Genomic DNA, 288358 nt, shown 5'->3' with positions numbered 1-288358 from the left:
GTATTAACCCCTAATCTGCCCTCCCTAACATCGCCGACACCTAACTTCAATTGTTAACCCCTAATCTGCCGACCGGACCTCACCGCTACTCTATTAAATTTATTAACCCCTAAAGCTAATTCTAACCCTAACCCTAACACCCCCCTAAGTTAAATATAATTTTATTCTAACGAAATAAATTAACTCTTATTAAATAACTTATTCCTATTTAAAGCTAAATACTTACCTGTAAAATAAATCCTAATATAGCTACAATATAAATTATAATTACATTGTAGCTATTTTAGGATTAATATTTATTTTACAGGTAACTTTGTATTTATTTTAGCTAGTTACTATTTTAACTACCTAGCTAAAAGAAATACAAAATTACCTGTAAAATAAATCCTAACCTAAGTTACAATTAAACCTAACACTACACTATCAATAAATTAATTAAATACAATTCCTACAAATAACTACAATTAAATAAACTAACTAAAGTACAAAAAATAAAAAAGAACTAAGTTACAAAAAATAAAAAAAATATTTACAAACATTAGAAAAAATAACAACAATTTTAAGCTAATTACACCTACTCTAAGCCCCCTAATAAAATAACAAAGACCCCCAAAATAAAAAAAATGCCCTACCCTATTCTAAATTACTAAAGTTCAAAGCTCTTTTACCTTACCAGCCCTGAACAGGGCCCATTGCGGGGCATGCCCCAAGAAATTCAGCTCTTTTGCCTGTAAAAAAACACATACAATACCCCCCCCCAACATTACAACCCACCACCCACATACCCCTAATCTAACCCAAACCCCCCTTAAATAAACCTAACACTAAGCCCCTGAAGATCTTCCTACCTTATCTTCACCTCACCGGGTATCACCGATCGGTCCTGGCTCCAAAATCTTCATCCAACCCAAGCGGGGGGCTAGACATCCATCATCCGGCGGCTGAAAAAGGTCCAGAAGAGGCTCCAAAGTCTTCATCCTATCCGGGAAGAAGAGGCGATCCGGACCGGCAACCATCTTGATCCAAGCGGCATCTTCTATCTTCATCCGATGACGACCGGCTCCATCTTGAAGACCTCCAGCGAGGATCCGTCCTCTTCTTCCGACGACTTCCCGACGAATGACGGTTCCTTTAAGGGACGTCATCCAAGATGGCGTCCCTCGAATTCCGATTGGCTGATAGGATCCTATCAGCCAATCGGAATTCGAGGGACGCCATCTTGGATGACGTCATTTAAAGGAACCGTCATTCGGCGAGTAGGCGTCGGGAGAAGAGGATGTTCCGCGTCGGCTGGAAGATGATGGCTCCGGAAGAAAGAAGATTGAAGATGCCGTTGATAGAAGACTTCAGCCGGATCATGGACCTCTTCAGCTCCCGCTTGGATGATGACTTCAGCCGGATCATGGACCTCTTCAGCTCCCGCTTGGATGATGACTTCAGCCGGATCATGGACCTCTTCAGCCCCCTGCTTGGGCTTGGATCAGGACATCGGAGGAGCTCTTCTGGATCGATCGGTGAACCTGGTATGGTGAAGACAAGGTAGGAAGATCTTCAGGGGCTTAGTGTTAGGTTTATTTAAGGGGGGTTTGGGTTAGATTAGGGGTATGTGGGTGGTGGGTTGTAATGTTGGGGGGGGTATTGTATGTTTTTTTTTACAGGCAAAAGAGCTGAATTTCTTGGGGCATGCCCCGCAAAGGGCCCTGTTCAGGGCTGGTAAGGTAAAAGAGCTTTGAACTTTTGTAATTTAGAATAGGGTAAGGCATTTTTTTATTTTGGGGGGCTTTGTTATTTTATTAGGGGGCTTAGAGTAGGTGTAATTAGTTTAAAATTGTTGTAATATTTTTCTGATGTTTGTAAATATTTTTTTATTTTTTGTAACTTAGTTCTTTTTTATTTTTTGTACTTTAGTTAGTTTATTTCATTGTATTTATTTGTAGATATTGTATTTAATTAATGTATTGATAGTGTAGTGTTAGGTTTAATTGTAGGTAATTGTAGGTATTTTATTTAATTAATTTATTGATAGTGTAGTGTTAGGTTTAATTGTAACTTAGGTTAGGATTTATTTTACAGGTAATTTGTAATTATTTTAACTAGGTAACTATTAAATAGTTCTTAACTATTTAATAGCTATTGTACCTGGTTAAAATGAATACAAAGTTACCTGTAAAATAAATATAAATCCTAAAATAGCTATAATATAATTATAATTTATATTGTAGCTATATTAGGATTTATTTTACAGGTAAGTATTTAGCTTTAAATAGGAATAATTTATTTAATAAGAGTTAATTTATTTCGTTAGATTTAAATTATATTTAACTTAGGGGGGTGTTAGTGTTAGGGTTAGACTTAGCTTTAGGGGTTAATACATTTATTAGAATAGCGGTGAGCTCCAGTCGGCAGATTAGGGGTTAATGTTTGAAGTTAGGTGTCGGCGATGTTAGGGAGGGCAGATTAGGGATTAATACTATTTATTATAGGGTTAGTGAGGCAGATTAGGGGTTAATAACTTTATTATAATAGCGGTGCGGTCCGCTCGGAAGATTAGAAACATAGAAACATAGATATTGACGGCAGATAAGAGCCATAGGCCCAGCAAGTCTGCCCGACCTTACCTAACAGTATAAACTTATCTAGTTCGTAGGATAGCCCTATGCTTGTCCCATGCATTTTTAAAGTCCCCCACAGTGTTTGTTGCTACTACCTCTTGAGGAAGTTTATTCCATAAATCAATCACTCTTTCTGTAAAGAAGTGCTTCCTCAAATTACTCCTGAATCTACTACCCTTTAGTTTGAGCTCATGACCCCTTGTTCTTGAATTTTCCATTTTATGTAAAATACCCACAGCCTCAGTTTTACTAAACCCTTTAATGTACTTGAAAGTTGCTATCATATCACCTCTTTCCCTTCTCTCCTCTAAGCTATACATATTTAGGTCATTGAGCCTATCCTGGTAAGTTTTATTTTTTAGACCATGTACCATTTTGGTAGCCCTCCTTTGCACAGATTCAAGTTTGTTAATATCCTTCTGAAGATATGGTCTCCAGAACTGCACACAATACTCAAGATGAGGCCTAACTAATAATCTATAAAGTGGCATAAGAACCTTACTATTTCTGCTGCAAATACCTCTACCAATACATCCAAGCATTCTGCTAGCCTTACTCGCTGCATTACTACATTGTTTACTAAGTTTTAAATCATCTGAAATAATAATTCCCAAGTCCTGTTCCTCGTCTGTAACAGTCAGTAAAGTGTCATTGAGTCTGTAATTAACATTTGGATTTTTCTTCCCTAAATGCATTATTTTACACTTTGCTGTGTTAAACTTTAGATCCCAGTCGTTTGTCCAATCCTCCAATTTTTGTATATCACTTCTCATTTTGTCTACCCCCCCTGGAACATCCACTCTGTTGCAAATTTTTGTATCATCTGCAAAGAGACATACTTTCCCCTGTAGCCCTTTGCTGATATCGCAGATAAATATGTTAAACAAAACAGGCCCCAGAACTGACCCCTGAGGAACACCACTAGTAACAGCCCCCTCTGCTGAATGAACTCCATTTACTAAGACACTTTGTTTTCTGTCCATAAGCCAGCATTCCACCCAGTTCACAATTTTTGAATCTAGACCAAGGAGATATAGTTTGTGAATAAGTTTATTGTGTGGGACGGTGTCAAATGCTTTGCTGAAATCTAGATATGCTACATCAACTGCTCCTCCCTTGTCTAATACTTTTGTTACATAATCAAAGAAGTCAATTAGATTAGTCTGACATGATCTCCCTGAAGTAAAACCATGCTGATTTTGGTCCTCTAAATTGTTTGTCTTTATGTAAGTCATCATTCTTTCTTTTAAGAGGCTTTCCATTAATTTGGCCTGTAGTTGCCAGATTCTTCTCTACTGCCCTTTTTATGAAGGGGTATTACATTTGCTATTCTCCAATCATCTGGGACAGCTCCTGTTAATAGTGACTGATTAAACAGATCAGTTAATGGGACAGTTAGCACTGATCGAAGTTCTTTTAAAACCCTTGGATGAATATTATCAGGACCCACTGCCTTTGTAACATTTATTTTTGATAATGCTAACAAAACCTCATCCTCTGTAAAAAGATTACTGTTAAGCTTGTTTCTATTTTGCGTAGCATCCCTTAATGTAGACATTGTATCTTCACAATCTTTAGTGAAAACAGAACAGAAGTAATCATTGAGACAGTCTGCAATCTGCTTATCTCCTTCTATTATTCTACCATCAACTGATTTCAATTTTACTATTCCTACCTTATTTTTTCTTCTTTCACTGATATATCTAAAGAATGTTTTGTCCCCATGTTTTACTGACTGTGCTATCTTCTCTTCTGCATGAGCTTTAACATTCCTAATTAACTGCTTAGTCTTTTTTTGTTGGAGTCTCCATATTTTCATATCATCATCTGCTTGTGTGTGTCTGTAATTTTTATAAGCTATCTTTTTTGTCTTTACAGCATGTGCTACTTCTTTGGAAAACCAAATTGGTTTCTGCTTTCTTTTACTTTTACAGACATGTCTAATACAGTGTGCGGTTGCATCTAAAATGGCACCTTTCACAAATTCCCACTGTTCTTGAACCCCTGTAATAAGAGTTTTCCCCTTTAAATAGTTTTTTAGGTATTCTCCCATTAATGAAAAATCTGCCGTCCTAAAGTCTAAAACTTTTGTTTTAGTCTGGGTGGACAGTTCCTGAACATGAATACTAAACCAAACAGATTGATGATCACTGGATCCTAAGTTCTCACCTACAGACACATCTGAAACTGTATCACTGTTTGTAAGTATTAGATCTAATATAGCTTCCTTACGAGTTGGTTCCTTGACTAATTGTTCAAGTGATTCCCCTAGCAGAGATTCAAGAATATACCTGCTTCTAGCCGATCTAGCAGAAGGAATCTTCCAGTCTATATCTGGCAAATTAAAGTCCCCCAGTACTATAACCTTACCCTTCATGGTCATTTTGGTTATTTCATCTAATAACAGATTGTCCAGTTTTTCATCCTGCAATGGAGGCCTATATACAACCCCTATTCTAAAAACATTTTTATCTCCAATTTCCAAAGTCACCCAAATACTTTCCACCTCATCATTTGTTCCTACAATTTCAGTAACCTTTATATTTTCATTTACATACAAAGCAACTCCTCCACCTTTCTTTCCTACTCTGTTCTTTTTAAATAACCTGTATCCAGGTATGACTATGTCCCAGTCATGCAAATCATTGTACCATGTTTCTGTTATAGCTACTAAATCCAAGTTGTCCCTAGTCATTATTGAAATGAGTTCAGGTAATTTATTTCCTAAGCTGCGAGCATTTGTGCTCATGGCACGAAGAATTTTTCTACTAGAATTTCTAGAATTGTTACTTGGACTAACAGTTTTGGCATGCTGTGGGGGGCAGGTGGATATATTAATGCTACCCCCCTTTATTAGTTTAAATGATTTCTAATAAAGTATTTGAACTCCTCTCCCAGATACTCTGTTCCTTTAGCATCCAAATGCAAGCCATCTCTCCTAAATAACCTAGTATCTTTCCAAACAGAGCTATAATGGCCAATAAAACCAAATCCTCATTCCCTGCACCACTTATCTAACCAAGAATTAAATGTTGTTATCCGCTCCATCTTTCCTGCTTCCTGGTCGTACACAGGTAAAATAGCAGAAAATGATAGAGTTGATGCCACAGTCTCTAAATGATTACCTAGGTCACAAAACTCTTTCTGAACAGCAGCAACATGATTACTAGCCAGATCATTTGTTCCTAAATGTACAATCACATCTAACTCACTTCCCTTTCCTGCTGCCTTAACAATTCTCAAAATACGATTCTTATCCCTGTGAGCAGTAGCTCCTGGAAGACATCTAACCTCCCTTGTTTCTCCTTTACTTACACCTAAATACACATTCCTCAAAATAGAGTCACCCACTAACAGTCTTTTTCTCAAAAACACATCTGCAGTTCTTTCCTGTGTTATGTTACCTGGAGAATCAGGTGCCAATAGATTTAAATTACCTGTTACAGCTTCAGAGGGCTCAGAAACAGCAATCTTCTCATCACAAGTGTATTCGGCAAGAGCAGCATAGGAGTTTTGCAATGGCAGAGGTTGTGGGCAATGCTTCTGGTCTACTGTTCTAATTCTTCCAGAGCCTACAGTGATCCATCTGCCTCTCCTTGCTGATCTCTGGGGTAGAGGGGCTTCTTTCTGAGGCAGCTTTGTAGAGGTAACAGGTATGTTACTTACCTTAGCTTGAAGTTTAGCTATTTCCTCCCTTAACAGGGAAAACTGCTTACAAACAGGACAGCCCCTAAATCTCCAAAAAGTAGAACGATTAAAAAGTGCAAAACACCCATTGCACTGTATCTGAGACATTTTAAACTATGCAACACTTTAACAATAAGAAAAATATAAGTATTATTTACTACTGAATAAGCCTGAATAACCCTGAATAACTCCTGAAATAACTCAAATATCCTTATGTATTTGATCCTTTTGTAGTTTGATCCCTTTGCTAAGAAGCAGAGCTTTATAATAGTAGCGGTGCGGTCCGCTCGGCAGATTAGGGGTTAATAAGTGAAGGCAGGTGGAGGCGACGTTGTGGGGGGCAGATTAGGGGTTAATAAATATAAAATAGGGGTCGGCGGTGTTAGGGACAGCAGATTAGGGGTACATATCGATAATGTAAGTAGCGGCGGTTTACGGAGCGGCAGATTAGGGGTTAATAATAATATGCAGGGGTCAGCGATAGCGGGGGCGGCAGATTAGGGGTTAATAAGTGTAAGGTTAGGGGTGTTTAGACTCGGGGTACATGTTAGAGTGTTAGGTGCAGACGTAGGAAGTGTTTCCCCATAGCAAACAATGGGGCTGCGTTAGGACCTGAACGCGGCTTTTTTGCAGGCGTTAGGTTTTTTTTCAGCTCAAACAGCCCCATTGTTTCCTATGGGGGAATCGTGCACGAGCACGTTTTTGAGGCTGGCCGCGTCCGTAAGCAACTCTGGTATCGAGAGTTGAAGTTGCGTTAAATATGCTCTACGCTCCTTTTTTGGAGCCTAACGCAGCCATTCTGAATCTGTGGACTCTCAATACCAGAGTTATTTTAAAGGTGCGGCCAGAAAAAAGCCAGCGTTAGCTACGCGGGTCGTTACCGACAAAACTCTAAATCTAGCCGTTAGTTTGTTGTATCTTTTTTGCACTCCCTATATCAGCCCTCACCAAAAGATCTCTTAAATTCTTATTTTTCTTATAAGCTGTCATTGGGATGTTTTTAAATTCTTCCACCCAAGGGTTACAATCTTTCAATATATGCCAGTATTTATTTATAATGCCTGAAATTTTGGGACCTAAGGTGTTGTATTGGGTGACAAATATCATCATATTTTCCTTCTTACTGCTATTCTTTCTAGCATCTTGATCATTAGTTTTGACAAGTTCCAATTGTTCTTTAATCAATTTATCAGGGTAACCCCTCTTTTTAAATTTGTCTGCCATTTCGTTTAATCTTATGTTACACTTATCTTCATCTGACACAATTCTTTTAACTCTCAAAAATTGGCTTCTAGGTATGGCTCTCAATGTATTATCTGGATGATAACTGTCAAATTGTAATATTTTGTTTTTGTCAGTAGGCTTGGTATATAGATCTGTTTTTAAAAAACCTTTTTCAACATAGACAAAAGTATCCAGAAATTCAACATCTCTTTCACTCATTTTAAGAGTAAATTTTAGTCCTGTAACAGACGAATTAAGATGTTCTACAAATGTCAATAGGCTTCCAACGTCGCCCAACCATATGCCAAATACATAATCTATAAATCTCCACCAGGCGGCGCCATGCTGTATAAATAATATATGTGGATATACAAATCTTTCCTCTATATGAGACATATATATATTGGCATAGGTTGGGGCGATGTTGGAGCCCATTGCAGTACCCTGTTTTTGCAAAAATAACGTCTTGGAAAAGGAAATAGTTTTGATATAGAATAAGTGATAGTAAATCTATCAGAAATTGGATCTCTCCATTGTTATATTTCTTGTCCATCTCTAATGTGTTCCTCACTGCCGAAATTCCACTAGTGTGTTTGATAGAAGTGTAGAGATTAGTAACGTCTAATGTGTATAGAATACACTTGTCTCCAATAGGTCCTATGTCCCTTAATTTATTCAAAAAATCATTAGTGTCTTTTATATATGAAGATGTGTTAGGCAAGTATGGTTGGAGTATTTTGTCTAAAAATATGGATATCTTGGAAAACACAGAATTAACACCTGCCACTATGGGGCGGCCTGGTGGGTGGTATTCATCTTTATGTATTTTGGGTGTTATGTATAACACTGGTCTTGCTGGGTGGTCTTCAATTAAAGATTCCTTAAATTTGGCTGTAATAATTCCCATTTTAACTGCTTGACCTGTTAGATGTTCAATCTCTTTGCTTATTTGAATAGTAGGATCTCCCACTAAAGATTTATACACTTGTACATCATCTAATTGTCTCTCTATCTCTCTGACATAATCAGATTTATTAAGCAATACTACAGCCCCACCCTTGTCCGCCTCCTTTATTATGATCTATTTGTTGTTCTTAATTTTAGTAATTATATCCTGTTCATTTTTATTAGCCTGTACCAATTTTCTCTTTCTATTTCTTCTTCATAGATTGTCTACTTCTTTATTGACCAATTTTGCAAAAGTTGCAACACTATGTTGTGCAGGTGGTGTAAATTTGCTTTTAACTTTTATACCATATTTCTTTGGATCATTAAATTTAATTTTGCTATTGATGTCATCTGTATTTGTCATGTTAATTGATGTTGCCATATTGGTTAATGTGGAAAAGTGAACTTTCAGTTTTAATTTTCTAAAAAATCTCTCTAAATCCTGTTGTATGATAAAATCATCATGTGCATTTTTTAAACAAAAAGATAATCCCTTATTTAAAATTGTATATTCAGTGTCTGACAAAACATAATCTGAAATATTGAGTACCAAATTACTATCAGTGCTTTTACAATTAGTGCTGTTGTAATTCAAATGCAATTCAGTGCCATTAATACAGTGCAAATTATTTATTTCATTTAAAGTGCCCGTGCTTATTACATTCTCTCCTTCTATGTAAGGTTTTACAGTGCTTTTAGTGCAAGTATTTATCTCTACATTATGAGATTTATTATCACTAATTACCACATTTGAAAAATTCTCAATATCATTCACCATATTTTTGGTTACCATATGTCCATCTTTGTTGTCTTTTATATTAACATGCGTGTCCATACACAATATATTTACTTTACTTTACCATTGTCCGCGTCTATCATGTGTCTTGTTGGTTCAATTTCTATTACACCGGGTGTTCGGTTACCTTCACTGAATCGGTCATTTAACCTGTTATGTGTTGCAACATTCTCATCAAACTTCATTTTTTCAGATGGATCTTCTCCGGTGTCTTTCAGTACCGGTAATATCCCCACTGGTATCCTCGCGTCCGACGGGCTCTCTGTCGCTCCGGTTGTGACGTAGTGTACTGTGCGCCTCTTCCTATGCTTCTGCCCAGCACGGTGTGGTCTACGTCTGAATCTTCCGTTAAAAAACTGGCAGACGATTCTGAACCGCTACCGCTGATGTCATCCTGGGCTGGGCACTTTCTGGCTCCTCTTCTTCGATCTCTGTCTTCAATTTTGGAGGGTCCTTGGCTGCTATTTCCCTGTCGCCATCTGTACACATTGCCTGTTGAATAATCCTGTTCATCCCGTATGAACTTGGATCTTTTGCCGCTTTCCAGCAGTTTGCGGTAATCTTGTACTGATTAACCACATGAGGCATACTGATCTGTAGTGTCACGGGAAGACCCTTGCTTTCCTCAGTGAACTCCAGCCTAGGAACCCACAATGTTGACAGTGTCTGTGCCTATTGTAGGGTCTATGCTCGCTGCCATAATATCCATTGAAGAGATTTCCTCTATAGGCTCTGCTCTGCAGGCAAGCATTAGGCCATCAAAGCTACTGTCAGGGTGCCAGGAATCAGACAGAGACGAGAAGTGCAAAAATAATCACACCTTTATTAATAACAAAAAATAATAAAAAGTCCACAAAATAAATAATAAGCCAGGAATCAAAACCAGAGCTGGAAGTCAGACGAGCCGAGTCAGGAGCCAAAGTGAATAGTCAGACGAGCCGAGTCAGGAGCCAAAGCGAGTAGTCAGACGGTCCGGAATCAGGAACAAGGAGAACAGCAGAGTCAGGAACAAGCCAGGGATCAGGAATTAGGAGGGACGTCAGACAGCCAGGTAATAAACAGGAGCTCTCACAAACCAGGTCTGAGACAATGCAAGGGCAAAGCATAATGAACAGAGGCCCTTGAAATAATAAGTGATGACATCACAATTCTGAGACTGCATCCTGTCTCACACTGATGATGAACACCAGTCTGGCCATAAAATGAAGTGCAGGAAATGAGCAGCATCACACAGAATGCACCAAGTCAGCAAGAGAGGTGAGTAAAATGGCTGCCGGCAGCACATGGCAAACAAAAGAGGGGAAAAACCCTGACAGCTACGTTGCATCTTTTCTCCAAAATTATTAAGTAGCGCCTGTACCTGGAAATAAAGGTCCTCCATGCTTGGTGGGGTGGTAACAGGATCTACTTATAGCAGGCTGCTTCTATAAGGCCAACAGTCACTACCTCCAAGTGGGTGTTACAGCCTGCTTAGTTCCAGATAAGTGCCGATATAGATATTTTAAAGTCTCATTAGAATGCTCTTAACGATAGTTGATTTACTTATATGTAGATATGGATCAGAAGTTTTGCATAATTTTTGCATTTATTCCCCCAAAACAATTAGTCTTTCAGGAGCACAGGGACTGTGCGTCTTGTCTGTTCGGTAGCTGGCTCAGCCCCCCTGGGGTGGGACAACAACAGGAAGGAGAAACAAAGATGGCGGCCGCAATAGTCTACGCAATAGAAACGGAGACAGGAGAGGTAAGGAAATAAAAAGGCACACTGGATAAACACTTGTAAAGAAAACCGGACAAGTAGGTACTAAAATATTAAACCAACGAAATAAATAGAAGCCAAAAATGGAAAGAAAAAAAAACGGATAGGAAAAAATGCCAAATAAAATCAAAATAAAGTTAAAATAAAACCAGAAAACAAATAAAAAACAAAATAAATCTATATAAACAAACAGAAGGGATAAAGACAAATAAATAATATAAAAGAATAAAGAAAACACAAAGTAAAATAATATTATAATAAGACAATTTAAAATAATAAAATAAAATATAAAATAAGATAAAATAAGATAAATAAAAGACAATAATAAAATAACAATAACAAAACTTTGTAATATTATTATTATTATTATTATTATATAGAAATTATTGAGCACTGAATATTTAAATTATCTCTCTGAGCAGCAAAGAGAAAAGAGGAAGATTGGTATATCAGACTGTTTATGGTCATTTGGACTGTTCTGATTGGTCTTTTCTTTAACTGACCATTCATACTGTGTTCTCATTGGTTTTATGCTTTCATTATAAGAGGGGTAGTTATCAAGCCGTCAACTTTACCTGCCTTCGCCGGTTCAATACGCCTGCCTAAGCTCGCCTACCATCGCCACCGCGGACCTGCAAAATTTTGCCTAAGTTATCAAAAAAGCTGTCAAAAAGCTGCGCACCAAGTACGGGGCGATGAACAGCGGACTGTGATAGTTATCACTCATCCGATCTCGCTGCTCTTCGGCTTTTTTACAGCTTTATTGCCTGCCTGTTACTAAGCACCCACACTAACTATACTGTTCTACCCCCTATACCGGCGCCCCCGGAGCCCCCCACAAATCAATAAAGTTATTAACCCCTAAACCGACGCTCCTAGACCCCGCCGAAACTCTTATAAATGTATTAACCCCTAAACCGCCACTCCCGGACCCCGCTGCCACCTACATTATACCTAGTAACCCCTATCCTGCCTCCCCTATACCGCCGCCCTCTATAATAAAGTTATTAACCCCAATCCTGCTGATCCCGGACCTAGCCGCAACTAAATAAATAGTTTAACCCCTAAACCGCCGCTCCCGGACCCCGCCGCAACCTATATTAAACTTATTAACCCCTAATCTGCCCCCCCTACACAGTCGCCACCTATAATAAATTTATTAACCCCTATCCTGCCCCCACTACACCGCCGCCACTGTAATAAAATTATTAACCCCTAAACCTAAGTCTAACACTAACCCTAACACCCCCTAACTTAAATATTAATTAAATAAATCTAAATAATATTTATCTTATTAACTAAGTTAATCCTATTTAAAACTAAATACTTACCTTTAAAATAAACCCGAATATAGCTACAATATAAATAATAATTATATTGTAGCTATCTTAGGATTTATGTTTATTTTACAGGTAACTTTCAATTTATTTTAACTAGGTACAATAGCTATTAAATAGTTATTAACTATTTAATAGCTACCTAGTAAAATAAAGAGAAATTAACCTGTAAAATAAAAACTAACCTAAGTTACAATTACACCTAACACTACACTATCATTAAATAAGTTATTCCTATTTAAAACTAAATACTTACCTGTAAAATAAACCCTAAGATAGCTACAATATAATTAATAATTACATTGTAGCTATTTTAGGATTTATATTTATTTTACAGGTAACTTTGTATTTATTTTAGCTAGTTACTATTTTAACTACCTAGCTAAAAGAAATACAAAATTACCTGTAAAATAAATCCTAACCTAAGTTACAATTAAACCTAACACTACACTATCATTAAATTAATTAAATAAATTAGCTACAAATAACTACAATTAAATACAATTAAATAAACTAATTAAAGTACAAAAAATAAAAAAAGCTAAGTTATAAAAAAATAAGTTACAAACATTTAAAAAATATTACAACAATTTTAAGCTACTTACACCTAATCTAAGCCCCCTAATAAAATAACAAACCCCCCCAAAATAAAAAATTCCCTACCCTATTCTAAATTAAAAAGTTCAAAGCTCTTTTACCTTACCAGCCCTTAAAAGGGCCTTTTGCGGGGCATGCCCCAAAGAATTCAGCTCTTTTGCCTGTAAAAGAAAAATACAACCCCCCCCAACATTAAAACCCACCACCCACATACCCCTACTCTAACCCAAACCCCCCTTAAAAAAAACTAACACTACCCCCCTGAAGATCATCCTACCTTGAGTCGTCTTCAGCCAGCCGACCATCGATGGAACCGAAGAGGAGATCCGGAGCGGCAGAAGTCATCATCCAAGGGGCGCTGAAGAAATCTTCCATCCGATGAAGTCATCATCCAGGCGGCGCTGAAGAAGTCTTCCATCCGGGCGATGTCATCTTCCAAGCGGCGTCTTCAATCTTCATCCATCCGGAGCGGAGCCATCTTCAGACGAGCCGTCGCGGAGCCATCCTCTTCTTCCCGACGACTACCGATGAATGGATATTCCTTTAAGGGACATCATCCAAGATGGCGTCCCTTCAATTCCGATTGGCTGATAGGATTCTATCAGCCAATCCGAATTAAGGTAGTAAAAATCTGATTGGCTGATTGAATCAGCCAATCAGATTGAAGTTCAATCCGATTGGCTGATCCAATCAGCCAATCAGATTGAGCTTGCATTCTATTGGCTGTTCCGATCAGCCAATAGAATGCGAGTTCAATCTGATTGGCTGATTGAATCAGCCAATCAGATTGAAGTTCAATCCAATTGGCTGATCCAATCAGCCAATCAGATTGAGCTTGCATTCTATTGGCTGTTCCGATCAGCCAATAGAATGCGAGCTCAATCTGATTGGCTGATTGGATCAGCCAATCGGATTGAACTTCAATCTGATTGGCTGATTCAATCAGCCAATCAGATTTTTCCTACCTTAATTCCGATTGGCTGATAGAATCCTATCAGCCAATCGGAATTGAAGGGACGCCATCTTGGATGACGTCCCTTAAAGGAATATCCATTCGTCGGTAGTCGTCGGGAAGAAGAGGATGGCTCCGCGTCGGCTCGTTTGAAGATGGCTCCGCTCCGCTCCGGATGGATGAAGATTGAAGACGCCGCTTGGAAGATGACATCGCCCGGATGGAAGACTTCTTCAGTGCCGCCTGGATGATGACTTCATCGGATGGAAGATTTCTTCAGCGCCCCTTGGATGATGACTTCTGCCGCTCCGGATCTCCTCTTCGGTTCCATCGATGGTCGGCTGGCTGAAGACGACTCAAGGTAGGATGATCTTCAGGGGGGTAGTGTTAGGTTTTTTTAAGGGGTTTTGGGTTAGATTAGGGGTATGTGGGTGGTGGGTTTTAATGTTGGGGGGGGTTGTATTTTTCTTTTACAGGCAAAAGAGCTGAATTTTTTGGGGCATGCCCCGCAAAAGGCCCTTTTAAGGGCTGGTAAGGTAAAAAAGCTTTGAACTTTTTAATTTAGAATAGGGTAGGGAATTTTTTTATTTTGGGGGGGTTTGTTATTTTATTAGGGGGCTTAGATTAGGTGTAAGTAGCTTAAAATTGTTGTAATATTTTTTAAATGTTTATAACTTATTTTTTTTATTTTTTGTAACTTAGCTTTTTTTATTTTTTGTACTTTAGTTAGTTTATTTAATTGTATTTAATTGTAGTTATTTGTAGGTAATTTATTTAATTAATTTAATGATAGTGTAGTGTTAGGTTTAATTGTAACTTAGGTTAGGATTTATTTTACAGGTAATTTTGTATTTCTTTTAGCTAGGTAGTTATTAAATAGTTAATAACTATTTAATAACTATTCTAACTAGCTAAAATAAATACAAAGTTACCTGTAAAATAAATATAAATCCTAAAATAGCTACAATGTAATTATTAATTATATTGTAGCTATCTTAGGGTTTATTTTACAGGTAAGTATTTAGTTTTAAATAGAAATAATTTATTAAAGTATAGTGTAGTGTTAGGTGTAATTGTAACTTAGGTTAGTTTTTATTTTACAGGTAAATTTCTCTTTATTTTAGCTAGGTAGCTATTAAATAGTTAATAACTATTTAATAGCTATTGTACCTAGTTAAAATAAATTGAATTACCTGTAAAATAAATATAAATCCTAAAATAGCTACAATATAATTATTATTTATATTGTAGCTATATTAGGGTTTATTTTAAAGGTAAGTATTTAGTTTTAAATAGGATTAATTTATTTAATAAGAGAAATATTATTTAGATTTATTTAATTAATATTTAAGTTAGGGGGGTGTTAGGGTTAGACTTAGGTTTAAGTTAATAATTTTATTACAGTGGCGGCGGTGTAGGGGGGGCAGGATAGGGGTTAATAAATGTATTATAGGTGGCGACGGTGTAGGGGGGGCAGATTAGGGGTTAATAAGTTTAATATAGGTTGCAGCGGGGTCCGGGAGCGGCGGTGTAGGGGGTAATAACTTTATTTAGTTGCGGCGGTGTAGGGGGGGCAGATTAGGGGTGTTTAGACTCGGGGTACATGTTAGGGTGTTAGGTGTAGACAGCTCCCATAGGAATCAATGGGATGTCTGGCAGCAGCGAACATGAACTTTCGCTATGGTCAGACTCCCATTGATTCCTATTGGATCCGCCGCCTCCAGGGCGGCGGTTTGAAAACCAGGTACGCTGGGCCGGAAAAGTGCCGAGCGTACCTGCTAGTTTTTTGATAACTAGCAAAAGTAGTCAGATTGTGCCGCACTTGTGTGCGGAACATCTGGAGTGACGTAAGAATCGATCTGTGTCGGACTGAGTCCGGCGGATCAAAGCTTACGTCACAAAATTCTACTTTTGCCGGTATCTAGGGCTTGATAACTAAGGCGAATCAGCCTCGCCACAAATACGCTGTGGAATTCCAGCGTATTTGAGGTTGACGGCTTGATAACTACCCCCCTAAATCTGTATTGTTTTTTCCTGTACATTATATGTATTCTTAAAGTGCTGTATGAGCAGTAAAGGAAAAGTTACAGCAAAATAGGAGTCTCTGTCCTTGTAATAAAATCCCACTAAAAGGTGACCCATTTAATACTTGCAATCATATCCATGAATTTTGTTTCTAGACAGAAATGTATCCAAACTATTTTTAAATATATCTAGGGTATTGGCATTCACTACCTCCTTTGTAATGAGTTCCACAAATGTTATTGCTCTTACAGTGAAATAATGTTTCAGTTGAAGGAGATTAAATCTCCTTTCCTCCAACCTTAAATTGTGACAATTTTCTTGGAATAAACAGAGCTTCTGTCATCTCTGCATATGGGCCTTGAATTTATTTATATAAAGTAATCATGTCACCTCTCAAGTTCCTTTTTTTCTAAAGAAAACAGACCCAGTTTGGCTTATTAGCTTTGTGGCCCTTAACTGAACTTTTTCTATTTCTGCAATATCTTTTTTGGGATTGGTCCCCAGAACTGCACTCCATACTCAAAGTGAGGTTTTACCAGAGATTTATATAGTAACAGAATTATGCTTTCCTCCCTTGAATCAATGCCTCTTTTAATACATGCTAGTATCTTATTAGCCTTTGTAGGCACTGCCCTGCACTGTGCACCCATCTTTAGCTTGTTATCTATTACTACTCCCAAATCCCTTTCCTCCTCTCTTTGGCTAAGTCTTGTCCCATTTAAATAATACGTTGCCTGCTTATTTTTACTTCCAAAATGTAGAACTTTGCATTCTCCTGTATTAAATTACATTTTCCATTTACCTGCCCATACTTCTAATTTTTGCAGATCCCTTTGTAATGAAAGTTTATCCTGCTCTGACCTAATGACCTTACTTAACTTAGTATCATCTGCAAAAATAGAGGTGTTGCTATTTAAGCCTTGCTCCAAGTCATTTATAAAAATATTAAAAAGAACACGGCTCAGTACTGATCCCTGGGGGACTCCACTTACTACCTTTGTCCAATCTGCGTATGATCCATTCACTATTACTCGTTGCTCCCTATCTTTTATCCAGTTATGTATCCATGAGCTAGCATTTTTAGATATTCCCAGTCCCTTAATTGTGTGCATTAATCTCTCATGTGGCACTGTATCAAATGCCTTTGCAAAATCTAAGTATATCACATCACCTGATTCCCCTTTTATCTATATTTTACTTACTTCCTCATAGAATCTAATTAGATTAGTTTGCATGATCTATTTTTTTATAAAACCATGCTGATTTGAACTCATAGGGGCATATCTATCAAGCTGCGTATGGAGCTTGAAGCCCCGTGTTTCTGGCGAGCCTTCAGGCTCGCCAGAAACAACAGTTATGAAGCAGCGGTCTAAAGACCGCTGCTCCATAACCTGTCCGCCTGCTCTGAGCAGGCGGACAGAGATCGCCACAATTCAACTCGATCGAGTATGATTGGGTTGATTGACACCCCCTGCTGGCAGCCGATTGGCCACGAATCTGCAGGGGGCGGCATTGCACCAGCAGCTCATAAGAACTGCTGGTGCAGTGCCGAATACGGAGAGCGTATTGCTCTCCACATTCAGCGAGGTCTGTCGGACCTGATCCGCACTGTCCGATCAGGTCCGACCGACCTTTGTTAAATAGGCCTCATAATCTTGTTAACACGAATGTGCTCATCAATATAATCCCTTCAAATATCTTCCCCACTATTGATGTCAGACTAACTGGTCTATAGCTTCCTGGATCATCCCTGCTTCACCAAAACAATAACTATTCTGACTGCTCTTCCATCATCACTTTTTTCGCTCGTAACATATAGATACATTATTTTAGCATGGCAAAAATTTTGCGTGCTGGCAGGGTGCTCGCCCCATGTCTCCAAATACTTACCTATCACAGGGAATCCTAATTTTGCGCCGGGATTGTCAGACGAAGTTTTTAGAGTATGGTCCTCTAAAGGGATGGTATTTGTTACTCAAATGCTAAACTCAGATCTTGTACCGTTAACCTTCGCCGAATTAACTCAACAATTTAGGTTCGCGAATAAAGACTTTTATGCGTATTTGCAGTTAAGGCATTTCATACTTGAGCTAAAGCAAAGGTATGGAATAGAGTGGGCTCTTTTGGAGCTTCAAGCTAAAATTAATCATTTTCAAGGTGGCCTATATTCTATAGCTCCTTTTTATAGCCTTTTAAGTCAGGGGCCGTCTGCTGAACAAAAAGAGTATATAGCCGCAAAATGGATCAAGTTTTTTCCTGAGATAAATAGTGAAGTTATAGCGAACACCTTTAAAATAATTGAAAAATGTTGGGTTCTGACTACTTGGAGAGAGTCACAGATTAAGATATCTTTTATGACTTATTTGACCCCGGCTAGATTGTCTAGTTGGTATAAGGCAAAGATTGTATGCCCCAAATGTTCCTCCTCCAAGGCAGATCTTCTGCATTGTTTCTGGGCCTGCCCAAAGATTGGTCAATTCTGGCTTAAGGTAGTACATTGGATGCAGACAACTCTTAAAATAGATTATCATATACAGCCGATGGAAATATTTTTTTTAGTGAAACCACAGACAACCCAGCGAAACCTTAAACTAATCAATGTGATCATATTTCTCGGCCGCAATATATTATTGAGAGCTTGGAAAGCGAAAACAGCGCCTAACTTGAAAGAGCTTAAAAATGCCCTGACTGCGTGCTCAATTCACACATGAACAATGGAATCTGCAAGATTCTACAGATGTAAAGTTAGCATTGTTTTTTAATCAATGGAAAATATTTATTTTGTCATTTCCAGTGGAGACTCAAATTATGTTGGTCAAACCTTTCAGGGATACTGCGTATGTTCAATTACAAGTATTGGCCGGTCATTTACCCAGTACATGCTGTAATAGTGGAGAGTTGGGAGGGGAATAGAGCATGGATAGGACATGGTCGAGGGGGAGTGCTGGGTGGCGGGGATTTTTGTTTTGCCCCTTTTTTTGTTTTTGTTGTTTCCTTCTGAGATATTATGTTAGGAAACTGCCCTGATTTTGAGTCCTATCAATATAGTGTTAGGCTAGACCAAGTAGGAAGCTAGACACATTGGTAAAGAACGTTTGCTATAGTTTAGCAAACAAAGAGGCATAGTAAATAAAAGAAAAAATAAAGAAGTAGAATTTTTTTTTTATATTTGTGGTAACTGAACAATAATAGGAGTGAGTGCAGACTTTTTGATTAATTTACAATAGATTTTTCTTGGTATAAGACTAAAAGAGGATTGAGGAAGTTGATTTAAAAATGTATACTATTTATTTTGTCGCAGAGTTTTATGCTGATATAGGAAATAATTGTATTTTAATTATCTTTTTCTATTGTGTTTTTCCTTGTCTCCTCTGTTATTGGCAGAATGTATATATACTCATGATGTTGAATAATAAAAATCCTATTTAAAAAAACAAAAAACAAACAATAACTATTCTGACTCATCCACGGGCAGAAATAGATTTCAATCGGGACCCAGACATAGTGGAAGAAATAGATCTAATTCTGGAAATTACCAGCAAAGGGCCCCCAATAAAGAAGATGATAAATATCAAAACAGATATACATATCAGGAACCCCAACATTCGAATTGATCTGTCTATAGTAGACAAACACATCAAAAACCACACAATGTTAACACCTATTAATCTAATAGAAATGATTCTAAATTTGATAAACCGCCAGTCAAAAATTATAATCACAAACATAGTCATGATAGTAATCATGATAGACGAAACCAAGAAAACAAAACAGAACATTTTTCATTAGATTACTCTATATCATCTAGAAGGCAACAACATCCTTTTCACAAGGATACCAACAGGGAACGACCAAAATCAGACACATACATAACCAAATTGGATACATCCAATAGATACTCTCCGCTAGTAGAGACCCGAAGCCAGAGAAAAAGAGAAAGAACCCCATACACTTCGGGGGGGGGGGGGGGGAGAGAACAGACAAAGAAGGAGGAGACAAAGGGAGTAGGGATTTATAATATATCTTCTAAAGTGATCACCGACAAAGAAAAATCAATATTGTCTAAAGCAGGGGTGGGCAAGAGGTAGATTGCGGTCTACCACTGGATCGCAAGTGAATTTTGAGGTGACCGCCTGGAAGATTTCAAAAGTCTGTATAATAAGAAACATTTCTCACGTATCTAGATTCTGAGTGAAGAGCCTCGCCACCGTAGATGTATGAGAAATGTTTCTCTTATGTAGACTTTTGAAATTGGCTATGAGTCTATGACGGCAGTATGTGTACTTCAGCATGCGCAACGTGGCTGTAGCTGAACTCACTGCCCCAGCTTTGGTTACTGCCTGTCCCAAACTCTCCTACTTTTTGTCTCAAGTGCGGTCAGTCCATAGTACAGACTCTTCATGCGCCAGGCTGAGATGCTGCTTGGTATCCATGGGTTTGGCAGTTCCACGTCCTGCTCTGTCTGATATTCTGCTGCTACTTTCTAGCTCTGTCCTCCATTAATTGTCACCAGGCTCTGCTGATTGATAGGTCTGGTGTTGTTTTTTATTTACCAGGGCCCGTTACTCCCCCTCAGGTTCTATTACTTACTCTGTACCAGGCTTTGATGCTGCTCTCTGATACTTTCTCTGACACACTAATATTAGCTATACTTTGTGCTAGTTTCTGCAGCTTTCTGTCCCTAGAATTTGTTGTCACCATATTGTGCAGGTCAGTGCTGTTGCTGCTATACCAGTCTCTGGTTGCTATGTAAAGAGGTACAGAGCCTGCTGGTCCTGCCGCTGTCACTGTCCCAACTATTTTCAGTAGTCTTTAGCTAGTAGCGGATGGATGGAGAGCAGCCAACAGGACCTGCCCCTAATCAACCTGACATGGCATCCAGACAATAAAATGACTTTGTAGAATGAGTCTGTCCATGATTGACTGAGAATAGTTCATTGTCATCTTTGTACCTGAGTTGTGGGTTTCCCATGTGTTCCAGGCTTGACTACTCCGCTAGCCCTAGACTTAAGCCGTCTTGATTGTGAGACTACTTATTCATACGCAGGCGCGGTACACAGATAAGGTTGCTTAATGGTCCCAGCATGACGTAAAGAGAGAGCTCTCGCAGTAAGTAAAGAGAGCGGCTGTATTTATTATTAAAGAGCTCGGCTGATTTTTAAAGCTGTATTATTTGTGGCAAAAACAACATTTTCAGCCAGCAGGTCCTATTTGAGGCAAAAATAAAATTTTCAGTCAGCAGGTCCTATTTGTGGCAAAAATAAAAATTTTAGTCAGCAGGTCCTCTTTGTAGCAAAAATAAAAATTTTCAACCAGTGACTGGTGTTTTTCTTTTTAGTTAGGTGACCACGTCACTTAGAATAACATTAGAGGTAGCCCTTGCCTTACAAAAGTCTCTCCACCCGTGGTCTAAAGGTCTAAAATTTATGGGAGAAAAGATGAGAAACAACGATGGAACTACATATGTTGTTGCCTAAACTAATATGTATCAAAGTCCAATATTAATAATTATTGTAATGGGACTATAGCAATATGTAGGGGAAGGTGGGTGCTGTACACAGGGAGAAACTGTTTACACAAGAAACACACTGGTTTCTTGTGTAAACAGGTCTAAAATTAATTCCAACTCAGGGAGTTAATACGTTTCAGCTTTTTATTGATGCACAGAAATGCAGTGGCGTCACTAGGGGGGTGCGGGCCGCACCTGTGTGACACCCTCCAGGGGGTGACACCAAAAAAAAAAAATTTTTTTTTTTTTTATTGAAATTCAAAGAATATAATGTTGAGATGCATAGATTATTTTATTAGAGGCTGGCATTTGTGAACATTAGTGGGACTGGGGAAGTTGTAGACACACAATTTTTTTTGCCCCTTGAGCCAGTGCTGCAATTTCAACAAATAGTTTTCCCGGCTGCTTTTGCTTGTTTGTACTTTGCTCCTCCCCTGCCCAATTTCACTATGAATGTTGTGGGTGTGCCGTGGGGCTTGCAAAGTTGCGCTGCTAGCCTAAACCTGCCTGCCTATCTGTGCTCACTGCTCAGTGACATGCGGCCCAGGGCTGTGCACTGACAGACTTGGAACAGAGTCAGAGAGCAGAATTTTCATAGTTTGCGCGCCTAAACCTTTTCTTCAGTGATTTATTTTAGAGTGCTCTGTTTATCTTTCATTTGCTGTTCTGCTGAGCCAGGGAGCAGCTCTAGGCATGAGCTTCATAATTAATGCAGTTCAGTTTACATATTTTGTATGTGTGTGTCTGAGTTTTTGTGTGTCTCAGTGTTTTTGTGTGTGTGTTTTTGTGTGTGTGTCTGAGTGTGTTTCCGAGTGTTTGTGTGTGCATCTGAGTATGTTTTTAAGTGTGTCTGAGTGTTTGTATGTGTGTTTGCCTGTGTTTTTGTGTGTGTCTGCTTTCTGGGGGGGGTGACACCATGACTTACCGCACCGGGTGACACCAACCCTAGTGACGCCACTGCAGAAATGTATTAGAAATCTCACCATTAAATGTTTTTTTTTTTTGCCAAAAAGGATACTATATATTTCAAACAAGCTAATTCTGAAACTCACAGAAAGGATAATCCAAGATTGAAGTTTAAGAACAATTCTAACTTCTTCCCTAGTCATTGTAAAGGCTCAAATATAGAGGTTTTGGGAAAATTGATATTGAAAGATATAGAGAACTATAGAACGAAAACCCAAAAAATACAATTTGAATAAACAGGAATTTGAGATTTATAAAGCACTTAACAAGAGGGAGGATATTATCATCAAAGAAGCAGACAATGGTGGGGGCATTGTTGTCATGGATCGAGAATACTATATGGAAGGGGCAAATAGGGTAATATCAGATGGTAAAACATATAGGATACTTAAAGGGAACCGTAAAATACCTTTTATAAAATAACTTAATGAAGTATAGTTAAAAGTTTAAGATAGAAATACTATAACAGAGGATGAATATAATTTTCTTTACAAAATAGATTTAAAAACTCCCATATTTTATTTTTTGCCAAAAGTACACAAGAGTTCAGAAAGACCACCAGGGAGACCCATCATAAGCGGCATAGACTCACTGACATCTAAATTTATCGGCATTCATTGATTTTTTCCTTCAACCCTATGCTCAAACATCTAGATCATATCTTAAAGACACAAAACACGTACATCATGAAAAATATAGAGTGGCAAGATGATTTTTGTTGGGCTAGTATGGATGTAACATCTCTTTATTCAATTATAGACCATCAGAAAGGTATTGAGGCGGTTAAATGGAAATTGGACAGGACTCCAAATTGGCCGTCCCACTTTTAGAATTAGTTGAAGCTATTGAATATATTTTTACCCATAACTTCTTTTGGTTTAATGATGTACAGTATCTTCAGACATGTGGTACCGCCATGGGCAACATGTTCCCACCCAGTTATGCTAACATCTATATGGACTATTTTGAACACACCTATGTGTAGGATCATGGTCAGCTGGGGGCAAGCCTAGTGACATAGCAGAGGTACATGGATGATATGCTGTGCATTCGGAGGGGGGAGGAACAACATCTACTTGATTTCATTTTTCACTTAAACTCCAATGATATTGTTCTAAAGCCAGAAATTAACAAGACAGAGATAACATTTCCAGATCTCTCCATTTTTGTAATAAATAAATAAAAATATTCATACTAAAACCTTTTTAAAAAAATGTGATATGAATACTTACATTAGACATGACAGTAACAATCACCCCTCTTGGCTAAGAGCTATACCCAAGGGAAAATTCTCTAGTATAAGGAGAAATTGCGATATATTGGAAGATTTTGAGGATCAATAAGATATTTTGAAAAACAGGTTCCAACAAAAAGGGTATGAGGAATGTATTCTAGAAAAAGAGAGAATGGAAGTCAAACATAAAAACAGAGATTCTCTTTTAAGAGACAAGGAAAAGAAAGATGAATTTAGAGCCCCTTTTCCTATGTTTGTGACCACCTTCAATAGTGGATATAAGGATATCAGAAAGATAATTCATAAGCACTCGCACATTTTAAAAGAGGATGAACTCTTGAACAGCATTATCCCAATAAAGCCATAAATAGTTTTCCGTAAAGATATAAACATTAAACAAAAATTGGCGCCCTCGCTTATCAAGGGCATGAAGCCTAAGAAACCTATACAGATATCTAACTTAAATGGTTTTTACACTTGTTGGAGATGTAGAGGGTGTAACTACACCAAAAGAGTACACAAAACTTTCACATCTGCTGTAACTAATAAATCATCAGTTGCAAGACCAAAAATGTAATATATTTATTACAATGTAACGGTCAAATTCAATTCTTAGGACAAACCTCTCGTTTTTTAAAGACCAGACTTCTAGAACATCTAAACAAGATTGAAAAGAAAGAGGATGATCATGGGGTACCTCTACATTGCAATAATTGCCACATGAATGATGGTAACAATATAATATGGATAGGAATAGAAAAGGTGACCTTGCATTGGAGAGGTGGCCAAATAGATAAAGAACTAAATAAGAGAGAATTATGGCGGATCCATACGCTGAGGACGTATGGCCATTGGGGTCTGAATAAAGACATTAGGGTCGCAGCCTATATGTAATTGCACAAATAACACTAGCAAGCACTTTTTGCACAATGTTAATTAAATGTATTTAAGGAAATAAGGTTTATGATATTTCTATCGCACACTAATGCACTACAAATGAACTGCATCTGTTCTTTTTGAATACTGTGTATTGAGTACTGTATGAACACATACCACATCCTACTAAATCTCATGGGACATTAATTATATAATGAAATAGAATGAGACTAGTTTACCACTTTCTTATGAAAATATAATTGCACTTTTTATTATGATTATTTTTTATATTTTAGTCTAAAATATTTTGTCTGCTTTGATGTCAACTGGCTAGATTAATTATAAAAAGTTTAGACTCAAGATTATTGCTATACATCTTCAGTATTAATTTTTTGTATATAGAGAACTTTAATATATAGAACTCTATAAAAATAACACATCATAAATGTTTCACCAAATTTATTTTGCTGTTTATCTGTTCACTAATATTGCGGTACATTTCTATTATTCTTGTTTTTCAAATGTTTCATCAAACTTATTTTGCTGTTTATCCATTCGCTAATATTGTTGTACATTTCTAGTAATCCTGTATTTAGAAAGTGATCTAAATGAGATGAATTTGCAATGCGTTTTTTTCGGAAATGCTATTGGATGTCCTATACCATGTGATCGAACTTGAAAATTAAACATTGGATTCAACAAGCTATGACACGATTGTTTGCACGGACAACATGTAACCGCAACGATGATGGTCCACACCTGATTGAGGACTTTATACCAAAGGACTACTTGAATGGGAACTGCCTTTTTTATTTTTTGGGGGGTTTTGTGATAGGCTAATGAGTTTCATTTTCACCCAATGAGAATGCTGTAATATCAGAAAATACAGTTTCTTTCCTAAGATATGGTGAGTCCACAACGTCATCATTTACTGTTGGAAATACCACTTCTGGCCAGCAGGAGGAGGCAAAGAGCACCACAGCCAAACTGTCAAGTATCACTTCCCTTCCCACACACCCCAGTCATTCTCTTTGCCTTTGGTGCATGGAGGAGGTGAAGTTTTGGTGTCTGAAGTGAATGGAATTTCTTTTGCTACAAGCAAGATTTTAACTAGTATGAAAGCCAGAGTAGGTTTACTCTGTTCTTTCCCTGTTTTTAAGGATTGGGTCTAGCGGTAGTCCACATTAATCTCTTCAGTAGGGTAGTGATGGCTTTAAAGCAGTTTGGAACTTGTGTGGTGGGCCTTGCTGCGTTTTCCTAACATTTTGCTGCCCTAGTATAGAAAGCCAGAGTAGGTTTACTCTGTTCGTTCTTTTTTCCACAGGTCTCTGTAAGGAGTGGCTTCCTTTCATACCATGTGAGCTGTCCTCCTGCCGGACAGCTAGATGTACAGGTAAGTTCCTTTTGTCTTCTGGGGCTAGAAGGCTGGCACTGAAAGGGTTAAAAGCTCTATGCACTTAATGTGGGACACAAAGGGTGTGGGTAAAAGCCGGATCCTACCGGATCCATGCCTAACTTAGAAAAATACACACAAATTTAAGTGTTTTCCACACAAACACATCCAGACACTTCTGAATCCATCAATATTTTACGCAAAAACGTTTGGGTCCTTTCAGAACCAACACTTTTTTACAGAAAAACAGCCGGATCCTACCGGATCCATGCCAAATTTAGACAGAAACACACAAATTTAAGTGTTTTCCACACAAACACATCCAGATACTTCGAAATCCAATAACATTTTACTGTAAAACATTTGGGTCCTTTCAGAACCAACACTTTTTTACAGAAAAACAGCCGGATCCTAACGGATCCATACCTTATTTCGACAGATACACACATTTAAGTGTTTTCCACACAAACACATCCAGATACTTCTGGATCTATCAATATTTTACACAAAAACATTTGGGTCCTTTCAGAACCAACACTTTTTTACAGAAAAAAAGCTGGATCCATGCCTAATTTAGACAGAAACACACAAATTTAAGTGTTTTCCACACAAACACATCCAGACACTTCTGTATCCAATAACATTTGGGTCCTTTCAGAACCAACACCTTTTTTTTTTTTTACAGAAAAACTGCCGGATCCTGCCAGATCCATACCTAATTTCAATAGATACACACACATGTAAGTGTTTTCCACACAAACACATCCAGACAGTTCTGGATCCAACAACATTTTACTTAAAAACATCTGGGTCCTTTCAGAACCAACACTTTTTTACAGAAAAACAGCCGTATCCTGCTAGATCCTGCCTAATTTAAACAGATACACCCAGATACACACAAACACATCTAGACACTTCTGTATCCAACAACATTTTACTTAAAAACCTTTGGGTCCTTTCAGAACCAACACTTCTTTTCAGAAAAACAGACACATCCTGCTGGATCCATGTCTAATTTAGACAGATATACAACAATGTAAGTGTTTTCCACACAAACACATACAGACACTTCTGTATCCTTCAATATTTTACACTAAAACATCTGTGTCCTTTCAGAACCAACACTTTTTTTTGCTTCAAAACAGCAGGATCCTGCTAGATTCATGTCTAATTTAGAAATATATCCTCAAATTTAAATATTTTCTATACAAACACATCCAGACACTTACATTTGTGTGTATCTATCTAAATTAGGCATGGATCCGTCAGGATCCGGCTGTTTTTCTGTAAAAAAAAATAGGTCGCAAGACTGACTACTCCTTCAAATCTTAATACTAATCCACACACAATCCTCTCTCCAACCACCTATCAAATAGTAATTTTCACATATTATTCTACAGAAGAGAAGGCTTTGGTGAATGATACCAGAATTCTTGGATTTGACGCTGGATTCAGCCTACCGGAGAACTTTTAAGGGTGCAGCCTGTTACTCAACCCCCCGGCAGGGCACTTGCCTCTGTCATTATAGTGCAGTGAAAACCCCGCAAGACACTGCAGGACCTTTCTTAGCACTGATCTCTCAGGGCTAAATGTCTGCTAAAATGGAGAAAACAGTGGAGGAGACACTATTAAATCTACTAGAAGAGCATTTCCAAAAACTACATAAGCTATGCGAAAACTGCTTCGATGGGATCTACCAAAAACGTGAGCGACACAGGGAGAGCTACAGTGACCTGGGAGAATCTCCTACATCTCCCACTGAACCTACTATGATTCCTAATGAAGTTGAGCGCTGCGAAGGGGCACATCCACCGACCAACATGAGTCCTCACACAGTTGTGGTTCATGCAGTGCCAGAGATGTCGACTACTTGTGGTGTGGAGAGCGAGAGACATTTGGTGGTGTTGGCAATGGTGGAGACCGGACATTTGGTTGATGTTGAGAGCCTAGGTGGACAGCGGCTGAAGTGGAGGAGAGAGCTGTTGCAGGCGCAGGCAGATCCCTGAGGCTCCCTTTCCCGACAGCGTGTGATGCTGTGGCTGCAGGGTGAGAGTGCCTTTACAGTCATGATGCAGCCTAAACCTATGGAGTCCCCCAGCCTGCTATGCCTGTCACCAAACTTCAAATATCCACTGGCTAGTGGAACGATTATTAGCACAGCTAACGTTGGGATTACGAAACTCCACTCTCACCCCTTCAGGCCAAAAGTTCTAGCATGGAGAGGTGGACTTTCAAAGGGTTTCACCTTCTGGGTCTGCTCAAAAAGACGAGTTGGCATAGGTTAGACGCTTTGAGAAAGGAAATTGCCACCTTGCTATTTTAGTTGTGAGTAGTATCCTGTGCAGGGACCTCTGCCGACGAACACTTCTCTAAATAAACTTTGTGGTGTATGGTTTATACTTTATCTAATTTACCTACTGTGTAACCTACATGCCGCTATGTGAATGGTAACTAGATAAAGAACCTGGGTGCACAGGCACATTTAACTTTAGATAGGGAGAGCGGGTTGCTTTCAAGCATATCCTTGTGACACCAGATGGCTGATGATACCTGTTTAGGTTTTATGCTTGCTTGTGCCCAGAACCTAGATATTTATGGTGGCTACTTGAAACGTATAGGAAACATGCATTGTCTTACTCTTATAATTGTAATGCTTAAGCTAGCAAATTGTTTTTTGCTATATTTAGTCTTGATAGCGATGTCACCACACCCAATATCGTGAGCCCCCTTAGTAGCTTCAACTGACTGTTATTGACAGCTCTGACATCGGAATGTTATTGACAGCTCTGACATCGGAATGTTATTGACAGCTCTGACTTCATTGAGATATATTGTTTGCAGTTGAATGGCTATGACTATGCAAGTCCTTTTTGCTACTATGGGAATTCTTCTTCGCCTTATTCTTTCTCAGATGTTCCCACTATGTTTCCCTACTTAGCATTGAGCCTCAGATTATCTATTATCTTTTTACAGATAATACAATATTTTAGCTAGAAAAAAAAAAAAAAATTACATTGGGATAATGTAAAGAGAGATGTAATCAAAGATATATATGTATATATTGCATATATGTGTGTCTGTATGTGTGTGTGTGTGTGTGTGTGTGTATGTATATGTTTTTTTTTCCTAGTATATTACAAACTGAGCAGAGGTTTAACTTATACGTTACTCAAGTTGCTCCCTGTTCAGCAATATAGTAATACAGCTTTTGCACATTTAGATTTGATCCATGTAAAATGTTGGAACACCCCTGAGTTATAGTTAATGAGAGAGAACAAATATGGTTTGATATGCTGGTAATTTAAAGTTATAGATATATAAATGGAAAAAAAGAGGTTCTTTCTTGAAACTCAAGAGTAGTCTCACAGTGATCATAATAGCTCTCTGTAGCTTCATTTCTTGATAGTGATGAGAGGTCCAAAAGTGACCTCATGGGCCAAATATAGGGTTTAATGCTCCAAAGGCTAATTGTGTGTTTTCGTATAATCCTTAAAACTGTCAGTTGACCGTGTTTGTATATGCTGTACAATGTCTCTTATTTTTATATCTGGAAAGAATTTCAATGTATAGATCTTACTGACTTGTTTGGTTTGTAAGCCTTTTACTGAACCTCAATTAAAAAAAAAATATAAAAAAAAAAAAAAGTGTTGGTTCTGAAAGGACCCAAATGTTTTTGAGTAAAATGTTGTTGGATACAGAAGTGTATGGATGTGTTTGTGTAGAAAAAATACATTTGTGTGTATCTGTCTAAATTAGGCATGGATCCGGCAGGATCCGGCTGTTTTTCTAAAAAAAAAAATGTTGGTTTTGAAAGGACCCAAATGTTTTTGAGTAAAATATTGCCTGATACAGAAGTGTCTGGATGTGTTTCTATGGAAAACATTTCAATTTGTGTATATTTGTCTAAATTAGACATGGATCCGGCTGTTTTTCTGAAAAAAAGTGTTGGTTCTGAAAGGACCCAAACATTTTTGCATCAAATATTGATGGATCCAGAAGTGTCTGGATGTGATTGTGTGGAAAACAATTAAATTTGTGTGTATTTGTCTAAATTAGGCATGGATCCGGTAGGATCGGCTGTTTTTCTGTAAAAAAAGTGCTGGTTCTGAAAGGACCCAAATGTTTTTGTGTAAAATATTGAAAGATCCAGAAGTTTCTGGATGTGTTTGTGTGGAAAACACTTAAATTTGTGTGTATTTGTCTAAATTAGGAATGGATCGGGCAGGATCCGGCTGTTTTTCCTGTAAAAAAAGTGTTGGTTCTGAAAGGACCCAAATGTTTTTCAGTAAAATGTTGTTGGATACAGAAATGTCTGGATGTGTTTGTGTGGAAAACACTTAAATCTGTGTGTAGATATTGAAATTAGGCATGGATCCGATAGGATCCAGCTGTTTTTCTGTAAAAAGTGCTGTTTCTGAAAGGACCCAAACGTTTTTTCATAAAATATTGATGGATCCAGAAGTGTCTGGATGTGATTGTGTGAAAAACAATTAAATTTGTGTGTATTTGTCTAAATTAGGCATGGATCCGGCAAGATCAGGCTTTTACCCACACCCAGACACAAATCCTTTATGAAGAATATATAATGGCAGGGAGCAGGCACTGATCTTGTGATTTAAAAGAGACAGGGATTATTACTTTTTTATGGAAATTTAAAAGTATTTCCCTGTCATGAGATGCAGGACACAGCAAAGAGTAGAGCATGGAAATGTACATCTTGTACCATAGATCTCACTTAGTAACTGCGACAGACAATAACTGACCTAAACCACGCCCCTATCCGGTGACATCACTTCCCACTCTCATCACATCTTCCCCCTTTTCAAAGGATACATTTTTTTTTCATTTGAATACAACAGTTTTGTAAAGTATATAACAAATAACAGGTTAAAGAGAATACATGTATAAACAACATGAATTACATCCTGACTTGAACATTGGGGTAGACTACCCTAGTCCACAGTGACCATGGGATTATTCTGCCCATACTTCTGGTCACTGTTCTAACTAGTGCTAATCCCGATATCAGGCTGGAAGTTTCACCACTCTTCCACTTGATGTAACTCTACATGAACTGTCCTCTGATACAGAAGAAGGTGATTGAGAGTCTGCTGGAGGCAATGACATATCCCCGCTGTGATCTTGCTGAGGGAAGACACTCCTCTTAAAACAGGGGATCCTACCGGCGGTGGTACTAAGGCATCCAGTTCCAAACTCTCAGGTACAGGCTGAAGATGTTTTCGATTTTGACGTGTGACTGTCCCTCCATCAGTAAGGACTACATAAGACCTTGGTTCTGGAGAGCATCCAATTACTGTAGCAGGCGTCTTCCATTTATTCTCATCATCCAGTTTAATTCTTACACTTTGCCCTGCATTTAGCTCCTGCAAGGGCCTCACAGAGTGTCTCCTGTCGTAGAAGAATCGATTGCCCCTTTTTGCCTCTTTATCCCTCCTAAGGGCCTCGTCCCGTGGAATCGAGCTAGTTGGCTGGAAGACACCCACAGAGGGTAAGGTGGTGTGAATCTGGCGTCGTAGCATCAGCTGAGCCGGGCTAAACCCCGTGGCTTGAATGGGAGTCACCCTATAGGACAAGAGGGCCAGGTATGGCTCAGATTGCTTCAAAATTAACTTTGTTGTTTGAACTGCCCTTTCAGTCATTCCATTGGCCTGCGGGTAATGTGGACTTGACGTGGAATGTACAAAATCATATTCTCTGCTGAAAGAACTGAACTCTGTGGAAGCAAACTGCATTCCGTTATCACTCACCAACTCCATTGGTATGCCCCACCGGGCGAACAAGCTCTTGAGACGAGTGATAACTGCTTGACTTGTGATTTCATTCATGGGTGCAATCTCCAAATACCTGGAATAGTAGTCAATCACGACTAGGTACTTTTTCTCGTGCAGTTCGCACAAATCAGCAGCTATTTTCTGCCACGGGCCTGCAGGCAGCGGAGTAGAAATCAAGGGCTCCCTTCTCTAAAGGCCGGCGTTTCGGGCAAAAGGCACATTTTGACACATGGCTTGCAATGTCAGAACTGATCCCAGGCCACCATACTGCCGTAGCTGCCCTTTATCTGCACTTTGTAATGCCTAAGTCGCCATTAGATATGTGCGTTTCGTTTTGTTCCGAATTTAAATTCGGACGAATTTGTCAAATTCAGAGATTCGGATCGATTTGAATTTCCGAATTACCGTAGCACCGAATCTAACGAATAAATCCGAATTAGTTTGGATTTATTCGTAACATTCGGATGGCATGAACTAATAACAATTACACTAGTATTGTACTGTATATTAGGTTATATCACTCTGCTATGGGCTACACCTAATATTACAGTACATAATACTAGTCTACACAGCACATCCCACCTTACATAAACTGAATTTACGAATCGAATCCGAACTGAATACATCCGAATTTATTCAAATCCGAACGAATCTGAAACGAATGCATTCGAATTCGAATCGATCCAAAAATGAAATTCGAAAACATCTGAATCGATCCGAAACAAAAATTTTTGCCGCGCACAAGTCTAGTGGCCATCGTGAATCCTGTTTAACATCTCCTGCCACATGCTAACAGAAATAACAATGCGGTCCTGGAACAGCACCAACCCATCCAGCTCCGTGAGCTGCGACCTTTCTGACTGGTAAGAACTTAAAGACATCCAGGCTGCCCGACTCTCGGGTCAACCTTCTTTTATGTACTTTATAACTTCTTGAAGGTCTGTATCTAAATATGTCTCTTTTCTTATTTGTTCTAGCTTCCCTGAAGAAATGGATTTGGAGGCCAGAACTGAATCTACATACACCTTCACACCTGATTCCGTTGAAGATTCTTCAGCAGCAGCCAGCGGGAGCCTGGAAAGTGTATCTGCTACAACCAGTTGTTTCCCCGGCACATGCACTGCCTGGATGTTGAACATGAGCAGCCTCATTAGAAGTCTCTGGCATCTTAGGGGTGTTTTATCAATATCATAGGAGTTGATTAGAGGAACTAGCGGTTTATGGTCAGTCTCCAGACCAAATTTCTCTAAACCCACTAGGTAACGCTGAAAGTGCTCACAGGCCCAAACTGCAGCCAGATACTCTCTCAATTTGGGCGTATTTTGACTCAGCAGCCGTCAGTGTACGGGAACAGTAGGCGATGGGCTGTAGTTCGTTCTCATTCAACTGCAGGAGGGCGGCCCCTAACCCATAACTGCTCGCATCAGCACTAACCACAGTCTTTTTGGAAGGGTCGTAGAACCCCAACACTGGGGCAGACCCCAGCAGGGACTTGACCTGCATAAAAGATTCTTCCTGTGAAGGTCCCCAGACCCAGGCAACATCTTTCTTTAGCAACTCTGTGATAGGGTGTAGTATTGTGGATAAATCTGGAAGGAACCTGCCCACATAATTTACAAGGCCCAATATTTGTCTCAGCTCATGTACATCAGAAGGACTTTTCATCTGTTCAATAGCACAAATTTTCTCTGGGTCTGACTTGATGCCATCCCCATTGATGATATGCCCAAAGTAACATAACTCAGCTTTCCTAAAATGGCATTTCTCTTTATTTAACTTCAGCCCAGACTCTAATAGTCTGCAGCACACAGCTCAATCGCTGATCATGTTCCTCCAATGTAGACACATACACTAAGATGTCGTCCATGACGACTGCAGTGCCCACGTGGTCTCTTAGGAGAGAACTCATTTCTCTTTGAAAGATTTCAGGAGCACCTACCGGTGTGATGAAGGTAGTCAGTTTGAGGCACTTTGGATCTAGAGGTATCTGCCAGAAGACGCTAGAAGCATCCAATGTAGAGAAGAACTTTGCCACAGCCAATTTCGGAGCTATGTCTTCAAGTGTCAGCAGCACATATCTCTCTCTCTTCACCGCCTCATTCAGCCTTTTCAAGTCTACGCAGATGCATACTTTCCCCTTTTTCTTCGCAACAGGCAGAATGGGTGCACACCAGTCAGTTGCTTCAACAACCTCTTCAATAACTGCCATATTCTTCATACGCAGAAGCTCCTTCCTTCTCTACTTGAGGCATGAGCGGGAACGGAATTCTACAGGGAGTGGTAATGCTGTATGGGACTGCGTCACCTTTAAGTGATATACGGACTGGGTTGCAATTCAGTAGCCCCAATTCACCAAACATATCTTCTGAGATCTCATTCACTCTGGCTACAAGGCCCAAACCACAGGCTGCTTTTCTGCTCAATAAGTTGTTAAAGGGACACTCAGGTTAAATTAAATTTTCATGATTCAGATACAGTATGTAATTTTAAACAACTTTCCAATTTACTTCCATTAAAAAAAATGTGCACATTCTTTTATATTTACACTTTTTGAGTCACCAGATCCTACTGAGCATGTGTAAGAATTCACAGACTATACGTATATGCATTTGTGATTGGCTGATTGCTATCACATGGTACAAGGGGAGTGGAAATATACATAACTTTAAAATTTGTTATAAAAAAAACTACTAGTCATTTGAAGTTCAGACTAAGTGCTATTGCATTGTCTTGTTATCTTGCATTTGTTGATTATGCAAATCTAATGTGTTGACTAGTCCTTTAACAAACTGACCTCTAATCACATGCACCCACATGGTGAATTTCCTTTGCTTGTACTCGCAGCTGGCAAGAAATTTTCCCGCTCAATCAATGCGACCACCAGGACTATGGACTTTTGTTGTAACTTTTGCCAGCTGAGGCTGTCGAGGCAGTTTTATGAATGCTGCAAAGGAAATTACAGTGATGTCTGCTCCTGTGTAAATCTTAAAGGCAACTTTGGCTCCCATTACAGTAAGAGTAACCCTCCAATCTTATTCTGAACCAGGCCGTTCAATAACAGACCCTACAAAGGACACTCTTGACCCTCCTGGTCGCTATCCACCTGCATCTCCTTAATATATTCAGTTTTACACACCACTTCAAAATGGCCCATTCTGTTGCATTTTCTACATCTTTTGTCTTTAGCAGGGCATATGACACTCTGATCATGGGCGCGATTGCATTGTGTGCAGCGAGCATGCTGCGCCCATCCGCTTCTGGGCCTATCTGTTGCCCTTGGTCTACCGTTCACACTGTGCCTTTCACTAGCAGCCCTCCTGAACTGCTGCACTTCATCCACAATACTCTCAGACCTCAGATCAGCACTTTGCTTTTTCACCAGTTCACTCATGCGGGACATCCTAATGTTAAATCAGCCTCCAACTGTAGCTTCAGTGAGACTTCAGCATTTGCAATTCCTATGACTATTCTGTCTCTGATTTGCTCCTCTTTTAGCAACACCAAACTCACAAAATTCAGCTAGTTCATACAGGCTGCGCACAAATGACTCCACAGATTCTCCCACATGCTGGGCATGTTTGTGAAAACAAGCCCTCTCATGAATCACATTTCTTTTGGGCACAAAGTGGGCACTGAGTTTGTTCATAACTATGTCAAAGTCAAATTCTTCCCCTTCTTGGAAAGTAAAGGCATTGAACACTGGCTCCACATTTTTCCCCATAGAGTATAAAAGAGAATTAACTTGGACTTCACCATTCTCCTTGTCCAGCTTGGAAGCAATCCTGAAGCACTGAAACTGCTGGCGCCATGTGGGCCAAGCTGCAGGCTGAGAAAAATCAAAAGGCTCAGGTGGGGTAAACTTCGACATCGTCATCAATCAGGAAACGGAAGCGCAGGCAAGAACTTCTGACACCATGTCATGAGATGCAGGACACAGCAAAGAGGGTACAACACTATTTTATTGCAGAGCATGGAAATATACATCTGGTACCATAGATCTCACTTACTAACTGCGACATAGACAATAACGGACCTAAACCACGCCCCCATCTGGTGACGTCACTTCCCACACTCATCACATTCCCCTTTTTTGTTTTAATGATATTATGGGCTGTATGTTTAGCTAAGCGTGCTTTTTTAATGTGGGACTCTTGAGACGTTGTAGCTCTGTTGAGATCCTGACAGTGGGCTAGTCACTCTCTGTGTTCAGTTAAGAGCGGTTTACTCCATTATGCATAACTGTGTCAGTGTCCAAAAGTGTTTAAAACTGGCTTAGGATGTTTTTAAACGCTTCAAGGGCTTTACAATCTGGTGACTTTATTAAATACATGCATTAATATGAGACATATGTTTTAAAGGGACACTGAACCCAAATGTTTTCTTTCGTGATTCAGATTGAGCATGACATTTTAAGCAACTTTCTAATTTACTCCTATTATCAATTTTTCTTTATTCTCTTGGTATCTTTATTTGAAATGCAAGAATGTAAGTTTAGATGCCGGCCAATTTTTTGGTGAACAAACTAGGTTGTCCTTGCTGATTGGTGGATAAATTAATCCACCAATCAAAAACTGCTGTCCAGAGTCCCGAACCCAGAAAAAAGCTTAGATGTCTTCTTTTTTAAATAAAGATAGCAAGAGAACGAAGAAACATTGATAATAGGAGTAAATTAGAAAGTTGCTTAAAATTGCATGCTCTATCTGAATCACGAAAGAAAAAATTTGGGTTCAGTGTCCCTTTAAGCAATTGCGCTTTTCTCTAGTGTTGCCCTGTGAATTACGCCATTACAGTTTCATGGCGGGGCAGTTTTTCTGGGCTCTGTTGTTTCTGATTGGCAGGTCACATGACCACTTCTCCGCTTTCATTCTTTAGCGGAGCGGCTCTCTATTGAATTTATTTAATGCTGTTGTGTGTTGGATATTTCGGCAGGGAAGTTCTGCCGTTTTTTTTTTCTCAGCTCTTATTTAGTTAAAGCAGTATTGTTCCTATGAATAAAGACAGGCATTTCTAATTAACACTATGTAAATTGTTACAGGAGTACTGTTCTTAAAGGGAAAGTACATGGTATTTTTTTTTTTTTATGAATTTTTTTCATAATAAAGACTTTTATTTTCTATTATGGAACCAGTGTCCTCTGTAGTACAGTGAATGAGTGTCTCTTGTCACCGGTTTAACACATTTGTTATGTATTGAGGCAACAAATGTTTGTTTTCAATTATGTGCTGCATGCTTAGCTTGTTTCCAAGTTTGTAGAGATCTCTGAGCCCTATGTCTCTAAGGATAAAGCTGTTCTGGTAATGCCACAGCTTTTTCCTTCACTGTCCCAAGCCTTAATGGCGTCACATGCAGTGCCCTGCAGTTCCTCTTAATCTCCTGGAGGAGTTTATTTGGCTGCAGAATTTGCTACCCAGGTATCTTCTGCGGTATCTGTGGCTTTTTCTGTTTTTCCTATACCAAAAGGGAAATCGCAAGAGGAAATTAGAGATTCAAATTGTAAGGTTTCTGTTCCTCCTTCTGCTACACAGGTTGCTTGTCCTAATAGGTCTGATGAGGAGGATACGTCGGTAGCTTCTGAAGATGAAATCTCAGATTTGGACAGTATAATTCCTTCATCTTAAACTGAAGTAGTATCTTTCAGATTTAAGCTTGAACACCTCTGTGTAATGCTAAGGGAGGTTTTGGCTACTGGACGACTCCAATAACGCCTGTCGTTGTCAACCCTAAGAAAAATGTTTTGGCATTTGCTTTTTTGCATATTCATATAGATTTATTTCTGTATGTCCTGATTCACTTTGTATAATAATAATAATTTTTCTCCAATTTCTTATTGCAAACATATCACTGGGCATTTTCTAATTGTCTATCATCAGTATTATGTGATTGAAATGTAAATATCATGTATAGTATGTATATGTTAATTAGAGTAAGTTTCTAAAGGGTTAAGTGTTGGCATTTGTTTTTATCCAATCAAATCATTGTGTGTTTAGCATAAAAGGGAGCACCTCCTTACAGGTGCTATTCTATGATTACGGTCAATATGACCGAAACCGGTCAGAATATACCATGCTAACTACCTAACCACATGGTTTTGTATTATCCCCTACTTTTTAATGGAATAAAGTGAACTATATTTTATTATTACCATCCGGCTTCGTTGGACTTTTCTTTCTATTTATTACATTTTTACAGTGGACTTTGGGGTATCCACTCCTTTACTGCGAAGCTGCTGATTAGCCTGTGTATTGGGCTTCTCATATATATCCTTAAGTTACATTACTGCCATTTCTACTCACAGTGAGTCTACTTCGAGGACCTGCATTCCATCCCATCGGGGATCTCTGGAGGATTCCTGTTTTTTCCTCTGCTGGGGGAGCTGCGGCTGTTGATCCGGCGGCACCTGGTTGCCTTCCTTGCCGAATGCGGGGACCATACAACGGATGCTACAGCCCTGCAGTGTAAGCCGATACAGGATCCCCACGGATAGGTCGGTACACCGTCACGTGGTTTGCCGCATCACAGTGCAGAGGAGAAACGAGATCTCATCAGTGATTGACTGTTTGGAGATCACGTGATACGGATCTACGGAGCCACAATACAGCCGAAGAGGAAGAGGAAGCTCCATGCTGACAAGGAGCTGAGACATTACCGAGCATAAAGTGAGTTCAATACTCCGGCCATATTTAGATAAGTGCCTCAAACTGTACTTATTCTTTGTTTGCTCTACACTACAAGGCTTTTTGATTCTCAGCGCTTATGACTATCACGGCCCTTTAAGCACTTTAAGCACATCAAGCACTTTTTCTCACTCATACTGTACGGATATTAACCATTGAGGATACCACCGAGAAATGCAATTTCCTTTTTCTTGCCACTGTGACACCTAGGTAATTTGTTATTTATTGAATTTTGGGCTTCAGAGACCTCCTGCTTATGGTATTCATCCTATACCTATGGACTACCATTCAGTGTCTATATCAAGGACTGGTCTTCATACACACTATTTTTTCTGACAGCCTGCTTTATTTGAACACATCTTAAACAGGCTCAGAGAGACTTTTTACGTCCAGTGTGTTTCTTGCCCACATACCTTAATTAACTTACCTGGGACTACTAAGAACATTAATTTTGTTGATTGGCTTTTCACACTACTAATTTATCTCTCTTTTTTTACCCACTTTTCCCCACTTAGTAGTGTGTATATTTAACTAACTAATGAATTGTCTATTTATTGGATTATATGTTGAATATTTATATGCCCATTAATTGCATGCTTACTACGTTGTTACCTAGGTAGCTTTTTAGTATTATTTTTGTACTATTTATTATTGCTACCTAGATTCCATTAAGTATGGAGGATCTAGCTAACCATGATAGCACTTACTCATTTAAAGACATAGATGAAGACAATCTAGACAGCCTTGATTTGGAGGATGTATTTAATTATGATGCACCTAATGTTAAGCTTGGAGATTTATATCAGGATTATGAATACTTAAAACAGAAAGAACAAAGATTAAAATGGGAAAAATGGATATTGACTAAGTATTTAGCTTTAAAGATGATCCCTAGGGGATTGAGACTTAATAAATTTCCCACCTATGATATTAAAGATCAAACATTTATTGACAGGTGGAACCAAGCCCTGACTGATTGCTCACTAAAGCTTATTGCACTTCTTATCGAATACAAAGAAACTTTACTGTGTGAGGTTAAACAAAAGATTGTAAATATTGAAGCAGAAATGTCTAAGTTTAGCAGTTGTGAAATTTATGCAAAGTTTGAACAGATTTTTAAACAAACCATGGAGGAATCCAAGAAACTGGTGATACAAACAAAACACACCAAGTTTCTAAGAGATCAAAAGGATTACTCACTGGATATTGTTTATGTCTGGAGACGCAAACAACGCAGTAAGGCTTGGTATAACCAAGACGATAGTGAGCAATTACAGTATAGCAATAAGCCTAATAAAAGTAACAAAAATAAGAACAAAAGGAGGTACCATAGACGTAGACAACAGTCAAACCAAGATGCGGGTCTAGACTCAGCTAGTAATCTAAAAAGGGTCACTTTTTCAGATTCTGATAATGATATGACCGATGAGGATAGATTCGCATCTAGCTTTGAAGGTACCTCAGGGGGAGATGATTCTAACTCTGAAACAGATACAAATGTTACTATACCTAAACAAACAGGGAGTACCAATACACAAAAGGGCATCCTCAAGGGACACACCAGTCAGGGAGCCAGACCTAAAACCAATGGTCCTGCAGTAATTAATTTACCATCAGTTAAGGCTAATACTAATACACAGGTTTTTCAGGAGGTCCCAAAACAATTTCAGGGGGGAGGAGGACTTACGGAGGAGACAAACATACAGACAAATACACAGCAGATGAGGTATACCCTGAGGGGGAAAAGAACCAAACCAAGGAAATATCAGTAAACATGGTAATTAATATCTCCTCGCATAATCTAACTGAAGAAGAAACTAGTTTACTTAATATGGGTTTGGGTTTTGTACCCTCTAGGAAGTTTAACTTGTTTCAAACTATCCTAGATCTTAACAAGATTATTAGAAATCTAACGCTTAGAAAGTTTTTTCAAAATTCTGATCAATCAACAACTGAAGATAGAGATAATCCAGCTCTGGTCTCCAGTGTTGCTAAAAATGTTTCATTTGTTGACTCATGTGCTATAGTCACACTTGAAGACCTAGATAGTGAGAACTTGGATACTGAACAATCCCAGATCTCAAGAATTAAATCTAAGCTAAAAGATAAGTCACAATTTTATCCGACACAAGCCAGGGGCAAAATACTTGAATTATTTCATGAAAGAGTTGTTGAAGATCTTACTGATCTTTCAAATTCACTGGACTCTTGTCCATCAAATCTCTCGTTTAAACAGAGAGAAGCCCTTCTAAATCTACAAAAGAATGATAAAATAGTGATCAGACAGTCGGATAAAGGAGGGAGTGTTGTGGTCATGGACACAGTGGACTATAATCAAGAAGCCTTAAGACAACTAGGTGATGTAAATACCTACTCAGTCCTTTCCTCTAATCCGACTGCAGCATTTGCACGTGAATTGTCTTACCTTTTGGATGAGGTGGTGGAGGAGGGTCTCATGGATCAGGATACTGCTAGGCTTTGCTTAGTTTCAGATCCAGTGACACCCATCTTCCACCACCTCCCAAAGGTACACAAAAGCCTCATTAACATTAAGGGAAGACCTATAGTGGCTGGTATAGGTTCCTTATTGGAGCCTTTATCTAAGTGGGTTGATGATTACCTACAGCCACTAGTTCATCTACTACACAGCTATGTTAGAGACACCTCACATGTTCTACAGATCATGGAGCCTTTGACATGGAGGGAGGAGTACAGTTGGCTCACCATTGACGTGGTGTCCCTGTACTCCTCGATTCCACATGTCCATGGCCTGCATGCAATTGAATTTTTTCTTGACCTTTTTACTGATTTGTCATCTGTGTCCAAGAAATTGATTGTGAGAATTGTCCAATTTCTATTGGAACATAATTTCTTTATGTTCCAGGGCCGCTACTACCTCCAGAGATGTGGCACAGCTATGGGGGCAAAGTTTGCCCCCTCTTACGCCAACCTTTTCATGGGTTGGTGGGAGAGGTGCCACATCTATGGAGGTAGTGGTGCCCCCTCTGAACATATTGTTCAATATGTCAGATTTATAGATGACTTACTGTTAGTTTGGTCATCTGATATTCAGAAAGCCGATGATTTTGTTACTATTTTAAACACTAATGATGTGGGATTGCAATTCACGTATGAATGGCATAAAACCGAGATTAACTTTTTGGATGTCACCCTCTCAGGTGATGCCAAACATAGCAAAGTGAACTCTGCTCTTTACCGCAAACCCATTTCTGGCAATAGCCTTTTACATGCACGCAGCTGCCACCCACAGCATGTGTTCAAAGGCATTGCAAAAGGCCAATTTTTACGAGTTAAACAAAACTGTTCTCAGCAAAATACTTTTCAGTCTGAAAGCAGAGATCTGAGAACACGTATGTTTAAGAGAGGCTATCCAAAAAGTACCATCAATAAAGCCTATTTTTCTAGTAAAGCTACTGATAGATCGCAACTGCTCAATAGCAGGGGCAGACCCGAGGAAAATAGATCCAATCAAAATTTGTCTAAACCAAAATTTATCACATCATATTCGAATCAATATGATGATGTATGCAAAATAGTAAAGAAAAATCTTCCCATTCTGATGGGAGATAAAGGCCTTAAACAGATTATTGAACAAGGCTGTATGTTCGTTCCAAAAAGGAATGTTACCTTGGGCAACATTCTTGCACCTAGTATGTTAAGAACTGACTCGACCTCTGGGTCATCCTGGATGAGACACAATGGCACCTACAAATGTGGTAGAAAAACCTGTACATCATGTGATCATTTGAGTATCTCAAATACATTTAGATCACATGTTACAGGTGAACAGTATGACACTAAGGGATGCATTAATTGCAAGAGCACCTTTGTCATTTACATCATTGAGTGCACCCAATGCAGAAAACAATATACAGGACGAACTACTAGAGAAGTAGGCAAAAGAATCAGAGAACATCTGTCTTACATTTCAAATAAACGCAGATGTTCAGCACTCTCCTCTCATTTTATAGACTGCCACCAACAAGATGTGACTCATTTTAAATGGCAGGCTATTGAACAAATAAAAATACCGCCTAGGGGTGGAGATAAGCTGTCTATACTCTGTAAACAAGAAATATACTGGATTTTCAAAACCAGATGTCTAGTACCATTGGGTTTTAACTCAGAGAATGACATTATTAACTTCTGGCAGAAGTGATTAATTTCATCTAAATCTCACTTTAATTAAATTATTAAAACTATCATAATATTTGTGGTAATTAATATAAATATTATTTTAAATGACTCCTCAAACTTGATATTTTTCTTATAAGTGAGACATCTTAGTTAACACATTACACATTAGGACTACTATATACACCAGTCATTTTAAGTATATTATTCAGATTTTCTATATAGGCTTCCTTAACACTTTTATCTTAATGTACGTTTCGATGGTGTTTTAAAAGTAGACTCAGCTAACTAGACTCTTGCCTATTTATAGATAAATATTAGATATACTTTTTCCATGTGTAATGATCATTATTATTCTTTCCAGGATGCTTAATCTGTTAGGATGTTCTTTCTACACATAAAATTGGTACCTAAAAATCTATGCTTGTTGCACCACTTTTTAGTGACATCCATAAACACATATATATGTTCTCTTCTGAAAACATCTTTTGCATATTTGCATTTGCCAGCACATATATATAGATGTATATTCTTATCTGTATATGGGAATGTTATTTTTTGGCATTTGCTTTTTTGCATATTCATATAGATTTATTTCTGTATGTCCTGATTCACTTTGTATAATAATAATAATTTTTCTCCAATTTCTTATTGCAAACATATCACTGGGCATTTTCTAATTGTCTATCATCAGTATTATGTGATTGAAATGTAAATATCATGTATAGTATGTATATGTTAATTAGAGTAAGTTTCTAAAGGGTTAAGTGTTGGCATTTGTTTTTATCCAATCAAATCATTGTGTGTTTAGCATAAAAGGGAGCACCTCCTTACAGGTGCTATTCTATGATTACGGTCAATATGACCGAAACCGGTCAGAATATACCATGCTAACTACCTAACCACATGGTTTTGTATTATCCCCTACTTTTTAATGGAATAAAGTGAACTATATTTTATTATTACCATCCGGCTTCGTTGGACTTTTCTTTCCATTTATTACATTTTTACAGTGGACTTTGGGGTATCCACTCCTTTACTGCGAAGCTGCTGATTAGCCTGTGTATTGGGCTTCTCATATATATCCTTAAGTTACATTACTGCCATTTCTACTCACAGTGAGTCTACTTCGAGGACCTGCATTCCATCCCATCGGGGATCTCTGGAGGATTCCTGTTTTTTCCTCTGCTGGGGGAGCTGCGGCTGTTGATCCGGCGGCACCTGGTTGCCTTCCTTGCCGAATGCGGGGACCATACAACGGATGCTACAGCCCTGCAGTGTAAGCCGATACAGGATCCCCACGGATAGGTCGGTACACCGTCACGTGGTTTGCCGCATCACAGTGCAGAGGAGAAACGAGATCTCATCAGTGATTGACTGTTTGGAGATCACGTGATACGGATCTACGGAGCCACAATACAGCCGAAGAGGAAGAGGAAGCTCCATGCTGACAAGGAGCTGAGACATTACCGAGCATAAAGTGAGTTCAATACTCCGGCCATATTTAGATAAGTGCCTCAAACTGTACTTATTCTTTGTTTGCTCTACACTACAAGGCTTTTTGATTCTCAGCGCTTATGACTATCACGGCCCTTTAAGCACATCAAGCACTTTTTCTCACTCATACTGTACGGATATTAACCATTGAGGATACCACCGAGAAATGCAATTTCCTTTTTCTTGCCACTGTGACACCTAGGTAATTTATTATTTATTGAATTTTGGGCTTCAGAGACCTCCTGCTTATGGTATTCATCCTATACCTATGGACTACCATTCAGTGTCTATATCAAGGACTGGTCTTCATACACACTATTTTTTCTGACAGCCTGCTTTATTTGAACACATCTTAAACAGGCTCAGAGAGACTTTTTACGTCCAGTGTGTTTCTTGCCCACATACCTTAATTAACTTACCTGGGACTACTAAGAACATTAATTTTGTTGATTGGCTTTTCACACTACTAATTTATCTCTCTTTTTTTACCTAAGAAATCTAGTAAACTTTATAGTAACTACGATGTTCCTTCCTCTGTGGAAGCGCTTCCTGTTCCAGACTGTGCAACGGAGGTTATTTCGCAGGAATTGGAGAAGCCAGGGATAGCTTTTCCCCGTCTCTTTTCTCTAAGAAGACGTTTCCTGTTGCTGACTCCATTAAAGGTTCATGGTGCAAGGTGCCTACAGTAGAAGGGGCTATTTCTACTTTGGTTAAGAGAACTACAATCCCTCTAGAGGATAGTTGCTCTTTTAAGGATCAATGGACTAAGCTGGAGGCTTATTTGAATTGTGTCAAATGCGATGCCTTGTCTGGTTAATTTGGTAAAGATTCCTTTGGTAGATCCAGGTCACAATTGAGGCTCTCACACTAGTTAATTCTTTTATTTCTGATGCTACCATACAAGTTATTTAGCTGGGAGCTAAAATATCTGGTTTCGCTGTGCTAGCCACAGGGTATTGTGGCTAAATTCTTGCTGGATTTTTCTTATAAGTCCAAGTTCCTGGAGATCCCTTACAAGGGTAGGACCTTGTTTGGTCCTGGTCTGGCAGAAATATTTCTGAACCTAAAAGACATCAGAGTAGAAAACCGCAGTCTAACTCTGCATGATGGGTTTGCCCTTGATCCGGGATCGGACCAAGTGGGGGGGCTGAATTTGTCTGTTTTCTTCAGGAAAGATACGAGATGTCCCAGATAGGCTGTGGACATAGTATCTCAGAGTTTCTAAATAGAATTCAAAACTTTTCCTCTCAGAGGCAGGTTTTACCTTTCAAGTTTATCTGCAGACCAGATAAACAAGAGGCATTTTTGAATTGCGTTTGGGACCTTCTTCCTTGGGAGTGATAGTTCCAGTTCCTGTAAACGAACAGGGTCTAGGATTTTAATTAGACCTGTTGAGATTCCCAAAAAGAGGGAACTTTTCATCTTATACTAGACCTAAGCGTCTCAACAGTTTTTCTCAGGGTACCGTCCTTCAAGATGGAAGCTATTCGTTCCATTCTTCCTTTGGTCCAAGAGGATCAGTTTGTGACTACCATAGACCTGAAGGGCGTGTATCTTCAAGTTCCTGAGATTTGCCCTTATGGACAAGCACTTTCGGTTTGTGGCTCTGTCCTTGGCCTTGCCACGGCTCCCAGAATTTTCTCAAAGGTTCTGGAGACTCTTTTGGCAGTACTTAGGTTTTGGATGCCTTTCTGGACGACATATTGGTTCAGGCGCCATCCTTTCAACAAACAAATTCTCACCTGAGATCTTGTTGTCTTGTCTGCTTTTCTTGGCTGAATCTGGAAAAGAGTTCCCTTGTTCCAGCTACAGGGGTAGTGGAAAGGGGATCATGTGGATCTGTCTCAGGAAATAGATCTAGTCTGTTGACATGGCGAGTAGTCTGGGATTTGTTAAAGGCGCAAGGACTATGGACTCCATAGGAGTCTAATCTCCACTTAAACATCTTGGAGTTGAGAGCGAGTTACAATGCTCTAATGGCTTGGCCTCTATTGTCCTTTGCCCGATTTATCAGGTTCCAGTTGGACAATATCCCCTCAGTGGCTTACATCAACCACTTGGGAGGAACTCAGAGTTTCTTAGCCATGTAGGAGGTGGCTCGGTTTGTTCAGTGGGCGGCAGCTCACAATTGCTGTCTTTCTGCAATCCACATTCCAGGAGTGGACAACATGAAAGCGGACTTCCTGAGCAGACAGACATTTCATACCCGGAGTTGGCTCTCCATCCGGAAGTGTTCTCCAGGTTAACCCTCAAATGGGGATGCCAGAGTTGGATCCCTCCCCCATGTGGCTTCAAATATGGCACTGCCCAGTGCATCATGGGGCTTCTGGGGGTGTTCCTAACCATCATAGGGCAGGCTAGGATTATCCTATCTGAGCTTGCTCCTATAATTAAAGGGATACTAAACCCACATTGTATCTTTCATGATTTGGATAGAGCTTGCAATTTTAAGCAGCTTTCTAATTTACTACTATTATCAACTTTTTTCGTTCTCTTGCTATCTTTATTGGAAAAAAAGCAGGAATAAAAGCTTTGGACCCGGCCAATTTTAGGTTGAGAACCTGGGTTGCGCTTGCTGATTGGATGGCTAAATGCAGGCACCAATCAGCAAGCCCTATCCAGGGTACTGAACAAAAAATAGGCCAGCTCCAAAGGTTTCATTCCTGCCTTTTCAAATAAAGATAGCAAGAGAACGAAGAAAATTTGCTAATAGGAGTACAATAGAAAGTTGCTTAAAATTGCATGCTCTATCTGAATCACAAAATAAAATATTTGGGTTTACTATCCCTTTAAATTTATAATAATAAAAAGTCCAATTTGTCTGATCATGTAAATACTGAAAAGAAAGAAAGAAAGAAAGAAAGAAAGAAAGAAAGAAAGAAAGAGATTTAGCTATTAGAATATTTGTAAAAAAATTGAGAGACCCAAAGGTGCTTTTCAGAGCCATTAACCCCTAGCTTTGCAATGATCACTATAAATCACTGGCTCTAGCACAGCAGCACTTTTTTGCTCTATGTGCATTTTTTTAGGGGTTAATTTTTTTTAAGTAATTTTTTTTGAGAGACCCAAAGACTCTTTTCAGAACCATTTAGCTAGTTTTAGTTAATTTAAATTTAAATTGTGTGTTAATTTCTTTTAGTAATTTATTTTTTGTGACATGTCAGAGAACATATAGTGCTTAGCAGGCGTATGCCATCCTTGCGTCAGTCTGACTCACACCATAATAGTGACCCTGCCAGGTGCTCAGATACATCACTAGATACAGTGTCAACTAATAGTGATGTATCTGTGGCTGCTAGCCCCCCTGCCAGAAGGAGACATGTTGCTCTAGCTGGCATTGCAGCTGAGGAGTGGGTAGCCCCTCATCACCAGAGGCCAGATATTCCACCCTTCACTGCAAATCCTGGCATCAATGTGGATGTCGCAGAATTTAGCCCCCAACAATTTATGAAGGTGTTTCTGGGCAATGATGTATTGGGGAACATTGTCGCCCAAACTAATTTATATGCCCATCAGTTCCGTGCTGCAAAGCCTGACTCTTTTTTGGCAAAGCATCAATGGGCCCCCATCGATGTATCAGAATTCCCAATTTGACAGGCTGTATAAAACTTGCCCCCTGATTACCCACTTTGCTGCCAGGTTTGCAGAGGCTTATACACCTGGAAGAAATATATGCGTGGATGAATCCCTGATGAAGTATAAGGGAAGGCTGGGATTCAAGAAGTATATTCCTTCTAAGGGCTCCAGGTATGGAGTAAAGTTGTATAAGTTCTGTGAAAGCGAGACTGGGTATACTCAGGCCTTCCGGGTGTACAAGGGAAAGGATATCCACCTTGACCCTCCAGGTTGCCCAGAACATATGGGAACCACTGGCAAGATTGTCTAAGACCTGATTTTACCCCTGATGAACAAAGGGTACCACTTGTATCTAGACAATTTCTATACAAGTGTCCTTTTTGTTCAAGCTATTGTATTGTTTTGATACAGTAAATTGCAGTACAATTAGAAAGACCCGTGCAGTTTCCCAGGACAACTTGCATGCACCCGGCTACGAAGGCAGGGAGACCTCAGCTCTGTGCCAAGAGGAGCTGTTGGCACTTAAGTACAGAGACAAGAAGGATGTGTACCTTCTTACCTTCATCAACAAAGAGAGGACTGTGGAGGTCTCTCTACGTGGCAGAGCTGAGAGCAAAAGGAAGCCAGTGTGCATCAAGGCTTAAAACCGGCATATTTGTGGGGTTGATCTGGCAGATCAGCTGCTGCAGCCCTACCTAATTATGCGGAAGACAAGGTCCTGGTATAAAAAGGTTGCAATTTACTTAATGCAGATTGCAACCTGCAACGCTTTTTTGTTGTTCAAAAAAGCAAACCCTGGAATGAAACTGACTTTTTTTTTACAGTTTCAGCTCCAGATAATTTCGGGGATTTTGTACCAAGATGCCACCTGCTCCCCGGGCGGTGATGGGAGAGAGCAGAGTTGGGGATCTGCCGTAAAGCAGAATCCTCAAAAAAAATGCAGAATCTGTACCAAGAGGGGGCAGAGCAAGGACACCACCTTTTACTGTCCTGATTGCCCTGGACAGCCTGGACTCTGCATTGGGGACTGCTTCAAGCGGTATCACACACTGGTCCAATTTAAAAGAAAAAAAATAGATTTGCCGTTGTGTTTTTTTTTTTTCTTGGTTACTTTTACTGTTACTGAGTTTGTTTTTTGTTTTTTATACTTTTACCATGCCAGATTTTTACATTTTACTGTTCTATTTTTTATAAGTTCTAAAATTGGTGCTGTATTTTACCAAAACCCCTGTCAAACCTATGGATGGGGATGGGGGGCATGGGTATACTCAGAGGGTCTTGCAAAAAACAACCTGGGGTGTTTTCTTGCAATAACTTACAACAGGCTCTCCTAAATCATAGTCTAAAAGCAATGTCTGTGAAAAATGAAAATTGAAAAATTACCACCATACATTTTCTCCAATTTTTTTGGCTAAAACGGTTGCATCAAAGGCATCAAAGCCCTCCATATACAATACCTTGGGGTGTCAATGTTTCAAATATATACACTTTCAAGGCAATAAATAATGTGGGGTATGTTATAGGCCCCAAATTAAAGATAGGCCTATTAGAAGAAATACTTTCACTTTCAAATCAAATTACAAGTCATACAATTGTAACTGAACCTTCCCAAAATCCTGGCAAACCTATGCATGGGGGTATGGGTGTACTCAGGAGGTCTTGCAGAAAACAACCTGGAGTGTTTTCTTGCAATAACTTACAACAGTCTCTCCTAAATCATAGTAAAAAAAAGCAATGTGTGTGTAAAAATGAAAATTAACAAATTACCACCATACACTTTCTCCAATTTTTTGGGCTAAAACGGTTGCATCAAAGCCCTCTATGTTTAATACCTTGGAGTGTCAACATTTCAAATATATACCCTTTCATAGCAATAAATAAAACTGGGGTATGCAATAGGCCCCAAACTAAAGATAGGCCTATCAGAAGAAATACTCTCGCTTTCAACTCAAATTACTCAAAATCCTGGCAAACCTATGCATGGGTGTACTCAGGAGGTTTTGCAGAAAACAACCTGGAGTGTTTTCTTGCAATAACTTACAACAGGCTCTCCTAAATCACAGTCAAAAATCAATTTGTATGTAAAAATAAAAAATTACCAGCAAATGTTTTCTCCAGTTTTGTTTGGCTAAAACAGTTGCATCAAAGGCATAAAAACACTCAATATACAATACATTGGTGTGTCAACTTTTCAAATATATGCACGTTCATGGCAAGCAAAAACATTGGTGTATGTAAAAAGGCCCCCAAAAAGAAGATAGGCAAAGAAGATATTTGATATTTTGAATGTGAAAAAAAAATCACAAACATGTCAGAAGTTTGGAATTGCACCCGAAACCTATTCCTAGGTGGTATCACTGTACTCAAGTGTGTTCTTTGGCAGTAACACATAACAGGAACTAATTGATGTCTAAAGTACAATGTGTGTGAAAAAATAACACAAAGAAATGACTACCAAAAAGATTGACAAAGACTGGTGGTTGAATTAGTGCATGAAAAGTGTTAAAATACCAGCATTTCAAATACCCTAGGGTGTCTACTTTTCAAAAATATATGGTTTGATGGGGGTAAATTACATTGTCCGGCTTCAAAAATTTCCCAAATAGGACATGGTTGCATTATGACCTGATGTAAAATTTCCAAGTTGGAAAACTGGAATGCACCCCCTAAAAATAAGGCATTTTAGCCCCCAGAGAACCCAACACACCTATGCATGGTTGGCATCACTGTATTTAGGAGATGTTTCTGAAAACATATTGGGGTGTTCTTTGGCAGTAACACATAACAGGAACTGATAATCCATACCTAAAGTACAATGTGTGTAAAAAAATAACACAAAAAAATGACTACCCAAAGGCTTGACAAAAACGGGTGGTTGAATTAGTGCATGGAAAGTGTTAAAATACCAGCATTTTAAATACCCTAAGGTGTCTACTTTTCAAATATATATATATAGTTTGATGGGGGTAAATTACATTGGCTGGCTTTAAAAATGTCCCAAATAGGACATGGGTGCATGATGACCTGATGTGAAAATTCCAAGTTGGAAAACTGGAATGCACCCCATAAAAATAAGGCGTTTTAGCCTCCAGAGAACCCGACACACCTATACATAGGTGGTATCACTGTACTCATGTTGCTGAACACATATTGGGGCGTTCTTTGGCAGTAACCCTTAAAGTTCTCAGAACATGTACTGTGTCAAAAAAAATCACCACTTATGTTCCCCAAACTTTGACATAGATTGGTGGTAAAATGGTTGCATGAAAAGAGTCAAAATACACCAAGTTTCATACCTTAGGTTGTCTTCTTTTAAAAAAAATATATACATGTGAAGGGTTATTCAGGGATTCCTGACAAAATGGTTTGGAAATAGCAAAATGCTACTTGTACTTATTGCCCAATAACTTGCAAAAAAAGCAAAGAATATGTAAACATTGGGTATTTCTAAACTCAGGACAACATTTAGAAACTATTTAGCATGGGTGCTTTTGATAGTTGTAGACGTGTAACAGATTTTGGGGGTCAAATTTAGAAAAAGTGTTTTTTTCCATTTTTTCATCATATTTTATAATTATTTTTTTTTAGTAAATTATATGATATGATGAAAATAATGGTATCTTTAGAAAGTCCATTTATTTGCGAGAAAAACTGTATATAATATGTGTGGGTACAGTAAATGAGTAAGAGGAAAATTACAGCTAAAAACAAACACTGCAGAAATGTAAAAATAGCCCTGGTCCCTAACGGTAAGAAAATTGAAAAATGGTCTGGTCATTAAGGGGTTAATTTCACTTCAAACTTCTCCTTCCCACAGTTTTTTTAGGGGGGTTCTGTATTTTTGTGGAGGACACCTGGCAACCCTGAGTGTTACTAGCAGCCAAATAGGTAAAATTATTGATTTGTATGTTACTGGCTGCCAAGGGGTCAAATGACTGTTTAGTTGTGATACATTTACATTGTGGGATCGTGGGATCAATTATTTATTAAACGAACATGAAACCAATTTTTTTACTTTCGTGATTCAGACAGAGAATACAGCTATTAAAAAGTTTCCAATCTGCTTTTATTATTACATGTTTTTTGTTTTCATGGTATTCTTTGTTGAAGAGATACCTAGGTAGTTATTGTGCACGCCTGGAGCACTACATGGCAGGAAGAAGTGCTGCCATATAGTGTTCTAGCAAACATTCTTGCAAAATTGTTGCCACACAGTATGGTGCTGCAGACGTGCATGCTTCTGAGCTTACTGATCTGCTTTTCAACAAAGGATACCAAAAGAACAAAGACAATTTAATAACAGAAGTAAATTGGAAACCTGTTTAAAATGGCATGCGCTGTCTGAATCATGAATGAAAAATTGTGGGTTTCAAGCCTTGTAAGGCTAAAAATTGTGGATAAAAGCAAATTATTTTCTGACCTGATTTCTAGGTGTCATAATGCAGCCTTTCACTGATTTTTTTTTTTTTTTTTTTATTACAACGTAAAGGGACATTCAATATATATTCAAAACATATATTAGCTGAGAATAATAGGTAGATGTATTTCTTCTCACCTAGGGCCAGTTAGGATTTAGAAATCATAATAAAAGAACACATTCAGAGGGTTAACAGATTTATAAAGCTCCCTGTAGCAGCACAACAATTTGTAAGCCATTGTAGATTCGGTAATGTCACTTTAAGAAATGTATTCAGAGGTCATGGACAAGTAGTAATTTAAAGTTTACAGCAGTGAAACTCCCTTCTACCTTATTTTGCATTTGACTCCTCCTCCAGCACTACGAGGTGTTTCTAAGGTGCAGTAAACAGTACAGTTTTACAACATGCAGGGCGAGGCAGTTACCATACCAGAGAGCTTTACAGATACTGACTGACATCACCCATATAATCAATGCTCGCGGTAGGAGCAGCAGGGGATACTGCCCGTCACTCACGCTCAGACGAGGAATCACTGGAGCTTACTCAAGCCACAATATCCTCCAGAAAGATGTGACTGGTTAGCTGCCGGGATCCAATGTGTAGTAGCAGCAACTGCTGGGCTGCTCATGCAGCGAAGATACTATTCATTTGGTTCCTGCTACAACAAGCCCATTCAGGTAAATCAGATGGTTTGTACAACCTGTGTTAAAGAATGCAGTATGATGTGGCACTGATTACAGCTACTACTAGAGCCGCCTGTTAATTTCATGTGGATTCATATGCTCAGCCGCTACTTATTTATCACTATTGTAGCACACAAAAATTATTGGCTAGCTGCTAGAACCACATTAGTTGCGACTTTAATATTTACACAGTTTAATGTTTTTCATTTTATTCGTTTTCTAATCATTAATATTGGTGTAATTTATGTAAAATCGCCCTATATATATATAGAAGTGGTACTAGTCTTGTAGTTAAACATCAACATAACAAGGGTACTTCAGGTATGTGCATATAAAATTAATTAAATTGGTAAGTTGTTTTTATTTTTTTTAATTGCATGCGCTATCTGAATCATGAAAGCTTAAAGGGACATAAAACCCTTTTTTTTTCTTTCATGATTCAGAAAGAGCAATTTTAAAGAATTTTCCAATTTACTTCTATAATTTAATTTGCTTCCTTCTCTTGTTATCCTTTGCTGAAAGGTTTATCTAGGTATGCTCAGGAGCAGCAAAGAACCTAGGTTCTAGCTGCTGATTGGTGGCTGCATATATACACCAATTGTGATTGGCTCACCCATGTTTTCAGTTAGAAACCAGTAGTGCATTGCTGCTCCTTCAACAAATGATACCAAGAGAATGAAGCAAATTTGATAATAGAAGTAAACTGGAAAGGGTATGTTTTTTTTTTAGGGGTTTCATGTTGGCTTTAGTGTCCCTTTTAGAAAAGGAGATAAACCTGGAAGGGTATGCGAGCTGTGAGCTGTGGTGTTTACCCTTGTAGAAACTAACTCTATAGAGTAAGCACAATGATCTTCCCACAGATCTACATTGAGTGTAAGGATCACTTTTAGTTTGATTTGACACTGATGCTGACTCTTATTTTATGTGTAAGTTAGACACGTTTAGTTAAAAATTTAAAAGTACATAGATGAATTACGTCTTTGCATAGAAACACATTTCCAATATACAAGTATTGGCAAAAATGCCTCTAGCAAAAGTTATCACTGTTAGCATTTTTCTCTGCATGCGCATGTGAAGCATAGCTAGATATTGTCAGTGCACCAGCTACTCAGTACTGCAGCTGCTCAGAGCACCAGTGGGGCTTGTGCTATGTCAGCAATTAACAAACTTGAAAAGTTCCATTTATCAAATTCGCTGTAGCGAATCATGTCCGCCTATCAGCCCATAAACTCCGCCTATCAATGACATCAACAATACCTCACTTCAAGCCACTTCCCTGAGTGTTCCATGATATCGCAAATAAACCACCAGCGTTCCTGTCATTTAGCACTTGTGCATTCTGTCGATCGTGATGTCATCACATAGTGCAATCCGGAACATTAATACTGAACACTAGTATGGGAGAAATGGTGCAATCCTTAAAGCGCTCCCCAGCTCTTCTGGTAGTCGAACGTTCATTGCTCATACACAGTAGGTGGAGGCACAACGCGGAGACATCACACATATTTGCGGGCACTAAATAAAAAAAAACATTTTACTTCTGGGAATAAAGAAGACGGCGGTAGGCGGAGTTTAGGGCCCATTTTACTTGATTGAACAGCGTGAATCTCTAGGAAATAACGATTAAACCGTTGTTTGCAGTATGCTGACACAAGTCTACATTCATAATAAATTTAAATATTTAGAATCGTTGCCCTATATTAACTTAAATTTATTATAAATGTAGACTGTCCCTTTAAACACACTTTTAAAACGCCTATAGCTTTTATTAGAAGCATTTTAACTCCTAGTTTCTCAGCCTGTGGTACGTGTACCCCTGGGGGTACTTGGGGCATTGGCAAAGGGTACTCCAGGGCTTGGCCTTCCTTATTTGTTTTCCTGATGTAGCTATTGTAAACATGACATATCAAAGTACGCTGTGTTTCTCATTTCTACCCTCAAGGACTCCTAACAGGGCAGAGTGTGAGTATTTTCCTGCCTAGGTTGGACCACTGCTCAATCACTGATTCACCTCAAATCATTATAATCTTAGATTCTGGCTTGTTAGTGACATATGAGGGCTGCAGTTGAGCTCACTGATATGATCAGAGAAAGTGTATTACTGTGACCAAGTGTCACAGAAACAACTGCCACTGTGAAAAAAGGTAAAGTGCATCATACTGACGTGTACCAAAATGAGACAGATAAACTGTGTATGAAATGGTTATTAAAAATAGAAAGATATTACCATAAATAATAATTTCCTCATCATGCTGAAAAGTGTTTATTTCCTTCTTTTTTAATTTAAAGGAGCAGATTTATTGCATATAATTATTAATATCAATGGACTAAATATCTGTGTTTTATGTGCTAATTATTCTCTGTTTTAATATTGCCAAATATTAACTTCTCGCCGTTAGGATGTTCCATGCCGTCCATACGCTGGGCTTTAACACCATTAGAATGGTATGAAACATCCTACCTTTAAATGATTTTCTTGCAGCATCACCCTTTGACAAAGTCCAGAATCAGTCTGGGCGTGTGCCTAGCAATGTCCCCCATAGTCCAATCCTGGCCTTGAAATCATGTGATTGCATTGATGATCTCGTTATTTCATTTTTACTAATAGCATTTACATTGGAATTTCTTCCAATGTTAACACTATTGTTCTGACACAAAGGGGTTACGTTTCTGAAAACACAAAACGTGTGATACACATGATTTCCATTTTTGATTTTGTAAAAGATCAATAATATTTGTGCTACAGTTGCTGTACATATAAATGTATACCTACAGGGTATTTGCTACAAAAAGGTTGAAAACACTGTTTTAGCTAATACAAAAATTATATTCAAAACTGAAATGAATCCATGTGGATTGCAATTTTGGTTGGAATGTCCCTTTAAGGAAGGATAGCAATTATATATATATATAAATACACAGATTTATTGGAAGTGACTTAAAGGGACACTGAACCCAAATTTTTTCTTTCATGATTCAGATAGAGCATGCAATTTTAAGAAACTTTCTAATTTACTCCTATTATCAAATGTTCTTCAATGTATTGCACTTGCGCAACATAATAGAATTTTTCCAAATTGGCTTGGAGTACTGTCGAAAAGTCCAGTTTTGCACCCTTTGTGTGTTGATTTCAATCTGTCCATTTTGTTTTTCAAAATAAAATGCAAAGCCTGTGGTCGGGAGAATGTAATTGCCAAAGCCATTGCTGTCCATGCATTGTATGAGTGGTGTTCCTGCTACCTGCTTAGATCTGATCTCAACAATAGGACAATTGCTTAGAGGGGGGATTAGGTCTAAGAATGGTTGATTATTGTTTAGCGCAGGGATGGGGAACCTTGGCACTCCTGATGTTTCAGAACTACATTACCCATGATGCTTAGGCACAATGAAGTCCAGTTGCGCATCATAAGAAATGTAGTTCTGAAACATCTGGAGGGCTAAGGTTCCCCATCCCTGGTTTAGAGACTAGTTATTAGTATTAAGAGGAGGCTGGATGTCAGGGATAGTAATACTCTGGTCTTGATAAAGGATATGCTTGAATTGTGGTAGGGGAAGGTCACACATAGAGTAAATTGTAGTTGTCATTAATGAGAACTTAAAGGGACACTGAACCCAATTTTATTTATTTTGTGATTCAGATAGAGCGTGCAATTTTAAGCAGCTTTCTAATTTACTAATATTAACACATTTTCTTCATTCTCTTGGTATCTTTATTTGAAATGCAAGAATGTAAGTTTAGATGCCGGCCCATTTTTGGTGAACAACCTGGGTTGTTCTTGCTGATTGGTGGATAAATTCACCCACCAATAAACAAGTGCTGTCCATGGTCTGAACTAAAAAAATATCTTAGATGCCTTCCTTTTCAAATAAAGATAGCAAGAGAACAAAGAAAAATTGATAATAGGAGTACATTAGAAAGTTGCTTGAAATTGCATGCTGTATCTGAATCACGAAAGAAAAATTTTGGCTTCACTGTCCCTTTAAGAATGTTCATTTACAAGACATAAATAAGCATTGTGGTTTTTTTTCCCCCTCAACATAGTACATTTTTCAACTTAGCCTGTAGTGGGCACGTTAAATAGCCGGCCATTACAAGTGGCTGGTTAATGCGACCGCAAGCTCGCGTTTTCACTTTGCACTAAGCGCAGTTAACCAGAGGACAAACCTCTGGTTAAACATAAAAAATTGCCCCCAAAATAGAGAGGACAGTCCAGTAAAATAACATAAATCTATGAGCATGTTAACTTTAAAAAAAAAATAACTGCACAAAGCAGTTATAAGGGCTTAAAGGGACAGTATACACTCATTTTCATATAACTGCATGTAATAGACACTACTATAAAGAATAAGATGCACAGATACCGATATAAAAATCCAGTATAAAACTGTTTAAAAACTTACTTAGAAGCTTTCAGTTTAGCTTTGTTGAAAAGGTAGCTGGAAAGCCCACTGCAAGTGGGAAATAAGACACTTTTCCCCCCTCCCCCTTCTTTTGCATATGAAAAGGCCCTTTACACAAACAGGAGCAAGCTGGAGAAGGTATACATCAGTACTCACATAAAACTTTGGGGCTTGGTTAGGAGTCTGAAAATCTGAGCAATGTTATTTAAAAATAAGCAAAACTAAACATGTTTTTTTTTAAAAAAACTTCATGGGCTATATAAATAGATCATCTACAAAACATTTATGCAAAGAAAAAATGAGTGTATAATGTCCCTTTAAAGTGAGGGGATGTGTGGGGTGTTAAAAAAAATAATAATAAAGTGCCTTAACATAGGAGTTAATGGGGGACTGTGTTTTATCCATAAATATATACTGTATGTCAAGGCTCAAAAATTCCACTCGCCATCTCGCAATTGGCAAGTGAAATTTATGCAGTGGCGAGTAAGTTTTTGCTGCAGATCTGGCTCACTATTTAATTGTTCCCCAGGCAGTAGCGTCTCTGAAGCAACCGCCTAATTGGCATAATTAGAAAGCCGCCACTGAGTCTGATAGTCTCTTCAGATCGTCTCCTACCCCCTGCCATCCTCACATACCCGCCATGCTAGCCTTGTTGATTCAGGGTTGGGGGCGGGCTGGGTCATGCCCACTTCAGTGTAAGATCAGGTCGAAAGGATTGAGCGCGCTCAGTTCAAATTGGGACTTTGTCAGCTGAGCATAGCTAGCTAGCGAGTGGAGTCTGGACCGGACCGGTGAGTGTGACGAGGAGAGGAGTGCCGCATCCAGGAGACTCAGTATCAGGTTCCTGGCACCGGGCAGGTAGATAGCACTTTGTGAGACTTTAAGCCCTGCTGCGGGCTAGCAGTGCACAGGACTTAGAGAGCTTGTGTGTGGAGACCGGTAAACTATGATGACATGCTCGTTACCATTCCGGAATGAAGAAGTCCGGTCACCCTAGCCTACAGAGTTAACAAGGTATTGGAACATATGTGTCTTGGGCTGCAGTCTCATTTTATTATTACTGAGTGTAATAATAAAATGAGACTGCAGCCCAAGACACATATGTTCCAATACCTTGTTAATTCTGTAGGCTAGGGTGACCGGACTTCTTCATTCCAGAATGGTAACGAGCATGTCATCATAGTTTACCGGTCTCCTCCCACAAGCTGCAGGGTTATGAGTGACGCGTAAGCAGCACAGGCACAGCCTCCACCTTCACCATTTCTACTCTTACACAATTTCGTAGGTGGGTGCCTGAAATTTTGATTTAATTTAAATATCATGGTTGTATCAGCTCTCTGTCTCTTACGATCAAACACATAAGTAAAACAAGTGGCATACTTGGTAAGCTCTGTACACAGGCTGGCATTCTGCTTTGGGCATATAATAACTATCCTGTTAACCTCATGTGCCGTCACAACCAATCAACAAACATGTCACCAGGCCTACTGCAGTATGCTGATTTCCATTCCTCAACATGCAAGGACCCAATGTCAAAACTACAGGTTTTATTTTGCTAAAATGATACAAGCTATGGTGTGTTTAGACGTGCAGATTGATGATTACATATTTTTATTTATTTTTGGGAAGCTTTATCTGAAATATTACATTACTGCACACTACCTGGGCACCTTTCCAAATGACATAGTTTCTCAATGGTACACTTTATATGTCTGTCATCTGTCATATCCCAAACGTTAATGCCTTAATGGTTTTGTATTTATTTATTTAAGAAAAGAGCAAGCCCCCCAATACCACTTTCATATTATTATTAATATTATTATTATGACTACTACTATGACAATATTTATGTATTTGGAAAGTGACGACAGAAAACAGGGAATGCAGTCTTGGGTATAAGGATTATATTCCCTAGAGAGTTTCCTGTATTGACCATAGGTGTACAAACAACTGGTGAGCTAGGAAGGAATGTAAAAAAAAAAAAACTTCTGCTGTCAGAGTGCTGCACACATGTCTGTAAAACTCAGTGTTAGGGTAAAGACAGCCATAAGAAATATATACAAGGGTTTAACTGCGCAGAGAAAAGCCACTTGTCACAAAAAAACAAAAATGGTCTTAGCTTTTCTGTTGATTCTTTACTAAGTTTAATGGCTGCTGAGACATAAAGTGTTACTAACGGCACCAGAAGCGCACACAACAGCACAGTATACATGAGTGTATATCGCCATAAAATGTATGAGACAAGTGGATTTTCTCTGTGCAGTTTAACCCTTGCATATATTTCTTGTGGCTGCACTGGCTAAACATATGAAAAGAAGGGTTAAAGTAGTGGGCGTGACGTGGGCGGGTCAGTGGGCGTGGTGTGGGTATGCAGTGGGCGGGTGATGGGTGGGATCAGAAGTGGCGAGTAACATTTTTGGCCTGGCTAGTAGCTTAGGACCTGAAATTTTGAGCCCTGCTGTATGTACAGTATATGCTTATATACATATATTTTTATGTGTTTATATGTGAACGCTTGGCTTTCAAGCAGTGTGGACGCCAGATCACGCACATTTACGTGTTCTGGTATTGCCAAGTTAAGCGCATATATCTCGCTTGTGTAAGCGCAAATTTGCGTATAACTTGTAATCTAGCCCAGTGTGTTCTAAAGATTATTTTTCTTCAAATTGTGAGATGTATTTTCTTCTTTCAAGTTGAAAACATATGGTTAGTTTTTAGGGCCATTGTTCACGTTTCTTTTGTGTTTTCTCAAAATGTATTGTGGTTCTTAGAGAAAAGCGTCAACTTTCATTTTTACGAATCAAATTTATATATAATCAGCATCCATGCCTCCTAGCAACCAGGAAAAGAAAAAATGTGGTGTTGTTTTAAGTGGAGGGTCCTCAAAACTAACATTAGGGACAACCAAGTATTTTATAAATTATGTATAAGAAATTACTGCATTGCATAAGATCTGCAAAATGCATGTTTTAAATGAGCATTATAGTAAAAAAATAATGAATTAGAGCACATAGTTTTGTCTTTAGCAACCCTGCAACTCTCTGTTCAACTTCTGCAGTTGTATAGCTGGGTTGTGCTACTACTATTACTGAATAGGTCAGCAGCAGTTCTCTGCGGCCCTAAGCAGTACTTTAACTATGAATTAGAGAATGTCATTTTTTTCATTATAATAGCCCTTAAAAGCATCTAAAATGATCTCTTGCATATATCAAGCAATAAAGGTGAAGCATAAGGATGTTCTGTATGTAGTTGCAGCGCTGGCCCCTTAACTGGAGTAGTTTAAATCCTCTTTTTTAATTTCAGGATCACAGGTACTGTTTTTCTTTACGTTGTTTTAAATGCCCTCTGAGGAAGGCGGTTGTCTGAAGAAATGCATTGGTCTTTTAGAAAACTTTAAGCTGTTTGTTTTTAAACTTTATTAAAATTTTATCAAAGCTAAGTTGATGTATGTGGATATTCACTTTTGAATGAAAACATCAAATTATACATTCCCATAGTGAGTACACAGCGTTGTTTTTATTGTGCTTCACTATTGTGATACTCCATTTTCAAGGAAAACAGTACCTGTGATCCTAAAAGAAAACGAGAATTGAAACTACTCCAGTTAAGGGGCCAGGGCCGCTACTACATACACAGGGCTCGATTTATCAAGCGTTGGTGGACAGGGGTGTATATATGCGACCCTGTCTGCTGCAGCTCACCTCTGGCGGGCAGAATTCCGTTAGCGGAATTCAGCATTGCGCACAAGCACTATTTTGCGCTCCTGTGCAACGCCGCCCCCCTGCTTACACACAGCCAATATCGAGCAGGCATGAGCTGTCGATCTCCCTGGTCAGACCAGACCAGGGAGATTCAAATTCTCCATCTAAGACGTGGAGAAGAGGTTAGGGAAGCAGGGGTCTGATGACCGCTGCTTGATAAATACTCACTGCAGGTTCTCTTGTGTGTCATACCTCCCAACATCTGCCATATGATTTCCAGGATGTGGGTGGTTAAGAGCTATGTGGGCAATGGCTATGATTCATGGGCGTGTCTGGGTATATTGTGGGCAGGACATGGTTGTGTTTAGGTGGAGCGTGACTCAAAAGATTGGGTGGTATGTATTGTGGTGCATGGAGTAATTACAGGGGCATTTAACAATAGGACACTTGTTTAGAGGGGGGGGGGGTAGGTTTAAGAATGGTTGATTAATGTTTAGAGAGTAGTAATTGGTTTTAAGAGGGGGCTGTTGCTATTAGGCAGGATGAGAGTTAGGGATAGTAATACTTCAGTCTTGGATAGGCTTAAATTGTGGTAGGAAAAGGTCACATATAGAGTGCTAGCACTGGCACCAATTAACATGAGTACTTATGTTACAAGGGACAGTCTAGTCAAAATTAAACTTTAGTGATTCAGATAGGGCAGGTCATTTTAAACAACTTTCCAATTTGCTTTTATCATCAAATTTGCTTTGTTCTTTTGGTATTTTTTTTGTTGAAAGCTAAACCTAGATAGGCTCAAATGCTACTTTCTAAGCCCTTGAAGGCTGCCATTTATCTGAATTCATTTGACAGTTTTACACATGTGAGTCATATAGATAACATTGTGCTCATGCCCGTGGAGTTACTTATGAGAGGGCACTGATCAGCTAAAATGCAAGTCTGCCAAAATAACTGAAATAAGGGGGCAGTCTGCAGAGGCGTAATCACAGAGGTAACAAGTATATTACTATGTATAACCGTGTGGTTTATGCAAAACTGAATTATCTATCTTTTTAAACAATAAAAATTCTGGAGTAGACTGTCCCTTTTAAAGCAGATGGGATCAAAAGTTCCTTGGATATTATTGGCCCATAGAGACCGCCCATAAGGAGCCAGTCTTATTTAGTGGCCTGCGTAGATCACACTAACATTAATAGTTAATTGTGTTTGATAAGGTTGCTAAACAGGAGGCATGCACATGGTCTTGCCCTAAATCTTTTACTTAGTTCTTTTTAGGTGAAAACTATTTAGAAACTATTGCTATTAAAGGGAAATTTCAGCCACAATTGGAATCCACATAGATGCATTTCAGTTTTTAATAGAAGCCTTTTTGTAATATACATGTATTAGCAAAAATGCTTCTAATAAAAGCTATAGCTGTTTTAAAGGTGTATTTAAGTATATTCTGTGCACCAGCATTTTAAACTTAGCACTTGCTCAGAGATCCTACGGTGCTTGTATCAACTGGTAATGACTCAATTTGTTAATTTCTGACATGATACAAGCCCCACTGGCACCCTGAGCAGCTGCAGTATTTAAAATGCTGGTGCACTGAGAATATCTAGCTATGCTTCACATGCACGTGCAGAAAAAAATGGTAACAATAAAACAGTGAAAACTTTTACTAGAAGCATTTTAGCCAATACGTGTGTATTTGGAAAAATGTTTCTATTCAAAGAAGTAATTTATTTAAGTGCATTAACATGTTGGCTGGAATGTCCCTTTTAATACCACTTTATAGAACGCAGACCTCCCAAATGTCCCTATTTGAGAGGGACCGTATTCTGAGTTCTATCCTGCTGTCTAACACAGCCACATGTCCCTATTTGCAGAATTTCTTAGCCCCACCTACAGAACACCCAGACACACCCACTCACTGCCCAGGCGCACACACACTGATCACCCAGACACACCCACAATCCCACCCACTATCCCACCTCCTCCCCACAAAATGATGATTGGCCCTCATCAACCTTCTGAGTCCCTGATACCCAGCCAGGCACAAAGTCTGGGATGTATGAACAAGCCATCATTTTAAGTATGAATGCATTTATTTGCTGCCTTTTTTTTCAGCTTCTTTTTTAATCTTTTTTTTTTTTTTTTTTTTTTTTTTTTTTTCTGCTACTAAAGTACAATTGTGTACAGTCTACTTGTGTATTTATTTTATTATCTTAAATGTGTACCTTTGCACTTCCCCATCATGAAAAATATTATTCTTAGTTCTGCATTTTTATGTTTTTGATATCACTACTCGTTTTATACATTAAAGGTATAGGAAAGTCAAAATGAAAGGTACAGTAAAGTCCATATTAAACTTTAATGATTCAGATAGGGCATGACATTTTTAAACAACTTTCCAATTTACTTTTATCATCAAATTTGCTTTGTTCTTTTGATATTCTTAGTTGAAAGGTAAACCTAGGTAGACTCATAAGCTAATTTCTAAGCTCTTGAAGGCCACCTCTTATCTGAATGCATTTGACAGTTTTCACAGCTAGATGGTGATTGTTCATGTGTGCCATATAAATAACATTGTGCTCATGCCAGTGGAGTTATTTAAGAGTCAGCACTAATTGCCTGACATGCGAGTCTGTCAAAAGATCTGAGATAAGGGGGCAGTCTGCAGAAGCTTAGATAAAACTGGGGAATGGTAAATAAAGGGATTATCTATATTTTTAAATAATACCATTTTTGGTGTTTACTGTCCCTTTTAACTTGTATGATTCAGATATAGCATGCAGTTTTAAGACAACTTTAATTTCACTTCTATATTCAAATTTACTTTGTTCTCTTTGTATCACACTATTTGGAGCTTGTTGGTGATTGGTGGCTAAACGCATTTGTTTCTTGTCATTGGCTCACTAGATGTGCCCGGCTAGCTTCATTGTGGCTGTGGAGCTGACTTTACCTATGATATTGATTCCAATCTTTTCAGGGTTTTTTTTGACGTTGGAAAAATGGGAACAGAGATATATTGGATGAAAGGGTTAACATGCACGTGCAGAGAAAAAATATTAACACTAAAACAGTAATGACTTTTGCTAGAAGCATTTTTGCTAATATATGTATATTGCAAATATGTTTCTATTCAAAGATTTAATTCATCTGTGTGCATTTACATTTTGGCCGGAATATCCTTTGTCTCCTGATCATGAATACACACGGTTGTTGAGAGAAACCCTGTTCCTAAACACAAGAATATTGTACTTTTCAATCCTGAAAATGTGAATATTGAAAAACATAAGATATTAATAGTGCGAATTGCTAAACAACAGCTCTTAATGTTGCATTCATGATTTCCATATTCTCTCTTTTCCTGCAGATCTCATTAGCTATATTAGATATTTCGTATGTGTCTATTAATGGAATATGAAACCCAAATTTTCTTTCATGACAGAGCATGCAATTTTAAGCTACTTTCTAATTTACTCCTATTATCATTTTTCTTTGTTCTCTTGGTATCTTTATTTGAAAAGCAGGAATGTAAGCTAAGGAGCTGGCCCATTTTTGGTTCAACACCTGGGTAGAGCTTGCTGGTTGGTGGCTACCCAGGATGTATACATATGTGCCTGTCCTGCCCACTACTGAAGGACTATACAATAGTGCTGGAAATAGGTTTAATAAATCTAGACCATATAATAATATATACTTTAAAAATGGTGTATGTGACTATTTCAGAATGTATTGCACTTGCATAACATAATAGAATTTTTCCAAATTGGCTTGGAGTACTGTCGAAAAGTCCAGTTTTGCACCCTTTGTGTGTTGATTTCAATGTGTCCATTTTGTTTTTCAAAATAAAATGCAAAGCCTGTGGTTGGGAGAATGTAATTGCCAAAGCAATTGCTGTCCATGCATTGTATGACTGGTGTTCCTGCTACCTGCTTAGATCTGATCTCAACAATGGGACAATTGTTTAGAGGGGGGATTAGGTCTAAGAATGGTTGATTATTGTTTAGCGCAGGGATGGGGAACCTTGGCACTCCTGATGTTTCAGAACTACATTACCCATGATGCTTAGACACAATGAAGTCCAGTTGCGCATCATAAGAAATGTACCTTCCCTGGTTTAGAGACTAGTTATTAGTATTAAGAGGAGGCTGGATGACAGGGATAGTAATACTCTGGTCTTGATAATGGATATGCTTGAATTGTGGTAGGGGAAGGTCACACACAGAGTAAATTGTAGTTGTCATTAATGAGAACTTAAAGGGACACTGAACCCAATTTTATTTATTTTGTGATTCAGATAGAGCATGCAATTTTAAGCAGCTTTCTAATTTACTAATATTAACACAATTTCTTAATTCTCTTGGTATCTTTATTTGAAAAGCAAGAATGTAAGTTTAGATGCCGGCCCATTTTTGGCAAACAACCTGGGTTGTTCTTGCTGATTGGTGGATAAATTCACCCACCAATAAACAAGTTCTGTCCAGAGGTCTGAAACAAAAATTATCTGGCTCCTTAGCTTAGATGCTTTCCTTTTTAAAAAAAATATAGCAAGAGAACGAAGAAAAATTAATAATAGGAGTAAATTAGAAAGTTGCTTAAAATTACATGTTCTATCTGAATAGCAAAAGAAAAATTTTTGGTTTCAGTGTCCCTTTAATGTCGAAATGTTGTTAACACTTGGATTGTGATCAGTCAGAACTTGAATAAGCAGAAATTAATGCAGATACATGGGAAAGGAATGTTTGGAATTGACCCCTAAGTGTTTCATTTATTTTCATATTAGAGCTTTTTTTTTTTTTTTTTTTGCACTTTTATATACCTTTAAGACATGTTATCTCTATCAGCAAAATAAGACGTACCACCAATTTAAAGCCTGCTAGAAATAATATTGACAAATTAAAGGGATGCTGTACTCAACAAATTTAGTATTTTAAAGGGATAGGAAAGTCAGAATTAAACTTGCATGATTCAAATAGAACATGTAATTTTAAGACACTTTTACATTCACATTTTCAAATAAGCTTTGTTCTCTTGGTATCCCTTGTTGAAAAAGAATACACACATATCCTACACTAGTGGTAGCTAGCTGCTGATTGGAGCCTGCACACATTTGTCTCTTGTGATTGGCTAACTAGATGTGTTCAGCTAGATATCCGCAGTATAATACTGTTCCTACAGCAATTGGATAACAAGAGAATGAAGCAAATTTGATGATAGAAGTAAAAAAGAAAGTTGTTTGAAATTGTATGTTTTATCCGAAACCCAAAAAGAAAATTTTGTGGTTTCCTGTCCCTTTAAATATAATTATGATTGGTGTGCTGAATACACTAGCTTATTCTGAGGCATCCAATGAGCAGACATCCCAACTCTCCCTGAAGTTCAGGGAGTCTCCCTGATTGTAATAGCGCCTCCCTGATGCCAGCAAATGAAATGCAACCTCCCTGAAACTCCAAGTACAGGCAATCCCCAGGTTACGAACAAGGGGGTCGATCCGATATAAAGCGTCGCCCGCAAAAGCCGGCGACGCCAATAATTGCGCGGATTTGGTATCCTATATACGGCGTAAGCTAGAAGTTACGCCCGTATATTTCTGCCGTCGCCCGCAGTTTTTTGGGCCATAGGCAGGTATACCAAACCCGCGCAGTTTGGTATCCAATATGCAGCGTAAGGACTTACGTGACGAGAATGGAGAAAACTTACTCCATTTTCACCTCGCCACAAAAAGCAGCCGTAAGAAGCCTTACGCTGACTATTGGAGCCCCGTAACTCCCTAAACTAGCTGCTAAAATAAACCTAACACCTAACGCATGCGCAATGTCTATCTCCCTGTCAACCGCGATCTTCTAAAATAAACCTAACACCTAACGCATGCGCAATGTCTATCTCCCTGTCAACCGCGATCCCCCCCCGAAATCCCTAATAAAGTTATTACCCCCTAAAACGCCGCTCCCCGACCCCGCCGCCATCTACATAAACTAACCCCCTACTGTGAGCCCCTAAAACCGCCGCCATCTACCTTATCTATCCCGTAATCTGACCCCTTACACCGCCGCCACCTATATAAAAATTATTAACCCCTAATTTAATCTACCTACCCCGCCGCCAGCTATGTTATCTATATTAACCCTAAGTATATTATAGTTAATATAGTTATTACATTATATATATTAACTATATTAACCCTAATTATATTAGGGTTAATATAGTTAATATAGTTACTATAGTATTTATATTAACTATATTAACTCTATCTAACCCTAACACCCCTAACTAAATTTATATTAAATTAATCTAATTCATTTATAAACTAAAATATTCCTATTTAAATCTAAATACTTACCTATAAAATAAACCCTAAGATAGCTACAATATAATTAATAATTACATTGTAGCTATGTTAGGGTTAATATTTATTTTACAGGTAAATAGTTAATTATTTTAACTAGGTATAATAGCTATTAAATAGTTATTAACTATTTAATATCTACCTAGTTAAAATAATTACCCAATTACCTGTAAAATAAATACACCTACACTATCAATAAATGTAATAAACTACAAACATCTATCTAAAAATACAATTAAATTAACTAAACTAAATTACAAAAAAAAACAAACACTAAATTACAAAAAATAAAAAAAAGATTAAAAGATTTTTAAGCTAATTACACCTATTCTAAGCCCCCTAATAAAATAATAAACCCCCAAAATAACAAAACTTCCCTGCCCTATTCTAAATTAAACAAATTTCAAAGCTCTTTACCTTACCAGCCCTTAAAAGGGCCTTTTGTGGGGCATGCCCCAAAGAATTCAGCTCTTTTGCATTCAATAAATACAATCCCCCCCCCCCCATTACAACCCACCACCCACATACCCCTATTCTAAACCCACCCAAACCCCCCTTAAAAAATCCTAACACTACCCCCCTGAAGATCTCCCTACCTTGTCTTCACCACACCGGGCCGAACTCCTGATCCGATCCGGGCGATGTCGTCCTCCAAGCGGCAAAGAAGAAATCTTCCTCCGGCGATGTCATCCTCCAAGCGGCAAAGAAGAATTCTTCCTCCGGCGACGTCTTCCTCCAAGCGGCAGCAAAGTCTTCATTTTTCCGGCGGCATCTTCAATCTTCTTTCTTCGCTCCGCCGCCGCGGAGCATCCATCCCGGCCGATTGCTAAACTTGGAATGAGGTACCTTTAAATGACGTCATCCAAGATGGCGTCCGCCGAATTCCGATTGGCTGATAGGATTCTATCAGCCAATCGGAATTAAGTTAAAAAAATCTGATTGGCTGATTGAATCAGCCAATCAGATTCAAGTTCAATCCGATTGGCTGATCCAATCAGCCAATCAGATTGAGCTCGCATTCTATTGGCTGTTCCGATCAGCCAATAGAATGCGAGCTCAATCTGATTGGCTGATTGGATCAGCCAATCGGATTGAACTTGAATCTGATTGGCTGATTCAATCAGCCAATCAGATTTTTTTAACTTAATTCCGATTGGCTGATAGAATCCTATCAGCCAATCGGAATTCGGCGGACGCCATCTTGGATGACGTCATTTAAAGGTACCTCATTCCAAGTTTAGCAATCGGCCGGGATGGATGCTCCGCGGCGGCGGAGCGAAGAAAGAAGATTGAAGATGCCGCCGGAAGAATGAAGACTTTGCTGCCGCTTGGAGGAAGACGTCGCCGGAGGAAGAATTCTTCTTTGCCGCTTGGAGGATGACATCGCCGGAGGAAGATTTCTTCTTTGCCGCTTGGAGGACGACATCGCCCGGATCGGATCAGGAGTTCGGCCCGGTGTGGTGAAGACAAGGTAGGGAGATCTTCAGGGGGGTAGTGTTAGGATTTTTTAAGGGGGGTTTGGGTGGGTTTAGAATAGGGGTATGTGGGTGGTGGGTTGTAATGGGGGGGGGGGATTGTATTTATTGAATGCAAAAGAGCTGAATTCTTTGGGGCATGCCCCACAAAAGGCCCTTTTAAGGGCTGGTAAGGTAAAGAGCTTTGAAATTTGTTTAATTTAGAATAGGGCAGGGAAGTTTTGTTATTTTGGGGGTTTATTATTTTATTAGGGGGCTTAGAATAGGTGTAATTAGCTTAAAAATCTTTTAATCTTTTTTTTATTTTTTGTAATTTAGTGTTTGTTTTTTTTTGTAATTTAGTTTAGTTAATTTAATTGTATTTTTAGATAGATGTTTGTAGTTTATTACATTTATTGATAGTGTAGGTGTATTTATTTTACAGGTAATTGGGTAATTATTTTAACTAGGTAGATATTAAATAGTTAATAACTATTTAATAGCTATTATACCTAGTTAAAATAATTAACTATTTACCTGTAAAATAAATATTAACCCTAACATAGCTACAATGTAATTATTAATTATATTGTAGCTATCTTAGGGTTTATTTTATAGGTAAGTATTTAGATTTAAATAGGAATATTTTAGTTTATAAATGAATTAGATTAATTTAATATAAATTTAGTTAGGGGTGTTAGGGTTAGATAGAGTTAATATAGTTAATATAAATACTATAGTAACTATATTAACTATATTAACCCTAATATAATTAGGGTTAATATAGTTAATATATATAATGTAATAACTATATTAACTATAATATACTTAGGGTTAATATAGATAACATAGCTGGCGGCGGGGTAGGTAGATTAAATTAGGGGTTAATCATTTTAATAGAGATGGCGGCGGTGTAAGGGGCTTACATTAGGGGTTAATAATTTTAATATAGATGGCGGCGGTGTTAGGGGCTCACTTTAGGGGGTTATAGATATAATATAGCTGGCGGCGGGGTACGGGAGCGGCGGTTTAGGGGTTAATAACTTTATTAGGTTGCGGCGGGGTAAAGGAGCGGCGGTTTAGGGGTTAATAGCTTTTTTATTGTTAGGCTAGTGAGGGGGGATAGCGGATAGAGGGTTAGACAGTGCGGGCTATGTTAGGGAGGCGTGTTAGACAGTGCGGGCTATGTTAGGGAGGCGTGTTAGACAGTGCGGGTGTTTTAGACTTTAGTCAGGTTTTATAGGCGCCGGCAGATTCTAACGTGCCGCAAGTCACTGGCGACGCCAGAAATTTGTACTTACGCAGATTTCTGGACATCGCTGGTTTGTGAGACTTACGGCACGTTAGCATCTGACGGCGACTTATATGGGATGGCTCGAGTTGCGAGCTGAAACTGCGGGCGACGCCGGTCTCCTCGCTTGCGCCGCAAACTGCGATCTATATCGGATCGCGCCCAAGATAGGTTCTGTAGGTTTGTTCTTATGTTGAATTTGTATGTAAGTTGGAACAGGCACTTTTTTAGGTGAAACTCTAGCCAAACAGTTTTTTAGCTTTGGATAGCATAGGGAAAAGTTTGTTTTGCTATCTGTGCCCCTGTTCAGAAAATTTCACATCACTTTCTGTCCTTGTGACAATTGGATTTTGAGTATTTTGGGTTATCCTGGAAAGAAGGATTGGCGATAAAGCTCTATTTTCTCCGTTTGTAAGTACGAGTTGTACTTAAGTCGAATGTCTGTAACCTGGGGACTGCCTGTACCATGATCCAATGTGTTTCTTTAAGGATGCCTTTAGTTGCTGGGACGTTATAGAACCCTCAAAGCATGCATCAGTAACCAAAAAGTCCCCACTGATTTTAATAAAATAAAACACAAATACTACCTTATTTACTGCACGTAATTAAACTTTGTATTCTAAAATATTTAAGCATTCAACAAGCGTACGATCACTGGAAAATAGGTTTGTTGTATGTGGTTGTGCAAAAAGCTACTTTTTTTTTAATGTGACTTTAGTGGGAAGCTACTTTAATGATAAGTCTCTATCTTATTTAGGGTTTCAAGGTTTCCAATATATATCTGGGGGGTGGGTGGGGCGGGTGGCGGCGCAGTAGCGGGGGAAGCCACCTCCCTGAAATGAGTTTTTGCAGGTTGGGATGTCTGAATGAGCAATATAAATCTAGATATTAGTTTTACACAAGTACTCACTTCCTGTCAGTTTCACTTTAAACTTTAAAGTGACAGTCAACACTAAAATTGTTATTGTTTAACCCCTTAACGACCAACGACGTATGGGGTACGTCCTGCAAAAAAATGCAGTTAATGACCAAGGACGTACCCGTACGTCGTTGGTCTTTGAAAGCGATCCTGATCGCTTCCAGCCACTTTCATGTTATTGCAGTGATGCCTCGATATTGAGGCATCCTGCAATAACTGTTTTTAGCCATCCGATGCAGAGAGAGCCACTCTGTGGCCCTCTCTGCATCGGCTATCCATGGCCGTTATCGTTGGTGGGTGGGAGCTCATCCAGGGAGGTGAGTAGGCAGTCATTGGTGGAGGAGGGGGGAGGGATCTTGTGCGGGTACGGGCGCGTGCACGGGGCACACATGCGCGTGCACGTGAGATCTGTGCAAACAGCAAAAATATGCTGTAGATCTGAGGGTTTGAGAGTGGACTGGGGAGGGTGGTATTTTAAAATTAAGTGATCTGGGAGAGGGTGGGGGGTTGGATGTTGAGGGGGGGTAGCTACACTACAGAAATAAAGAAAAATATTTAATAAAATAATAAAAATTAAAAAAAAAATACATTGTTATTGCAAACTGGGTACTGCCAGTACCCAATATGGCGCACAATAAGGCAGGGGGGGGGTTAAAGAGCTGTTTGGGGGGGATCAGGGAGGTTGGGGGCTAAGGGGGGGTCCTACACAGCAGAAGAATTTTTTTTTTTTTTTTAAAAAAACCTAACCCCCCAAAAACTTTTATTTTAGTATTGGCAGACTTTATGCCAGTACTTAAGATGGCGGGGACAATTGTGGGGTGGGAGAGGGAAGGGAGCTGTTTGGGAGGGATCAGGGGGTGGGATGTGTCAGGTGGGAGGCTGATCTCTACACTAAAGCTAAAATTAACCCTGCAAGCTCCCTACAAGCTACCTAGTTAACCCCTTCACTGCTAGACATAATATACGTGTGATGCGCAGAGGCATTTAGCAACCTTCTAACTACCAAAAAGCAATGCCAAAGCCATATATGTCTGCTATTTCTGAACAAAGGGGATCCCAGAGAAGCATTTACAACAATTTGTGCCATAATTGCACCAGCTGTTTGTAAATAATTTCAGTGAGAAAACTAAAATTGTGAAAAATTACAAGTTTTTTTTTTTAAAATTTGATCGCATTTGGCGGTGAAATGGTGGCATGAAATATACCAGCATGGGCCTAGATCAATACTTGGGGTTGTCTGCTACACTACACTAAAGCTAAAATTAACCCACAACCTCCCTACATGCTCCCTAATTAACCCCTTCACTGCTGCGCATAATAAACATGTGATGTGCAGTGGCATTTAGCGGCCTTCTAATTACCAAAAAGCAACGCCAAAGCCATATATGTCTGCTATTTCTGAACAAAGGGGATCCCAGAGAAGCATTTACAACCATTTGTGCCATAATTGCACAAGCTGTTTGTAAATAATTTCAGTGAGAAACCTAAAATTGTGAATAATTAAGTTTTTTTTTTTTTTTTTTAATTTGATCGCATTTGGCGGTGAAATGGTGGCATGAAATATACCAAAATGGGCCTAGATCAATTCTTGGGGTTGTCTACTACACTAAACTAAAGCTAAAATTAACTCTATAAGCTCCCTACATGCTCCCTAATTAACCCCTTCACTGCTGGGCATAATACATGTGTGGTTCAGTGGCATTTAGCGGCCTTCTAATTACCAAAAAGCAACGTCAAAGCCATATATGTCTGCTATTTCTGAACAAAGGGGATCCCAGAGAAGCATTTAAAACCATTTGTCCCATAATTGCACAAGCTCTTTGTATATAATTTCAGTGAAAAACCTAAAGTTTTTGAAAAAATTTGTTTTTATTTGATTTGATTTTCATTTGACGGTGAAATGGTGGCATGAAATATACCAAAATGGGCCTAGATCAATACTTTGGGATGTCTTCTAAAAAAAAATCTATACATGCCAAAGGATATTCAGGGATTCCTGACAGATATCAGTGTCCCAATGTAACTAGCGCTAATTTTTAAAAAAAGTGGTTTGGAAATAGCACAGTGCTACCTGTATTTATTGCCCTATAACTTGCAAAAAAAGCAAAGAACATGTAAACATTGGGTATTTCTAAACTCAGGACAAAATGTAGAAACTATTTAGCATGGGTGTTTTTTGGTGGTTATAGATGTGCAACAGATTTTGGGGGTCAAAGTTTGAAAAAAATATTTTTTTTTCCATTTTTTCCTCATATTTTATAAACAAAATATATAGTAAATTATAAGATATGATGAAAATAATGGTATCTTTAGAAAGTCCATTTAATTGCGAGAAAAACTGTATACAATATATGTGGGTACAGTAAATGAGTAAGAGGAAAATTACAGCTAAACACAAACACCACAGAAATGTAAAAATAGCCTTGGTCCCAAACGGTCAACAAATGGAAAAGTGCTCTGGTCACTAAGGGGTTAAAAAGATAAATAACGATTTACTACCCATTCCCCAGCTTTGCACAACAAACATTGTTATATTAATATACTTTATAACATTTAAACCTCTAAATTTCTGCCTGTTTCTAAGCCACTATAGACAGCCTCTTATCACATGCTTTTATTAGCTTTTCACAACAGGAGACTGCTAGTTTATGTGGACCCTATAGATAACATTGTGTTCACGCCTGTGTTATTTAAGAGTTAGCACTCATTGGCTAAAATACAAGTCAATAGATAAGTCAGTCATATGATCAGGGGGCTGTCAGAAGAAGCTTAGATACAAGGTAATCACAGAGGTAAAAAGTATATTAATAGAACTGTGTTGGTTGTGTAAAACTGGGGAATGGGCAATAAAGGGATGATCTATATTTTCAAACAATAAAAATTATATTGTAGACTGTCCCTTTAAACATTTATTTAACATTTTTCATGCAAAAATATTTTAACATGCATTTTAACTGCTGTTCTTTTATTTTTGTTTCAAATTTTTATATTTTAAGAATTGCAGATGAGCTGTGTAAATTATTCCTTCCAGCCAATAAAAAATAAATACTGCAGCCTTCTACTAGTACAATTTTACCCTTTTTCATGCAATTTAAAAATAAATAAATGTTTTTTTAAAACCCAAGAGTAGCCAAACTTGTATAAAAACAGACAATGCTTACTTTGTAGATGCTTGCATTAAGTTAAAGGGATAGTAAAATCAAAATTAAACTTTAATGATTCAGACAGAGCATGTAATTTTAAACAACTTTCCAATATACTTTCTTTGTTCACATGGGATCCTTTGTTGAAAAGCGCACTACTGGGAGCTAGCTGTTGGTTAGTGGTTGCACATATATGCCTCTTGTCATTGGTTTACCAAATGTGTTCAGCTGTTTTCCAGTAGAGCATTGCTGCTCCCTCCACAAAGACAAAGACAATAAAGCTAAATTGATCATAGAAGTCAATTGTAAACTTGCTTAAAGGGACATTATACACTCATTTTTTCTTTGCATAAATGTTTTGTAGATGATCTATTTATATAGCCCATAAAGTTTTTTTAAAAAATAAGTGTATAGTTTTGCTTATTTTTAAATAACATTGCTCTGATTTTCAGACTCCTAACCAAGCCCCAAAGTTTTATGTGAATACTGTCAGCTACCTTCTCCAGCTTGCTCCTGTTTGTGTAAAGGGTCTTTTCATATGCAAAAGATGGGGGAGGGGGGAGTGTCTTATTTCCCACTTGCAGTGGGCTTTCTAGCTACCTTTTCAACAGAGCCAAACTGACAGCTTCTAAGTAAGTTTTTAAACAGTTTTATACTGGATTTTTATATAAGTATCTGTGCATCTTATTCTTTATAGTAGTGTCTATTACATGCAGTTATATGAAAATGAGTGTATACTGTCCCTTTAAAGGGCCACTAAGTGCAGCAGAATTACATAATTAAAGTACCAGTCAACACAGTAGATTTGCATAATCAACAAATGCATGATAACAAGACAATGCAATAGCACTTAGTCTGAACTTCAAATGAGTAGTAGATATTTTTTTTTAATTGCAAAGTTATGTCTTTTTCCACTCCCCCTGTATCATGTGACAGCCATCAGCCAATCACAAATGCATATATGTATATGATGTGAGCTCTTGCACATGCTCAGTAGGAGCTGGTGACACAAAAGTGTAAATATAAAAAGACTGTGCACATTTTGTTAATGGAAGTAAATTGGAAAGTTGTTTAAAATTGTCTGCTGTATCTGAGTCATGAAAGTTAAATTTTGACTTGAGTGTCCCTTTTAACAAGCACATAATAAAATGACAAATAACACCTACTCTGAACTTCAAATAAGCAGTAGATTCTTTTCTGTCAAATGTATTTTTTCTCCCATTTTCTGGCCCCCTGTATCATGTGACAGACATCAGCCTATCACAGACTAGTATACGTATACCCTGTGAGCTTGTACACATGCTCAGTAGGATCTTGTTCCCCAGAAAGTGTGAATATAAAAGGTTTGATAATAGAAGTAAATTGGAAAGTGTCTTAAAACTGCATGCTCTTTCTGAATCATAAACGTTTATTTTGACTTGTATCCGTTTAAAATGGAATGCTCTGTCTGAATCATGAAAGAAAATATTTGGGTTTCATGTACTTTAAAAATGAACTCAAAAGATCGAATGATTAGGCACAACGTGACTCATCACACTTGGAGTATTATGTTACTGTTTATTTTTTGCATTCAATGGTTATTGAGAATGCCAGAGAGAGCATTTTCTTTTTTGTATTTTTAATAGTGAAAATAGTATTATTTCTGTGCATCTCTCAAGTTTTTTCCTTTTTTGGGGGGGGTGTGGGGATATTGATTATTGCGTACTAAACTTAATTGTTGTTGTTTTTTAAGATATTGTAGAAAGGCAGAGATCTTGCAAATACACCGGGAATTTTAATCTAGACTTTGTTTTATTTGGCATCTCCTTGGTATTGTCCTTTTCTTTCTCCATCAGACACCTGGCACATGTTGACGTTCTCCTGGTTTTATGGCTTTGTTTTATTTCATCAGGCATTATAGGAGAAGACTCAGAGCTGTTATCTCTGACTAAAAGGGTGCCAATAATTGTGCCGCACATATATTTAACACTTTTTTTTTTTTTTTTTTTAATAAACCTGTGTTGTGTGTTTGCAATTGCTTGATAACCATGAGAGGAGAGTATTTTGTGTTAAGATCAAATGGTTAAACAATAAAGACAATTTTTAACAGCGTTCTTTGTTCATATTTACCAAGGGTGCCAATATTAGTGGAGGGCACAGTACTTGATTGCAAGCAATCTGCTAGTTTATTTTATTTAGTTATGCTCATATACAGTAAGTTTTACTAATGCCCCGTTTCCGTGTGTCGCTCCTCGCCATTCTTTTTCTGTAGTGTAGTGACGTATAGAGTAGTGTCAATATGACAAATGACAATATAAGTAAACAGCGAATTGGAACTCTTGTTTTGCTGTCAGGTAATGAGGACAAATGGCGCATGTGAAGGGCATTTCTAATAGAACCACGAACCACAGTGAAGTGAAGCATGAAGCCCCCACATAGAAAACAGTGAGCTGTATGGCTAAGCTGTTGATTGGGTTGAGGCATCGTGCAATACCCTTTTTTAGGCAACCGATGCAGAGGGGGCCACTCTGTGGCCCTCTCTGCATCGGCCAGCGATAGTGCCGATCGTTGGTGGCGTGGGAGGGATACGAGGGAGGCAGGTGGGCAGCCCATCGCTGCAGAGAAGTTTGGGAACCGGGAGTGCCGGCAGAGGGAGCGCACGCATGCACTCAGGGGCCTCAGGGAGAGTGAGGGAGTGGGGAAATAAGTGTTGGGGAAATGGATCCGGGAGGGGGGGGTGGGGAGTGTATTGAGGGGGGCAGCTACACTACAGAAAAATGTTGGTGTTTAATTAAAAAAAAAAAAAAAAGAACATTTTGTAGCAGACTGGAGACAAATAGCGGGTTAGAGAGCTGTTTTGGGGGGATCAGGGAGGTTGAAAGGCTTAGGGCGGGGGATCCTACACTGCAGAATTTATCTGAAAAAAAAAAGCCTTTTATTTTAGTACTGGCAGACTTTCTGCCAGTACTTAAGATGGCAATAACAATTGTGGGGGAAGGAAAGGGAGCTGTTTGAGAGAGGTCAGGAGAAGATCAGTGAGTGGGATAACATAAGTGTGGTGCGCAGCGGCATTTAGCGGCCTTCTGAATACCAAAAAGCAATGCCAAAGCCAATTATGTCTGCTATTTCTGAGCAAAGAGGATGCCAGAGAAGCATTTGCAACCATTTTCACCATGATTGCACTAACTGTTTGTTTGTAAATAATTTCAGTGAGAAACCTAAAATTGTGAAAAAGTTGATGTGTTTTTTTTAATTTCATCGCGTTTGGCGGTGAAATGGTGGCATGAAATATACCAAAATGGGCCTAGGTCAATACTTTAGGTTGTCTACTATACTGCACTAAAGCTAAAATTAACCCTACAAGCTACCTAATTAACCCCTTCACTGCTGGGTATAATACAAGTGTGCTGCGCAGCGACCTTCTAATTACCAAAAAGCAATGCCAAAACCATATATGTCTGCTATTTCTGAACAAAGGGGATCCCAGAGAAGCATTTACAACCATTTGTGCCATGATTGCACAAGCTGTTTGTAAATAATTTCAGTGACAAACCTAATGTTTGTGAAAAAGTTAACTATTTTTTTTATTTGATCGAATTTTGCGGTGAAATGGTGGGATGAAATATACCAAAATGGGTCTAAATCAATACTTTTGGTTGTCTACTAATATATATATGTTATACATGTGAAGGATTATTCAGGGATTCCTGACAGATATCAGTGTTACAATGTAACTCGCTAATTTTGAAAGGAAATGGTTTGGAAATAGCAAATAGCAAAGTGCTACTTGCACCTATAACTTGCAAAAAACATATAAACTTTGGGTATTTCTAAACTCAGGACAAAATTTAGAAACTGCAGTATTTAGCATGTGTGTTTTTTGGTGGTCAACGTTAGAAAAAGTGTTTTTTTTTTTTTTTTTAATATAATTTAGTTTTATAGTAAATTATAAGATATGATGAAAAATAATGGTATGTTTAGAAAGTCCATTTAATGCGAGAAAATTTATATATATGTGTGTACAGTAAATGAGTAAGAGGAAAATTACATCTAAACACAAACACAGCAGAAATGTAAAAATAGCCCTAGTCCCAAACGGTAAGAAAATTTAAAAAGTGCTGTGCTCACTAAGGGGTTAAACATGTTTTAAGCTATTTTGTTTCAGCAAACACATATGAAGGAGTAAGTGAATAGAGCCAGTATTTTTTTTTCTCATTCGCAAGAATAGGTTAAAATATTTTTTTAATGTCTAACATTTCAAACACCTATTTATTATTGCTATATTTTATTTAATGGCACAATAAACATCTTCAAATTACAATATTTTTGCAATAACCTAGCAGACTGGTTGAGGTTGAAAAGATTTGGATTATATTAACACCTTTTTTGCTGATACTGTTTTTCATTTGCCAAATTTCACTCACCACTTGCTATATTTTTGAGGAGCCAATCTTGATTTGTTACTGGAGGATACAAGGCAAGTCACTATCATTATGTTAGTAAATGATCCAGTGTTTAATAGTTCTTATCTTATAATCTCTGCTGAAGCCAATTAAGGTCAGATACGGTGCAGTGTTAGGCTTGTGGTGTCTGCCATGTACACTGTCAGTACTTTGAATTGGAAATTAAATTACACATAATTAAACATGTTACATTACAATCTCAGAATGGTTTTTGTCACATTAGTTTCATCTGTATATTGAAAGCATCATTTTTTTTAATTTGCACATCCTAATGTTTTAATTGCATTGGTAATAAAGGGAATGGAAATACAATGTCCCTAGGAAGAAAATTACATAGTGGGCTCGATTTATCAAGCGAGGGCAAACAGGGGTGTACCTATTCGCCCCTCTCTGCCCCAGCTCCCCTTTTTTGGAATTTACCATTGCACAAGAGCACTATTTTGCGCTGTAGTGCAATTCCGCCCCCTGCCCGTGCACAGCCACTCATACGCAGACAGGAGCTGTCAATCTCCCCGGTTGGACGAGACTGGGTAGATTGAAATTCTCCACCTAAGAGGTGGAGAATAGGGTAGGGCGGCAGCAGTCTGATGACCACTGCTTGATAAATACTGACTGCAGGTTCTCTTGTGAGATCCTACAGTTGTAGGGGAGAAGAAGGCTTGATAAATCGAGCCCTGTGAGTAAAATCAGGAGGAGAATATTAAAGAAATTTAGAGATACAAGAAAAGGGAGGAACACAACAATAATAAAGACACCAATATTGCACACTGGAGAACGAGGAATATAGGTAAGAAAAAATAATAATATTAAAGGACATAAATGCAAAAATAAATGCCGTAATGTGTTATATGCAAGCAATAGTACAATAATAAAATGCTCTAACTATGGCCTTGGTCACAGTCTATTGGAACAGTGTTTTCGGGCTGTTTCTCAGGGTGAAAAGGCTTCTTTTCTATTTGGCATGATCACAATAGCACGGTTTCGGCTAATTTTTACTGATCCTCAAAATAGGATACCATATGGAGCTAAAAACTTGGTGAACACAATACATTTTCAAGTCACTTTTCAACTACCTTTCAAGCCCAGTTTTAGCTCCTTGAATTTAACACCTCTATGCACTTGATAAATCCTTGAAAGGGCATTTTTCACATCTTTAACAAAATTTCATGGCTATTTCCAAACGGTTTCTTTGCTTCCACATATGTGAAGCCTGATGAAACAGCCTTGAGCTGAGAAACGCGTTGCTTTGATTTTTACTATTTTAATAAACCATTTTATATATATTTGGACACTTGCTATCACCTTTTTGTTTGCCTCTTACCCTAATGTGAGAGGGGTCTGGTTTGGGCCCATTTCTGAATACTGGTGGTTCCTGGATTTCCTTTGTATCCAGTAGGCCTGTGCTTAAGTGTGGTGGGTGACTATATTGATTCCACTCTGCCTCTATAGCATCAAGGGAGATGCTACACCAAATGTGAGTACCTTTCTATCTACATTTTGACTCACCACAGTTAAAACAATACTAGGCCATATAGGGACCTGTGTTTTTTTATATCTTCAATCCAGACACTATACCTACACCAAGAGAGTGGTCCCCTGGGTGACTTTAAGAAATCCCAGACTGCTACTATAGCACTAATTGAGGTGCTTCCACAAATGTGAGTTTACTCTGTGCATTTACATCTACCTGTTTTCTGAACCAGACAATATTGGGCCATGTGGCGCTTCTGTTTCCTCTTGTTTTTAAAATAGTGTTGTTACAGGAGATTGCTTAATCTCTACTTTATTAGTTAACTATTGCAATAAGTTTCCACCTGCACTACTGCTAACCCATCTGAATGCACCTTTTAAGTTGTCAGGATAGGTAGACTGTTCACTGTGTGTTTTTTTTTATCACTACTGTATATGGTAATTTTACAACTTTCACATGGATTCTTCTTAACTATATTAATTTCTTTTGTTTGTCAAAGGCCAGTTTCCATTTTGTCATGAACTGTATACAAGATGGTGGATTAGAGTTTCTATTCAAAACACTTATAACATCTTATAGTCACGAACGCTTGTTCCAGTTTACAAGTTCAACAATATATGGACTTTCGTGAATGAGTTTGGACTTAGCTAGGGTTGCTAGCTGCCCTCCACAAAAACACTGGCTAATCTATCAGTGACTGGGCACGATGGTAGGTGGGTTCACACAATGGCCCCCAAATGCACTACTTAATGCCCTACTCTTGACCCCACCATGTGTATTTTTTACAACTCAGTAGTCATTTTACTCTTTGGCTGTCCGTAACATACAAATAAATAATTTTACCTCCTTGACTGACATTAACACGTAATTAGTAGTGATTTGACCCCCTTGACTGCCTCCCAATTCTTTCTACTTAATATTTGTAGTGCGTTAAAGCATATGACACCTTTTACATTAAGCCAATACTCAAGAACATAAAAAAGAACATTTGACATGTAAGTGTCCAGTATTTTTGTGAAATTTATTCTGGACAGCCTGCTAAAATACTGGACTGTCCAGTTGATTATTGGACACCTGGAAACCCTAGACTTATCGTTCATGGAGGCGCGTCCCCTATAAAAAAAATCTATTCACAAAGGCGCAATCTTGTTTAAAGGTCTTTTAGCAAGATTCAAAGTATCAAGGCAGCAGGGACACAATTTACTGTTTTTAAGGAAGTTAAAAGTCTCTATTAAAAATATATTATGTCTTTTGAATATAAACTTGTATCTGCCATCTTGTTTACAGTTAACAACAAAATGGGTCTGGGCCTTTAAAGGGATATGAAACCCAAATTTTTTTCTTTCACAATTCAGATAGCTACAATTTTTAACAACTTTCTAATTTACTTCTGTTATCAATTTTTCTTAGTTCTCTTGGCATCTTGTGTTGAAAAGCAGGAACGTAAGCTAAGGAGCCGAACCATTTTTGGAGCAGTCTTGCAAGAATGTTATACATTTGCAAGAGCACTAGATGGCAGCACTATTTCCTGACATGTAGTGCTCCATACAACAACCTGGTATCTCTTCAACACAGAATATCATGGGAACGAAGCAAATTTGATAATAGAAGAAAATTGGACACTTTTTTTTTTAAAATTGTATGCTCTATTGAATCACAGAAATAGATTTTTGCCTTTCATATCCCTTTAACAAACAAGAGCAATATAGTTTTAAAAAAATGTTGATTTATTGTGGTCGACCCATATTTGTTTAAACCCTTGCAAAAGGATTAAATACACATAGTTAAAGTGTTTAAGTAAGCTCCAGAGCAGCAATGCACTACAGGGAACTAACTGGTCTGGTGAACCAATGCCAAAAGACGTATATAGCCACCTATCAAAGCTAGCTACTGTAGTGTTTTGCTGGAGCCTACTGTTTTTAACCCCCTTGCAACCACTTGTGCAATAATAAAATGCTATAACACCTGAGCATTTTCATTTTGCAAGTATATGCCCTTTAAAATGTTTAAGATGTGAACCAACATGATGATATATATTTGAAAGTAAAAATAATGTATTTGTGCAAATTTATGAGGCTGCATTTGAAGCTTTTGAGGCTATTCAGAGCAGGTTTGCATGAGCAAATCTGCAGCCACATATTTAAAAAGCAGAAACTGCTTCTTTTACCTCTCTGCCACCTCAGAGGTGGCGACCTCTATCACCCTGACACTTACTATTTTGGGGTGATTGACATGCCCTGCTGCTGCACAGTTGGTTTCACAGGAGCAAAAGAAACCTCTTGTGCAATGTTAAATTTTGCATTGTAAATGTGGCGATTGCAGGCGGACATGTTCACTACTTAAAAACCTGTCTGCCTGCAATGATGATACATTTTGCCCAGTGTATAGGGTACCACAGCCTTATCATTAAAGAAGTATGAAACCTCAGGTCTTTTAAATACTTTGTTTATTATTATTATTATTATTCTTCTTTATTTATAAAGCGTCAACAGATTCCGCAGTGCTGCCCATAGGTACAAGGATAACAGTACAATGGAGAAACAATATGATAAAAGACAAAGTTTTACAGACAAATACAGGGGGCATTGAGGGCCCTATTCCTGTGGGAACTTATCTCTTTGATATCTTGCTGTTTATTACAGTCACCATTATTTAGGGTATAATGTAGAGAAAAAGTAAGAGTATACGATGCTGAAAAAATTGTGCAAATAACTTGTAGAATTAAAGCTGTGATTACACATGAGCTCAGATTGGGATTTCCCCATAATCTCATGAATAAACTGGTAGAGGATGAAATAGGGTGTCAGAACAGGTGTGATACTTGAAATCTTGTTTTGTATTTATGTATACATATTCATTAATATAAATTGTAAATTGACTTCAGTTTATTAAGACGTCAGTTTATAACAACATAAAAATAGATCATATTCCAGATCACGATTCTACTCTTCTTCACAAATTCCTGTAGACTACAATGGGTGGAGTTATGAAGAAATTTTTTTTTACAGTTCGGTATCTGTGCCGATATTATAGTGGATCAATGAAAAACACAAAGTGACAGTTTTATTACAGGGGAATGCTTATTCAGTTGTAAACAATAGCCATACATAAAGCATGTTCCTATGTGAACAAATGAGAAACATTAAAGGGACAGTACACTGTAAAATTATTTTTCCATTAATGTATGTTCAATGACTTGTTATACCAGCTGCAGAGTATAAAATATTTGAGGAATTGCATTTTCAGGTTTATTTGTGCATATGAAGTAGCTGGTTTTGTGCTTTGAAACCACAGCCTATTACAATGGGTTGAACGTAAAGGTAATATCAGATCTCATTATGTTATCACTTTGTGTACACACACTTGCTTCCTTATCTTTTATTTGTCTGGAACACCAAAGCTCAATACATAGAGAGAACAATGGAAAATTATCATTTTATTACTTAACTATCATGCCCCCCACTGGCAGTGTAACTTCTCCTGCTGGCTTTGTTTACATAAGCTTGTCAATAGCATATACTCCAGTATCAAAACTTTCAGTATAGGTGGGGATACCACAGGCTAAATCAGCTGTTTCAAATGCTGAAATAGGAGTAAAGGAGCTACTTGTAAACAATTTAATACACTCTAGCAGGTAAAATGGATCATTGGGAATAATTTAATTTAATAATTTTGGGGTGAACTGTCCCTTTAAAGGGACAGTCAAGTAAAATAAAAAAGTTTGATTTAAATAGGGAATGTAATTTTAAACAACTTTTCCAATTTACTTTTAGCACCAATTTTGCTTTGTTGTCTTGGTATTCTTAGTTGAAAACTAAACCTAGGAGGTTCATATGTTAATTTCTTAGAGCTTGAAGACTGCCTCTAATCTGAATACATTTTGACCACTAGAGGGCATTAGTTCATGTGTTTCATATATATATATATATATATATATATAACATTGAGCTCATGCACGTGACGTTACCTTGGAGTGAGCACTGATTGGCTAAATGCAAGTCTTCCAAAAGAACTGAAATAAGGGGGCAGTTTGCAGAGACATATATACAAGGTAATCACAGAGGTAAAAAGTGTATTTCTATAACAGTGTTGGTTATGCAAAACTGGGGAATGGGTAATAAAGGGATTATCTTTCTTTTTAAACGATAACAATTCTGGTGTTGACTGTCCCTTTAAAGTAAATTCTACTTCTTTAAAGAGACATTTATACACTAGATTTTTATTTGCATAAATGTTTTGTAGATGATCCATTTATATAGCCCATACAGTTGTGTGTTTTTTTTTTTTAAAATGTATAGTTTTGTTTATTTTTAAATAACATTGCGCTGATTTTCAGACAACTAACCAAGCCCCAAAGTTTTAGGAGAATACTGATGTATACCTACTCCAGCTTGCTCCTGTTTGTGTAAAGGGTCTTTTCATATGCAAAGGAAGGGGGAGGGTTGTGTCTGCTATTTCCCACTTGCAGCGGGTGTTCCAGCTATCTTTTTAACAGAGCTAAACTGGGAGCTTCTAAGTAAGTTTTTAAACTGTTTTACACTGGATTTTTATATCAGTATCTGTGCATATTATTCTTTTATAGTAGTTTCTATTACATGCAGTTAAATGAAAATTGGTGTATACTGTCCCTTTAAGGGACAGTTTACTCAAATATTTTCTCCCCTTTAAGTTGTTCCCAATGATCCACATTACCTGCTGAAGTATATTCAATTGCTTACAAGTATTTTCTTTACCCTTATATTGGCATTTTAAATAGTTTATTTAGCCTGTGGTATCCTGACCTATTCTGAAAGTTTCTGGCCTTAGGTCCAAGCTATAGATATTTAAGCTATGTAAACACAGCCAGCTGACGAAATTTACACTCCCAGTGGGGTATGGAAAAGATAAGGTAATAACATTTTAATTTTCCATTGTTCTCTCCAAGTTTATGTGATTTAGTAATGATATCTGATTATACTTACAAGCTCAACCCATTTTATTAGGTTATAGCTTCAAAACACAAAATCAGCTTTTTTTTTATGTATAGAAATATACCTTTAAAAAGCAAATTTTAATACATTTTATACTCTGCAGTTGGTAAAAAAGTACACACAGTAACACTCAGGCTTTTATTGTTAACCTGATGAAATGGCAATGCTGTAAACGAACTGTGAAACATTGTGAATCAGCATTTTGAAGGGTCATGAAACTCAATTTTTTTTCTTTTCAGATAGAATTTTTTTCTATTCAGATAGAGCACTGGTTTTCAAACCTCCCTAACAGGCCAGGTTTTGAGGATATCTGAACTGGAGCACAGGTGAAATAATTGGCTATTTAGTAAACATGGTTATTTTACCTGCTCTTACCCAAGGTAATCCTGAAAATCTAGCCTGTTGGAAAGGTTTAAGGACAGGTTTGAAAACCAGTAAAATAGAGCATACATTTTTAAACAACTTTCCAATTTACTTCTATTTTCATTTTTGCTTCATTCTTTTGGAATCCTTTAAAGGAGCAGCAATGCACTACTAAGAGCTAGCTAAACACATTGGTAAACCAATTAATTGAGGCATATATGTGCAGCCACCTATCAACAGCTAACTCCTAGCCCCATAGACTACCTATGTATAATTTTCAACAACGGATATGAATAGAAATAAGTAAATTAGATAAAAGAAGTAAATTGGAAAATTGTATAAAATTGTATGCTTTATCTAAATCATGAAATACAATTTTGGATTTCATGTCTCTTTAAAGGGACAGTCCACACCAGAATTTTTATTGTTTAAAAAGATAGATAACCCCTTTATTACCCATTCCCCAGTTTTGCATAACCAACACTGTTATAGAATTATACTTTTTACCTCTGTGATTACCTTGTATCTAAGCCTCTGCAGACTGCCCTCTTATCTCAGTGCTTTGACTGACATGCAGTTTAGCCAATTAGTGCAGACTCCTAAATTACTCCACGGAGTAAGCACAATGTTATCTATATGACACACATGAACTAATACTGTCTAACTGTGAAAAACTTTCAAAATGCTCTGAGCGGTTTTCAACGATTTAGAAATCAGTTTGAGCCTACCTAGATTTAGCTTTTCAAAAATACCACCAAGGGAACAAAGCAAATTTAATAATAAAAGTCCATTGGAAAGTTGTTTAAAGTTGCATGCGCTATCTGAATCATGAAAGTTCAGTTTTGACTAGACTGTCCCTTTAAGATTATCTTTGTTTTCATTTTCACAAGTGGAATGAGCAGTCCCTTTTTATTAATAGTATGTATTTGATTCTGTTTTTCTTGCACTGGGTTGGTTGGAAGCTTTCCTGCTTCCTTGTGAGCCTGTGAATGAATCATCTGGGAGGCTTGTGAGAAATTCGTAGCACACAATATTTAGCATCTTCCAATCAGGTGCTTTATTCTTGTGAGTGTATTTTATCTATTTCTACTTAATACTGGAATCGGTTTTGGAATAATTGCACAATTATCCGCCCTTCTGTTTGCTTTATTTCATCTGTAGATTTATCATATTCATTGCCACTGTGATTGTAATTGTTTTCCTGTTTAAGAATATTAAAGAGACATTAAATCCCAAAAATATATTTTGTGGATTAGATAGAGTATCCAATTTTAAACAAATTTTGAAATTTACTTCTGTTATCTAATTTGCTTAATTTTCTTGGTATTCTTTGTTGAAAAACATACCTAGGTAGGTTCAGTAGTAATAATGCACTACTAGCTGCTTATTGGTGCCTGCATATATATGCTTCTTCTCATTGCCTTACTGATGTGTTCGGCTAGATCCAGGTAGTGCATTGCTGCTCCTTCAAGAAAGGATACCAAGAGAATGAAGCAAATTTGACAATAGAAGTAAATTGGAAAGTTGTTTAAAATTATATGCTCTATCTGAATCACATCCCTTTAAGTAGCAGCATTGACACAACATTTAGTGCTGCTATTATTGCAATGTTTTGTGTTTGGGTAAATGTAAAAATAAAATTCTCCTTGTCCCTTTAGGCTTCTTTCAATTTTATTAAAGGGACAGTCTACTCCAAAATTTGTATTGTTTAAAAAGATAGATAATCCCTTCATTACCCTTTCCCCAGTTTTGCACAGCGAACATGGTTATATTAATATGCACTTTTTTTTTTTTTTAATTTATTGAGATTTTTATCATAAACAAGATATAACATACAGGAGAAACTCGAAAAATTTGAATATTGTGCAAAAGTTCATTTATTTCACTAATGCCACTTAAAAGGTTAAACTAGTACATGAGATAGACTCATACCATGCAAAGCAAGATAGTTCAAGCTGTGATTTGTCATAATTGTGATGATTATGGCTTACAGCTCATGAAAACCCCAAATCCACAATCTCAGAAAATTAGAATATTACATGAAATCAATAAAACAAGAATTGTACATACCTGTAGAACCATATCGGACCTCTAAAAAGTATAAGCATGCATACTGTATGTACTCAGTACTTGGTTTGAGCCCCTTTTGCAGAAATTACTGTCTCAATGCGGCGTAGCATGGAAGCTATCAGCCTGTGGCACTTCTGAGGTGTTATGGAAGACCCAGGATGCTTTAATAGCGGCCTTCAGTTCTTCTGCATTGTTCGGTCTCATGTCTCTATGGGTTTCAGGTCAGGCGAGCTTGCTGGCCAATCAAGCACAGTAATCCAACGGTCATTGAACCAGGTTTTGGTGCTTTTGGCAGTGTGGGCAGGTGCCAAGTCCTGCTGGAAAATGAAGTCAGCATCCCCTTAGAACTCGTCTGTAGAAGGAAGCATGAAGTGCTCCAAAATCTCCTGGTAGATGGCTGCGTTGACCCTGGACTTAATGAAGCACAGTGGACCAACACCAGCAGATGACATGGCTCCCTAAATCAACACAGACTGTGGAAACGTTTCACTGGACTTCAAGCATCTTGCAGTGTGTGCCTCTCCATTCTTCCTCCATACTCTGGGTCCTTGGTTTCCAAATGAGATGCAAAATTTGCTCTCATCAGAAAAGAGGACTTTGGACCACTGAGCAACAGACCAGGTCTGTTTTTCTTTAGCTCAGGTAAGACGCTTCTGACGTTGTTTGTTGTTCAGGAGTGGCTTGACAAGGGGAATACGACATTTGAAGCCCATGTCCAAGATCCGTCTGTGTGTGTGGTGGTTCTTGTGAAAGTCCCCAACACTTTTGAATGGCCTTTTCCTGACAATCCTCTCCAGGCTGCGGTCATCCCTGCTGCTTGTGCACCTTTTTCTTCCACATGTTTCCCTTCCACATAACTTTCTATTAATGTGCTTTGATACAGCACTTTGGGAACATCCAACTTCTTTTGCAATTACTTTTCAAGGCTTTCCCTTCTTATGGAGGGTGTCAATGAGTGTTTTCTGCACAACTGTCAGGTCAGCAGTCTTTCCCATGATTGTGATTCCTACTGAACCAGACTGAGAGACCATTTAAAGGCTCAGGAACCCTTTACAAGTGTTATGGCTTAATTAGCTGATTAGAGTGGGACACTTTGAGCCTAGAATATTGCACCTTTTCACAATATTCTAATTTTCTGAGATTGTGGATTTGGGGTTTTCATGAGCTGTAAGCCATAATCATTACAATTATGACAAATCACGGCTTGAACTATCTTGCTTTGCAAGTAATGAGTCTATCTCATATATTAGTTTCACCTTTTAAGTTGCATTAGTGAAATAAATGAACTTTTGCACAATATTCTAATTTTTCGAGTTTCACCTGTATGTCCATTAACAGCAATGATAAAATAGTACAGTGCAAGCAGTCTGATGAATACAAGTTAAGGCATTGTTACCAACCGTCGTATAGTCAACAGGTAGAGTAATGTGTACAAATATTTGCTGTAGGCAGATACAGTACATCAAGAATGAACAGAGGTGGCTCTTGGGGTGTCAACCCAATTTACATTATCATAATAGTAATTATATATATATATATATATATATATATATATATATATATATATATATATATATATATATATATATATATATATATGGGTTTTCTAAGAACACACCTAGGAAACATTTACCAGGCAAGAGTGTCAAACTACTTTGCCAATGAGCATATTGCAATGAAATCTCGATTTTTAAATGGAATAAGTATACCTCCCAAAGTATAAAGGGACACTCTTGGACCATGATTAGGACATATAGCACAGGGGAGGGACTTTAAAGATATATATGGTCAAACTTGGACCTCTGATAAAAAAACATAAGTCGGTTCATATTAGAGACTCTGAAACAGTATAGAATAATAGTTTAATAGGCTATTTGTATGATGACATAGCATAAGATGGCTGAACTCCCATATATAAGGACTTAAGGTCTAATATAAAAAAGTGTCTTTCAAACCCTCTTAGAGAAGATGAGAGTCTCTATTCAGTCATGGTACAGGGGAGAGTATATGATGTGTGGCTGCATCATTGTTTTATATAGTAACTCTAGAGAACAAGTTAACAAGTATAATGCTGAATAAGGAGAGAGTGAAGGATCACAACGTAAAGCCCGCATGTGCACATCACTTATCTAAGAGGAGGAATAAATGTAGGATATAGATGTGGGAACACATAATAACAACAAAAAGACAATAATCACTACCAACTATGATGAGAATGGGCAGCCTATAACAACAATATTTAACAGCGCTACAACATTTCTGTAAAACTAGAGGCTGAGAACAGTAAATAATTCTTATAGCATTAGCACTTATGGACCTACACAGTGAAAAAATAGTACAGGATAAAATACATTCCAAAACCTGGTGATAATCTCCTGTATAGGAGGAGAAAAGAAAAGATAATCTGGCTTATCATGCTAACATAAGACATTAAAGGGCCAGTAAACCTAGAAAATGCTGTCAGACAGAGCAGGAGCGAGCTGCACTGAGTGTAATGGCACGATTGGGCCGGGCTGTGACTAAACAGCTGGCCAGATGCGCTCAGTGAAAAAAACAGACCCGCTCAGTAGAGCACAGAGAGCGGGTCTGGAAAACACTCTTTTTTTAATAAAAGTTCACTGGCAATATTAGGTTCTATAAAGCTAGCACTAATATAATGTTATATAGTTCTGCACTATGTGCAGAATTATATAACATTATTTTCTATGTTTACTGGCCCTTTAAGGGAACAATAGCACTGTAGGTATCTAGATGGAAAAACAGTTCAATATAGAGAGAAGTTCTCCCATGCCTATTCAAAAGGCAGACCGTTTTACTACCCTAGGCCACAAGTCGGGAACGTTGAGAAAGGTTCAGCTACTGTGACCCATATGGCCCCTTCTGTGGAGATCTGAGATTTCAGGGAGCAATAGCCAGTTACCAAGGCAGGGTGTAAAAAGTGACCGAGTGATACATTGCTGACCCATCCACTAATACAGGACTGATAATTCCTGTGTAGTTGCTGTTAGCCTGTATTTCCGAGGAAGAATCGGAGATAGTGTAGGGCTTAACAAGCTGTGTGTCATCTAGCAGCTTCAACTTGCGTTCTGACCGAGATCCCCTAGCGACCGGCCATATCGCCAGGGGGTCAGGGATCCATGCTTCAGTTTTAGGCAGGCATTTGGGGAAAGCTCCTAGGATCAGCATGTTGTCTGATGATATCACCCATTGTGAGTACATGATATCACCCATTGTGAGTACATTCCGGGATCATGGTGCTGCAGATCTAACATGGCAGACTTACCTGGATGAGCAATAGGACCTTCTGTGTCATTTAGGCTGTTAAGAGAAGGAGCCGACTTGCAAGGTATTTCTTCTACAGGCACCATTCTTCTTTTCAGCATTCAAAAGTCTTACAAGGGAATTAGAGTGTTTATGCATCTTTTTTGCTACTATTTGTAGTAAAGCAGTGGCAGCAGTCTCCATTATTGGGTATTTTTGAGCTCTCTAAAGACTCCGCAGATTTTCACTCCACTCTCTTGCAATTTTCCGGAGTTCAGCCTATATAATGTAGTAAATTGGTTGCATCAAAGTAAAACTGCTTTACTCGGTTATCCAAATGCAGCAGTAGGAAGAGCAATGAATCAACAGATCACAAGCCACTAAACCACCACCTTGATTCACGCAGGGCTAGATCCGGTCCCAGGTATTTTGATTAGATAATCTTGGTACCATTTGAAGCAGGATAAACTTAAGTAGTTAGATCTTGTGATTATAAGGTGGGATCCTGTGATTCATCTGAAATAATCGGCGGATTATTAGTGGTGAACTGGGATCTTCATATTTTACGAGCGATCATGGCCGCTTCCTAGCCGCTTACCCCATATTAATATACTTTTTACCTTGTATCTAAGTCTCTTCTGACAGCCCCCTTATCACATGGCTATTTATTTATTATCTATTGACTTTCTTTTTAGCCAATTAGTACTGTCTCTTGCACAACTCCATGGGAGAGAGCACAATGTTATCTATATGACCTACATGAATTAGCAGTCTCTTGTTGTGAAAAGCTAATAAAAAAGCATGTGATAAGAGGCTGTCTGTAGTGGCTTAGAAACAGGCAGAAATTTAGAGGTTTAAATGTTATAAAGTATATTAATATAACAATGTTGGTTGTGCAAAGCTGGGGAATGGGTAGTCAAGGCGTTATCTATCTTTTTAAACAATAACAATTTTGGAGTAGAGTAGACTTTATCTTTAAGTCTCAAGCAATAACGTAATTTACCTACCTTACTGTTAAAAGCCCTCAGGAGCTAGTTAAAGGGACAGTCAAGTCCAAAAAAACCTTTCATGATTCAAATACGGCATGTCATTTTAAACAACTTTCCAATTTACTTTTATCACCAATTTTGCTTTGTTCTCTTGGTATTCTTAGTTGAAAGCTAAACCTAGGAGGTTCATATGCTAATTTCTGAGACCTTGAAGGCTGCCTCTAATCTAAATGCATTTTGACAGTTTTTCACCACTAAAGGGCATTAGTTAATTTGTTTCATATAGATAACATTGAACTCATGCACGTGAATTTACCGAGGAGTGAGCACTGATTGGCTAAAATGCAAGTCTGTCAAAAGAACTGAAATAAGGGGGCAGTCTGCAGAGGCTTAGATACAAGGTAATTACAGAGGTAAAACGTGCACTATTATTACTGTGTTGATTATGCAAAACTGTGGAATGGCTAATTAAGGGATTATCTATCTTTTAAAACAACAAAAATTCTGATGTTGACTGTCCCTTTAAGCACCTACACTTTAAAGCATTTGATGACATCAGAACAGAATACGTCAGTTATTTTAATAGATAGTTATTGTGCTGCCTTGAGAATCGGAAACCTGCTACCCCAAACTGCAGCTCTAACGCCCAAAAAGTTTAGCTCATATTTGCCTTCTGTATTTCCTAAAACTAGAGGCCAGTGAATTATGGGTTGGTCTAGATCAGAGGGCAGCTGTCTCATTAATGCTATAATAATAGTATCTGTCTCCTAGTGAGCATATTCATATGTGTGAAAAACATTAGCAGATGTGTACTACATGTTTAGAAGCTGTAGAATAGTAACCCAGATTGTGAGTTAAAAGAAACATTAGACTCAAAACGTAATATCTATTAATGAATGAAAATGAAAGTGTAATATACCATTTTTTTTTTATTTATTTTTTGTAACCTAAGTAAGTTGCAAATTGCCTGACTTGGTAACATAATACACTGTGATTGCTTAGAGCAGTGGTCATTCTCATTTATTGTTAATACTTTCCCACAATTCAGGGAAATAAGGTAAATATGTTTAAAGGGATACTAAACCCAATTTTTTTCTTTCATGATTCAGATAGAGCATGATATTTTAAGCAACTTTCTAATTTACTCCTATCATCAATTTTTCTTTGTTCTCATGCTATCTTGATTTGAAACAGCAGTACTGTAAGCTTTAGAGCCAGCCCATTCTTTGTTCAGCACCTGGGTAGCACTTGCTGATTTGTGGCTAAATGTAGCAAACCAATTAGCAAGCTCTACCCAGGTGCTGAACTAAAAATGGACCGGCTCCTAACCTTTGATTACTGCTTTTTCCAATCAAGATAACGTGAGAACAAAGAAAAATTGATAATATGAGTAAATTAGAAAGTTGCTTAAAATTGCATGCTCTATCTGAATCATGAAAGAAAAAAATTGGGGTTAGTGTCCCTTTAAGAAAGCTTTCAAATGGTTTATTCAGCATTACATTTCGAGAGATTAAAGTTCAATATTGTTGTAGTAAAATATAGGATACAGGGATTTAGCAGTTTACAGCTTTGTGGTTATCTGGAAACATTTATTGTATTTAATTATTCCCTAGAAAAAATTAAATGAAATTAGTTTGAAAGCAAACAAGTGATTCATCTAGCTTTAGTGTCTATTTTATTTGCTTTCAGAGAAAAGCTGTGTAGGTAGGGTTACCAGCCAAGCAATATTTTCCTGAACACTAATGAGTTACACATGCTGCAGGAAGGAATATGTATTGTGTTTCTGGACAGCACTATTCGCATTTCTCCGTGCACATCCTGCAGCATGTATAACTCATAAGTGTCCAGGAAAACATGGTTGTGGTGGCAGCCCTATGTGTAGGTATGAGGTCACAGTACACATTTAAAGGAGAGATTATATAGAATGTTATTTATTTTATTTGCTGTTAAATAGTTACAATTTAAATCAACACAGGGTCTGTAGAGTATGAAGAAGTGAATAGTTTGGAAAGCCTGGAGAGGGTTGTTAATGAACCTACCCCTCTGACATATTTGCTACCAAATTGTAATTATTTTGCTGCTAGGATTTTGCAACTAATTTTAGGTTAGTCTATACAAGATAAATCATGACTTTCATGTAAATTCTACCCCAAAAAAATCATTCTAGTATTTTTAGAAATGAATTATGACATAACTTTTAAAGTGAATGTAAAGTTGAATGAATAAGTGCCCCGTTTTTAAAAATACTGTTAAAAGCAGGGTAACTTTCATTCATTAAACTTTACATTGCAGCATTTTTATTAAATACTTGCTTTTTTCTTTAGGAAACACAGCCGGCGATCCTGCCTCCGCAGCTCCTCTGTACTTAGCACAGCAATAGCAAAACCGGCTTCCTCCAATCATGGCATGCACCCCAAGGCATCCAGCTCATGAGGCCACGCAACGATTAGAGTAAGCCGGTTTTCTCATCGATATGCTAAGTACAGTATGAGAAGCAGGCGAAGGATCATCAGTCTGGGTTTCCTGAAGAAAAAGGTAAGTATTTAATAAAAACGCTGCAATGTAAAGTTTAATGAATGAAAGTGCCCCTGTTTTTTAATAGTATTTTTAAAAACCAGTCACTCATTTGTTAAACTTTACATTCACTTTAAGGTTGATAAAAATATGGTCAATACTCTCATAAAAAGGTGAAGACAAAAAGAAAGCGCCTCATAGTGTAGATAACTCAAACCATATGTAGAGCAGAGTGTTTAAAACAGGTGAATAGGTACTCACAAGGATAGTGGCACTCTTAGTATAAGAAGTGCAAACGAGCAGGCTGACGTTTCACAGCAGTCAGTACGCTGAAAAAATGTATAGTCTTGTTGGCAACAGGACCGGCTGCTGGCTCTCCGCAACAGGAGAAGAAACTCCTTCTATCTGTGTGTAGCTGTCGGAACAGTTCTGGCAGAGGGCCGGAAACCTGATTGCGCCGTGAGCGCTGCAGCCGATTTAAAACCAATGCTGGGAGTGTGATACCAACGATGGAAATGTGATTAACTCTTCTAAGCAAAAGTAATACTTAGACATCGGAGTATGATAAGAACATGAATTTATTTGAGCTAAAACAACGCGTTTCTCGGCCGTAAGCTCTAGGCCGAGAAATGATCTTGACAGGTTGGGCACCTGTAGAGGGTTTAATATCTGTAACACTAATCACTATTCCCCACTAACTTTTGAAATCTAGAATATTCTGGAAGGAAGGGGGCTTTTTAACAAATATATTTTGTACACACTTGATACTGCTGTACTATTGCTAACTGTCATATCAGAACAACTACAAATCTGTTGGTGATTAGGGTAAAGCTTTCACAAACTTAGGAATATTTAGGGGTAGATTTATCAAATGTCGGACGGACATGATCCGCTGTAGCAGATCATGTCCGCCCGACATCGATAAATGCTGCCAGCCTTTATCATTACACAAGCATTCTTGGTGAAATTGTTGTGCAATGCCGCCCCCTGCACATTCGCAGCCAATCGGCCACTGATCGGAATGATTGCAGTCCACCTAAAAGGAGACCGACAAGTTAAGGAGCAGTGTTTTTTTATATTATCCCTAGTTAAACTTTTAGAAGCAGTATGTCTTTCATTTTGAAAGAATCAATGTGGTATTCCTGTGCCTGTAAATTCTGTCCAATCACAATAAAAACTGGCTTGTTGTAGCAAGTTGATTGCTGGCTAATACCCCATGTTGGCCATGGCATATATTGCTTCTCCAGTATCACATGGTAGAGACCCTCCCAAACCTCACCCATCCGTGTTTACAGTAATCCCAGATCCCACTTTAGGATCCCTGGTGGACTGCCCTGACTTCTGCTGAGTCCATGGCTATTAATTCTAAATAGGGAAAATACTTGAAAATTTTTATTGTTTAAATAAATAGATAATCCCTTTTATTACCCATTTCTCAGTTTTGCATAACCAGCTCTGTTATATTAATATTATATCTTTTTACCTCTGTGATTACTTTGTATCTAAGCCTCTACAGACTGCCCTCTCAGCACTGATTGGCTAAAATGCAAGTCTGTCAAAAAACCCCACTCATAAATAAATCCACTGGAGTGAGCATAATATCATCTATATTGCACACATCAACTGGCTGTGTCTAACTGAAAAAACTGTCAAAATGCAGTGAGGTAAGAGGTGGCCTTCATCAGTTTGAGGCTTCTTAGGTTTAGCTTTCAACAAAGAATACCAAGAGAACATAGCAAATTTGATGATAAATGTAAATTCGAACGTTTTTTTAAAATTGCATGCCTTATTTGATTCATGAAAGTTTAATTTTTTCTAGACTGTCCCTTTAAGGGGGACTATGATTAAACAGAGTACCTTCATTCACTTGCATATAATCTTAGGTTTCTGCCATTAACGATTAACATTAAACCTGTTCATCTTTTTAGATTTGCCCATTTCTACTTTATTTACTCTATTATAAAAAATGACTAGGCATTAATAATTTTTTTTTAAAAAATTGTATTGATTTATAAATACCCATGTTCTGGTCTATTTGTGCTTTAGAGTTCTCCACAGACTATTGGAGATGAGTGTATATCTTAATTCCTATCAAGTTCAAGATAGTAAAAAGGGACATAAAGGAGCAATAATAAAATGTTTGTATGTGTTATAACATTTTATTATTGCACTTTTTTGCTTTCATATAAATATGTGTTTAACTCCCACAAAAGTTTTGAATCCATAGTTAAAGTGGGCTCTAGACCAGCAATGCACTGCTTATCCTATGACCAAGATTTATCAATTTGCGAGCGAACAGGATTCACATGTTTTGAACCTGTCTGCGTCTTATCGCAAATTGTGGGCCAAATATGTTCCCAATATTTATCATTGCAAACCCTCGTGCAATATTGCCCCCTACCCTCACGCAACCAATTGCGTTAGAGAAAGGCTTGTCAATCATGAAATGATTCTAAGGTGATTTTCATCTGCCAACTCCAGTTTGGGGAGAAGGTTTATAAAGGAGTGGTTTAAACCGCTGCTTCATAAATATCAGTTGCAGGCTCAAATGAGTGAGCCTGTAACCGATCAGGTCATTGGCCTCGTAATAAATCTAGCTCTATGGATCACTATAAAGAAAATATTCACACTATAAAATATAAAATCACATTTAGCAAATTTTGTCCCATGTGATTAATAACCCAGGCCTAGAAAGGTAAAACTTAACAGGTTGTTAGCTCGCAAGATCTATATTTTTCACCACACCTACATTTGCATATGGATGGGATGGCAAGCAGTGGACCTAAGTGTAATTTTTTTGATTGTTGATAGAGACAGTTTAAACCAGTTGTTCAACCTAATGCTCTGAGACCACAGTGCACCCTCCACTGTTTGTTTGTGTTTTAAATGCCAGTATTTCTCACCTACCCTAACAGACCAGATTTTCATGATATCTGAAGTAGAGCACAGGGGAAATCATTTCGATTATCCTAAATCTGTTATGGAATAATCTAGATTTTATTAAAGAGACAGAGACAAGTGTTTTGCTATAATCTTTTCCTTTACTGCCTAGACAGCATTTTAACGCAAAGTATAAATTACAGAAAAAATAAAGAAAGCAATGAGGATAACATAGAAACCAATAAGAAAAAAGTTTGAGAGGTTAGAAAAAGAAAGGACCAATCAGAGAAGTCCAAATATCCATAAAGTGACCAGTAAACAACTCAAAAACATGAATGTAAGCATTTAGTGGAGGGAAAATACTAGTCTCTGTCTCTTTAATTAAATCTAGAATACTTTGTCACAGAGTTAGGATAATCTGAATTTTGTTGCAAGGACAGAGACTCTTATTTTGCTAGTTCAAAGTAAAATAAAATAGAATGTATCAGTTTGAAATAGACTTTATTTAAAGACCAATCAGCAGCATTCAGAAAATCTTAAAGAGAAGCAGGTTTAGAAAAAGCTTTACAATCGGAAGCTCCCCTAATAGAATGGGAAGAGAAAATATTATCTATACCAGCTTGAACCATAACCCATTTAACCCATCTACTGATGGTAGAAGAGAAAACCGGTAAATGAGGTAAAGAATAAGAGATAAGAAGCTGGTCATATTCCTTAAGACAAAGGACTACACAAAGTTTAGGATGTTCAGAAAAATAAGGATAGAAAATAGAAGAAGATAGGGTCAAAGTTCTTTGAGTAATAGCAAAAATGACCCCTTGAGGAGAAAAAGGTTTAGAATTATAATCAATAGCTTTGACATCCGAGACACATTTACAAGATAAAAGGCACAATAATGTACTTTTTTAACAGTAAGTTGTTTAAAAGAAAGATGTTCATTATCAGGCCAAGAGTTAAAAAGAGAAATTACTAAATCTACGTTCCAAAATAGATTTCAGAAGTCTGCAAATAGTAGTATTTTGACCAATAGGAACATTATGAAGTAATTCATGTCCATCAGAAATTGATGATCTAGCAGCATTAAAGGGACAGTCTACACCAGAATTGTTATTGTTTAAAAAGATAGATAATCCCTTTATTACCCATTCCCTAGTTTTGCATAACCAACACAGTTATATAAATACACTTTTTACCTCTGTGATTACCTTGTATCTAAACCTCTGCAGACTGCCCCCTTATTTCAGTTCTTTTGACAGACGTCCATTTTAGCCAATCAGAACTGGCTCACTAGAACTCCACGTGCGTGAGCACAGTGTTATCTATATGAGACACATGAACTAACACCCTCTAGTGGTGAAAAACTGTCAAAATGCCCTGAGAGAAGAGGCGGCCTTAAAGGGCTTAGAAATTAGCATATGATCCTCCTAGGTTTAGCTTTCAACTAAGAATACCAAGAGAACAAAGCAAAATTGGTGATAAAAGTAAATTGGAAAATTGTTTAAAACTACATTCTCTATATGAATCATGAAAGTTTATTTTGGACTAGACTGTCCCTTTAATGGACCTGTATTCCAATCCAGCTTGTAAAAGTGTAGACAAAAAATGTATAACTTCACTTAAATGTGCTGTAATGGGATCCAGGGGCCTAATATTGCACCAGCTAGATCATTTAAGCCTAGCTTCCTCCAATAATCCTTCACCAGAGCAGGAACCCCTGAAACCATCCATGCTATAAGCTGTAATTTGTCTTGAATAACGGAGTGGAATTGACCTGATGGATCTGTGAGGAAGTTTGAGTATTCTTAGTCTTTTTAGAAAAGGACCACCGGATATAAAAATCCAAAAAATTCAAATCTCCTTTAAGTGGACCTAGGGTGCTGTAATTTATTAGGGTCAGTATAAGATTGCCCTAAATTATCAATAAATTTAGGTTGTTTGGGCTTAGCTAGTTTACAAGATTTCTTAGGTTTGGGAGAGTCTTCAGACGAAGAAGAAATTACTTTATTAAAAGAATCATAAGTATACCAAGAATCTCTAGACTTCATCTGAATCAAACTGATATTTTTGGATTTGCATATTAGATGGATCTAAATCATCAGAGGAGTCTGGATGAAGAATACATTTCCATTTCCTGGAAAGTCTCTTCTTAAAAACAAAATTAGATTCACTGTCTGAGTCAGAGTAAATATAATTACTGCGTTTAAAAGCAGATTTTGAAATATCAGAATGGAGCTGACGTGACTTAATTCTCTTAATGTTTTCGTAAGAATTAGATTTTGCAATAGGTTTAGACAAATGTTTTATTTTACAAGTAGTTTTTTTAACAGCATTAATTACAGATTGTAAATGCATATGTAATATTTGCTGCTTAAAAGGCTCTAATGAGCTATTGATCATCTCTCTGACAGATTTCTCTGAATATTGGGATTTGTTGTCATCGGACATTATAAGAGTAATAATATATACTTATGATAGTAATCGTAAACTTAACTAAAAATAATGAAATACTTCTATTATAATACATATTGATAAACTATTAATAAAAATTAATAAAATTATTAAAATGTAATGTAAAGAAAAATTGATACCAGACCCAACAAAGGGAAAAAGATTAACAATTAGTTTTGAAAACAAGATACAAAAGTTATAACTTTGTATATAAATGTATATATAACTTGCTCAAACTATGTATCGAACTGTGCCGATCGCTGCCTGAGGTAAAAAGCAGACAGCGGTAAACACATAGGGGGATATTTTAAGTTCTTTGATTGGACTTTTCTTTTGATGACCTCTCAAGCTTTTTTCTCATTGGTTTCTATGTTATACACATTGTTTTCTTTATTGTTTCTGTAATTTATGCTTTTCATTCATTAAAATGCTGTCTGGGCAGTAAAGGAAAAGATTATAGCAAAATAGTAGTCTCTGTCATTGCAATAAAATCCGCTGATTGGTGTGAGAGGTTAGTAACCATGGTTACTGATCAGCTGTTTATTTCACCTTTGCTCTAGTTAAGATATCATGCAAATCTGGCCTGTTAGGGGTCCCAAGGACTGGAGTTGTGAAACACAGAGCAACACAAACACACTTAGCCAGCCCACACTGCAGCCTGTTACCAACACACACATGAATTCTGCATGTGGAGCCAATAAATGTATTTCTGACTCTGCTAGTTTACCACATGTGATTAAAAATAACTTTAGATAATTTTTTAAGGAAAAACAAATACAGGAGGCCAGTGTGATTTTTTTTTTTTTTGTGTATTCATTTTATTTACATAATTTAATCTGCATTATTATTAAAGTAACTTAAAGGGACACTCAAGTCAAATTTAAGATTTCATGATTCAGATAAAGCATGCAATTTTTAAAAAAATCTAATTTACTTCAATTAACAAAATGTGCACAATCCTTTTTGTATTTATACTTTTTGAGTCACCAGCTCCTACTGAGCATGTGCAATAATTCACAGAATATACGTATATGCATTTGTGATTGGTTGATGACTGTCACATGATACAGGGGGAGTGGAAATAGACATAACTTTGAAATTTGTCAGGGACAAAATATACTACCCATTTAAGAATCAAACTAAGTGCTATTACATTGTCTTTTTATCTATCATTTGTTAATTATGTAAATCTACTGTATTTAATGGTCCTTTAAAGGAACATCACATTTAATTTTAAAATGCACAGAAGTGCATTTTAAATTTTATTTCAAGCATTTTTTAAATGTATTTATATTTGTACAAACATGCTTCTGCAAAAGTTATCATTGCATAAATAGGTGCATGCAGCCATGCAACCCCTTTTTTCTTTCTTTCAGACAGAGTGTACAATTTTAAACAGCTTTCAAATGTATTCCTTTTATATAATTTGCTTCCTTCTTTTGGTATCCTTTGTTGAAAAGCATACATAAGAAGGTTCAGAAGCAGAGCAATGCACTATTGGGAGCTAGCTACTAACTAGTGGCTGCACATATTTGCCTCTTGTCATTGGCTCACCATATGTGGTCAGCTAGCTCCCAGTAGTACATTACTGCTCCTTCAACAAAGGATACAAAGAGAATGAAGCAAATCTGGAAAGTTGTATAGTGTACATTCATAGTACACATACAATTACAAAGTGTCAAGAATGATGTATAATGCATTACTGCTAATCAGATTGGCAATAGTGATGCATATTACATTAGACAGCTGTGTTAGGTTTTAGTAAAAGGATCATTTTTACTTTTTATCCGTTTGTTTGTTTTCTGCAATAGAAGTATATTGCAAAAATGCTGTAACTGCATTTGAACTATCCCTTTAAGGTTGTATATATTATTTTAACATTACCACATTTTTATATTTGGTCTTTTTCTCCTTGCAGTATGTGAGAGATTACAGCTGTTCTGTTCTGATCTTTTGTGGTTTATTTGTTTAACAGTAGTGAAATTAAAGGTGGGTAAATGTAACACCGCAAACTAGAGGGAAGTAGATACAATATATATCTAACAATTACCACAGGTGCTTTATGAAAGTGCTGCTTTACCTCTCCCCTAAACATCCTGTTTCAGTGGGTTTTGTAGGTAGTACAGAAAAACATTTGTTAAAAGGTAAAAATATTGGCTGTTGTTTTCATGTAACCTTTGAGAAGCACATACTGATATGTCATGTGAGGTTCTACCCACAAACAAACCACTTCAAACCTATATCTACTGTGTGTTATTGCCAAGTTTCTTCAGTTTGTTTTATCAGTACCAAATTATAGTGCAAGTATAATGTGTAATCTAGCCTATGGTCAGTTAAAAGTGACAGTCTACACAAAAATCATTATTGTTTAAAAAGATAGATAATGCCTTTACTACCCATTCCCCAGCTTTGCACAACCAACATTATTAGATTAATATACTTTATAACATTTAAACCTCAAAATGTCTGCCTGTTTCAAAGGCTCTATTGACAGCCTCTTAATCACATGCTTTTGTATTTGCTTTTCACAACAGGGTACTGCTAATTCATGTGGGCCATATAGATAACAATGTGTTCACGCCCGGGAAGTTATTTAAGAGTAAGCACAGCACAATACTAAATGTAAGTCAATAGATTTTAAATAGTCAGTCATGTGATTAGTAGGGGGCTGTCAGAAGAGGCCTAGATACAAGGTAATCACAGAGGTAAAAAGTATATTAATATAACTGTGTTGGTTTATGCAAAACTGGGGAATGGGTAATAAGGTACTATCTATCTTTTAAAACAATACAAATTCTATTGTAGACTGTCCCTTTAACCATAATATAAGATATCTGGCATACAAAAATTAAATTGGTTACAAATGTCTAAAATGTATTGCTTTAATTGCATTTGAGAGGATATATTTGGGAAATTCAAATGTAGCTGGGAAAAGTATCGCTTTGCAACTTTGTGGGAATTTATATATATATTTTTTTCAAGCTAATGTCAGTGGATAGTAGAGTCCTTTCCAAACCAAGGTCCCTTTCCAATCCATGTGGCTAGAAAGGACCCAACAGCACCTAAAATTTAACTCAATGCGACTGGGTCCTTTCTAGGTCACACGGCTGGGATCTACAAGCCTCGCTGCAACGGTGTGCAGCCCCTGTTGGCTAACAGTTGCCTATTCCTGTGATGAGGAAGATCTGCAAGGGGTGTTAGCTGGATAGTGTGAGTGCATGTTTGAATAGGAGATATACACTTATAAGAAACTGGTATAGTATAGGGCACATTAGAAGACATAGCAGCGCAATTCCTATCGCCTGAAGGCCAGGACATGTAGTTCCGTGCGCCAGGCATGTTGTGTTTTTTTTTTTTTTTTTTTTTGACATTTAGTCCTGCTGGGGGCAAGCAGACTGCAGCAAGGCTAAAGCTGTTTTCTTTCATGTAATTAGCAAGAGTCCATGAGCTAGTGACGTATGGGATATACATTCCTACCAGGAGGGGCAAAGTTTCCCAAACCTCAAAATGCCTATAAATACACCCCTCACCACACCCACAATTCAGTTTTACAAACTTTGCCTCCGATGGAGGTGGTGAAGTAAGTTTGTGCTAGATTCTACGTTGATATGCGCTCCGCAGCAAGTTGGAGCCCGGTTTTCCTCTCAGCGTGCAGTGAATGTCAGAGGGATGTGAGGAGAGTATTGCCTATTTGAATGCAGTGATCTCCTTCTACGGGGTCTATTTCATAGGTTCTCTGTTATCGGTCGTAGAGATTAATCTCTTACCTCCCTTTTCAGATCGACGATATACTCTTATATATACCATTACCTCTGCTGATTCTCGTTTCAGTACTGGTTTGGCTTTCTACAAACATGTAGATGAGTGTCCTGGGGTAAGTAAATCTTATTTTCTGTGACACTCTAAGCTATGGTTGGGCACTTTGTTTATAAAGTTCTAAATATATGTATTCAAACATTTATTTGCCTTGACTCAGAATGTTCAACTTTCCTTATTTTTCAGACAGTCAGTTTCATATTTGGGATAATGCATTTGATTTAATCATTTTTCTTACCTTCAAAAATTTGACTCTTTTTTCCCTGTCGGCTGTTAGGCTCGCGGGGGCTGAAAATGCTTCATTTTATTGCGTCATTCTTGGGGCGGACTTTTTTGGCGCAAAAATTCTTTTCCGTTTCCGGCGTCATACGTGTTGCCGGAAGTTGCGTCATTTTTTGACGTTATTTTGCGCCAAAAATGTCGGCGTTCCGGATGTGGCGTCATTTTTGGCGCCAAAAGCATTTAGGCGCCAAATAATGTGGGCGTCTGATTTGGCGCTAAAAAATATGGGCGTCGCTTTTGTCTCCACATTATTTTAGTCTCATTTTTCATTGCTTCTGGTTGCTAGAAGCTTGTTCTTTGGCATTTTTTCCCATTCCTGAAACTGTCATTTAAGGAATTTGATCAATTTTGCTTTATATGTTGTTTTTTCTATTACATATTGCAAGATGTCTCACGTTGCATCTGAGTCAGAAGATACTACAGGAAAATCGCTGTCTAGTGCTGGATCTACCAAAGCTAAGTGTATCTGCTGTAAACTTTTGGTAGCTATTCCTCCGGCTGTTGTTTGTATTAATTGTCATGACAAACTTGTTAATGCAGATAATATTTCCTTTAGTAAAGTACCATTGTCTGTTGCAGTTCCTTCAACATCTAAGGTGCAGAATGTTCCTGATAACATAAGAGATTTTGTTTCTGAATCCATAAAGAAGGCTATGTCTGTTATTTCTCCTTCTAGTAAACGTAAAAAATCTTTTAAAACTTCTCTCCCTACAGATGAATTTTTAAATGAACATCATCATTCTGATTCTGATGACTCTTCTGGTTCAGAGGATTCTGTCTCAGAGATTGATGCTGATAAATCTTCATATTTATTTAAAATGGAATTTATTCGTTCTTTACTTAAAGAAGTACTAATTGCTTTAGAAATAGAGGATTCTGGTCCTCTTGATACTAATTCTAAACGTTTAGATAAGGTATTTAAATCTCCTGTGGTTATTCCAGAAGTTTTTCCTGTTCCTAATGCTATTTCTGCAGTAATTTCCAAAGAATGGGATAAATTGGGTAATTCATTTACTCCTTCTAAACGTTTTAAGCAATTATATCCTGTACCGTTTGACAGGTTAGAATTTTGGGACAAAATCCCTAAAGTTGATGGGGCTATTTCTACCCTTGCTAAACGTACTACTATTCCTACGTCAGATGGTACTTCGTTTAAAGATCCTTTAGATAGGAAAATTGAATCCTTTCTAAGAAAAGCTTATCTGTGTTCAGGTAATCTTCTTAGACCTGCTATTTCATTGGCTGATGTTGCTGCAGCTTCAACTTTTTGGTTGGAAACTTTAGCGCAACAAGTAACAAATCATGATTCTCATGATATTATTATTCTTCTTCAGCATGCTAATAATTTTATTTGTGATGCCATTTTTGATATTATCAGAGTTGATGTCAGGTTTATGTCTCTAGCTATTTTAGCTAGAAGAGCTTTATGGCTTAAGACTTGGAATGCTGATATGGCTTCTAAATCAACTCTACTTTCCATTTCTTTCCAGGGTAACAAATTATTTGGTTCTCAGTTGGATTCTATTATCTCAACTGTTACTGGTGGGAAAGGAACTTTTTTACCACAGGATAAAAAATCTAAAGGTAAAAACAGGGCTAATAATCGTTTTCGTTCCTTTCGTTTCAACAAAGAACAAAAGCCTGATCCTTCATCCTCAGGAGCAGTTTCAGTTTGGAAACCATCTCCAGTCTGGAATAAATCCAAGCCTGCTCGAAAGGCAAAGCCTGCTTCTAAGTCCACATGAAGGTGCGGCCCTCATTCCAGCTCAGCTGGTAGGGGGCAGGTTACGTTTTTTCAAAGAAATTTGGATCAATTCTGTTCACAATCTTTGGATTCAGAACATTGTTTCAGAAGGGTACAGAATTGGTTTCAAGATGAGACCTCCTGCAAAGAGATTTTTTCTTTCCCGTGTCCCAGTAAATCCAGTGAAAGCTCAAGCATTTCTGAATTGTGTTTCAGATCTAGAGTTGGCTGGAGTAATTATGCCAGTTCCAGTTCCGGAACAGGGGATGGGGTTTTATTCAAATCTCTTCATTGTACCAAAGAAGGAGAATTCCTTCAGACCAGTTCTGGATCTAAAAATATTGAATCGTTATGTAAGGATACCAACGTTCAAGATGGTAACTGTAAGGACTATCTTGCCTTTTGTTCAGCAAGGGAATTATATGTCCACAATAGATTTACAGGATGCATATCTGCATATTCCGATTCATCCAGATCATTATCAGTTTCTGAGATTCTCTTTTCTGGACAAGCATTACCAGTTTGTGGCTCTGCCGTTTGGCCTAGCTACAGCTCCAAGAATTTTTACAAAGGTTCTCTGTGCCCTTCTGTCTGTAATCAGAGAACAGGGTATTGTGGTATTTCCTTATTTGGACGATATCTTGGTACTTGCTCAGTCTTTACATTTAGCAGAATCTCATACGAATCGACTTGTGTTGTTTCTTCAAGATCATGGTTGGAGGATCAATTTACCAAAAAGTTCTTTGATTCCTCAGACAAGGGTAACCTTTCTGGGTTTCCAGATAGATTCAGTGTCCATGACTCTGTCTTTAACAGACAAGAGACGTCTAAAATTGATTGCAGCTTGTCGAAACCTTCAGTCGCAATCATTCCCTTCGGTAGCCTTATGCATGGAAATTCTAGGTCTTATGACTGCTGCATCGGACGCGATCCCCTTTGCTCATTTTCACATGCGACCTCTTCAGCTCTGTATGCTGAATCAATGGTGCAAGGATTACACAAAGATATCTCAATTAATATCTTTAAAACCGATTGTTCGACACTCTCTAACGTGGTGGACAGATCACCATCGTTTAATTCAGGGGGCTTCTTTTGTGCTTCCGACCTGGACTGTAATTTCAACAGATGCAAGTCTCTCGGGTTGGGGAGCTGTGTGGGGATCTCTGACGGCACAAGGAGTTTGGGAATCTCAGGAGGTGAGATTACCGATCAATATTTTGGAACGTCCAATTTTCAGAGCTCTTCAGTTTTGGCCTCTTCTGAAGAGAGAATCGTTCATTTGTTTTCAGACAGACAATGTCACAACTGTGGCATACATCAATCATCAAGGAGGGACTCACAGTCCTCTGGCTATGAAAGAAGTATCTCGAATTTTGGTTTGGGCGGAATCCAGCTCCTGTCTAATCTCTGCGGTTCATATCCCAGGTATAGACAATTGGGAAGCGGATTATCTCAGTTGCCAAACGTTGCATCCGGGCGAATGGTCTCTTCACCCAGAGGTATTTCTTCAGATTGTTCAAATGTGGGAACTTCCAGAAATAGATCTGATGGCGTCTCATCTAAACAAGAAACTTCCCAGGTATCTGTCCAGATCCCGGGATCCTCAGGCGGAGGCAGTGGATGCATTATCACTTCCTTGGAAGTATCATCCTACCTATATCTTTCCGCCTCTAGTTCTTCTTCCAAGAGTAATCTCCAAGATTCTGAAGGAATGCTCGTTTGTTCTGCTGGTAGCTCCGGCATGGCCTCACAGGTTTTGGTATGCGGATCTTGTCCGGATGGCCTCTTGCCAACCGTGGACTCTTCGTTAAGACCAGACCTTCTGTCTCAAGGTCCTTTTTTCCATCAGGATCTGAAATCCTTAAATTTAAAGGTATGGAGATTGAACGCTTGATTCTTCGTCAAAGAGGTTTCTCTGACTCTGTGATTAATACTATGTTACAGGCTCGTAAATCTGTATCTAGAGAGATATATTATAGAGTCTGGAAGACTTATATTTCTTGGTGTCTTTCTCATCATTTTTCTTGGCATTCTTTTAGAATACCGAGAATTTTACAGTTTCTTCAGGATGGTTTAGATAAGGGTTTGTCCGCAAGTTCCTTGAAAGGACAAATCTCTGCTCTTTCTGTTCTTTTTCACAGGAAGATTGCTATTCTTCCTGATATTCATTGTTTTGTACAAGCTTTGGTTCGTATAAAACCTGTCGTTAAGTCAATTTCTCCTCCTTGGAGTTTGAATTTGGTTCTGGGGGCTCTTCAAGCTCCTCCGTTTGAACCTATGCATTCATTGGACATTAAATTACTTTCTTGGAAAGTTTTGTTCCTTTTGGCCATCTCTTCTGCCAGAAGAGTTTCTGAATTATCTGCTCTTTCTTGTGAGTCTCCTTTTCTGATTTTTCATCAGGATAAGGCGGTGTTGCGAACTTCTTTTGAATTTTTACCTAAGGTTGTGAATTCCAACAACATTAGTAGAGAAATTGTGGTTCCTTCATTATGTCCTAATCCTAAGAATTCTAAGGAGAAATCGTTGCATTCTTTGGATGTTGTTAGAGCTTTGAAATATTATGTTGAAGCTACTAAATCTTTCCGTAAGACTTCTAGTCTATTTGTTATCTTTTCCGGTTCTAGAAAAGGCCAGAAAGCTTCTGCCATTTCTTTGGCATCTTGGTTGAAATCTTTAATTCATCTTGCCTATGTTGAGTCGGGTAAAACTCCGCCTCAGAGGATTACAGCTCATTCTACTAGGTCAGTTTCTACTTCCTGGGCGTTTAGGAATGAAGCTTCGGTTGATCAGATTTGCAAAGCAGCGACTTGGTCCTCTTTGCATACTTTTACTAAATTCTACCATTTTGATGTATTTTCTTCTTCTGAAGCAGTTTTTGGTAGAAAAGTACTTCAGGCAGCGGTTTCAGTTTGAATCTTCTGCTTATGTTTTTCAATAAACTTTATTTTGGGTGTGGATTATTTTCAGCAGGAATTGGCTGTCTTTATTTTATCCCTCCCTCTCTAGTGACTCTTCTGTGGAAAGATCCACATCTTGGGTAATCATTATCCCATACGTCACTAGCTCATGGACTCTTGCTAATTACATGAAAGAAAACATAATTTATGTAAGAATTTACCTGATAAATTCATTTCTTTCATATTAGCAAGAGTCCATGAGGCCCGCCCTTTTTTTGTGGTGGTTATGATTTTGTATAAAGCACAATTATTCCAATTCCTTATTTTCTATGCTTTCGCACTTTTTTATCACCCCACTTCTTGGCTATTCATTAAACTGAATTGTGGGTGTGGTGAGGGGTGTATTTATAGGCATTTTGAGGTTTGGGAAACTTTGCCCCTCCTGGTAGGAATGTATATCCCATACGTCACTAGCTCATGGACTCTTGCTAATATGAAAGAAATGAATTTATCAGGTAAGTTCTTACATAAATTATGTTTTTTGTTTGTTTTTTAATAGCGGCCAGCGGGGGTGTGGCGGTAGTGTGAGAATTTGAGGGCAGTGAGCAGGAATAGAAGACCACACACAGCAAATGCTCACAGCTTGCGTGCAGGCTTCTGTCGAGAGGGGTGGGCAAATCTGAGCGGAGTATGTCTTATGCTGAGGATGTGTAATGCTTTGCGCTGTCCACTACATAGTGCAGAATTTTTTTGAAAGCATCATTTGCGTTGTTTATTCCCCTTACATACACGTAGATCTCCCTTCTAATCCACCATGGACATGAAGAACAGACTCACCCTTGAACTGAGAAACAGGAAATTCTCAGATGTAAGTACTTAACCCTCCCATCTTTGTAAGCTATTTTCTTGTGTAGTACTTGTGTTTTACTGGAGTTTTTATTTTATATAGGGTTACTTTGTTGGGTATTTAATTTTGGTATTCTGCTATCACACGAGTGACATCCCACAAGCATAAATGCCCATGATATCCTATGGGCTTTGCAGGGAAGGTGTGTGGAGCTATTACAGCTCCCAAAACACGTGGCTGCCCGCAACGCTCAAAGCAAAAAGAAATCACTTTGTAAAAGCGAACATTTCTCATCTGAATGAGCATATGTGCCGCGTCATACATTCCTGCCCACACGCGTCAGGGCTCTTCAGTGTCAAATTCCTGGGCTGTGTTTAACATGTATGTGCACGATTTTTAAAGATTGTTGTACCGCACCCCTCTACACCTTGGGAATCAACTTATTATTTTTTTCTGATTGGGATGTGAAGGGTGGACCTCTGGGCTTAGTGAAAAGTTGCGGGATTCCCAAGTGCCCCGGTATAGCGGGGTAGAGTATAGAAATCTTTAAAAATTGCGCGCATGCGTGTTAAACATTGTCCACAAATTTGACACTGAAGCTCTGACGCGTGTGGGCATGAATGTATGCACATTTAGATGAGAAATGTTCAAACAGCTGATGCCATGTCTCAAGAAGTGACGCGTTTTGCTGTTTTGTTGGGTTTGCTTTTTTAACCGAACACCGGAACTTCCCCCCCAAGGTATTATAACCTGCTTAAATATTAGCGCTGTGGAATCTGTTGGCGCTCTACAAATAACCAATAATAATAATAATAAAACACCCCCATTATGCAATAAACAGTCGTGTTGTTTATCCTGAGTACATAATCCCCAAGATATATATATATATATATATATATATATATATATACAGGGCTCAGATTTCCACTAGCCATTGGTGAGTAGAAATTGGATTGTGGTGAGTAGTGAAAAATAGGTAGTCAATCTCAAATTAACATTCACTCACTATCGAAGGCTGGGCTTGTAGATGCTGCAGTGAAATGCTGCTGTAAAGATGAAGTATCAGCTTTAAGGTGGAGCGTAGTTGCAACATAGAGAGGCATCGTTAACAGGATGTTATGGATTTATTATCCAAATACTGTGACTCTTTGTTTATGGTAATATTGCATTGCCTTATACTTCCTGTTTCCTGCTCCTACCTCTGACTTGGATGCAGTTCTGTAGTTCAACATGATTCCTCACACTCAGCTTGTAGTGTCTTCATTTCTATACATGAAACATAGGAGTGCGGTTTATGTGAGAAAAGTAGGCCCCTGATTTGGCTTATTTGAGCTCTGGGCAAATAGAAAATAGGAGATCATGTGTAAATATTGAAGGCTGATTGGCTGTTACTACTAATTAAGTAGCATATTTGAATTTAGGTGGGAGAGTTTTAAAGTTGTATACATAAAAACTTGAGCAACAAAGGTAACTTAAGAGATGTTGAGGGCTTTACAGAGATTTTTGCTTTCAGACATGCTAGTCAGGTTGCAAAGTAGGGGAATGTGCTTAAAACATTCATTTAAAGGGACACTCAAATGAAAATAAAGTTTAATGATTTAGAAAGATTATGCAGTTTTAAGACACTTTCCAATTTACTTCCATTATCAAATTGTGACCAGTAGTTTTATATTCACACTTTCTGAGGCACCAGTTACTACTGAGCATGTGCACAAGCTCACAGGGTATATGTATAGTAGTCTGTGATTGGCTGATATCTGTCACATGATACAGGGGGATGGAAAATTGTATAAAAAAATTAATTGCAAGAAATAAAATCTACTAATTATTTGAAATTCAAATGAGGTGTTATTGCATTGTCTTTTTATGATGCACTTATTAATTATGCAATTCTACTGTATTTAGTAGTTCTTTAAAAATATATGGTGGGGAAATAAGAAATGTTCTGTACCCATAGAACAGTTATTTCTTAGCAGATAATGTACTCAGGTAAACAGCTACATTTTTGTATTCAATGTAACTTCAGGGACTATTTTTCTTCTGCTCCCATTGCCACTATATCTTGATTACATAGCTTTTCTTTTGCAAATACTGCAGTAATGATACGATCAGTATAGGTGGCAGTTTCTGCAGGCGGGAGGCGGGAGAGGCAGGAGCGGGTGGGACCGCTGCTTTGCAGGAAAAAAAATGCTAAGTGTGGCAGGGAGGGGGAAGGAGGGATGGTGATGAGGGAGAGGGGGGATCCTAGAGTGAATGGGGGGATCATAGGGTAGGTAAAGGATCTTGGAGGGTGAGGTGGGTAAATGATGGAGGAGGGAGGGAGTTGGGCAGCTACATTACAGAATAAAATGTTTTTAGATTATTTAAAAAAAATTAAAAAACACACAAAATTATAGAAAACTGGGAACTAGCAGACAGCTGCCAGGACCTAAGATGGAGGGAATTAGTTAGAAGGGGGAGGGTTAGAGAGCTTTTTGGGAGGGATCAGGGAGGTGTGAAGGTAAGGGGGTAATCCTACACTAAGGAAAATAATAACAATAAAAAGAAACAAACAAGCTGCTGTGAAATACAATGCCTGTGTTTCTGAAGCTAAATACTGATAATGGGGGGTGGGTCAGACTTCTCCAGACAGCATAGCTATGTAACAAATTTTGCTTATTAAAAAAAAATATTTTTAAAATACTTGCCAGCAATTTTTGTAAAAAAAATTTTTATGCAAACTATTTTAGTTAATTAGCCCTTTTAGGATATGCACAGATCTCAGCCTGTTTTATGGCACTTTTAAGAGTTTGATTCACAGGGCTTACTTGGAGGTGGGCCAGTCGACCCCTTTACATATTAAAGCATATTCAACTTGTTCTGCATCTACTTCTTGTAGGGGTGGAACTTAGTCATCTTCTCATACATTTACAAAATGTTTGCATTTTGATGTTTGTCTCCACAGAGGCGGCTTTTGGAAGGAATTTTCTTCAGGCCGTGATTTCTGGTAAATAGGTGCCTGCCTTTCCTTTTTCATTTTTGTCCAACCCATTTTTTTCGTGGACTACAGTAAGGAATTGTGGACTCTCACCACATTAAAAAAAGAAAACATATTTTATTGTTAACTTGAAAAATTCCTTCCTTTCCTGGTGGTGACAGTCCACGAAAATTTCCTAGTTGATGGAAGTTCTAGTTTGCGCCTCTTTACCCTACTATCTTTTTTTTTACTTCTTTTGCCCTATTCTTGGCTATACAATAGACTGGGAGGTTCAGGGAAGTAATAGAGATATTAAAGCTGTAGGTTGTCTTTGCTTCCTCCTGGTGGCCAGTTGATGAGTTCCCAACAGCAAGGAATTGTGGACTCTCACCACCAATAATTTATGAGCTAAGAATAAATGATGTTTTTTGCATATGTTAGAGAGAACTATTTTATAGTTTTTTTTTTTTTCTTCATTTATTAATTCTGTGCATTTAATAAAACTGTGAAAACCAGCCTTATAATGTAACATATGTAAGCAATGGTTACACTACTATTTAGAGGGACCTGAAAGCCCAGATTTTAATTTCATGATTCCGATAGATAATGGCATTTTAAACACTTTTCTATTACTTCTATTATAACATTAGCTTCATTATCTTGATTTCCTTTCGTTAAGGAACAGCAGTGGGAACTATTTGAAAGCATAGGAGGAATATATATGCAGCCACAAATCACCAGCTAGCTCCCAGTAGTGCATTGCTGCTCCTGAGCCTACCTAGGCATGCTTTTTAACAAAGGATACCAAGAGAATGAAGCTAACTAGATTATAGAAATAGGCAAGAAAGTTGTTTAAAATTGACTTCTCTATCGGAACCATGAAAGTTTAATTTTGACTTTACTGTCCCTTTTAATTTTCATATTTTTTAGTTTTTACTCAAATTAGAATATGATCGGAAGAGTGAATGAGAGAGAGATCTCCTTTTGAGCTCTGTTTCAGTGCTGATAAAGTCATAGGTTGGTATTCCAAAGTACAAGCTGAACCCTATTCCTGATGAATCAGACAATCGGCAATATCAGCCAGTGCAAAAATTACTGCATCTTTTTGATGACTTTGGACTATGGAATACACCTACACAGATTTATCTTTTGTTTAAATCATTGTTCATTCATGTGCACAAGCTCAGCTAGAAACAAATATTCTTACAGTTTGCACGTGCACAAAGGTTTTTCTGTTCTTGAATGCAAAAATCTTTATATCAATATAAATTATTCATAGGTTATTCCTTTTAACATGTAGGTTTAAAGATCAGACACTGTAGTGCGCTTGTAATTTGCTATAATACGCGTTCATACAGGGCAAGCTATACAGTTGTTTGTTCAAAAAGAAATGCAACAAATCAGCATGACCTATGAGGACACATTACAAGATACTCCAGTAGGACCTTTGGCGCTCACATTCCTAGTCACGGTGGGGAAAGTCCTCCAGTTCCAGGTCTGTGGTTCCTGACTTCATTCTGCATCAGTCTGGTGACTATGCAGCCTCAGTGGATACCTTGCATGCACAACTCTGTTAAGATTCCTAGGCTTTTTAATTATGAATTGGACCATTTATATTGTACTAAAAACAAATAACAATAATTGTAGTGGGAAATGCCATAAGTATCAGGATTTCAACATTTTACACTTTAAAGGGATAATAAACCAAAAAAATATCTTATGATTCAGATAAAGCAGGCAATTTTAAGCAAATTTCTAATTTACTCCTATTATCAAGACACTTGCCAAAATTAGATATTCTTCTGAAACATCTGTATTTACTGAGGACACACTCCTGCTGTTGACTGTATTTCATTCATATTTGGCCACTCACCTTTTATGGAATAGTGCTGTGATTCTTATAGTGATGTGGGATAGAAAACATTTTAGAAGATTTAAGAATTTAGTATGATTGGGGATTGATCATCTGATTTAAAAGATCAAATTGAATTTATTCATAGAAACCAGAGAGGTACATAATAAGGCAGCCAACCACTGGCACTGCAAAGTTAAAATTAATTTAGTTTATTTATATGACCTTTAAAAAATGTAAACTGATGAGGGCAATACTAATCATTTCCTTATATCACTGATAAAATACATTTGATGAAGTTTAATGAATAAAAAAAAATCACCAGTGAAGAGTATTGTATGTAGAGCTTGTTTGTGATCATATCTCACCTGAGATAAAAAATAAAAATAAAAAATGAGTCAACTATGTCAACTGAAAAATAAATAATATTTAACAGGAAACTAAACACCTTTTAAAGGGACACTGAACCCAAATTGTTTCTTTAAAGAGTCAGAGCATGCAATTTTAAGCAACTTTCTAATTACTCCTATTATAAATGTTTCTTCGTTCTCATGGTATCTTTATTTAAAAAGCAGGAATGTAAAGAGACACCCATTTTTGGTTCAGAACTTGGGTTATGCTTGCTTATTGGTTTGTTAAATGTAGCTACCAATAAGAAAGCGCTATCCAGGGTGCTGAACCTAAAATGATCTAGCTCCTAAGCTTTAAATTAAATTAAAAAGTAAATTAAAAGATTGCTTAAAATTGCTTGCTTGCCGGAAAAAGGAGTCTTAAGACCGCTGCTCCTTAACTCGTCCACCACTTCTGAGGTGGGCGGACTGCAATCATCCCGATCAGATACGATCGTGATGATTGACACCACCTGCTAGCGGCCAATTGGTTGTGAATGTGCAGGGGGTGGCATTGCACAAGCATTTCACCAGAAATGCTTGATGATAAATGCAGACAGGGTATGCTGTCGGCGTTTAGCGACGTCGGGCCGATATGTTTCACTACAGCGAATCAGGTCCGCCCGACATTTGATAAATCGGCCCCTAAGTGCTATTACATTAAATTTTTATCATGCATTTGTTGTTTATGCAAATTTACTGTATTTACTGGTCCTTTAAACATTCTATACAAGGCCGGATTGGCCTACCAGGAGATTTCTCAGTGGGCTGTAGCAGCTGGGGCTGAAAAGCTGCAATTTAAAGAGGTGACTAATGGTTACAACTGGGTTGCAGGGTGCCTATAGAACTACAATCTGGCACTTTTTTTAATATATACTAATATATAATTCTGATATAAAATATTGGGGGAAGGAGTATCCCAGTAATCCCATTTGAGAAAAATGGGTTGTGTGCATTATACTGAGTCAATGAAAAATATGACTGGTCTCCAAATTTTTCTGGACTGCTTTTTATTTCCAATCCGGCCCTGATTCTATATTACAATTTCAAGGTGTTTACTATCCCTTTATGTTGCTCAGTGGTTAAAATACAATGAACCTTTGATTTTTCGTATTAGCAGCCCACGTTCCTCACAGGAATCCTAAGGGGTAGATTTATCAAGCAGCGAATGCTACAATCTACCCCGTAGTTTCAGGTTCCCCTGAAACATAAGTTAAGAAGCAGCAGTCGTAAGACCGCTGCTCATTAACTCGTCTGACACCCCTGAGGTGTCGGACAGCAATCATCCCGATCGGATATGATTGGGATGATTGACACCCCCTGCTAGCGGCCACGAATGTGCATTTCACACAAAATGCTTGTGCAATGATAAATGCTGACAGCGTATGCTGTCGGCATTTATCGATGTCGTGCAGCAACATTTTGCTAAATTATTTGTAGCTTTGTTATACAATGTTGCAAAACACTGCTGCCATAGAGTACCAAAGACACGTGCACACTCCTGAGCTCTTATGAGACTACCTAGTTTTACTTTTCAATAAAAGATACCAAGAGAATGAAGGAAATTTGATAAGAGGTAAATTGGAAAGTTGTTTCAAATTACATGTTCTTTCTGAATCATGAAAGTTTGTTTGACTTTACTGTCCCTTTAAAGGGACAGGAAACCTAACATTTTTCTTTCATGATTTATATTGATCATGTTATTTTAAACAACTTTCTAATTTACTTCAGTTATTTAATTTGATATGTTCTATTTGTATCCTTTGTTAAAAAGTGCACCTAGGTAGCATTTGAAACAGCAAAGCCATACTAGGAGCAAGGTGCTGATTGACCAGATGTGTTAGGCTAGCTCCCTGTACTGTATTGCTACTCCGTCAAAAAAGGATACCAGGAGATTGTCCCACTGGTTCTTTATGGGTGGCCATGCATCAGAGGGGGTAGATATGCAGGTTTACAGTTGGTCTGTGGGCATGTCTGGGTGGGTTGTGAGCAGTGCTGAGATGTTTGGGTGAACGTAAACTTTAAGGAGAAAGTGCCCGTTTTTTTAAAAATTACTCTTAAAAACAGGGGCACTTTAATTAATTAAACGTTACAGTTAAGCGTTTTTAAAAAAAACCTTTTTCCTTATGACAGTGGACCGGCGATCTTCCTTCCGCAGCTCCTGCTGTACTTAGCACAGCAATGACGAATCCAGCTTCCTCAAATCATTGGGTGAACCCCAAGGTGTCCAGCTCGTGAGGCCACGCAGCAATTGGAGGAAGCCGGATTCATCATCGATATGCTAAGTACAACAGGAGCTGCGGGCGGAGGGTCGCCAGTCTGCTGTAATAAGGAAAAAGGTAAAGGTAAGTATTAAAAATAAAAAACACTTTAAGGGAAACTGAACTCGATTTTTTTCTTTTGTGATTCAGATAGAGCATGACATTTTAAGCAACTTTCTAATTTACTCCTATTATCAAATTTTCTTAATTCTCTTGGCATCTATATTTGAAATGCAAGAATGTAAGTTTAGATGCCGGCCCATTTTTGGTGAAAAAACCTGGGTTGTCCTTGCTGATTGGTGGATAAATTCATCCACCAATAAAAAAGTGCTGTCCAGAGTACTGAACCCAAAAAAATAGCTCAGATGACTTATTTTTCAAATAAAGATAGCAAGAGAACGAAGAAAAAATGATAATAGGAGTAAATTAGAAAGTTGCTTAAAATTGCATGCTCTATCTGAATCGCGAAAGAAAAAAATTTGGGTTCAGTGTCCCTTTAACCCCTTAGTGACCAGAGCACTTTTCCATTTGTTGACCGTTTGGGACCAAGGCTATTTTTACATTTCTGCAGTGTTTGTGTTTAGCTGTAATTTTCCTCTTACTCATTTACTGTACCCACACATATTATATACCGTTTTTCTCGCCATTAAATGGACTTTCTAAAGATACCATTATTTTCATCATATCTTATAATTTACTATTAAAAAAATTATAAAATATGAGGAAAAAATGGAAAAAATATTTTTTTTTAAACTTTGACCCCCAAAATCTGTTGCACATCTACAACCACCTAAAAACACTCATGCTAAATAGTTTCTAAATTTTGTCCTGAGTTTAGAAATACCCAATGTTTACATGTTCCTTGCTTTTTTTGCAAGTTATAGGGCACTAAATAAAAGTAGCACTTTGCTATTTCCAAACCACTTTTTTTCAAAATTAGCGCTAGTTACATTGGGACACTGATATCTGTCAGGAATCCCTGAATATCCTTTAACGTATATATATATATTTAGAAGACATCCCAAAGTATTGATCTAGGCCCATTTTGGTATATTTCATGCCACCATTTCACTGCCAAATGCGATCAAATAAAAAAAAATGTTCACTTTTTCACAAATGTTTTCACAAACTTTAGGTTTCTCACTGAAATTATTTACAAACAGCTTGTGCAATTATTGCACAAATGGTTTTAAATGCTTCTCTGGGATCCCCTTTGTTCAGAAATAGCAGACATATATGGCTTCTACGTTGCTTTTTGGTAATTAGAAGGCCGCTAAATGCCACTGCGCACCACACGTGTATTATGCGCAGCAGTGAAGGGGTTAATTAGGGAGCATGTAGGGAGCTTGTAGGGTTAATTTTAGCTTTAGTGTAGTAAACAACCCCAAGTATTGATCTAGGCCCATTTTGGTATATTTCATGCCACCATTTCACCGCCAAATGCGATCAAATTAAAAAAAACTTTAAATATTTCACAATTTTAGGTTTCTCACTGAAATTATTTACAAACAGCTTGTGCAATTATAGCACAAATTGTTGTAAATGCTTCTCTGGGATCCCCTTTGTTCAGAAATAGCAGACATATATGGCTTTGGCGTTGCTTTTCGGTAGTTAGAAGGTCGCTAAATGCCGCTGCGCATCACACGTATATTATGTCTAGCAGTGAAGGAGTTAATTAGGTAGCTTGTAGGGAGCTTGCAGGGTTAATTTTAGCTTTAGTGTAGAGATCAGCCTCCCACCTGACACATCAGACCCCCTGATCCCTCCCAAACAGCTCCCTTCCCTCCCCCACCCCACAAATGTCCCCGCCATCTTAAGTACTGGCAGAAAGTCTGCCAGTACTAAAATAAAAGTTTTTTGGGGGGTTTTAGTTTTTTTTAAAAAAAATAAAAAATTCTTCTGCTGTGTAGGACCCCCCTTAGCCCCCAACCTCCCTGATCCCCCCCCCCCCAAACAGCTCTTTGACCCCCCCCCCCCCTCTGCCTTTATTGTGCACCATATTGGGTACTGGCAGCTGTCTGCCAGTACCCAGTTTGAAAAATAATAATGTATTTAAATTTTTTTATTTTATTAAATATTTTTGTAGTCTAGCTGCCCCCCCCTCAACATCCAACCCCCCACCCTCTCCCAGATGCCTTGATTTGAAAATCCCACCCTCCCCAGTCCTCTCTCCCACCCTCCAGATCTACAGCATATTGATGCTGTTTGCATTGATCTCACGTGCACGCGCGTGCACGGCTCTCGTGCACGTGCCCGTGCGCGCACCCGCACAAGATCCCTCCCCCCTCCTCCACCAATAACTGCCCACCCGCCTCCCTGGATGAGCTCCCACCCACCAACGGTAATGGCTATCGATAGCCGATGCAGAGAGGGCCACAGAGTGGCTCTCTCTGCATCGGATGGCTAAAAACAGTTATTGCAGGATGCCTCAATATTGAGGCATCACTGCAATAACATGAAAGCAGCTGGAAGCTATCAGGATCGCTTCCACTGCTTTCAAAGACCAACGACGTATGGGGTACGTCCTTGGTCATTAACTGCATTTTTTTGCAGGACGTACCCCATACGTCGTTGGTCATTAAGGGGTTAAATGTAAAGTTTAATGAATGAAAGTGTCCCTGTTTTTATGAGTATTTTTAAAAACCGGGCACTTTAAACTTTACATTCACTTTAAAACCGTGACACCAAGGTGCTGTGGAGGTGTAATAATACAAATTTTGCAATTTTTCTGCAACTTCTAGCAATTTTATATGTATATATCTATGCACGAGGCTTAATTTATTTCCTTTTCATGTTTGAAAAATAAATGTAATTGGTATTATATGACAAAACAATTATGTTTTCCAGTACGAAATTGCAAAGAAAGCAACGTGCTAGTATAACAGTGTTGTTCTTATGCACTAATTCTATATATTTTTGTCTTTTAGATCAAGATGGCTGTAATTTACCTAAGCCCAAGTTCTCGTCTGTAAACATGCACACTGTTTTAACATGGTCACCAGTAAATATTTCAAGTGGAGTGCTCTATGATGTTAAATACAAAATGTGAGTTACATATACATTTTTACTTTAATAAATACAAATGTCATTGTAATTTAGTTTTTTATTTTAGTCTCTTGCTAACAATGGCCACTTTTACACAGTTGCCTATAATAATCACTTGTAAAATGTTCAAAATATTGTTTCACAAATTTCCACATTAGGCTTTACTCACAGTTTATAACAAATAATGAACAGTGCGCCAAAACATATATAGATATATATAAAATATATAAAATAAATTAATGATTACAGGACCTATCAATGAAAATTCCAGTGAAAATCACAGTGAATGATAAAGTGAATAGAAATTCCAAAACCAACTAATAATATCCAGAAGGATTCAGTAACTTAGCTGATAGTGGAATATGGATGTTCTCCAATGATATCAATGGTATTACAGTTCGATATATTCTCGATAACCGTAAAAAGGGTGGCTTCTAATAAAAATCTGGCCATTAGGCAAGCCGACAAAGGGGGAGGAATAGTCCTGCAAAATATGGTTGATTATATAAAAGAAGCGGATAGGTTACTTCTTGACACTGATTATTATAAAATACTCACATTTAATCCCACAAAAAAATATCTTGCTAACCTAATAAAATTAGTTGATTCAGGTTGGTTGGAAGGGATTCTTATGAAAAAAGAAAGAGATTATTTGATTCCATATACACCCAATTTAGCTTATTACTATCATCTCCCCAAGATCCACAAGAATTTAGTGGATCCACCTGAGAGACCGATTATTTCAAGCATTGGCAACCTGACATGCAACTTGTCTGAATATGTAGATCAATTTCTGAAAAAATCAGTACTTATGTTGCCCTCTTATCTTAAAGATACTCCAGATCTTATACACAAAATTTTGAATATTCGTAAAGCTGAGAGAGATCTGCTATGGCTCACGTGCGACGTCTCAGCCTTATATTCTAATATAGCGCACCATTTAGGAGTTAAGGCTAGTGAGCATTATCTCAAGAAAGATATCTATCTACCAGAGAGACAGAGAGAATTTCTGTTAAAATGTATCAATTTTGTTCTTAAGAACAATTATTTTGTATACCAAGAAAGGTTTTTTTTTTTGTTTTTTTTTTGCAAACCAAATGAACGGCCATGGGGACCAGATTCGCCCCGAGTTTTGCAAATTTATTCATGGGGATGTTCGAAGAACAGTATATATACTCATCTCAATTTGGGGCGAATCTGGTCTTCTATGGTCGTTTTATAGACGACTTGCTGTTCATCTGGGAGGGCACAAAATCAGAGGCCCAATGTTTTGTAAATAGTCTCAACGATAATGATATGGGTATCAGTTTTACAGCTAAGATGGATACTGAGAATATAGAATTTCTAGATCTAGTATTAGAATGGCATAAAGAGGGAAAAGTAACAACTAAAACCTTTTTCAAGTCAGTCGACGCTAATAGCTACCTTAATTATAGGAGCAACCATCATACACCCTGGAAGAATAATATTCATTATAATCAATTCTGCAGGATACGCAGAAACTGTACCAGTTTAGACATATTTGATAGTCAAGCATTAATACTTAAAAATAGATTTTTGGAGAAAAAGTACCCCAACACTTTGGTAGAAGAAAGCTATTTAAAAGCTAGACAGAAATGTAGGGAAGATTTATTTGTTAACTATACAAATAAAGAATTAGAAGCAGGAACTAAATCAATGAAGGACAATAAGGGACCATCTAAAGAAGTGCGTTTTATTACTCAATATAATAAGCACCAGAAAATTAGAAACATTTTGAGTAAATATTGGCACATTTTAACAGGTGATCCTTTGTTGAAAGACAATTTAGGTTCCTTTCCAAATTGTACGTTTAGAAGAGCACCAACCCTGAAAAGTAAATTGGCACCCAGTAAAATCGTAATGAAAAAACATTACACAAGTACTAATACTAAAAAAGACCCTGCAAACAGTACAACTACTAAAAAGATTTTAGGGAAACCAGGTTTCTTCAAATGTAATCGCTTCAATTGTGGACTCTGTGCATTTACAAATGATAAGAAAACAGAATTCACATCTTTTGTTAGTAAAGAAAAGTTCCAGATCACTACACATTTCACTTGCGACTCCCCTTTTGTGGTTTATCTGCTTGAGTGTATTTGTGGGATACAGTATGTGGGAAGGACCTCCAGACCCCTCAAAAAAAGATGGGGGGAACATAAGAGAAATATAGTCAAGAATATAAAAAACCACAGTATCCCGAGACATGCGGCTGAGTGTCACCCAGGTGACACAGATACCTTTAGTATTTCCCCCCTAGAGTTCATTGTACCCAAATGGGGTAGGAATAGGTTTTTGCATTTGAGACAAAGGGAGACATTCTGGATATGGAAACTCAAAACTTTGTCTCCCAATGGCTTAAATGCAAATATCCATATGGCTGCATTCAACTAAATCTGATTATATTATACAAATATTTTGTAAATTGTAAATTCTGTTAATTGTATATTTGTTAGTATAACATCCCCATTTTTTAGACCCCGAGATCATTAATACATGCCATAATATTGTTTTAATAGATCATTTTTGCACATTTATAAGTTAATACAATCAACTGTTAATAACAGCAGTTATGAAAATTCCCATGTACATGTTGTACAGATTTTTTAACAAGATTATATACAACACTGGGATAATCAACTACATTACATTAGGGGGGTCTTTGCCTAAGGGTTGTCTACTGCCAGTATTATCTGAACTTCACAATCCCTTTAACATTCCTTCAATAGCTATACAACTATGTAGTATGAAAAAGAGAGTATCCTATATATTAACTTCGATTATTAATAGCAGCAAGAACATTCATTTGACAGGATATGTTACATTATATTTTAACATCCCAGCCCCCCACCAATCTTTTTGGATTATATTTATAGGTTCATGTTAGATAGGGTTTTTGCGTCGCCCGCAAATCAACCAATTTTATGGTTTGCTGTTAACCAAAATAGATTGTTTCATATGTGCAAAATAGGTTAATTATTATTTCCCCCTATTTGTTTCATATGTGCAAAATAGGTTAATCATTATTTAATCATATAATCCTAAGAACACAAGTGATTAAATATAGCAACAGCTATGACATATTTGGCCAGCAGGTTTGTCGACTAGTATTGTTGCCCCAAGATGTGATTCCTATTGGATAGCAAGGAATTGTTTATTGTAACTATTAACGTGTTACATTTCTTATAGTACCCTATATGTACACTTTGTTGCCAGTTATATCACAACTTAGTTGCAAGTGAGAATCAGCAGTTGGCAGCATACACTTTAATTCGTATCCATTGCTATCGTCGTTATGAGAGAATTTCTCTTCTAGTTTGACTGTATATACGGCAAATTGACAGCTTGTTTCAGGGTCATCGAGCGTTACGGCAATGAAATTTATTTTAAATCATTCAACCCTGGATGTTCATATCATATTATATGATCTATATGTATATTTTTGCTTCTAGTATATTTTTGTGTCTTTTATTGTTATTAATTTAATTATATTATCTTTTTATATGTATTTTATTATGGCCGCCAATGGCATTATTGGTCTGTTGTTTTTTAATAGTTAACATACTGTATGCCCATACGCCGAGATTGTACCTAGATTTATATGTTATCATGTATATGCATATAGTATCATAGCGTGGACTTGAATCCGGTTACTGAGCCATCATTAAATTACTCATGGGTTATATAACATCAAATGACTGCATGTAAGTTATACGGGACCACACAGCATCTAACAGCTGTAGGCGCGGTATCAACCGCTATCATAATGATACACACAAAGCCCCCAACACACCCCCTCGTGATTGGCCAATGGGCGACACAGTTCTCGGACACACCTCCATGCATGCGCAATGGGCAATAGTAGACCCCGAAAACGGCGATAAAAGTTTGTGGTTTTACTATGTCATTATACACATGATAAAACGGTCACTTAAGACCGAGAAACGTTGTGTTGTAAAATAAAGAATTTTTTATTTTTACTAAGACTTTGTTCACACGAACTTGCTTTTAAACAGTTTTTAATCTAACAGTTTTTAATCCACTTTGAAGTTCTTATACAAAGTGTGTGATTTACACCTGCACCACTGTGCTAATTTGCCTACTGGGTTAGGCCACCTTTATCACAGTTCTAAGCCTGCTAAAGCCAAGACCACATCTACGTTCTGTTAGCCTGTGGAGAGAGCAATACATTCGGTATTTATCCGTATGCCCCCAAGAGTGGATCATTAACTGCGAGAGTGGGAGTCAGCTGGACGACTCTTAAGGTTCCAGAAGGCGTTTGTGACACTTCTCAAGTGTCTGGGAGCTTGTAAGTACCAGCTATACTTGCGCATTTGAAGTTTGTTTATACCATTGATCTTGCACTATGGTGGCGCCTTCTTTCTTATTTCAAATTTTTACATACAGTTTACATACTTTTGCATTCCATTTAACCAGCTTGTGAAAAACTTGGCAGGTAGAAACCGTTAAAACTGGCCTTTGTAACATATTTGTAAGTTCCTAAGACTTTTTGGAATAATTTGTTTATGTTGTGCTTTTGCAATACAACTATGGTTATCCACAAGCTGTTACTTGTGGGATACACATTTCTAGCAGGAGGAGGCAAAATTTACCAAACCCCACAGGCCTATAACCCCACCCCCACCTCACACATACCTCAGTTTTAAAGAAGCTTTAAAAAAACATTACACAAGTTTGTTGAAGCATAATGATGTGCTTGGTTCCTTCAGTGAGAGGCGCTTCAGAGCATATTAAAGCCTGGTTCCCCTCAGACTACAGTGCTTGTGAGAGGGATGTGAAGGGAGTACTACCTCATGTCATCATGTTTTCGCCTCACGGGAAATCTTTTCATGACTTCTCTGTAAATTCAGTTGCAGGGATTCATCTTCTGCCTCCCTTTACAGATCAATGTTATACTCCTATTCCGTTACCTCTGCTGATATGTTTCAGTACTGGTTTGGCTGTCTGCTATTTAATGGATGAGTGTCTATAGGTAAGTATATTTTGTATTTTTTATATATAGACACTCACAGCTATGGGTTGGTCACTTTTTACTATGTTTAACAGTTTAACTATGTATCTGTGTATGTATGGCCCAGGGACAGATTCTTACTATTCCCCTTGCTTGTTATTTGTTTGCGTCCACAAATTTCTCATGCACACGCACGTTTTTCCCCACATGTGTGTGTAGTTATGTGCCGGGTTCACGCGTCATTGTTTTTGCACCCCTCTTTTTCATGCCTTTCAGTACGCATCATAAATATTTGATTTTTGCGCCATAATAAACGTTTTTGGTATCATGCGTCACTATTGGCGCATCAGTATTGCGGGTGTCATGACGCATCATTTTAGAGCTCCCCTTTTTTCTCTATAATTTTGCGTAACTGCTTTCCTAGGCTTCATTTCGTAGCGCTTTAACGTCCTTGCAACGCTATATAAAGGGGGCATATTTTTTCCCAAGGATTGGAGAAAGGATTGTCAGCTAGTTCCTTAAAGGGACAAATATCTGCTCTGTTTATCCTTTTACGCAAGCGTCTGGCAGAGGTACCAGACGTTCAAGCGTTTGCTCAGGCTTTAGTCAGAATCAAGCCTGTCTATAAACCTGTGGCTCCGCCATGGAGTCTAAATCTAGTTCTTTCAGTTCTTCAAGGGGTTCCGTTTGAACCTTTACATTCCATAGATATTAAGTTATTATCTTGGAAAGTTTTGTTTTTGGTAGCTATATCTTCTGCTCGAAGAGTTTCAGAATTATCTGCCTTACAGTGTGATTCACCTTACCTGGTGTTCCACGCAGATAAGGTAGTTTTGTGTACCAAACCTGGTTTTCTTCCTAAAGTTGTTTCTAACAAGAATATTAACCAGGAAATAGTTGTTCCTTCTGTGTCCTAATCCTTCTTTGAAGAAGGAACGTCTGTTACACAATCTTGATGTAGCTCGTGCTTTAAAGTTCTATTTACAAGCAACTAAGGATTTCAGACAAACAGCCTCCTTGTTTGTTATCTATTCTGGTAAGAGGAGAGGTCAGAAAGCGACTGCTACCTCTCTTTCCTTTTGGCTGAAAAGCATCATCCGTTTGGCCTATGAGACTGCTGGCCAGCAGCCTCCTGATACAATTACTGCTCATTCTACTAGAGCAGTGGCTTCCACATGGGCTTTTAAAAACGAGGCTTCTGTTGAACAGATTTGTAAGGCAGCGACTTGGTCTTCACTGCATACTTTTTCCAAATTTTCCAAATTCGATACTTTTGCTTCTTTGGAGGCTATTTTTGGGGGAGAGGTTTTACAAGCAGTGGTGCCTTCCGTTTAAGGTACCTGTCTTGTTCCCTCCCTTCATCCGTGTCCTAAAGCTTTGGTATTGGTATCCCACAAGTAAAGGATGAATCCATGGACTGGATACACCTTGCAAGAGAAAACAGAATTTATGCTTACCTGATAAATTACTTTCTCTTGCGGTGTATCCAGTCCACGGCCCGCCCTGACATTTAAGTCAGGTAAAAATGTTTTGTTTAAACTACAGTCACCACTGCAACCTATGGTTTCTCCTTTTTCTTCCTAACCTTTGGTCGAATGACTGGGGGGTGGAGCTAGAGGGGGAGCTATATGGACAGCTCTGCTGTGTGCTCTCTTTGCCACTTCCTGTAGGGAAGGAGAATATCCCACAAGAAAAGGATGAATCCGGGGACTGGATACACCGCAAGAGAAAGTAATTTATCAGGTAAGCATAAATTCTGTTTTTATTTTTATTTCACAGGTTTTAAGTTTATATTTCTTTTTAAATAGGTAGTTAGTTAATAATTGTAACTTTTTAATTTAGGTCTATTTTAATTATGTTAAAGTTAGGGGGTGTTGGGTTAAGGGGTTAATATAGTTTAATTTAGATTGTTGTAATGTGGGGGGTTTAGTTAGTGTTGGCGATGTGGGGGCGGCGGTTTAGAGGTTAATAGGTTTATTTAGTGTTTTAGTTAGTGTTGGCGATGTGGGTGTACGGCGGTTTAGGGGTTAATAGGTTTAGTTAGTGTTGGTGATGTCGGGGAACTGCAGTTTATGGGGTTAATAGGTTTAGTTAGTGTTGGGGAACTGTAGTTTAGGGGTTAATAGGTTTAGCTAGTGTTGGCGATGTTTGGGAACGGCGGTATAGGGTTTTTTTCTTCTTAAACGGGAAGAGTCCACAGCTGCATTCATTACTTTTGGGAATTCAGAACTTGGCCACCAGGAGGAGGCAAAGACACCCCAGCCAAAGGCTTAAATACCTCACCCACTTCCCTCATCCCCCAGTCATTCTTTGCCTTTTGCCACAGGAGGTTGGCAGAGAAGTGTCGTAAGATTTTTATATAGTCTCTTATGGAGGGTAGTACTCTTCGAAATTGGACTGGAGTTTTAAGTAATCATGTCAGCCTCTCAGTGAGAGCATGGATGAATGTTAGTCCGGAGATGCAGGGAGAGTTCTTTCTGCAAAACCATCCCGACTCATATTAACAGCTCCTTAGCAATCAGAGTTGACGAGTTTCACTGCCTGCTTTCCTCTCTCAAGTCCATGTCAGAAGCGAGGCTACTATCTGTCACACTTGAAGGGCCATGTTCCTGTTCCATGGTGTTCATTCCGGTAAGATCGTTTCATTTTATTTCGATGATGTGAATAAAGTAATGTAAACGAAGAAGTCAGGGTCTCAGTGGGACTCCTTTATCTTTATAAGGAATCAAGGGTTAATATCTCCTGAGGGGGGTTATTGAACAGGGGGGACTTTAATCATGTTTGTTATGTAATTCTGTCTGCTGATGAGTAGTGTTACTTGGGCTTGTGGCTAGATCGGAACATAACGGCCTTTCTTGTCAGGCTGCGCAGCCCTTGTAGTCCTTGGCGTGCTTTTCTATGGCCTGCATAGTGCACCTTGTGACGAGGCGTAGTCACGCTTCTGTGCTCCATTTCCATATTCCTGTCCGTGGAGTGAGTCTGTTTCGCTAGCTGTCTGGGTCTCAGGAGGTGGTGAGTGCCCCAGCCATTGGGGTTGTAAGGTGCCATTTTTCTCTTGTTAAGTGTGTTCAGTCCACGGGTCATCCATTACTTATGGGATATATTCTCCTTCCCAACAGGAAGTTGCAAGAGGATCACCCAAGCAGAGCTGCTATATAGCTCCTCCCCTCACATGTCATATCTAGTCATTCTCTTGCAACCCTCAACAAAGGAGGAGGTCGCGAGAGGAGTTGGAGTTTTTACTTAATTATTCTTCAATCAAAAGTTTGTTATTTTAAATGGCACCGGAGTGTGCTGTTTTTCTATCTCAGGCAGTATTTGGAAGAAGAATCTGCCTGCGTTTTCTATGATCTTAGCAGGCGTAACTAAGATCCACTGGCTGTTCTCGACATTCTGAGGAGTGGGGTAACTTCAGAAAATGGGAATAGTATGCGGGGTCCCCCGCAAATGAGGTATGTGCAGTACAATATTTTCTGGGAATGGAATTGACTAAGAAAACACTGCTGTTACCCATATGATGTAAGTACAGCCTTAAATGCAGTAGTAGCGACTGGTATCAGGCTGATAAATGTATGCGCAGTCGAGTTATTTTCTAGGGACTAGAATTTGACTGAGAAAATACTGTTAATACTGAAATAATGCTTAAGCCTTATCTGCAGTGGAAGCGACTGGTAGCAGGCTTAGTGATAACTTTGCATGACATTGAAAAAGTTTGTTTTTAAAACGTCTACTGGCATGTTATTCGTTTTGTGAGGTACTTTGGTGATAAATCCTTTTGGGCATGATTTTTTTCCACATGGCTAACGTATTTTTCTGCATAGAAACCGTTATACAGGTCTCCCACTGTTGTAATATGAGTGGGAGGGGCCTTTTTTAGCGCCTTGTTGCGCAGTTAAAATTCTAGCACAGTCTTCCTGCTTCTTCCTCCTTGATCCAGGACGTCTCTAGAGAGCTCAGGGGTCTTCAAAATTCGTTTTTGAGGGAGGTAATCCGTCACAGCAGACCTGTGACAGTGTGTTTGACTGTGATAAAAGCGTTAAATCTTAATTTGATATCCGTTTTTGGGTATTGAGGGGTTAATCATCCTTTTGCTAATGGGTGCAATCCTCTGCTAATTAATACATTTACCGTTAAGAATTGTTGACTATAACTGAATTAGTTCTTTGTTATTCAACTGTGTTTTTAAAAGCGCTGCAGCGTTTTTTATATCGCTTGTAAACTTATTGAAAGTAATTTCCAAGCTTGCTAGCTTCATTGCTAGTCTGTTGAAACATGTCTGATACAGAGGAATCTGCTTGTTCATTATGTTCAAAAGCCGATGTGGAGCCCAATAGAAATATGTGTACCAATTGTATTGATATTACTTTGAATAAAAGTCAATCTGTACCGATAAAGAAATTATCACCAGACAACGAGGGGGAAGTTATTCCGTCTAACTCTCCTCACGTGTCAGTACCTTCGTCTCCCGCTCGGGAGGTGCGTGAGATTGAGGCGCCAAGTACATCAAGGCACTTACAAATCACTTTACATGATATGGCTAATGTTATGAAAGAAGTATTATACAATATGCCCGAGTTAAGAGGCAAGCGCGATAGCTCTGGGTTAAGGACAGAGCGCGCCGATGACACGAGAGCCATGTCTGATACTGCGTCACAATTTGCAGAACATGAGGGCGGAGAGCTTCATTCTGTGGGTGACGGTTCTCATTCGGGGAGACCGGATTCAGAAATTTCAAATTTTAAATTTAAGCTTGAGAACCTCCGCGTGTTGCTAGGGGAGGTGTTAGCGGCTCTGAATGACACTGTGGCAATCCCAGAGAAATTATGTAGGCTGGATAAATACTATGCGGTACCGGTGTGTACTGACGTTTTTCCTATACCAAAAAGGCTTACAGAAATTATTAGCAAGGAGTGGGATAGACCTGGTGTGCCCTTTTCCCCTCCTCCGATATTTAGAAAAATGTTCCCTATAAACGCCGCCACACGAGACTTATGGTGGAGGGAGCAGTTTCTACTTTAGCCAAGCGTACCACTATCCCGGTGGAGGATAGTTGTGCTTTCTCAGATCCAATGGATAAAAAATGAGAGGGTTACCTTAAGAAAATGTTTGTTCAACAAGGTTTTATATTACAGCCTCTTGCATGCATTGCACCTGTCACTGCGGCAGCGGCATTCTGGTTTGAGTCCCTGGAAGAGGCGATTCGCACAGCACCATTGGATGAGACTTTGAGCAAGCTTAGAACGCTTAAGCTAGCTAATGCGTTTGTTTCGGATGCAGTAGTACATTTAACCAAACGTACGGCTAAGAATTCCGGATTCGCCATACAGGCGCGCAGAGCGCTATGGCTTAAATCCTGGTCAGCAGATGTAACTTCTAAATCTAAACTACTGAATATTCCTTTCAAAGGGCAGACCTTATTCGGGCCCGGCTTGAAGGAAATTATTGCTGACATTACTGGAGGTAAGGGCCACACCCTTCCTCAGGACAGGGCCAAATCAAAGGCCAAACAGTCTAATTTTCATGCCTTTCGTAATTTCAAGGCAGGAGCAGCATCAACTTCCTCCGCTCCAAAACAGGAAGGAACTACTGCTCGTTACAGACATGGTTGGAAAGGCAACCAGTCATGGAACAAGGGCAAGCAGGCCAGAAAGCCTACTTCCGCCCCTAAGACAGCATGAAGACAGGGCCCCCTTTCCGGAGACGGATCTAGTGGGGGGCAGACTTTCTCTCTTCGCCCAGGCCTGGGCAAGAGATGTACAGGATCCCTGGACGTTGGAGATTATATTTCAGGTATACCTTCTGGATTTCAAAACTTCTCCTCCACAAGGGAGGTTTCATCTGTCAAGGTTATCAACAAACCTAGTAAAGAAAGAGGCATTTCTACAATGTGTACAAGACCTCTTAGTGATGGGAGTGATCCACCCAGTTCCACGAACGGAACAAGGGCAAGGGTTTTACTCAAATCTGTTTGTGGTTCCCAAAAAAGAGGGAACCTTCAGACCAATCTTAGACTTAAAAATCTTAAACAAATTCCTAAGGGTTCCATCGTTCAAGATGGAAACCATTCGGACCATCCTACCCATGATCACAGTGGACCTAAAGGATGCCTACCTTCTCATACCGATTCACAAGGATCATTATCGGTACCTAAGGTTTGCCTTTCTAGACAGGCATTACCAGTTTGTAGCTCTTCCCTTCGGGTTAGCTACGGCTCCGAGAATTTTTACAAAGATTCTGGGTTCGCTTCTGGCGGTACTAAGACCGCGAGGCATAGCGGTGGCTCCGTACCTAGACGACATTCTGATACAAGCGTCAAGTTTTCAAAATGCAAAATCTCATACAGAGATAGTTCTAGCATTTCTGAGGTCGCATGGGTGGAAAGTGAACATGGAAAAGAGTTCTCTGTTTCCACTCACAAGGGTCCCTTTCCTAGGGACTCTTATAGATTCGGTAGAGATGAAGATTTACCTGACGGAGTCCAGGTTATCAAAACTTCTAAATGCTTGCCGTGTCCTTCATTCCATTCCAAGCCCATCAGTAGCTCAGTGCATGGAAGTAATCGGCTTAATGGTCGCGGCAATGGACATAGTGCCATTTGCGCGCCTGCATCTCAGACCGCTGCAATTATGCATGCTAAGTCAGTGGAATAGGGATTACTCAGATCTGTCCCCTTTACTGTATCTGGACCAGGAGACCAGGGATTCTCTTCTCTGGTGGTTGTCTCGGGTTCATCTGTCCAAAGGAATGACCTTTCGCAGACCAGATTGGACGATTGTAACAACAGATGCCAGCCTACTAGGCTGGGGCGCAGTCTGGAACTCCCTAAAGGCTCAGGGATCGTGGACTCAGGAGGAGAAACTCCTTCCAATAAACATTCTGGAATTAAGAGCAATATTCAATGCTCTCCTAGCTTGGCCTCAGTTAGCAACACTGAGGTTCATCAGGTTTCAGTCGGACAACATCACGACTGTAGCTTACATCAATCATCAAGGAGGAACCAGGAGTTCCCTAACGATGTTAGAAGTCTCAAAGATAATTCGCTGGGCAGAGTCTCACTCTTGCCACCTGTCAGCGATCTACATCCCAGGCGTGGAGAACTGGGAGGCGGACTTTCTAAGTCGCCAGACTTTTCATCCGGGGGAGTGGGAACTTCATCCGGAGATATTTGCTCAACTGATTCTTCGTTGGGGCAAACCGGAACTGGATCTCATGGCATCTCGCCAGAACGCCAAGCTTCCGTGCTACGGATCCAGGTCCAGGGACCCGGGAGCGGTGCTGATAGATGCACTAACAGCCCCTTGGGTTTTCAACATGGCTTATGTGTTTCCACCTTTTCCGCTACTGCCTCGACTGATTGCCAAGATCAAACAGGAGAGAGCATCGGTGATTCTGATAGCGCCTGCGTGGCCACGCAGGACCTGGTATGCAGACCTAGTGGACATGTCGTCCTGTCCACCTTGGTCTCTACCTCTGAGGCAGGACCTTCTAATTCAGGGTCCTTTCAACCATCCAAACCTAATTTCTCTGTGGCTGACTGCATGGAGATTGAACGCTTGATTCTATCGAAGCGTGGTTTCTCGGAGTCGGTTATTGATACATTAATACAGGCTCGGAAACCTTTGACCAGAAAAATTTACCATAAGATATGGCGTAAATATTTATATTGGTGTGAATCCAAGAGTTACTCATGGAGTAAGGTTAGGATTCCTAGGATATTGGCTTTTCTACAAGAGGGTTTAGAAAAGGGTTTATCCGCTAGTTCGCTAAAGGGACAGATTTCTGCTCTGTCTATTCTTTTACACAAACGTCTGGCAGAGAATCCAGACGTCCAGGCTTTTTGTCAGGCTTTGGCTAGGATTAAGCCTGTGTTTAAAGCTGTTGCTCCTCCGTGGAGCTTAAACTTGGTTCTTAAAGTTCTTCAGGGTGTTCCATTTGAACCCCTTCATTCCATTGATATTAAGCTTTTATCTTGGAAAGTTCTGTTTTTGATGGCCATTTCCTCGGCTCGAAGAGTCTCTGAGTTATCTGCCTTACATTGTGATTCTCCTTATCTGATCTTTCATTCAGACAAGGTAGTCCTGTGTACTAAACCTGGGTTTTTACCTAAGGTTGTTTCTAACAGGAATATCAATCAATAGATTGTTGTTCCATCATTATGTCCTAATCCTTCTTCAAAGAAGGAACGTCTTTTGCATAATCTAGACGTGGTCCGTGCCCTGAAGTTCTACTTACAGGCAACTAAAGATTTTCGGCAAACTTCTTCTCTGTTTGTCGTTTACTCGGGACAGAGGAGAGGTCAAAAGGCTTCGGCTACCTCTCTCTCTTTTTGGCTTCGTAGCATAATACGTTTAGCCTATGAGACTGCTGGACAGCAGCCTCCTGAAAGAATTACAGCTCATTCCACTAGAGCTGTGGCTTCCACCTGGGCCTTTAAGAATGAGGCCTCTGTTGAACAGATTTGCAAGGCTGCAACTTGGTCTTCATTTCATACATTTTCCAAATTTTACAAATTTGACACTTTTGCTTCTTCGGAGGCTGTTTTTGGGAGAAAGGTTCTACAGGCAGTGGTTCCTTCTGTTTAATGTTCCTGCCTTGTCCCTCCCATCATCCGTGTACTTTAGCTTTGGTATTGGTATCCCATAAGTAATGGATGACCCGTGGACTGAACACACTTAACAAGAGAAAACATAATTTATGCTTACCTGATAAATTTATTTCTCTTGTAGTGTGTTCAGTCCACGGCCCGCCCTGTCTTTTTGAGGCAGGTTCTGAATTTTAAATTATAACTCCAGTCACCACTGCACCCTATAGTTTCTCCTTTCTCGTCTTGTTTCGGTCGAATGACTGGATATGACATGTGAGGGGAGGAGCTATATAGCAGCTCTGCTTGGGTGATCCTCTTGCAACTTCCTGTTGGGAAGGAGAATATATCCCATAAGTAATGGATGACCCGTGGACTGAACACACTACAAGAGAAATAAATTTATCAGGTAAGCATAAATTATGTTTTTATTTTTTCTGTCCATAAATTCTATATACAAAGTTATGGAGGATTCTGACATTTTGGAGACAGATGTCTCTGATTCAGATTCTACTTCTTGTGAAGAGTATGAAATGGCCCGGGTAATCCATGCCCATCAGTTATGTTCCGAATGCCGCTCTAGAGTGCTCTCTTCTCCCGATACAGGGAACTTGGAGTCCACCGAGCCTTCTGCCCCTGGGGATTCAGTATCTCGTGCTGTGCGTCCCCTAGAACCTTCTTTGGCTATGCAAGTAGGTGTCCCTAATGCCATTTCCCCTTCTCCAGAAGGTGGCTTGTTTCCTCCAGAGGGGAAGCGGGTTCCTCTGAAGTTTCAGGGGCCCAACCCTCAGGGTCGTCAGTTTCCCACGGCAGAGGTAAGTCTTGCTTTTCGATATAGACTGGCGTGCTTTCATGTCCTACTACGGCATGTTTTAGCGGTGCTGGAAGATTCCAGTACTAATAGGTTAAGGGATCCTCGGTTTTCTGTTCCAGAAGGCAAGCTGGGTTAGACGTGTTGGGATGAAGATAATCTCCTGGTCGTCTTCAATTCTCCTTTCTTTTTGGGGTATCTTATTCCAGTTCTGAGCTTTGGAAGAATGGGGTCTCTGATTGGCTGGTTCCGTTTGTGTACCCATTCTTCTTGGGCGTTCACCTGTGGGTGTTGCCCTTCTTTTATTGATCCGGTTAAGATGTCTTTTTTTTATTTTTTAAGAAGCTCATGTCTGTTATGATTTCTCCGTTGGGAAATATTTCTTCTCTGGAATTTGATACTAGCGTTTTGTGGTCGCTTGGGCATTTCCGTGGAAGTCGCATGTTAAGGTGTAGTACATTGTTATGTCTTTAGATCCTTTTATTGAGTCCACATGGGGTCTCAAATTTTCTGTGGCCTGGTCCAGTTTGGAGTGCCCTATGTAGCAGGCTGGTCCTGATAGGGCGCTATTTCTGTTCCTTACGGCCTATATCATCCACGTGGTGCCGGTGTAACTGGCTGACCTGGCTGGGTGGTTGCTCACTTGGTTAAGGAGTTATTACTCTTGGTGTCTCTTCAGATTGAATAATGCCTTGCTTTTGCTAGGAGTTTACATGAAGTGAACACTCCATGAGTCTCCATTAGTTTTTTTGTTTTGAGGCTATACCCGTGCAGGGCTACAACATGGTAGAGGAAGCCTTCTTTCCCAAACGTCAGGCTGGTTCTCATTCTGCCTTTGGGTGGGGCAGCAGGGGATTTTACTCAGTCCTCACTGTCCTGTTCCTCATGGGTTGGGATCCAGAGCCGATCCTATTAGGGATCGACCTGGATGATTTTCCTCGTCTCTTTTTTTTTTTTTGGAGGTTCTCCTCTTGGAATCTGTTGTCCTTGATGATGGTATCTCTTCCCTCGGTTGAGGTTGATGGGCCTTTTTGTCCCCTTCCTTGGGGTTTGCTTTGGGTAATCTGTTTCTGGAAGTTAAAGCCTTTTGGGTATTCTACTTCCGGTATCTAGTCTGCTCTCATATTTTCGGGAGCTTCACAGATTAGGTTGTCTCCCCTTTTTCCTGTGTCACCCCTGCCTAGGCGTTCATGGTTTTTCTCCCGCCAGGGGTTAGGATACATGTTCCTTCTCAATCCTCAAGCTGTAGGGGTGTCAAGGAAATGGATCTTGGAGACTTTTGTTAGCCTTTCTAGTCCGTTTCTAAGGTAGAGGTGACATAGTGGTTAGCTCCACCACACCTGAAGCAGGAGGTTGTGGGTTTGTTCCCAGGTAGAGCTCCTGTTTTCATATCCGTCTTGTGATTCTGGTGACAGCTAGCATTCCTAAGCAGAGATTTCTGTTTCTCGTATGTTACTTAGTCTATGGACTTAGTGAAAGTTGCCCCTAGAGCCTTATGGCCTTCCAGAGTGGCTGTGAGGCTCTCCCATTGCCTATCAACCTTAGGGTGGGAGTTGTATCCCACTGTGAGTGTCCTACGTTCTCTGTGTATGGTACATTTCGTGAAGTTCATTGTCCAGGGTGTCTTGGATATGACTGTGGTTGCATCACCTGTGGTGCAAAGTCTACTCCGGATGGGGTAACCTAGTGGTTCCTCAGAGGTTAATTCATTTTCAGCTGGCTCAGAGTTTTCGGTGCCGGGTTCGTTTGTCCTGTCTTTGACTGGAATTTTGGGGGTCTGTATCCAGATTCCTTAGGACTGGTTCGGGATGGCCCAGTTTCCCGGTTCCGGAAAGTCTTCTGTTCCTACGGACGTATTTTTTCTCTCTTGCAGAGAGATTTAGTCTTCTTACTGGGCCGGTCTTAGTGGCCGTATGATTTTCCTTCGGTAGTTGACCTTTTGAGCTTGTCTCCAGCCCTTCTGTAGGAGCCTGATGATTAGCCTAGCTGTTTAGCGAGCGGCAGGTTTGCAGTTTGAAGCCAACTGCAGCTATTTGCACCTTGATTGCATTCTAGCAAGCTGTTAAGTTCTGGCTTCACTTTCCCTCCCTTTGGGGGTGAATTTGACATTCCATAGTATCGGCCTGGGCTTGGAGGTATTTTTTATTACTCTGATTAGTGGGGATGTCAATATGATGGGATGGATTTCTGTGCCATACCTTACTGTAGTTCCAGTAGAGGGTCTGCTTTTAGGAGTACCTTTCGTCTTCATGAAGGGAGCTGTGTCTGGGTTATGGAACCCAAACTCTTTGGGGGGGGCTGGTTCCCTCCTTTTTGCCTTCCTGCAGTTCCTGCTGATTAGGGGTAATTTTAATCCCCTAAATATTTCGGACATTATCAGTCACTTTGGTGCTGGGTCCGATGCCGGAGCGAGAGTTAGGGATCTGTCTGATCTGTTGATCTTAGCCGCGTATCATCATTATATTGAGCCTTCTGTAAGTGAGAGGCTTTCGGGGGATCCCTCCTCGGCAGGTAGTTTTCTCTACCAGTGTCTGGGTTCTGTTCTTCCTGCCCTTTTTCAGAAAGGTGCTGTCCTGTACTTTCGGAGTTCTTCTGAAGAAGAAGGTCCTGTGTGGTAGAGTGGCGACCTGTGGTCGCTAAGTCCTTCTTTGTAGCAGGACGCCTATGGCTTGGAGGAGCATATTCAGATATCTGATGCTGTTTTATCAGCAGCTCCCGGGGCAGTTTGTCTTCGGTTGCTCTATTCTGGGTGCGAGTGAGCTCTCTGCGTAGGGAATGGATTCTTCCTCCCCCCCTTTTTAAGTTCTCAGGACATTACTTGGTCCTTTGTTTTTTGTAGATGGGGATTCACAAGTCCTCTCTTTGCTTGCTGGGTCATCAGGGTCCTTTTATAGGTGCCCTGTTCATCATGGTTCACTCTCTTGGAGTTACATTTTCTTTGGTCCTAGTCCCTTTGGGTTCTGAGGGTCATTTTGGACCCATTTATCTTAGTCTCTTTTCTTCCCCTCTGGGCGCAATGTGGATGTTTCCCCTTTCTTCTGATCGGGGGTGTGTTTAATTTTGCAGGCTGCGTGCCTGCGGGACTTCGTCTCCTCAGAGGCTTTTGGCTCGGTCGAGTCTAATAACCTGAATGGTTCGAAACAAGGGCCTTGCTGGTTTTAACTGTTGGGCAGTTATCTCTGCCTTTTTCTTTTTTTGCCCTTTGGCTTCTAGTGAAGCAGTTTTTTCTGTCGGGAGTTTTTGGGTGTTTTAGGCTGTGGTGCCCTCAGAAGGGGACGCCTTTCGTACCCGCCCATTTTGCATTCAGTGTCCTCTATAGCTTGGGTATTGTTTTCCCAAAAGTAATGAATGCAGCTGTGGACTCTTAAGAAGAAAACTTAAATTATGCTTACCTGATAATTTTCTTTTCTTCTGACGGGAAGAGTCCACAGCTTCCCACCCATTTTTTATCATATGGGGCGGCCGTATTTTGTTGTTTCTTCTGGCACCTTTTTCACCCTGATATTTCTCCTACTGTTCCTTGTTCCCTTGGCAGAATGACTGGGGGATGAGGGTGGTGGAGGTATTTAAGCCTTTGGCTGGGGTGTCTTTGCCTCCTCCTAGTGGCCAGGTTCTGAATTCCCAAAAGTAATGAATGCAGCTGTGGACTCTTCCCATCAGAAGAAAAGAAAATTATCAGGTAAGCATAATTTAAGTTATTTAGTGTTTTAGTTAGTGTCGGCGATGTAGGGGAACTGCGGTTTAGGGGTTAAAAGGTTTAGTTAATGTCAGCAATGCCGGGAAACGGCGGTTTAGGGGTTTATAGGTTTAGTTAGTGTCGGTTATGTGGAAGCGGCGGCAGTTTAGGGGTTAATAGTTTTAGTTAGTATTGGCAATGTGGGGAGGGGCACGGTTTAGGGGTTAATAGCTTTATTTAGTGTCAGCAATGTGGGTTGCTGCAGTTGTTAATAATTTTGTTTCGGCAATCGGCGGCATATTAGTTATATTTAGTTCAATCGTTTTTTCTTATCCTTTCATTTTTTATGTTCCATTCTTTATTTATATGCATTATTCTATTCTAAACTTTAGAATAGAATAATGAATATGAATAAAGAATGGATCCGAAAAAAATATTTAACTTAACATAACTAATTTGCCGAAACAATTTTTCTTTTTTAAACTTAAACTAATTTGCCGAAACAAAGTTATTTATTTAACTAATGGAAACTAAACAAAATTTTTATCGTTGCACATGTCATTATCTTGTAATATCGCTCACAATACAATAAAAAAAAAGTGTTGTTTTCTCAAGTTATTGGAATGGGCACTAAAGTATTTTTGCTGCATATAATAAACAGCATTATAAAATATACGATTTGTTGTTTTTGGACAATGAATGCTCATTTACTGACGAAAAAATTGTTATGCTTGTGAGGTAGTTTACTGTCCACCAATACTGCTGTGAGAGTACCTGACAGTGAGCAATCGGTTCATAAGGTCCCTTTAAATGCACTCCCTGTCCAAAAACAAAATAAACAACTTTAACTTAAAGGGACATAAAACAAGTTGGGATAGAGACCAAATATAATGTACTTTAATTACTTTACCTGCAAATTTATACTGCAGTGTCTCACTACTAATACTTTCTTTTTAGTTTCTGAATTGTAAAACTCTAACTCCCCCCACACAATTCCTTTATGGATGTATCTATGTTTATTGTTCTTTTGGTAGAATGCAATAGTGAACAGGGAGCATGCTTAGAAGCTGTGACCTCAGTTGAAATACAATGCCTGTGTCTAAACACTGATAAGAGGGGTGGAGTTAGCTGCTCCAGGCAGCTTAGCTATGTAATTAATTTTGCTTATTTTTGAAAATTATTTTAAAATACTTGCCAGCAATTTAAACATTTTTTTAATGCAAACTATTTAAAATGAATTAGCCCTTTTAGGATATGCACAGATCTCAACCTGTTTTATGACCCTTTAACATTTTTGAATGCAAAATAAAATATTTTTGACATATTAAGATACACTATATGACCAAAAGTATATGAACACCTGACTATCACACCTAAATGAGCTTCTTGGACAACCTATTACAAAACCATGGGCATCAATATAGAGTTATCTATCCCCATCTTTGCAGCTACAACAGATGCAACTCTTCTGGAACTCTTCAAGATTTTGAATGTGTCTCTGAGGAATTCTTGCCCATTCAGGCAAAAGAGCATTTTTGAGGTCAGGTACTGATTTTGAACAGGAAGGTCTGGCTCACAGTCATGTTCCAGTTACCAAAGGTGTTGAATGGGATGAGGTCAGGGCTCTGTGCAGGCCACCCGAGTTCCTCCACAACAAACTTGTCAAACCATTTCTTCATTGACCTAGCTTTGTGCACAGTGGCACAGTCATGCTAGAACAGGAAAGTGCCTTCACCAAACTGCCACAGAGTTTCAAGCACCCAATTGTCTAAAATATCTTTGTACCCTGTAGTATTAAGATGAGCCTGAACTAGGATTTAGTGGCCTAGTCTAAACCCTAAAAAACAGCACCAGACCATTATCCCTCCTCCACCAATTTTTACAGTAGGCAATATAGGTAGCGTTCTCCTAGCATCTGCCACACCTGGATTCTTTCATCAAACTGCCAGTGTGATTCAGTACTCCAGAGAACATGTTTCCACTGTTCCAGAGTCCAGTGGTGGCATTTGGCATTGCATTTGTTAATCTGAGGAATGTGTACAGCTGCTATATAGCCATATTCTTTGATTATTCTAAAGCTGTTTAGCTTTTAGTATTATCCAGTTGGTGGTATGTTCTGTTTTTTTTGTTGTTTTTTTACTTCATATGCTTTTGGACCTTTTTCTGTATTCTGATTTTTCTTATCTTCTTTTTCATATAACTGAGTAGGGCAAGGACTGCTGGGATATGGGTTGGAGCAAAGTTCTGGAATATAGGGATGTCTTGCCAGTTTGTGAGGAAATATACGTCCAACCTTGGATGATTAGTTGGCTCTCACCATCATTAAAGAAATAAATCCCTAAATTATGTCATTTGTAAACTGTATTTAAATAAATACAATAAATAACATTAACGTGTAATGTATAAACATTTCATATTTTATTTATATTCACTAATATATTTCTTCCATCAAATTTGTATTGGAAACATTAGTTTAAATTGCATTTACATCCATATAAAATGTTTACGTATGTACCTTGACATATTGTTGTTGTTTTTTCTTCACATGTAGGTATGGTTCTTATGAATGGCAAAACAAAGTAGAATGCACACAGATCAATAAAACTTGGTGTGATTTATCAAATGAAACATATGATTTTTCACAGAAATACTTTGGCATGGTTACAGCAACTTATAAAGGCAAAAACTGCTCAAATGAAAGCCAGAAATTTTATCCCTTCCTGGACAGTAAGTATGAAGAGTGTTGTTCATACATGGTTGGAGTACATTCTTATGGGGATGGCAGGGTGTTCTATGTAAGGCAGGTGATTAACAACACACATACAGCATGACTTAATAAACTTGTTAGATACTTTGGAGCCACACTGAATATTTTACATTTCTCTAAATTATTATGGCATCACTTTCTGTAAATTTCTACAGCTGGCAAATAACATCTTTCTTTATGAGATCCATTGTTAATTTTCACCAGAGTGACACTATCTTTAGGTACGGAAGCTCTGAAATGATACCATTATGACTTTCCATCCTGACTCTTGATGTCTTGAACCTTAGATATAAACTACTTTGAGGTGTTTTTTTTTTCATCTACCTTAAAAGTTTGGAAGCTTTCTAAAGCAACTGTAAACTTGTTGTCCCTCCCTCTTTTTGGTATAAGACATTGTTCATATTTGTCCAAGATTCCCCAGAATTAGTATTTGAAGTTGTAATTTATGGATCCTTTATGTGTACAAAACTAACTTGTGCTTTAACTGGGTGTCCTTTATATCAGTGTATGCATAAATCAAATGTATGATATACACTACTTACTCAGAGGCAAAATACACCCCAAAATACCAGAGCTTTAACCTTTTGAGTGCTAACGACGGCATGAATCCTTACCTAAGTTTCACCCTCAGGTGCTAATGACGGCTCCATGCCGTCGATAGGACTCACTAACCTTGGGGGGGCCTGAGGGCCCCTAGCTCCCTCCACCGGTCCGATCTTGTCTTCATATTGAAGAGCAGGCTTGGGGCTTCACACAGAGCGTGATGACATCATTACGCATTAACACAATGACGTCATCACGCATTGACGCGATGGTGTCATCACACAACTTTATATACAACTGTCAATTGACAGTTATGGAGAGATGGGGGCATGCTGTTTAGATGCCCGTATCTTGGGCATCTAAGCAGCTACAGACCCCCAAGACCCACCATTGGAAAGGTAATCGCCTTTTCAATGGTGTAAGTTTAAAGTGTAGTAAACAAAATTAAAAAATTAAAAATAAATACATTTAAAAAATAAGGGGGGTCTCTAAAGGCACATAAATAAAGATCAAAATTACCTAGAGACCCCCAAAATAGATTTCCCTAAAATAAATAATTTTTATTATCAATTTAAGTATATTAGCTAAATGATCACCGTGGTTAACCAGCGTTACCAGAGTGATCACCTAGCTAGGTAAAATGACATTCCTTTACTATACGGATACCGATAATATATTTGTAATCATATGAACACCTGGATCATGTGATAACAAATTAATTAATGTTAGAGAGATGCTTTTATTACACAAATATATATATATTTGTAATCAGTCTTTTAGAGCCCTTGGAAGGTGCTCAAAACACCCTCTTTCCACAGCTCTCACTGTCTTTCAAAACCCCTGTATTTTTACTGCATAATTTCTTTCAAAATATTTATTCACTTTGTAAAAAGAATTATGGCTGAGCGTCTGATGAGTGACGAGGAAGCAGCTGAGTTCCTTATGAACTCTGACTTTCTTTCCTTCTCGGATGACGCTAGATCTGCTAGAGAAGATTCTGACAGCGGCTTTGTCCCTGGTGCACATTTTTGGAAAGTACACCCCTTGGCGCATCAAATAAGGGACTACATGTATATCTAGCGCAAAATTTTAGTGCGTAAGAAAAGAAAACTTATGCTTACCTGATACATTTATTTCTTTTTTGACACGATGAGTCCACGGATCATCTTAATTACTAATGGGATATTCACCTCCTGGTCAGCAGGAGGCGGCAAGGAGCATCACAGCAAAGCTGTTAAATAGCTCCTCCCTTCCACTCCAGTCATTCGACCGAAGTTAAGGTGAGAAAGAAAGAAACAAGGTGCAGAGGTGTCTGAATTTTATAACATACAAATAATATGTCTAAATAACAGGGGGGGAGAGAGAGAGAGAGAGATCTTTACGTTACAGAATATGTTCTATTTATTTATACCTATATTTATAAATAAATATTCCTATATATCTGTATATCTCTATACCTATATATTATCATATATAAATACTTAGAATATATAATGCTATGTGGGGATCATAGGAATGTATAGCATTTACAGTAAATACATAGTTAAAACCCTTATTAAATATGAATATTGCATACATATGTTTTTTCATGTTTTCATCTACTTAATGGCAAAGGGCTCCAATGCACTTATATATATGTCTTTATATGTGTACATATGTATATACTGTATGTCTGTAAATACATATAAATACATATATATATATATATTTGTTTTGTGCAACTTTTATGTTTCACGAAACAGTTAACCAGAGCTCTGAAGCTGCAGTAATTATTCTAGCGTAACTCGTGATTGCGTTTACTTTCAACTCATAATACGAGCCAAAAGCCTGATGTACGCAAACCCTTGCAATATACAGGCAATCCCCGGGTTACAGACATCCGACTTAAGTACAACTCGTACTTACAAACGGAGAAAATAGAGCTTTATCGGCAATCATTCTTTCCAGGATAACCCAAAATACTCAAAATCCAATTGTTAGACAAAAAGTGACAGGAGCACAGATACCATAACAAACTTTTCCCTATGCTATCCAAAATTAAAAAAAATTTGGCTACAATTTCACCTAAAACAAGTGCCTGTTCCAACTTACGTACAAATTCAAGTTAATAACAAACCTACAGAACCTATTTTGTTTGTAACCTGGGGACTGCCTGTGTACCCTTTATCGCTTGTAATCTAGGCCTCTGTGGTTTGATCTCCCCTTTAAAGCTTTCATTTCTCAAGGCTTATTTTGTTGTGGGGTAAACTTTCCATGAGCGCATTACTGCTCACTCCACCAGAGCAGTTGCTACTTCTTTGGGCTATTGTAATGAGGCTTTTATTGATTAGATTTGTAAGGCAACTTCTTGGTCTTCTTTACACATTTTTTCGAGGTTTTATCACTTTGATCTGTAAGCTTCTTCTGTCAGGAAAGTTTTGCAGGCCGTAGTACCTGATTACTAACCTCCTGCCTTCACTGTTTGTCCTCTGAACTGATTAGTCCATTAAATGAATAATTTATATATGAAATGTCAGAATTTCTTATTGAAAACATACCTACTAATCAGCTAGATTACGAGTTGAGCGTTATGAGTCAAATAGCAGCGTTGTGACCCATAACACATAATTTTCTTTAATGCAGCCATTACAAGTCTTGTCGGTATAGCTGTACAGCAAGCCTTTTAGCCTGTAACGCAACGTCAGTACCACACTCATAAAATGACGTTTTTTTTAATGGGATTCCTATAGCGCTGGTATTATGAGTTTTGCGTTCTGGCTAAAAAACCTGCGTTTGCAGCCTAAAATGTCAAGATCCGTAACGCCATCTAAAGTCAGTAGTTATGAGTTTTACGCTACAAATCTGTAACATAAAACTCATAACTAAACTGCTAAAAAATACACTAACAACCATAAACTACCTATTAAACACTAAACCAAGGCCATCCCGCATCGCAAACACTATAATAAATTTATTAACCCCTAATTTGCCGCTCCCGACATCACCGCCACTAATAAAATGTATTAACCCCTATTCCGCCGCTCCCCAACATCGTCACCACTATGCTAAAGTTATTAACCCCTAACCCGCTGCCCTCCCGCAACAAAAACACTGTTTAAATATTATTATCCCCTAATTGGCCGTCCGCCCACATCGCCACCTCTATACTACAGTTATTAAGCCCTTTCAGCTCTTTTACCTGTAAAAAAAAACACAAAGACCCCCAACAGTAAAACCCACCACCCAAAATAAAAAACCTAATTCTAAAAAAACCTAAGCTACCCATTGCCCTGAAAAGGGCATTTGTATGGGTATTAATTTGAATTAGCCAATAGAATGAGAGCTGCTTAAATTTTAGTAGCCTTAATTCCTATTGGCTGATTCAAATTTTTCAGCCAATAGGATTGTAAGGGGCGCCATCTTCAATCGCGTCCCTTGCATTGAAAATTCAGTGTACGGCAACGACCGTATGAAGAAGGTGCTCCGCGCCAGATGTCTTCAGGATGGACCCGCTCTGCGCCGCCGGGATCAAGATACAAGATGCCGCCTGGATGAAGACTGAAGTGGCCGCCTGGATAAAGACTTCTCGTTGCTTGGATAAGGACTTCAATGTCGGTATGAAGATTGAAGAGGTCGCCTGGATGAAGACTTCTTGCCGTCTGGATGAGGACTTCAACTCCGGGATGAAGATCAATCAAGCGAGACTTCAAAAACTTAAAAAAATGTAATCTTCATTCATTTCTAAATGACATCAAGAACCTACCTTGGCACAGATTAAACCTAATTCCAGATTTAGACTATGCAGTTAAATTCTTTCAGTCCGAACTCCTACAAGTTTGGAATTTGCATGCCCCTCTGCGTAAGGTGGAGCCGGCTCCTATGCATCACATTCCTGCTTTTTAAATAAAGATAGCAAGAGAATGATGAAAAATTGATAATAGGAGTAAATTAGAAAGTTGCTTTGTTATATTGTTTTATTGTAGCTAGCTTAGGTTTTAATTCACAGGTAAGTATTTAGTTTTAAATAGGAATTATTTAGTTAATAATTGTAACTTTAGTTTAGCTCTAGTTTAATTATGTTAAAGTTAGGGGGGGTTAGGGGTGTTAGGGTTAGGGGTTAATATAGTTTAATTTCAATTTTTGCGATGTGGGGTTAATAACTTTAATATAGTGGCGGCGATGTTGGGGTGCGGCAGAATAGGGGTTAATAACTTTTGTATAGTGGCGGCGATATCGGGAATGGCAGATTAGGGGTTAATAGATTTATTTAGGTGGCGGCAATATCAGGAGCAACACATTAGCTGTTAATAACATTATGTAGGTCGCCGCGATGTCGGTGGGCAGCAGATTAGGGGTGTTTAGACGTGAGGTTTATGTTAGGGTGTTAGGTTTACACGTTAGTTTCCTTTCCCTAAAGGCTTCAATGGGGCTGCGTTTACGGAGCTTTTCATTCCGCGATCGCAGGTGTTAGGTTTTTTTCTGACACCTTCTCCCTATTGATGTCTATGGGGAAAGCGTGCACGAGCACATCAAGGGTTTCTTTTTGTTAGTGTTGTTTTGTCTCTATTGTACACAGAAATGAATTTGATAACTTCTCCTAAAAACAGGTGTTGACACATTTTCAGTAGCCACAGAGGGGTTTTTGTATATAGAAATATATAGAATAAAGTAAATAGAGTAAAATACTAGAAACTATGGCTCCCTGGCTGCCCTATTATGTAATCATGGGACAATTTTATCAAAGCAAGAAGTAACAACCATCATAATGTTTTGAATAGGCAAATGCATTCTTGTGAGTTTTATTTGCGAAATAAGAAGCCTCATAAATTAGAAGCAATTTAACAAATCTTTTTTTTTTTTTTTTAATTTTTTTTTTAGTAACACAAAATATTGGTAATAGCTTCATACAATGTTGTTTTTGTTTAGCTACAATTGGACCACCTGCAGTTGAAGTAGAACGTGGAGATCGATCTATATTAATACACTGGTCATATCCGAAAATTTGGAAAAGAAGCCCTACAGACAGATCTTTGGAAAATGTTTACAAGCTTGATGCAAAGATTGTCATCAGTAACAACAAAAATAAGGAAGAGGTAAATAAAATAGGTAGATAATTAGTATTTAGACTGAACGTGACGATAGATTGATATGACTTGAAACTAAACAAGATACAACAAAAAAAATCTAGGAACCAGACTTTTTAAAAGAATATAACTATATATTTGAATGATAAATTAATTCAATCGAACATGAGATGTCATCCATGTGTTGAAAGAGGATGGTCCCTTGTTTCAACAGAGGGGTTAAAACCCACAAGCTGCATTTACATAGTTGCCCAAAATGAATTATCAGCAGTCGTTTAGCGTTCATTTTTCCTTTTGGGTTAGATTACAAGTGGAGCACTAAATGTTTGTGCGCCTGCAAATAGGCAAATTTACCAGTTTGCGGGCGTGCAATAATTAATTAGCCATTACAAATTTAGCTTTTTTTTAATAAAAACAACTGAACTAGGCAGTTTTGTGACTTTAAAGTTGGCTTTAAAGTGCCTTTGCATTGCGGTCTAAGGGAACTGTGTGTTCCCAGTAAATATATATGTATATGTTTATATATATATATATATATATATATATATATACACACACACACAGGGCTCAACATTTCAAGCCCTAAGCGACTAGCTAGCCCAAAATGTTACTCACCACTGTTGATCCCACCCATACAACACCCACTAACCCAACCCCTCTTTGCATATGTTTAGCAGATGTGAAACGCCTTATTGTGAAGTAATTTTTTAATATTGTTTGATTTATACCATAACTTAATTTATTGCTATATGTATCATTATTTAACAAAAATAAGTGCATAGCAGTTAGCAACATCAACTAGGGTTCTGGGCAAGACAACAGCTGGACAGAAAAAGGAAGTTGTTGAACTAAGAGAATGCAGAGTGTTGACATTAATGTAAGGTCATAGCAGACCTGGAAAATTGTTTTATAACTATAATCTCTCATCTATCTTTCTCCACTTCCTCCTCTCTTCAATCTCTCTTTTTACCCCTCACTTCTCTCTCAGGCCATACCTTCTCTTTATACTCTTTCTTCTCTCTCAAATCTCTTCACTCTTTTTTTTCTCTCCATTCTTTCTTAACGCTATCTTTTTCTCCACTCTCACTTTTCTTCTCCACTCTCTTTGTGCCCCTGTTCACCTTCTCAGAAGTACCAGTCTAAGCACTAATAGGGTCACAATAGCCATAGAGAAATTTCATATCCTTGCCCTTTCATGGATATATAATATCCATTTAGATAATATATATATATATATATATATATATATATATATATATATATATATATATATATATATATGCGTTCATATTATCTAAATGGATATTATATATCCATGAAAGGGCAAGGATATGAAATTTCTCTATGGCTATTGTGACCCTATTAGTGCTTAGACTGGTACTTCTGAGAAGGTGAACAGGGGCACAAAGAGAGTGGAGAAGAAAAGTGAGAGTGGAGAAAAAGATAGCGTTAAGAAAGAATGGAGAGAAAAAAAAGAGTGAAGAGATTTGAGAGAGAAGAAAGAGTATAAAGAGAAGGTATGGCCTGAGAGAGAAGTGAGGGGTAAAAAGAGAGATTGAAGAGAGGAGGAAGTGGAGAAAGATAGATGAGAGATTATAGTTATAAAACAATTTTCCAGGTCTGCTATGACCTTACATTAATGTCAACACTCTCTGCATTCTCTTAGTTCAACAACTTCCTTTTTCTGTCCAGCTGTTGTCTTGCCCAGAACCCTAGTTGATGTTGCTAACTGCTATGCACTTATTTTTGTTAATTTATTGCTATATGTATCATTATTTAAGTTATGGTATAAATCAAACAATATTAAAAAATTACTTCACAATAAGGCGTTTCACATCTGCTAAACATATGCAAAGAGGGGTTGGGTTAGTGGGTGTTGTATGGGTGGGATCAACAGTGGTGAGTAACATTTTGGGCTAGCTAGTCGCTTAGGGCTTGAAATGTTGAGCCCTGTGTGTGTGTGTGTGTGTGTGTGTATATATATATATATATATATATATATATATATATATATATATATATATATATACACATATTAAAACATAAATATATATGTATATAATCATATACATGTATATTTGTAATTGCTGCCCATCACTGCACAACTTACCCCTTTGCTGCACTTACGTTCTGTGCCGTTTCTGATGGCATCAGAACAAAGAAGTGCACTCTCAAAAGCGCAATGCTTCTGTGCAATGAGAATGTGAGTTTGCATTCACATTGCACCTCACTTGTAATACCAGCACACATTAGAATGCTCTGGTATTTCAAAGTGGAGCACAAATATTGCTTCAGCGAAAGCAACATAATGTGCTCCACTTATAATCTGGCCCTTAATATTTCTCGGCAGTTTACTCAATACTTTTCATTACCACTTAGCACTTCCTAAATATTGGCCGCACTTTACTTTTATTGGTTCACAATGAAATAAAAGGGAACAGCTACATCAGTTTTTGCACAAAGTACACACTTCACAAATTATCATTTTACCACCGTTGAACTTTGCCCAAAACTTACATCTCACAACAGGATATGGTAAGGGTCAAGAAGGAACAAAATGGTTGTTTGGAATTATCCCTTTTTTATATTGTGAACGGAAAATAATAATTTCTCTTGTTAAGTGTATCCAGTCCACGGATCATCCATTACTTGTGGGATATTCTCCTTCCCAACAGGAAGTTGCAAGAGGATCACCCACAGCAGAGCTGCTATATAGCTCCTCCCCTCACTGCCATATCCAGTCATTCTCTTGCAACTCTCAACTAAGATGGAGGTCGTAAGAGGACTGTGGTGTTTTATACTTAGTTTATTTCTTCAATCAAAAGTTTGTTATTTTTAAATGTTACCGGAGTGTACTGTTTATCTCAGGCAGTATTTAGAAGAAGAATCTGCCTGCGTTTTCTATGATCTTAGCAGAAGTAACTAAGATCCTTTGCTGTTCTCACATATTCTGAGGAGTGAGGTAACTTCAGAGGGGGAATAGCGTGCAGGTTTTCCTGCAATAAGGTATGTGCAGTTAAAATATTTTTCTAGGGATGGAATTTGCTAGAAAATGCTGCTGATACCGAAGTAATGTAAGTAAAGCCTTAAATGCAGTGATAGCGACTGGTATCAGGCTTATTAATAGAGATACATACTCTTATAAAAGTGTATTTTAAAACGTTTGCTGGCATGTTTAATCGTTTTTTACATATGTTTGGTGATAAAACTTATTGGGGCCTAGCTTTTTCCACATGGCTGGCTTGAATTTTGCCTAGAAACAGTTCCCTGAGGCTTCCCACTGTTGTAATATGAGTGGGAGGGGCCTATTTTGGCATTTTTTTTGCACAGCAAAAATTACAGACACAGACATCCAGCTTCTTCCTGCATGATCCAGGACTTCTCTGAAGGGCTCAAAAGGCTTCAAAAGTCGTATTGAGGGAGGTAAAAAGCCACAGTAGAGCTGCGGCAGCTGTTGTGACTGTTTAAAAACGTTTTTGTCATTTGTTATTCCGTTTTTGGTATTAAGGGGTTAATCATCCATTTGCAAGTGGGTGCAATGCTCTGCTAACTTATTACATACACTGTAAAAATTTCGTTAGTGTAACTGCATTTTTTCACTGTTATTTCAAAATTTGGGAAAATTTGTGTTTCTTAAAGGCGCAGTAACGTTTTTTTATATTGCTTGTAAACTTGTTTTAAAGTGTTTTCCAAGCTTGCTAGTCTCATTGCTAGTCTGTTTAAACATGTCTGACACAGAAGAACCTACTTGTTCATTATGTTTGAAAGCCATGGTGGAGCCCCATAGGAGAATGTGTACTAAATGTATTGATTTCACCTTAAACAGTAAAGATCAGTCTTTATCTATAAAATAATTATCACCAGAGGGTTCTGTTGAGGGGAAAGTTATGACGACTAACTCTCCCCACGTGTCAGACCCTTCGCCTCCCGCTCAGGGGACGCACGCTAATATGGTGCCAATTACATCAGGGACGACCATAGCGATTACCTTGCAGGGCATGGCTGCAATCATGAATAATACCCTGTCAGAGGTATTATCTAGATTGCCTGAATTAAGAGGCAAGCGCGATAGCTCTGGGGTTAGGAGAGATACAGAGCGCGCAAATGCTGTTAGAGCCATGTCTGATACTGCGTCACAGTATGCAGAACATTAGGAGAGATACAGAGCGCGCAAATGCTGTTAGAGCCATGTCTGATACTGCGTCACAGTATGCAGAACATGAGGACGGAGACCTTCAGTCTGTGGGTGACATCTCTGACTCGGGGAAACCTGATTCAGAGATTTCTAATTTTAAATTTAAGCTTGAGAACCTCCGTGTATTGCTTGGGGAGGTATTAGCTGCTCTGAATGACTGTAACACAGTTGCAATTCCAGAGAAATTGTGTAGGCTGGATAGATACTATGCGGTGCCGGTGTGTACTGACGTTTTTCCTATACCTAAAAGACTTACAGAAATTATTAGCAAGGAGTGGGATAGACCCGGTGTGCCCTTTTCCCCACCTCCTATATTTAGAAAAATGTTTCCAATAGACGCCACTACACGGGACTTATGGCAGACGGTCCCTAAGGTGGAGGGAGCAGTTTCTACTTTAGCAAAGCGTACCACTATCCCGGTTGAGGACAGTTGTGCTTTTTCAGATCCAATGGATAAAAAATTGGAGGGTTACCTTAAGAAAATGTTTATTCAACAAAGTTTTTATTTTACAGCCCCTTGCATGCATTGCGCCTGTCACTGCTGCGGCGGCATTCTGGTTTGAGGCCCTGGAAGAGGCCATCCAGACAGCTCCATTGAATGAAATTATTGACAAGCTTAGAACGCTTAAGCTAGCTAACTCATTTGTTTCTGATGCCATTGTTCATTTGACTAAACTAACGGCTAAGAATTCTGGATTCGCCATCCAGGCGCGTAGGGCACTATGGCTTAAATCCTGGTCAGCTGACGTGACTTCAAAGTCTAAATTACTCAACATTCCTTTCAAGGGGCAGACCTTATTTGGGCCTGGCTTGAAGGAAATTATTGCTGACATTACTGGAGCCAAGGGTCATACCCTTCCTCAGGACAGGGCCAAATCAAAGGCCAAACAGTCTAATTTTCGTGCCTTTCGAAATTTCAAGGCAGGAGCAGCATCAACTTCCTCCGCTTCAAAACAAGAGGGAACTGTTGCTCATTCCAGACAGGCCTGGAAACCTAACCAGTCCTGGAACAAGGGCAAGCAGGCCAGGAAGCCTGCTGCTGCCCCCAAGACAGCATGAAGGAACGGCCCCCTATCCGGAAACGGATCTAGTGGGGGACAGACTTTTTCTCTTCGCCCAGGCGTGGGCAAGAGATGTTCAGGATCCCTGGGCGTTGGAGATCATATGTCAGGGATATCTTCTGGACTTCAAAGCTTCTCCTCCACAAGGGAGATTTCATCTTTCAAGGTTATCATCAAACCAGATAAAGAAAGAGGCATTCCTAAGCTGTGTGCAAGACCTCCTAGTAATGGGAGTGATCCATCCAGTTCCGCGGACGGAACAAGGACAGGGATTTTATTCAAATCTGTTTGTGGTTCCCAAGAAAGAGGGAACCTTCAGACCAATCTTGGATCTAAAGATCTTAAACAAATTCCTCAGAGTTCCATCATTCAAAATGGAAACTATTCGGACCATCCTACCCATGATCCAAGAGGGTCAGTACATGACCACAGTGGACTTAAAGGATGCCTACCTTCACATACCGATTCACAAAGATCATCATCGGTTCCTAAGGTTTGCCTTTCTAGACAGGCATTACCAATTTGTAGCTCTTCCCTTCGGGTTGGCCACTGCCCCGAGAATTTTTACAAAGGTTCTGGGCTCACTTCTGGCGGTTCTAAGACCGCGAGGCATAGCGGTGGCTCCGTATCTAGACGACATCTTGATACAGGCGTCAAGCTTTCAAATTGCCAAGTCTCATACAGAGACAGTTCTGGCATTTCTGAGGTCGCATGGGTGGAAAGTGAACGTGGAAAAGAGTTCTCTATCACCACTCGCAAGAGTCTCTTTCCTAGGGACTCTTATAGATTCTGTAGAGATGAAAATTTACCTGATGGAGTCCAGGTTATCAAAACTTATAAATGCTTGCCGTGTCCTTCATTCCATTCCACGCCCGTCAGTGGCTCAGTGCATGGAAGTAATCGGCTTAATGGTAGCGGCAATGGACATAGTGCCATTTGCGCGCCTGCATCTCAGACCGCTGCAATTATGCATGCTAAGTCAGTGGAATGGGGATTACTCAGATTTGTCCCCTCTACTAAATCTGGATCAAGAGACCAGAGATTCTCTTCTCTGGTGGCTTTCTCAGGTCCATCTGTCCAAGGGTATGACCTTTTGCAGGCCAGATTGGACGATTGTAACAACAGATGCCAGCCTTCTAGGTTGGGGCGCAGTCTGGAACTCCCTGAAGGCTCAGGGATCGTGGACTCAGGAGGAGAAACTCCTCCCAATAAATATTCTGGAGTTAAGAGCAATATTCAATGCTCTTCTAGCTTGGCCTCAGTTAGCAACACTGAGGTTCATCAGATTTCAATCGGACAACATCACGACTGTGGCTTACATCAACCATCAAGGGGGAACCAGGAGTTCCCTAGCGATGTTAGAAGTCTCAAAGATAATTCGCTGGGCAGAGTCTCACTCTTGCCACCTGTCAGCGATCCACATCCCAGGCGTAGAGAACTGGGAGGCGGATTTTCTAAGTCGTCAGACTTTTCATCCGGGGGAGTGGGAACTCTATCCAGAGGTGTTTGCTCAACTGGTCCATCGTTGGGGCAAACCAGAACTGGATCTCATGGCGTCTCGCCAGAACGCCAAGCTTCCTTGTTACGGATCCAGGTCCAGGGACCCGGGAGCAACGCTGATAGATGCTCTAGCAGCTCCTTGGTTCTTCAACCTGGCCTATGTGTTTCCACCGTTTCCTCTGCTTCCTCGACTGATTGCCAAAATCAAACAGGAGAGAGCATCAGTGATTCTGATAGCGCCTGCGTGGCCACGCAGGACCTGGTATGCAGACCTAGTGGACATGTCATCTCTTCCACCATGGACTCTGCCTCTGAGGCAGGACCTTCTAATACAAGGTCCTTTCAATCATCCAAATCTAATTTCTCTGAGACTGACTGCATGGAGATTGAACGCTTGATTCTATCAAGGCGTGGCTTCTCCGAGTCAGTCATTGATACTTTAATACAGGCTCGGAAGCCTGTCACCAGGAAAATCTACCATAAGATATGGCGTAAATATCTTTATTGGTGTGAATCCAAGAGTTACTCATGGAGTAAGGTTAGGATTCCTAGGATATTGTCCTTTCTCCAAGAGGGTTTGAACAAAGGCTTATCAGCTAGTTCTTTAAAAGGACAGATCTCTGCTCTGTCTATTCTTTTGCACAAGCGTCTGGCAGAAGTTCCAGACGTCAAGGCATTTTGTCAGGCTTCGGTTAGGATTAAGCCTGTGTTTAAAACTGTTGCTCCCCCATGGAGCTTAAACTTGGTTCTTAAAGTTCTGTTTTTGATGGCTATTTCCTCGGCTCGAAGAGTCTCTGAGTTATCTGCCTTACATTGTGATTCTCCTTATCTGATTTTTCATTCAGACAAGGTAGTTCTGTGTACCAAACCTGGGTTTTTACCTAAGGTGGTTTCTAACAGGAATATCAATCAAGAGATTGTTGTTCCATCATTGTGTCCTAATCCTTCTTCAAAGAAGGAACGTCTTTTGCATAATCTGGACGTAGTCCGTGCCTTGAAGTTTTACTTACAGGCTACTAAAGATTTTCGTCAAACATCTGCCCTGTTTGTCGTTTACTCTGGACAGAGGAGAGGTCAAAAAGCTTCGGCAACCTCTCTCTCCTTTTGGCTTCGGAGCATAATACGCTTAGCCTATGAGACTGCTGGACAGCAGCCCCCTGAAAGGATTACAGCTCATTCTACTAGAGCTGTGGCTTCCACCTGGGCCTTTAAAAATGAGGCCTCTGTTGAACAGATTTGCAAGGCTGCAACTTGGTCTTCGCTTCACACCTTTTCAAAATTTTACAAATTTGACACTTTTACTTCTTCGGAGGCTGTTTTTGGTAGAAAGGTTCTACAGGCAGTGGTTCCTTCCGTTTAAGTTCCTGCCTTGTCCCTCCCATCATCCGTGTACTTTAGCTTTGGTATTGGTATCCCACAAGTAATGGATGATCCGTGGACTGGATACACTTAACAAGAGAAAACATAATTTATGCTTACCTGATAAATTTATTTCTCTTGTAGTGTATTCAGTCCACGGCCCGCCCTGTCCTTTTAAGACAGGTCTAAATTTTAATTAAACTACAGTCACCACTGCACCCTATGGTTTCTCCTTTCTAGTCTTGTTTCGGTCGAATGACTGGATATTGCAGCGAGGGGAGGAGCTATATAGCAGCTCTGCTGTGGGTGATCCTCTTGCAACTTCCTGTTGGGAAGGAGAATATCCCACAAGTAATGGATGATCCGTGGACTGGATACACTACAAGAGAAATAAATTTATCAGGTAAGCATAAATTATGTTTTTTCATGCAATGTTCATATTTAATAAAGTGTTTGTGTTTATACTGTAAATATTTCACATCCCAATGTTCTTGACATAAAGGAATATGTTCTAAATATTTTTAAATTGATATTCATATATTTATCTGTATATATATATATATATATATATATATATATATATATATATGTATGTATATGTATGCATATATATATATATGTATATATATATATATGTATATATATGTATGTGTATGTATATATATATATATGTATATATGTAAATATATGTATGTGTATATATATATGACAGAGAGAGAGTTAGCACGGATTAACACTTGTATGAAAACTTTTTACATTCAACTTGTAATAAACGCACTACCCGATGTGCGTACAAAGCGTACTTTAGCGCTCCACTCGTAATCTAGCCCCATATTCAGTATGTCTGCAAACTGAAGGTATTTTCAGAAAGGGCTTAATCTGCTAAAAAAGTATTATTTGTGTGGATACCTAACAGAAAAAATACTGAAAGTTATGGGTAAATCCAACGAGTGTAAAGTACCAAAAACAGCTTCAGAACGTGAATATATAATGACTTAGCAGCAAAGGAATTGAACACAGAAAGTTTTTAATTACAAAATTTGGAGAAAAATTATTTATACTATGGGGCCGATGATGCCCCTTTTTCCAAGCGAGCCTTCATGTTGGGCTAGTGTTATTTCTCCAACATAGGTGTGTCCGGTCCACGGCGTCATCCTTACTTGTGGGATATTCTCTTCCCCAACAGGAAATGGCAAAGAGCCCAGCAAAGCTGGTCACATGATCCCTCCTAGGCTCCGCCTACCCCAGTCATTCTCTTTGCCGTTGTACAGGCAACATCTCCACGGAGATGGCTTAGAGTTTTTTAGTGTTTAACTGTAGTTTTTATTATTCAATCAAGAGTTTGTTATTTTAAAATAGTGCTGGTATGTACTATTTACTCTGAAACAGAAAAGAGATGAAGATTTCTGTTTGTATGAGGAAAATGATTTTAGCAACCGTTACTAAAATCCATGGCTGTTCCACACAGGACTGTTGAGAGGAATTAACTTCAGTTGGGGGAACAGTGAGCAGTCTTTTGCTGCTTGAGGTATGACACATTCTAACAAGACGATGTAATGCTGGAAGCTGTCATTTTCCCTATGGGATCCGGTAAGCCATTTTTATTCACACAGTAAATAAGGGCTTCACAAGGGCTTATTAAGACTGTAGACATTTTCTGGGCTAAATCGATCATATTTACACATATTTAGCCTTGAGGAATCATTTAATCTGGGTATTTTTTGTAAAATAATATCGGCAGGCACTGTTTTAGACACTTTATTCTATTGGGGCTTTCCCTAATCATAGTCAGAGCCTCATTTTCGCGCCGGTATGGCGCACTTGTTTTTGAGAACAGCATGACATGCAGCTGCATGTGTGTGGAGCTCTGATACATAGAAAAGTCTTTCTGAAGGCATTATTTGGTATCGTATTCCCCTTTGGGCTTGGTTGGGTCTCAGCAAAGCAGATTCCAGGGACTGTAAAGGGGTTAAATATAAAAACGGCTCCGGTTCCGTTATTTTAAGGGTTAAAGCTTCCAAATTTGGTGTGCAATACTTTTAAGGCTTTAAGACACTGTGGTGAAATTTTGGTGAATTTTGAACAATTCCTTCATACTTTTTCGCAATTGCAGTAATAAAGTGTGTTCAGTTTAAAATTTAAAGTGACAGTAACGGTTTTATTTTAAAACGTTTTTTGTGCTTTGTTATCAAGTTTATGCCTGTTTAACATGTCTGAACTACCAGATAGATTGTGTTCTGACTGTGGGGAAGCCAAGGTTCCTTCTCATTTAAAGATTCATGTCATAAAATTTTTTAGTAAAAATGATGCCCAAGATGATTCCTCAAGTGAGGGGAGTAAGCATGGTACTGCATCATCCCCTCCTTCGTCTACACCAGTTTTGCCCATACAGGAGGCCCCTAGTACATCTAGCGCGCCAATACTCCTTACTATGCAACAATTAACGGCTGTAATGGATAATTCTATCAAAAACATTTTGGCCAATATGCCCACTTATCAGCGAAAGCGCGACTGCTCTGTTTTAGAAAATACTGAAGAGCATGAGGACGCTGATGATATTGTTTCTGAAGGGCCCCTACACCAGTCTGAGGGGGCCAGGGAGGTTTTGTCTGAGGGAGAAATTTCAGATTCAGGAAAAATTTCTCAACAAGCTGAACCTGATGTGATTACTTTTAAATTTAAGTTGGAACATCTCCGCGCTCTGCTTAAGGAGGTGTTATCCAAGTTGGATGATTGTGATTATCTGGTCATTCCAGAAACACTATGTAAAATGGACAAGTTCCTAGAGGTCCCGGGGCCCCCCGAAGCTTTTCCTATACTCAAGCGGGTGGCGTACATTGTTAATAAAGAATGGGACAGGCCCGGTGTACCTTTTGTACCTCCCCCCATATTTAAAAAATTGTTTCCTATAGTCGACCCCGGAAAGGACTTATGGCAGACAGTCCCCAAGGTCGAGGGGGCGGTTTCTACTCTAAACAAGCGCACCACTATACCCATAGAAGATAGTTGTGCTTTTCAAGATCCTATGGATATAAAATTAGAAGGTTTGCTAAAAAAGATGTTTGTTCAGCAAGGTTACCTTCTACAACCAATTGCATGCATTGTCCCTGTCACTACAGCCGCGTGTTTCTGGTGCGATGAGCTAGAAAAGGCGATTATTAGTAATTCTTCTTCTTATGAGAAGATTATGGACAGAATTCGTGCTCTTAAATTGGCTAATTCTTTCACCCTAGACGCCACCTTGCAATTGGCTAGGTAAGCGGCGAAAAATTCTGGGTTTGCTATTGTGGCGCGCAGAGCGCTTTGGTTAAAATCTTGGTCAGCGGATGCGTCTTCCAAGATCAAATTGTTTGACATTCCTTTCAAGGGGAAAACTCTGTTTGGCCCTGACTTGAAAGAGTTTATCTCTGATATCACTGGGGGCAAGGGCCACGCCCTTCCTCAGAATAGGTCTTTCAAGGCCAAAAATAAACCTAATTTTCGTCCCTTTCACAGAAACGGACCAGCCCCAAGTGCTACGTCCTCTAAGCAGGAGGGTAATACTTCTCAAGCCAATCCAGCCTGGAGACCAAGGCAAGGCTGGAACAAAGGAAAGCAGGCCAAGAAAACTGCCACTGCTCCCAAGACAGCATGAGATGCGGGCCCCCGATCCGGGACAGGATTTGGTGGGGGGCAGACTCTCTCTCTTCACTCAGGCTTGGGCAAGAGATGTTCTGGATCCTTGGGCGCTAGAAATAGTCTTCCAAGGTTATCTTCTGGAAGTGATTCATCCTGTTCCATTAAAAGAACGAGGGATGGGGTTCTACTCCAATCTGTTCGTAGTTCCCAAAAAAGAGGGAACGTTCAGACCAATCTTAGATCTCAAGATCCTAAACAAGTTTCTCAAGGTTCCATCGTCCAAAATGGAAACCATTCGAACAATCCTTCCATCCAGGAAGGTCAATTCTTGACCACGGTGGATTTAAAGGATGCGTATCTACATATTCCTGTCCACAGGGAACATCATCGGTTCCTAAGGTTCGCATTCCTGGACAAGCATTACTAGTTCGTGGCACTTCCTTTCGGATTAGCCACTGTTCCAAGGATTTTCACAAAGGTACTGGGGTCCCTTCTGGTGGTGCTAAGACCAAGGGGCATTGCTGTAGTACCTTACTTGGACGACATTCTGATTCAAGCGTCGTCCCTTCCTCTAGCAAAGGCTCACACGGACATAGTCCTGGCCTTTCTCAGATCTCACGGAAAAGAGTTCTCTATCTCCGTCGACAAGAGTTCCCTTCTTGGGAACAATAATAGACTCCTTAGAAATGAGGATTTTTCTGACAGAGACCAGAAAAACAAAACTTCTAAACTCTTGTCGGATACTTCCTTCCGTTCCTCTTCCTTCCATAGCGCAGTGCATGGAAGTGATAGGTTTGATGGTAGCGGCAATGGACATAGTTCCTTTTGCGCGCATTCATCTAAGACCATTTCAATTGTGTATGATCAGTCAGTGGAATGGGGACTATACAGACTTGTCTCCGAAGATACAAGTAAATCAGAGGACCAGAGACTCACTCCGTTGGTGGCTGTCCCTGGACAACCTGTCACAAGGGGTGACCTCCCGCAGACCAGAGTGGGTCATTGTCACGACCGACGCCAGTCTGATGGGCTGGGGCGTGGTCTGGGGATCCCTGAAAGCTCAGGGTCTTTGGTCTCGGGAAGAATCTCTTCTACCGATAAATATTCTGGAACTGAGAGCGATATTCAATGCTCTCAAGGCTTGGCCTCAGCTAGCGAGGGCCAAGTTCATACGGTTTCAATCAGACAACATGACGACTGTTGCGTACATCAACCATCAGGGGGGAACAAGGAGTTCCCTGGCGATGGAAGAAGTGACCAAAATCATTCAATGGGCGGAGACTCGCTCCTGCCACCTGTCTGCAATCCACATCCCAGGAGTGGAAACTTGGGAAGCGGATTTTCTGAGTCGTCAGACATTGCATCCGGGGGTGTGGGAACTCCATCCGGAACTCTTTGCCCAAATCACTCAACTGTGGGGCATTCCAGACATGGATCTGATGGCCTCTCGTCAGAACTTCAAGGTTCCTTGCTACGGGTCCAGATCCAGGGATCCCAAGGCGACTCTAGTAGATGCACTAGTAGCACCTTGGACCTTCAACCTAGCTTATGTATTCCCGCCGTTTCCTCTCATCCCCAGGCTGGTAGCCAGGATCAATCAGGAGAGGGCGTAGGTGATCGTGATAGCTCCTGCGTGGCCACGCAGGACTTGGTAGGCAGATCTGGTGAATATGTCATCGGCTCCACCATGGAAGCTACCTTTGAGACGAGACCTTCTTGTTCAAGGTCCGTTCGAACATCCGAATCTGGTCCTACTCCAGCTGACTGCTTGGAGATTGAACGCTTGATCTTATCAAAGCGAGGGTTCTCAGATTCTGTTATTGATACTCTTGTTCAGGCCAGAAAGCCTGTAACTAGAAAAATTTACCACAAAATATGGAAAAAATATATCTGTTGGTGTGAATCTAAAGGATTTCCTTGGGACAAGGTAAAGATTCCTAGGATTCTATCCTTTCTTCAAGAAGGATTGGAGAAAGGATTATCTGCAAGTTCCTTGAAGGGACAGATTTCTGCCTTGTCTGTGTTACTTCACAAAGAGCTGGCAGCTGTGCCAGATGTTCAAGCCTTTGTTCAGGCTCTGGTTAGAATCAAGCCTGTTTACAAACCTTTGACTCCTCCTTGGAGTCTCAACTTAGTTCTTTCAGTTCTTCAGGGGGTTCCGTTTGAACCCTTACATTCCGTTGATATTAAGTTATTATCTTGGAAAGTTTTGTTTTTAGCTGCAATTTCTTCCGCTAGAAGAGTTTCAGAATTATCTGCTCTGCAGTGTTCTCCTCCTTATCTGGTGTTCCATGCAGATATGGTGGTTTTACGTACTAAACCTGGTTTTCTTCCAAAAGTTGTTTCTAACAAAAACATTAACCAGGAGATAGTCGTGCCTTCTTTGTGTCCGAAACCAGTTTCGAAGAAGGAACGTTTGTTGCACAATTTGGATGTTGTTCGCGCTCTAAGATTCTATTTAGATGCTACAAAGGATTTTAGACAAACATCTTCCTTGTTTGTTGTTTATTCTGGTAACAGGAGAGGTCAAAAAAAGCAACTTCTACCTCTCTCTCTTTTTGGATTAAAAGCATCATCAGATTGGCTTACGAGACTGCCGGACGGCAGCCTCCTGAAAGAATCACAGCTCATTTCACTAGGGCTGTGGCTTCCACATGGGCCTTCAAGAACGAGGCTTCTGTTGATCAGATATGTAGGGCAGCGACTTGGTCTTCACTGCACACTTTTACCAAATTTTACAAGTTTGATACTTTTGCTTCTTCTGAGGCTATTTTTTGGGAGAAAGGTTTTGCAAGCCGTGGTGCCTTCCATTTAGGTGACCTGATTTGCTCCCTCCCTTCATCCGTGTCCTAAAGCTTTGGTATTGGTTCCCACAAGTAAGGATGACGCCGTGGACCGGACACACCTATGTTGGAGAAAACAGAATTTATGTTTACCTGATAAATTACTTTCTCCAACGGTGTGTCCGGTCCACGGCCCGCCCTGGTTTTTTAATCAGGTCTGATAATTTATTTTCTTTAACTACAGTCACCACGGTATCATATGGTTTCTCCTATGCAAATATTCCTCCTTAACGTCGGTCGAATGACTGGGGTAGGCGGAGCCTAGGAGGGATCATGTGACCAGCTTTGCTGGGCTCTTTGCCATTTCCTGTTGGGGAAGAGAATATCCCACAAGTAAGGATGACGCCGTGGACCGGACACACCGTTGGAGAAAGTAATTTATCAGGTAAACATAAATTCTGTTTTTTTTTTTTTTTAACAGGAAATTTGTTTTTAAGACTAATTATTTCCTTTAAATCCTGCCCCCACCCTTTTTGCAGCTTATTAAAACATATGCTTGTTTTCTCTTCTAGTGGGTTGTTAAGAGACTGGATGTTAAAGATTTAGACCCAAACACCACGTACTGTGTTAATATAACACTCATTGATCCATCACTGGGTAAATCAAGTGAGTCTGCTGTGACTTGCGAAACCACACCAATAGGTAAGAAGTGTATAAATACATTTGTGGGTTTTAATGTTTTTCTAGATAATAATTGTGTAACAACCAATGGGTAATATCACAGTGGAGATTGTTTGGAAAAAAAAAAAAAATCCCACAGCGTCAGCCTTGTAAATAAGCATGCTTGGTCTTTAGGGTTGAAGGATAGTGTGTGATTTATTTTGTTCACAAGTTTTTTGACATCATCACACTTCCCAATAAACTATTTGTCTCTGCTGGATGAAGGTGATGTACCACTCTGCATTATGGGTGATGTATTGCATGCTTTCATTTACCTCCATCACTTTAGATATTCTTTTACAAAATATTTGGAACTTACAGTATATCTCATCTGATCAGGTGGTGCATTAAGGAACTGTTTGACACGTTTCTAGCGTACTGAAGGAATAAGTGTGCAAACCTAGTGGTAATGGGTTAAATGTGTCCTCTGTGTGAGTTACTGGCAATATGGCACGTTTATCACTGTGTATTAAAGTTGTGAACTGTGGTGGAAATTACAATAATGTGGTGAAATCACAGCTTTGTTTGCCTCACTGGCAATAAGGGGGTTAAATCACTGATCTCTGTGTGCATAACTGCAATATGGAAGTTAAAATCTATCGTTAGGGTGAGGAGCTTAAACACGATTGCAGGAATCCATATTAGAAGTGGCAAGCTGTTTAAATTACCACAAATTAGTTTGCGTAAATACGTGGTAATTTATGCTCACCAAATTTTATATGGGCTTGCATTGAATGCCAATGTTCGCTTGTATTACAAGTTAAAAGTAAATGCAATCGCTCAAACACAATCACATTTAACGCTCAAACTTCTTACGTAACCTTTCAGAGTTTGCTGGAGGAAACATTTGCACTAAACTGCTCAATTAACCCCTAAGCCGCCACACATCGCAAATTACTCCACTACTTTATTAACCCCTAAACCACCACACCCCCATATCACAAACTACCCCACTATGCCATTAACCCCTAAACGACTGCAACCCCCACCGCAAAATATCTGCAAACATCTAAACCCCCTAACCAGCTAAGCTCCCTAACCTAAGGCCCCTTAAGTTACCCCAAAAAACTAACCTTACCTGAGAACAAAACAAAACCTAAGAGTATCTTTAAAAAAAAAAAAAAAAAAAATCTTACCAAAATAAATTACCATGACAGAAAATTAAAAAACATACCATTACAGAAAAAAACTAATTACCAAAAAATAAAAAAAACAGTTATGCCTATTCTAAAACCCCACTTCACAAAAAAAATAAAATATATATATATGTAGAATACAGTAATGTATCATTCTGTTGTGCTGTCTCCTTACTTTGTTCTAATCCATTCTACGGCTTCTATTTCTATTTAATTGGTCCTTAGTTCTGCGAACATTTAAAATGTGAGTTAGTCAGCAGAAATGAGGAGCCATTAATCGTTACACTAATGATTTATTCATAAGGTGGATAAAGATGTCCAGTTTAATTTCTACTGTGCTTTGAAAAGTGCTACTTTAGGACCGTATAGGGCGGTATGTTGCTGATTATGACTCTGAGACCACTAATCACATCATTTTTATACTAGACACTTATAAGGTTTTTGTACAAATTTAAGCTATGAGTGACTGCTGCTCAGATAGCTGGAGTAAAAGCTTACAAACATTTGTTTCCCCCTTTACCAACTGATTTGTCGAAGGCAAGATAATATTTTATGTTTTTGCAAATAGAGTTAGGAACTTTGACGTGTTGCTTCTCATACAGTAGATCTTTATTGGTAAGCTACTGCTGAGGTAAATAATGTCACAGACAAAATGACTCTGGGGTATATTTATCAAGCCTCGTATGGAGCTTGATGCCCCCTTGTTTCCGGCGAGCCTTCAGGCTCGCTGGAAACAGAAGTTATGAAGCAGCGGTCTAAAGACTGCTGCTCCATAACTTGTGCGCCTGCTCTGAGGCCGTGGACAGGTATCAACCCGATCAAATGCGATCGGGTTGATTGACACCCCCTGCTAGCGGCCGTCTTTAGTGGCCTGGAAACAGGGAGAAATAGAGAGGTTTAAAGGTTATAAAGAATATTAATATAATAATGTTGTTTGTGCAAAGCTGGGGAGTGGGTAGTAAAGGCGTTATTTATCTTTATAAACAATAGCAATTCTGGTGTAGACTGTTCCTTTAAATAAATATTTCTATATATATCTGATAATTTTTTTTACAAAATATATAACTATACTGCTCTATCTTTCTATATACAGTATTTATCTATCTATCTATCTATATTAAAAAATGCATAAAACATATTTCCCTATGTAAAGAACATTGAAATGTGAAATATTTATAGTAAGTACACAGTTAAAACCATTAGAAAATATTAATAATAAATAATTATGCTTGTTCATGTTTTCAGGTATTTGACCGCAAAGGGCTCACATGCACATATATATACATATATATATAGACAAAACAGTCAGAGGAGGCTAGATAAATTGTACCTTAATTTGCAGAGGGAACACTCTAAAGTCTCCTCCGGAGCTGTGGCACTGAACAACCGGTGGCCAAGAGAACTCCAGCTGGCAGTAAATAAAAGTAGAAAAAGGTGTTCACCTCCAATATAGCAAAAGGTACGCAAAGTATCTGTAGAGTGAAGGCACTGAACTTATTCGGAAAATGTATAAAACATATCTTTATTGAAATTCATGTTAGAAAGAAACAGTCTAACAGAAAAGACAGTGACCTGGAGTGTAGGTATAAGTGGAGTGTGACGTTAACTGACGCGTTTCACGCCGTTATGTTGATTTCTCAAAGAAAGCATTTGCCGTCGGCATTTAGCAATGTTGAGCGGACATGATTTGCTATAGTGAATTGTGTCCGCTCTACATTTAATAAATCTACCCCATGAAGTCTTTCTGAGGAGAGAAGTGAAGTTGACCACGGGATCTGGCTGCCTCGCTGCCTGGCATTCAGACAAAGAAAATCACAGGAGTTTTGCAAAAGAATATTGAGAAATAGTGCATTGTCTCCCTTTTGTTGGGGATATAGTGATCTATACTAGAGGTCCAGTACATAAGCAAACGAAGAAGAAAGGAGCACCGGATCTATTAAAAGCGTACTTTTATTATTCATTCATTAAAAACTCTGAACTTTCAGCATACAGTTAGAACGGAAAGGAATCCCTCCTAGCTAGACTAAATAATGGCTGACGCGTTTCGGCTTGCGCCATATTCTAAGCCCCAGAGGTCCAGTACCACCAGGTGCTTAAATCCAGAGACTCTTGGTCAAATGTGGCAGTCATGTTAATAATTTGTTTTAAAACAATTTCAATACATAGGTGCAGTGTTAGTTTATTGTTGCTATAAATATGCAATATTTTTTTGTCAGTTCATTTGTCTCTATGGAAAATCCATTTTCACACATTACTGTGCAATAAAAATATTTTTGTTTTTTTTTCTTTTTAGATCGCACCTCAGATGAAGTTGTTAAAATGTTGTTCATTGTTACTTCACTTATTATGACAATCATTTTAATATTAGTTATAATATGTGTTGTTTATAACTATATTCATGTTAGCAAGCTGAAGTATCCTCAAAATCTGGTAAGTATTAAAGAAGCCTTTTCTTATGTATTGTGCTTTTTAATATTTTATTTTGCTGTATAAATTATGCTCTTATTTTTGTTAAAAATGACATATATCTTGGTCAGTTAGTCAGATTTGCAAAGCTTATTTTTTTGTAACTCTGAAATGACAAGCACTTTTTTTTTATTTTAAACCTTTTATTTTATGAAACTATATTAACCTAAAAGGACGTTGTATGCAGGATTTTTTTACTTCCCACCAAAATTGGGAATATAATTCTTGATTAATAGTTCTTCGTTGGAGGAAATAAAATGCGCCCAGAATAAAGAAAGCTTGTTTCTCGTCCATCCAGTTTTACAACTTGTCCCTATCAGCCAAAAAGAGTTAATGTTGCACTATGCAACATGTATTAACTGATTGTTTCATTTTATGAAGGTTTACTTCAACTTTTTGAAGCAAAATATTTTAATATAGTTAAATAATATTGTTGTGACCCTTAAAGAATGTATTTTTCTCCAACATTGGTGTGTCCGGTCCACGGCGTCATCCTTACTTGTGGGATATTCTCTTCCCCAACAGGAAATGGCAAAGAGTCCCAGCAAAGCTGGTCACATGATCCCTCCTAGGCTCCGCCCACCCCAGTCATTCTCTTTGCCGTTGTACAGGCAACATCTCCAAGGAGATGGTTAAGAGTTTTTTGGTGTTTAAATGTAGTTTTATTCTTCTATCAAGTGTTTGTTATTTTAAAATAGTGCTGGTATGTACTATTTACTCTGAAACAGAAAAGGATGAAGATTTCTGTTTGTAAGAGGAAGATGATTTTAGCAGACAGTAACTAAAATCGATTGCTGTTTCCACACAGGACTGTTGAGATGAAGTAACTTCAGTTGGGGGAAACAGTTAGCAGACTTTTCTGCTTAAGGTATGACTGGCCATATTTCTAACAAGACCATGTAATGCTGGAAGGCTGTCATTTCCCCTCATGGGGACCGGTAAGCCATTTTCTTAGTTTAACATAAAAGAATAAAGGGCTTCAAAAAGGGCTTAAAAACTGGTAGACATTTTTCTGGGCTAAAACGATTGCTTTACTAGGCATATTATACAGATTCTAACTAATTATTGGTGTTATAATCTTGGGGAAACGTTTAGGAAAACGGCAGGCACTGTGTTGGACACCTTTTTCAGATGGGGGCCTTTCTAGTTATAGACAGAGCCTCATTTTCGCGCCAATAATGCGCAGTTGTTTTTGGAGAGCAAGGCATGCAGATGCATGTGTCAGGAGCTAAGAATCACTGAAAAAGCTTATAGAAGGTGTCTTGTGGTATCGTATTCCCCTCTGGGCTTGGTTGGGTCTCAGCAAAGCATATTGCTGGGACTGTATAGGGGTTAAATGTAAAAACGGCTCCGGTTCCGTTAATTTAAGGGTTAAAGCTCTGAAATTTGGTGTGGAATACTTTTAAAGGGATAGTAAACCTAAAAAATATTTTCAGCTCATTCAAAACTTCTTTTTATAATAAAGCCATTTGTAATTGGGACCTTTGTACAGTTTTCTTTCTATTTCTTGAAATTTTAATTGAAAAATTAATTTTGCGCCAAACCCATTTTCTACTTGCAATTATGCAGCCTGATACGATGTTCTACCTAGGTAGAAACATCATGGCGGCCCGCATGCGCAATTAAACTATTTACATTGATAACACATGCGCAGACTCGCCCCTCTGTCTCCAGCACCGCTTTCAGCAGTCTACTGAGAGGAGACGGGAACACAAGTTACTAGTATGCTAGAGCGGAATCTCTAACCACCTGACAGATTTGTTTCACAGTATCTCAGAAACTGGCCGGCATCAACAGTGTATATGTTAAGATTCTTCCCTGTTTGTGATGAAGTTTATCTGTGCTTCTGACATTTACAGCACGAGTATGCGAGTATGAGCGCTCTGTTTATTTACACTGTCGGACTCATCTCCCCCTCCCTCTTGTTGTGTTTGCTTTCATGTGGAATTGGAGCCCTCTCTAATCAATCAAACACAGCAAGGGAGAGGGGGAGATAAGCCGGACAGTTTAAATAAACAGAGCTTTCACACTGCTGCTGTATTTAAAGTCTGAAGCAAAGATGTACTAAATCACAAGCAGGCAAGAATTCTAGTATAAACGCAACGCTGCTTTCGTTATTGCAGGGATGAACTGGGACAAAGTCATGCACAGCTAGTCTCAGCTAAAGTTACTTTACTATTCCCTGTCTCCTCTGATTTGTCTGTGTGAAGCTCAAGCTGCCCCTCCAATACTGATGAATAGGCTGTGAACAGCTGTACGTTAACATCGAGACTGCGCATGCGATGTTGACTGAAGGCAATATTAAAATTAAGGGATCCAGCCGCTTCACCATTGGATGGGGGGCGGATGCTGTATTTACATGAGCTTTCACACTGCTGCTGTATTTAAAGTCTGAAGCAAAGATGTACTAAATCACAAGCAGGCAAGAATTCTAGTATAAACGCAACGCTGCTTTCGTTATTGCAGGGATGAACTGGGACAAAGTCATGCACAGCTAGTCTCAGCTAAAGTTACTTTACTATTCCCTGTCTCCTCTGATTTGTCTGTGTGAAGCTCAAGCTGCCCCTCCAATACTGATGAATAGGCTGTGAACAGCTGTACGTTAACATCGAGACTGCGCATGCGATGTTGACTGAAGGCAATATTAAAATTAAGGGATCCAGCCGCTTCACCATTGGATGGGGGGCGGATGCTGTATTTACATGAGCCATGCCTCATTTTATGGGCGGTCATTACTGCTCATTTCATAATAGTTTAATGCTAAAAATAAGGTATGTGAAAGCTTATTTTTTTTAAAAAAACTGTTTAATTTAATTGCATTTATATTAGTCATTATAATAATATAGTTTAATTAGCGTCAAATGGGAATCATTTCTTACCCTTTAATGCTTTAAGACACTGTGGTGAAATTTTGGTGAATTTTGAACAATTCCTTCATACTTTTTCACATATTCAGTAATAAAGTGTTTTCAGTTTGAAATTTAAAGTGACAGTAACGGTTTTATTTTAAAAAGTTTTTTGTGCTTTGTTGACAAGTTTAAGCCTGTTTAACATGTCTGTACCATCAGATAAGCTATGTTCTATATGTATGAAAGCAAATGTGTCTCCCCATTTAAATTTATGTGATAATTGTGCCATAGTGTCCAAACAAAGTAAGGACAGTAATGCCACAGATAATGATATTGCCCAAGATGATTCCTCAAGTGAAGGGAGTAAACATGATACTACATCTCCTACTGTGTCTACACCAGTTATGCCCACACAGGAGGCCCCTAGTACATCTAGTGTGCCAATACTTATTACCATGCAACAATTAACGGCTGTAATGGATAACTCCATAGCAAATCTTTTATCCAAAATGCCTACTTATCAGAGAAAGCGCGATTGCTCTGTTTTAAACACTGAAGAGCAAGAGGACGCTGATGATAACTGTTCTGACATACCCTCACACCAATCTCAAGGGGCCATGAGGGAGGTTTTGTCTGATGGAGAAATTTCAGATTCAGGAAAAATTTCTCATCAAGCTGAACCTGATGTTGTGACATTTAAATTTAAATTAGAACATCTCCGTGCACTGCTTAAGGAGGTGTTATCTACTCTGGATGATTGTGACAATTTGGTCATTCCAGAGAAATTATGTAAGATGGACAAGTTCCTAGAGGTTCCGGTGCCCCCCGACGCTTTTCCTATACCCAAGCGGGTGGCGGACATAGTAAATAAGGAGTGGGAGAGGCCTGGCATACCTTTTGTTCCCCCCCCTATATTTAAGAAATTATTTCCTATAGTCGACCCCAGAAAGGACTTATGGCAGACAGTCCCCAAGGTCGAGGGGGCGGTTTCTACTCTAAACAAACGCACTACTATTCCTATCGAAGATAGTTGTGCTTTTAAAGATCCTATGGATAAGAAATTAGAGGGTTTGCTTAAAAAGATTTTTGTACAGCAAGGTTACCTTCTACAACCAATTTCATGCATTGTTCCTGTCACTACGGCAGCGTGTTTCTGGTTCGAGGAATTAGAAAAATCGCTCAGTAAAGAATCTTCGTATGAGGAGGTTATGGACAGAGTTCAAGCACTTAAATTGGCTAACTCTTTTGTTTTAGATGCCGCTTTGCAATTAGCTAGATTAGCGGCGAAAAATTCAGGGTTTGCTATTGTGGCGCGCAGAGCGCTTTGGCTAAAGTCTTGGTCAGCGGATGTGTCTTCCAAGACAAAATTGCTTAACATTCCTTTCAAAGGTAAAACATTATTTGGACCTGATTTGAAAGAGATTATTTCAGACATCACTGGGGGAAAGGGCCACGCCCTCCCACAGGATAGGTCTTTTAAGGCTAAAAATAAGCCTAATTTTCGTCCCTTTCGCAGAAACGGACCAGTCTCTAATTCTGTATCCTCTAAGCAAGAGGGTAATTCTTCACAACCCAAACCAGCCTGGAAACCAATGCAAGGCTGGAGCAAGGGTAAGCAGGCCAAGAAGCCTATCACTGCTACCAAAACAGCATGAAGGGATAGCCCCCGATCCGGGACCGGATCTAGTGGGGGGCAGACTTTCTCTCTTTGCTCAGGCTTGGGCAAGAGATGTTCAGGATCCTTGGGCGCTAGAAATAGTTTCTCAAGGTTATCTCCTGGAATTCAGGGAACTACCCCCAAGGGGAAGGTTCCACAGGTCTCAATTATCTTCAAACCAAATAAAGAGACAGGCATTCTTACATTGTGTAGAAGACCTGTTAAAGATGGGAGTGATACATCCAGTTCCAATAAGAGAACAAGGAATGGGTTTTTATTCCAATCTGTTCATAGTTCCCAAAAAAGAGGGAACATTCAGACCAATTTTGGATCTAAAGATCCTAAACAAATTTCTCAGGGTACCATCGTTCAAAATGGAAACTATTCGAACGATCCTACCTACTATCCAGGAAAATCAATTTATGACTACCGTGGATTTAAAGGATGCGTACCTACATATTCCTATCCACAAGGAACATCATCAGTTCCTAAGGTTCGCTTTTCTGGACAAGCATTACCAGTTTGTGGCACTTCCATTCGGATTAGCCACTGCTCCAAGGATTTTCACAAAGGTACTAGGGTCTCTTCTAGCGGTTCTAAGACCAAGGGGCATTGCAGTAGTACCTTACTTGGACGACATCCTGATTCAAGCGTCGTCCCTGTCAAAAGCAAAGGCTCATACGGACATCATCCTAGCCTTTCTCAGATCTCACGGATGGAAGGTGAACAAAGAAAAAAGTTCTCTGTCCCCGTCAACAAGAGTTCCCTTCTTGGGAACGATAATAGATTCCTTAGAAATGAGGATTTTTCTGACAGAGGTCAGAAAATCAAAACTTCTAAGCTCTTGTCAAGTACTTCATTCTGTTCCTCGTCCTTCCATAGCGCAGTGCATGGAAGTAATAGGATTGATGGTTGCAACAATGGACATAGTTCCTTTTGCACGAATTCATCTAAGACCATTACAACTGTGCATGCTCAGACAGTGGAATGGGGATTATACAGACTTGTCTCCGACGATTCAAGTAGATCAAAAGACCAGAGATTCACTCCGTTGGTGGCTGACCCTGGACAATCTGTCACAGGGAATGAGCTTCCGCAGACCAGAGTGGGTCATTGTCACGACCGACGCCAGCCTAGTGGGCTGGGGCGCGGTCTGGGAATCCCTGAAAGCTCAGGGTCTATGGTCTCGGGAAGAGTCTCTGCTCCCGATAAACATTCTGGAACTGAGAGCGATATTCAATGCTCTCAGAGCTTGGCCTCAACTAGCAAAGGCCAAATTCATAAGGTTTCAGTCAGACAACATGACGACCGTTGCATATATCAATCATCAGGGGGGAACAAGGAGTTCCCTGGCGATGAAAGAAGTGACCAAGATAATTCAATGGGCGGAGGATCACTCCTGCCACTTGTCTGCGATCCACATCCCAGGAGTGGAAAATTGGGAAGCGGATTTTCTGAGTCGTCAGACATTCCATCCGGGGGAGTGGGAACTCCATCCGGAAATCTTTGCCCAGATAACTCAATTATGGGGCATTCCAGACATGGATCTGATGGCGTCTCGTCAGAACTTCAAGGTTCCTTGCTACGGGTCCAGATCCAGGGATCCCAAGGCGACCCTAGTAGATGCACTAGTAGCACCTTGGACCTTCAGCCTAGCTTATGTATTCCCACCGTTTCCTCTCATCCCCAGGCTGGTAGCCAGGATCAATCAGGAGAGGGCCTCGGTGAACTTGATAGCTCCTGCGTGGCCACGCAGGACTTGGTATGCAGACCTGGTGAATATGTCATCGGCTCCACCATGGAAGCTACCTTTGAGACAGGACCTCCTTGTTCAGGGTCCATTCGAACATCCGAATCTGGTTTCCCTCCAACTGACGGCTTGGAGATTGAAAGCTTGATTTTATCAAAGCGTGGGTTTTCAGATTCTGTAATAGATACTCTGATTCAGGCTAGAAAGCCTGTAACTAGAAAAATTTACCATAAAATATGGAAAAAATATATCTGTTGGTGTGAATCTAAAGGATTCCCATGGAACAAGATAACAATTCCTAAGATTCTATCCTTTCTACAAGAAGGTTTGGAGAAAGGATTATCTACTAGTTCTCTGAAGGGACAGATCTCTGCTTTATCTGTTTTACTTCACAAAAGACTGGCAGTTGTGCCAGATGTTCAAGCATTTGTTCAGGCTCTGGTTAGGATCAAGCCTGTTTACAGACCTTTGACTCCTCCCTGGAGTCTAAATCTAGTTCTTTCAGTTCTTCAAGGGGTTCCGTTTAAACCCTTACATTCCGTAGATATTAAGTTATTATCTTGGAAAGTTTTGTTTTTGGTTGCAATTTCTTCTGCTAGAAGAGTTTCAGAGTTATCTGCTCTGCAGTGTTCTCCGCCCTATCTGGTGTTCCATGCAGATAAGGTGGTTTTGCATACTAAGCCTGGTTTTCTTCCGAAAGTTGTTTCCAACAAAAATATTAACCAGGAGATAGTTGTACCTTCTTTGTGTCCGAATCCAGTTTCAAAGAAGGAACGTTTGTTACACAATTTGGATGTAGTCCGTGCTCTAAAATTCTATTTAGAGGCTACTAAAGATTTCAGAAAAACATCTTCCTTGTTTGTTGTTTATTCTGGTAAAAGGAGAGGTCAAAAAGCGACTTCTACCTCTCTTTCCTTTTGGCTTAAAAGCATTATCCGATTGGCTTATGAGACTGCCGGACGGCAGCCTCCTGAAAAAATCACAGCTCACTCCACTAGGGCTGTGGCTTCCACATGGGCATTCAAGAACGAGGCTTCTGTTGACCAGATATGTAAGGCAGCGACTTGGTCTTCACTGCACACTTTTGCCAAATTTTACAAATTTGATACTTTTGCTTCTTCGGAGGCTATTTTTGGGAGAAAGGTTTTGCAAGCCGTGGTGCCTTCCATTTAGGTGACCTGATTTGCTCCCTCCCTTCATCCGTGTCCTAAAGCTTTGGTATTGGTTCCCACAAGTAAGGATGACGCCATGGACCGGACACACCAATGTTGGAGAAAACAGAATTTATGCTTACCTGATAAATTACTTTCTCCAACGGTGTGTCCGGTCCACGGCCCGCCCTGGTTTTTTAATCAGGTCTGATATATTATTTTCTCTAACTACAGTCACCACGGTATCATATGGTTTCTCCTATATATATTTCCTCCTGTCCGTCGGTCGAATGACTGGGGTGGGCGGAGCCTAGGAGGGATCATGTGACCAGCTTTGCTGGGACTCTTTGCCATTTCCTGTTGGGGAAGAGAATATCCCACAAGTAAGGATGACGCCGTGGACCGGACACACCGTTGGAGAAAGTAATTTATCAGGTAAGCATAAATTCTGTTTTCATGAAAGAGCACAGAATTATCATAGCCACCACTAGAACAAAAAACTTGCCCACTTTGCCCTGGCCCGTATCGTGCTGATGCTGCCATACCTGAAGCGGGCTATTCCTCCTTTCAGCAAGCCAAGAAAGAAAACCTCATTGTTGCTATAGAGTTGAATGCTATATTAAAGTGAATGTAAAGTTTCATGAATGAGTGCCTGTTTTTTAAAAATACTATTAAAAACAGGGGCACTTTCATTCATGAAACTTTACATTGCAGTATATTTTTACAAATACTTATGGCAATGACTAAACCGGCTTCCTCCAATCACGCCGTGGCCTCACGAGATGGACGCTCCGGGGTGCACTCCATGATTGGAGGAGTGGGTTTCGTCATTGCTGACGTAAGAACATAGGAGCTGTGGGCAGGGGAACGCTGATCTGGCTTTGCTGATAAAAACAGGTAAGTATTTTAAAAATACGCTGCAATGTAAAGTTTCATGAATGAAAGTGCCCCTGTTTTTAATAGTATTTCTCCAACATAGGTGTGTCCGGTCCACGGCGTCATCCTTACTTGTGGGATATTCTCTTCCCCAACAGGAAATGGCAAAGAGCCCAGCAAAGCTGGTCACATAATCCCCCCTAGGCTCCGCCTTCCCCAGTCATTCTCTTTGCCGTTGTACAGGCAACATCTCCACGGAGATGGCTTAGAGTTTTTTGGTGTTTAAATAATTCTATTAAAAACATTTTAGCCAAAATGCCCACTTATCAGCGAAAGCGCGACTGCTCTGTTTTAGATACTGTAGAGCATGAGGGCGCAGATGATAATGGTTCTGACATGCCCTTACACCAGTCTGAAGGGGCTAGGGAGGTTTTGTCTGAGGGAGAAATTTCAGATTCAGGAAAAATTTCTCAACAAGCTGAACCTGATGTTATTACGTTTAAATTTAAATTGGAACATCTCTGCGCTCTGCTTAAGGAGGTGCTATCTACTCTGGATGATTGTGACAATTTGGTCGTTCCAGAGAAATTATGTAAGATGGACAAGTTCCTAGAGGTCCCGGTGCCCCCCGAAGCTTTTCCTATACCCAAGCGGGTGGCGGATATTGTAAACAAAGAATGGGAAAGGCCCGGCATACCTTTTGTCCCTCCCCCTATATTTAAGAAATTGTTTCCTATAGTCGACCCCAGAAAGGACTTATGGCAGACAGTCCCTAAGGTCGAGGGGGCGGTCTCTACTTTAAACAAACGCACCACTATCCCTATAGAAGATAGTTGTGCTTTCAAAGATCCTATGGATAAAAAGTTAGAAGGTTTGCTTAAAAAAATGTTTGTTCAGCAAGGTTACCTTCTACAGCCAATTTCATGCATTGTTCCTGTTACTACAGCAGCGTCTTTCTGGTTTGATGAACTAGAAAAGTCGCTAGATAAAGATACCTCTTATGAGGAGATTATGGACAGAATTCGTGCTCTTAAATTGGCTAATTCTTTTACTCTAGACGCTACCCTGCAATTAGCTAGATTAGCGGCGAAAAATTCAGGGTTTGCTATTGTGGCGCGCAGAGCGCTTTGGCTAAAGTCTTGGTCAGCGGATGCGTCATCCAAGAACAAATTGCTTAATATTCCTTTCAAGGGGAAAACGCTGTTTGGCCCTGACTTGAAAGAGATTATTTCAGATATCACTGGGGGAAAGGGCCATGCCCTTCCTCAGGATAGGTCTTTCAAGGCTAAAAATAAGCCTAATTTTCGTCCCTTTCGTAGAAACGGACCAGCCTCAAGTTCTACACCCTCTAAGCAAGAGGGTAATACGTCTCAAGCCAAGCCAGCCTGGAGGCCAATGCAAGGCTGGAACAAAGGTAAGCAGGCCAAGAAACCTGCTACTGCTACAAAGACAGCATGAGATGTTGGCCCCCGATCCGGGACCGGATCTGGTGGGGGGCAGACTTTCTCTCTTCGCTCAGGCATGGGCAAGAGATGTTCTGGATCCTTGGGCCCTAGAAATAGTCTCCCAAGGTTATCTTCTGGAATTCAAGGAGTTACCCCCAAGGGGAAGATTCCACAGGTCTCAATTGTCTTCAGACCACATAAAAAAACAGGCATTCTTACATTGTGTAGAAGACCTGTTAAAAATGGGAGTGATTCATCCTGTTCCATTAAAGGAACAAGGGATGGGATTCTACTCCAATCTGTTCATAGTTCCCAAAAAAGAGGGAACATTCAGACCAATCTTGGATCTCAAGATCTTAAACAAATTTCTCAGGGTTCCATCGTTCAAGATGGAAACCATTCGAACAATTCTTCCTACCATCCAGGAAGGTCAATTCATGACCACGGTGGATTTAAAGGATGCGTATCTACATATTCCTATCCACAAGGAACATCATCAGTTCCTAAGGTTCGCCTTTCTGGACAAACATTACCAGTTCGTGGCACTTCCATTCGGATTAGCCACTGCCCCAAGAATTTTCACAAAGGTACTAGGGTCCCTTCTAGCGGTGCTAAGACCGAGGGGCATTGCAGTAGTACCTTACTTGGACGACATTCTGATTCAAGCGTCGTCCCTGCCACAAGCAAAGGCTCATACGGACATTGTCCTAGCCTTTCTCAGATCTCACGGGTGGAAAGTGAACGTAGAGAAAAGTTCTCTATCTCCGTCAACAAGAGTCCCCTTCTTGGGAACAATAATAGACTCCTTAGAAATGAAGATTTTTCTGACAGAAGCCAGAAAATCAAAACTTCTAAACTCTTGTCAAGTACTTCATTCTGTTCTTCTTCCTTCCATAGCGCAGTGCATGGAAGTAATAGGTTTGATGGTTGCGGCAATGGACATAGTTCCTTTTGCGCGAATTCATCTAAGACCATTACAACTGTGCATGCTCAGACAGTGGAATGGGGATTATACAGACTTGTCTCCAACGATACAAGTAGATCAGAGGACCAGAGATACACTCCGTTGGTGGCTGACCCTGGACAACCTGTCACAAGGGATGAGCTTCCGCAGACCAGAGTGGGTCATTGTCACGACCGACGCCAGTCTGGTGGGCTGGGGCGCGGTCTGGGAACCCCTGAAAGCTCAGGGTCTTTGGTCTCGGGAAGAATCTCTTCTACCGATAAACATTCTGGAACTGAGAGCGATATTCAATGCTCTCAAGGCTTGGCCTCAGCTAGCAAAGGCCAAATTCATAAGGTTTCAATCAGACAACATGACGACTGTTGCATATATCAACCATCAGGGGGGAACAAGGAGTTCCCTGGCGATGGTAGAAGTGACCAAAATAATTCAATGGGCGGAGACTCGCTCCTGCCACTTGTCTGCAATCCACATCCCAGGAGTAGAAAATTGGGAAGCGGATTTTCTGAGTCGTCAGACATTTCATCCGGGGGAGTGGGAACTCCATCCGGAAATCTTTGCCCAAATAACTCAATTATGGGGCATCCCAGACATGGATCTGATGGCGTCTCGCCAGAACTTCAAGGTTCCTTACTACGGGTCCAGATCCAGGGATCCCAAGGCGGCTCTAGTGGATGCACTAGTAGCACCTTGGACCTTCAACCTAGCTTATGTGTTCCCACCGTTTCCTCTCATTCCCAGGCTGGTAGCCAGGATCAAACAGGAGAGGGTATCGGTGATCTTGATAGCTCCTGCGTGGCCACGCAGGACTTGGTATGCAGACCTGGTGAATATGTCATCGGCTCCACCATGGAAGCTACCTCTGAGACAGGACCTTCTTGTTCAAGGTCCGTTCGAACATCCGAATCTGGCCTCACTCCAACTGACTGCTTGGAGATTGAACGATTGATTTTATCAAAGCGAGGGTTCTCAGATTCTGTCATTGATACTCTTGTTCAGGCTAGAAAGCCTGTAACTAGAAAAATCTACCATAAAATATGGAAAAGATATATCTGTTGGTGTGAATCTAAAGGATTCCCATGGAACAAGATAAAAATTCCTAGGATTCTATCCTTTCTTCAAGAAGGTTTGGAGAAAGGATTATCTGCAAGTTCTTTGAAGGGACAGATTTCTGCTTTATCTGTTTTACTTCACAAAAAGCTGGCGGCTGTGCCAGACGTTCAAGCTTTTGTTCAGGCTTTGGTTAGAATCAAGCCTGTTTACAAAAATTTGACTCCTCCCTGGAGTCTCAATCTAGTTCTTTCAGTTCTTCAGGGGATTCCGTTTGAACCCCTACATTCCGTTGATATAAAGTTATTATCTTGGAAAGTTTTGTTTTTGGTTGCAATTTCTTCTGCAAGAAGAGTTTCAGAGTTATCTGCTCTGCAGTGTTCTCCTCCATATCTGGTGTTCCATGCAGATAAGGTGGTTTTGCGTACTAAACCTGGTTTTCTTCCGAAGGTTGTTTCTAACAAAAATATTAACCAGGAGATAGTTGTGCCTTCTTTGTGTCCTAATCCAGTTTCAAAGAAGGAACGTTTGTTGCACAACTTGGATGTAGTTCGTGCTCTCAAATTTTACTTAGCAGCTACTAAGGATTTCAGACAAACATCTTCTTTGTTTGTTGTTTATTCTGGTAAAAGGAGAGGTCAAAAAGCAACTTCTACCTCTCTCTCTTTCTGGCTTAAAAGCATTATCCGATTGGCTTATGAGACTGCCGGACGGCAGCCTCCTGAAAGAATCACAGCTCACTCCACTAGGGCTGTGGCTTCCACATGGGCCTTCAAGAACGAGGCTTCTGTTGATCAGATATGTAAGGCAGCGACTTGGTCTTCACTGCACACTTTTACCAAATTCTACAAATTTGATACTTTTGCTTCATCTGAGGCTATTTTTGGGAGAAAGGTTTTGCAAGCCGTGGTGCCTTCCATCTAGGCGACCTGATTTGTTCCCTCCCATCATCCGTGTCCTAAAGCTTTGGTATTGGTTCCCACAAGTAAGGATGACGCCGTGGACCGGACACACCTATGTTGGAGAAAACAGAATTTATGCTTACCTGATAAATTACTTTCTCCAACGGTGTGTCCGGTCCACGGCCCGCCCTGGTTTTTAATCAGGTCTGATGATTTATTTTCTCTAACTACAGTCACCACGGTATCATATGATTTCTCCTATGCATATTCCTCCTTTACGTCGGTCGAATGACTGGGGAAGGCGGAGCCTAGGGGGGATCATGTGACCAGCTTTGCTGGGCTCTTTGCCATTTCCTGTTGGGGAAGAGAATATCCCACAAGTAAGGATGACGCCGTGGACCGGACACACCGTTGGAGAAAGTAATTTATCAGGTAAGCATAAATTCTGTTTTTTAAAAAACGAGCACTACTTTATGAAACTATACATTCACTGTAAATAACTATCAGTAGGAGATTTGTCTCAACTCTGTATTATAGTAAATACTAACATAAATAAATATAATGGATACAAACTTATCTTAGTGTAAAAGAAAAAATGGGGACTGGAAAATATGTATGTGAAATAAAATCCTAGCTTATTGCTTTTAAGTAAAAAAAAACCAACATAATGAGGAAGCCAAAAAAATTAATAATAATACAAAAAAACTTTTTTTAAAAACAAACAAACATAAAAATAGATTTTTGGGGAAAAAGCCTTTTTTCAATGATGTAAGGTTCAGTAGTAGCATCTTGTAGGGTAATCTCGCAGACTATATTTATATGATCGCCGGAAAATATACCTTATACTTTGTGATAATCATTTTGAGAGTTGTCCTTGTTTTTATAAATGTATACTGACCCGGAAAAAAAATATCTATTTCTAACCAAGAGGCATAAATTAAGTATTAATTAAATTCAGATACGATGTACAATTAAAAATACTTTACAGTTTACTTATCGAATCAAGTTTTAAGGGACACTAAACACTTACGCACCTCCCTTTAATCATGGGTGCTGCCATTGTGGAACCTAAGTTACACTACAGGTGTGTGAATGAGAGTTGCTGCACATGTGCAAACAGGAATGTAATGAAAGATAAATTTCAACATGGCAGTGCTCCTGACTAGACCTCAATTCTATGCTTATAAAATCTAGCTTTAATGTCCCTTTAAAGGGATAGTAAAGCCAAACTTAAACCTTTATGATTCAGATAGATCATGTAATTTTAAACAACTTTCCAATTTGCTTCTATTATTTGATTTGCTTCATTCTCTTGGTATCCTTTGTTGAACAGCATACTTAGGTATGCTCAGGAGCAGCAATGCACTACTGGGGCTAGCTGCGGATTGATTGTAGCACATATATATATATCTTTTTCTCAAGTATGGCGGCACAGTTTTCTCCAGATTCTGGGGTTTTCCCCAGTCCTTCCTCAGTGGAACCTCAATAAAGAGACAACCATCATAGTGCAATAACTTTTGGAAATGGAATGCACTAAATGGAATATACTCACAAGCAGGAATGTGATGAATCGCATTTTTATTAAAAGACAACCAGAATCTTCCTAGAATCTAAAGAATTCCAGTTTAATAACATGTTAAAAAAGTTCAATACAGGTAAAAAAACTCTACCGGTTTCAGTGGATCAACCACCTTTTTCAAGAGTAAGTATCAAAATGTTTCAGCGAGCTGTAAGCACACACTTTGCTAGCAGGACATTTATACCATGTGACTCCGCCTACCAACTACCTACTGATTTACACCTGTGTAGGTAGGGCTTTACAAAGTTGCGGGCCATTCCCTGAATTACATTGCGGAATGAACATCAAAATCTTAAATCAATAGTTTAACTAAATATAACAAAACCTTAAAAACTTTTTTTTTTTAAGTTTGATCCGCTGTCTGTTCATCCCGGAATGCTTGTCTTACATTCTTTCATATAACCTAAAGCATGAATGCTCCTCCCCATTAAAGGACCAATCAACAAATTTCAAAGTTATGTATATTTCCACTCCCCTTGTACCATGTGATAGCAATCAGCCAATCACAAATGCATATACATATAGTCTGTGAATTCTTGAACATGCTCAGTAGGATCTGGTGACTCAAAAATTGTAAATATAAAAGACTGCACATTTTTTTTAATGGAAGTAAATTGGAAAGTTGTTTAAAATTACATGCTGTATCTGAATCATGAAAATCTAGGTTTCATCTAGACCGATCATGCAGATCTTGTCAAACGAGTAGTCGGATGTGTATGATTTTTATATCAGGTCCGCTACTTATCACGTGTAATCTGGGAACCAATTACTTTTCCTCCTTTGCCATACCCTCTAATAGTGAAAGCGGTGAATGGGACAAAATCTTTTTGTCAAAGGTCCAATCAAAGCTTAGTGTCCAAGATAGAAAATGTCCCATTATTATAAAATTATTACATATAATCTAAACTAGAAAAAAAATAAAAAAAATGATTACATATTTATTTAATGAAAATCCTTTACTAAAGTGCATAATAATTTTATTTCAAAAACATTAATATTAAATCTATAAAAAGTTAATTGTGTATTTAAAGTGTGTTGTAGCTAATCCTAAATTCTAAAATAGTAACTTAATTGTTGCACCTAAGTGTTATCTCCTTTTCAATAATATATCTGCAGTGCATTACATTTGATATTCAAACAGGTTGTTTAAATAAAAGCAGCTGCTTAGTATCCTTATTTAATCCACTATCACCATAGATGCGCAAATTAAAAATGCATCTTGTCTCCTCCTTTAAGAGTTCCAATTCCATCCCCCCCAGTTACCTGAACCTTTTTTTTTATCCCCATCCAAATAAAACCCTTAGGGTTCTTGTTGTATTCTTTACATTGGTTAAATTGAAAAAGGTACCACATGATCCCATTTATCTTTTTCTATTTTGTTCTTGTGCTCTAATATTCTAGTTTTAAAAAACCTAGACGTTTGGCCCAAATATTGAATAACTACAGGTTAATAAGTATACTACATTTGTAGTTTTACAAGTTATAACATTTTTTATTTCATATTACTTTTGCGTGTTAGTCGGCAAGAAGGTTTTAAAATTATACCTGGAATAATTGCAAGCTTTACATAGAAACCCTTAAAGTTATGGATTTCAATAGCTAATTAAAGGGCCATAATACCCAAATGTTTAAACACTTGAAAGTGATGCAGCATAGCTGTAAAAAGCTGACTAGAAAATATCTCCTGAACATCTCTATGTAAAAAAGAAAGATATTTTACCTCAAAAGTTCCTCAGTAGCCACCTCCCATTGTAAAGGATTTCTAAGCAGCATTTTAGTGTGTCTGTCCTGGGACATCTGAAGGGATGAGCATCGTGCACTCTCATCTTATTTCACCAATCAGGTAAAGGAAGTTTACAATGAAATCTCATGAGAGTCAAGTCAAATCTCATGAGATCACAGTAAAAGTTCATGACCTCAGCACTGCTGATGCTGATTGGCTGCTGTTCATTTCTTCATTTTTTTTAATTTTTTTACCTGCAGCTGGGAGCAGTTGAGTATAACTTTTTACACAGAACTTACTCTGCAGAGCTGAGGAGATTGTGAGGTAAAATATCTTCCTTTTTTACATAGAGATGCTCAGGTGATATTTTCTTGTCAGCTTTTTACAGTTATACTGCATCAGTTTCAAGTGATTTAGCATATAAGTATTATGTCCCTTTAAGGTTTCATACCTCTAATTATAGAAGGGGCTACCATGTTTTTAAGATTCCTCGCCTTCCTATATATAATCCTTGCTCTGTCTGGAATGACATGTCTTAATACTTTATCATTTTTCAAGATGTACCAATGTCTCCTGATGATACCATTTACTTTCTTGAAATCCTTATTAAAGTTAGTAACAAAGGATGTAAAATGATGTATATATTTGTTAGTATTCTCATTCTTTTTAACTTGAAATTTTAGCAAGGCAAAGTTTAGCTTGAGAGCTATACACTAGACACTATACTGTCTAGTGTATAGCTGTGAGATTTCATCAGACCCTTGGAAAGATAAGCTTCATCGGAACACTTTGGCATGGTATGGAATCCTAAGCCAAAGGCTGTTAGTGCTACTGGTTCTTCTGGGGACACTTTTCTATGTAAGTCCCTGGTGAAGATAGGCGGCCTTTGCACAGTTATCAGTGGATTCAAGGATGAAGGTGTGCTAAGTTTAGTGCGTTGGCTCCCTCAGGTGGATATTATTGCAGGTCCTATTATTGATAGCATTGTGGACTGCACTATTTGTAATTTTAACACTGTAAATTGCCCTGTGGCAAATTTTGTGCCAAGGGTCACTCAGGAGGTCTTTTCTTGGTTACTATGTAAGGCTAAAAGTTGATAACCTTGTATGATTTCTGGAACAAGACATGCATAAGATGTGCAGCAGTCTGGAAATAACAATGGTTAGATGAATTCAGAGTAGGCAAGTATTAGTAGCTAAGTTGTAGAGGCAGCAGAGTAAACATGAAACTTGCAAAGGTCAGAAGCCGGAGGGAGCAACAGAATAAGAATGTCAAAGTTTATGGTGCATGCAAGAGAATAGAAATTTAAACAAAGCCAGGAACCAGTACTCAGGTAGGCAGTGACAAGTAACAAATCCAGGGCTGAAGCATGTAATCAAGGCCAGGGTCAAACCAGTTAGGGCAAAGTAGGAATAGGAACATCAGATATAAAAACATAAGCAAGCATATACTTTACAAATAGTGCAGCTCAGAGTGTTATCAAAAACGGGAGCTGCAGTACTAAGCAGCAGAGGGATCCCCTGGGTTAAACTTAGCACACCTTTATCCTTGAACCCACTGCTTACTTTGTTAACTTAACAAATAGTGCAGTCCACAAAAGCATGCCAAGAAGCACCAGCAGCGCTAACAGCCTTCAGCTTAGCAGTGTGCCTAACAATGCATACAGGTAAGGGTCCCATACAATGGCAGCTTCATGGAAACACAAAGAGGAAACATATTGAGAAGTAGGCTAGAATTGTTAGCATCAAGGCTAATCATAAACACAAGCATAGGGAGAACAAAAGAGAAAAGCTCACATGCAAAGATTAGCTTAAATAACCTAAGAGAGAAATAAGATGAGGGAACACAACTCAGAGAATCTTGGGGGCACTTAGAAAGGTAAATATAGGAGGAACACAGGAACAGGTTTGCTTGATTGATACACAGCTTTCTGTTCAGATGAAATGTTCTAAAATGATCCTCCAGCACTGCAAGATTCCTCACAAGAGTATAAAAAGGTAGATTTTGCTATACTTATCTTAGAAAGGAGAGACAAGCCCAATACAATATAAAATTGCATGACATGAAAGTTGTATTACGTTGACACTTTGGCATCTATTTATCAAGCTGTCAATTTACCTGCATTCGACGGCACCAATACGCTTGCCTAAGATCGCCTAACATCGCTGCCGCTGACCTCAATACGCTATCCAAAATTACCAAAAAAGCTGTCAAAAAGCCGCGCACCAAGTACGGAGCGATGAGCAGCGGACTAACAGTCATCAATCTCGCTGCTCTTAGGCTTTTTCCCAGCTTTATTGGTAAACTGCCACTAAATACCCACACTATACTATACTATTTACCCCCTATACCACCGCTCCCGGAGCGCACCGCAACTCTAATAAATGTATTAACCCCTAAACTGCCGCACACGGACCCCGCCGCAACTAAATAAAGTGTTTAACCCCTAAACCACCACTCCCGGAGCCCACCGCCACCTACATTATGTTTATTAACCCCTAATCTGCCCCCCTACACCACCGCCACCTACATTATATTTATTAACCCCTAATCTGGCCCCCCACACTGCCGCCAACTACATTATATTTATTAACCCCTAATCTGCCCCCCTACACCACCGCCACCACCTACATTATATTTATTAACCCCTAATCTGCCCCCACACTGCCGTCACCTACATTATATTTATTAACCCCTAATCTGCCCCCCCTACACCGCCGCCACAACCTACATTATATTTATTAACCCCTAATCTGCCCCCCTACATTATATTTATTAACCCCTAATCTGCCCCCCCTACACTGCCGCCACCACCTACATTATATTTATTAACCCCTAATCTACCCCCCTACACCGCCGCCACCTACATTATATTTATTACCCCCCACATCTGCCCCCCCCACCGCCCCCACTATATTAAATTTATTAACCCCTAAACCTAAGTCTAACCCTAACACCCCCTAACTTAAATATAATTTAAATAAATCTAAATAAATATTCCTAGCATTAAATAAATTATTCCTATTTAATACTAAATACTTACCTATAAAATAAACCCTAAGATAGCTACAATATAACTAATAGTTACATTGTAGCTAGCTTAGGATTTATTTTTATTTTACAGGCAAGTTTGTATTTATTTTAACTAGGTAGAATAGTTACTAAATAGTTATTAACTATTTTAATAACTACCTAGCTAAAATAAATACAAATTGACCTGTAAAATAAAACCTAAGTTACAATTACACCTAATACTACACTATAATTAAATTAATTCCCTAAATTAACTACAATTAAATAAAATTATCTAAAGTACAAAAAAACCCACACTAAATTACAGAAAATAATTACAAAATTACAAGATTTTTAAACTAATTAACCTAATCTAATCCCCCTAACAAAATTAAAAAAGCCCCCCCAAAATACAAAAAAAGCCCTACCCTACACTAAATTACAAATAGCCCTTAAAAGGGCCTTTTTCAGGGCATTGCCCCAAAGTAATCAGCTCTTTTACCTGTAAAAAAAAAGTACAAATCCCCCCCAACATTAAAACCCACACAACCAACCCTACTCTAAACCCACCCAATACCCCCTTAAAAAAACCTACCACTAACCCCTTTAAGATCACCTTACAGGGAGACGTCTTCACCCAACCGGGCCAAAGTGGTCCTCCAGACGGGCAGAAGTCTTCATCCAAGCCGGGCAGAAGAGGTCCGCCAGACGGGCAGAAGTCTTCATCCAGACGGCATCTTCTATCTTCATCCACCTGGCTCGGAGCGGCTCCATCTTCAAGACATCCGACGCGGAGCATCCTCTTCATCCGGAGTCTTCTTGAACAATGACGGGTCCTTTAAGTGACGTCATCCAAGATGGCGTCCCTTCAATTCTGATTGGCTGATTGAATTCTATCAGCCAATCGGAATTGAAGTAGGTAAAATCCTAGTGGTTGATGCAATCAGCCAATAGGATTGAGCTTGCATTCTATTGGCTGATTGGAACAGCCAATAGAATGCAAGCTCAATCCTGTTGGCTGATTGGATCAGCCAATAGGATTGAACTTCAATCCTATTGGCTGATTGCATCAACCAATAGGATTTTTCCTACCTTAATTCCGATTGGCTGACCACATCTTGGATGACGTTACTTAAAGGACTCGTCATTGTTCAAGAAGACTCCGGATGAAGAGGATGCTCCGCGTCGGATGTCTTGAAGATGGAGCCGCTCCGCGCCGGATGATGGATGAAGATAGAAGATGCTGTCTGGATGAAGACTTTTGCCCATCTGGAGGATCTCTTCTGCCCGGCTTGGATGAAGACTTCTGCCAGTCTGGAGGACCACTTCGCCCAGCTTTGTTGAGGACTTCGGCCCGGTTGGGTGAAGACTTCTCCCGGTAAGGTGATCTTCAAGGGGTTAGTGTTAGGTTTTTTTAAGGGGGTAATGGGTGGGTTTTAGAGTAGGGTTGGTTGTGTGGGTGGTGGGTTTTAATGTTGGGGGGGATTTTTACTTTTTTTTACAGGTAAAAGAGCTGATTACTTTGGGGCAATACCCCGCAAAAGGCCCTTTTAAGGGCTATTTGAAATTTAGTGTAGGGTAGGGCTTTTTTTTTATTTTGAGAGCCTTTTTTTATTTTGTTAGGGGGATTAGATTAGGTGTAATTAGTTTAAAAATCGTGTAATTTGTTTATTTTCTGTAATTTAGTGTTTGTTTGTTTTTTTGTACTTTAGATAATTTTATTTAATTTTATTTAATTGTAGTTAATTTAGGGAATTAATTTAATTATAATGTAGTGTTAGTTGTAATTGTAACAAGGTTAGGTTTTATTTTACAGGTATATTTGTATTTATTTTAGCTAGGTAGTTATCAAATAGTTAATAACTATTTAATAACTATTCTACCTAGTTAAAATACATACAAACTTACCTGTAAAATAAAAATAAATCCTAAGCTAGCTACAATGTAACTATCAGTAATATTGTAGCTATCTTAGGGTTTATTTTATAGGTAAGTATTTCATTTTAAATAGGAATAATTTATTTCATGCTAGGAATATTTATTTAGATTTATTTAAATTATATTTAAGTTAGGGGATGTTAGGGTTAGACTTAGGTTTAGGGGTTAATAAATTTAATATAGTGGCGGCAGTGTAGGGGGCAGATTAGGGGTTAATAAATTTAATATAGTGGCGGAGGTGTAGGGGGACAGATTAGGGTTTAATAAGTATAATGTAGGGGGCGGCAGATTAGGGGTTAATATAATGTAGGTGGCGGTGGGCTCCGGGAGCGGCGGTTTAGGGGTTAAACACTTTAGTTGCGGTGGGCTCCGGGAGCGGCGGTTTAGGGGTTAATAAGTATAATGTAGGTTGCTGCGGTGTGGGGGGTGGGCAGGTTAGGGGTGTTTAGACTCGGGGTACATGTTAGGGTGTTAGGTGTAAACATTACCATAGGAATCAATGGGATATCGGGCAGCAGCGAACATAAGCTTTCGCTGCTTTCAGACTCCCATTGATTCCTATGGCTTCCGCGACCTCTAGGGCGGCCGATTGAAAACCAGGTACGCTGGACCGGAATAGTGCTGAGCGTACCTGGTAGACATTTGCCGAATTTTCAGTCGGAACATCTGTAATGACGTAAGCATCGATCTGTGTCGGACTGAGTCCGGCAGATCATATGTTACATCACAAAATTCTACTTTTGCCAGTCTGTAGGGTTTGATAACTAAGGGGAATCGGGCTCGCCACAAATACGCTGCAGAATTCCAGCGTATTTGCGTTTGCTGGCTTGATAAATAGATGCCTTTGTGCGTTGTATTTTATATTACTTTAGACTTTTATTATGTTTTATTATATGCAAGCTTTGCACTTTCTATTTTGTATTTTAATGCATTTAGGTAATCGTAAATACACTGCTGTATACATGGTTATTTTACAAATTCTTATAATGCTTTGACAGTTTCTGTGTAACTTTAACAAATTAGGATGATACTTTGTATAGTTATGTATATCATTTACAAATTACATTGCACTTTGTAGTTGTTCTAAGTAAAATAAAACTGAAAGCATTTTGCACCTTCAGTCACAAAATTCATAATACACTTCTTTAACTGTCAGAAATGTAATGTAGAGTAAACTATAGAAGCAAATTAAAGTTAAATTGTAGTGGTCCACAATTGTTATCTTAAGTTGTTCAGAAGCACAATTAAAGATGATATTGAAGAGAGACCATAGACAGGAGTAATGGGAACTTAAGAAGAGACATGAATAAAAAAACACATGTGGATAACAGATTGACAAGATTGAGAGAGAGAGAGAGAGTAGTCAGGGGAACATAGAGCTAGAAATGAGGGAAGTTTGACTAACAAAACAATGGGCAGCTGTGAAAATACAGAAAGGCAATAGCTTGGGGATCATAGTGAAAAATAATGAGGAAATCATACAGAGAAACAGGAATTAGAAAACTACATGAAAAAAAAACAGAAGAAAATAAATACAAAGAGAGATACCTATAGATAATTGCTTCTTTATTTTGATCATTTATGTGCAATATTCACATCAGCTTTTTTTTTGTTTTTTGTACTCCTTTATTTTAGAATCTACCTGCCGGAACAAACAATGTTATTTTTAATGTTGATTCAGACAATGTCAAGTTTTACTTAATTAATGCTGACCAGGATTTCTGTAAGTTAAAAATGCAAGAAACATGTCTGTCCTGTGAAAATAGAGAACTTAAAAGTGAACCACAAAAGACTAACGAAGACATCATGGAGAATGAAAGTGACATTATGGAGAAAGATCTGGGTTATGCAACTCTTAAGCAAAATGTATCCTTTATTAAGCCCAGCATTACACCATATGACATGCCGCATTATTTTCCAAAACAACCGCCCTCAAGTGAGCCTGCAGAAGTTTTAGAATTAGTTAATACTGAGGACAGCAAATATGGAAAAATGAAGGAAAACTCTGCCATTTGTTCTGTACACAAGGATAATATATTAGGTGTAACGGAAAATGCCTATAAAGCCCACACAAATTCTGTGACATATGTTCCTAAGGCTTTTGATGAATCCATAAATCAGTGCAATGGCAAAGTAGAAGAAATACCTGTAAACTATATTTCAAACAATTTGCCTCAAGAACTGAATGTCACAAATTTTTACAATGACAACTTTGCAGTTGATTGGAGCCCTACTTCCTTTCAGCTAAATGTATTAAAGTTATGCAAAGAAAATACTTTGGAAGATTCTATCAATGAGGAGGAGGGACTCTTGTCAAAACTTTATGTACCTGTCAAACCTGAGGATTGCGCTGAGGAAGATGAAATCATACAATTCAGCGAACGCTGGGGGCTGAAGATACAAATGCCAGAATAGATACAATACTGTACTGCATGTTCAAATATGAAAGTTTAACCATGATAATCTTCCATATAAATTTTTAAAGGGACAGTCTACCATAGAATTGATATTGTTTTAAAAGATAGATAATTCCTTTATTACCCATTCCCCAGTTTTGCATAACCAAGACAGTTATATTAATACACTTTTTACCTCTGTGATTACCTTGTATCTAGGAACCTTCTTTCAGCCCCCTGATCACATGACTGTGACTGTTTATTATCTATTGTCTTAAATTTAGGATTGTATTGTGCTAGATCTTAAATAACCCCCTGTGCCTGAACACAGTGTTATCTATATGGCCCACATGTACTTTCTGTCTCTTTGTGTTGAAAAGAGATTTAAAAAGCCTGTGATAAGAGGCAGCCCTCAAAGGCTTAGAAATTAGCATATGAGCCTACCTATGTTTAGTTTAAACTAAGAATACCAAGAGAAAAAAGCAAATTTGATGATAAAAGTAAATTGGAAAGTTAATTAAAATTAAAAGTCCTATCTGTATAATGAAAGTTTAATTTATACTAGACTGCCTCTTTAAGGTCAGATAACAAGTGGCGGGCAGTTTTTTACCGGCTTGCGCACTAACTGCACTCAAGTTAAAATATTATTGTGGATGGATTTGCATGCATATTACAAGCTGAAAGTAAAAAGTTAGTGGGGTAACTTCAGGACTTTGGATATTGTGACTGTGCTAACTCCTCCCAAAAAAGAAACTATTACTTATTGCTTTAGCACTAATCCAACACTGCTCTAGATCAACTGCACTAAAGCTAAAGGTGCATTAGAAATATTTTACAACACATAGAAATGTTCTTTTTATTTTAAAATAGTTATGTATATCTATCTATATATACTTTTTATTTTGTAAAATACACAGTATATCTATACCTATATACAGTATCTATATTAATAAAAATGCTATTGCATGTTTAAAGGTATTTAACTGAGAAGGACTCAAAAGCGTATATATATGTCTATATATGGATACATATGTCTAAATGTGTGTACATGTGTTTGTATACATGTCTACCTATGTATACATGTGTGTATATGTAGGTATGCACATACATATTTGCAAATATAAACACTACACATGTATACACATATATGTATACATACATAAATACATATATTTAAACACACACACATATTTAGACACACACACACATAAACATACACATTGGAGCCCTTTCTAATTAAACACTTTGCCATTTACCATATCTATTTTTAAACCTTTTAAAACATATTTATCACTATTAAAATATATATTTTATATTAAAAAGTGTATAGGTGTGTAATACTTTATTTTAATGTGCTTTTGATGTGTTTTGTGCAACTTTTTTTTAACCCTTACACTTCAGGTCTCAAGTCACGCTAAATATTCTAGCACAGTTTCGGCTTTTGCTCGATCACAAACTTTAATTTTCAACTTGTAATACCAGTGCTATTTAGCACAGTCGCAATTTCTATTGAAAGTATAGGTTGTGCTTACCCTTCTCTGGTAAATGACATTTACCATGGACATGTAATATCATGTCCATGGTAATATAATAAGTTGCACTCTAAAGTTAGAGCGATCCAGCAATACGTATAGTGCCAAATACTAAACATCATTTGAGATGATTGTTTAACTCCTTTTTTTATGTACAGACTGTCAATTGCTTCTGTCTAAATGTAAGGTAAGTTAAGAGTACATCTTCTCCAGTAAAATTCTTATATTCTCTACCACACCCATATATTAGATTTGAAACGGAGAGTGCTAAATTTTTTACTTTGACCAGAAAGTTTAAATCACGTAAGGTTTATAGTAAATATATGTTTGTAACTCACATGTAAAAAACTCTCTGTGTGTGTGTGTGTGTGTTTGAACTGCTTAATTATTTTATTTACTTTATTGCTTAAAAATATAGAGGATAAACAGTGTTCTCCCCAGGACCTATGTAATGGGCACACCACCCGCCTGATTTTACTGACCACATGGCTAAAATTCAAGGCAGTTTTAAGTTAAAATTAGCTAATATTAATTGTTTCACTGTTTGTTAGCCAAATTATCATTATAGCGACAGGAAACAACAAAAGCCAAATTATCATTATAGCGACAGGAAACAACAAAAGCCAAATTATCATTATAGCGACAGGAAACAACAAAAGCCAAATTATCATTATAGCGACAGGAAACAACAAAAGCCAAATTATCATTATAGCGACAGGAAACAACAAAAGCCAAATTATCATTATAGCGACAGGAAACAACAAAAGCCAAATTATCATTATAGCGACAGGAAACGCCAACATTTTCTTTTGTTATTCGGATAGCACATACAATTTGAATCAACATTACAATTTGCTTCTACTATCAAATTTGGTTCAATCTCTTGTTATCCTTTATTGAAGGAATAATGAAATCTAGCTGAACACATCTATTTAGCCAATCACAGGAGACAAATGTGTGCAGGCATCTATCAGCAGCCAGCTCCCACTAGTGTAGGATATGTGCGTATTCTTTTTCAACAAGAGATACTAAAAGAGCAAATCACATTTGAAAATATAAGTGAATATAAAATTGTATTAAAATTGCATGCTCGGTTTTTCTATCCCTTTAAATCAATTCTTGTTAAATTATGCAATTACTTTGTGCTTCAGACACATAAAGTAACATCTATAAATATCAGAAAATGTTATTATATTGTAATTAATAACACACACACCCCCCCACATGCATACCCCCCGAGATGGCAACATTTTCTGTGCAGAACACTGATAAAGCTATTTTTAAATGGAAGTCTAGTTTGATGCAGCTAAGCAGCAGTTGATCTGTTTAAAGCATAGTATTTGTGTTTTTATAAAGAGGGATCTGTGTTTTTCTGTTTTTATAAAGAGTGCATGTGTAGAGTTACAGTTTTGGATCTGAAATAAACTAACAGTGTGGCCTTGGAGATACAGCCTTTAATAGGTTATATCATCTGGTACGTCCTTTATATTAATAAATACAACACTAGCATCTGGGGGTTGAATTAACATGCTGAAGTGAAACACAAGGTGTTTTTTAAATAATTTCTATATATTATAGTTTAAAAGACTGAAATTGGTACATTTCATTTAAATAGACAGTCAACTCAAAATGTTGTATTTCTTAAAAAGATAGATAATTCCTTTATTACCTATTCCCCAGTTTTGCACAGAAAACATGGTTATATTAATATACTTTTTACCTCTTAGATACCTTGGGCGAGATTACATATGCGGCACAAGCTTCAATGTAACTGTTGAAACCCGCGTCACCCGTAATTTCCCCTTGCACATCGGGGAATCGCATAAACCCCGCCGTAACTCAAAAAAGCGATGTCCAGAAATGAGAGTAAATACACATTTCTGGAGTCGCCAGTGACTTACCGCAGTTTAGAAACTGCTGGCGCATAAAAAAAAAAAAGTTTAATATCCCGTAAACGTCTAACACACCTCCCAAAAATAAACTTGGCACGTCAAAAGCCCTGTATCCGCAATCCCCCCACATAACAACTAATAATAAAAGTATTAACCCTTAACCGCCAAACTCCCACAACGCAATATACCTAATTAAACTATTAACCTCTAATCCGCCATTCACCCACATTGCAATCTACCTAATAAAAGTATTAACCCCTAAATCTGCCAACCCCAACATCGCAAACTTCCTAATAAATCTATTAACCCCTAATCCACCATCCCCCCACAACGCAAATAACTAATTTAATTACTAAGACCCCTAACCTAACACCCCCTAAATCAACCACTATTACATCAATTTAAATACAAATTTACAATTAAAATAAAAAAATTTAAGATTACTTTAAAAATAAAAAACTAAGATTAAATTAATCTAAAATTGCATAATATAAAAAAAGTCTAACATTACAGAAAAAAATAAAACAAATTATCAAAAATAAAAAAATTAAACCTAATCCCTTAGAAAAAAAATCAAAAATAAAAACACCCCCTAATTTAAATTTAACTACCAATTGCCCTTAAAAGGGCCTTTTGTAGGGCATTTCCCTAAATTAAACAACTCTTTTACATTTAAAATATACTAAGTCACCCCTAACAGTAAAACCCCCACCCACCAAACCCCCAAAATAAAATAACCTAACACTAAAAAAAACTAAACTACCCATTGCCCCTAAAGGGGCATTTGTATGGGCATTGCCCTTCAAAGGGCATTCAGCTCTTTTACAGCCCAAAAGAACTCTAATCTAAAAATCAAAGCCACCCCAAAAAATAAAAAAAAATCCTAAATCTAACTAGTAACCACCAAATAGGTTCTCACCGTTCCTGAAGTCCGGTGGAGAAGGTCCTCTTCCAGGCGGTGAAGTCTTCTTGGAGGCTGCAATAACTTCTTCCAGTGAGGGGACCTCTTCTAGCTTCATCCAGAACAAAGACGCGGAGCAGAGGTGACCGCGGAGCCATCCAGCGTGGAGATACTCTTCGTACGATCACCGCCGCACACTGAAGATTGAATTCAAGGTACCCATTCAAATCAGCCAATGGGATGAGAGCTACTGAAATCCTATTGGCTGATTTGAACAGGGGGTTGGCGGTTTAGGAGTTAATAGCTTAATTAGGTTTATAACGATGTGGGGGGTTGCCGGTTTAGGGATTAATAGATTTATTAGGTTTATTGCGTTGTGGGGGTTTGGTGGATTAGTGGTTAATAGATTTAATAGGTTTATTGCATTGTAGGGGTTTGGCGGATTAGGGGTTAATATGTTCGTTAGATACTTTGCAATGTGGGAGGTGATGGATTAGGTGTTAATAGGTAGATTGCGATGTGGGTGATGGCGGATTAGGGGTTAATATGTTTATTAGCTATATTGCAATGTGGGGGTTGGCAGATTAGGGGTTAATATACTTTATTAGTTATTGAGGATGGGGATGGTGGTTGACAGGTAGGTAGATACTGCGCATGCGTTAGGTGTTAGAACTCCCAGGGAGTTACGATACTTATATATTCAGCGCAAGGCTTGCTGCGCCTGCCTATGGGTGGCGAGGTGAAAATGAAGTAAAATTTCTCCAAGTCCTTGTGCTGAATATGTGATACCGACATGCAACGCGGTTCTATGTTAGTTTATGGGAGTAAAATTAGCGGGCGACAGGTGAAATATACTCGCCATATATGTGATTGCAATACCGGACTAAAATACAGCGTTACCGGCTTATGTGATTGTGCCCCTTGTATCTAAGAATTTTCTGACAGCCCACTGATCACATGACTTTTTATTTATAATCTATTGACTTGTATTCAAGCCAATTAGTGCTGTGTTGTGCACAACCCACGGGCGTGAGTACAATGATATCAATATGGCTCACATGAACTAGCAGTCTCCTGTTGTGAAAAACAAATAAAACAGCATGTGATAAGAGACTGTCTGTAGTGGCTTAGAAACAGGCAGAAATATAGAGGTTTAAAAGGTTATAAAGTACAGGCATACTTCGTTGTATTGCGCTTCGCTTTATTGCGCTTTGCAGATATTGCTCTTTTTACAGATTAAAGGTTTGTGGCAACGCTGTATCGAGCAAGTCTATTGCTCCATTTTTCCAACATATATAAACAGAAATACACACACAGCACCATCAAAAAGTGTATGACTCATTAAAGGCTCAGATGATGGTTAGCATTTTTTTAGCAATAAAGTATTTTTAAATTACGGTATGTACATTGTTTTTATTTAGACATAATGCTATTGCACATATAATAGACTACAGTTTAGTGTAAATATAACTTTTATATGCACTGGGAAACAAAGAAAATAGTGTGACTGCACTCTATTGCTATATTCCATTTATTGCTGTGGTCTGGAACCAAACCTGCAATATCTCAGAGGTACACCTGTATATTAATATAACAATGTTGGTTGTGCAAATTTGAGGGATGGGTAGTAAAGGTGTTATCTATCTTTTTAAACAATAAGATTTTTGTGTTGACTGTCACTTTAATTAATCACTTATATGTCCCTTTAACCTTGGTGGCACTTGTGAAAAAAATAATTGTGGCCTTGGTACATTTATTTGTCTAAAATATTCTTCAAGATGTTATCTGAGGAAGTCTATTCTCCTGCTTGTGTATATAAGATCTACAAATGTGATAAGTGTTAGTTACTTACCATCTTTTGAGCAGACCCTGTGATTATGTATTGTCTGTCTGGATCAGATGTGGTTTCTGCACGCTTGAAGATAAATGTAATTGCTTGTGTGGTATCTCGAAATGTATATTTGTTTTTTGTTTTTAAATGACATGCTCTTATTTGTTACAGCACATAATTTTATGACTAGTGACCCTGCACCTCTTTGTTTTTAACCACCACAAAGGGGTTAAACACATAGTATAAGTACAGCTAGGGACCCACAGAGCACAACTCAGCTGTGTGACTACTGCTGCTGATTGGATCAGCATACGTTTCTACTTGGGACAAGCAGTGCTCGTTGGGTCCGGAGTGCTATTTCTACTATGTGTTTAACCCCTTTACAGAATATATACATACAAGTTAAATGTTTTATAAACTATAATTTTGTTTACATCATTTGCAAACTTCACCTACTTCAGAGCATTCCTGTGATACATCCCTTAAAAAGCCTAGTAAGTAAGAATGCTTACTTCTTCTTTTTCTGTCGCCACTTAGGCTCAGTTTTTAATGAGCTCCCCACTGATCTAAACAATTGCTGGTTAATCATGTTGAAGGGCCATGTACAGGGGCGGAACTACAGGGGTTGCAGAGTACGCAACTGCGACTGGGCCCCTGAGGGTGGGGGCCCAGCTTAAAATAAAAAATAAAAAAAATATTTTCCAATAAAAAACGTTGACCTGTCACTTCCTGCACTGATATAATGTGAGTGTGACATAATGCTTCACTAGTGTCTCTGACTACAGGGGTTAGTGTTTCTGTTTTACCCATTGGTGTTTATGTGTGTGTGTGTGTGTGTGTATGTGTGTGTATTTATGCATGTGTGTGTATGTTTGTGGAGCCAGCAAATTTCAGACCTGGTTACTACAGCATGGGGGGGGGGGCGAGGGGTAAACAGTACCACTATATACAGTACGGGGGGCTGGACCATGTCACAGACTACTGTGGTCACTTTATAAAGTACTGGGGCGGGTAGGGTCAGCCCAGCCATCTCATCGGCAGATTACAGACTGTGTCACTAACTCACTATATACAGTACTGGTGGGTTAAACAGTGTCACTATATACAATAATAGGGGGTCAGACCATCTCACAGACTGTGGGCACAGAGTACCTCCTTGTGCAGACATGTAATCTGATTCAGATTTTTCTTCTGTGTTAAATGTAAAAAAAAAAAAAAAAAAGATATGTATCAAATTCACCTTTTTTTGGGGGGGTGGGGGGGGGCCTTCTTAGATTCTTGCACCTGGCGCCTCTGGCCATGTAAACTGTAATATACTTAAAGGGGCATTAAACACTTTGAGGTGGTAATATAAAATGATAAATCAAATATATTAAAAAAAACTCTTCAATATATTTGTATTATTTATTTTGTCTTCTTTTCCTGTAATTCCATTCTGAAGTTGTGAGCTTTCCAGTTCCTGGAATGGAAGTGCAGAACACTGTTATATTCCACACAAAAAAAAATTAAACAAATTTACATTCTCTTGGTATTTTTTGTGGAAAAATGCTGTAATAAACTACTGGGAGCTAGGTAAACACAGGGTGAGCCAATTAAAATAGGCATTATATGTGCAGCCACTAATCTGCAGCTAGCTGCCGTTAGTGCATTGATGCTCCTGAGCCTACCTAGATATGCTTTTGTTCAACAAAGGTTGCTAGGAGAACAAAGAAAATAGAAGTTGTATACATTTGTATACTCTATATGAATCATTAATTAAACATTTTAGGTTTCATCACCCTTTAATAATCAATGGCTGTTTAGTTAGGGAACATGATTGTGTCAAGTATCCCTTGCCTTCTGTTGTGTGAATTTCCCAGTGTGTGAGTCAGAACGAAAACTAAACACACCAGTGTGTGTTTCCTTAAATATGTGAAATGTACAGGACTCTTGAAGGCATTAAAGGGACACTGAACCCAATTTTGTTTCTTTAGTGATTCTGATAGAGCATGCAATTTTAAGCAAACTTCTAATTTACTCCTATTATCAAATTTTCTTCGTTCTCTTACTATCTTTATTTGAAAAAGAAGGCATCTAAACTAAGGAGCCAGCCAATTTTTGGTTCAGACAAAATATATAAAAGGAACAGAGGGGCGCTTCATGTGTAGTATCATCAAGATAAAGAGTAAAATTCAAATCAGAAGCCAAATGTGTACTCACATATCCCAGGAGCACACTTATGTGCTGGTAGTGACAGGCTGCAGATTTAGACAGGTGTAACAGCTCACCCCCAACCAAAGCAGTTTCTTGGTATTAATGAAATTTAGGGCAAGCACACCAAGGTAAAGAAAGATACTTTACCTCAAAAGTTCCTCAGTAGCCACCTCCCATTGCAAAGGATTTCTAAGCAGCATATTAGTATGTCTGTCCCGGGACAACTGAAAGGATGAGCTTTGTGCACTCTCATATTATTTCACCAATCAGGTAAAGGAAGCTTACTATGAAATCTCATGAGAGTTAAGTCAAATCTCATGAGATCACAGTAAGAGTTCATGACCACAGCACTGCTGATGCTGATTGGCTGCTGTTCATTTCTTCATTTTTTTACCTGCAGCTGGGAGCAGCTGAGTATAACTTTTTACACAGAACTTACTCTGGTGAGCTGAGGAAATTGTGAGGTAAAATATCTTCCTTTTTTACATAGAGATGCTCAGGTGATATTTTCCTGTCAGCTTTTTACAGTTATACTGCATCAGTTTCAAGTGATTTAGCATATGAGTATTATGTCCCTTTAATGTGTTTCCAACTACTTTTTTCACCAGCTGCAGAGTATAAAATTTATGAGATTTGCTTTTTACAGTTTATCTGTGTATACAAATTAGCTGATTTTGTGTTTTGAAGCCACAACCTAATAACATGGGTTGAGCTTGCAAGTATAATCAGATCTCATTACTTTATCACATTGTGTACATATACCTGCTTCTTTATCTTATATCTGTCTGTAAACCTATTACCAATACTTGGAGAGAACAATGGAAAATGAAAATTGTATTACCTTATCTCTTCTATACCCCACTAAGAGTATAATTTCTTCTGCTGGCTGTGTTTACACAGCTTATCTATAGCTTGGACCTAAGGCCAAAAACTTTCAGGATAGGTGGGGATACCACAGACTAAATCAACTATTTCAAATGCCAATATAACGGTAATGGAAATACTTGTAAACAATTTAATACACTCCAGCAGGTAAAGTGGATCATTGGGAACAAATTAAAATGGAGACATTTTTTGAGTAAACTGTCCCTTTAAGTAGTGCAAGCTTTACAATGTATAATTCAGATAAAGCAACAATGTAGGATTCCAGCATTTGCAGGCTTTGTAATAGCTGAGATATCTTTCATTGAAGGCTTTCATTTTAATAAATACCTATGTTTAAGCAAGGACAACATTAAAGGGACACTGAACCCAAATTGTTTCTTTCCTGATTCAAATAGATCATGCAATTTTAAGCAACTTTCTAATTTACTCCTATTATCATTTTTTCTTAATTCTATTGTTATCTTTATTTGAAAAAGAAGGCATCTAAGCTTTTATTTGGTTCAGACTATGGACAGCACTTTTTTATTGGTGAATTAATTTATCCACCAATCAGCAAGAACAACCCAGGTTGATCAACAAAACTGGGCCGGCATCTAAACTTACATTCTTGCATTTAGAATAAAGATACCAAGAGAATGAAGAAAATTTGATAATAGGAGTAAATTAGAAAACAGAATTTATGTTTACCTGATAAATTACTTTCTCCAACGGTGTGTCCGGTCCACGGCGTCATCCTTACTTGTGGGATATTCTCTTCCCCAACAGGAAATGGCAAAGAGCCCAGCAAAGCTGGTCACATGATCCCTCCTAGGCTCCGCCTTCCCCAGTCATTCGACCGACGTAAAGGAGGAATATTTGCATAGGAGAAATCATATGATACCGTGGTGACTGTAGTTAGAAAAAATAAATCATCAGACCTGATTAAAAAAACCAGGGCGGGCCGTGGACCGGACACACCGTTGGAGAAAGTAATTTATCAGGTAAACATAAATTCTGTTTTCTCCAACATAGGTGTGTCCGGTCCACGGCGTCATCCTTACTTGTGGGAACCAATACCAAAGCTTTAGGACACGGATGATGGGAGGGAGCAAATCAGGTCACCTAGATGGAAGGCACCACGGCTTGCAAAACTTTTCTCCCAAAAATAGCCTCAGAAGAAGCAAAAGTACCAAATTTGTAAAATTTGGTAAAAGTGTGCAGTGAAGACCAAGTCGCTGCCTTACATATCTGATCAACAGAAGCCTCGTTCTTGAAGGCCCAAGTGGAAGCCACAGCCCTAGTAGAGTGAGCTGTGATTCTTTCAGGAGGCTGCCGTCCGGCAGTCTCATAAGCCAATCGGATAATGCTTTTAAGCCAAAAGGAAAGAGAGGTAGAAGTCGCTTTTTGACCTCTCCTCTTACCAGAATAGACGACAAACAAAGAAGAAGTTTGTCTGAAATCTTTAGTAGCCTCTAAATAGAATTTTAGAGCACGGACTACATCCAAATTGTGTAACAAACGTTCCTTCTTGGACACTGGATTCGGACACAAAGAAGGTACAACTATCTCCTGGTTGATATTCTTGTTGGAAACAACTTTCGGAAGAAAACCAGGCTTAGTACGCAAAACCACCTTATCTGCATGAAACACCAGATAGGGCGGAGAACACTGCAGAGCAGATAACTCAGAAACTCTTCTAGCAGAAGAAATTGCAACCAAAAACAAAACTTTCCAAGATAATAGCTTAATATCTACAGAATGTAAAGGTTCAAACGGAACCCCTTGAAGAACTGAAAGAACTAGGTTTAGACTCCAGGGAGGAGTCAAAGGTTTGTAAACAGGCTTGATCCTAACCAGAGCCTGAACAAACGCTTGAACGTCTGGCACAGTTGCCAGCCTTTTGTGAAGTAGAACAGAGAACTTGCAGATAATCCTTTCTCCAAACCCTCTTGTAGAAAGGATAGAATTTTAGGAATCTTTACCTTGTTCCATGGGAATCCTTTAGATTCACACCAACAGATATATTTTTTCCATATCTTATGGTAAATCTTTCTAGTTACAGGCTTTCTAGCCTGAATCAGAGTATCTATAACAGAATCTGAAAACCCACGCTTTGATAAAATCAAGCGTTCAATCTCCAAGCAGTCAGTTGGAGTGATGCCAGATTCGGATGTTCGAACGGACCTTGAACAAGAAGGTCCCGTCTCAAAGGTAGCTTCCATGGTGGAGCCGATGACATATTCACCAGGTCTGCATACCAAGTTCTGCGTGGCCACGCAGGAGCTATCAAAATCACCGAAGCCCTCTCTTGATTGATCCTGGCTACCAGCCTGGGAATGAGAGGAAACGGTGGGAACACATAAGCTAGGTTGAAGGTCCAAGGTGCTACTAGTGCATCTACTAGAGTCGCCTTGGGATCCCTGGATCTGGACCCGTAACAAGGAACCTTGAAGTTCTGGCGAGAGGCCATCAGATCCATGTCTGGAATGCCCCATAATTGAGTTATTTGGGCAAAGATTTCCGGATGGAGTTCCCACTCCCCCGGATGGAATGTCTGACGACTCAGAAAATCCGCTTCCCAATTTTCCACTCCTGGGATGTGGATTGCAGACAAGTGGCAGGAGTGATCCTCCGCCCAATGAATTATCTTGGTCACTTCCTCCATCGCCAGGGAACTCCTTGTTCCCCCCTGATGGTTGATATATGCAACAGTCGTCATGTTGTCGGATAGAAACCTTATGAATTTGGCCCTTGCTAGAAGAGGCCAAGCCTTGAGAGCATTGAATATCGCTCTCAGTTCCAGAATGTTTATCGGGAGAAGAGATTCTTCCCGAGACCATAGACCCTGAGCTTTCAGGGGTCCCCAGACCGCGCCCCAGCCTACCAGACTGGCGTCGGTCGTGACAATGACCCACTCTGGTCTGCGGAAGCTCATCCCCTGTGACAGGTTGTCCAGGATCAGCCGCCAACGGAGTGAATCTCTGGTCTTTTGATCTACTTGAATCGTCGGAGACAAGTCTGTATAATCCCCATTCCACTGTCTGAGCATGCACAGTTGTAATGGTCTTAGATGAATCCGCGCAAAAGGAACTATGTCCATTGCCGCAACCATCAAACCTATTACTTCCATGCACTGTGCTATGGAAGGAAGAAGAACGGAATGAAGCACTTGACAAGAGCTTAGAAGTTTTGATTTTCTGGTTTCTGTCAGAAAAATCTTCATTTCCAAGGAATCTATTATTGTTCCCAAGAAGGGAACTCTTGTTGACGGAAATAGAGAACTTTTTTCTACGTTCACTTTCCACCCGTGAGATCTGAGAAAGGCTAGGACAATGTCCGTATGAGCCTTTGCTTGTGGTAGAGACGACGCTTGAATCAGTATGTCGTCCAGGTAGGGTACTACTGCAATGCCCCTTGGCCTTAGTACGGCTAGAAGGGACCCTAGTACCTTTGTGAAAATTCTTGGAGCAGTGGCTAGTCCGAATGGAAGTGCCACAAACTGGTAATGCTTGTCCAGAAAGGCGAATCTTAGGAACCGATGATGTTCCTTGTGGATAGGAATATGTAGATACGCATCCTTTAAATCCACCGTAGAACCCCATCCCTTGTTCCCCTAATGGAACAGGATGAATCACACTCAAAAAACTCTAAGCCATCTCCGTGGAGATGTTGCCTGTGCAACGGCAAAGAGAATGACTGGGGAAGGCGGAGCCTAGGAGGGATCATGTGACCAGCTTTGCTGGGCTCTTTGCCATTTCCTGTTGGGGAAGAGAATATCCCACAAGTAAGGATGACGCCGTGGACCGGACACACCTATGTTGGAGAAAGTTGCTTAAAATGTCATGCTCTATCTGAATCCCAAAAGAAAAAAAAAATGGGTTCAGTGTCCCTTTAAATATGTCAGGTTAAATGTTAAATAATCTCAGGGAATTTAGTTTTGTACCTCGTGTTTTAGTAAAATAGTGGTTGATCATAAACTTGGGCTTGTTTTTGGCAGATAAAAATGTCTAAAACTTGGCCATTATTATCTGTGTGTTTTTATCTAGTGACCCTGAATCCTAAAATGCTTCTGCTATTAATGTCCCTGAAGCTATGAATTGTTACCTCCAAGAAACAACACAAAATCAGTATCTGCATCATAATTCAAAAATCAGATGAGCACGATTAATGACAAAAAAATAAATTAAAGACAATTTCTGTGTTTCACAGCTTTATTATTGGTTAAAGGGCTTATATTGTGTTTGATCCCATTTAAAAGTATGTGCTGTTGCTGCTAATAGGTGACATGTATGCAGTTAATGGGGCATTCCAGTCAAAATTTAAATGCACATAGATGAATTACACCTTTGAATAGAAACATATTTGCAATATACATGTTGTGCTAGTAAAAGTTATCACTATTTTAGTGTTAACATTTTTCTCTGCATGTGCATGTGAAGCGTAGCTAAATATTCTCAATGCACCAGCACTTTAAATACTGCAGCTGATCAGAGCACCAGTGGGGCTTGTATTGTGTCATCAATTAACAAATTGAGTTATTACCAGATGATAAAAGCACCTGATGCTCTCTGCACATGTGCTGTGTTTAAAAATGCTGGTTCACGGTGCATATTTGAATACACTTTTGAAACAGCTAAAGCTTTTATTAGAAGCATTTTTGCTAATACATGTATATTATAAAACATAATTCTATTCAGAAATGAAATGCATCCACGTGTATTCCAATTTTGGCTGGAATGTCCCTTTAACCTGTTATTCTCTAAAACCATAGAGATATGTGTGTGTGTCTTTTAAGGGATCTCAACAGGTGCATTATCAGTGTAGTGGGCATGTGTGTTGTTGGGTTATCAATTTGGCTTAATGTATATTATTACTATTTGAACTTTAATTGTTTGAGCAGGTAATGTTTATATCTGTTTATTGACATTGTATCAAATATGGTGAGGGTTATGTCAGTGTGTTTTACCCATACAGAAAAAACAGTGTTACATTCAAACGCTTTTGGGTTACTGGGTAATAAATGGAAAAGTGTGGTCTGGGGGTTTATCAAGTGAAAATGACCTTGCAGAAGTGTTGTTAATTATTGTGAATTTGTATTGTTATTAGCCATACAGGATGGGCACATGTTATGTATTGGACCATTTTTTACCAAACCAATAATCTAAAAATTGCAGTTGATAAACAATGAAAATGGCCAATTGTGATTCTGTTTACTTGGAAAAGGGCTTATCTGCAGCCACTAACAAGACCATAAATATCAAATCATAGACTGTGATCAACCCCCATAATATCTAACCATTTATTAATAAAAAAGCATCAGAATTGTAGATGGAGGCCTGTGCTTCTCAACTTAAAGGGACAGTAAAGTCATAATTAGACATTTGGGATACAGAAAGAACATACAATTTTAAACAACTTTCCAATTTACTTCTATTATCTAATTTGCTTCCTTCTCTTGTTATCCTTTGCTAAAAAGGTTTATCTAGGTAAGCTCAGGAGCAGCAAAGAATCTAGGTTCTAGCTGCTGATTGGTGGTTGCATATATATACCGATTAACGATTGTCATTGGCTAACCCATGTGTTCATTTAGAAATTAGTGCACTGCTGCTCCTTCAACAAATGATACCAAGAGAATGAAGCAAATTTGGTAATAGAAGTAAACTGGAAAGTTGTTTGAAATTTTATGTTCTACCTAAATCATGAAATAAAATGTTTGGGTTTCATGTCCCTTTAAGTGCTCAGTGACCACTACAAAGACAATATTGGATTTCACTTTTTTCAGCACAGGTTAATCATTGCTACTGAGCCACTATTTATTTTAACAGCTACCTCGAAAATATTATGAGAATCCTTCTTGATTGTGAGTCCAAAGGCCTGGAAATGAAAAGCCCAAACTAGATTTATTTTTATTTTTTTAATAAATGAAAAAGTTTACCTTAGACTTAACATAATATTTGTGATTGTTGTTTGTGATGTATATAACCAGTATTCTTCATATGTATTCGTCAAAATGTTACCATATATGCTGCTTAGTAAACACAAGTAATCAATAAACGTTACCAATTTCAACAAAGTATGCTTCTAAGTACTCATTCTTTAAATAAAACATAAAACAATAACTTTATGCTATTGTGTATCTGTTTGAATAAAAAGTTGTGTTTTAATGTCACATGTTTCAGAATTGTTCTTTAAGGGGCAGTAAAATCAAAATTAAACTTAAATGGATTGGAAAGAGCATTACGTTTTAAACATCTGTCTAATTTACTGCTATTATAGATTTTGCTTAGTTCTCTTGGTATCCATTGTTAATGAGTAATTCTAGGTGAACTCAATAAAATGCACATGTATTTAGCCATCAGTGTCTGAAAATCTTTATAGCAATGTTATACAGTTTGCATAAACTGTTAAAGACTCATGCACGCTCCTAAGCTCCTATCAACCTGCATAGGTTTACTCTTCAGCAAAGGATGCCAACAGAACAATGCAAAATTGCTAATAGAAGTAAATTGGAAAGCTGTTTAAAATTGCACTTTGTATGTGAATTGTGTTTATTTAGGCCTAGATTACAAGTGCTGATAATTGTGTTTTTTTCAGCTTTTTGTGCGTGACAGAAAGAGTGTTCATATATTAAGTTGAAAGTGAACACGAGAGTGCAATCCCGATTTACACTCATCTTGCGTAAAGGGTAGTGAGTTTAAAAAAAATTGCACCAAACACAACATAAATAAATTTGAAATTACAGTTACACTCATAAATACACTATCTGACAAAAATTATGAACATAAATATAAAAAAAAACTTCTAAGGGTTAAAAGGTATATGATATGACAAGGGTGTTTAACTGCGAAGTGCTAAATTGTATATATACATAAAACATACACACACATTGAAGTCCTTTGCAGAAATACCTGAAAACAAGAAAAATATTTGTATTCAATTTTAACCCCTTAGTGACCAGACCATTTTTCTATTTTCTTACCGTTAAGGACCAGGGCTATTCTTACATTTTTGCGGTGTTTGTGTTTATCTGTAATTTTCCTCTTACTCATTTACTGTACCCACACATATTATATACCGTTTTTTCTCACCATTAAATGGACTTTCTAAAGATACCTATATTTTCATCATATCTTATCCTTTGCTATAACAAATTATAAAATATGATGAAAAAATGGAAAAAAACACACTTTTTCTAACTTTGACCCCCAAAACCTGTTGCACATCTACAACCACCAAAAAACACTCATGCTAAATAGTTTCTAAATTTTGTCCTGAGTTTAGAAATACCCAATGTTTACATGTTCTTTGCTTGTTTTGCAAGTTATAGAGCAATAAGTACAAGTAGCACTTTGCTATTTCCAAACCATTTTTTCCCCAAAATTAGCCATAGTTACATTGTAACACTGATATCTGTCAGGATTCCCTGAATTACCCTTCACATGAATATTTTTTTTTTTAGTAGACAGCCCAAAGTATTGATCTAGGTCCATTTTGGTATATTTCATGCCACCATTTCACCGCCAAATGCGATCAAATAAAAAAAAATCATTAACTTTTTAAAAACTTTAGGTTTCTCGCTGAAATTATTTACAAACAGCTTGTGCAATTATGGTACAAATGGTTATAAATGCTTCTCTGGGATCCCCTTTGTTCAGAAATAGCAGACATATATGGCTTTGGTATTGCTTTTTGGTAATTAGGCCGCTAAATGTCGCTGCGTACCACACTTGTATTATGCCCAGCAGTGAAGGGGTTAATTAGGTAGCCTCCCACCTGACACATCCCAACCCTGATCCCTCCCTCACCCCTCTCAAACAGCTTTCTTCCCTCCCCCACCCACAATTGTCACCGCCATCTTAAGTACTGGCAGAAAGTCTATATATATATTCTTCAGTGTAGGATCCCCCTTAGTCCCCAACCTACCTTATCCCCCCCAAACAGCTCTCTAACCCTACCCCCTCTACCTATTTGCCACCATCTTGGGTACTGGCAGCTGTCTTACGACCGCTGCTTCTTAACTTATGTTTCTGGCGAGCCTGAAGGCTCGTGCGGAAACAGCAGCATATGCTGCTTAATAAATATACCCCTAAGCACTAATGGTGTTCCTACAGCCTTAGAGGAATATCATATTCTTCCCCTTTCTAGGATATATAATATCCCTTCAGATAATATTTTTAGCACATAGCCCAAAATGTGTGTTTGTCAATGCTACGATAGGAGTGTAATGTGCTAACTTTGCTACTTACAACACCCCACCAGACTTCTGACCTTGAATGAATGCTGGTTTAACATTCACTCACTAACTTTCACTCGCCACCATTAGATTTCCTCTCGCCAATGGCTGGTAAAGAGTGTAATAAAGTTTAATCCAATATGGCAAATAAAAACACATTCCCCCTAGTTAGTTCCTACTCACAAAATGAGACCTAAATCATATGAGGTAAGGTATGCGTGTATAAGCTGATATAGAGGTGTCACTCTTGGTCCACAAACACTGCACTAAGGATCTGCTCTCATCCGAGTCAGACACGACCTGTGGCTTGAAACCGGAGGCACCGCTGGAGCCAAAGAAAGGGCTCAAAGTTCAGCAAACAAATTCTCAACAAGTACACTGAGTAACCACGATCCAGCGTGGAACACTGAGCTATGGGAGTAATATATATATATATATATATATATATATATATATATATATACCCCCACACAAATACATTCCCGACCTCTTGATGACTGTGACCCAAATAATCGAAAGTGCTGGGAGTTGGCAATATATTCAAAAGGGTCCGATGCGATGTTGAGAATGCTGATGAAATATTCAAAAGTTCAGACATTACTCTTTAATGGCAGCATCACATAAGGACAGTTTACTTTACATCGCTATGGGTACGATGCTGGCAAAATATTCCTGGCAGCATTGGCACCAACATTGACATTGTAAAATAAGGATCCATTTTAAATATATTGTTCACAACCTAATAACCCCACCTATATACCCCTAAAACAACATAACCCACCACCACAAGCTAACCCTGCATTAACTAACCCTTAAACCACCAATAGACCAATTATCTTCCTAACCTATTAACCTCTATTCCACCAAAAGCCCACCGCAATTATCTTCCTAACCTATTAACCCCTATACCGCCAATAACCTGCCACATCAAGCTTCCTAACCTATTAAAACCTATAACACCAATATTCCACCACAAACACCCTCTACTCTAATTAACCCCTATACTACCAATACCCTCTAACCTATTAACTTCTACAATGCAACCCACCAATGCAAACTACTCTTACACTACGTAACTCCTAACCCCCATCTCTAATTACTAAAAATAATAAACACAAAATTTACAGAAAATAAAAAAACTAACATTACAGAAAATTAAAAAAACAACATTATAAAAAATAAACAATTTACAGTTCTGCCTGATCCTTTTTTGCCTGGATGTAAGGCAGCACAAAAGCCAGCCTTATAAATTCATTTAATCCACCGCAAGGAGACTGCACACAAGGAGCACACAGGAAATACAAAAGCCATATAGACCACTGGACAGCAATATTCAGGTAAGGAATAGGGCCAGGGGGTCTGATCTGAGGTCTAATGTAGTCATAAGACTCACAGAGGTAAGGGAATGATGAATATGAATACTGTACAACATGGGTAATAAGAAATATAAAAAAGGTAAATTATAAAATATATGTATTTCTAAACTAAATAAATTAAAACTTAATGTAAACGAGTGCTCAACGATTTAAATTATTTCTGTAATAAATTTGATTGAGCTAGAAAACAAAAAAAAGATGCAAAATGTGTGTAGTATCAGTCACAATGCACATTATAAATATAATAAAAAAACAAAGAAAAATAGAATTTGATAATAGATAAGCAACTAAAAGGCCCATCAAATCTACCCATATTACATGTTACTATTTTCTTAGCATAGAATTATGTGTGTCCCAGACATTTTTTATTTAATTTACAGTTCCTATGTTTACCACCTCAACTGAAAGCTTATTCCATGAATCCACCAGTCCACCCATTCTGTAAAAAAAAAATGCCGCCTCACATTTCTCTTGAATCTGCTACCCTCTAACTTAAGTTTGTGACCCCTTGTTTTGGTGTTTTAGCTTCCACTTAATTAAGTCTCTTCATATATTTGAAAGTTTTTATCATGTCACTTCCCTTCTCTCCTGTAAACTATACATATTTAGGTGATATAGGGGCCGATTTAACAAGCTGTCAATCGGCCCCAATGCAGCTGTTTCGCGCGAGCGGATCATGATGGACAGACACTTGGTAAATTGGCTCCATAGTCTTTCTTTCTACGTTTTATATTTCAAATGTATTGATATCCTTCTGGAGTACACAATTATCCATATGAGGCCTTACCAGTGATCTGTAAAGTGGCATAAGAACCTTTCTATTTCTGCTACTTCAACCTCTCCTAATGCAACCAAGTATTTGACTGGCCTTACTGGCTGCACTACTACATTGTCTACAAATTAGAAATCATTTAAAATAATTAGAGACTATAATTGGACTTTGGGTTTTTGGATCCTATTTGCATAATTTTTCTCTTGGTAATATTACATTAAAACCCCATAGCATGTAAGCCTATGAGCCCAGCTGTTTGTAGTTCACCTTCAAAAGAGCCGACTACAACAGTGCAACTCTCGGCAGGACCCTCTCTCCCCATTTGATCCCTGTAATCGTTTTTTTATATACCACCCATGTTCATAGCACTGCGGAACCTGTTGGTGCTCTACAAATACCTGATAATAAAATTACATTTTAGATCCCATTTATTTGCTACGGAGCCCCCGAGGTGTCACACAAGATTTTATTTTATAAATCGTGAGCACATTTTGCTAAATCGTGCTCACAATTTTGCTAAATCGTGAGCACATTTTGCTAAATCTTGCTCACGATTTAGCTAAATTGTGCGCTTGACTTATAATAAATTATAATCATGCTATTCCACCTTAAGCATGAATCCTCCCATTTACAGATCAGGCTCACCAGCTAATTATTATATTACTTTCAGTTTCAGCTCAGTCAGTGTTAGGATCAATACAGACAGACTGGTAAGTGTGGGCCTAAGCTTCAGTCAATGGCCCCTATTTATCAACCCGTCAACTTACTTGCATTCGCCGGCACCAATACGCTCGCCTAACATCGCTGCCGCGGACCTGAATACGTTCTCCAAAGTTACCAAAAAAGCTGTCAAAAAGCCGCGCACCAAGTACAGGGCGATGAGCAGTGGACTGTTGTTAACTAACAGTCATCGATCTCGCTGCTCTTCGGCTTTTTCAATGCTTTATTGGGATACTGTCACCAAACAACCACACTATACTAAAGTTATTAACCCCTAAACCGCCGCTCCCGGAGCCCACCGCCACCTACAGTACATTATACTTATTAACCCCTAATCTGCTGCCTCTACACCGCTGCCACCTACATTATACTTATTAACCCCTAATCTCCCCCCAACACCGCCACCACCTACATTATGTTATTAACCCCTAATCTCCCCCCCTACATTATCTTATTAACCCCTAATCTTCCGTCCCCAACGTCGCCGCCACTATATTAATTTATTAACCCCTAAACCTTAGTCTAACCCTAACACCCCCTAACTTAAATCTAATTTAAATAAATATAAATACAATTACTATCATTAACTACATTATTCCTATTTAAAAATAAATACTTACCTATAAAATAAACCATAAGATAGATACAATATAACTAATAGTTACATTGTAGCTAGCTTAGGGTTTATTTTTATTTTACAGGCAAGTTTGTATTTATTTTAACTAGGTAGAATAGTAATTAAATAGTTATTAACTATTTAATAACTACCTAGTTAAAATAAATACAAAAGTACCTGTAAAATAAAACCTAACCTAAGTTACAATAACACCTAACACTACACTACAATTAAATAAATTACATAAATTAAATACAATTAACTAAATTAAATACAATAACCTAAATTAAATTAAATTAGCTAAAGTACAAAAAAAAAACAACACTAAATTACAGAAAATAATAAACAAATTACAGAAATTTAAACTAATTACACCTAATCTAATAGCCCTATCAAAATAAAAAAGTCCCCCCAAAATAAAAAAACCCTAGCCTATACTAAACTACCAATAACCCTTAAAAGGGCCTTTTGCGGGGCATTGCCCCAAAGTAATCAGATCTTTTACCTGTAAAAAAAAAATACCAACAACCACCCAACAGTAAAACCCACCACCCACACAACCAACCCCCCAAAAAAATACTAACTAAAAAAACCTAGGCTCCCCATTGTCCTGAAAAGGCACTTCTATCAGCCAATCGGAATCTAAGGGACACAATCTTGGATGGCATCACTTAAAGGAACCTTCATTCGTCGGGTAGTCGTCGGCCGAAGAGGATGCTCCGCGTCGGATGTCTTGAAGATGGACCTGCTCCGTGCCGGATGGATGAAGATAGAAGATGCCGTCTGGATGAAGACTTCTGCCGTCTGGAGGACCACTTCTGCCAGGCTTGGATGAAGACTTTTGCCCGTCTGGAGGACCACTTCGCCCGGCTTGGATGAAGACGTCTCCCGATAAGTCGATCTTCAGGGGGTTAGTGTTAGGATTTTTTAAGGGTGTATTGGGTGGGTTTTATTTTAAGTGCAGGCTACTCCCATTAGCATGCCTCGGTAACTCCACGTGGACGCCCATAACTACATCACGCCTAACCTAAACTTTACCTGCTCCGCCTCGCTACCTCTTACCAACCACCTACGTCACAGCTAGCCTACAATCCCCCTGCACTGCCCTAATACTGCCTATATTTACGTCATGCCTACACTACACTCCTCCCCTTGAACGCCCCAGCTAACTCCCACATACTGCCTACTATCAAAAATAACTGACTATAGTAAACTATACTAAATAATAAACCTCCCCATTATAACTATGAAGCTAAGTAGCTAAAGTTACAATGTTTAAAAAAATGTGTCACAGAGAGGCGCTAAAACACAGACGACCGACCGCCTGAGAGGCCAACTAAACCGGGCTCCTGGAACTCAGCGCCAGACGGGAATTGAGCCCCGGTCCCCTGCTTCTTAAAAGGGGTACTGATCGAGTAGGGTATAAAGCCCCCCTTTTAGTATGTTGTTGGCAATTTGATGAAGCACCTAGGGATACAACTTGTTTGGAGGTGCTACCTTCTGGAAGAAATGAGGGACACTTCAATAGTAAATCCCTCTCAGCGATGCTGCTATGTTGGGAGTTTGGAATATTTTGACAGGCGCGCTAGGCATGGCGATGATCCCTTGGAATATTTTGCCACCTTGTAGCACTTTCGATCAATAGGGCCCCAGTGTGAATGGAGCTTTTATGTTCAGGCTTACACTTTAGCTTCCAGATATTATCTCTACAATGCTGCAGAAGCTTGTAACTTAAAGCATACCCAGTAGGTCATGCTTTGTTAACTATTTCTAATACAGTTTTGCAATTCCCTATAGAATGCAACATGTAAATATATGCCTGCCTATGTACTCATTGCTTGTTATGACATTCTCTGCATATTCCTCTGCACTTTGTTCACAACCCCTTCTAGAGTAAACAGTAACATGAGTCAGGAGGAGTCACTGGGCAGACAATATATATTTTATAAATCTCTGTGCAGATTGCCTGTCTAAATGCAGTGCTTATTTCCTGATCTTGTTACCGACAAGCACGAGAAGCAACTTTCCTTTCTATCCTCTCCCCTCAGCCGAAGACAGCAGAGCCCTGCATTGAAAAGCAACTACGGGGCTCCGCTGTCTCCTAGGCAACAATCAAGCTCTCCTGCAGAAACTTGTTGAAAAATAAAAAAATGATTTGTCAGAATAATCCTCACAGTACAGGAACGTTGCTTTGTTTTAAATATTTTTATTGAGGTTAATGGCAAGGCTTACAAACCAAATGTGTCAGTACATTTTATACATAGATAATTGTGTCTAGGCATATCATTTACAGACATTAAACAACATAGATAAAACTTATTCAACTGACAATATTGAGAATAACAATATACATAACTAGCCTGTTGTACATTAAGCCCTCCCTAAGGCGCATTAGGTCACTCTTGGACCTTCTAAAACTAACAAAAACACACAGCTACAGAGGGTTATCTAGGACTGTGCGAGACTACTCTTGAGTCTCAAATGGGAACCTCTTTTTTATTATTTTATGTACAATAAATATCAAGGCGTTCCTGGTCAATATCAGAAGAGGAAACTGTGCTACTTTCTTATAGATTATGACTCTCATCTAATTATGACAGGGAGCTTTCAATATAACTTATTATAGGGCCGGGAGCTGGTCTATGCCGCTAACACTGAGTTGTTGGACCAAAAGAGCTGCTAGGCGGCGTAGGGATGTAAGAGTATATACATAGGCCAATTAGGACCTTTGTTAAAAAATAGGGAATTTTAGTATATAGCCTTACAGAGAGACCTATCTATATTGCATTATAATAAATTAACTAAGTGATTCTTTTCTGAGTCTAAGGGACTATAAACCAGTTGTCAGCAATATATGTAGCTATCTTGGTGTATTTCCCCATCCTGGATTTCTTTTTAATTTTGAGTGTCCCATTGCCTCGGCCGTAGGCAATGAGGGACTGATTTAGCATGACATTAGGGGTGTACCTAGAGATAGAAATACAATGAATCAGGAAAGAGTAGAAGACCCAGAAGTGTGTAACAAATGGAGCGTTCACATAGATCAGGTATCACACGGAGAACCATAAACATTCTAACCGGTTACTAATAAATTGCATATTGACAATTCTTCCAAACTAAAACTATAGCAGAAACATTCACAGCATATATAACACATTGGTTCTAAGGTGATATAACTCATATACATTTTTTTTTTTTTTTTAAAAAAACCTAAGACAGTGACATTTGCATAGTACAAAATACAATAATCCCAGGGTGTAACTTCTATATAGCGAAGTCTAACTAGGATCTGCAATTTAATAACCTAAAGGGAGCAATATAGATGGTTATAACAAAATAAAGCAGCCTCTATCAATATTATTTCAAAAGGGTCCATTCCTATTGTGTCCCAGGTGTTACAGAGTGTCTGCTATGCTAGGATAGCTCAACCAGAGTGAGGAATAAATGAATCAGCAACGGAGTTTACTTTGCATATATAGAGCTTAATGTTAGCCTGTCACATATATACGGTGCCCAAGTTATCTCAGTGGTAGTATAAGCATTAAAGTAACTATAGTTAAATTCCCTTTGCATATATAAAACTCAATGTTAGCTCTATTACTGACACCTAATCACAGTTATACAGTATCCCAGGGTACTCGTCAGCATATATGAAAATAAAATTAAAATAAACTATGGCCCAAAAAGTCACAAACGTCCAACATGGAACAGCGTGCAAACTAAACACAATAGGGTGAGCAGAAAGAGTTCCGCAAAACTAGCCAACTCCAGATCGTCTAAGGCACACCATAGGGATTGTTGGAAACAGTAGTATCTGAGTATCTTGGAGGATAGTAGAATTCAGTGAGGCCTGAAAGTCTAGGGAGCACAGAGAAGCAGCAGCTAATTTGGTTACCTCTTTGATGAAGTTATCCTCAGTTTGTGCTCTAGAAACGCTAGCTAACATAATGAGGAGCTGATCGACTTTTACCCGATCACTCCCCTGTTGTAAATGGCACCCTTGAATTCAGGGGAGACACCTCCAGGATCCTCTTTGGTTTAACAGCAGCTTTTTCCAAACTAACCGTGCGGCTGGGTTTGCAGCCGTTACCCTAAACAAGTGAACAGGAGGGTCCAAACCGGAAGCCTTCTTCTCCTGGGTTGTTAGCATCTCGTGTGCCCTGAACTCAGCATCTTTAAGACTCCGTTCTCCACAAGGTAAGGAGCCCTGCATCTGCTGTATTGACGGTTTGTCTGCAGGCATAATTTCTCCTGTAACCTCTCCATCGGATGCTGTAGCTGGTTTCTCCGTGTGATTCCGCTGGTAACGTGTGGGTCGGTCACTCGCCTGGAAAGTCTGGGTTAGTATGGCACTTAAGCTTCACTCTAGACTCTGGAAGTGCTCTGCTATTAAAGCTTGCATTTTAGCCCCCCAGGCCTCCACAGCTTCCACCATGATTCGATCACTGCCGCTGACCAGACTGAGAATTCTGTCCCGGGTGGTAGAGGAGTTATGAGAGTAAAGTTGATAGTTGTAGAGCAGCACAGTGGTAGCAGTTAACAATGAACTGCGCAACCCGGGTTAACCGGGGGGGGGGGGGGGGTGCTAGAAGGCTGTATAACTAGGCCGCCACCTCAGCCTCTAACGGTCCAGACTAGGGCTCCTACTCTGAAAAGCAACGGTAAAGGTATTGTTCTATGCCCAAACTTCTCTTACTTGCTTTACTGATACATATAACAAAGGGTGGCTGGGCTAACTGAAGAAAATTTGGCGGTTTATCTGTTGAAACTTCGGAGCTGCTAGTTTTTGCAACCGATCATGGCCGCCGCCCGGACACGCCCCCAGGAACGCTGCTTTGTCTAACAGCTCCCTAGCAGCACAGCTACATAAGCAAAAGGGAATGCCTAGCAATGCAAGTAACAGCCACTAAGCACAACTCCCTCTGCAACCTGCTCAGTAATGCTCAGCCTGGAATTGCTTGTGTCACTGTGACGTAGCAGAGGCAGCAGGCAGCCATCTTTGGAAGTTCTGATATGAGAGAATGATTGCATTTATTGGAGGATTATCCCTCACTTCTGGAGGGCTTGGGCTAGATTATAATCTTATGAAGTAAATTATATTAATAGTGTACATTTTATGTAATAGGTGCTTATGGCAATATAAATTTAAATTAAACGTTCAGTATAATGGAAAAAAAACAAAAAAACAAGTTTCTTATCCCTTTAAGAGCTGTGCTTGCTTAAATGTGAACTGTATTGCTTTAAATATGTGTATATGGCTAATATTTGTATATAATTCTACACATCAAAAAAAGAACAATATATTGCTGGTTTACTGCACCTGTGTAAAAAAACAACCAACTCCCACTTAATATACAATCGTAGTATAGAATTCCAGTGTTTCACAACTCTATTTGGTAATCCAGCTCAGCCAATTCATGTGACTAATACATGAATCATTAGCTAATCTTAATTGATTCTGCACATAATAAGATCCATTCATAAAAATATATCTCACCAAAATATTATTTCTACAGTGCTGCACAGCAAAACAATATTGTTTAATATAAATTAATAGGGAGACATATAACACTTTAAATTAATTTTCTTTTTCATATATATATATATATATATATATTTTTTATTATTATTATTTTTTATAGCGGATTTACACAGAACAAAACTCAAACCGGTGTTCTATCTGATTTTTATACCCATCCAATTTTGCTACCCTGGAACTTAGCATGATCAGTATGAGGTAATTGCATTCCACTGCTAACTGAAAGGAATGCGTGGAATGCAATTAGACATGCGCAGAGCTACTGGTAGCAAATTCTAAAGGGAGAGACATGTACCTCTTAAACAGGCAACTCAACCCTACGCATGCACAGTAGAAGCAGAGGGGATTTTGTCCGATAAGCATACCCCTCATACTGCCCATGCGTGACAGCCATAGGTTTCCTATCCATTAAACAAGTGTTTTATTCTTAAAGGGACAGGTGGGGAGGATTTTATCACATATTCATACCATTATATGTCCTCAAACTGTGTGTCTTAAAGGGGTAGCTGTTTTTTTTACTCATATACCTCTGTCTTAAAGGGGCAGGTTGGTGGATGTTATTGCTCACAATGTTTTGTTATGAGACACACTATATGAGTTCTGTGCGCTGCATGTTTCACTATGTGACACACTGTTTGGAGTCTCTGCTCTGGATGTTTTAGTATGTGACACACTCTTTGGCGTCTGTGCTCTTGCTGTTTCAGTAAGTGACACACTCTTTGGAATCTCTGCTCTGGAATTTATAGTACATGACACACTGTTAGGGGTCTGTGCTTTGGATGTTTCAGTATGTGACACACTCTTTGGCGTCTGTGCTCTGGATGTTTCAGTATGTGACACACTATTTAGGGTCTGTGCTCTTGATGTTCCAGTATATACACTGCTTGGGGTCTGTGCGCTTGATTTTTCAGTATTTGACACACTATTTGGCGTCTGTGCTCTCGATGTTTCAGTATGTGACACACTATTTTGGCTCTGTGCTCTGGATGTTCCAGTATGTGACACACTGCTTGGGGTCTGTGTGCTTGATGTTTCAGTATGACACACACTATTTGGGGTCTGTGCTCTGAATGTTCCAGTATCTAACACACAATTTGGGGTCTGTGCACTGGATATTTCAGTATTTGACACACTCGTTGGAGTCTCTGCTCTGCATGTTTTAGTATGTTACACACTCTTTGGACTCTCTGCTCTGGATCTTTTAGTATGTGACACACTCTTTGGAGTCTCTGCTCTGGATTTTTTAGTATGTGACACATTATTATTATCATTTATTTGTAAAGCGACACCAAATTCCGTTGCGCTGGGTACAATGATAGGGGTATAAAATGACAAAGATTTGTGATAAAATACAAAACATAACAAAACTAAACAAATCTAGTACAGGAGGAAGAGGGCCCTGCTCCGGAGAGCTCACAGTCTATAGGTTAAGGGTGCAGAGACATAAGGTTGGGGTAGCTTGTTACATCGGTTGTATTTACAGCAGTGAGTCAGGCAGTTCATATACATGTATTAGTTTGGTTCGGATGAGGGATGGAGGAGAGATGGTAAGCCTCTCTGAATAGGTGAGTTTTCAAGGAGCGTCTGAAGCTATATAAGGTTGGAAACAGTCTTATGGAGCTGGGTAGAGAGTTCCAGAGGACAGGAGCAGCACGTGCAAAGTCTTGGAGGTGGGAGCGGGACGTAAAGATAACAGGAGTGTAGAGACGTAGGTCAGAGGTTGATCGAAGAGGACGGGATGGGGAATATTTCACGATGAGAGAGGAAATATAGTTGGGAGTTAGACTGTTGAGTGCTTTTTAAATTAGGGTTAATACTTTAAATTATATTCAGGAGTGTATGGGGAGCCAGTGTAGAGACTGGCAGAGCGGAGCAGCTGATGTAGATCAGGGACTTAGGTGGATGGGTCTAGCAGAAGCATTCATAATAGATTGGAGGGAGGAGAGGTGGTGTTTTGGAAGGTCATTTAGAAGTAGATTGCAATAATCAATGCGTGACAAAATGAGGGAATGAATAAGTATTTTTGTAGTTTTTTTGAGTAAAGAAGGGACGAATTCTGGAAATGTTGCTTAGGTTTGAACGGCAGGATTTGGTAAGCGCTTGTATATGTGGGTTGAATGTGAGTTCTGAGTCTAGTGTGACTCCAAGACAGCAGACCTGGGGAGAGGTGTTGAGAATAGAGTCTCCAACCGTCAGAGAAATGTCAGGTGTTGGATGTCTCGAAGAGGGGGGGATAAGAAGCAGCTCAGTTTTAGACAGATTGAGTTGGAGGTAGTGTGAAGACATCCAAGAGGAAATTGCAGAGAGGCAGTCAGAAATCTGGTTGTGTAAAGAGGGAGAGATATCAGGAGAGGAAAGATAGATTTGGGTATCATCAGCATATAAATGGTACTGGAATCCAAAGGAGGTTATAAGTTTTCCAAGGCAGGATGTATAGAGAGAGAAAAGCAAGGGGCCCAAGACAGAGCCTTGCGGTACTCCAACTGAGAGAGGCATAGGATTGCAAGATATGTTGTTAAAAGAAACTGACAACGAGCAGTTTTACAGATATTATGCAACCAGGAGAGGGCTGTGTCTCGGATGCCAAATTAATGTAGTATTTTTAGGAGTAGAGGATGGTCAACTGTATCAAAAGCTGCGGACAGGTCAAGAAGAATTAGTAAGGAGTAATGGCCTTTTGCTTTAGCTGATAACAGGTCATTTGTTACTTTAGCAAGAGCGGTTTCTGTTGGTTGTTTAGGGCGGAAACCAGATTGTAGTGGATCAAGTAAGGAGTTAGTTGTGAGAAATTGAGTTAGCCGATTATAGACTAGTCGTTCCAATACTTTTGAAGCAAAGGGAAGTAAGGAGACTGGTCGATAGTTAGAAGGGGTGGAGGGGTCAAGCGAGAGCTTTTTTAGGATTGGTATGATTGACGCATGCTTGAATGTGTCAGGAAATGTGTCAGCAGTGAGAGATTGGTTAAAGAGATGAGTTAGGGTAGGAGTTAGTGAAGCAGAGAGAGAGGGAATAAGTCATGAAGGAATAGGGTCAAGTGGGCAGGTTGTGAGATGAGCCAAGGATAGGAGTGCAGAGACTTCTTCCTCTGTTACAGGAGGGAAGTAGCATAGATTTTTGTTAATAGAAGGGGTGGGTAGGATTGCTGGGTTTAAGGGGTGTGAGGTGCAGATCTCTTTTCTAATGGTGTCAATTTTATTTTTAAAGTTGAAAAAGAGGGCGCCACATAGCGTAATAAAGTTTGGACAGAATGCAAGTTGAAATGAATCAAAAATGCTTACCAAATGGATATGCACCGTACTTTGACCGGTGCTGACAAGCCGGCTAACACTCACAGTGGTTAGTACACTGGTGTCTGTGGTCTGCAGCGTCTTGCTGAAAGTCGAGTGATTCTGTCTCACTCCGTGTTTGGTCAATCACTTTCTTTACCAACGTAATATTGCTGTGTTGGATACACACTGCAAACAAAGTGTCGGACCTTGATCCTTGTGAATTGAAGATAAAAGCAGAGTACAACTTCCGTAAAAGTAAAAAAATATTTATTCCATACAAGTACCGCTACGCGTTTCTCGACCGCAACTGGTCGTTTCCTCAGGCATGAAATAGTGGATCCACTATTTCATGCCTGAGGAAACGACCAGTTGCGGTCGAGAAACGCGTAGCGGTACTTGTATGGAATAAATATTTTTTTACTTTTACGGAAGTTGTACTGCATTCTGTCCAAACTTTATTACGCTATGTGGCGCCCTCTTTTTCAACTTTAATCCTACAGAATCCACACACCGAGGATCAGAGGAGCTGCCACCACGGAATAGCAGCCATTACGGAACTGCATTCACTTCACTCTTTCCGTCTCACAGGAGCCATTAGGCAATATCGATTCAATCATCTTATTGACTGTTTGTGCAGTGACTGATTCACATCTTTTTTAGCGCACCCCATTTGTTTGGATCCCTTCCTGGTTTCCTAATTTGTTTTTCAATTTTATTTTTGAAGTGATCAGCAATAATTTGAGCAGTGAGGTTGGTAGTGGGCGGGGGGGCAGGCGGACGTAGAAGGGAGTTATAGGTTGAGAACAGCTTTCTGGGGTTGGATGCGTGAGATGACACAAGGGAGGAGAAATAGACTTGTTTGGCCAGGCTGAGCGCAGAGTTGTAGGACTTAAGGGTGAATTTATAATGTGTATGTACTGGAACACATTCTTTGGAGTATCTGCTCTGAATGTTTCAGTATGTGGCACTGTTAGGGGTCTGTGCTTTGGACGTTTCAGTATATGGCACACTATTTTTTTATGATTACCCTGTGTCTTAAAGTGGCAGTTGGGGGTAATTTAACTGATTACCCTGTGTCTTAAAGGGACAGTTGGGGGAATTTAACTGATTACCCTGTGTCTTAAAGGGACAGTTGGGGGAATTTAACTGATTACACTGTGTCTTTAAGGGGCATTTGTGTGAAGTTTTACTATTTAACTTGTGTCTTAAAGGGACAGTTGGGTTAATTTAACTGATTGCCCTGTGTCTTAAAGGGACATTTGGGTTAATTTAACTGATTACACTGTGTCTTAAAGGGACAGTTGGAGGAATTTAACTGATTACCCTGTGTCTTAAAGTGGCAGTTGGGGGAATTTTATTGATTACCCTGTCTTTTAAAGGATTAGATAAGGGTGAATAAACACAGCATATCAGCACAATTTCCATACTCTTACAAGTATGGAGATTCCCGACTTGCTCTCTTAGAGACAGGACATCATGGGAACAAATATGGCTGGCAGGCCACCAGCCAAGAAAGATTTTGTCTTTTAATTTTTAGACACTCCTTGTTTGTCATGTCTTTCTGAAGAGTCAGCAAATGAAGGAGTGGGAACAAGATTGGGGTTATGACCTTGAAGAACGAGTATGGAGCTGTGCCATTGATTCCTCTAAAATTGCTGCACACTGTGCTTCTCTATATGAACTATACTTAGAACTCCTTACTAGGTGGCACATGGTCTCAACAAAGCTTCACAAAATATTCCCTAGCCTTTCGTCTCAATGATGAAGAGAATGGGGAGAAGTAGGTTCCCAACTACATATCTGGTGGAGCTACCCCAAAATTAAGTATTTTTAGATTCGTGTCATTGAGGTTCTGAAGAGCTGAAACTTGATCCAGTATTTACAAGCCCCTGTAGCACTCTTTCATGTTGGGTTGGGGGGGGGGTCTCTCCAGCCAAAACAAATTCCTACTTATCTATGTACTGCTAGCGGCTAAATTAGCCATAGTGAGATTATGGTTGAAACCGACTGTTCTATCCTGGAATCAGGTTTTAAACATTATTCTGTATTTGTGAAAAATGGAGAAGTATTTAAAATGCTTTATATAGCACCATTTGGGCTTTGTGGGACACATGGATGGTTAGACGTGGGGGCAGCCGGGCTGGGGGAGAGAATAAGTGAATATCTTCCTGGTTCCCTCCCTTCGCCCCCCCCCCCCCCCCACACCCACACACCCACACACCCACACAACCTTTTTTTTTTTCCACTACAGGGATCCTGCTATTACTTTCCTTCTTTATCCTACTATTCCTTACCTCTAGTATCAATTCAAATACATAGGGAAGGACATTTCCTGAATTCCGTTACGTGCAGTTGACCTATCTCCTTGTATATTCCTGACTTGTATTACACAATATCTTGACTAGTTGTATTCCCTCATAGGTTCAGCTAATGGACTTATGAAACCTTAAAGTTATAATTTAGATGTATATATTTTTGGAATGTGTATATGCTTTCATTACAAATATTTTGGTATTATGAATATAAATCACCACAGTTTAGGTTCACAATGAAACTTTATCATTATCTAATATGCACACAGAGAAGCGAAAAATTGAACTATGCTATGGTATAAATCTCTCTTCTCTGATATGTACAACTTCTGTTTGTTTGACGTCAATGACTATTTCCTCAAAAGCCACAGACTATCTGGCTCTATAAGATAGACACTTTTTGAACAGCATGGAGCGTACTGATGTACTATTTAAATGTCACCTTTTTAATGATATACAAAAGCAAGTAAGATGACAGAAAAAATGGTTGGATATCCGGTGTTGTACTTGTTTAAGATATCTAATAAAAAATATTATTAACAAAACCAAAAAAAAAAAACCCATAGAATTAAAAGAGGGTATACTTTCTTTTTCACATGACAGTGTTCATTATATATATATATATATATATATATATATATATATATATATATATATATATATATATATATATATATATATATATATATATATATATATCCAAAGAAGAAGGAAATCCAGGCATCCCAGGTAGTTACAAATCAAAAGGCTTTATTCTTCAGTTTAAAAGCATTAGTGACAGAGCTTCCAAAGTTAAAAGTAAAACATGGTCTATATATATATATATATGTGTATGTGTACATATCTACATATAATAACTATTTTAGTCAAAATTTTAAATAATTTAGCTTTGATATATATATATGTGTGTGTGTGTGTGTGCGTGTGTGTGTCTGTAAAAAAATAAACAGGGATCTGTATCTTCTAATTATAAAATAAAGAGGCACTAAAAATTGTGTCACATAAAACACCCAAAGAAAAGACCCTAAATAATATGTCATATATTGAAAAATCCAGAGCACAGACCCCAAATAGTGTGTCACATATTAAAACACCCAGAGCACAGACACCATATAGTGTGTCTCATACTGAAACATTGTGAGCAATAAAATTCTCCCACATGCCACTATAAGACACAGTGTAATCAATAAAAACCTCACCCACCTACCCCTTTAAGACACAAGGTAATCAGTAAAATCCCCCCAGCTAACCATTTAAGACACAGGATAATCAGTAGAATCACCCCATCTGCCTCTTTAAGATACAGGGTCATCATTAAAATTCCCCCATGCCCCTTTAAGACATAGGGTAATCATTAAAATCCCATCACTTGATCCTTTATGACACAGTGTAATCAGTAAAATCCCACCCACCTGCCCCTTTAAACATAGAAACATAGAAACAAAGATATTGACAGCAGATAAGAGCCATAGGCCCAGCAAGTCTGCCCGATTAAGACACAGGGTAATCAGTACAACCACCCTCAATTACCCCTTTAAGACACAGGGAAATCAGTATAATCACCCTCAACTGCCCATTTAAGATACAGGGTAATCAGTAAAATCACCATAGGTGCCCCTTTAAGACACAGGGTAATCAGTAAAATCATCTCAACTGCCCCTTTAAGACACAGGGTAATCAGTAAAATACCCCCAACTGCCCCTTTAATACACAGGGTAATCAGTTAAATCACCCCCAACTGCCCCTTTAAGACACAGGGTAATCAGTAAAATCACAGTCAACTGCCCCTTTAAGATACAGGGTAATCAGTAAAATCTCCTCAACTGTCCCTTTAAGACACAGGGTAATCAGTAAATTCACCCTTAACCACCCCTTTAAGACATGGGGTAATCAGTTAAATTACCGCAACTGCACCTTTAAGACACAGGGTAATCAGTAAAATGCCCCCAACTGCCCCTTTAAAACACAGGGTAATCAGTTAAATGACCCCAACTGTCCCTTTAAGACACAGGGTAATCAGTTAAATTACCACAACTGTCCCTTTAAGACACAGGGTAATCCGTTAAATTACCCCAACTACCCCTTTAAGACACAGGGTAATCATAAAAAAAAAATAGTGTGCCACATACTGAAACATCCAGAGCAGATACTCCAAAGAGTGCGTCACATACTGAAACATAATAATGGAAAAAAAAGTGGAGGAGCAGCAGAATGAATCAGTAAATAAAACTTGACCTTTAGGGGGCGGAGCTTGTAGCTGAAGCGGCAGGACTTATCTGAGAGGAGCTCCTGACATTAATCACTCCAAATAGCCACTTAATTTAGATATTCCGTAAAATTAAAGTATATATATGCTTTACAACAGTCTGCAAAGACTTGAAGTCTGGAACCGTATCATAACTGCTGACCGCCTATGTTCTGCAGCTGAGCCGTAAAGTGATCGCCATTTCTCACAAGGCCTTCATCTGCGTGACCAGGGCTGCCGGGAAGCTGGGTTACTAGGCAAATATTTAAAGCTGCCCCAAACCTTCTAAGCGATCATTGGATCGTATGTATAGCTGGGATCACTAGAATCCATATAACAAATTGTAAACCAGGCTTGGCTAACCATTAGGAGCCCTGTGCCAATACAGAGGTTCATTGCAACTGCATGACATTGTGCTCAAAATGGAGACTGCCGTTGCACTAACGCTGCGAGATGTGGAGGCAATGCTGAACGCTCACTTCTATGCACTCCAAGAAACATTCACAGCCGAATGGAACTCTCTGAGAGCAGTATGTTGCTCCGTACATAGGAGGCCAACATCATCGGATGTGCCTACAGTGCCCTATCTTACACAAGAGCCTACAGAGTTACACACCTATCCTCCATTAGGTCTGAGTGACTCACAGCATTGTGTCCCAGAGATGAACAGGGATCCCGGACCGGACATGCTAGAGGCGACTGTGGAGGCCGATGCTTGGTGCGGTGCCGGCGATCGGCTGGACAAGCTGGGAGGGGCAGTTGCCTCATCTGATATCGTTGATCATGACAGAATTACGGTGGATGGCAAACTAAATACTCAGGGGTCAGCGACACACTCTAATGCTACTGTGGATGTCACATTAATCCCTGACTCCCTGTTCCTACCTGAGGAGAACCTTATTTGGCAGCAGATGAGGGTGGGCCTTTTGCCTTTGCTGAGAGACTTTGTTGGGGGCCCACAATATTGGATCTAGCTGAACATAGGAACCACGATGAGTCACCTTAAAACTTCACAAAGTCAGGCTGGTATAAATGACTCTTGGAGGGCGCCACTTCATTGCACATATCTGAGACTTTCGTGCTTGGTTTTATTTCTAGGCAATAACTTTTCACATGCCTTGAAGGTTGGCATAGGCTAGATTACTTTTAGTCACTAATGCCCAATGGAGCATACTGTATTATAAATCCACTTTATTTTTTGCTGTTAATATGTTCATCTACTTTATTGTCCTAATACTGATAATCATCTGGTGCTTTATAAAATTCTTTACCATATTCACAAATTGCCTGTTGACCCAATCAGCGTTTCATATTACATCCCCTACTGCTAACTCACATGTATATTTGCATAACAATGGTGCAGTTACCCTTTACATCCTAAATATTTTTATTGGAGGATTACTCTTTACTTTTATGTGGGGGGAGAAAGGGCATGTGCCATCTATATTCTCAAGCTCTAAGAGTGCTTTTAGTGTTGCTCTTATATTCTCAGCTACTATTATCCCTCTTTTACAATACTCTGTTATTTGGAGACTTAACTGTACCAATACCCCACGTACATTTTCAGCTAAGGTTGATTTAAATATTCTAAGCGTCCTCCATTCTGGTATAGTGCGGTCTCATCGTCTTATCCTTTATATTACCCCCTATGGGCAAGTGGGCTCCTAGCTGGAATTTTATAGTAATTATAGAACACCCCATAGCTTGCCCGGGGTGGTATTTCTCCCTTTTACTAAATCTGCTTGGACCAGGTGGATGATAGATGATGATGAGCACAATGGTATGTCACTCTTTTCCACAGTTATTATTAATTTACCTAATGGCTAAACCAGCTATACTAGGCCAGTTTTATTTTCATGTACACCATCGCTATATCACATAAAATTGATGATTCACACACGTGTCAATATATCATATGTTAGTTAATTTTTTGTAATTTCAAGGTTGAAAAGTGACCATCTAGTGGTTACCAAGTGAGAGTCGCTATACACAATGAAATGACCCATGAGTGGTCAGTTAAGTAACCACTCATACGATTACATTAGGGTGAGGGTTTTTATTGTTTCACATAACACAAGGTACATAATTCTCTAATTTCAGTATTTATTCTACTGTTGTATTGTACTCTCAATATCTGTAACATGACTTCAACTGTTTGTTAGAATCTGTGTATAACCTCAATAAATGAATATTTAAAAAAAAAAAAAAAAACTTGACCTTTATTTTATCCTTTAAAAAAAAAGATACAGACAACAACATAAGCCCTTAGCGTAGTGTGAAGCAGGCTTACGTGTATCGGCTACAATGCCATACTCATAGCTTGCTTGGTTGTCCCTTCAGCATACAGACTTTAAAACAGGGAGTAAAAACATCCTATTGGCTAAAAGGCTAACGGTAAGGGCTAATTATTGCAGGGATGCTCCTTTTAGCTACATTACCTCCATAGCACACAATCAATTATAGTGTTGTATAAACATGATCTTGCCTTTATAATTATACTGTATAACTTTTTATTATTATTTACATTGCATTTATCTGGTATTAATTGTTTAAAAAAATCACACAGAATCCATAGCAGGAAATAGTACATATCCATACATTATATAGAACAGCCAGGTTTCAGAGCTTTCATCATGACACACATACTTCTGATATGTAAAGAGGCATAATTGAAACTAAACCTTGTGACCCAAAATTTAGGCACTGTTAAAATGAAGACTGACACTGACATTTTCCTATATTGTCTAATGTACATAAAAATATTTCCTTATTTAGATAATACTATATCAAATTTGTCTTCAATCAGCTTTAAAACCAGTTCCCTTCTTTGTCACCAGCATCCTCTAGTACAGTACCTGAGTGGGAATCTATAAAAGGAGCTAACTAGCTATCTTATTTGGGGGATAGGCCATATACATACTGAAACATCCAGCGCAGAGGCTTCAAAGAATGTGTCACATACTAAAACATGCAGAGCAGAGACTCCAAAGAGTGTGTCACATACTGAAACATCAAGCACACAGACCCCAAACTGTGTGTTACATACTGGAACATCCAGAGCACAGACCCCAAATAGTGTGTCACATACTGAAACATCAAGTGCACAGACCCCAAGCAGTGTGTCACATACTGGAACATCCCGAGTACAGACCCCAAATAGTGTGTCACATACTGAAACATCCAGAGCACAAACGCCAAATAGTGTGTCACATACTGAAACATCGAAAGCACAGATCCCTAACATTGTGTCGCATACTATAACATTTAGAGCAGAGACTCCAAAGAGTGTGTCACATACTGAAACATGCAGATCAGAGACTCGAAACGGTGTTTTACATACTGAAACATCCAGCGCACAGACCCCAAACTGTGTGTTACATACTGGAACATCTAGAGCACAGACCCCAAATAGTGTGTCACATACTGAAACACCCAGAGAACAGACCCCAAATAGTGTGTCACATTCTGGACAGTTTGAGCGGTATGAATATCGGACAAATATCCCCTCTGCTTCTACTGTGCATGCGTAGGGTTGAGTTGCCTGTTTAAGAGGTAAATGTCTCCCTCTGCGCATGCCTAATTTTATTATAAGACCAGAGACTTCATATTTTGCATTACTCTCTTTTACTACTCGTGTGCAGCTTTAAAAGTACATAAATCACATAAAGAGTTAAAATAAAACAGAGAAAAAAAGAGCCTACATAACTAGCCAATGAGAATGCTAGGTTAGAGTTTGCATAAATAAAAAGAGAGATGCGCTCAACCTGGGAACGAACAATAGCATAGTAGCTTGTTCTATGGCTAGTTACCACCCAAGAAGCAGCCTCTTTTTTTCTCAACATGTGCCTTTCACAGAGAAGAACTTTCCTAAAGCATATCAGTCTGATCCTGACTTCACAGTACAGTCCAGCCCGAAATACCAGGCAATCCCTCTCTGAACGAGAGAAACAGCAAAACCCCAGACGTATATTTCAGCCTACTGTGGGCCTCGTCAGTGAGGTGCAGCCATATTATTTATAAAATATTTTACCAGGAAAGATACATTGAGATTTCTCTTGTTTTCAAGTATGTCCTGGGTACACAAAACATTGCATTGATACAATGGGTACAATAAAATACAAAACAATAATAATACATGAAATATGCACAAAAATTTAACGTAGAACAGGTAGGAAATATATAATCAACAATGACAGGTGCATTCTGTTTTGAGATATGTAGAGAGGGATCTCTTAAAGGATATTAGGCATGGGGAAGGTTTGAAAGTGTGCGGGAGGTCGTTCCATAATTGTGGTGCTCTGTAGGAAAAGGAGGATCGAGCTGCTTTCTTTTTGTATTGAGGCACGCTAAATAATGTGCTGGTACTGGATCGGAGGTTATAGGAGGTGGGAATAACCGGTGAGAGCATACTGCTCAGGTAGGGTGGGAGCTTCCCAGAAAAGCTTTTAAACACTAGGCAGGAAAGATGGAGGGTGCGTCTGGATTCCAGCAACAGCCAGTTTAGTTCTTTTAGCATGTCACAATGGTGGGTCCTGTAGTTACATTGTAGCACAAAGTGGCAGAACGAGTTATACAATGTATTAAGTTTATTAAGGTGAGTTTGCGGTGCTGGTGCATATACTACATCCCCATAATCCACGATTGGCATCAGCATTTGCTGTACAATCTTTTCCTTTACAGTAGGGCTGAGGCAGGATTTGTTTCTGTACAGGGCACCTATTTTTGGATAAAGTTTAGATGCCAGTTTTTCTATATGGAGGCCAAAAGATAGATTGGGGTCTAACAACATACCCAAGTATTTAAAAGAGTGGACTGCGGTCAGTGTGCAATTTGATTTTGTTTTGATGCATAGATGGGAATTTTGTAGTTTGTGTAGTTTAGGTCCTGTTCCAAAGATCATTGTGACAGTTTTGTCAGTGTTTAGGAAGAGTTTGTTTTTTGAGATCCACTTTTCTACCTCTGTGAACTGGTCTTGGAGTACTGCTTCAAGCTGCGGTAGATCGGAATTGTTTGCATAGATTACCGTGTCATCTGCATACATGTGTACAGTTGAGGATTTGCAGACATTAGGCAGATCATTTATAAACAATGTGAATAGCAGGGGGCCGAGAATGGAACCTTGGGGAACACCACACGTGACTGGGAGAGGGAGGGAGTCGCTGTCAGAAATGGAGACATATTGTGATCGATCCGATACATATGATCGAAACCAGGTTAGCAGACGATCACCAATACCTGAGTTTTTTAGTTTGAGCAGTAGTATGTCGTGGTCTACTGTGTCAAAGGCCTTTGCAAAATCAAGGGAAATAGCTCCAGTTAGGTCTCCTTGTTCCATTCCAGTTTGGATATCGTTGCAAACTTTTAGGAGGGCAGTTGTAGTGGAGTGATTTGTACGAAAACCTGATTGATCAGGGGTCAGATAGTTAGATTGTTGGTAATATTCACATAATTGCGTATGGACGCATTTTTCTAAGATTTTTGACAATACTGGGAGCAATGATATTGGGCGATAGTTAGAAACCAAGGTTATCTCCCCACTTTTATGGATAGGCACTACTCTTGCAGTCTTCCAGAGTTTGGGTATGTATCCAGACACCAAGGATTCGTTAATTAGGGTTGTGACAGGTTTAGCAATTGCTGGCGCACTAAGCTTCAACAGCATTGCTGGGATTTGATCAGGTCCAGACTGGTTTTTCATTTTTAGGTTATTAAGGTGTTTCTTAATGACATTGATGGGTACAGGTCTAAAATTGAACTTCTCTATATTGGGTCTTTGCTGATTTAGTGGGGCCTGATCCACATTTGTAGCTTCAGGATGCGTGCCATTTATTAGTTTGTCAATCAGGGTGGTGGAGCATCCGACAAAATATTTGTTAAATATCCCTCTAGGCAAGTTAAACAACGGTAATCCAGACGTGGACCCGTTGCTCAGTGTGCCTAGAGGGATATGGCTGCACCTCACTGACGAGGCCCACAATAGGGGTTTTGCCGTTTCTCTTGTTCAGAGAGGGATTGCCTGGTATTTCGGGGCTGGACTGTACTGTGAAGTCAGGATCAGACTGATATGCTTCAGGAAAGTTCTTCTCTGTGAAAGGGACATGTTGAGCAAAAAGAGGCTGCTTCTTGGGTGGTAACTAGCCACAGAGCAAGCTATTATGCTATTGTTCGTTCCCAGGTTGAGCGCTTCTCTCTTTTTATTAATGCTAGGTTAGAGACCAGGGTAAAAATGGACCAATCAGATGAACCATATTGACCATAAACAGACCAATGTGCACCCCATCTTCCTCTTTCTTTTGCTGCTCAGCAACAAGATGTGTGCAATTATTATTCAGTGTTACATATATTAAATTATTTATTATTTAATTATTTTTTTTCATATTTTCCTTATTTTTTCTGTATATCCTTTTTTTCCTGTTCTTATTTTTCTATAGTAATATATATATATTTATTGTTTTTCTTTATTACCGTTTTTTCTAGATTTTTCTTTTTCGTTCTATTTGTTCTTTTTAGTTTTATCTGTTTCCTTTCATATAAACATCCCCTATATTGCGGTTTTCGTCCATTTTCTATCTGCTCCTTTTTTTCTACTTTTCTTACCTGGCATTATTGCGTCTTTCCCTTTGGCTTCTGGGGGCGTTTGTTTCGTGACGTTAAAGCCCATCTTCATTTTACCTCAGAAGAGCTGTCGGCGCTTCCTCCTTCATCGTCTGAAGTAATCTTCCTGGTTACTTTAGTTTCATTTTATTCAGTTAGAAATTTGTTCAATCACCATTAATTTTGCTTCTTTTTCATTTGCAGGTATTTGTTGCCCTCCAGTGGTTGATTTTACACATTATTTTAAAACACATTTTGTTTCTGTCAGAGAAATTTACCATTATTTATTTCTTTTAAATTTCATCAGTTATATTTAATTATATACTATTTTGATTTTGTTGTTTAGGTGTTTTGCCTTTCAAGTCTTTCACTTTATTTTAATTATATATTTTTATTTCTTCAAGTGTATTTTTATTATTTTATTTTTATAATATGTCTCAAGATAATTCTGCTCCTAATTCCCTTACTGAATAATCTGTTCAGAAAATGATTGATAACTCTTTAGGTAAATTAATGTCCCACATGACATCTTTAATGGCAAAATCCTCCGCTAAAAAAGCAATTAAAAGAAAAGCACCTTCTAGTGCTGTGAAAGCAAGCAAAAAAACTTGTTTGTAAATCTAAACATATGTTATCAGAAACCAATCTTCCTTGCGGCAAAGGAAGTAAAACATCCACCAAACGACCCCTTACTCCCAAAGGGCATAAAAAGTGAGTTTTAAAACAAAAATCCAGAGTTATTTCTAAAGATGAGGTTTCAGATTCCTCTACCTCTTTTAATTCTGACAATTTTTCTGAGGACTCAGATAATTTCCCAAAATTTAAATCCTCATCTGGCCTATTTCAGCAACCTATTTTTAGTAAAAAAGAAAAACGGCCAGTTCAGTCCTGTTATAAATCTGAGATCCCTAAATGCCTATGCTGTTTACAATCACTTCAAACTGGAAGGTATTCATCTTCTAAGAGACTGTCTTTTGGACAACGATTGGCTTGTCAGCTTAGATCTTTCAGATGCTTATATCACTGTTCCTATAGCTCCGGAACATTGGAAATATCTAAACTTTTTATGGGAAGACAAAATTTGGAACTTCAATTGTCTTCCTTTTGGCCTGTCCTCTGCCCTATGGATATTTACAAAACTTCCCAAACCTGTAATCTCTTTTCTGAGGAATTTGTTTAATTATTTATCTAGACGATATTCTTCTGATGAACCAGAATTTTCTCTCTCTTCAATCCCAATTAAACATGACTATAAATCTCTTGGAAAATGTGGGTTTTCTAGTAAACAAAGAGAAATTAGTTCTGTTTCCTTCCAAATCTCTAGTTTTTCTCGGTTTCCTAATAGATACATTGAAAGCCACTTTAAGTTTGCCTTTAACCAAGATAAAGAATATCAAGAAAGAAATTTTCAAGACTCTAACGAAACAATTTGTAGATAGCCAGAATAGTTGGGTTACTTTCATCCTCTATTCAGGCTATCTTTCCTGCCTCTCTTCTTTATCGCAAACTCCAAAGATTGAAAATCTCTTATCTTCAGAAAGGTTTTTCATACTCCCATCTCATTTCGTTATCTTTGGAAACCAAAGAGGAGCTTTCATGGTTGCTTTCCCACATGGAAGCTTGGAATGGGAGAGTTATTTGTGGGAAAACTCCAGACCTAATTATAGAGTCTGATGCCAGCCTATCGGGTTGGGGAGCTCGCTGCGGTCTGTCCATTACTGGAGGAAAGTGGTCCGCAGAAGAGAAACATTTACAAATAAACTGGAACTTTTAGCCGGATCTTTTGCAGTAAAAAGCTTTGTAAAATCTCTGGCTCCTGCTTCCATTCTTCTCCGGATGGACAATATCTTGGCAGTCAGATATCTCAATCAATTGGGTGACACGAAATCAAGGAATCTGTCCAATATAACCAAGGATTTTATTCATCTTTGTCTAGACAGAAATATCTATATCAAGGCAGAGTATATTCCAGGTCTTTCCAACTCAGCTGCAGACTGGGGTTCTCATTTTCTCAGAGACACCAGCGATTGGAGAATTCACAGGAAAGTTTTCCTTTCTATTCAATCTCTTCTTGGTCCTTTTTCTTTGGACATTTTTGCTTCTCGTCTCAATCACCAACTCCTTCTTTACTTCAGTTGGCGTCCAGATCCCGATGCATTGACAATAGATGCCTTTTTACAAACCTGGCCAAATCAAGGAGCTTATGCTTTCCCTCCTTTCTCTCTGATAGCTCGGACGATTTCTGTGGTTTGCAGGAATCTTCTATATCTATCTCTAATAACTCCCCTTTGGCCAACTCAAGCTTGGTATCCTTCTCTTCTCGAAATGTCCTTCAGACCTCCTCTCCTCCTTCCTGTTCTTCCAGACCTCCTCCTAGACCCCGAAGGCAATCCGCACAATCTCATTCTCAACCAATCCCTCAGGTTGATAACTTGGTCGATTACGGGGAACTCAGAAATCTCCTCGAACTTTCAGACTTAGCTAAACTTCTCATGTGGGACTCAAGGGCTCCAGGAACCCACAAATCTTACCTTTCCGCATGGACCAGATGGTCTAGCTGGTGCATGCTTAGGAGTCTGGATCCCTTTTCAGTCCCTATAACTCAAGTTCTTCATTATCTCTCTCATCTCTTTGACCTTGGTCTAGCCTATAGGACTATTAATCTTTCTAGATCTGCTACTTCTGCTAGACATACCTTTGTTAATAATCCGCCTATTGGAAAGAACCCTTTAATTTGTTGTCTTCTCAAATCTATTAGATTAAAAAGACCTCCTACTCCTAAACATAATTTCTTTTGGGATGTAGATTTAATCTTCTCTCTCTTTAAATCGTGGCCTTCTAATTATTCTTTATCCTTTAAACAGATGTCAGCTAAATTGGCTACCCTTCTTTGCCTTATTTCCTTTCGCAGGGTTTCCGATGTTTGGGCTCTTGATTTCAACTTTAAATCTTTTTCTCCTGAAGGTGTCACTTTTCTTATTTCCCATAGAACTAAAACTTAATCATCTTTTATCTTTTATCCTTATTTTCCAGCTAAACCTTCTCTTTGTGTTGTGTCCTGTCTTAAAGTTTATTAAACTAAAACTTCATCCTTTAGAGATTCTACTAACAATCAACTCTTGTTGTCCTTTGTTCCTCCTCATGCTCCTGTCTCTCCTATTTCTATTGCGAGGTGGATTAAATGGGTGATATCTGAGGCTAGAATTGATCTTTCATTCGGTTACAAGATCAGCCGCTTCTAGAGCCCTTTTAAAATCTGCTCCTTTGCAAGAAATTTTCGAGGCAGCAGACTATTTTTTACTTTAAACCCATTCAACACACCTCTCTAAACCTTTCTCAATAATTGCTTTAAACTTGCAAAATATGAAGTCTCTGGTTTTGTAATAAAACTCTGATTATCCTAGCTTTTTGAAGGAATAATCTAGATTTTATTAAAGACACAGAGACAAATATTTTCCCACTTCTACTTTCTGTCTTCTTCCCAACCCATAATTTTATTTAATTTGTTTATACTAATGATATATATATTATTTTAGTTACCAACTACTCAAATATCACTAATTAAATCTGGATTTGTCCCTACAATCAAATCTTCTTCAACATCATGGAAATATAGATGGATCTTCGGATTATCATCCTCCTATCCTGAGTTTTCTTTGAGTCAAAACTCTCAAGTTTCTTCATGTTTTATGGTTCTTTTTTATTCTATGTTTACTAATTGGACTGTTGGGACTTTTCTGTTTCTTTGGAAGAGTCTTTGTTATGAGTATCAAGCAAGAAAGAGGAAGATGGGGAGCACATTGGTCTGTTTATGGTCAATATGGTTCATCTGATTGGTCCATTTTTACCCTGGTCTCTAACCTAGCATTCTCATTGGCTAGTTATGTAGGCTCTTTTTTTCTCTGTTGTATTTTAACTCTTTATGTGATTTATGTACTTTTAAAGCTGCACATGAGTAGTAAAAGAAAGTAATGCAAAATATTCGTCTCTGTGTCTTTAATAAAATCTAGATTATTCCTTCACAAAGCTAGGATAATCGGAATTATCCTAACTTGTGAAGGTATAATTTAGATTTTATTAAAGACACAGAGACGAGTATTTTGCTTTCTTTCTTTTACTACTTTTCAATGCAGTTTTAAAAGTATACAGAAAATAAATACAATAACTGACAATATTTGAACATGACAGCATACATCAAGTACAGGCCAGTGACCAATAAAAAGGGGAGACTGGTAATACAAGAACAAACTGACCAATCAGCTTAAACATATTGACCATAAACTGTCCAATATCATACAGCAAATCATCTTTCTTGGAAGCCGTTGAAGGAAAAACATAGTCCATAACAAATAAATAACTGAGACCAAAAAGGCAACAAAATGAACAGAAAAGAAGAATCCAGAAGAATATGACCATCCATGAGGAAGAATCCTGACTATCTGAAGAATTCGGAAACCAACTGTAACATTGAAGAAACTTGAAAGGACTTGATTGAAGTGAAGACTTGCAGATCAAAGGAGAAGGAGCAAAACCCCTTGAAATAATATCCTTATTATTGATTGGTAACTAAAACAAAATATACAATAAATATGATTAATAAAATGATAAAACATTAGAAGGGAGGGAAACATATAAAACAATGTAAAGGAGGGAAAATACTCGTCACTGTGTCTTTAATAAAATCTAGAGTATACCTTCACAAGTTAGGATAATCCGAATTTTTGCTAGTTTAAAGCAAACTAAAAAAATAAATTAAGAGAGACTTGTGCAATGGGTTTAAAATAAAATTGTTTAAAAATAGAATCCGAATACCAGTCAGCTGCATCCAAAATTTGTTGAAGGGTAGAAGCTTTCAAAAGTGATTTAATAGCGGCTGATCCTCTAACTGAGTGAGCAGAAAAAGATAAATCAATATCAGCTTCACTCATAACCCATTTAACCCACCTAGCAATAGAGGTAGATGACACAGGAGAATGAGGAGGAACAAAAGATAATAAAAGTTGATTAGAAGAGGGAGTACGAAAAGAAGAGGTTCTAAGTTCATATTCTTTGAGACATAAAACCACACAGAGAGAAAGTTCAGATGGTAAATAAGGATAAAATATAGAAGTTGAAACAGATTTAGTTCTTTTAGAAATAAAGAAAGTAACGTCTTCAGGAGTGAAGCGTTTAGAATTAAAATCTAACTGTCTAACATCAGAAACTCTCCGAAAAGAGATTAAACATAAAAGAGTAGCTAATTTAGCAGAAAGTTGTTTCAGAGATAAAGAATCATTAGAAGGCCAAGATTTAAAAAGAGAAAAAACAAGATCCACATCCCAAAAAGAAGAGTATTTAGGGGCAGGAGGTCTTTTTAGCTTTCATTAATTTAATATACTGGAAAAATATTAATAAAAATTGTTTAGCGGAAATAGCGGATCTAGAAACATTAATGGTCCTATAGTAAGTAAGAAAATTAATTATAGTAGTTACATCAACTGAAAGGGGATCCAAACATCTCTCCAAGCACCAGCAAAACCATCTGGATCATGCAGAAAAAAAGCATTTTTTGGTACCAGGGGCCAAAGAATCTTGTAAGAGTGACTTAGCTTGTTGTGATAAGCCTTGGAGAGATAAATATTGCCTGAAATCAACCAGGCTATGAGACGAAGAGATCCGTGAACGATAAGATCGTGAGGAAAACCTTCTGGATCTGACAGAAGAAGAGGGAAAAGAGGAAGAAGAATAGGATCGTTGACAGATAACTCCAGGAGAGATGGGTACCAAAGTTGAGATGGCCAAAGGGGAGTGATGAGAAGAATTGAAAGAAGATCCAGTCGGAATACCGAGATTGTTCTCTGAATCATGGAAAATGGAGGAAACGCATAAGCTGTCTGTAGAGGCCAAGGGTGGAGAAACGCATTGCGTATTGATTGCCAACGCTTCTGGGTCCGGACACCAACTGAAGTAAGGACGAATTTGAAAACTCAGTCTCAAGGAAAAAAGGTCCATTGAAAAGGGACCTCTGAGAGATTGAAGCGAAAGAAAAACTTGACTGTGAAGTTTACAATCGCTTGAATCTGTCAGATAACGAGAACCCCAATCCGCTGCAACATTGGATAGTCCTGGAATATATTCTGCTTTGACAGAAATATTTCTGTCAAGCAAAGGTAAATGAAGTCTTTCGTAATAATAGATAAATCTCTCGATTTTGTACCACCAAGATGAATCAAATAGCGAACTGCATAAATGTTGTCCATTCTGAGTAAGATGGACACAGGAAAATAATCTTTGTCCAAATTCTTGACAGCAAAAGAGCCTGCCAAAAGTTCAAAGCAGTTTATATGAAACCTTTTTTCTTCCGAAGACCATTTTCCGCCCGTGATCGAGGGACCGCAATGAGCACCCCAGCCCGAACGACTGACATTGGATTTTATAATTAAATCTGGAGATTTCCCAAAAATGGCTCTCCCGTTCCAAGCTTCTATATGGGAGAGCCACCAGGAAAGCTCTTCTTTGGCTTCTGGAGATAGATGAATAAGATGAGAATATGAAAGACCTTTCTGAAGATGAAAGATTTTCAGACGTTGAAGAGGAGCAGGAAAAATAGCCTGAATAGAGGATGAAAGTAACCCAACTATTCTGGCTATAGTCCTGATGGGAACCATAGATAAAGAAAGAGTTTTTTTTAATTTCTTTCTTGATATTGACAATTTTCTCTCTGGGGAGACTGAGGGTAGAATTCAAGGTGTCTATTTGAAATCACAAAAAGGTTAAAGATTTGGTGGGGGAAAGGGCAGATTTCTGTTTGTTGACTAAAAAGCCTAAATTCTCTAGAATGTGAATAGTGAGCTGGAGTTGAGATTTTAAAATAACAGAATTCTGATTCATAATCAAAATGTCGTCTAAATAAATAATAAGACTACCACCTCGTAAACAAAGCCAAGTAATTATTGGTTTCATTAATTTTGTGAAAATCCAAGGTGCCGAGGAAAGACCGAAAGGCATACAGGTAAAACTCAATCTCTTGCCTTCTCAAATAAAGGTTAGAAATTTCCTGTGTTCCTGAGCTACAGGAACTGTGAGATATGCATCTGTCAGATCTAATCTGACTAAAAAATCATTGTCTAAAAGGCAATCTCTGAGAAGATGAATACCATGAAGGCGTTTAAAGATCTTAAATTTATAACTGGCCGAATTTGGCCATTTTTCTTTTTTACGATAAAAAGGTTGCTTAGAAAACAATTGTGAGAATTTATTGCTGGTTCTATGGCTTGTTTTAATAAAAGACTTGATATTTCATTTTGAATCAGAATTCTGTCTGAGTCTGAGAATTTTATTGGATGAGGAAGAGAGCTTTGGATAGGTGGAGAAATAAAATCTGCTTGAAGACCTGAAACCGTTTGAAGAACCCATTCATCTGTTGTTATAAGGTTCCAATTGTGAGCAAACAGAGCGATTCTGCCTCCTATAATGTTTTGGAAAGAAACATGAGAGTGAAGAAAAAGAAGATTTACCTTGAGGGGCACGAGATCTCTGTCTCGAACGTTGAAATCTGGGATTCCAAGGTCTTCCTCTGGAATGGAAAAATTCAGTGGAGATTGGATTCTGAAACTGTCTTTGTTGTTGACATTGGTATTGTTGATAAGAGAATTAAGACCAATTGGGGTAGGATGCCCGGCCGGGAAAACAGCCTCTTCCTTTCCTGGCCTGATCAGAAAAATGATCTTGATAAAATATTTTCTTCATTGATGTTCTTACTTTGTTAAGGTTAGAAAAAGTATTTACATAATTGTTTAATTCTTTAATAAATGTGTCTCAAAACAATAATCCATTAGTATCAGAGTGAATTTCATTGACTGCAAAGTCAGAAACCCTGGGGTCAATTCTTCTAAGAATATTTTGTCTACGTTCGGTGTACATAGCTGAATTAGCGTTACCTAAAAAGCTAAGCTTTCTTTGGAGCCGTTCTCTAACAATAATAGGATCCATCATAGAATTGTCAAAAACTGCTTGTTCAGATAACACAAAGAGTTTAGATAAAGGGCGTACAGTATCTAACATCTTATCCTGGGAAATTTTCCATTCACTATCCATTCCTTTTTTAGGCTTAAAACCTGGAGTGCCTATGAATTTCAAGATTTTTGGGTCAACCTCTGGAGTGCAACCAGCATTGTTAGGAAGGATAGGCCTGGGACATTCAGCTCTCATTTTATTATGTAGATAATAAGGAAACAAAAAAGGAGGTGCCACAATAGTGTGAATACGTCAGATATCGTTGTCCCTGCACATATCAAGATATCACTTATTAGATGTAAAGCACTTGATAAGTGCCAAAAGTGCAGGCTGGACCATCAATAGCTGCCCAGCGAGCTATCCTCCCGAGATATGTGTCGGCTCACTCGATACTGATGACAGGATCCAGTCAAATGGATAGGACAAGAGATTCCTCTCAGAGTGATATGTCAGCAACCACTCGTAAAATGTCCATATATATAAAATAAATTATAGCTGAATAAAAACTTTGTGATGTCCAAGATTGAAATAAAATAGGTAGTTTATTTGATACCCAATCCACTACGCGTTTCTCGGTATAACAACCGTTTCATCAGGTGTAAATTTCACATACAAACATCACGTCTTATAAAACAAAACTCGGCGTCTAAAGCCGGTAAGAGCGCATGCACGCATAAAACCATGAACCAATAGCAGCCTTCGGCTGAGTCGGCTAGATACTGATACGTTAAAAATAGAGGTGTATGCAGACCCAGCTACTACATTGGTGCAGCTTTCAATTAGGTTTCCTGGGTATATGACATCTTAATACTGGTCTGCCTAGGTTTATTATCATAGTATAGGCAGTTTATAATTAGGAATCCTGGGTATATGACATCTCAATATTGATCCATCTAGGTTTATTGTATATGCTTTTGGAGAGATAATAAGTATATTTTTTTATAACCCGCATATTTGCATTATGTTTTTTATGTATATTTGTATGTATACGATATCTGGTGACGCTCTGTAAAGAACTATGCATGAATAGCAATCCTCTGAGCCGGCTCTAATTTCAATTTATGGGGCATATCCATTTTTTGCATATAGCCAAAATCACAGTTTTCAGTATATACATATATTTCTACCATATGCACATATGGGCATTCCAATCAAATATTCCACATTTGTTTGTATTTGAATATTTAGTGCTACCGCACACCATACTTAGTGCTATCGTTCCCTTTTGGCACTTGGTGTTGCCTATGGTTCCTATACATTTTTTTGCACATGATATATTCATATTAATATATTTTTCTATATTCATATATTTTATATGTATGTTTTTTATACAATATATATCTATATATATTTATTTTTTAATGTATATTAATCTATTATTTTTTTATTTGATGTATATTTTTTATATATACATTTGGTATACACTTTTGCTTATGACGATCATAACGCTGACAATGTATCGTCTAGATTATGTACATTATTTTATATATTCATCTATCTAACACTCCAGTGGGGATGTATCATTTAGATATTATACATTTTTTCCTAGTATATTTATCATTGATTGGCTATATACATTGTAGGGGTTAGATATGTATATACCATTATGGTTAATGTTTTAATATCCCCTGAATCTATTTTTATGCCATATCATTCTTTTTGGCTATATACGACTGTAAGGATGTGGATAGACCCAAACCTCAGTCCTTAAGGTTTAACATCCTTTGATGTCAATATATGGTCTCAATGAGAATCTCGCTATCGCTTTTTTTATATAGAATAATTCAATATATTTTGTGCGTTAACTCATAATGCTAACAAGTACGGGTTACTTCCCTATTATTTATTTAGATCTGGGAAGTTTTTATGCTTCGTTCTGTTCGCTATTCAAGTGACAATTTTTATCTATCTATTTTTTTTATCTTAATTTTTACACCTACTGATTTAACAGTAGCTGGGTCTGCACACACCTCTATTTTTAACGTATCAGTATCTAGCCGGCTCAGCCGAAGGCTGCTATTGGTTCATGGTTTTATGCACGCATACGCACTTACCGGCTTTAGACGCCGAGTTTTGTTTTATAAGACGTGATGTTTGTATGGGAAATTTACACCTGATGAAACAGTTGTTATACCGAGAAACGCGTAGTGGATTGGGTATCAAATAAACTACCTATTTTATTTCACTCTTGGACATAACAAGGTTTTTATTCAGCTATAATTTATTTTATATATATGGACATTTTACGAGTGGTTGCTGACATATCACTCTGAGAGTAATCTCTTGTCCTATCCATTTGACTGAATCCTGTCATCAGTATCGAGTGAGCCGACACATATCTCGGGAGGATAGCTCACTGGGCAGCTATTGATGGTCCAGCCTGCACTTGTGGCACTTATCAAGTGCTTTACATCTAGTAAGTGATTTCTTGGTATGTGCAGGGACAACGATATCTGACGTATTCACACTATTGTGGCACCTCCTTTTTTGTTTCCTTATTATCTACAGATCTCTACTGGCTGCCCGTCAGTCCCAGAAGGAGTACAGCTGCCACCTCATCCCCTGATTATACAAACTGTAATTGGAACTGCACCCCGGATGGTGTTTTGGTTCGATATCACCTGTTGTTCACTTGATATTGTGTGTTTTTTTGTGCTATCATCACTTCATACACTGTATCATTGCTGTTGTTTTTTTATGTGCTATTTTGATACTTCACACACTGTATCATTTTCAGCAGTTTTCACATTTGCACAAGTTGTGCGTATACTGCATATATTGTTATTAGGCATATAGTGCCCGTAATTGGCATTTAAAGGGACAGTCAACACCAGAATTTTTGTTTTTAAAAGAAAGATAATCCCTTTATTACCCATTCCCCAGTTTTGCACAACCAACACAGTTATATTAATATACTTTTTACCTCTGTAATTATCTTGTATCTAAGCTTCTGCTGACTGCCCCCTTTTTTTCAGTTCTTTTGACAGACATGCAGTTTAGCCAATCAGTGCTCAGTCCAAGGTCACTTTACGTGCATGAGCTCAATGTTATCTATATGAAACATCTGAACTAATGCCCTCTAGTGGTCAAAATGCATTCAAATTAGAGGCAGTCTTCAAGGTCTAAGAAATTAGCATATGAACCTCCTAGTTTTAGCTTTCAACTAAGAATACCAAGAGAACAAAGCAAAATTGGTGATAAAAGTTAATTGGGAAGTTGTTTAAAATTGCATGCCCTATTTAAATCATGAAAGTTTTTTTTGGACTTGACTGTCCCTTTAACTGGTCCACACTATATATTGTGGCACGATAACTATTACACCCTCTTTTTTGAGTGTGTCGTACATTAAATAGGCACCTATCACTCTTATTCACGATTTTAGACATTTTATTATGAGAGTCCCTTTTTAAGGGTTTACGTAACTGATTGTCTATAAAATCAGCAATATCATTAGATGGACACCATTCAGCTGATCTGAGATGGTGTAATACGTCAGCATCAAATCTTGGGTTTCCAAAGCAATCATAAAATTTTCCTCCCTCTGAATTCAAATGTTTAGTATTTTTTAAACATTTTTTTTCTTTTTTTTTCTTTTAGGAGAGGCTGAAGAATCTTCTGATGAATTTTTGGGTAATATAATCATCAGAATTATCTGACTCATAAGAATCTTCAGAATTACAATCAGAGGAGGAATAATTATCTAAAGACCTTTTAGTGGCTAAAACACTTCCCATCAGTAACCTCTTGGGAGTAGATGATTTAGCAGGTGTTTTTCTTCCTTTCCTGCAAGGAATATGAGAACCAGAAACAAGTTTGCGTGATTTTTTAAACTAATGTTTTGCTTGCCTTAACGGCACTAGAGACAGGTCTCTTACATTTAACAGCTTTTTTGCCACTAGTCTTGTCAATTAAGAAAGTACATTTTACCTAATAATTTATTCATTGAATAATCTATTATTTTTTTAACCCCTTCTACATTCAGATTCAACAATTTGAGACATGTCAATTTTTAAAAAAAAACTATTAAATAAAATAAGAAAAGACCCCAAGGATTAATTTAAAATATATACGCCTAGATTTAGAGTTGTGTCGGTAAAGACCCGCGTTGCTAACGCTGCTTTTTTACCCAGCGCACCCTTAAGACAACGCTGGTATTTGTCTGAATGGCTGCGTTAGGCTCAGAAAAGTGAGCGTTGAGCATAATTTAGCGCCACTTCAACCCTCAATAGCAGCGTTGCCTATGGTAGCGGTAAGCTGGTAAAACGTACTTGTGCACGATATCCCCATAGGAAACAATGGGGCTGAGCTGGCTGTAAAAAAACCTAACACCTGCAAAAAAGCAGCGTTCAGCTCCTAACGCAGCCCCATTGTTTCCTATGGTGAAACACTCTCTAAGTCTACACCTAACACCCTAACATGAACCCCGAGTCTAAACGCCCCTAACCTTACACTTATTAACCCCTAATCTGCCGCCCCCGCTATCGCTGACACCTACATTATATTATTAACCCCTAATCTGCCGTTCCGGACACCGCCGCCACCTACATTATAGCTATGAACCCCTAATCTACTGCCCCTAACATCGCTGACACCTACATTATATTTATTACCCCCTAATCTGCCCCCCCCCAACGTCGCCGCCACCTACCTACACTTATTAATCCCTAATCTGCGGACCGGACCTCGCCGCCACTATAATAAATGTATTAACCCCTAAACTGCCGCACTCCCACCTCGCAAACACTATAATAAATTTAATTAACCCCTAATCTGCCCTCCCTAACATCGCCGCCACCTACCTACAATTATTAACCCCTAATCTCCCGCCCTCAACGTCACCGCTTCTATAATAAAGTTATTAACCCCTAAACCTAAGTCTAACCCTAACCCTAACACCCCTAAGTTAAATGTAATTTTAATTAAACAAAATAAATTTACTATCATTAAATAAATTAATCCTATTTAAAACTAAATACTTACCTATAAAATAAACCCTAATATAGCTACAATATAACTAATAGTTACATTGTAGCTATTTTAGGATTTATATTTATTTTACAGGCAACTTTGTATTTATTTTAACTAGGTACAATAGCTATTAAATAGTTAATAACTATTTAATAGCTACCTAGTTAAAATAAGTACAAAATTACCTGTAAAATAAATCCTAACCTAAGTTACAAATACACCTAACACTGCACTATCAATAAATTAATTAAATAAATTACCTACAATTAGCTAAACTAAAATACAATTAAATAAACTAATCTATAATACAAAAAAAAAAACACTAGATTACAGAAAATAAAAAAAATTACAAGAAGTTTAAACTAATTACACCTAATCTAAGCCCCCTAATAAAATAAAAAAGCCCTCCAAAATAATAAAATGCCCTACCCTATTCTAAATTATAAAAGTAATCAGCTCTTTTACCAGCCCTTGAAAGGGCTTTTTGCGGGGCATTGCCCCAAAGTAATCAGCTCTTTTACCTGTCCTGTAAAAAAAAATACACCCCCCCAACATTAAAACCCACCACCGACATACCCCTTCTCTAACCCATCCAAACTCCAATTAAAAAAACCTAACACTAACCCCCTGAAGATCTCCCTACCTTGAGTCGTCTTCACCCAACCGGGCCGAAATCTTCATCCAAGGTGCGCAGAGGAGGTCCTTCATCCGGTAGAAGTCTTCATCCAGGCGGCGTCTTCAATCTTCATCCATCCGGAGCGGAGCCATCTTCCAAGTAGCCGACAAGGAGCCATCCTCTTCATCCGGAGTCTTCTTACACAATGACGGTACCTTTAAGTGACGTCATCCAAGATGGCGTCCCTTCAATTCCGATTGGCTGATAGGATTCTATCAGTCAAACGGAATTAAGGTAGGAAAAATCTGATTGGCTGATTCAATCAGCCAATCAGATTGAAGTTCAATCCGATTGGCTGATCCAATCAGCCAATCGGATTGAGCTTGCATTCTATTGGATGTTCCAATCAGTCAATAAAATGCAAGCTCAATCCTATTGGCTGATTGCATCAGTCAATAGGATTTTTTCTACTTTAATTCCGATTGGCTGATAGAATTCTATCAGCCAATCGGAATTGAAGGGACGCCATCTTGGATGACATCATTTAAAGGAACCTTCATTCAGTCTTAGCAGTCATCAGAAGAGGATGCTCTGCGTCGGATGTCTTGAAGATGGACCTGCTCCGCACCGGATGGATGAAGATAGAAGATGCCATCTGGATGAAGACTTCTGCCCGTCTGGAGGACCACTTCGCCCGGCTTGGATGAAGACTTCTCCCGGTAAGGTGATCTTCAAGGGGTTAGTGTTAGGTTTTTTTTAAGGGAGTATTGGGTGGGTTTTAGAGTAGGGTTGGTTGTGTGGGTGGTGGGTTTTAATGCTGGGGGGGGATTTGTACTTTTTTTTACAGATAAAAGAGCTGATTACTTTGGGGCAATGCCCCGCAAAAGGCCCTTTTAAGGGCTATTTGTAATTTAGTGTAGGGTAGGGCTTTTTTATTTTGTTAGGGGGATTAGATTAGGTGTAATTAGTTTAAAAATCTTGTAATTTTTTATTATTTTCTGTAATTTAGTGTTGTTGTTTTTTGTACTTTAGATAATTTAATTTAATTGTATTTAATTTAGGGAAATAATTTAATTGTAGTGTAGTGTTAGGTGTAATTGTAACTTAGGTTAGGTTTTATTTTACAGGTACTTTTGTATTTATTTTAGCTAGGTAGTTTATTAAATAGTTATTAACTATTTAATAACTATTGTACCTAGTTAAAATAAATACAAACTTGCCTGTAAAATAAAAATAAACCCTAAGATAGCTACAATGTAACTATTAGTTATATTGTAGCTATTTTAGGGTTTATTTTACAGGTAAGTATTTAGTTTTAAATAGGAATAATTTAGTTAATTATAGTAATTTTATTTAGATTTCTTTTAATTATATTTAAGTTAGGGGGTGTTAGGTTTAGGGCTAGACTTAGGTTTAGGGGTTAATAACTTTAATATAGTGGCGGTGACGTTGGGGGGGCGGCAGATTAGGGGTTAATAAATGTAGGTAGGTGGCGTCGATGTTAGGGCCGGCAGATTAGGGGTTAATAATATTTAACTAATGTCTGCAAGGCGGGAGTGCGGCGGTTTAGGGGTTAATATGTTTATTATAGTGGCAGCGACATTGGGGACAGCAGATTAGGGGTTAATAAATGTAGGTAGGTGGCGGTGACATTGGGGGCGGCAGATTAGGGATTAATAAATATAAGTGATGTCAGCGATGTTGGGGGCAGCAGATTAGGGGTTCATAAGTATAATGTAGGTGGTGGCGATGTCGGGGGGCGGCAGATTAGGGGTTAATAAGTGTAAGATTAGGGGTGTTTAGACTCAGGGTTCATGTTAGGGTGTTAGATGTAGACATAAAATGTATTTCCCCATAGGAATCAATGGGGCTGCGTTAAGGAGTTTTACGCTGCTTTTTGGCAGGTGTTAGACTTTTTTTTTCAGCCGGCTCTCCCCATTGATTCCTATGGGGAAATTGTGCACAAGCACGTTAAACCAGCTCACCGCTAACATAAGCAGCGCTGGTATTGGAGTGCGGTAAGGAGCAAAATTTTGCTCAACGCTCACTTCTTGTCTGGGTTGTAAAAACCCGTAATACCAGCGCTGTCTGTAAGTGAGCGGTGAGCATAAACTGCTTGTTAGCACCGCACAGCCTCTAATGCAAAACTCGTAATCTAGGTGATTGTTTGTACTGTGCATTATATTTGTACCCACTGTTTTGACCTCAATAAAATAAAAAATATTTATATGTTTCTATTCACAGTTATTAGTTAAGCCTTGATATCCAGTGTCTTTAGAAAAGTACTAAATTGCTTATTTCAGTTAGTGAAATTACATAGCAAGTTTATTTTGTGTTTTTGGGGGGAAAAGAATGAGAGACAAATATAAAAATATATGTAGTAACTAAACTGAAAAGTCTCAGGTTTCAGTTTTTTTTTATATCTTGTGCTGTTTAATGTATATTTATGTATTTTATATATACAGGTGGCCCTCGTTTTACAACGGTTCAATTTACACCGTTTCTAAATAACAACCTTTTTTTCCAGTCATGTGACTGCTATTGAAAAGCATTGAGAAGCAGTGCATTTATTAAAATAGCCAGTAGGTGGAGCTGTCCGCTTGTGTTGCAGCAAAGCCAAGCAAGCTGAAATGAATCAGTTTAACCAGACCTGAGCTATCAAGCAGATTTCAAAGGAACAAGATCTTCCTGTCTATAAATCAGTCCAGATTGGAATGCATAGAAAGAACTGCTTGCAGAAAAATGCAAGTGAAGTCTGTGTTGTGTGATTATTTTATTAGGTTTATAATGCTGTTAAGCAAATGTTTTTGTTCATTTAACTTAGTTTAATTATATATTCTGTGTTGTTTGATTATTTTATTAGGGTTATAATGCTGTTTACCATTTAAAGTCTTCATTTCAAAGCTTTAAAAATAATTGTATTAGGTGTTACTTATGACAATTTTGAGAGGGACCTGGAACCTATCTCCCTCACTTCCCATTGACTTACATTATAAACTGGGTTTCAATTTACAACGGTTTCGATTTACAACCATTCCTTCTGGAACCTAACCCCAGCGTAAACTGAGGGCTACCTGTATATATATATATATATATATATATATATATATATATATATATATATATATATATATATTCATGTTCATACATATTTTAAAAATATTTAGCCCAACGCCTTCCCCCCTTCACTGAACTATGTATAGTTCTTTTTTGTATAAGAAAAGGTACTCAAAAAAAAAAAAAAGTACCGGTACTCATTGATTTATGATTAATATTTACTAAAGTGTTTAACTGTGTATTCACTGTAAATATGTCACATTCCTGTGTTCTTCAAATAGGGGGATATATTCTAAGTATTTTTAAATCGATATTTCTATATATATATCTCTATATATCTATACCTATATATAATTGTGTGTGTATATATATATATACAGTATATATGTGTAAATATATATTTTACCACAAACCCATTTTATATATATATATATATATATATACACGGATCTGTTTAAACACTCAAACCACTTCACTCATTATCACTCAACTAATAGGGTGTATGTGTTAAAGTTAATGTAAATTTTAATTAATGAGTGCCCGGTTTTAAAAATACTATTAAAAACAGGGGCACTTTCATTCATTAAGATTTACATTGAAGCGTTTTTTTTTGTTTTTTTTTAAATACTTACCTTTTTCTTTAGGAAACACAGGCCAACGGTCCTCCGCCCGCTTATCATGCTGTACTTAGCATATCAATGACGAAACCGGCTTCCTCCAATTGTTGCGTGGCTTCACAAGCTGGATGCCTCGGGGAGCAGGCCATGATTGGAGGAAGATGGTTTCATCATTGCTGTGCTAAGTACAGAGGAGCTGCAGGCGGAGGATCGCCGGTCTGAGGTAAGTATTTTTAAAAAAAACGCTGCAATGTAAAGTTTAATGAATGAAAGTGCCCCTGTTTTAAATAGTAATTTTAAAAACCGGGCACTTATTCATTATACTTTACATTCACTTTAATGTGTTAATTGTAAGATTTGTTGCGTATATGATCAGGGCATGCAGAACAATTATAAGCTGGTGAACTTTGAATGACTTTTATTTATTATGAATGTGAAGTGTCAAATGATGAAAGTCAAGGGGGTTGTTACTTGTAAATGTATTATATGAAATATTTTCTACATGTCATCAAAGCAGAAACTGTTTTAATATGAACTCAAACTTAGAAAAGATGATCACAATAATTTAAATAAAGTCACAGCAAAATGTGGCCTTCTGGGCAGAAGTGGGATAATAGGTAGTGCATGTATTCCAAGGATTCACTTGAATATGTAGCTGGCATAAAGGGGCTATTTGGACCATGTTTCTGAATTTGGGTCTCACTTAGGGCCCAATAGTGAAAAACTCATCTGTTTGGAGAGAAATCACATAAAAATGTTGGGATATTTTTTAAACCTTATATTGTAATGTCAGAGTCTTTCCTTCACATTAAGAAAACTACACAGTGGCATAAACATGTTTCAAGATACAATTTGTGTTTCTAAATTATTTTAGGGGTCGCGCCATACTGAGGAGACTTTTTATATCATCTCCCTTAGCGGAGGGCTTTAGATCATTAGTCTGTTAGACTGCAGGGGCCATGCATCTGATCTGAGGCAACACACAGACTACTATCTGACTTAACAAAAGCTGCAGGGACGTGTATCTAATGAGGTTTCTATAGCAAATACAGGGATTGAGAGTAATCCTTTAGAAAAAAATATTAAATGATGTATCTACACATACACTTAAATGTTGAATTTCTGTAGAAAATCATTAGATTTTTTGTCTAAAGGATTATGATAGATCCGATAGCCAGAAAAAAAACTGCCTTGTTTTTTGTGACAGTGTTTTTATTTTATTACTTGTGTGATAGAGTATGCTTTAACACTTGCTCATATTTTGCAGACATTGAATAAACTATTGCTGCATGTTTCTGACAGTAGTGAAATGATAAGACTGGTTGTGCTTAGTTTGATGAAGGCCTGAGTTGTATCTGCTTAGAAGCCTAAGAAACTGGCCTTCCTATGGTTTGTGACATAATGCAATAGTTCTGACATCACTGCATTGTACATAGAATGAGTGATTGTGACTGCAGTTAGTTGCTACATTAGTTTTGTGCTTAGTACATTGAGCAGTTGTTGAATATTACTCTTAATAAATTATTTGCTACTTTACTGAGAAGGACTGATCTTGACTTGGACACTATGGACCACAAGCGAGTTTTCATGGATGGTTTGTCTTACTGGATGGAAGTGAGTATTCCTTGTTAATCCAGCAGTTTAATCCAAATCCAACAAACACACTTTAAAACCAAATAGATATTTTAATTAAACATTATGTATCACTCTTACAAAAGGGCATCATGTACATGGTGAACATTTCATATCCCTGAAAATATGTAAAGCAAAACTGTCAATTTTAACTGAAACCTGCAAACAGAAACCTGCACAACAGTGTCATTTGTATCCTTCCTACTAATGCTGATTGGCTGATAGACAAGCTAATAATTTGTAGTTCAGCCAATGAGCATTTGTGGGAAGATTCTTCTGTTAAATTCAAAATAACAATTAAAATCGTTTACTTCTCATTTACTCATTTAGAAAAGAAAATCAGTTATCTATATCATTGAGAGTTATTCAGTTTTTAATTAACTTTTACCATTGTCCTTTATAGTGCAGGCCAACAATGTTTATATAATATCTATAGTTTGATGAAGTGTCTAAAAATGTAAAAAAAAAGTCACTATGCAGAATGTGAATGAAAACAATTTGTGTCATTATCTATAATGTACATGACAAACAGCAGCATGGGAGTTATTTACTTAATATTTCAATCAAATATTCAAGTTTCCCTATTTAAAACAACAACGTTTAGGATGATATACTCATGTATTTCAATAAAACAGCATAGTTAGGTTTTTAATTTGCCATGTTCAGTGCTTTATGCAGAAAAGGAAGAGGCAGATAATATCTAATCATTAAAACTACACTAGATTATCACTTTACAGATGGGTGACAAGGTTGCTAATTTGTGCTCTTACCTCTAAACTCAGTCACCTATTTATATAATCACTAAGGTCTTTCATTGGTTTGATTACATACAATTGTGCATTTTCTCAGAGAAACAATGATCTATGATCCCTGATACAACAAATTGAGACCAGTGTTTGAGAACAAGTGATCATTATTACATATGAAATAAATAATAAATATATGAATTTGTCTGTATAGTCCGTGGCTGGACTTTTAGCCTACGGACATTTGGCCGATGGACATTTGGCCAAAACACAAGTGGCTGTCAGATAACAGTCCGGCCACGAGATAGATAGATTTGATAGATACATAGATTAGATAGATAGATCAATAGATGCGATAGATACATTTGATAGATACAATAGATAGATTTGATAGATAAATAGATAGATTTGATAGATAGATAGATAATTTCCCAGACAGAGAATTACAAGACGTGCGGGCTGGGACCCATGGTAAGGTTCCCAGAGGCAGTTGCAGCGCCCGAGGCTCTGATTAGAACAGAGCACTCTGGAACGTATCTGCCCTCGGCCGAAATCGGAACATTCTTCGGCATTCTGTCCGTCGGCCAAATGTCCGTCTGACAGAAGGCTGTCTGCCAAATGTCCTTCTGCATTTTGTCAGAGCACCGTATAGTCAGTAGATCACTGTGAACATTTTGCAAGAAAAAAAGTGCTTTAATTTCTCTACTGCACAATGGGGCCTCTCTAATCTCTAGTATAACCTTGAAAAGCCTGTATGGTCACCTATTTCACATGTGGCTACCCTTAATGACAATTTAGTAAGGTGATCACAGAAACAGCAGTAGTCACTGGGACATTTTCAATATTATTTACTAAAATCTATGCAAAATTATATTTATTTATTTTTTACACTTTTTGCCACAGCTATCTCACATGCCATGAATTATAAATATAATAATATCATTTTGTGAATCTGCTGAAAAAAACAATATACAATTTGTGTAAGTCACTAACTGAAATTTGACTTACAAGGTTATTTAAATGTAGTTAGCAAAAAAAAAAAAGCTCAAAATTGGCTCAGCACTGGGGTGAAATATGGCTTAGCAGTGAAAGGGTTAAAGGGACAGTAAATGTTAAAATGGTTGTACCTTATACAAGTACTGTTTGCCCAAGAGGGACTCTTTAGCTACCAAGAACATTCATAGCTGCCTTATCAAATGAATTTTTTACCTTTTAAAACTGCTCCAGTGAAGTTTCCAGATCCCACCTATAAGAACACAATGGACCAGTGTTAACAAATTTCTCTGATATGAAAGACCCCCGTATTCTGATACTTCAGCAATACTCATGCCCTTAATACTTTTGTTACACAAAACATATGAATATTGCTATAAAGTTCAGTTTGTTAAGAATGCTTGCAACATATACAGTATCTATTATGAAGTGAGTCTGCAGGCAAACGTTAAAGGGCAATTGCTTTATTAGGCACTTTTACATGGATATAGAATCAGGTCTGTAGATTATTTTTCAGGGAGAAAGGGTAAAAAAATAAAATGCCTCAAATATATCAATGGCAACATGTGCAGCAGAGATAGTGCACGTGAAATACTCAAGTGACTCAAGTGACACGGATCTGAGGCCCCTCCTGAAAAAACCCACAGCAGACCCTAAGGACCCAAAAAAACTACCGCCCCATCTCCCTACTCCCCTTTCCAGCTAAAGTCATCGAAAAAGCCATCAACGCACAACTCATTGAGCACATAGAGACCAACCACACACTAGACCCCTCCCAATCCTGTTTCAGGAGCAACCACAGCACCAAAACCGTCCTCCTCGCCGCCACGGATGACATCCACGCCCTGCTCGACCGAGGAGAAACTGCCGCCCTCATCCTCCTAGATATCTCAGCTGCATTTGACACTGTCTCTCATCACACCCTCTTCTCAAGACTCCATGAAGCCGGCATCCAAGATAAGGCCCTGGAATGGATCACCTCCTTCCTCACCGGTAGAACCCAGAAAGTCTTACTCCCTCCCTTCGCCTCCAAGCCCACAGGAATCAACTGCGGGGTTCCACAAGGCTCTTCACTCAGTCCGACACTCTTCAACATCTACATGGCGCCCCTGGCAGCCATCGCCCGATACCACAACATCATCTCCTACGCAGACGACACTCAGCTAATCATCTCTGTCACAAGAGAGCTCACCACCGCCAAGAGAAACGTCCACGAAGGGCTCACAGAAATCGCCTCCTGGATGAATAACAACTGCCTCAAACTGAATGCAGAAAAAACAGAAATACTACTCCTTGGACCCGAAAACTCAGCCTGGAACAACTCCTGGTGGCCCACAGCCCTCAGACCCCCTCCAACCCCGACCGACCATGCACGAAACCTAGGCTTCATCCTAGACTCATCACCGACAAGTCAACGCCGTCTCCTCTGCAAGCTTCCACATGCTCCACCTACTGCAAAAAATCTTCAGATGGATCCCACTAGACAACAGAAAAACTGTAACCCACGCACTCGTCAGCAGCAGACTAGACTATGGCAACGCGCTCTACGCCGGATCCACCATCAAGCTCCAAAAGAGACTCCTACGAGTCCAGAACGCAGCTGCAAGACTTATCCTCAACATCCGTCACCAATGCCCTATCACAAAACACCTACAAGACCTACACTGGCTCCCCATCAACAAAAGGATCACCTTCAAGCTTCTCACTCACGCTTTCAAGTCCCTCCACAACATCGGCCCCGAATACCTAAACCACCGTGTCACCTTCTACACCTCCACCAGGCAACTGCGATCAGCCAACCAAGCCCTCGCGCTCATCCCCCGCTTAAGAAAGACCACTGCTGGTGGCAGGTCCTTCTCTTATCAAGCAGCCAAAACCTGGAACACCCTCCCTCTTCACCTTAGAAAGGTCACCGACCTAAGAAAGTTCAGAAAGGACCTCAAAACCTGGCTCTTGGACTGAACTCCATTTCTACTAGCACCTTATAGGTGCCTATCAGCGCCTCGAGACCCACATGGGTGATTAGCCACGCTTTATAAAAACTGAATAGATAGATAGATAGATAGTATGAGCTTGTGGCACTATACAATGTTTTTAAGCATGAACATATTATGTGTGTAGTATATGCTCAATATCCCACATTATGTTAGCTGGTAATAAAGAAAATGTATCTTCATAAGTGATGTCTCTTTAAATATTAATGGGCTTATGTCTGTATACTTTCCATGTAGTCTACTCTATGCTATCAGAATTATTGTGATATTTGCATACATAGCTTTTTGTGAGGTTTGCAAATACAAATCCATGTTATTTTGTTTGCAAACCTTACAATACACATATTTCAAATACATTTATGGCTGATATCATTCTCTACATTGTTTTGAACAGTATAATATCTGTATCTACTGTACTGAGAAGGATACGTGAGTGAGGCAGAAAGAGCATTTCTGTGCTGTTATATGGGTGTCTATGGGCACCCACGTCGCCCGTAAGTTCCCTTTGCAAATTGGGTGAATCACATAAATGGCGCTGACAGATGATATACTGCTGTAAGTTAATCAAACTGGTGAGGTTCATAAATGTGCGCAACTACACATTTCTGGAGTCAACAGTTACGGCAGTAAATCCTCTTGCTGCGCGTAACAAAAAAATAATAATTTTGAAATCACCTGTAAATACCATGTAAATAAACCGGCTAAAACAAAAAAATTAACACGCCATTCTTAAACCCCTATTCCGCCATCCCCCCACATCGCAAACACTAATAAATATTATTAATCCCTAATCCACCATCCCCCCATATTGACCACTAATAAATAGTATTTAACCCCAAAATAGGTACTCTTCATTGATGAAGTCCGGACATCCATCTTCCAGGCAGGTAAGGTTTTCTTCTAGCGCGGGACCATCTTCAATTTCATTCCGGTGGTGTGGAGGCAGTGCGTAGCGGAGGTGGCGTGGTCATCAATGGATACAGACAAGCTTCAGAAGCGCATGAAAAACTGGTACTTACAAGCTCCCTGACACTTAAGAAGTGTCACAAACGCCTTCTGGAACTTTATGAGTCGTCCAGCTGACTCCCACTGCCATCCGTATTGAGTCAGCTGGACGACTCATAAAGTTCCAGAAGGCGTTTGTGACACTTCTCAAGTGTCAGGGAGCTTGTAAGTACCAGTTTTTCATGCGCTTCTGAAGCTTGTCTGTATCCATTGATCGTACACTATGGTGGCGCCTTCTTTCTCATTCTATATTTCTACAGATTTTGTTCTTTTGGGACACCAGCAAAAGTATTGAAGAAGCCGCAAGCCATCATTTGATCAAACCTGAGGGAGTACTCTGACCCCCTTAGGGTTTACCAAGTAACATTGACGTAGTAATACAAGCTAAGTCATTTGAACATTCACATTTTAGTTTGTTACCAATTGAAACCATTGACATTTTTTTGGGACATTCATTTTCTATCCATTTATATGTATTATTTTTATATATATTTTACTTGGTATAGTAACATTTTAGCACTGTATTTGTTGGCGCACTGTTCACTTTTATAATAAAATATAAACTTGTATGCGGCACTGTATACGTGATCTCTAGATCCAACTAATAATTGGCGAAGCTATGTTTTGCGCCCCACGCCGCATATGTAATCTCGCCCCAGGAGTGGATTTGTGGCACCTCATAGTATGGTAAATTATTTTTCTTTTTGCAACACAGTAGTGAGCAGAGAAGAGATTGTGTATCAATCTAATTGCTAAGTAACTGGCACTGTGCCACAGAATTATTCTTCTCAACCACAGTCCTCAAGTACCCCCTACAGGGCAGGTTTTAATTATAGCTGAACCGGTGCACAGGTGACGTAATCAGCTGATCAGTAACACCATTATTACTAAATTGCCCTCATCCATCAGCTGATTATTTCACCTGTGCATTGGTTCAGCTATAATAAAAACCTGCCCTGTTTGGAGTACTTGGGGACCGGGGTTAAGAAACAATGCTTTAGTTTAATTTAAGCTACCTCTATTGGGTTCATATATGTGTTTCTCCGTCGTATCATATCCAGTGCCTCACCAGCATCTGACCTCACCACACGTACTGCTGAACACATATACAGCATTGTGCTGTACAGCCAATGCGAAGGCTGCCTTCTGCCCCTTTCCCTTATGACTATGCACACTCCTGATTCTGTTTTGTGTGAGTTATATCCATTTACTAGATTGTTGACTAAAATATGTAGTATATGCATTACTATAGGCCATATGTAGAATATGCATCCGAATTTCCAAATCAACACATCCCTAAAAATTACGAAAAATTATGAGAATGAATAAATTAGTTTCCCAATTTTCGGATCCATTATTCATATTCAGAATTCTTTATTGTTCTTAAACCGCAGTTCCCCGACACTAACTATAAGTATAATAAAGGTATTAACCCCTAAACCACCGTTCCCCGACATTGCCAACACTAACTAAACCTATTAACCTCTAAACCGCCATCCCGAAATATTGCTGACATGAACTAAACCTATTAACCCCTAAACCGCACCCCCCAATCTCCGACACAAACTAAACCTATAAACCCATAAACCGCACCCCCCACATTGCGGTCACGAACTAAACCTATTAATACCTTAACTGCACCACCCTCCACATCGCCAAAACGAACTAAACCTATTAACCCCTAAACCACTGTACCGAAACATCGCTGACATAAACTTAACCTATTTACCCTTAAGCTGCAGCCCCCCACATTGCTGCCACTAAATAAAGCTATTAACCTCTAAACCGCACACACCCCCACATCGCCGACACAAACTAAACCTATTAACCCCTAAACCGCTGTTCCAAAACATCGCCAACACTAACTAAAGCGATTAACCCCTAAACCGCCATTCCCAAACATCGCCAATACTAACTAAACCTATTAACCCCTAAACCGCTGGCCCCCACATTGCAACAACCTAAATTGAACTATATTAACCCCTAAACCTAACACCCCCTAAGTTCAAACCTAACCCTAACCCTAAACCTAACACCCCCTAACTTTAACATAATTAAAATATAACTAAATGAAAGTTACAATTATTAACTAAATAATACCTATTTAAATCTAAATGCAAAGTAACTTACCTGTGAAATAAAACCTAAGCTAGCTACAATATAACTAATAGTTATATTGTACAAAGCTTAGGTTTTATTTTCATTTTACAGGTAAGTTATTTATTTTAACTAGGTAGACTAGTTAGTAAAAAAAAGTTAATAACTATTTACTAACTACCTAGTTAAATTAAATACAAACTTATCTGTGAAAAACAAAATAGAACCTAAGCTGCCTTACAGTAAAACCTACCATTACAAAATAAAAAACACTAAAATGACAAAAAATAAAACAAATACCATTACAAAAAAATAACAAACAAAATTATCCAAAACAATAAAAATTATTCCTATTCTCATACCCCTTTTTAAAAAAAAAAAAAAAAAACACCCCAAAATAAAAAAAAATCCCTAATCTATAATAAACTACCAAGGGCCCTTAAAATGGCCTTTTGTAGGGCATTGCCCTAAATAAATCAGTTATTTTCCTACAAAAGAAAAGCACAAAGACCCACTAACATTACAAACCCCCCCCCCAAACCCACAAAATAAAAATAAAGTTAAACCTAATCTCCTTATTGCCCTAAAAGGGCATTCAGCTCTTTTACTGCCCTTAAAAAGGCATTCAGCTCTTTTAAGAGTGCCCACCCTAATCTAAAAAAATAACCACCCCAAAACGAAAAAAAACATTACACAAAATAACAAACGAATGATCAAAAATAATAAAAATTATTCCTATTCTAATACCCATTTAAAAAAAAAAAACACCCCAAAGTAAAAAAAACTAATCTATGATAATAAACTACCAATAGTCCTTAAAAGGGCCTTTTGTAGGGCATTGCCCTAAATAAATCAGCTATTTTGCTCACAAATAAATACAAAGACCCACTAGCATTACAAAACCCCAGCCCCCAAACCCACAAAATAAAAAAAAACTATCTAAAAAAACCTAATCTACCCATTGCCCTGAAAAGGGCATTTATATGGGTATTGCCCTGAAAAGGGCATTCAACTCTTTTACTGCCCTCAAAAGGGCATTAAGCTCTTTTAAGAGTGCCCACCCTAATCTAAAAAAAAAAACATCCCAAAAAAACTTAAAAAAACCCTAACACTAACCTCTTTTTAGGTACTCACAGTTGTTGAAGTCCTGCGTCAACGATCTTCATCCCGGCGGCTCCATCTTCATCCAGGCGGCATCTTCATCCAGGCGGCTCCATCTTCATCCATCGCGGGACCATTGCATTCCTATTGACTGTTCAAATCAGCCAATAGAAATAAGAGCTGCTTAAATTTTATTGGCTGTTCAAATCAGCCAATAGTATTTAAGCAGCTCTCATTCCTATTGGCTGATTTGAACAGCCAATAGGAATGGGAGCTGCTTAAATCCTATTGACTGATTTGAACAGCCAATAGGATTTAAGCAGCTCTTGTTTCAGCCAATAGGAATACAATGGTACCCCCAATATAAAAGGGGTACCTTGCATTTCAATCTTCAGTGTGCTGCGGACGATCGCATGAAGAGGACCTCCACGTCGGATCGATGGACCTCTGCCTGGACCTCCTTCCGGACTTCAGCCTGGACCTCCTTCCAGACTTCGGCCTGGACCTCCACCTCCGTGCATTGCTGCTCCGCCTCCGCAGGGATGAAGAAGATGCTGGTCCCGCAATGGATGAAGATGGAGCCGCCTGGATGAAGACGGAGCCGACAGGATGAAGATCGTTCAAGCGGGACTTCAACAACTGTGAGTACCTAAAAAGGGGTTAGTGTTAGTTTTTTTTAAGGTTTTTTGGGGTGGGTTTTTTCTTTAGATTAGGGTGGGCACTCTTAAAAGAGCTGAATGCCCTTTTATGGGCAGTAAAAGAGCTGAATGCCCTTTTCAGGGCAATGCCCATATAAATGCCCTTTTCCGGGCAATGGGTAGATTTGTTTTTTTAGATAGTTTTTAATTTTGTGGGTTTGGGGGGGTGGGAGCTTGTAATGTTAGTGGGTCTTTGTATTTATTTGTGAGCAAAATAGCTGATTTCTTTAGGGCAATGCCCTACAAAAGGCCCTTTTAAGGGCTATTGGTAGTTTATTGTATATTAGTTTTTTTATTTTGGAGTGTTTTTTTTTTTTAAATGGGTATTAGAATAGGAATAATTTTTATTATTTTTGATAATTTGTTTGTTATTTTGTGTAATGTTTTTTTTTTTTCCGTTTTGGGGTGGGGTTTTTTTAAATTGGGGTGGGCACTCTTAAAAGAGCTAAATTCCCTTTTAAGGGCAGTAAAAGAGCTGAATGCCCTTTTAAGGGCAATGCCCATACAAATGCCCTTTTCAAGGCAATGGGTAGATTAGTTTTAACTTTATTTTTATTTTGTGAGTTTGGGGGGGTGGGGGTTTGTAACGTTAGTGGGTCTTTGTGTTTTTCTTTTGTAGGAAAAGAGCTGATTTCTTTAGGGCAATGCCCTACAAAAGGCCCTTTAAAGAGCCCTTGGTAGTTTATTATAGATTTTTTTTTAAAGGGTTTTAGAATAGGAATACTTTTTATTGTTTTTGAAAATTTCCAGGTAGATTACAAGCTGTGCGTTGATCTTTTAATGCTGAAAAAATTGTCATCTCAGTGTTAAAACAGCACCACAGCCATAACAAGTCTTGTCGGTATAGCTGTAACGCAAGCCTTTTAACCTGTAACGCAACATCAGTCCCACACACATAAAAATTACGTTTTTTTATGGGATTCCCATAGCGAAGCCATTACCAGTTTTGCATTCTGGCTAAAAAGCTTGCGTTACACTCTATAACAGTGTAAGGATAATTACAATATCTGCAGAAAACTGCAGGCTAGTAATTTTGTACAGCTGCGCTGCCCAAGAGTAGCTTAATGTGTATAAACTCTGGCCTATGTAAAGACCTCTATAGGTAATGCTAAATGTATTTTCTGGGTTATATAAAGACCTGCTACATTTTGCAAAGTATATTTAATAGATATTTAAAAACAATAAAAATATAAAAAGCTTAATCACAAAATACTGTGCACAGTATAAACAATATCTAGTGATCACATCAATATCACATAAAAACACATCAAACACAAAACTTACCTGTCAAATTAAAAGTTTAAACTAACAATTAAACTAATATAACTATTAAACTAATATTAAACTAACTACCAATTAAATAAACTAATTAAAAACTAAAAAAAATCCTAACACTACTATAAAAATTACAAACAAATTACAAAAAATAAAAATACTAAATTACAAAAAATAACAAACACTACATTACGAAAAATAACAAACGAAATTATCAAAAATAAAAAAAATTACACCTAATCTAATAGCCCTATAAAAATAAAAAAGCCCACCCAAAATAAAAAATAAACCTTAGACTACGATAAACTACCAATATCCCTTAAAAGGGCCTTTTGTAGGGCAGTGCCCTAAGTTAAACAGCTGTTTTACCTGTAAAAAAAATACAAAGACCACACCAACAGTAAAACCCACCACTCAACCAACCCACCAAAATAAAAAAACCTAACTCTAACAAAAATGGGGAGAGCTACCCATTGCCCTGAAAAGGGCATTTGTACAGGCATTTAGCTCTTTTACGAAAAGCCCAAACCCTAAACTAAAAAAAAAACCCCACACAAAAAAGTTTAAAAAATATTAACACTAACCCCCGAAGATCAACTTACAGTTGTTGAAGTCCCACTTGAAGGATCTTCATCCCAGCGGCTCCATCTTCATCCCGGCATCTCCATCTTCATCCAGGTGGCATCTTCATCCAGGCAGTTCCATCTTCATCCATCACGGGACCGGCATCTTCTTCATCCCTGCGGAGGCGGAGCGGTCAATGTGCGGAGGCAGAGGTCCAGGCAGAGGTCCAAGGCGGAGGTCCAGGCGGAGGTCTATCGATCCAGCGTGGAGGTCCTCTTCATGCGATCTTCCGCCGCACACTGAGGGGTAAAATTGCATTCCTATTGGCCAAAAAAATTGAATCAGCCAATAAGAATTAGGGCTGCTAAAATCCTATTGGCTGATTTGAACAGCCAATAGGATTTTAGCAGCCCTAATTCCTATTGGCTGATTCAAAATGTTCAGCCAATAGGAATGCAATGGTACCCTGTATAAAAGGGGTAACTTGCATTTCAATCCTCAGTGTGCGGTGGATTATCACATTAAAAGGACCTCCTAGTCGGATCGATGGACCTCCACCTTGAAGCTTTGCCTGTACCTCCGCCTGGACCTCCACCTTGGACCTTCGCCTGGACCTCCGCCTCCGCGCATCGACCTCTCTGCCTCCGCAGGGATCAAGAAGATGCTGGTCCCGTGATGGATAAAGATGGAGCCACCTGGATGAAGATGCCGCCTGGATGAAGATAGAGCCTCCGGGATGAAGATCGTTCAAGCGGGACTTCAACAACTGTGAGTACCTAAAGAGGGGTTAGTGTTAGGTTTTTTTAAGGTTTATTTGGGAGTTTTTTTTTTAGTTTAGGGTTTGGGTTCTTCGTAAAAGAGCTAAATGCCCTTTTCAGGCCATAGCAAAAGAGCTAAATGCTTTTTTAAGGGCAATGCTCCTACAAATCCCCTTTTCAGGGCAATGGGTAGATAAGGTTTTTTAGATAGTTTTTTTTATTTTGGGGGTTTGGGGCGGGGGGGGTTTGTAATGTTAGGGGGACTTTGTATTTTTTTAAGGTAAAAGAGCTGCTTAACTTAGGGCAATGCCCTACAAAAGGCCCTTTTAAGGACTATTTGTAGTTTATTCTAGATTAGATTTTTTATTTTGGGGTGGGTTTTCTTTTAAATGGGTATAAGAATAGGAATAATTTTTATCACTTTTGATAATTTGTTTGTTATTTTGTGTAATGTTTTTCATTTTGGGGTGGGTTTTTATTTTTAGATTAATGGTTGGGCATTACATAAAAGAGCTGAATGCCCTTTTAAGGGCAGGAAAAAGAGCTGAATGCCCTTTTAAGGGCAATGCCCATACAAATGCCCTTTTCAGGGCAATGGGTAGATTAGGTTTTACTTTATTTTTATTTTGCGGGTTTGGGGGTGGGGGTTTGTATACTGTTAGGGGGTGTTTGATTTAGTTTTTTAGCAAAAGAGCTGTTAACTTTAGGGCAATGCCCTACAAAAGGCCCTTTTAAGGGCCCTTGGTAGTTTATTATAGATTAGGGTTTTTTTTTTTTTGTTTTTTTTTTAAAGGGTATTAGAATAGAAATAATTTTTATTGTTTTGGATAATTTCATTTGTTATTTTTTGTAATGGTAGGTTTTTCTATTTTTTTTTTAATTTTAGTGTTTTTTATTTTTTTTAATAATAGGTTTTTATTTTGTAACTAGTCCTAAAGCCCATGTGCACGGGCCATTTTTTGCAGTACAGCTCTATCCCCCATCTTTTGCTTTCTCTCTCCCCCCTCTCTTTTGCTCTCTCTATCCCCCTCTCTTTTGCTGTCTCTCTCCCCCCTCTCTTATGCTCTCTCTCTCCCCCTCTCTTTTGCTCTCTCTCCCCTCTCTTTTGCTCTGTCTTTCCCCCCTCTCTTTTGCACACTCTCTCTCCCCCCTCTCTTTTGTGCTCTCCCCTCTCTTTTACTCTCTCTCTCCCTCTCTCTTTTGCACTCTCACTCTCCCCCTATCTTCCCCCTCTCTTTCCCCCCTCTCTTCCCCCCTTCTCTTTAGCGCTCTCTCCCCCCTCGCTTTTGCTCTCTCTCCCCCCTTTCTCTCTCCCTCTCTTTTGCTCTCTCTATCTTCCCTCTTTTGCTCTCTCTTTCTCTCCCCTTTCTTTTGCTCTCCCTCCCCCTCTCTTTTGCTTTCTCTCTCCCTCTCTTTTGCTCTCTCTATCACCCCTCTTTTACTCTCTCTCTATTCCTCCTCTTTTGAGCTCTCTCTTTCACGGATGCATGGCCCCGCCCATGCCACACCCAGCCCCGCCCATGTCACCCCTGGGCCCCGCCAAGTCACGTACGCTTCACACCCGGCCCCGACCCTGTCATGCCCGGTCGGCCCCAGATGCCAGGAGGTTAGTCAGTTGAAGGCCAGGTGTGTTTGTCCTCACGCAGTCTCTACTGTGCATGACAGCTTCAGACAAACACACTTGGCATTTTATATTATAGGATGTTAGGTTTTAGTGTAAGGCAGCTTAGGTTTTATTTCACAGGTAAGTTTGTATTTATTTTAACTAGGTAGTTAGTAAATAGTTAATAACTATTTACTAACTAGTCTACCTAGTTAAAATAAGTACAAACTTACCTGTGAAATAAAAATAAAACCTAAACTAGCTTCAATATAACTATTAGGTTTTATTTCACAGGTAAGTATTTCGTTTTAAATAGGTATTATTTAGTTAATTGTAACTTTAATTTTGCTCTATTTTAATTATGTTAAAGTTAGGGGGTGTTAGGGTTAGGGTTATGTTAGGGTTTGGGGTTAATATAGTTTAATTTAGGTTGTTGCAATCTGGGGGCTGGCATTTTAGGGGTTTATAGGTTTATTTAGTGGAAGTGATGTGGGAGGCCAGAGGTTTAGGGGTTAATAGCTTTATTTAGATGTGGCGATGTCAGGGAGCGGCGGAATAGAGGTAAATAGATTTATTAGGATGTGTTGGCGATGTTGGGGTGCAGGGGAATAGGGGTTAATAACTTTAGTATAGTGGTGGCGATATCGGGAGTGGCAGATTAGGGGTTAATAGATTTATTTAGGTGGCAGCGATATCGGGAGCGGCAGATTAGGGGTTTATAACATTATGTAGGTGGCGGCGATTTCGGGGGCAGCAGATTAGGAGTGTTTAGACTCGGGGGTTTTGTTAGGGTGTTAGGTTTAAAAGTTACTTTTTTTCCCATAGACATCAATGGGGCTGCGTTACAGAGCTTTTCATTCCGCAATTGCAGGTGTTTTTTCTGACCCGCTGTCCCCATTGATGTCTATGGGGAAAGCGTGCATGAGCACGTCAAAGCAGTGCTTGTATTGTGTGCGGTATGGAGCTGAACGCAACCATATCGCACGCACAAGGAGGCTGTTTCAAAACTTATAATGGCTGCGCTATAGGGGGTGAAATAACGCAACTTTTGTTGCGTTCATTAAATTCCCTATAGCGCGCATAACTTGTAATCTACCTGTTCGTTTGATTTTTTTTTGTAATGGTAGTATTTTTAAAAAAAAAAATATTTTAGTGTTTTTTATTTTTTGTAGTTTTAGTGTAAGGCAGCTTAGGTTTTATTTTTATTTGACAGGTAAGTTTGTATTTATTTTAACTAGGTAGTTAGTAAATAGTTAATAACTATTTTTTACTAACTAGTCTACCTAGTTAAAATAAATACAAACTTACCTGTCAAATAAAAATAAAACCTAAGCTAGCTACAATATAACTATTAGTTATATTGTAGCTAGCCTAGGTTTTATTTCACAGGTAAGTTACTTTCGACTAGATTACGAGTTTTGCGTTATGAGCTGTGTGGTGCTAACGAACAGTTTTCACTCAACGCTCACTTACATACAGCGCTGGTATTATGAGTTTTTATAAACCCAGCGTTAAAAGGTAAGAAGTGAGCGTAGAGCAAAATTTAGCTCCAAATCTCACTTCAATACCAGCGCTGCTTAAGTCAGCGGTGAGCTGGTTTAACGTGCTCGTGCACGATTTCCCCATAGAAATTAACGAGGAGAGCCGGCTGAAAAAAAGTCTAACACCTGCAAAAAAGCAGCGTAAAACTCACTGATTCCTATGGGGAATTAAAATGTATGTTTTCAACTAACACCCTAACATGAACCTCGAGTCTAAACACCCCTAATCTTACATTTATTAACCCCTAATCTGTCGTCCCCGACATCGCCGACACCTGCATTATATTTATTAACCCCTAATCTGCCGCTCCGGACACCGCCGCCACCTACATTATACTTATGAACCCCTAATCTGCTGCCCCCAACATCACCGACACCTACATTATATGTATTAACCCCTAATCTGCCGCCCACAATGTTGCCATCACCTACCTACACTTATTAACCCCTAATCTGCCGCTCAGGACACTGCCACCACCTACATTATACTTATGAACCCCTAATCTGCCGACCCTAACATCGCCGCCACCTACCTACATTTATTAACCCCTAATCTGCCACCCCCAACGTTGCTGCCACTATACTAAATTTATTAACCCCTAAACCTAAGTCTAACCCTAACACCCCCTAACTTAAATATAATTACAATAAATTTAAATACATTACCTAAATAATTCCTATTTAAAACTAAATACTTACCCATAAAATAAACCTTAAGCTAGCTACAATATAACTAATAATTACATTGTAGCTAGCTTAGGGTTTATTTTTATTTTACAGGCAAGTTTGTATTTATTTTAACTAGGTAGAATAGTTATTAAATAGTTATTAACTATTAAATAACTACCTAGCTAAAATAAATACAAAAGTACCTGTAAAATAAAACCTAACCTAAGTTACAATAACACCTAACACTACACTATAATTAAATAAATTAACTACATTAAATACAATTACCTAAATTAAATTAAATTAGCTAAAGTACAAAAAAATACTAAATTACAGAAAATAATAAACAAATTACAGATATTTAAACGAATTACACCTAATCTAATAGCCCTATCAAAATAAAAACATGCCCCCCCAAAATAAAAAAAAAAACCCTAGCCTAAACTAAACTATCAATAGCCCTTAAAAGGGCCTTTGTGGGGCATTGCCCCAAAGTAATCAGCTCTTTTACCTGTAAAAAAAAATAAAAACAACCCCCCCCAACAGTAAAACCCACCACCCACACAACCAATCCCCCAAATAAAATACTATCTAAAAAAAACTAAGCTCCCCACTGCCCTTAAAAGGGCCTTTGGATGGGCATTGCCCTTAAAAGGGCAGTTAGCTCTTTTGCAGGCCCAAACCCTAACCTAAAAATAAAACCCACCCAATACACCCTTAAAAAAACCTAACACTAACCCCCTGAAGATCGACTTACAGTTCTGAAGACCGGACATCCATCCTCAAGGAAGTGGCAGAAGTCTTCATCCAACTGGGCCGAAGTCCTCAACGAAGCCGGGAGAAGTCTTCATCCAAGCCAGGCAAAGTGGTCCTCCAGAGGGGCAGAAGTCTTCATCCAGACGGCATCTTCTATCTTCATCCATCCCACGCGGAGCGGGTCCATCTTCAAGACATCCGACTTGGAGCATCCTCTTCATCCGACGACTAAAGACGAATTAAGATTACTTTAAGTGATGTCATCCAAGATGATTGGAACAGCCAATAGAATGCGAGCTCAATCCTATTGGCTGATTGGATCAGCCAATAGGATTGAACTTCTATCCTATTGGCTGATTGCATCAGCCAATAATATTTTTTCTACCTTAATTCCAATTGGCTGATAGAATTCTATCAGCCAAACGGAGTCTAAGGGACGCCATCTTGGATGACGTCACTTAAAGGAACCTTCATTCGTCTTTAGTCGTCGGATGAAGAGGATGCTCCACGTCAGATGTCTTGAAGATGGGCTTAATATAGTTAATATAGTTTAATTTAGGTTGTTGCGATGTGGGGGCCGGCGGTTTAGGGGTTAAATTAATAGGATTTATTAGTGTTGGCGATGTGGGGGGTGCAGTTTAGGGGCTGATACGTTTAGTTAGTGTTGGCGATGTCGGGGAATAGCGGTTTAGGGGTTAATAGGTTTAGTTAGTGTTGGCGATGTTTGCGAACGGCGCTTTAGGGGTCAATAGGTTTAGGTAGAGTTGGCAATGTGGGGGGTGCGGTTTAGGGGTTAATAGTTTTAGTTAGTGACGGCAATGTTGGGAAACGGCGGTTGAGTGATTATTACTTTATTTAGTGATTTATTTAGTGTTGGTCATGTTTGGGAACTGCGGTTTAAGGGTTAATTGGTGTAGGTAGTGTTGGCGATCTGGGGGTGTGCGGGTTAATGGTTAATAGGTTTAGTTTGTGTCGGCGATGTCAGGAAACTGCACTTTCGGGGTTAATACATTTATTTCATTTTTTAGTTAGTGTCGGCGATGTGGAGGGCGGCGGTTTAGGGGTTAATAGGTTTAGGTAGTGTTAGTGATGTGTGGGGACAGCGATTTAGGGGTTAATACCTTTATTTAGTGGCAGCGTGAGTGGCGGCGGTTTAACATAATTTTGTTTCGGCAATCGCCGTAACATTAGTTAGAAATAACGATTCGATCCGTAATAAAGATTCGGTCCGACATTAATAATAATTTGGTAACGGTTTCGAATGCATGCGAATTTCAAAACTCGGAACGATCCGAATAAATTACGAAACCGAATTACTGACACATACCGAATTATTACGAATGTCTCAAACCAAATTTTTTCACGACCCAAATCAAAACAAGTCTAGTATGAAGTTGGACAAGAGGATTAATGTTATTATCTCTTTAATTTTTTCTGCAGGAAAACCAATGGTGGAGAAAATCTTCCGCAGAAAACTTACTGCATGAGATGGTAAGTTAAATAATTCACTATACTGCCAACGTTTGTGCAGAATGCAGACACAGAAAGACAGGCTTAAAGATGGACAGATAGACAGGGCCTGATGAGTTTAAACTCACCTGAATGCAAATACATTTTAATGTATGCGTCACTCATACACATCCAGCACCCTACATAGGCCTAGATTACAAGTGGAGCGTAACAATGTTAGTGTTATTGGGCACTAACAATGCTAGAGGTCAATCCATACCGCTCCTATTTTTATTCCATAAGTGGAAAGTAAATGTTAGCGCTCAAGCAAAAGCCTTATGCGCTCTAACATCTCTAGGTCAGATTGCACAGCCTTGCTAAGTCCCTTACATAATAGACTTCTATGAAAAGTGCTACAGAACTCAGGTCTGGTTTTCACTCGAGGTACATTAAAAAAATTAGTGATCTTTACAAAATATTTTAATTAATATGAAGATAAATAGATAGAGGTTTTTTTTATTGATAAAAGTGTTTTATCAGTGATTTAAAGGTATGTGACAAAGTTTTGGACTGTGAAGGGCTCACAAGTATATATATATACAGTATATATATATATATATATATATATATATATATATATATATATATATATATACAGGGAGTGCAGAATTATTAGGCAAGTTGTATTTTTGAGGATTAATTTTATTATTGAACAACAACCATGTTCTCAATGAACCCAAAAAACTCATTAATATCAAAGCTGAATATTTTTGGAAGTAGTTTTTAGTTTGTTTTTAGTTTTAGCTATTTTAGGGGGATATCTGTGTGTGCAGGTGACTATTACTGTGCATAATTATTAGGCAACTTAACAAAAAACAAATATATACCCATTTCAATTATTTATTTTTACCAGTGAAACCAATATAACATCTCAACATTCACAAATATACATTTCTGACATTCAAAAACAAAACAAAAACAAATCAGTGACCAATATAGCCACCTTTCTTTGCAAGGACACTCAAAAGCCTGCCATCCATGGATTCTGTCAGTGTTTTGATCTCTTCACCATCAACATTGCGTGCAGCAGCAACCACAGCCTCCCAGACACTGTTCAGAGAGGTGTACTGTTTTCCCTCCTTGTAAATCTCACATTTGATGATGGACCACAGGTTCTCAATGGGGTTCAGATCAGGTGAACAAGGAGGCCATGTCATTAGATTTTCTTCTTTTATACCCTTTCTTGCCAGCCACGCTGTGGAGTACTTGGACGCGTGTGATGGAGCATTGTCCTGCATGAAAATCATGTTTTTCTTGAAGGATGCAGACTTCTTCCTCTACCACTGCTTGAAGAAGGTGTCTTCCAGAAACTGGCAGTAGGACTGGGAGTTGAGCTTGACTCCATCCTCAACCCGAAAAGGCCCCACAAGCTCATCTTTGATGATACCAGCCCAAACCAGTACTCCACCTCCACCTTGCTGGCGTCTGAGTCGGACTGGAGATCTCTGCCCTTTACCAATACAGCCACGGGCCCATCCATCTGGCCCATCAAGACTCACTCTCATTTCATCAGTCCATAAAACCTTAGAAAAATCAGTCTTGAGATATTTCTTGGCCCAGTCTTGACGTTTCAGCTTGTGTGTCTTGTTCAGTGGTGGTCGTCTTTCAGCCTTTCTTACCTTGGCCATGTCTCTGAGTATTGCACACCTTGTGCTTATGGGCACTCCAGTGATGTTGCAGCTCTGAAATATGGCCAAACTGGTGGCAAGTGGCATCTTGGCAGCTGCACGCTTGACTTTTCTCAGTTCATGGGCAGTTATTTTGCGCCTTGGTTTTTCTACACGCTTCTTGCGACCCTGTTGACTATTTTGAATGAAACGCTTGATTGTTCGATGATCACGCTTCAGAAGCTTTGCAATTTTAAGAGTGCTGCATCCCTCTGCAAGATATCTCACTATTTTTGACATTTCTGAGCCTGTCAAGTCCTTCTTTTGACCCATTTTGCCAAAGGAAAGGAAGTTGCCTAATAATTATGCACACCTGATATAGGGTGTTGATGTCATTAGACCACACCCCTTCTCATTACAGAGATGCACATCACCTAATATGCTTAATTGGTAGTAGTCTTTCGAGCTTATACAGCTTGGAGTAAGACAACATGCATAAAGAGGATGATGTGGTCAAAATACTCATTTGCCTAATAATTCTGCACTCCCTGTATACACACACAAGCACACCATCTTTGAGTCCTTCCCAGTCCAATACATTGTCAATCATTTACCATATCCCTTTAAATCACTATTAATTTTTTTTATTAATAAGAAGCACTATCACTAACACTCTTGTATAACACCAGATTGTGTGATATTCTTAGCGCAGGAACGCCAAATGGATAGCGCACCCTGTACTATCAATAGCTCTCCATTTATAATCTAGGGCAGGCCATAGTGAGATAAATTGTTCTCAAGCTAAAATTTGCTTTACTAAAATTCTTCTAGGGACCTTGTAGTACTGTTAAGATTTCTTCAGTAATTTTACCAGACCAGAGAGCTTTAGAGTATCAGGTACATAGACTTAAGGATCAGCAGACAACACAAAGACAGACATAAAGACTAACGGATATACAGTTATATACATGCAGATAAAGGAAAACAAGAATAAGGACACAGAGAGGGGCAGATTTCCATGTCTTAGAAAATAATTGATTACATTTTTTTTTCAGGACATGGATCAAAGGAAGACCTACCTTGAGGTACATTTCTAAAATATATATATTTCCCAGTCCTAAATATACTGTATAACCCCTGGTTGTTAAAGGGACACTGAACCCACATTTTTTCTTTCAAGATTCAGATAGACCATGCAATTTTAACCCCTTAATGACCGAGGACGTGCAGGGTACGTCCTCAAAAAAAAGGCAGTTAATGCCTGAGAACGTACCCTGCACGTCCTCGGTTTGGAAAGCAGCTGGAAGCGATCCTGCTCGCTTCCAGCTGCTTTCCGGTTATTGCAGTGATGCCTCGATATCGAGGCATCCTGCAATAACCATTTGTAGCCATCCGGTGCAGAGAGAGCCACTCTGTGGCCCTCTCTGCACCGGACATTAACGGCTACGTTCGTTGGTGGGTGGGAGCCGGTATGGGAGGTGGGTGGCGGCCATCGATGGCCTTTGTGATGCGGAGGGGGGCGGGATCGGGGGCGGGGACGACCGGGGGGACGCGCACGGATGCGCGCGCGTGCACGGGGAGGTCGGGCGGGCGCGTGCACGGGGAGGGAGCGGGTGGGAACCACTACGCTACAGAAAATGTTTATGTTAGAAGTGGGGATCAAAGGGGTTAATATGGTTTTTTTGGTGATCGGTTTGGCTGGTGGGGTATTGGACTGTGGGGGGGAAGCTACACTACAGAAACAAAAAGTAAAACATAAAAAATAAAACATTTTTATTTGCAAACTGGGTACTGGCAGACAGCTGCCAGTACCCAAGATGGCCCCAATAAGGCAGAGGGGGAGGGTTAGGGAGCTATTTTGGGGGGATCAGGGAGGTTGGGGGCTAAGGGGGGACCCTACATAGCAGCATATGTAAATATGCTTAAAAAAAAATTATTATTTTTTTTTTTATACCTTTTATTTTAGTACTGGCAGACTTTCTGCCAGTACTTAAGATGGCGGGGACAATTGTGGGGTGGGGGAGGGAAGAGTGCTGTTTGGGAGGGATCAGGGGGTGGGATGTGTCAGGTGGGAGTCTGATCTCTACACTAAAGCTAAAATTAACCCTGCAAGCTCCCTACAAACTACCTAATTAACCCCTTCACTGCTGGCCATAATACACATGTGATGCGCAGCAGCATTTAGCGGCCTTATAATTACCAAAAAGCAACGCCAAAGCCATATATGTCTGCTATTTATGAACAAAGGGGATCCCAGAGAAGCATTTAAAACCATTTGTGCCATAATTGCACAAGCTGTTTGTAAATAATTTTAGTGAAAAACCTAAAGTTTGAAAAAGTGAACAATTTTTTTTTTATTTGATTGCTTTTGGCGGTGAAATGGTGGCATGAAATATACCAAAATGGGCCTAGATCAATACTTGGGGTTGTCTACTACACTACACTAGAGCTAAAATTAACCCTAGAAGCTCCCTACATGCTCCCTAATTAACCCATTCACTGCTGGGCATAATACACGGTTGGTGCGCAGTGGCATTTAGCAGCCTTCTAATTACCAAAAAGCAAAGCCAAAGCCATATATGTCTGCTATTTATGAACAAAGGGGATCCCAGAGAAGCATTTACAACCATTTATTCCATAATTTCATGAGTTGTTTGTAAATAATTTCAGTGAGAAACCTAAAGTTTGTGAAAAAATTTGTGAAAAAGTAAAATAATTTTTTTATTTGATCGCATTCGGCGGTGAAATGGTGCCATGAAATATACCAAAATGGGCCTAGATCAATACTTTGGGATGTCTTCTAAAAAAAAATATATACATGTCAATGGATATTCAGAGATTCCTGAAAGATATTAGTGTCCCAATGTAACTAGCGCTAATTTTGAAAAAAAGTGGTTTGGAAATGGCAAAGTGCTACTTGTACTTATAGCCCTATAACTTGCAAAAAAAGTAAAGAACATGTAAACATTGGGTATTTCTAAACTCAGGACAAAATTTAGAAACTATTTAGCATGGGTGTTTTTTGGTGGTTGTAGATGTGTAACAGATTTTGGGGGTCAAAGTTAGAAAAAGTGTGTTTTTTTCCATTTTTTCCTCATATTTTATAATATTTTTTATAGTAAATTATAAGATATGATGAAAATAATGGTATATTTTGAAAGTCCATTTAATGGCGAGAAAAACGGTATATAATATGTGTGGGTACAGTAAATGAGTAAGAGGAAAATTACAGCTAAACACAAACACCACAAAAATGTAAAAATAGCCTTGGTCCCAAACGGACAGAAAATGGAAAAGTGCTGTGGTCATTAAGGGGTTAAGCAACTTTCTAATTTACTCCTATTATGAATTTTTCTTCGCTCTCTTGCTATCTTTATTGGAAAAAGCATATAAGCTAAGGAGCCAGAGGGATCAGATAGGAGGGTAATCTCTACACTGCAACTAAACTTAACCTTACAAGCTACCTGATTAACCCTTTAACTACCAGGAATTTCAGAAATGTGGTGCGCAGCTGCAATTAGCGGCCTTCTAATTACGAAAAAGCAATGGCAAAGCCATGCATGTCTGCTATTTCTGAACAGAGAAGCTTTTACATCCATTTGTGTTTTGATTTACAGTAGGTAAATCATTTCAGTGAGAACCCCAAATTTTTTGAAAAAGTTCATTTTATTTTAAAATGATCGCCTTTTGCAATGAAACAGTAACATAAACTATACCAATATGGGCCTAGATCAATACCTTGGGTTGTCTACTGAAATAAAATGTATAGTTTTGATAGGTAAATTAAATAAAAACAAGGATCTATTTCTGTTTAAATGGAGTGATGGAAAAAAAAGCGAAAAATTCTCTGGTCTTTTGGGCAAGTTTGAAATGCCTGGTCCTTAAGGGGATACTAATGATCTGTTTCTTTTTCAGCTCATATTATATACACAACAAGGTAACATTCTGTTTACATTAATCAGCATGTACTGTACAGTATGTCCCTTGCTATCTGTGTACAGTGATTTACAAGGGGTTTTAGAGGATTCTTAAAGGAAAATCAGTCTCATACTATATATACCAGCAATTAAGTACTGCAAATTCAAGTAATGTTTTAAAATTGTTTAGCACCGGCTATTTGTTAGCAAAATTTACAAGGTCTTGCAATTCAAGAACATTTCAGGGATAAACCTCTTGAAAAATCTGGTGGAATTCATATTCATAGGGGCCCATTTAACAAGTAGGGAGCTTGTGGGCCCGTGTTTCTGGCGAGTCTTCAGACTCGCCAGAAACAGCAGTTATGAAGCAGCGGTCTAAAGACCGCTGCTCCCTAACCCTGTCCTCCTGCTCTGATGAGGCGGACAGGAATCGCCAGAAATCAACCCGTTCGAGTACGATCAGGTTAATTGACACCCCCCTGCTGGCAGACGATTGGCCGCGAGTCTGCAGGGGGCGGCGTTGCACCAGCAGCTCTTGTGAGCTGCTGGTGCAATGCTGAATACGGAGAGCGTATTGCTCTCCGCATTCAGCGTGGTCTTGCTGACCTGATCCGCAGTGTCGGATCAGGTCCGCAAGACCTTTCTTAAATAGGGGCCACAGTATCCTTTGCTGTGGCCTTATAAAGAGACATGAAACCCACAATTTTCTTTCATGATTTAGATAGAGCATACATTTTTAAACACATTTCCAATGTATTTATTTTATCTAATTTGCTTCATTCTCTTGATATTCTTTGTTGAAAAGCAAATCTAGAAAAGCTTGGGAGCTGGGAGATAACTGCTGATTGGTGTCTGCACACATATGCCTCTTATGATTGGCTTACTGATATGTTCAGCTTGTTGCCAGTAGTGCATTCAAGAAAGGATACCAAGAGAACAGAGCAAAACTGATAATAGAAGTAAATTAGAAAAATGTTTACAAATGTATGATTTATCTAAATCATGAAATAAAAATTCTGTGTTTCATGCCCCTTTTAAAAGCAGATGGTAACAGAGCCTGTGCTCTGAGCTAACCAATTACTGTGTAGCATGTTGCAGGGTCAAGTACATTTCACTATAACTATGATGGAGGCACTCCAGTCTCTCTGGAGGTAGTGGAACAATCACACTTTCCAGAGATATTTTACAGCAAAAACAGGCAAAAGGTTAATGAATGTATATTGGAATGTCCTTTTATTTTCCTTAATTAAACATTTTACTAGGAGGCTAAATGTTAGGATTAACCATGGGATTAGGATGTTTTGAAGGACTAGTGGTTCAACTGTGGACTCTATGTGTTTCAAGGTTTACTTAGGTGGTATGGGTCACTGAGGTGCTGGGGTGGCCCTTGTGTATTAGTGGGGTTGGGGTGAGGATCATGTATGTGGTCACTTGAAAGTTAGGCGTGGCATGTTGGGTGGTTCTTTGGGCAGTGATAGATATGAGGGGTGTGCAAGGGGTTCTTTGGGTATTAACAGTGTTGGACATGGGGGATCAGGTAGAAGAGCCAGAGACATTAGAAGGGGTGAAGTAGGCTAGTGGAGCAGATGATGCTACTGAGACAAGGATACTCTAACAAGGTCAGTGATGACAGTGAGACCAGGGTAGGCTGCTGGCTGAATGCTAATAGGACTATGATATGTTAGTGAAGCTGTAGGTGCCTGAGATGCTTAGTGAGACCAGGCTGGTATGATTAGGCTTTATTATAATGGGGGTTAGTATGGATATTCTGTATAGCCATTGGGGAGATAACAGTAGGTACTTATTGTCACTAGACTGCCAGGCTGGATAGAGCAAATAGTGATAAGTAGCCTCTCTTATTTATTCACAAATAGTATTCAGTCACTACAAAATACTACATGGGATTCAGACAACACCATAAAATGAAGCTGGTATGAAACAAATGCTCTTGCAAATTTTATTTCTTTACCAGCTCCATTCCAACAGGACAGAGTTCTCACCCACTGTGGAGGTGATTGTTCTTATCAGCCAGTGAGGATTAGTAGGAAGTACAAAACCAGTACTGTTGTATTAGTTTCAATTTAGATTTTAACAGGTTTTAATTACACATTTTTTTCAGTTATACAAATTGAGGAGAATTAATCATATCAAATGTTTAATAAATAAATATTAATTTTTGTCTCTTTTACAGCTGATGCAATTACAGCAGAGGATGTGTAAGTATTTGTGCACTCACTAGACACTATACTGTTTAATTCTTATGTGGGGCCAACATAAAGGGACATAAAATAATCTGATAATATCGAGAACATATAAACAGATTTTGATGGCAGATAAGAACCATAAAAGAACCATAGGCCCCAAAATTCCTATAAGTACATGCTTATTTAGTTTATAGGATAACCTTAAAGGAACATTCCAGCCAAAATTGGAATTGACATGGATGCATTTCAGTTTTGAATAGAAGCATTTTTGTGACATACTGTACATGTATTATCTAAAATGCTTCTAATAAAAGCTATAGCTGTATAACTATTTAAGTATGCATCATGCACCAGCATTTTAAACACAGCACTTGCTCAGAGAGCCTAAGGAGCCTTTATCATCTGGTAATGACTCAATTTGTTAATTGCTGACATGAAACAAGCCCCACTGGCACTCTGAGCAGCTGCAGTATTTAAAATGCTGGTTCACTAAGAATATCAAGCTATGCTTCATAAGCACGTGCAGAGAAAATGTTAACAATAAAACAGTTATAACGTTTCCAAGAAGCATTTTATCCAATACATGCTTATTCCAAATATGTTTCTATTCAAAGATGTAATTAACCTATGTGCACTTAAATTTTGACCGGAATGTCCTTTTAAGCCTATACCAGACATTCCTGAATTCCCCCACAGTGTTTAATGGAAGTTTATTCCATGAATCGCTCACCCTTTCTGTGAAGAAGTACTTTTGCATAGTAATTATATAAATGATTATACCAAGGGGTAGATTTACCAATGTCTGTCCGACATGATACGCTGTGCAATGCCGCTCCCTGCATATTCGTGGCAAATCGGCCACTATCAGGGGGTATCAATCTGCCCAATCATATAGGCACAGCTGCTTCATAACTGCTGTTGCAAGCAAGCCTGAAGGCTCACGCGGAAACAAGGGGAACAAGGGCCATTCGGCCCTTGATAAATCTATCCCCAAGCGTGAAATTTAACATCATGTTTGCAGCAACTGTTTGTCAGTAGTCAAATGCTTTACACCACTCACCTTATTTGGAGGCACTGATCTAAAGTGGACAAGGCTAGTGATGGTCATTCCATTAGCCAAACTGGCATTGTTTGCTGTGTCTTATCACTGCTGTTAGGCTAATTAGAGGCAAACGTGTAGCAGGATTAGGCTTGTGAAATCTGTAGTTTGCATTTACAATTCTCAGAAATGGAAAACTGATTTTTTTTACTTTACGGTAAAATGGGGCAAAATATATAATGGCCAACACAAAAATCAAAGCAGCACTTCAACATGAAAAAGTTATAATTTTATTGGCATAAAAAGACCATACAAAAAGCAACATTTTGGTATTTCTCCCCAAGGGCTTAATATTCAAAACTTTGCAGGAATGGAAAGATATAAAAACAAAATCTTTGGAAATTTCTTTAGACCTTGTAATGTAACGTAGGAGTCTCTGTTTCACATAAGGAACAATACCTAAGTGTTAACAATGGAGATAGAGGGAAATTTAAGATTAGGTCAAAGTTGAATTGATAAAATTGTAGGTCTTTTATCTTTTAATCAGCTCCATAAGACAAAACAATGGTTTGGCTTTGCATCAATGGAGTGTTCTTTAAAGCAGTGATTTTTAACCTTTTTTTTGCCGTGGCACACTTTTTTACATTAAAAAATCCTGTGGCACACCACCATCCCAAAATTTAAAAAAAATCACACATTGTAGCCTAATACAGCATATATATATATATATATATACACATACATACAAACACACACATACTGTATGCATTGTGCTGTTATGCCATGCCTCCTACAAACTACCCCTGCACTGGGAGTAAAAAACAAGCAAAGTTTAAAAAATGTCACACTGTTGTCAGTCTGCCGTGGCACACCTGAGGATCTCTCACAGCACACTAGTGTGCCACGGCACACTGGTTGAAAAACACTGTTTTAAAGTCTTAGTAGATATAACACAGTGACCCTCATTCCAATCCATCAGTATTCCTGTTAGAAGACACTGTCTGCAATCACTCCAGTCCATTAATAAAGTTGTCTTTTCCTTTTTTTTAGAAAACTGATCCAATTAATAAATAATATACAGAAACATCAAGTTAAAACAACATGAGACTTGTATGCTTATGATAGAGCGGACCATTAAAAAACATTCTAGATTACTTATGTTATCTCCTTTACATGAGTGCATACTGAGGTAGGCTCTGGTATCTTGAGAACATGTTTGCATTCATATATGTATTGCCCAATACACATACACCTTCTTTAGCCTACCTCAGTATGTTCTCACGGATAGGACCTATGGTTCAATAAAGGAGACCAAAGAGCAAACTAAATTTGATAACAGAAGAAATGTGCTATTTTTTTTACACCAAGTCCACCACCTGAATCATGAAAAATTAATTTTGACTCTTCTGGACCTTTAAATAAAATAATTTCTCAGGATTTACAAAAGGGTATTCCCAAATACCTCTTTGCAATCATACATAGATGTTCTAATGATCATATTCAATCTGAGAACAAGTTTCATATGTTTAAAAATGAATCATGTTTATTAATGTGTTAACTAACAATACAGTAAAAAAAAAAGCTCTGCAAACCATTAAGATGTGCTGCTTGTAACAGGAGAAAAAACAGTCAGGGATGTTGAAAATTAAAATGTAAAAAAAACACTCAAATGGCTGATAGAAAGTATTTTGCTTATAAACTGAAATGTAACTTTTGCATTTGACTTATTCAAGGGCATTATACAAACACAAATGCTTTTGAAAAGCATGTGATAAATGGGCTATTGCAGGGTTTTACAATGGCTTCCAGTTTGAAAACCCTGCAAAAATTTACGTGTAGTGCTTAGCTCTGGAATTCTGATGGATTGGAATGTTCTTTATGTTCCAGTATTGAATAATCACTTTTACAAGTCATCCATTTTCCAAATTCAATAGACTGTTGTGTTGAGTACTTTAGTTAGCTGGGTGTCTTGTAAGTTTGTTTACTAAGGACAGCCCATAGACATATTATATCTCAATTGATTAGAGGGATCTAAGCACTGATTTCTTTCTTCTTCTTCTACACCAGTGATATAACACAGATTGAACTGATCTACAGAGAAAAAAAAGCCCATATGGATAAACTGGTAAGAAGCATTAGGTGGTCGAAAAAACATTGAGTATAACTGTTCAAAAATTAATATCATAATAACTGTTTTAATTATTTTTTCTTAGACTGTCAGGGTCATATTCTTGCATTTCAAGTTATCCCAAACCATAGTTAGTTAGTAGGACCGTTTTTATTGTGAAATGTGGTGGTGTCATATAAATTTGATATACCAATTTAAAGGGATAGTCTGGTCAAAATTAAACTTTCATAATGCAGATAGAGCATGTAATTTTAAGCAACTTTCTGTTTTACTCTTCATTCTTCATTTTTCTTCATTCTCTTGGTATCTTTATTTGAATGTAAGCTTAAGAGTCGGCACATTTTTAGCTTAGTGCCTGGGTAGCGGTTGCTGATTGGTGGGTATATTTAGACACCAATCAGAAAGCGCTACCCAGGTTCTGAACCAAAAATGGGCCTGTGCCTACATTCCTGTTTTTTTAAATAAAGATACCAAGAGAACAAAGAAAAATTGATAATTTGAGTAAATTAGAAAGTTGCTTAAAGGGACAGGAAATCCAATTTTTTTCTTTCATGATTCAGATAGAGCATGTGATTTTAACAAATTTCTAATTTACTTCTATTATCTAATTTGCCTAATTCTCTTGATATTATTTGCTGAAAAACATATCTAGATAGGCTCAGTAGCTGCTGATTGCTGGCTACACATAGATGCCTCGTGTGATTGGCTGACCCATGTGCATTGCTATTTATTCAACAAAGGATAGCTAAAGAATGAAGCAAATGAGATAATATAAGTAGATTGGGATGTTGTTTAAAATAGTTTTCTCTATGTGAATCATGAAAGAACATTTTTGGGTTTAATGTCCCTTTAAAAGTGAATGAAAGTTTAAATGTGAGTGTCCACCAAATGTTAAAATGCATTTCTGCATCACACGTTAAAATGTCATCTGCGCCTTTGTGGTTACGTTTATTTTGTAGGTAAATACCCTAAGATTTGTTAGATGACAATATTTATCAGATCAGATACCCCGTTGGTTCTAAAATGTATTGCTTTCTCTTGTAGATTTATAATGATTAAATTATGCCAGTAATTCTACTTTGTGTTCTGTTTAATTTCAGAGACTACAATTATTTACAATGCTGTGCGACGGTAAGTGTTAGACATAGACATCCCTTGTGAATATTGTAGTGCAGACATCCTCCAACTTTTCTCCCAAGAGGTTTATGGAACTACATGTCCCATAATGCTCAGTCAGCATATCAGCTGGCTGAGCATCATGGGAAACCTCTGGAGGCCCAAGTTTAAGGATGTCTGTTGCAGTGTATCTACTTCCAGAACAAGACCTAAGATCTAACATCACTTCACTTTGTCAGTCAGGTCTCACTATTGTAAATATTTCCTATAACTAATCACTTTACTGCTCACCTATTTCCCTATTACTCATGTTTCACCTTTATTAAACACCAGCTCTTCTTCAAAATAATTGTAAAAAAAAACATCTGGTGAAAAATTCTCTCCTGCTCTCCCTTCACATTTAGTTCTTGTGATGAGCTTTAGCTAAAAGAGTTATATACATTTATTTATTGTAGATACAGATGTAATTTGTGTTGCCAGCTGATCTCCACAAAAATACTGGACAATCTGTTGGGGAAGGGGCATGATGGTAGGTAAAGTCTCACAATGCCCCCCAAAAAGCTCTGCCATAGCCCTCTGTCTTGATCCCACTATGCATATTTTTTTTACTACTGAGCAGTCATTTTACCCCTTGGCTGCCAGTAACATACATAGAAATAATTTTACTTCTTTGGCTGTTAATATTGTGTTGCGGTTCAGGCAACCTTTTATAATTAGCTAAAACTCAGAGACTCTAAAAAGCTAAAAACTAAATTTAAACCCCCCACACTAAATAAATCTTAGGTAGAATGATGCATTCAAAGAAAAGATTAGTCTGAAAATAACGTAAATGTATTTTTTAAAGTTTCATTAGCTGTTTAAATATTGACAAAATAAGTGTAAAGTTTTAGTGTCTATAACGCAGTGGGAGCTGCCATGTTGTAACTTAGGTCACCTTCTCTGTTTTGGTCAAATAGGGACAGTTATAAATAGGTCACTAGAGTGTGCAGCCAATGGCTGTGTGGAATATAACCGTGTTCTGCACTTCCATTTCTAACAGAAACTGAAAAGCTCACAATTTCATAATAGAATTACAGGAAAAGGGGACAAAATAAATAAAGTATATTACAGATTATATATATATATATATATATATATATATATATATATATATATATATATATATATAGGTTTATCATTTCATATTACCATCTTAAAATGTTTAATGTCCCTTTAAATGTCCAGTATTGTTGTGGAGATTTTACTGGACAGCCTGCTAAAATACTGGACTGTCCAGTTGAACATTGGACACTTGGCAACCCTAGGTGTAATTAATAAAATAAATAGTAAAATAGCCCATAGCTATCTTATCAGTCCATACTTCACATCAGTTTTCTCATGTAATTACTAGATTGTTATATGTCACAGGAAAAGAGTAGACAGTTTTGAATATAAAACTTTATACAGTATCTGAGTGAAAACAACTGATATGCTTTTTTTTTTTTTCATTTTAGTGACTGACACCTGGCATAATATAAAGTGAGTATAGGCCCAGAGGGCAATGGGTTTTGTTTTCTATTTCATTTAAAGGGACATTAAACCCAACATTTTTCTTTCATGATTCAGATAGAGAATATCATTTTAAAGAACATTCCAATGTACTTCTATTATCTAATGTATGAGCCAATCACACGAGGCATCTACGTGCAGCACCCAATCAGCAGCTACTGAGCCTATCTAGATATGCTTTTCAGCAAATAATATCAAGAGAATGAAGCAAATGAGATAATAGAAGTAAATTAGAAAGTTGTTTAAAATTGCATGCTCTATCTGAATCATGAAAGAAAAAAATATGGGTTTTATGTCCCTTTAAGGCTGTGCTACTTAGGTTTGCAATTGCTGATTTTTTTCAAAGGATTATCAAGGTAAGTCATAAAGAGATTTAAGATTGAAATATAATTTTATATCAATAAAGGGAGAAAAAGGCATCTGCAACTAATCTTCTGACAAAATAGAGGAGGTAATGAGTGATGGAAATGAAGTCAGGTGTTCAAGAGAATTGATAATTAGTTATTTTACCCAGTGACATTTCAGCACCTTGATCTGCCAGTAGTGTCATGTGAGTGATATTTCACTTGTGTTTTGTCTAATGCTGTGTAGTTGTGAGATGACAAAATTCATTGGCCACAGTTAATTCTCAGAGATATAAATTGACAATTACATTCAAATATTGTGTTGATAGCTGTAATGTTTTCCAAATGTTACCTTTTAAATAAAGTAATGAAACAGTATATTTTCTAGTAGCATTTAAAGTGAAGGTAAACTTTGATGAATGAAAGCCCATTTTTTAAAAATACTATTAAAAACAGGGGCACTTTCATTCATCAAAGTTTAGAAAGCAGCTGTTTTGATTAAAAACTTACCTCTCTTCTTTGCACAGCCAGAGCAGCTTCCCCCACATGGAGATCCTCTCTTCACACGTCATCAATGACTAATCCAGCTTCTTCCAATCATGGCATGGCCTCAGGCAATGACTACCCTGGGGGGAAAGCCGTGATTGGAGGAAGCTGGATTAGTCATTGATGACGTGTGAAAAGAGGATCTCCGGGTGGGGGAAGCTGCTCTGGCTGTGAAAAAAACAAAAGTAAGTTTTTAATCAAAACAGCTGCTTTCTAAACTTTGATGAATGAAAGTGCCCCTGTTTTTAATAGTATTTTTAAAAAATGGGCTTTCATTCATCAAAGTTTACCTTCACTTTAAAGGGCCGTAATAATAAAAAATAATACATGTCCTAATTCGTTACAACATGTCACTATTGAACCTGTGTTTAACCCCCGCAAAAAGGGCTTGACTCATAGTAGAAGTACTGCTCAGGACCGCAGGTCCCAAGCGGAAACTGCACGACTCAGCTGTGTAACGAGCGCCGAGCTGTAGCTTTACTATGTGTTATGTGTTTAACACCTTTGCAGAATTTAACATACTGCTGCCGAACCACAGGGCTGTGTAAGGGACTGACTGGTGAGCACAAGATTTCCCAATGGGAAGATTATATGACAATAGTTATTACTCCATATCTACCCCTGCTTTGTTTCTTGTTTTGTTTTTTGCTCAGGGATATCATCTATATAAACTTGGTACAGCTTGATGCAGTTTGTCATTACTTATTATGCTTACAATTCACATTATATAGTTTTGGGTAGACTTTTTTGTGATGTTATAACATTTCTATTTACAACTATTGCAACAGTCATATGAAAAAAACAGACAGAAAAGGGGGTAAATAGCAAAACGTGTGCATCTGAAGCACACAAGGGGATAATACTGATGCACACAGACAAATCAGGGGCGGATCCAGAGCCCAATATCCGGAGGGGCAATGTGACAGATTATTTTGTTGCAAAGCGGCCTATCATCTTTGTCATATAATAGATAATACTTCACACTTCAACGTCCTCTAGCAACACCTATAAAACATATTGTATTAAGTAGTGAAATTATGTTCCGTATATATACAAAAACAATACATACATACACAGTCACTCATACATACATATACATACATACACACACATACATACACAGTCACTCATACATACATATATACACACATACACACACTCATACATACATATACATACACACACACACACTCATACATACATATACATACATACACACACACACTCATACATACAAATACATATATACACACTCATACATACATATACATACACACAGTCACTCATATACATACATACATGCACACTCATACATACATACACAGTCACTCATACATACATATATACACACACTCATACATACATATACATACACACACACACACACACTCATACATACATACACATACACACACACTCATACATACAAATACATATATACTCACTCATACATACATATACATACACACACAGTCACTCATACATACACATACATACAGTCACTCATACATACATATACACACACATATACATACACACTCACTCACTCATACATATACATTCACACATACATACATATATATATACACACATACATACATATACATACACACTCCCTCACTCATACATACACACTCATACATAGATACACATACACTCATACATACATACTTATACATACATATACATACACACTCACTCATACATACACACACACTCATACATACATATACATACACACTCACTCACTCATATATACATACATACATACACACATATACATACTACTCACTCATACACACTCACTCACATACATACACATTGACTCATACATACATACTCACTCATACAAACATATGCACACTTACTCATACATACGTACACATTCACTCATACATACATATACATACACACTCAATTATAGATTGTAAGTTCCCACGGGAATAGGGCCCTCGTATGTGTTTGTCAAATTTTGTTTTGTCTCTTACAAGTTTTATATCATTGTTTTATTTAAAGGAATATGTTGGTGCTTCATAAATAAAGTATAATAATAATAATAATAATAATAATATAATATACACACTAATACATACATACTCACTCATTATTATTATTATTATTATTATTATTCTTTATTTATGAAGCGCCCACAGATTCCACAGCGCTGTTCAAAGGTAACAAAGATAAAAGGACAGTACAATATGAGACACCAGACAAAATTTAACAAACAAATACAGGAGGAATTGGGAGCCCTGTTCCCGTGGGAACTTACAATCTAAATGGGTAGGAGGGTGAGAAACATGCATACATACATACATAGACACTCACTCATACATACACACACACTCCTTCATACATACACACACAAACATACATACATAAACACTCACTCATATATACATAAATACCTACACACTCATATATAAATATACATACAAGGTCACTCATACATATATACACGCTCGCTCACTCACTCACTCACTCACTCACTCACTCACATACATACATACACACTCACTCATACGTACACACTCACTCATACATACACACACCATACATAAATATACATACACACTCACTCATACACACTCACTCACATACATACACATTGACTCATACATACATACATACTCACTCATACAAAACATATGCACACTTACTCATACATACATACACATTCAATCATACATACATATACATACACACTCAATCATAGATATGTAAATATACATACAAGGTCACTCATACATATACACGCTCGCTCACTCACTCACTCACTCACTCACTCACATACATACACACTCACTCATACGTACACACTCACTCATACATACATACATTTACATACACACTCATACATACATATACACACACTCTCATACATACACACACACACAATTTCATACATACACACACACACTCTGATATATACAAACACACACATGCATACATATACATACACACTCACACACTCATACATACATATACAAACACACTCACTCACACATACATTTACATACACACTGATACATACATTTACACACACTCTGATATATACATACACACACATATACATACACACTCATACATACATACATACATACATACATACACACACATATACATACACACTCATACATACATACACACAATCTCATACATACTTATACATACATACATACATACACACACATACATACATACACACACACACTCATACATACATACATATACACACACACTCATACATACATACATATACAAACAAACATACATACACACATACTGTACATGCACCCCTCCACTTTTTTTATACATGCACACACACTCTCATGCATACACACACACTCTTATACATACATATACACACACTCATACATATATATACATACACACTCATGCATACATACACACACACACGCTCATACATACAGACACTCTCTCATACATACACATACTCACTCACACATACATACATTTACATACACACTCATACATACACACACGCTCATACATATACACACAATCTCATACACACACACACACTCTGATATTTATATACACACACACATACATATACATACACACTCATACATACATACACACACACACTCTCATACATACACACACACACTCTCAAATACATATACACACACTCATACATACATATACAGACACATATATACATACACACACTTTCATACATGCACACACACTCTCATGCATACACACACACTCTCATACATACATACATACATATATAAACACTCATACATACATATACATATACACACACACACACACACACTCATACATACATATACATACACACTAATGCATACATACACACACTCTCTCATACATACATATACATACATACTGTATATACACACACACACACACGCTCATACATACATATACATACACACACTTTCATACATGCACACACACTCTCATACATACATATACACTCATACATATATACACACACATACTCTCATACATAAACGCACACTCTCATACACACTCATACATACATATACACATACACACACACTCTCATAAATGCACAAACACTCTCATACATACACACGCACTCATACACACACACACACTCATACATACAAACAAGAAATTTTACATTGTCTAGTGCATTACAAAGTTGCATCACTTGCCCCACTGCGCCCCACCCCCCCTCTGGATCATCCACCACTGGGACAAAGAAGCAGTGAGATGCCTTCATATGACAACACTCTCAGGGCCTGAAGATCTAAACCTCTCCACTCTGGTGAGATGTTCTAATATGTCTCGTCAATACCACAAGGTCCCTCAACGACTTTTAAAAAGGCAATTTTTTTCTTGAGAGTAGTTTACCTTTCTATTCAGAGTTCTGGATGTGAAGAGGAGACATCTACATTGTAAAATAATGCTCAATGTTATTTTGATATTATAAAACAGGGGTGGTGCTTCCTTTGTGTGATTATACTTCTTGTTGGAGTGTTACATTAATAACATGATAAAATCAGTATGAGAATTCAGTAGCATATCTAGCTGTGTGTCAGTGTCACTAGTGTCACGTTGTCATGTTGTGATGTGTCAGCCTCTCAGTTTGATCTAAGTAGTTTTTTGTTTCTTTTTTTATAGCGGTGACGTTGAGCAACAGCGAGAGAGATTGGTAAGGATCATCATAGGATAGAATGTGACAAACAGATTACATTTTTTATACAGAAATAGTAGTGGGTAATGCATGTTTTTTTTATGAGTTTCAGGCAATATTTGCTGTATTTGTGCTGAAATTGATACTATTTCATAGCGATTCCAAAAAGTCAAAATTAGATTTTTGTGATTCATACAGAGCGTCCATTTAGGCATACAAAGGTAGGCTCAGGAATGTGCACGTGTCTTGAGACCTGTATGTATAGCAGTGTTACAAGCACTTCTGCCATATTGTGCATATGACACATGCACGTTCTCATAAAATAAATGATACCACAAAGGATATCAGTATAAAGAGGCCAATCTTCTATTACTGAAATTAAATTAGTTTTAGTTTTTTTTAATTGTACACTCTTTATGAATATGAAAACTTAATTTTGACTTCTATGTTTCTTTAAAAAGAAGTAAAACATTAGGAGGTATCACATTCTGATCTGGAATGGTGAAAAGTATAATTTATCAAAAAAAACTTTATTCCTGAGGTGACCACACTTTACTTTACATAATGTTCGTCTGGTATAATTTAGCAATGTTATACATTTTTTAAATAAAAATATGACGGATTAACAAGTTAATTGTACATAGTAAAAAAAAAGAAAAAAGAAGCCAGAACAGACTAAAAGGAAACTAGAGAAATCTTCTCTCATGACTTTGAATACGGCTGTCAGATTGTCCCCATGTAAGCTACAGGGGTGTTATCAAGTAGTGAATACACATATTATAAGTTGGTTATAATAGAATATTTTTTAAGTGACTATAATGGCTCTAAATTTGAAATGCCTGTAAAAAATATACAGTGTATTTCACGCAGAAATTCTGATGGATTGGAATAGATGCTATAAATAAAATGTCACAAATATATTAGTTTCCATGTTGTGATGTTATTGAGAACTCACATCAGAGAGAAATCTGTAATCAAACAAAATAACTGGGTATCTACAATTGGTGGAAGAATTTCAGCTGAACCAATTGATCTCCTTTAAACTTCAATTTTTACAGCACAGCAGTTAGAGCAAATAGGTGCTCGTGACAACCAGAGTCACTGCCTATGACCCCTAAGTAATAGATAATCACTGTAGCGGTCCACGGCCCCTTGTATAAACGTATTCCTTTATTGGAGACAGCATAAGAACAAACAGTGACATTTCGGGGGCTCCCCTTAATCATACATGATTAAGGGGGTGACCCTGAAACATCACTGTTTGTTTTGGAATACTGCTATGTACTTTGCCTATGTTAATCTGCTTAGATCAGTTTCTTGGGATTTGTAGATGACAACTTTGCAGGGAGAATAAAAACAAGCTGCTAAGACATCAGATATCCCATTGATGCAGATAAAATGCTATTTTTTTCTCATTGCTAGTGCTTATAGTGTTAATAATGTTGTCTTATTATAGTGTTAAGTGATCACATGATCCAGTAATCCAGTTATGTTTTCTGTTTTATTCCAGAGACAGCAACTGATAACCATATTGGACGATGCAATGAGTAAGTAAACACTATAGTGTAGGAACTTGGTGCAAGATAACTTTACACATTAGAGACCTGAGATCTTACTTTGTTCTTCCTTCTCAGGATTAATATTTGTTACAATGCTGCTCGCATCCTATTGTAATAACTTCCCAAACACAATCATATTTCTGGTCACCAATGTTTCAGCTTACACTAATGATAATGCTTCGGGCCGAATTATGAAGCTCTGAATGGAGCTTGATGCCCCTGTTTCTGCACGAGCCTTCAGGCTCACCGGAAACAGCAGTTATGAAGCAGCAGTCTAAAGACTGCTGCTCCATATCTTGTCCACCTGCTATGAGGCTGCGGACATCAATCTGCCCGATCTTATATGATCGGGCTTATTGACACCCCCTGCTAGCAGCCAATTGTCTGCGAATCTGCAGGGGGGCATTGCACAAGCAGCTCACAAGAACTGATTGTGCAATGATAAATGCTGAAAGCGTATGCTGTTGGCATTTATCGATGTGCCGCGGACATGATACGCTACATTGTATTATGTCCGCTTGCACTTTCATAAATCGTCCCATTTCTCTCTTTTTTCTAATGTCAAAAGTAATTCTCAAAAATAGCTGCTGCTGCAGCTTCCACATTCACATGTCCTACTGGTGTTCTGCTACAGCTTCTACATTCACATGTCCTACTGGTGTTCTGCTACAGCTTCTACATTCACATGTCCTACTGGTGTTCTGCTGCAGCTTCTACATTCACATGTCCTACTGGTGTTCTGCTGCAGCTTCTACATTCACATGTCCTACTGGTGTTCTGCTGCAGCTTCTACATTCACATGTCCTACTGGTGTTCTGCTGCAGCTTCTACATTCACATGTCCTACTGGTGTTCTGCTGCAGCTTCTACATTCACATGTCCTACTGGTGTTCTGCTGCAGCTTCTACATTCACATGTCCTACTGGTGTTCTGCTGCAGCTTCTACATTCACATGTCCTACTGGTGTTCTGCTGCAGCTTCTACATTCACATGTCCTACTGGTGTTCTGCTGCAGCTTCTACATTCACATTTCCTACTGGTGTTCTGCTGCAGCTTCTACATTCACATGTCCTACTGGTGTTCTGCTGCAGCTTCTACATTCACATGTCCTACTGGTGTTCTGCTGCAGCTTCTACATTCACATGTCCTACTGGTGTTCTGCTGCAGCTTCTACATTCACATGTCCTACTGGTGTTCTGCTGCAGCTTCTACATTCACATGTCCTACTGGTGTTCTGCTGCAGCTTCTACATTCACATGTCCTACTGGTGTTCTGCTCTCACAATGAGCCCATGTGATGTGCTTTAGTGAAAAGAGCAGAATAAGCTCATTATAGTTATGTCTAGTTTTATGCCAGAGAGAAAAATGGAGAGGGGAGAACTTCCTCTTCATTCAGTAAGATCTTTGACACTGAGAGCAGAAAACCTATAAAGTAACTATAGACCCGTCAATGGGGCTGAATGTATCTGTTTCCGTGCAAGCCTTCAGGCTCGCCGGAAACAAGAGTTAAGAAGCAGCGGTCTTAAGACCGCTGCTCCTTATCTCGTCCACCAACTCTGAGGCGGTGGGAAGCAATCCTCCCGATCGGATAATTGGCCACGAATATGCAGGGGGTGGTATTGCACAAGCATTTCATGAGAAATGTTTGTGCAATGATAAATGCCGATAGCGTGTGCTGTTGGCATTTTATTGATCAGCGCTGCGGAATCTGTTGGCGCTCTACAAATACCTGATAATAATAATAATAATAATAATTGATGTGCTGTGGGCATGATCCGCTACAGCGGATCATGTCAGCCCGCACAATGATAATTCGGCCCCTGAGAAATCTGCTGCTCCCCCAAACTCCCTGCCTCTACCAGTGTTCTCTATTATTTGCCTCATATATGTTTCTTACATATGTACTGAACACTAATTCCTGCCAGATACACAGAAAGCCAAGCAAAAAGTATCTGCCTCTGTAACCCACCTTTAGACCAAACCATTTCTATTTGCATGAAGAACATGAGAGCTGCAAATAATCATTAAACCAAGTTGTTTTGCCCCCTATACTCCTGCTGCCTTAGGCACAGGTATTGATGGCCTAGGCCAAAATCCACCCATGTAACTTACTTACCCAGAGGTTTATATTATGGCCAAGCTGTTATATCCACATCATGCTGCTCTGAAAAAAAAAAGCTGCTTAAAGGTGCATAGAAGTCAAAATGAAAGTTCTATTTTGTAAACAGGGCCTGTAATTTAAAAAACGTAATGTATGTAATATAATGAGTTAGGCTCAGTAGTGTGCACGTCTTGAGTACTGTAAGTATATACTGTATGTATGTATGTATGCACACTCTTCAGCCTTATGGGACAGAGCTAAGGATTAACAAAATATACCAAAAGATAGTAATAAAAATAAATTGGGAAGCTATTTTATACGATGCTGTATCTGAATCAGGAAACTTTAATTTTGACTTTGATGTCCTTTAAACTTCAATTTTACTCTGTAGCTATAGATAGTATAGAAATGGTAAAAATGTACATTTTATTCTTCTTTTCATTTGAGATTTCAGAATTTACATCTAAATATCGTCTAGCGGATTTTTTTTGTAAG

At 38.5% G+C, this 288358-nt stretch overlaps 1 protein-coding gene across 1 annotated transcript; it reads left to right on the top strand.

The window, feature by feature from the left end:
• Window positions 1-52447: 52447 nt before the first annotated feature.
• LOC128656712 (interleukin-20 receptor subunit alpha) lies at window positions 52448-195695 on the top strand. Its single transcript, XM_053710817.1, has 7 exons — window positions 52448-52703; window positions 119338-119455; window positions 140065-140240; window positions 145729-145895; window positions 160975-161104; window positions 164552-164688; window positions 187256-195695. Exons 1-7 carry the CDS (start codon window positions 52622-52624, stop codon window positions 188033-188035), a joined length of 1590 nt encoding a protein of 529 aa, XP_053566792.1. The 5' UTR covers window positions 52448-52621; the 3' UTR covers window positions 188036-195695.
• The last annotated feature ends 92663 nt before the right edge of the window (window positions 195696-288358 follow it).

Source organism: Bombina bombina, chromosome 4 (genome assembly GCF_027579735.1).
Source record: "Bombina bombina isolate aBomBom1 chromosome 4, aBomBom1.pri, whole genome shotgun sequence".
NCBI classification, from domain to species: Eukaryota; Metazoa; Chordata; class Amphibia; order Anura; family Bombinatoridae; genus Bombina; species Bombina bombina.
The sequence above is the reverse complement of the archived record's forward strand: the minus strand, read 5'-3'. Positions and strand labels throughout refer to the sequence as shown.

Excerpts from the sequence above, each read along its gene's own strand:
- LOC128656712 (XM_053710817.1), top strand. The coding sequence starts at position 52,622 with ATGTGTAGTAGCAGCAACTGCTGGGCTGCTCATGCAGCGAAGATACTA. Across the intron at positions 161,105-164,551 it reads TTGCGAAACCACACCAATAG|ATCGCACCTCAGATGAAGTT; the intron begins GTAAGAAGTGTA and ends TTTTCTTTTTAG. Across the intron at positions 164,689-187,255 it reads TGAAGTATCCTCAAAATCTG|AATCTACCTGCCGGAACAAA; the intron begins GTAAGTATTAAA and ends CCTTTATTTTAG.